The sequence below is a fragment of the Calypte anna genome, chromosome 1, assembly GCF_003957555.1.
Source record: "Calypte anna isolate BGI_N300 chromosome 1, bCalAnn1_v1.p, whole genome shotgun sequence".
Taxonomy (NCBI): domain Eukaryota; kingdom Metazoa; phylum Chordata; class Aves; order Apodiformes; family Trochilidae; genus Calypte; species Calypte anna.
The window spans coordinates 179267495-179555852 of NC_044244.1; the positions used below are offsets into that span (position 1 = coordinate 179267495).

A 288358-nucleotide genomic window follows, 5' to 3' on the forward strand; every position below is an offset into this window, starting at 1 on the left:
AGACTGTTTCTGTGGCACAGCAAAGAGCAATGATGAGTGTGAAGCAATTGAGCCATGGTGTATCCTTAGACCATGAAGAGAAATGCTTGGTATAACCACAGTGATTTGTGACTGCAGCATATGGACAGGGTACCTTTGCTGTGCACATCCCACTGGTGACCCAGGCGTGCTACACCTCTTGTCAGCTCTGCTTGATCTGGTGCTGTGCTGTACTACAGATCTGCTGCTTGAGGATGCACACCTCCTGTTGCTCTGCTCTTGTTTATTCCAACAGAAGTCAGCATAAGACATAATGGCTTTGTGATCAATGGTTTTGTGCCTGACTTGCAAGCAAAATTAAGTATTTGCATAGCTATGCACTAGGACCCATGCCTGTCGCTTCATCCCTGCAGCTAATCACAGGCATCCACAAAACGGAAGATTATTTTCATATGTTGACTATTAAACCTGCTCCACCAAAATTCAGTCAAAGATAGACATAAACTGCCCCAGCAAAAGGTGCCTCCCTTTAAAAATTAGTAAATTCCACAGTAGAAAATTGGTGAAGGCAATGGCTGTAACTTTTCACCAGAAGATTTATGATTCTATCTGTACTACTGAATTAAATGATGGAATGTTCTCCAGTTATAAGTTTCAGCACTGAGGAAGCTTAAAGTCAGAAAGTTTGTGTGCTAGGGTCTGTCTGAATCTGGGAGATGGCACACGGGTTGGCTCTCTTTCTTACCATGGGAGACAACATAGAGATGACTCTGTCAGAACCCTTTTATGATTGTAATGTGATCTGCTAGCAGACAGAAAACACCCTTGGGTCATGCCCATACTGGCAAGACCAAGTTCCTTTGAGGACTACCAGAATAATTTGCCAGTGTAGAGATGTCATTTCATGCTGTGATGTACCTTGCTCTTCTGCTAAGCATTGAATTAATAATTAGGCTGCTTTCAAGTAGTTAAGACCTACCCACTCTCTGGACAAGGTGTCATTGTCAAAATTCCTAGAAGATATATTTATTTTCCTACTGTGTGTCAAGAGCAAGTAATATATCAATTCTTTGGAAACAAGGGGCTTTTCAGTCTCCTGGGACAAATACATCAATTACTGACTTACTAAAATAATGGATATAACTAGAGTCTTGGCACAGAATCACAACATTGTCACAGTTGGAAAAGACCTCTAAGATCACCATGCCTAACCATCAACATTTCCCCCCAGTAAAATAAATAAAATCTATATATCAATACCTGTATCACCCTGACCAGTTGTCAGCATGCAAGTCATGTACAATCCTATGTGTGAAATCATGCACAAAATTGCAGTGAGTTAAAAAGCTTCCCCACAGCAACATAATAAAGGACAATCTTTGAAAGGCCAAGCCTAGAAATAGAATGCAGTTTGAGAAAGTGTGTCACTCACTAATTAGAGACATTCTCTCCTAAACTAATAATTAGATTTCTATTATAAAACTATTTTGTCTTTTTACTTCCCCAAGACAATTGAAGCTGCTCAAATAACTTAAAACATTTTTGACATGTGACTTTACTAATGGTGTTTTAGGGGAAACAGCAGAAACTTGCAATGACTTCCAACTATGGCTGCACCAAGAAGTGCAAGGAGCCAAAATGTTTTTCCTTGGTGCTCCACTCCCAGCTGCATTCCACAGGGCAGCAGGGCTGAGAAGGTTTTACTCTCTATGGAATCATTCATAGCTGGGTAAATGAGGATGGATTCGCATGGCTGTTTGCTGAAGTCTGTAGTATTTAAGTATGACTTAAGTGTGGAACTTTTCTTTGGATTCCATGGTAGATACACATTTTAGCATCTGTAGAAAGCCAAATAAATATTGAAGCCATTTAGTAGCACATTATGCTAAGTTATATTCTCTGTGATGCTTTTCACGGTAAACAAGCCTTCAGAATTCATCTTCAGACTACATAGTTTGATATATCCTTTAAAAATGGAGTAGCTAAATCCCTAAGTATTAATAAATAAATAAACTTAAGCCACAAATTCTACCCTTCTTTGTTTCATATCATTTGTATTTCAGTGTCATACATATATACATACATACATTTTGCAATATAACTACAGTTGTTTCCCTTTCTGGGTCAGGAAAGAATGTGTCTCCACTGTTGTTTGAAGAGGAACATATGTAACTAGAAATTATCAAAAGACTTGCTAACACCATCAGAGGCTCAGAGAAGAATTTACATTTATTTGCACAGAGGCAGAACAATTACAGAACCTCACAGTCACCCTCCCAGCTCTCCCAAACATATCTTCCTTAGGGAGTAACTTAATATGTAGATGGAATTAAACACTTCCTTCTGCTTCATGGCACATGCCTTGCCTCACTTATACACTATTCTGGTGCCACAAAAATCCTGTGTGTCAGCTTGAAGGAAATAGTTCTGGAATGTATGTGCAGCACAGAATAAATCTGGATGTATATAGCTGGGAGTGGGGAATGTCTGGGAAGACTTTGAAACTTCCCTATGGAAAGTCATTGTGAGCTAATTAATCTCTTCTCCACTGCAAACCATTTGAATAAAAGGCCAAACTCCTTCTCCATAAATGTTCTGCCCATCCTGTTATTTTACTTGATGGCACAGTATTATGTCAAGGCTTTAATATATATCCTAGAGCTGATTTTTTTGCTCTTAAGCAGGTACTGCTGCAAAGAACGAACTGAAAACTTGCTTATTTATTTAGCATACTTACAGCTACATGTGTTTGTTATTGTACTGATCATACCATATTGTACTGGGGGAGAAGTAGGAAACCTCACTGCTCTTTTTCAGTTCTCAGTGTGCTTAAAAGTACTGTAATGAACCAGGCAGTTTATAATTAGTATCATAATTATACTATAATACTAGTACTGCAATTGTTCCCTCAGAGGACATGATTTTTGCATACCCTCCAGTTTATTCTGTTTTGTATTAACAGTCCACCTCTTTTCTCATGTCTCTTACAGAACTCCTGAGCTGATGTTAAGAAGTGTCTTCTAGCAGGAGTGAGGGAAAAAAGTCAGACTTTGGCCCTTAAAATACTCCTCCAACTGTGCCTGCTTCCAGGAATAAAAGGAAGAAACAGCAGCTCCCAGAATTCCACTTCTCCTCTAGATGACAAATTTAAATCAAGTGCACAAGAACATACCCTGAACTTAGTTCAAGAAACTACACAAGACTTCCTTGCTTTCTGAGACGTATCCTATTAATTCCTGATTATAAGAGAATGGACTTCTGTGAACAATTAAGCAAGTGACTTTAAAAGAAAACTTGAAAAGTAGCATATGGTGAGGCACCCTTTGGGATTTCAGGGATGGAGTGAACGCTGAATTGTTTCATGTGCTTGGGCTTTCTAGTGTTCATTGAAGAGATGTTGAGCCACAGATCAAAGAAGATTGAAAAATAATAAATGCAATATCGGCTCCATGCTCCTGTCCCAAAGATATCAAAGAAAACAAGACAATGAAGATTGAGGACAAGAACAGGTAAACAAAAAAAATTAACTCCTGAAAGAATTTTCTGTTAGATTGATATGTTCTTGCTCAAACCTGAATGGTTGGTAAGTTAAAGACTGAGTCTGAAGCTTGCCTACTGTTTGTAGAAAATTGCTGCTTTCAGAGGTAAAATTAATCTATGTTACAAAATAATACACAGCTGTCAGATTTTGCTGCATTTACTTATGAATTTTCTCGGTGGGATTAATGGAAAAAATTAATCACTCCCATGAGTAGTCTAACTTTTGATTTACATGTACAATCTATATTTACCGTGGCATTTTTTTGAAAAGAAAGTGGAAGGTTCCCTGCACTTGCCTAACTTTGAAGTCAAGACATAGATTTACTGGGAAGAATACAAAATCTAGCTAACAGCTAAAAAATCAAAGCAAGTTCCTTGTGTGAACAGTGTCTAAACAAATCTCGTGAGATAAATGCTCATAATAGAAGTGTTATAATTAGAAGTGTTATTATTTGCTGTCAATGGACTTACATGAAGACAGCAAACTGCCCTTACCCTCAGCCCTGCAATCTGCAGAATCCCCACTGCTGAGCAACTCTAAGGTACAGCCTCTGCTTTTTCCTATGAATGAAGGCAGCTGAATTTGTGTTGTGTTAGAAAGTCATTATTAGCAACAGCTGACTTTGTTTCAGTGTTTGTTCCACTGGCTGTCTGGGTAATTTTGTAAAAATTCATGAAATGTATGTATTTCTATTGCAGGGTAACTGTAGGATAGAAAGTTTGGGGATTTGGATCTTTCTTTTTTTCTTCTAGATCAGTTAACAAGGACATTACACATGGAAATCTCTATGGTCTAGCATTGCACACGTAAGCCCTGCAGCAAGCTCTTCTATAATCCAGTAAAACATGAAAATCTCCTGTAAAGACCTAGTCTTCAGTCTGATGGCCAGCTTTGTTGGCATCAAGGACTGAAACTGGAGCAGACAGGAAACTGCAGAAGTGTCAGGGTCAAGAGCTGGAAAGTATGGATTGTCCTAGATTGAGCTGTAGGGACAGTGTTCAAGCTGGAGACTGAACACTGGGCAAAGGTGGGACTGAATACATCAGGCTTCAGAGTGGGGAAAGGCAAACAGACTTGACACATACTTGACTTTCACATCTGAATTGCTCAATCTGCTCTGCTAAAAGCAGATGTCTTGCAGAGAGCATTATTCATGCTGCCAACTACAATTCTATATTTCAATACTGACATTTTTGGATACTATTAAATTAGGGGTTTTGTTCCACCAAGATCATAAATATCAAATATCCTGTCATGTCAGCTATATAGGGATTTCTACTCATTTGGTTCCATGCAATTGCATAGGTTTTTTATGTAAGTCTCAGTTAAACAGAGTTTTCATTAGTCTATGTAGTGGTATTTCAGAATCCCCAGTGGATTTTTTTTTATTCCAGTATCAATCAGGTATAACAAAAATATAGATCTCAAAGTATTTTTACCTGAGCTTCAGCTTTAATATTGATACATCTACCTACCTTTAATGGTAGTCAAGTATCAAATCTGTGTGCAAAATTAGGGCTTTAGATACCTAACTCAAAGAAAATATCACAGTTTTAGAAGTCTCTTGTGCCCTTGTCATGTTGCACAAAGTTAGTTTGATTCTCAGATTTTGATGTATGCCCTTTCTCCAGCATATCCTTAGTCCACTGCAAACAGATGTTTTAGGGGGCAGGGCCAAGTTTATGCTTTTAATTTTGTTTGTACAGTGTCTATAATAACAAGACTGTGCTCCCAGTTGGACCTTTGTGGAGTTTATGCAATATATAAAAAACCAGTAGCTAAAGTATCAAGTTTCTTTCCAGTTTTTGAAGCTTTAAAACTCTTCTCTTCATTATATTTAGTACAAATCAGTTAATTAATGGTATTAGGGGTGCAATTTCCTTAATTTCCCATACTCATTTCTCATCCTACCAGCATGCATATGCAACACAAATACTAAAAAGCACTTTTTTTTGCTAAGTAACATAAACCTCTCCATAAAGTCTTGATTGATTGCATTCTAGATAAGATAGATTTTGCTGCAATGTTAGTTTGTGTTAAGCACATGCTGCAGTTCATCTGGTTACTATGCATCTATAAAAATCTCAGGGTACTGAAGTGCTTTAAAGTGGTCCATGATAGGAGAGAGTGGGTACAGTCACAGTACAGTTTTAGTTGCCTCAAGCCATCAGCTGCAACTCCAGTCTTCACTGACTGTGAAATCCTTTATTGCTGCAATTTTTAAAATTTTTTTTTTCCAGCTTGGTTGCTTCAATTCGAGACAGGCACAAGTAGGCTGACTGAAGAGAAGTTAACACAGGCTTAGTTAACTTTGCACTTGTCATACCCTTATTTCAATAGAGATTGTACATATATTATAATTAGACACTGTGTACTTAACTCTTTCCATGGGTGTGTATGGGTAAATATGAATGCATATGCATAATAAATAAGCATGCAGTCTCCTGTACATTTAAAAATCTGCTCTGTAACCTCTATAGGTTTTATGTTCCCCATTTTATTTTCCTTAAGTTTTGTAGAAAACTCCCTTGACTTCTAGATTTTTCTTCTCTCGCGTCCAAGTATACAAAGGTACACAAGGGGCATCCCATATCTGTCCTAGCACACTGACAAAGATGTAAACAACATCGATGACATTTTCAAAAGCACCCTTATCCCAACTAGTGGAAGTTCTAAGATCCACTAGAAGCAGGTAAGATGTCTTTATGTCTTAACTTTGCTGAAGCAACTGGTTAACACACCCTCCATGCTGCAGATGACTTGTGCTTTTTGTCTCAGCTCCAGGAAATTAGCTCAAACAATCAAACAGCAGTAATTTTTTTATCTGGTAATACCATCTGAACCAGGGAAAGGGGCAATTATGTAAGAAGTTCCACCAGTAGACTGGAAATAAGAGTGAAATGCAATGGGGGTATGTAAGGTGGCTGGAAGTACTTGGTAGCTGCTTTATGTAGGAAAGGACATGCACATACAGCCTCTGATTCCCCAGGAATGATTCTGCAGCTCTTGTGTATGAGGTAGTGTTTGGAGTGGTGTCTAATTGCTGCTGTTGCAGTTGTGTGACTGGACTTGTCATGTAACCCAGGAATCCCTTTCACTTCTTCTCTGTGTTTTCCCAGAAGAGGATGTCCTGTCCTTTCTTCTTCTTTTCCTCCCTTCTCACTGGGTTTTTTATATGGCTCAGGTTTTGTCATCTGTGCCACTGATCCTTCTGTTGCCTGAAGGATAAATTGTTGCTTGTATTTCTGTATGAAACTCTGTTATGAAGGAAGGAGAACTGACTGAGAGCTAGTGAAATGCAACTTGTAGAGGTGCTTGAAGTTGTGGATTTTCATAAGATTTGCAATTTTCTTAAGTTGTACTTCTTTCTGTTTGATATTCTAATTTTCTCCAAATACATAAGGCTCCATTCACTGATGCTTACAAATATTATGACACATTAGAGTATGATTTAGAAGCAATAGTAGAAACAGTATTCATAAGCAATAGAGATAGAGCAATACTTCTTAAGATGTTTAATGTATGTGTAATCTGGGACTGCTGATCTTATTTTAGTTATTGAATGGATTTTCATCACTTATATAGAAAGATAATAGCTTCATTAAGTAGGAAGAATGAAGACAGAAAAAAATGTCTTAATATACTATGGAAAAAAATAATTTTGATAAGCTGATTACTGTGTGTCCTGAACAGAGGCAGAAAACTAAGGCCTGGATTCATTATGGTACTTAGAAACCTACATTAGGGACTAAATAAGTTTGCAGATTTAGCCTCTGCTTTTCTAATGTTTCAAGGTTAAAGTGAGCGTTCTAAATCTGGCACCAAAGGCTTTAAGAAAACCTCACCAGTAATTTTAAAGTATTGCTTATTAAACAACGTATGCCAACAGCAGTTCTTGCAACATTGTAGTCCCTCCTAATGCAATTCTCTAAAGAGAATTGAGGATTTTATATTTCACAGAACCACAGAATATTTTTGGTTGGAAGAGACCTTCAAGATCATCCAGTCCAAGCTTTGACCAACACTGTAAGCTGACCACTAAACTATATACATAAAGACCAGGTTCACATAATTTAAATACCTCCAGGGATGGTGACTCCACCACTGCACTGGGCAGACTATTCCAATGTTTGACCACCCTTAGAGTGAAAAGAAGTTTCCTAATATCCAGCCTAAACCTCCCCTGGTGTAGCTTGCATCCATTTCCTCTGGTCCTGTCACACATCATCAAGGGGAAGAGGCTCTCTCCCTCCTCACTCCAACCTCCATGAGGTGGCTGAAGAGAGTGATGAGGTTTCCTCTCCTCTTCTAAAGCCTAAACAACCCCAGCTCCCTCAGCTGCTCCTATGGACTTGTGCTCCAGGCCCTTCATGATCCTCATTGCCCTTTCCTGGACATGCTCCAGCACTTCTATGTCCTTCTTACAGTGAGGTTTCCAGAACTGAACACAATATTCAAAGTGTGGCCTCACCAGAGCTGAGTACAGAGGGGTGATCACCTCCCTATTCCTGCTGGCAGCAGTGTTTCTCATACAAGCCAGGATGCCACTGGCCCTCATGGCCACCTGTGCACACTGCTGACCCATATGAAGTCAACAATCAACCAATACCCTCAGCTCCCTCTCCAGCTTGCAGCTTTCTAACCACACATCCCCAGGTCTGTAACTTACCATGGGGTTGTTATGATCCAGTGCAAGACCTGGCATTTGGCCTTATTGAACCTCATACAATTAACCTTGTCCCACTGATCCAACCCATCTAGATCCTGCTGTAAGGCTTCCCTACCCTCTAGCAGATTGACATAGACACCTAGCTTGGTGTTATCTGCAGATTTACTGAGGGTGCACTCAATCCCTCATCCAGATCATTAAAAAGACTTAATTAATAAAGACTTAAATTAATAAAAGTTTTATCACTATTTTGGCTTAATCTTTTGAATAATTTGAAATGCCAAGCATTTTATACCGATATTTTGTTACTTGTACCATCAGGAATAGAAAATGCCATGATTCTTAGCAGTTCAAGTTTGTGGAATGATGGTTACTCTCTTACAGTTCAGAATAAGTTTAGGTTGTCTCTTCAAGGAATTCAAGTAGTCTCTTCCAAGAGGTAGATCAAGAAGGAAATTTTATTTCAGCATTTGAGAAGATTTTGAAATTTTATCATTTATTTGTGCCTTCTTGTTCCGCTTTTTATTTGCAAACAATAAGCTGAAAAAAGTTTTATAGGTCTTTTAAATACTTCCCACTAGCATCTACTTAGTGCCACCAAAGAGCTGCTTCCATGTTAAAGCCAAATAACTGAGGGATCAAAATCATCAGATAGAAATAAATGGCTATTCCTGGTCTCTCTACTCTTAATTTTTTCTTCTCTTTCAAAAGTATCCTGGTTTTGTTTTGTTTTTATATATATGTTTGACATTTAGAAACACATCATTGCAAAAGGAATAAGATAATACTTTCCTCCAGTTCTATGCCACAGTCATTCAGATATTTTGCCTCGAAGCCACTTATGGTTTCACATGAGGAGTGCAGAGCAGAAGAATTTGATTTAAACCCATTGCATCAATCTATAATAAAATAGCTTCAGCACATTATTTAAATTGTGTAACAGATTTTAGGGCAAGACTGGGTATTTTGTTTGAATAAACTCCTTCACAGGCCAGATAATTCTTTTTCTGGTCATTTGAACTACAAAGTACTATAGCTACTCCAGTGATTTCTTTAAAAAAATTAGTTTGCTTGATTTCTCTCAATGGAGCTATTGAAATAAAATAGAAACTTCCCAATATTGGGTGGCATTCCAGTGAGTAGCACACGTGTCATCAGCAAATGGTAGGCTTATTCTCAAACTTCTTGAAAAGGCATTAGTAAGCAATGATTAAGATTAGTAAACAGGCAATGACTCCAGACCAATGCAATCTGTAGTATCTGGCTAATGTCGAATATATATAGTGTAATGTTTAAGGCATCTGTTAGAAACACATCAGGAGTTGATTTAAGATTGAAGGGAAGTACCTACTGTGTCACAGAAAGTTTTTATTTCATGCTTGGTGTGCACTGTCTTGATGTAGACGTGGTTGTTGAGTCACAGCTCCTTGCCTGCCAGCACTGCAGAATGTTATTTGCTGCACTGGAACTGTAGTGTTCTGCAGTGACTTTCCTTGTGCATTAGTGACCTAATAATGTTTGTTTCTTACCATGCCACACGCTAATTTTTTCAGTTTCCATTACATCTTTCTAAGTGTGGTGATAAGGAAGGAAGTGGCCTTTCTACTACTACACTTATTTTAAATTACTGGAAATATGAGGTCATTCTGCAGCACAGAATTTTCTGTTTTCATGGAAATGCCACTATGAAAAGGGCTTTCATTTCATTGTTTAAAAATACTTTAATATTGCAGAGACTCTTTACACAGTTTTTTATTGCATGTCCTTTCTTGCAGGGGTTATATGAGATTCTGAATCAAACAGAACCCTTGTTTATAGCCACAGGAGAATCTTCCATACATATATTAAATTTAAATGCTGTTCTACTTAGAAAAGTGGTTATTAAAATGTTATTATAGGAATACCTATGTGTAGTATTAAAAAAAAAAAATCTCAAATCAGTCATAACAATTTTGGATTTAAATATATGTTGAGCTTCCTTCTGTTTTATTTGGCTTAGTTTAGCTTGATACATTTTCTGCTAACAGGATCATTTTGCCTTTTTCACCTTTCACAGAACTCTACTCTCTGTTGCTACCAAGTAGCAATTTTAATTCCCTGTTACTGAGTAAAGCCATCAATGTTTTAGTTTATAGTTCAGAAATGGAACTGAGGACTTGCTGGAATGAAATGGAGTTGTTGGCTTGAGGTCCTTAATCCATCTTCCTGCTCACAGGAGGAGCATCACCAATACTGGATCAGGTCAACCACCACTAAGCCTTGGTCAGATCAGTCTGGATAAATCTTGAAAACACCCCAATATGAAGACAACCCTTGACAGAAGCGGACTACTCTCCTAAATGACAGCTTTACCTTGTCCAGTGTGAAACCTCCCAAGAGGCAGATTGTTGCCACTGCCCCTTGTTACAGTTTTGTATACCAAAAAGAGTTCAGTTCCATAACCTTTGTAACTACTGGTCAGGCAGTTGCAGGATGTTACTATATTGCACCTTAGCTTCCTCTTCATCAGACGAAACAAGCCCGGCTCCTCCATCTTCTCCTTGCAGGTCACCTGCTCAGGGGCCCTGATGTTGTTAGTGGTCCTCTGCTGGGATGTGGAAATGATGAAACCCAAAGCATCACATTCTGGATACAATGTACAAAATCTAACCCAGTCAGCACCCAGCATACACTCACTTCCCCTGATCTGTGGGTCATCCTTCTAGAGAGAGCATCTCTAGAGAGCGTCTGCTATTCATCCTGAAATCCCCCAACACCTTTGAGTAGGGTTGTTATTTAGCCTGTCACTTTCCAGCCTAAGCTGAGGCACAGCCCTTGGGCCCAGGTGCAGAAATTAAAACACTATGAACTTTGGGGGGGAATCTGTTGACCCCTTCCACAAGTTTCTCATGGTCTCCTTAGCTCATGGGGACTGCAGGTAAGCTAAAAGGCTGGAGCTTGAAGACTGATGTGCCCAGAAAGCCTGCTAGTTTAGTTGCCTGATAAGAATCACAAGGATCATTGAAATGCACTATTCTTTATCAAATAAAAAACGAATTTCAACTAATTATTGGCCTTATTCCAAATGCTATGGTTTTATGATACCTATATTTAACCTAGTAATGCCGACAATATCCACATTAATATGAACACACAGAAGTTATAATTGCTCATATGCTAATTAAGTCCCTGCTGCAGTACTGCCACCTTACTGGCCACCAGCAGCTGAAAATGGCTACCGGAGAACCTATGGTCCCATGTGCAATTGAGCTGGTGATTGAGAGGGAGTACCCATGCTGATGACAAGGGGCAGCTGCCACTGATCTATGGGTGCTACCACCAGCCTGAACCAGCATTCACATATGAGGCATGCAGCAAAGCCAGGGTCCTCCTTTCAGTAGCTAAATCTCCAAATGGGATCTATTCTGAACACCTTTACCAAGCCTGATTTCTCACAGATTTTGCTAAAACTGGTGACTCTCAGAAAGACATTGCATAAGTCACCCAATCAGATATTTCCCGATTCATCTTGCCATTACATTATACAATAATCATAAATCTTTAGCAGACCATACCTTTCTACAGTTAGTTTTGACAAATCACCTTCAAGGACAATTTATTTACTTTTTTATTTTACCAGCCAACTTGCAGCACAACAGTTACTTAATTTCTGTACTAATCATCTTAAAGCCAGTCTGATAGACTTCAGGGATCAAAAGAAAGCTATTACCACTTGGATACAAAGGCCTTTGCAAACTTGCTTTGAGTTCTTTGTCATCATCTAGGTCACTGGTGAAGATTTTGAACAGTATTAGGCTTATCCAACACATGTACTTTTGCCAGCTCAGGGTTCAACAACTTAATGAAACTTCTTGATTTCATAAACTTTTCATCCACCTAAGCCCATGCTTCCTCACCTTCTGGGTGTAATGCTGTAGGAAAAAGCATGAAGAGCCATTTCAGAGTGAAAGTGTATTTAAACCAGTACTGTTCATTTATCTACACACTTTAATCATATCACTATAGATGGCAATTATGCTGTCTTAACCCTTGTGAATTCAAGTTCAGTTTTTCTGATTATCTTTTTGTTCCTCAAATATTTCCACATGGATGTTCCCCATATCTCCTGGTGATCTACGTATCTCACCAAGATTTACTGACCTTTAATTCCTTTCAGACTCTATTTAGCCGTTCATGATTATAGGCCCTTTTTTCTCTAGCCATGAGCCTCTGTTGATCATTGTGCTTGATTGCAGATTTCCTATATGGCCTTTTTGGCTTGCATTTTGAACACCTTCAAGGGAACCCCCTACGTTCATCCAGACCTCAATACACACAACTTATCTATGTAGCCTCTAATTGTTGCTCAGTTCTCATCTTTGGCTGCTCCTCTGCTTTTCAGAATTTATCAAGGAGTGGGAGCAGGCTTTACCTTTGAAGGCCATTATATATTAAGTAATCCATTAAGTACTTCCATATTTTCTGCATTGATGGGCATTAGGTTGTTTCTTCCACCCATTGCACAATTTTAGAGAGCTCCCTTTTGCAGCTGGCCTACCAGAAATCAGTAAGGTTTTGTAGAGACTGAGTTGACAAAATCACAACCACCATATCCTTACCCGTGAAATCTTGGGAGATGGAAACAAGTTTTTCCTATTTTCAGGAGAAAGAGTGCTTTCCAGAAGTCTTTAATGGCATGAGGATTTATCATGTATGCTGTGAGATAAAGTAGAAGATCAACACTCATAAACATTCATGATCAATCACTTGACTGACAAGTAGCAGAAAAATGAGTTTGTGTTCTGAATCCTTGAGAAGCATGAGGGTTATGAGTTCCTTTGTACCATATGGTGGTACCTGAATGCTGGGAATTAAGAGAGTGCCAGCGTGCTTCCCTGCCGAGGGAGGAACTCTTCATGCCGTAAAGTCTGTGGATGTCTGCCTCAGCCACAGCTCCAGCATCCTCATACCATACATGTGCCGCTGCCTCAGCGAGACCACGTCCCTCCCCCTGCCCATGGCGCCCGGGCTCGCTCACCCACCGGCCCTGAAAGGCAGAGGGAGCACCCGGGCACAGGGCCGCGGGAAACCCCCTAAGCTTGGCGGAGCGGGGACATCCCGTCCGCGGAGCCTCCCTGCGCGGAGGCAGAGGCGAGAGCGGCCGGGCCGCCACCCACGGCGGGGGACCCGCTGAGGGGCCGGGCTGGGAGGGCCGCTCCCTACGGCTGCCGCTGCTTTTACGGAGTCTCTGTCTGCCGCTCCCACCTCTCCCTTCCCCTCCCCTCCTTCCTCTTCCTCTGCGGCGCAGCCCTTTCGCCCGCCGCCGTGCGCAGCCCCACCCCTTCCCCGTGAGGGGAGCGGCGGCGGCCGGAGCTAACGGTGCTTTGTGTGCCGCGGCCGGCATGTGAGTGGCACCGGGAGGGGACGGGACGGGAGGGGAGGGGAGGCCGCGGGCGTCTGGCACTGCGGGAGCGGCTCCGCTCGCAGGCCCGGTGGTTCCTTACCCCCTGGAGAGGGTAGCAAGCGCCCGCCCGTCTATCCCTGTACCCGCGCCAGTTCCGGCGCCCGTCTCGGGCCTCCGGGATGCCCGAGGGGGAGGTGGTGTGGGCACCAGGGCAGGTGTTTGCGTGTCTCTCCTCAGCTGATGTCTGTCGTGTTGTCGCAGGCTGGCCCGGGTGACTGTCCTCCATGACTGCCTGGGCTGCAGAACCTTCGAGCTGCCGCCTTCCGCGGCCGTGGGGGAGGTGAAGGCGCGGGTTGACGCGGAAGCCGCCTTCCCCCCATCCCAGCAGCGGCTCTGGCACCGCGGGAGAGAGGTGAGCGGGCGCGGCGTGGGGCGGCGTGGGCACCTCCGCTTCTCGGGTGGGCTGGCACAGCGCCGTGCTGGCAGTCTGCATCTGGCTGCCCTTCGCATCGTGCCAGGTCCTCTGGTGCGTGGGCAGCGCAGGGTGTGCGTGGCCTTAGGTCCCATACACAAAGAGGTCGTTTAGACAAACAGCTACCCCCGGCGCTGCTCTTGGTGGTGGCCGCCTTCATCACTGGAGTTTTTGGTGTGTTTTTTTCCGACATGACCCATATGCTTTATCCGTTTTTTTATCCTTTTTTGTTTGTTTGTTTTTGGGGGGAGTGGGAGTGGGGGTGGAGAGGGGCAGGGGGCAAGGGGACCAGGCAGGGGGAGCAGAAGATTCACCTGAGAGTACTGGTGGGCGTGTTCTGGCTTCCTTTCTATTTTTAATTCATTTCCTATCTACTCGCCAGCTTTAGCGGGAGAGTTGACATTAGCGTGACAGGAAACACAAGTTAAAAATTGAGGTCTGGGCTCTGGAGAGAGTCGATGAATGTATGACCTTGTTCAGCTGAAGGCATCAGCCTAGAGTCACTGTTTCAGTAATGTTTGGTCACACTTTTGGGCAGTGGCAAATAGGAGAAATTTACTGTTTGGTATGAGTAGAGACAAGGAGAGAGGGAGGAGATTGGAAATTACCATTAAATATATCCAGGAGACATGGATATGCATAAAGAAGAAGGGATGGTTTCAGGGAGACCTTACTGCAGCCATTCAACATAAAAAGGGGGCTTATAAGAAAGATGGAGAGAGACTTTATATCAAGGCCTGTAGTGACAGAATAACCAAATTTTCTCATGTAGAATTTTTGTACCAAAAGATGAACAGAAACTAGGAGGTTTAAGTAATAGCTTAACACTGTAAGGAACTATTAGAGACAGATATACTTGATTTTACTTAACATCTGTAAGTTTGACATATCAGAATTAATGGGAAAAAAAATTTACAAACCAATATTCTGCTACATCAGTATTATAAGAAATAATTTGATCACAGTAAAAAGGACTTCAAAAGTTTATAAACGATTTTGAAAGTGCCTACAGTACAAATAATTGTATATGTATTTTAGTTTACTATTAAAAAACAATGACTAAATATCTATTACAATCTGCTTACTGAATGTTCCCTACCAAAAAATAGTTTTCTGTGCCAGACAGGGTGCTGCTCAGATCTTTGCTTTGTTTTAGAAAATGAGATGCAGAGCTCCTTCCTCCCAGAACAGAAAGGCCTGGAGAGAACAAAATCAAGGACACACAAAATCAAACAAGAAAATAAAAGATAAACTGCAAGGGCACTTTGTTTCGAATCTGAGTACTGAAAGATTACTTGTGTTTCCCATGTAGGTTCTTGACACAGCTTCTGAAGCAATACAGCTATTAACATCTAGTTCTTTCCTGGCATCATAAACTTGGAAAGGACATGTAAAAATCACCTAGCAGCCCCCCAGCATGGGCAGGGACATCTTTCACTAGAGCAGGATGTTCAAATGTTTTTCCACCTGGCACTGAATGCTTTCAATGATGGGGAATCCACAACTTCCCTGGGCAGCCTGTGCCAGTGTCTCACCACCTTCATCCTAAAAACATGGATGATGGGTTACATCATTCTGTGTCTTCTTTTTATTTAGTGAGTCCTGAGCAGGTCATATACCCAGTTTAAGCTACTTTACATTTTGAAACAAGGTCGTTTCAAATATAACATTTCTGTTGGAACTTACAATAAACACAATGTTAATACAGCTTTTTATTTTTAATGGTTAGTAATTGTATACATACAGCAAACTAGGTCCTTTGCTTATTAAATGTAATTAGATTTTAAGCATCTATGGCTGTGTAACCACTACCTTCATTCTAGTGATTTGCTTTTACCCATTGAATTGAAGTAATCGTCTTGAACTTTGCTATAAACTGAAACTAATGTCCTAAAATTATTTCAATATGGAAATTAATTTGATTTGCCTCAATTTCTAATTAGCACAGCACAACTTCTAATTCTACATTTGTAATGGTAGTATACATGCTAGGATACCTACAATGTTAGGATAATGTCATATAAAACTATTTTAACATTATATCCTATATGACTGGATATATAATATAAAGCTAGAATTGTAAAAACTATAATTTGCTAAGATTACTGAATAGTTTATCCAATGGCTGCTGAGGAATTTTGTTGCTTAGTTTGCCCCATTTTTTGCCACCTGATTTTTCAGGGGTGTTTCTGTGGTATACTATGGTCTCTGCATTGTATATTTCTAGCCGCTTTGAGATGATTCTGCTTAGTTTAAAACTCCTATGAAACTGCATATGCATTTGTAGTATTTGGAGCACAAAGACCATACAACTTCCTTCTATGTTTATTTTCTTTATGGGCATGCAACCTACAACAAAAACTGCTTCAGTTGTGTACTTCTGTAAGTTCCCAGAACATAGAAATTTTGAGTTGTGAAAATGGGAGGCCATGGATTGCTCTTCATGGGCAGTCCTAGGCATTTTTCCCACTTGATTTGTTTGTGACTGTTTTTGGGTTTTTTGTGGTTTTTTTTGTTGGTTTTGGGGTTTTTTTGTCTTCTTACTGACAAACTGGTACTTCATCTGCATAGTATCATTAGGCAAAGGAGGGGATCCTGGTCCTCAGGGTTTGAAAGTGCTGCTCAAACTGAATACTGAATATTTGAGAGTATTTGTATGCATTTAGATAAAACCAGTCTTCATAGAATAAGTAAGCAGGAAATGAAACTACAGGAAACTACTGATGCCACAGAATGTTCTGATGAAGATCTGTCTTATTTTTTCTTTCAGTTATCTGATGATACCAAGATTGCAGATCTTCAGAAGTTTCAAAATCAAGTTTTTCTCGAACTTCAGTCAAAAGGGTTGAAAGGAGGAGGTATGAAAAATCTCTTCTCTTTTTCTTTTGATTCTGGTCCAGGAAAATTAAATCGATCTTTAGGTGTCTTGGTGTCAAATTTTTATTTGTAATTTCATATGTAAAAATTAGAATATCAGTAAACATTTTAATGATTTGGATTCAATAAATCTTGCCTTGCAGCAGCATTATTAGCTGCCTTGTCTCATAAGGTGGATACTTCTAAGCAATTCAGATACTAAAAGGGTATCTTTTCAGTAACCACTGTTTGGAAAAATATGGCATTGGTAAAAAGCTTGTGATTTGTTATGATTTTTTGTTTGCTTTTCTTTGGGCTCAGTATGTTTAGTTACATTTTTTATAATAAAAATTGTAGGCATATACAAGTATATGTTATCTTGATACCTGAATATCTTCAGAAATTAATCAGCAACTAAAATCTATAATGTTTATGTTATTATTTGCTAGCATTAGCATTCTTTTAACAACATACTAAAGAAAAATCAATTCAGCCTTTGATAGCATGCAGTCAGTCATGATCCCTAGGTAATTTTTGTGACATAGAGTACAGCTGGTTTGATTGTAAACTGTTTTGTTTAAAAACTTCTGCTTGCTTGCCTAAGTTAGACTTAGACAAGACTGGTTTCTTGATTTTAGAGAATTTCTCCTAAGAAATGCCCAGACTTTCATGCTTTTGATCAGTTTACCCTGCTATGGAAGTTTGAATATTGCATCTTGACCTCCATATATTTCATATACTGTAAAAGTAAAAACAAAAGTTATAATATACTTTGTACATTTTAAGCTGCAAATTGCAATTTCTTGAGTTGTTTTTTTTTCATTGATACTATTAATTTACATTAAATAAGGATAAAAAAGCTTTGTAAAGCCAAGATGATGTTTGATCCTTTCACATGATATTTCCTCAGGCAAATATATCTTTTACCTGTCCACTTTCCTGAAGATCCCATGGGTTTGTTTTTTTGTCTAGCATTTTATTCCAAAATATGTTTTTGGACATAAAAAAACACATAAGAGTTTGAATCTGTGTACTTAATAAACACATCTCTAGAGAAAGGGAGGGAGAGAGAGAATAGTTATTAATAATTCTAAAGGGATGCATGGGGCATCAGTAGAGTCTGTTCTCCTTGTGGGGATTGCATCATTAATGTTTGTTTGAAGCACATGTTTCAGAGGTTTGGATTTGGAGAGCTGCAAACTGGAGTTTGCATTGAAGCACATGGACCTCTTAATCCTGCAGTGGACTCTCTCTTAGATCAGGACTTCATAACACTTCGTAGTACTTCCTGAGACATTTTTCCCTCCTGTGCTAAGGGAAAGGCAGGACCAGGCCCAGCACCATGCTGTGCCAGGAGAGGAAGTGTACACCAAAGTATACCATGACTGTGTACAGCTGTCAGGAGGGGTATAAAAATGTTACAGACACTGCTGCCCTAAAATACTGTCTTGCTACTTAAGCAACTTAAAAGTTGCTACATTTGAAAATCCAGTAGTTGGAGTTTAAACAGTCCCCCAAATTTATTTTATCATGATATGTCGACAGCATGTTGACATTATCATCAAGACTGCTATTTTAATTTTTTAAATGAAAATGTATGTAAAGTGGTATTTTTACAGTTGATTTTGGAAATACAAGATTTTATGGTGTCAGGCCTTGAGTTAATTCCCAGTAATTGTTTAGTGAGTGGTTTTTTTGGTCTGAAATAAGTGCATGGTAGAATAGCACAGCACACAACATTTGTTTGTTTATTTGTTTGCTTTTAGGTCGTTTTGGACAAACAACTCCACCACTTGTTGATTTCCTTAAGGATATTTTAAGAAGGTACCCAGAAGGAGGACAGATTCTTAAGGTACACAACAAATAACATTTTTAGCAGTTATTTAATATGCATGACATAATACCATTAGTTTAACACTTTCCAGGAAAAATTGCAGTTGTTGTTCTTTAAATATTTGTTCTAGTACAGGAGGTAGATGTTTCCATTTCCATGGACAAGGCAAAGTCATTTGTGTGTTTGTTGTTGGCTTTTCTTTTTGTATTTGACACCTCTGAGTTTGCTTGTCACAGGTGCCATTGTAATTTATAAAAAAATAGAAATCAAATGCAGATGTTATAATTAAGCAGAGATGTCATGATGTTCTTTATATCAGTGAGATGTCTAAAATACTTATTTTTCTTATATTTAGTTGTTCATCTCTGCTATAAACTGTGGTAGAAATACATAATAGCACATAAAGGGATTATCTTAGTGTAAAATAGCGATAACCTGGAGACTTTAATACAAGATTTTGTGGTGGAATTTCTTGGTAACTAAATATATTTTCCCTAGTGACCTATGACAATGTCACAAAGTTTAATCATTAGGTTACAAAGACTTTTAAGATGGGAATTTTTGAGTGGCTTTTGGGAGACTTGTACTAGAGTGATAAGGTTAATGAATCCATCAGTCTTGTATAGGCTGAAAAGCATTTTTAGTCTAGAAATTCACAGGATTTTCTAAATTGAGGTCAGTGTTCTTTATGGTGTTTTACCATCAGTCCATGAGACTTTAAAGTGTGCAACAGTAGGACACGTTATCCTGTGGTGCTCTGTATCTGAATGTTACATGTAAATGCCTAACAAGTGAAATGGCAACACTGATATAAGCACTAAACAATTTTTCAGTAAATAGGATGGTGAACTGGTACAATTAACAATACCTTACTTTAGACATGGCTGAAGCATCTCTTCTATGAGGAAGAGCTGAGTGAGTTGGGGTTGTTCAGGCTAGAGAAAAGAAGGCTTCAGTGAGACCTTATTGTAGCCTTTCAACATACAGAGTGGGCTTATAAGAGAGAGAGAGAGACTTCATACGAAGGTCTGTAGGGCAGAACAAGGGGGAACATTTTTTAATTGAAAGTAAGTAGGTTTAGATTTGATGTAAGGAAGCAATGTTTTAGGATGAAGGTGGTGAGACACTGGCACAGGTTGCCCAGAGAAGTTGTGGATGCCCCATCATTGCAAGTGCTCTAGTGAAAGTTGTCCCTGCCCATGGCAGGGGGGTTTGACTAAGTTATACTTAAATCTCTTCCAAGCCAAAACCTTTCTATGGCTAAAAAAAATACAGGTCATTCTAAATTTGTCAAGTCCCACAAGGGTGAAGACAGATACTTGTAGGTTTGTTTGATTTTCTGTAGCTTCTATGCTAGTGTCTGGAACTGACTGGGGTTTTTTTTTGTTTTGTTTTTGTTTTGTTTTTTTAAGAGCATTTGGGGTGATTAGTTCATACTCGAGTATTAAAATTTTCATCCAGAATGCTTCATCACTTGAATGTTAGGAGAGTAATTTCCTTGGTATATGTGAGTACTGGTTTCTAACTAATGGGATTTGGTACAGGTACCTGTTTATATGAAACAAATACAAATGGTGATAGGTGATAACAGTTACTGCTGTATCTTGGAAGGTTTTCTTTACAACTGTGGAAAGAGAACTTGATTAAATTTAGTGTGAATACTTAAGATAAGTGTATCTTCAGTTGTTTTGGCAAACTGCATCCTGGCTGTGTTCTGAGCTGTGTCTGTTTTCAGGATGGGTGCTAACATTTTTAGTGTTTCACAATATTAGTTTAGTCTGTATGATTCATTTGGATCATGAAGGGCTCAGATCTCCTTAAAAATTTAAACCAAATTTCGCATCCCCACATGACAAAGTAAGATAATGTCCTTAGAAATAAGACAAGTAAATGTAACAATGGATATGTTCTTATTCCATGGTTTAATATTTTGACTTTACAGACTGAGGGGAGGGATTACTACCAGGAATTTTGCTGATCTGTTAAAATTTATTTCACTGTTTGCATTCTTCAAATACAATGCTACAGCTGAATGGAGCAGAAGCTCTATGTGCCACAGCATGACTTCAAGTTTCTGACTACATGGTGGTTTTTGTACTTATTATTTGATATCTCTAGAAGCTTTGGCTGTCTTTCTGTATCTGCTTGAATGATTGCTGTAATATTTATTTTAGAAGAATGGCATGGCTTTATAATTAAATACCTTGTGGAGGTTTAAAAAAAAAATAATAGTATTTATGCTGATCTGTGGGTATATTTCTTGCTATCTTATCTTGCTTCAAAATTATGTAGAAGGGACAACATAAATAATATATTTTGGTTCTTGTGTGCTATCTATGACTTAAAGACTGAATATATTGTCACAAAGTGACAAATCAAGTGGTTACAGTTTTGAAACCTAGGTAGTAGATAACAATGAATTTATTTTACTGTCAACAGTACATCAGAATACAACCTAATCTGAGGTATCTCATGCTAATTGTTGTATTTTTGTAAGTAAAAATTGATCTTCCTAGCAAGTCTTATTTTTTATGGCTAGTTGAATGACAGCTGAACATGAGCCAGCAATGTGCCCAGGTGGCCAAGAAGGCCAATGGCATCCTGGCCTATATCAGGAACAGCGTGGCCAGCAGGTCCAAGGAAGTGATTCTGCCCCTGTACTCAGCTCTAGTGAGGCCACACCTCGAGTACTCTGTCCAGTTCTGGGCCCCTCAGTTCAGGAAGGAGATTGAGGTCCTGGAGGAGGTCCAAAGGAGGGCAACCAGGCTGGTGAAGGGACTCGAGCACAGACCCTATGAGGGGAGGCTGAGGGAGCTGGGGCTGTTCAGCCTGGAGGAGAGGTGGCTCAGGGGAGACCTCATCGCTCTCTACAACTACCTGAAAGGAGGTTGTAGCCAGGTGGGGGTTGGTCTCTTCCCAGACGACTTTCAACAAGACAAGAGGGCATGGTCTTAAGTTGTGCCAGGGGAAGTTTAGGTTAGATATTAGAAAGAATTTCTTTACTGAGAGGGTGATCAGACATTGGAATGGGCTGCCCCGGGAAGTAGTGGATTCTCCGTCCCTGGAGGTATTTAAAAAGAGACTGGATGTGGCACTCAGTGCCATGGTCTAGCAACCGCAATGGTGGTTCAAGAGTTGGACTCGATGATCTCAGAGGACCCTTCCAACCCAGCCAATTCTATGATGCTGTGATTGATAAATACATTGGGTGCAATGCTGTGTACCTACTTAGCTTCTCAGTTCAGCTGAGGTACTTCCTTATGCCAGATTACATACTTATGTGTGTGTGTGTATGGATGTATGGATGTGCATCTTTGAAGCCTTTATACATTTGGTGATACATTGTAAATAGAGCATTGTGTGAAGCTCTGATCCTGCAGTTATTTATAATCATGCTTATGTGGCTGCAGCATATAAAACTATTGATGTAAACAAGACTGGATAGGCATATTTAGTAATGGTAGAGCTTACAGAACTTGTTTATACACATTTTAATTGCTAGAGTTTTCCATAGCTCTCACCAGTACTAATACTATTTAACAAATAACAAAAGTGAACATAATCCTCTCTCTGGTCTATGGGCTTCATTCAACAGGTAAGCTCTGTCGGTTCATCATTTGCAGTTACTGTTTTGCAGCCCTTTGCTGAAGGGGTATTAGAAGCAAACACTGTTGCTCTCCATGAACCTAATGATTGGTTCATGCTATGAAATGTTACCTTAAACTGAATTCAAGTGATGAAAGGAAGAGAACTGAGTGTTACCTCTTTATTACTTTTTTGCCTCACTGTTGTCTTAGAGCTGTTGCATGAGCTTAACAGTAAACTTTAATTTTATTTTTTTAATTTTTTTTTTCCTTTGCCATCTTGGATTGTTTTGACACATGTAAAGCTCCGATTTAGAGTAATATAGTAATTTAGTAGCTTATTTTATAAACTCTGTAAATACTGCTTGTGTGTGGTTTTTGACCTCAAAATTCAGATCACAGCACTTGTCTCAATATTTCTTTTATAATGATGTCTATTTTCATTCAGGTAAACTGGATCAAATTATTTTGGTTGAAAAGTATGAAAAAAAAATTTTAATTGAGACAATTTTTTATTATTTGCTACAGTTTATGTTGAAAAGCTGATGTCAGAATATGTACAACATTATTGTATTATACATTGGTTTTGTTTGGTTTTTTTGCTGTCTCAGGAACTGATACAAAATGCAGAAGATGCTGGTGCCACAGAAGTTAAGTTTTTGTATGATGAAACTCAGTATGGAACAGAAACTTTATGGTCAAAGGACATGGCACAGTATCAGGGTAAATATAATGATTTTTATTCATTTTGACCGTTGTTCTTCAGTATGTGTGTGGTTATGTGTTTGGAGATGACCATTTAGGGATTGCTATTCCCACTTTACTAGGTGCAAACTGTCTATGTTCTAATAGTAATTCTTTTCCAAAGCTAGAGTTCAGTATTGAAGGCCTGACACTGACTTCTTTCAGGTTGTCAGTATCAGTTTTTCAGCTGCTTCCAGTTAATGTTGTTTGAGAAAGAACAAAGCAGAACATGAAAGCTAAGTCACTTCTCCCAGGGTGACTCTGTATCCTGTGGTTTATTTCCCAGAGTTCTCTCGGTATCACAGGATATAAGAAACGATTTTTAGAAGAGCTGGTAAACAATATTGAATAAGTAAGACCTAAGATAAAAGAATGTTCAGGGTACTAGACAATAATTTCATATTTTTTACAGATTAAACTTTACTTTTTGGTAGCTATCTCTGGTTCTTAATGTAATGATGACCCTGATGACCCTAGCCCCTGACATGTTAGTATTCTCCAGGCAGTTCAGTTTTTTTCCCAAGTCTTTTATTCTTTCACCCTTCTACCATACTTTACTCTGTGTTGCATATTTAGTGCAAATGTAGTTTCTTGTAACTTTAAGGTTTTTACATGATGTAGTATCTTTTTTTGTGATAGAGGTCAGTTATGTATTAGTTTGCATAATCATCCCAGAGGGGGATTTCAGTGATGAATGGTCCACTACTTCTTTTTTCTAGCTTTTCTCCATTGTTAATCAGCCTCATGTCTTCTGGCTTCAATTTGTCTGTATTTCTAGACACAGTTATTGTTACATCTTGCCATGTATTCCCTTCCAGTGGAGGTATTAACAGACTGTGATTAATACATCTTTCAATGGTCTTTTTGATAGACTGAACAGATTTAATTTAAGCCTTGCACCACAAGACGCTGCTTCTTTCATAACTTCTGTTGTTTTCTGCTTCTCATTCAATTTTTCAAAATCATTCTTATAATATGTGGACACTAGAACTAGATCAGAATTTAAATCTCTTTAAGTATCATATACAGAGATGAATCCATGTTCTTGCTTGTGGTTTTGCTGCTTCTCCATGCCTCCCTTTCATCACCAAACATAAGTTGATGCCAGCTTGAGTCATAGCTTCCCCATTAAATTTGTGCATGCATACTTTAGAGAATTAGTTTTCTCAGTTCTGTAAGTTCATTTTCTAGAAATTTTTAACAGTAAATACTTTTGTCATCTGTTTAACACTTGCCTATTTATTATAGGGCCAGCATTTTATGCATACAATGATGCAGTTTTCACCCCCGAGGACTGGCATGGTATACAGGAAATAGCAAGAAGCAGGAAAAAAGATGATCCTCTGAAAGTTGGAAGATTTGGAATTGGCTTTAATTCAGTTTATCATATAACAGGTACACTTAGATATTTTAAAATTAAAATGCAGAAGTTTAAAAATGCTTAATTATGTTAGATACTAATCAAATAGTTAATATTTTCTCTGTAGTGACTGCATTTTTACAATTAGATCCCTGGGTAAGTTTCCTTAAGAATCATGCGTGTTTTCTTAGAACTCTATAAGGTATTCTTTGGATTCTGGAAGTTTTGGAGGAGACTTGATTCTTCTATGAACGTCATTATGTATGTAGTCACTTATACTGAAATAACATTACAATATACTGTTATTTCAGTTATGCACTGCTGTTTATATTACAGAGGACCATAATATAGGGTAGAAATTCAAGTAGAAGTGTGGAATTTTAGACCAGACCAAAACATTTATGCAGGTTCTTTGTACAATAAGTAGTGATTTTATTTCATACTAGAAAGGATATTTCACAATAGAGATATGTGCACATTTATACTTGAAAGTACATACTGTTTCACAAGCTGGCAATATTCAGTCTCAAAACATTATTCTGGAAAAATGTTTTACTGCTGTACAGAAGAAGCATATAGTATAAATAGTGCTTACGGTCTACATAGTAATTATAATAATAGAATATAAGAAGCAAATAGTTGATGAAATAACATTTTTAAATTGTCAAGTGAGTTTGTAAGACACACCATGCTTTTTCACAGTATTTTACGTAGTAGAGGATGATTAAAAGCCTGGTTAATAGATTTGCTCAGTGGTCTGTTAATTGTGGGAATTTCTGCTTTTAAATGTATAAGATTTACTGATTGCAAGCCTTCAGCACCTGCAAAGTATAAACATATTAGACAACATCTTTAATAAATTATTGTTTTTCTCCAATGTATTGGAAAGATATTGAAAAAAAAATGTGCTTTTTGTTGCTCAGTATTTGCTGAAATTCAAATAGTTGAATTAATTTTATATATTTAATTGCAAAATAAGTGTATGCTTGTTTCTTCTTGTAAGTAAGCACTGAATTATATTTTAGCAGAATTACAGAGTTATCTAGATTTGGAAAAGACCATTAAGAACATTGAAACCAACCATAAAGTGAACAGTGCCAAGATCACCACAAACTGTCTCCCCAAGTGCTACATCTACACATTTTTTAATTACCTCTAGGGATAGTGACTCAGCCACTTGCCTGGACATTATACTGGCATCATCTCAGTTTTATGACATTTGTTTTTCTTGCCCTTTTGAACTTAGTTACTTTTAATTGTCTTTGAAATATATGTTGGTTTAGGATTATTAATAGCTGTTCTTTATGTATACAGATGTCCCTAGTATTTTCAGTGGTGACCAGATTGGAATGCTTGATCCCCATCAAACACTTTTTGGACCACATGAATCAGGCCAGTGCTGGAATCTAAAAGAAGATAGCAAGGAAATCAATGAACTGACAGACCAGTTTGCACCCTTCATTGGCGTATTTGGTAGCACAAAGGAAACCTTTAAGAATGGGAACTTTCCTGGTACCTTTTTTCGTTTCCCACTTCGTCTGCAGCCTTCCCAGCTGAGCAGCAATGTTTATGACAAGCAGAAAGTTTTGGAGCTCTTCGAATCCTTCCGAGCAGATGCGGATACGGTGCTGCTCTTCTTGAAGAGTGTTCAGGATGTTTCATTGCATGTCAGGGAGGCTGATGGAACTGAGAGGCTGATTTTTAGAGTAACTGCTAGTGAGAACAAAGCCTTGAAACATGAAAGACCCAACTCTATAAAAATTTTAGGTACTGCAATAAATCAGTATTGTAAGGGTGTTCCCAGCAATAGCGTAACATGTGTGACATACCATGTAAATATAGTTGTAGAAGATGAGAATGTTAAGGATGCACAGAAGACATCTTGGTTAGTATGTAATTGTGTAGGTGGTCGAGGAATGTGTACTGAACTGGATGGTTTAGCTGATGACTTGAAATTTGTTCCTACTATTGGAATAGCCATGTCTTTATCAACTAATGGGGAGGAAAAAGGAGCTGAAGCGGATTTTTCGGGAAGAGCATTTTGTTTTCTGCCTTTGCCTCCAGGTGAAGAAAGCAAAACTGGACTACCAGTTCATGTTAGTGGCTTCTTTGGTCTCACAGACAATAGGAGGAGTATCAAGTGGCGAGAGCTGGATCAATGGAGAGATCCAGCAGCTTTGTGGAATGATCTTCTTGTAGTGAATGTAGTGCCAAAGGCATATACCACCCTTATTTTGGAGGCAATCAAACGAATGGAGACGGAGAAGAATTCAGATTTTCCGTTGTCAGCTGAAAGAATATATAGGTTATGGCCTGATGAGAACAAAATCAGGGTACCCTGGAAACCAATCATAGTACCTCTCTTTAAGGAGCTGTTCCAGCATGCAGTTATTTACTCAGTGAGTAATCAGTGGATAAAGGTGGAACAGGTGCATTTTTCTGAAATGGATGAGAGTTTGGAGTATACACAGTCTGTTCTCAACTACCTCCAGAATTCAGGGAAGCAGATTGCCAAGGTACCAGCAAATATTGCTAGTGCAGTGCACCTTACAATTTCTACTTCTAAAGCTGTGAAAAAAGTGACTCCTGCTGTAGTACGGCAAGTACTGAGGAAATCTGGCCACAGTGGACCTGCTGAAGAAAAGCTTCGTCTTTTAGAATTTGTCCTTTCTGATGGAGTCTACAGTGAACTGATTGGATTGGAGCTTTTACCGTTACAGAATGGAAATTTTATTCCTTTTTCCTCATCTGTGTCAGAACAGGATGTAGTTTACATAACCTCAGAAGAATATCCCAGGTATACTTAACATTAAAATATTTTTTTTTTTTTTTTTTTTAGTTTGCATGTCAAAACAGAGCTTTCACTTATCAGCAAACAAGATGATATGCAGCAGCCTGAAATGAAATGATGTATAGATAGAACTTGGTTTCTTGCATGTACATATTTGTGCCCATATGTCTCATTTGAAAAGTTTGATGTCTACTTGCCATTATAACTTTTCTAGAATCATATGACCTAGGCCTCAGGGGAATACCTCCAGGTATATTTCAAATTAGCTTTTTTTCTGGGAATTATAAATCGGAGGAGGTTAGAAACATGCATACTAGAAAGTACATTAAATTAGGTAATGATAAAAGGTTTTATTAAACTTAAAGCTTGAGATTACTTCAGGTGCCATTTTTTTTTCCTTTGACACAGCACTCTTACTTTTAATGAATATTTTAGTACCAAACACTTACTGGTTTCAGGAAATAAGCAGATAGTACTGTGGAAAGAAATGGGCTTGTCTTCTATGTCTGCTCTCCCTTTGTTCTTTCCACTCTCTCTCCAATTAATTTTTTTAACTTGCTTATTTCTCATTTCCGTCAATGTTCCAATTTGGTTCCCATTTCATCTGCCAAAAATGCTTGCACTGGGGAGGGGATTGGAAAGAACAGGCCAGCTGGAATTAATTGCCCTTGGGGTCACTGGGGGAAAGTATGAGTACCACTTTTTATGTCTGTACAGGATTATGCATCTATGAAAGTTTGTTAAATCTGAATCCTTCTCCAAATAATCTCTTAAGAGGCACCTCTTGAAGTCACTCAGACACACAAGCTGCATACCTGGAGCTGTTCCTTCCGATGAAGTGTTACCCATACATATGTTCACAACCCCCTCTCCTTCTCCTTATCCTCAGAGTTCCGCTAATTTACAGATTCTCTGCTTGAGAGAATATGACATCTGGTGTGTACTTTGCTGCTTTTGCTGCCCTATGGACTGTTTCTAAGGGAAGTAGGGATGGGTTGGTTGGAGTGTGCCAATATAGATATTACTAAGGTAAAAGTGCTCCAAGCAAGGTCCTTATGTAAATTGTGATTTAAATATATATATGTAAACAACACATCTTCATGTGAAGCAGTTGGATACAAGCAATTGGTCATCCATGCTGCTTGAGGGAAGTTTGCTTTTTTCAAATCTGTTGCTGTTTTATTATATTCTAAACCCATGATCTTTCTTCTAAACGTTATTTATTAGATTAACACTACTCAGAGCCTTTGATTCTAGTGTTTTTTAAAACATAAGTAAAAAATTTCTTTAGCATCAGTGGTGAGATGATTTCTCTTTTGCTTTTCTTTCACTTTGTTTCTTCTTCCAGTAGTTAAGCCAGTATACTAATACAGAAAACATTCCCATAATGAGACTAACAAATTTTTCTTACAGCCCTGCTTTAGACTAGTCATAAGATACTTTTTTTGGAACTTAATGATACCACTATACCTTACTCAGTTTGTGTTCTGTTGTTAATGGACTTAATTTGGTTAGTCTTGTAAAGCTGATATGAAAGCATTTTATACTAGGGATAAATCTACCTCCTAGCCATGATAATACAGAAATTTGAAATAGTAATGCTCTATTTGCCTCTACTCTTGCCTACAGTAATTATTTTTAATTCTGATGTTATACATATGTTAAATGACTAATGCCTTAAGTTTCAGAACACTAACTTTGGCTCTTTACTTATTCAAATTTGCTTAAAAAGCTGTGGAAGATTGTGGAAGAACAAGAAAGATGCTGTTCTATGTTTATGATGTCAGATTTAAACTGAAGAGTTATTTTTTTCAGGAAGACCAAGGACCTAAAATACTCCTGAATTTGAAGTGCTATCATAAAGGAAGAGCAGGGAAAGGCAGTATGAGATGCTTGGCTACAATAATCTTAACCTCTGTCTGCAGATCTTTTGTAATCCACAGATCCGTGTGAAATCCTTGAGTTGCATGTTCTATTTTTTATATGCTTTCAAGTAGAATCTTTAAGAGACATAGGATAGTAGGTTCTATTTTACCTTTTTTTTTGTTTTGTTAGAATGCAAACAGATGAGAATTTTCTAATCTGAGTTTTTCTATCAAGAGCAAACTTGCTTAGACTGACTTTGCAAAGGAATAGTATTTGAAAGAATTGGTTTCTTAGAACTTGATGCTTCTAAATATGTCATCTTTACATTTCTAAGAAAATGTCCACTGAAAGCCCAATTCTGCATATGTAAGCAATTACTTTCCATGTGACTCAGTTGCCATGTTGGTAGTTTATGTGCAGCAACATAAATAAATCACATGCTTTCCTAAAGTGTATTTTGGGTTTTTTTTGTTTGTTTTATGCTGTGCTTAGGTCCCTCTTTCCTGGCCTAGAAGGAAGGTTACTTTCTGATGACTTGAAGCCTGAGATTCTAGCTGCTTTGAAAGAAGCTGCCAGAAGCCGAGGTAATTTACATCTTCTGAATTTTCATATAGTGAAAGAGATTGATACTGGTTGAACAGACTAGTTCTAAACCCAAGTTTAAAACAATATATGTTTTGAAATGGAGTTCACATAAGTAAGTTGGTAATCTAAAAATATTTAAGATAAATTATGTTGTTTGAATTTGAAATTACACAAATGGAGATTATAAATTAACAAAAAAACAAAAGTGAAGGGAAAAAGGATGAAAAATTATAATGAAAGGTTATTCAGTGTTCAATAATTTTGTGCAAATTCTATTCCTCTACTTAAGATAGGCTGAATTCTCTTTTGCATTTGTAGTACCTGCATATTCAGAATGGTTTTGGTATTGTGTAGCATCACTTATCTCACAATCACAAGTGATTACATCAGTCCATTTTTTAAAAATCAGATGAAACTAGCTTAAGCATCTAGCCTCAAGCATGCTCTATTCCCTGAGCTTTTAATCCAAAGTTAATGACTGTCAGTGTGGACCTAGTGATATATTCCAGTTTTGATCAGCAGACCTGTTGAAGAAGTTTGCTTCATCTATAGATGAGGTGGTTCTATCTTTTACTGCATTCACATTTTTTTTACTTCTTTTCTACTCAGAGTTTGTCTATATCTTTCCAAATCTATATCTTTGTCTTTATCTTTCCAAATCTGTGTATGCAAATGATTGGTAAATTTGAAGTCTGAGTCTCAGAAGTCATCTCCTGGAAACACAATTTGCAAACAAATCACTCTTCAGATTATTGTTAAGTAGTGTGAGTATATGGTGAGACATTTTACTTCTTCCATGTCAAGAAAGTGTTCTTTTCAGAAAAGGATCCTTGTCTCTTCTAAGAAACTGATCCTTAAATAGTTTTTTTAGACTGAAGATACTAGAACCAGACATGACATATAATAAGCAGCTGTCTTAATTTGCTTCTTTTGATGCCTTTTGTCATAGTCTGCAGTCATTCAGTTGCAGTCTCTATTTCTTCAGTCCGACTTCTAACTTTTATTCCCCTTCAATCCTTTATACGTGCTCTGTTTATTATTCTTCTTGTTCAGTTGGAAACCTACTACTTTCTCCATGATTTGGTCACTGCTTCATTGTAAAAAACAGAAAAACAAGGTAATTTTGAGGCTAAGAATATTTTTAATGTATGGCAAAGCATCTATAAAAAAGATTGAAAGAATTAGGAGTGACTTAATGCATAGAGTAAACAGCATAAATATTTAAAGTAATATCAGTTGTACAGGAGGCAGTTAATCAGTGCTGGGGCTTTATTGAATATGACCATCAGCAAGTCTGAATCTGCCATAAAGCAAAACTGTTCTAAAAACAAAAATTGTAAAAGCCTTATGGATGTATTATATGATGGGTGTTGTGTCTGATGTTGCAGTAGAATATGCTTGCTTTAAAGTTTTTATTATTGATTTCTTATCGCTGTTAATTTATTTTGTTTTCATATAGAATATAAGCTTTTGAAAATAGTGGATACTTTAAATTGTGCATCCCAATGCACAACTGGTGCAATGGTGATTATTCTTAATCTAGAATAGAGACATAAGGAACTACTGTTTACCCTATTAGGAACTGCTGAGACTTTAAAAAAAAAAACCAACCAAAATATATAAGAGATCAAGAAAGCCACAGTGAGATTAGATAGATGAAATATGGTATGGAAGACAGGAATGCCCCTTCCTTGTGATGATGCCTTCAATTGACTTTTGAGATGTAGTGTCCTAGACAATTTCTTCCAAGTGTATGTCCCAAATCAGTCCAAAACTATACTTAAATTAAAAACCGGAGCAAACCAACCAAAGCTAAATACAGGCTTGACAGACTATGTGCTTGAATACATCTTAATCAGAAAAAGCAGAGGTGACTGAAGTGAATTGCTCTATCGAGATTGCTCTATATTCATAAAGCAATCCCCCTGCTGAGTTCTAGGACATTTCTTCCCTTCCAGGCTGATGCCTGAGTTGCAACAAAGTCTGTCCTGTCTTTTTAGTTCCTGGGAAGATTTTTGCTCACATTTAAGGTCTTGCTTCTGTCTCCTTCTTCTAGCAGTTTCTTTGAATGACACTTTTCTAGGGACTTGCTCTTGGTTGGTAATATGACTCTCATTGATTAAAAGAACATTTTTTTGCAAATTAATATTACAATTAGAATTCTACATCTTCTAGAAATGCCTAAGGGCTTTTAGATAATCCTTTGCATGATTTTGCCTGATTCTATTTCTATCTCCTCTTAAAGTTACTCTTCATTCAAAAATTTTGCATAATTGTAAAGTGCAGCTGCAATAACGTAAAAGTTTCACGTTATATAAATCATACTTATGAGAGGGGGTTTTGAAATCTTACCTGACAACAATTTTACTCGTGTAACTGTAGAAATTATATTGGAGAGATTCCCCAAACAGTTGCAGAAATAGAAAATTTCTTGTATTATTTCTTTGAGAAAATGAGGTGCCATTCTTTATTGTGTTCTACAAAGACAAGTAGATCTTATTTTTCCTCTCCTCAAATGTGTACTGTATTTTTCTTATTAAAAACTGTTTCTATATTTAGTGTCATAATTTGTAACTTGCAAGCTGTTTTCTAAAAATGAATTTGATTGTATTCTAGCCCAACAGCTTCTCTGGGGATTTTCAGGTATGATTATTAACCAAAGATGTACTGGTTTGGATTGAAGCTTGATATTTGTGTGAGTTTGGTCATTACCTATTCTCATTACCTCAGCTTTCTCGTAAACCAGCGTCTCCAAATAGAGCTGCCAAAAGATAGCTACTAAGGGTAATTATGAACTTAGTTTAAATACAGCTGAGGGAAATGCGTATTGATGAAGAAAACCTTTCAGTTAGGTTATACAGAAACTATTTTTTCATTGGCGTGTTTACATATTTTCTAATAAAATCCCATTCAGGGAGATTTCCAGTATTTTAAAATTATATATGTAATTTTGAAAAGAGTATTTCTAAAGATCTGTGCTCAAATAATGTATTGGAGCTTAGGTTTTAAGTAAATTCTTGTCTTTTTGGCCCAAGTGTTTTCCACTCTCATAAAGCTACGTGTTTACATGTGTTTTCTGTTCAACAGAATTAAGAGAATCCAGAGCTCTCTAGGCATGAAGTGAAAGGAAAACATGCTGAAGGTTATTGCACTCCTGATTTCCAGCAGGGCAGGGAGAGTAGATAATATCTTTAATTGGGCTGCTGCTTACAAAGAAATAGCAGTGCTATCTTGATGGAAGAAATACCTGAAATGTAAATAGATATCTTTCTTCCACTTCTGTCATTGGTGTTGATGTCATTGGGAAGTAGTGTTATTTTTATATTCTGTGCTGGTTTTTTACCCTCAGAGGTTCCATAAGTTTTAAGTATAAGCTGTCTTGATGATAATTAAGATGAGCGCTTTCTCCATAAAAATAAAACCATACATATCTAAATTGAGTTTCAGCACTTCTGGCACAACCAAGTTTTGTTGCTTGTCAGTTTTAGTGTAAGAACATCTGCACCTGAGCTTCTCTTTCCTATATCTAGTATATAGTCTTTCAAATCTATTTGAATCTGCAGTTATAGACAAACAAACAGTGGGTTAGATTCTTATTTACCGCTAGCCAAAGTAGTAAAGAATTAACTAAACAAATTTAGCTTATTAAACAAATAAACTAAACCAATACGTTTGAAACTTCCACTTTGTAAATCCATAGTTGCTGTGTATGCCTGAGAATTCTTGTGTCAAACTAACAAATGTGATAACATAATTATCAGTTTCAGTTTGTTTTGTATTTTTATACTAATATGAATGTATTCACTTTTAATTAACTCCTAAAAGCAGTGGGAGCTGGTATCCCCAGTTCTTTTAACAAACATTTTTCTCCCCTCCAGAAAATATAAAGGCAGGGCACAAGTTATATTTTAATTTTTTTTTCTCTCCCCCCCTCAAAAAACCCCCAGTGCAACACTGAAGTATTTTCTTACATAACTCTTTGTTTTGATGTTCATGGCTTTGCTCTTTTTCTGTAATTTCAGGAAGGCCATGCACTCAGTTGCAGCTTCTGAACCCAGAAAGATTTGCTCGGCTCATTAAAGAAGTTATGAATAACGTGTGGCCTGGCAGAGACATGGTGGTACAGTGGTATCCAGGTTTGGAAGACAAAAATCACCCATCAGTTTCCTGGCTTAAGATGGTCTGGAAGAACCTATATATACATTTTTCTGATGACCTGAGTGTGTTTGATGACATGCCACTTATCCCCAAGACACTGCTGGAGGAAAACCAAACATCAGTGGAACTGGTGAGATTTAGGAATCCATCACCCATCATTCTAGAAGATGAATCTGAGACTCAGCTCCCAGAGTACTTAGCTGATATTGTTCATCAAGTTGGAGGAGTTGTACTTAAGAAGCTGGATATTTCTATCCAACATCCACTTATAAAGAAATACGTGCATCCACCACTACCAAGTGCTGTTTTACAAATAATGGAAAAAATGTCCTTACAGAAACTATGCAGTCAGGTTGCATCCCTTCCATCAACACATAAAGATGCTCTTAGGGCATTCTTAGCTAGTTTAACTGATGCAAGTGAAAAAGAGAAAAGAATTATTCAGGAATTGCTAATATTTAAAAAAATTGAAAACTCATCTGAAAATGTCACTGTTTTTAGTGGGCTAAAAGGTAGTAAGGTATTACACCACACTGCCAAAATTCCTCCTGTTCTAAGATTTTCTGTTCCAATAATTGATGGCAGTGATGAAGCTACAATTCGCTTAGCTAACTTGCTAAAAATAGAACAATTAAAGAGCACAGATTGCTTGAAGTTCATTATAGAAGATATTAGAAGTGATTTTTATTCATACGATGAAACAACGCAGATAATGCAATGGGTTCTTGAAAATCTGACTTTTCTGAAAAATGAGAATACAGATGTGATAGATTGGCTGACATCGTTGAAGTTTATTAAGACTTCGCAGGAAATGATAATGTCAGCAAATGAACTCTTTGATCCTGAGGTGGAAGTTCTGCAAAATTTGTTTTATACTGAGGAGGAAATTTGCTTCCCACCAGTTATTTTTACATCATCAGATATTCTTCATTCTCTGAGACAAATAGGCTTAAAAAATGAGGCTGATCTTGAGGAAAGTGATATTATGAGAGTGGCAAATCAAATTGAAAGTTTGCATGCTAACTCTGACACCAATCATGATTTACTCTTAAGAAAAGCTAGAACTCTTTTGATGATTTTGAATAAAAACCACACACTGCTTAACTCACCTGAAACAAAAGCTGTGCTGAAAAAAATAAAATGGATTCCTGTATGTAAGGAAAGACCTCCAAATTACCCAGGTTCCTTAGTTTGGAAAGGAGATCAGTGTAATCTGTGTTTGCCACCAGAAATGTGTGATGTATCTCATGCCATTTTAGTTGGTTCCTCAGTTCCTCTTATTGAAAATGCACTGCTGGATACACAAAAAGCACTTGGCATCCCCACCAAGCCCAGCATAAAAGCAGTCTTAAAACATTTCAAGGTGGTGGTTGATTGGCACAGTTCTAAAACCTTCAGTGATGAGGACTATTACCAATTTCAGCATATCTTGCTTGAGATCTATGGATTTATGCATGATCATCTAGACGAAGGCAAAGAAGCTTTTAAAGCACTGAAATTTCCTTGGGTCTGGACAGGCAAAACATTTTGTTCCCTCACACAAGCAGTAATAAAGTCAATACCTGATCTTGATCTCCAGCCTTATCTACATTATGTGCCAAAAACTATGGCGAAGTTCCACCAGTTGTTTAAATCTTGTGGTTCAATTGAGGAGTTAACACCAGACCATGTTTCTATGGTCATTCAGAAAATATATCTAAAAAGTGAGCAGTCTCTCTCGGAACAAGAGAGTAAGCAAAATCTGCACATAATGCTGAACATCATAAGATGGCTGTACAGCAATCAGATTCCTGCAAGCCTGCATACACCCATGCCACTATACAGTGGTAAACTTCCATATAAACTAGCAATGAAGCCAATTCATGAGTGCTGTTACTGTGATATCAAAGTTGATGACTTAAATGATTTGCTTGAAGACTCTGTTGAACCAATAATTTTGGTGCATGAAGACATACCTATGAAAACAGCTGAGTGGTTAAATGTCCCATGCCTTAGCACAAGATTGATTAATCCAGAAAATATGGGGTTTGAGCAATCTGGGCAAAGAGAACCTCTGACTGTAAGAATTAAAAACATTTTGGAAGAATACCCTTCCATTTCAGATATCTTTAAAGAGCTTCTTCAAAATGCTGATGATGCTAATGCAACAGAATGCAATTTCCTGATTGACATGAGAAGAAACATGGATATAAGAGAGAATCTTTTGGATCCAGGAATGGCAGCATGTCATGGTCCAGCTTTGTGGTCATTCAATAATTCTGAATTTTCTGACTCTGATTTCCTAAATATAACCCGATTAGGAGAGTCTTTGAAAAGGAGTGAAGTTGACAAAGTAGGAAAATTTGGGCTGGGATTTAACTCTGTGTATCATATCACTGATGTTCCTATTATTTTGAGCCGGGAGTTCATGATTATGTTTGATCCAAATGTTAACCATATCAGTAAGCATATTAGAGATAAATCGAACCCTGGGATCAAAATCAACTGGAGTAAACAACAGAAGAGACTGCGAAAATTTCCCAATCAGTTTAAGCCATTTATAGGAGTTTTTGGTTGCCAGCTGCCACTGACTGTAGAATCTCCATACAGCTACAAAGGAACGCTGTTCAGGCTGTCCTTTAGAACTCAGCAGGAAGCTAAAGTGAGTGAAGTCAGCAGTGCATGTTACAACACAGCAGACATTTACTCTCTTGTGGATGAATTTAGCATTTGTGGTCATAGACTGATAATATTTGCTCAGAGTGTGAATTCCATGGTTTTGAAATACTTGAAAATTGAGGCAGAAGATCCTGGGGTGGCACAAGATGTTGTCACTATAAAAAAAAATCTGTGTTCTTCCAAAGCCTTGACTGCACCAAATGTAAGTGTTTTGAAGGAAGCTGCCAAACTCATGAAGATTTGCAGCAGCAGTAATAAAAAGCTTCCAACTGAAACCCCAAAGTCCTCATGTATCTTACAGATAGTAGTAGAAGAATTCCACCATGTATTCAGGCGGATTGCTGATTTACAGTCTCCACTTTTCAGAGGCACAGAAGATGATCCAGCTTCTTTCTTTGAAATGGCTAAATCAGGACAGGTAAAAAGATCAGCTGATGAATTGCCACAGAAAACTGTAGATTCAACAACATGGCTCATATGTTCTTGCATGGACACTGGAGATGCTTTAAAATTTTCATTACATGAAAGTGGTCGAAGATTAGGTCTTGTTCCCTGTGGTGGAGTAGGAGTGTTGCTGTCTGAAACTCAGGATCAAAAGTGGATTGTGAAACCTAATTGCAACAACATAGGTGAAGTATACTGCTATTTACCTCTGCGAATAAAAACAGGCTTACCTCTTCATATAAATGGCTGCTTTGCAGTTACTTCAAATCGGAAAGAAATCTGGAAAACAGACACAAAAGGAAGATGGAACACAGTATTCATGAGGAATGTTATTGTAAAAGCCTACATAGAAGCACTTTGTGTTCTACGTGACATGGCAATCAATGGCGAGCTAGTTGACTACAGTTACTGTGCAGTGTGGCCAGATCCTGATGCAGTTCATGATGATTTTTCTGTTATTTGTCAAGGTTTTTATGAAGACATAGCTCATATGAAAAGCAAAGAAGGGATCAAAGTGTTTTCTGATGGTTTCTCTTGGGTTTCCATGAAGAATGTAAGGTTTTTAGATGACTCTATACTGAAACGACCAGATGTTGGACCATCAGCCTTCAAGATCTTTCTGAAGTACCTCAAGAAAACAGGTTCAAAAAATCTGTGTGCTGTAGATCTCCCATCTTGGGTAAAGACAGGATTTGAAGAAGCAGGATGCAAAGGCATCTTATTGGAGAACACTTTCTCTGAGAAACAGTTCTTTTCTGAGGTTTTTTTCCCCAATATTCAGGAGATTGATGCCGAGCTGCGTGATCCTTTGATGCGTTATGTTCTCAATGAAAAAGTTGAGGAGTTCTTGGGAATTCTTCGTGTTACTCCATGTATTCCCTGTTCATTGGGTGGACATCCATTAGTCACACCATCAAGACTGATCCATCCTGAAGGAAGAGTTGCAAAGTTATATGATGCCGAAGATGGAAGATTTCCTTATGGCACCACTCAGGATTATCTTAACCCAGTTATTTTGGTTAAACTTGTTCAGTTGGGGATGGCTAAAGATGATATTTTATGGGAAGATCTGATTGAACGTGCAGAGTCAGTAGCTGAAGTTAACAAGATTGATCATGCTGCAGCTTGTCTCAGAAGCAGTATTATATTGAGTCTTATTGATGAAAAACTAAAATCTAGGGATCCTAGAGCAAAAGAATTTGCTGCAAAATGTCAGACTATCCCTTTTCTTCCTTTCCTTAGCAAACCAGCTGGCTTCTCACTGCACTGGAAAGGCAGTGATTTTCAGCCTGAAGAAATGTTTTCAGCAATTGATCTTTTTACTGCTGATTATCAAGATATAGTTTGCCTAATGCAACCAATTCTCAATGAAAATTCCCACTCCTTTAAAGGTTGTGGTGCCTTGTCATTAGCTGTCAAAGAATTTTTGGGTTTACTGAAGAAACCAGATGTTAATATGGTCATGAATCAGTTAGAACAAGTTGCAAAATCATTTGATGGAATCACGTTATATCAAGAAAATATCACTAATGCTTGTTACAAATATCTCCATGAAGCGATGTTACAGAATGAATCAACAAAAGCCATGATAACCGAGCAACTGACAAGCTGTAGTTTTATTCTGGTTGAGAATGTGTATGTAGATCCAACAAAAGTGTCTTTTCATTTGAATTTTGAAGCAGCACCCTATCTTTATCAGTTGCCCAATAAGTACAAAAATAGTTTCCGTGAGCTGTTTGAAAGTGTAGGTGTAAGACAAGCTTTTACAGTTGAAGATTTTGCTGTAGTTCTAGAATTAATAAATCAGGAAAGAGGGAACAAACAACTAACAGAAGACAACTTCCAGCTTTGCAGGAGAATAGTTAGTGAAGGAATATGGGGACTCATTAGAGAGAAGAAGCAGGAATTTTGTGAGAAAAAGTATGGTGATATCTTGCTACCCGATACTCATCTTGCACTTCTGCCTGCAAAATCTTTATGTTACAATGACTGTCCGTGGATTAAAGTTAAAGACACAACTGTTAAATACTGTCATGGTGATATTCCAAGAGAAGTTGCAGTAAAGCTTGGAGCGATACCAAAACGCCATAAAGCTTTAGAAAGATATGCATCCAATATCTGTTTTACTCCCCTTGGAACAGAATTTGGCCAGAAAGAAAAATTGACCAGTAGAATTAAAAGCATTCTTAATGCTTACCCTTCAGAAAAAGAAATGCTGAAGGAGCTCCTCCAGAATGCAGATGATGCAAAAGCTACAGAGATCTGTTTTGTGTTTGATCCCAGACAGCATCCAGCTGATAGAATATTTGATGAGAAATGGGCACCACTTCAAGGACCAGCACTGTGCGTTTACAACAATCAGCCTTTCACAGAAGATGATATTCGAGGAATTCAGAATCTTGGAAAAGGTACAAAAGTAGGAAATCCCTGTAAAACTGGGCAATATGGTATAGGCTTCAATTCAGTTTATCACATTACTGATTGTCCTTCTTTCATATCTGGCAATGACATACTTTGCATTTTTGATCCTCATGCTCGGTACGCACCAGGTTCAACATCAACAAGTCCTGGCCGCATGTTTAGAGATTTAGATGCAGATTTCAGAACACAGTTCTCGGATGTACTTGACCTCTATTTAGGAAACCACTTTAAATTGGATAATTGCACCATGTTTAGGTTTCCCCTTCGAAATGGAGAAATGGCAAAAGTATCAGAAATTTCCTCAGTTCCGTGCTCGGATAGAATGGTCCAAAATCTTTTGGATAAGCTGCGTACAGATGGAGCAGAACTCCTAATGTTTTTGAACCATATGGAAAAGATTTCTATTTGTGAGATAGAAAAATCAACAGGAGCACTGAATGTGCTGTATTCTGTGCAAGGCAAAATCACTGATGGAGACAGACTGAAGCGAAAGCAATTCCATGCATCTGTAATTGACAGTGTAACTAAGAAAAAGCAGCTAAGTGAAATACCTGTGCAACAGATTACTTACACAATGGATACCGAAGACTCAGAAGGAAATCTTACAACTTGGTTAATTTGTAACAGGTCAGGCTTTTCTGCCATGGAAAAGGTATCCAAAAGTGTGGTTTCAGCCCACAAGAATGAGGACATTACTCTTTTTCCACGTGGTGGGGTAGCAGCTTGTATCACTCATAATTACAAAAAACCCCACAGAGCGTTCTGTTTCTTACCATTGTCCTTAGAAACTGGGTTACCTTTTCATGTGAATGGACACTTCGCTCTGGATTCTGCAAGAAGGAATCTGTGGCGTGATGATAATGGTGTTGGAGTAAGAAGTGACTGGAATAGTAGCCTAATGACAGCTCTGATAGCACCAGCCTACGTTGAACTGCTGATTCAGCTGAAGAAACGATATTTTCCAGGCACCGATCCTACCGTATCAGTGCTGCAGAACACACCTATTCATGTTGTGAAAGACACTTTGAAAAAATTTCTGTCCTTTTTTCCAGTTAATAGACTTGATATTCAGCCAGATTGGTATTGCTTAGTGAAAGCAGTTTACAGTTGCATTCATGAAGATTTGAAGCGTCTTCTACCTGTTATGCGAGCTCCAAATATTGATGGTTCTGATTTGCATTCTGCTGTTATCATCACATGGGTTAACATGTCTACTGTGAACAAAGGTAGGCCATTCTTTGACAATTTACTACAAGATGAATTGCAGAATCTAAAAAATACAGAATACAATATCACAACGCGGAAGACGGTGGCTGAGAATGTTTACAGGCTCAAGCATTTACTCTTAGAAATTGGATTTAATTTGGTATATAACTGTGATGAAACTGCAAATCTTTACCACTGTTTGGTAGATGCAGATATTCCTGTCACCTACGTGACACCTGCTGATGTCCGGTTATTTTTGATGACATTTTCCTCTCCAGACTCTAATTGCCACATTGGAAAATTACCCTGTCGTCTTCAGCAGACAAATTTGAAACTATTTCATAGTCTCAAACTTCTTGTTGACTACTGTTTTAAAGATGCAGAAGAAAATGAAATCCAAATTGAGGGCTTGCCACTCCTTCTCACTCTTGACAATGTTTTGCAAATTTTTGATTCAAAGCGACCAAAGTTCTTAACGACATACCATGAGCTAATTCCATCTCGCAAGGATCTCTTTATGAACACATTGTATTTGAGATACAACAATATTCTTCTTAACAGTGAAGTAGCAAAAGTCTTTGATATCACAAGTTTCGCTGAATTGCTATCATCTGTGTTGCCGAGAGAATATAAAACTAGAAACTGTATGAAATGGAAGGAAAACTTTGCAAGTGAATCTTGGCTTAAAAGTGCCTGGCATTTTATTTGTGAGTCTATAAACATTAAGGAAGAGCAAGAAGATACAGAAGCAAAATTTGATGATGTTGTTGACACTTTGAAGGACTGGACTTTGCTGCCAGGTGTGAAATTCACTGTCTCAGCTAATCATCTTGTTGTGCCAGAGTGTGATGTTCTGCTGCCCCTCAGCATTATGCATATAGCTGTTTTTCCAAATGCCCAGAGTGATAAAGTCTTCCATGCTTTGATGAAAACAGGCTGTATTCAGCTGGCATTGACCAAAATTTGCTCTAAAGACAGCGCTTTAGTGCCTTTGTTGTCAGGACGTACAGCCAATATAGATAGTCCTTCAAGCATTCTGAAAGCCATACAATATATGGTACAGACATCAACTTTTAGGACGGAAAAGTTAGCAGAAAGTGACTTTGAGGCTCTCTTAATGTACTTCAATTGCAATTTATGTCATTTGACATCTCAGGAGGACATCAAAATTTTAAAGTCTCTTCCTTGCTATAAATCGATCAGTGGCCGCTACATCAGCATTTCAAAATACGGGACATGTTATGTTCTCACAAAAAGCATCCCATCAGTAGAAGTAGACAGATGGACACAGTCGACCTCATCAGGTTTTCTTGAAGAGAAGGTTCATTTGAAAGATTTGTATACCTTGCTTGGCTGCATCTCCGTGGATGATCTTGAAGTGTACTTGAAACATCTTTTGCCAAAAATTGAAAATCTGTCTTACGATGCAAAATTAGAACACTTGATCTACTTAAAGAATAGGCTAACTAGCATTGAAGAAAGTTCAGAAATGAAAGAACAGCTGTTTGAAAAGCTTGAAAGCATTTTGATCATTCATGATGCAAGCAATAGATTAAAACCGGCAAAATACTTTTATGACAGGACTGTTAAAGTCTTTGAAGTTATGCTTCCTGAAAAATTCTTTATACCTCAAGACTTCTTTAAGAAACTAGAGCAACTTACAAAACCAAAAAATCAAGCTGCATTCCTTCCATCATGGGTGACTTTTCTACGATGTATTGGATTGAAATTCATCATTTCCCAGCAACAGTTACTACAGTTTTCGAAGGAGATCAGCATGCGAGCAAATACAGAAAACTGGTCTAAAGAAACACTACAGAATACTGTCGATGTCCTTCTTCATCACATATTTCAAGAAAGAACTGACCTTTTGTCAGGGAATTTTCTGAAAGAATTGTCATTAATTCCTTTTCTCTGCCCTGAACGAGCTCCAGCAGAATTTGTTAGATTTCACCCTCAATATCAAGAAGTTAATGGGACACTTCCTCTTATACGATTCAACGGGGCACAGGTGAATCCTAAATTCAAACAGACTGATGTGTTGCAGTTACTGTGGACTTCATGTCCCATTCTTCCAGAGAAAGCAACACCTTTAAGCATCAAAGAGCAAGAGGGAAGTAGTCTTGGTGCACAAGAACAACTTGAGCAAGTTTTAACTATGCTTAATGTTAATCTGGACCCACCCCTTGACAAGGTTATCAATAACTGCAGGAACATATGCAATATAACAACTTTGGATGAGGACATGGTGAAAACTAGGGCCAAGGTCCTAAGAAGCATTTATGAATTTCTTAGTACAGAGAAAAGGGAATTCCGCTTTCAGCTTCGAGGAGTTCCTTTTGTAATGGTAGAAGAAGGTTGGAAGCTCCTTAAGCCTGAAGAGGTGGTAATAAACCTTGAGTATGAATCTGATTTTAAGCCTTATCTTTACAAACTTCCTTTAGAACTTGGTACTTTCCATCAGCTATTTAAGCATTTGGGTACTGAAGATATCATTTCAACAAAGCAGTATGTTGAAGTTCTAGGTCGCATATTCAAGAACTCAGAAGGAAAGCAATTGGATCCTAATGAAATGCGCACAGTTAAAAGAGTAGTTTCTGGCCTGTTCAAAAGTCTTCAGAATGATTCTGTCAAGGTTAGGAATGACCTTGAGAACATGAGGGATTTTGCCCTCTACCTTCCCAGTCAAGGTGGTAGGTTGGTAAAGTCTAGTATCTTGGTTTTTGATGATGCACCCCACTACAAAAGCAGAATCCAAGGCAACATTGGTGTGCAAATGCTTGTTGATCTTAGCCAGTGTTACTTAGGCAAAGACCATGGATTTCATACTAAACTGATAATGTTATTCCCTCAGAAACTGAGGCCTCGCTTACTTAGCAGTATTCTTGAAGAACAGTTGGATGAAGAGTCTCCCAAAATTTGTCAGTTTGGAGCATTATGTTCTCTGCAAGGAAGGTTACAGTTGCTGTTGTCTTCAGAACAATTCATCACAGGACTCATTAGGATTATGAAGCATGAAAATGACAATGCATTTTTAGCTAATGAAGAAAAAGCAATAAGACTTTGCAAAGCTTTGAGAGAAGGTTTGAAAGTTTCCTGTTTTGAGAAGTTGCAAACAACATTAAGAGTTAAAGGTTTCGCTCCCATTCCCCACAGCAAAAGTGAAACATTTGCTTTCCTGAAGAGATATGGAAATGCAGTAATATTGCTTTATATACAGCATTCTGACAGCAAAGACATAAATTTCCTGTTAGCATTAGCAATGACTTTAAAATCTGCAACTGACAACCTGATTTCTGATACCTCATATTTAATTGCCATGCTCGGATGTAATGATATCTACCGGATCAGTGAGAAGCTCGACAGCTTGGGAGTGAAGTATGACTCTTCTGAGCCATCAAAACTTGAACTACCAACTCCTGGCACTCCTATACCAGCTGAAATTCACTATACACTTCTCATGGATCCAATGAATGTATTTTATCCTGGTGAATATGTTGGTTACCTTGTTGATGCTGAAGGTGGTGATATATATGGATCATATCAACCAACTTACACCTATGCAATCATTGTACAAGAAGTAGAAAGAGAAGATGATGAAAATCCCAGTTTTCTGGGGAAGATTTACCAGATTGATATTGGATATAGTGAATACAAAATAGTGAGCTCTCTTGATTTATACAAATTTTCAAGACCAGAGGAAAGTTCTCAAAGCAGGGATAGCACACCTACCACCCCAACAAGTCCTACGGAATTTCCAGCACATGGACCGAAGATGATTCCACCTCTCTTCCCTGGTAGAGAGAGCCACAAAACAGTCTCCTCAAAACATCACTCTCCAAAAAAGTTGAAGTCAAACTCGTTGCCAGAAATATTACGAGAAGTGACATCTGTGATTGAACAGGCTTGGAAGCTTCCAGAGTCTGAAAGAAAAAAGATCATTAGGAGGTTGTATCTTAAATGGCATCCTGATAAAAATGCAGAAAATCTTGATATAGCCAATGAAGTTTTCAAACATTTACAAAATGAGATTAACAGGCTAGAAAAACAAGCCTTTATGGATCAAAATATGGACAGAGCCACAAGAAGACCATTTTCATCTGCTTCTCGATTTCAGTCCGATAAATTTTCATTTCAGAGATTTTATACTTCATGGAATCAAGAAGCAACAAGCCACAAATCTGAAAGGCAACAGTATAAAGAAAAGGGTCCATCTTCCACAGGGACATCTTATTCCCAACGCTTTTTCGTCCCACCTACTTTCCGGTCTGTTGGGAACCCTGTGGAGGCACGTCGGTGGCTTAGGCAGGCCCGAGCTAACTTCTCAGCTGCAAGAAATGACCTCCATAAAAATGCTAATGAATGGGTATGCTTTAAGTGCTACCTTTCTACTAAACTAGCCTTGATTGCAGCTGACTATGCTGTGAAGGGCAAATCTGACAAAGATGTAAAACCAGCAGCCCTTGCACAAAAGATAGAGGAATACAGTCAGCAGCTTGAAGGCCTTTCAAATGATGTTCAGACATTGGAAGCTTATGGAGTAGATAGCTTAAAAACTAGGTATCCCGACTTACTTCCTTTTCCACAGATTCCCAATGATAGGTTTACTTCAGAAGTTGCCATGAGAGTGATGGAATGTACTGCTTGTATCATAATAAAACTTGAAAACTTTATACAACAAAAAGTCTAAGAGATTTGAACAGGGCAAGGAACTCTTGTGGCAAGAGCTTAGGTATTTCATGTGATGCAATGCAAATGGGGTTGTGCAGATTACTGAACATCCAAGAGGTTACACGTTGCCAAGCAGTTCAGAAATGTAGTGCACAAAGGTGGATGGTACTGAAATACTTAGAATTAAGGTTTATTTAAATGGGATTTTTTTAAAACTGAGCCTGCTGTATAAGCAAACTGCAAACCATGAATATTTTTTAAAATTTGCAGGGAAACTGAGCTGCAAAAATTAACTGTATGTACAATATTGTGATTAATTGGCATATTATTGAACTGCACTTTATATAACCAAAGCTTAGTTTTCTGTTAGATGAAGCCTGTAATTATAACTCCTTGTTAGATTTTCTTTCATTTAATGTAACATTTCAAAACAGTAATGTCAGTTTTCAATGTACAAAAGACTGGACACATAATAAGAAATGGGAGGTGGGATGGAAATTAAAATAATTTTGGAGGTGTTGCTCCAAAGCATTTCTGTTTTCTTTTGTGTTCTGTGGACATTTGTGTCACTCATAGTATTATTCTTATCAGCTGGATCTGATTATAAATCTGCTGCCACATCACATTGTGAACCTTTGAAGGACAGTTTAGTACCTGGGAACTGGTACAGTTATTTTAATGCTGAAAAATGATACTTGATTTAACACGCAACTTCACGTCATGCATTGATTGCATTTACATTATTATGAAATAATTATTTAATTTACTTTTTTTTTTCTAGAGCCTGTCCACTTTTGTTTAAAGAAAAATGCATGTTGGTGATACAAAATTGTTGAACGTTGTTGTATGTTTTATGCTTTTTTTGAACACCAAAACTCAGTTCTCAGATGTCTAATTGTTGAGTTTCTTTTTCTTCTTTTTTTTTCCTGAGTGTGTGTCTTCATGTTTGGACATACCTGTATATACTTCCACAAGTAAACACCCATAATAGTAAAATTCAGTAAGCCATTTTTGGTGTACACTGAGCACTGGTTTTTGTTACATGTTTAAAGGTGCTGCAATGTAAGGCTCTTATTATTTGGTGTTCACTACGGCCCCAGACAAGTCTGATTTTTAGTTCACACTTTCTTTTCTGGTTTGTAATACTTCTGGTAATGTCATGCAATATGTCCAACATAAAGTATTTGTAAAAAAAAACAAACAAAACCTAAAAAATAATAAAAATTATATAGAAGTATAATGTTAAATGGAAGGATTTTTCATTTTTCTTTGCTGGATCAGCCACGTGTAACGTAAATGCCAAGTATTTTTCCAGTGACATGCTATTACAGTTGTTTAATTGACAGCACAGTGAAACTGTAAATGAACTTGAAGAATACAGAAAAACAAACAAAAAAAAACCCCAGCAATGAGCTTGCAGGGCTGATACAGCTGTTATAGTGTTGTCATCCAAAAATAAAGTCATGTTGAAAGCTTGTTTGGTTTGTCCAAATTACCAAATGCTTGTTCTCTTTTGAAAAAAACATGTAAATGGGAGTGGGAAGAAATTAGATGTTTGGGAAGTCATAGGTCCTCTGATTGTGAAGCCCTATTATTATTTCTGCTAATAAAATATTAAGTGCCATAATTTTAATAAAGAAAAATGCAAACATAAATTTCAGTCTAATGTGTTTTGGTTTTGTAAAGCAGTCTAAATCTTATTTCAAGCTTTCTTGTATATAGGTAAATACACACTATCTTTTAAATTCATTCTAAATAAGTGTACAAATATTGAAAAACATTTTCTTGTAATGACAAATGTTTGCAGTTTTCTCAAAAAAACGTTCATTTTGCTGATTTTGTTTTTTCCAATAAATAGCGTGTGAGCAAAACACAAATCCTGGTGTGCCATGAAGTAAATCAGTTCTGTTAATTCTCTATGTTTTTAAAACAGATTCCTTTGTGGCTCTTGCTTACTTTGTGTATTAAGTGTATGAATAGTGTTCAGGGTAAGCAAAATACTAACAAAAGGAAACAGTTCTCATTGTTTTTCTGTTTAAATGGAGCTAAAACATAACGTAACATGGAAACAAGGAACAGAAGAGCAACATGATTACTTTCCCATTTTTAGAAGGAAATGTTTTTTTTTAAGTGCATAACTGTATTTTGTAAGCAACTTATGTTGCCTTCCCAGTATTATGAACCATTAAAATGACATTGCAGAATTGAACTATTTTGTTATGTTTTATTTTGTCTCTTTTGTATATATATTGTTGAGTGCTGACACTGTGAGGAAGAAAATGGTCTAACATTTTGGCAAGCTAATGGTCTGAATTAACTTTAAATATTCAGTCAAGGTGAGCAAGAAAACCTGAATCATATAGAAAAGTGAATTTATTCTGTTATTCTAGGTTGATCCATCAATCAGTTGCAGTAAAATTGCATATGGCCACAGAGAGACAGGAAAGAATGGTGTCTCAATTGGAAGCCTCATACTTTCTTTTTTTTTCATTTGTTTAACTCACCATAACAGCTGGCCTAAATAAAGAGGTTTATGAGACTAGGAAATGATATTGTTATTGAAACTGATTTCATAATTCTAACTTAATCCTTGCTTTGAAATAAATAAACACAGAAACGTTTAATTCATGCTTCCTTTGGCTTAGCTAGGAGCCTTGGGAAATGAGGAATAATGTATTTGTTCCCCTTGGAGAGGGAATCTTAGAAGAGTCAGTATGTCACGATTCCTTATCAAGAGTCAGCAGACGTAAATATGAGTATGTAGTTTCCACAAAAATACATTTTTGAAGTAATTTTGCACATTGCACAAGTTCACGTGAGAGAAAATGTCTTTTCAGACAGATATCTCCTGGTTATCTTCTACAGGTACCGGCAACATGTCTAGGAAAAGCAGCATCAGTAGTCTTGTTTCCTAGGATTATAGTTATGAGCTCTGGCAAAGATCAGTGGTACAGGAAACTGATTTAACTGTATATTACAAGCCTAAGTCTAAGGAACTGTGGTTGTAGCAAGCCTTGGCAGTTTTGTTACTATTTATCTTCTTGAGAAGCTTCAAAACCTCCTCTGGGCTTTAGGACCTATTCTAAGAAGTCCCGATTGCTTGCTCAGCAATTAGTGACAAGAAGCAGATTTACCCAACTACCAAAAGAAAAATAAATGTTTTGTTGTATAAAGAAGTGCTGCTTAGCAATATATGTAATCAAATGATCTTAAAGTTACTGTGGTGATTTTAAAAGGAGGACTTAAGAGATACCAGAGTAAGAATTGCCTTCACCTGACAGTCAGTTTAAAGCTTTATACAATGCTTTAATAAAACCTATTATAATTGCTGTGATTAAAGCAAAGGAGTGTAGCACCAACTCTGAGTAGTACCAACTGTACTACCAACTACTATAATCTGTAGTACCAACTTTTGCTTTTGCTGGATCTGAACACCTTGAAGATGGCTGGATTGGTATTGTGGAACACAAGAAGAAGTAGTAGTAAAAAAAAAAACAACTTGACAGCCTATGTTTTGTTTGAAGAAGGCACACATTACCTGGAGATGTTTGTGAATGAGTTTTTCACCAAAACTGTTTGTCTTTGGTTTCCTTTCTGGATAATTACTTCAGTAGTACTGGCATAATTTTTGCTTACTTTTATCTACTACAGATGAAGACAGGAATTCTAGATGTCCAAGGAAACGTAATTGTAAAGCCTTTTTTAAATTCTGGGAAATAACGTTTTGGCTGGGGCAAAGATTTTTGTTAGTATTTCTACATAACGTACATTTCACATTCTTACAAGTCTTGGGAAAATAATCCTGTTTTTAAAATGAAAATATTAATTTAAGCTGTGTTTCGTTTGAACACAAAAGGAGAAGCAGACTTTTAAAAATGTATAAAGTTTATTCAAAATTCAGTTTTCAGTAAATTCTTGCAATTTCCTTTTGCATAAAGCTATAGAAAGGGAGACAAATACCAGTACTAAAGGACTATGAAATGGAAACAAAGAGGGTTGTGTTTGGGCAGTCACCAATAAAGTTTTACTACCATTTGATATTTTTACTTTTCCACTGTGTAACAATCCCAACCAGTGACAGGAACTGCAATAAATAATTAATTTTGAGGGAAAAAAATATGCAAACAATACAGTTCACTATGCTGCGTAGTGGTTTTTTTGTCTCCATTGGGATAACGTTTTTGAAAATAAACTGAAGTATGTACTCTCATTTCCCGTGCTGTAGTTTTTTGTTAATCTGGAACTATTTTCTGAAATTTGATTCAAGTAGAGACAATAATTTTGAAGTATTGAGGAGAGATGGAAAGACATTTATACGTAGATATCAGAAATTAGAATTTAGTGATGTATAAACTATACTGAGTTTAACAACAGTTCAGATTGTAGCATCAGTGGATTACACTATGGTAACTTTAGCATAAAATGTGTTGCTTCACTAAATTCAGCTAAAAAAAAATAATCCCAAAAATGTTCTTCAGTGACAGCAGTCACTATCCATGCTTTAAAAAGCCTGTACAACTTCTATAATGCAACTATATTTCCAATGTCGATTTCAGCATACTGAAAACAACAAAGTTTAAAGCACGAAGAGGGACAACCTAGTGATTTGGATGATGGCAGAACTGGGGATATGCCAGATCTGTTTAATTTTCTCTACTACTCAAAATCCGCCTGTGAACTGAGGCAAATCCAAAAGGTTCATCTCCCCAAGAGAGGCAATAGTTATGGCAATGTCTAACTGAGGTGCCATAATGCTTCCTAGTGTTACTGGCCAGGGAACTGCACCCTGATTTTGTTAGCTGTATATACCACAGCGTTGTAAAAATGTTAACTAAAATGGAGCAACTTCTATGCAAGAAGCTGCAACAGAATTGGCTTCCAAGTAGGTTACTCCTACTGGATTCAATCTCTTGCTCTGTATGAACCAGTAAATCCCATTGGAAAACAGGTCTCCAAAACAACATCTTAAAATGCACAAGCTAAAATGCCATATTTCCACTGCCAGCAGAATAGGCAGATTGTAACTAATGTGCTTATTTACAGCAGCTGGATAATTGTAGAGATTAGATTAGGTGACCGAATACTTTGGCACTGCAGGGAAGTGGGCACATGTTCCTTCATGTCAGAAACATAGGTCTGATGAAAACTCAAATGCCTTTTAAATTAGAAAGCTGCTGAATTCTCTAAGGACTTGAAGTCCTAGTTTTGCAGTTGTACAACACCTGTAAGTGACCGTAGACATTACAGCCCTCCAGGTCACTTGTAGCAGCAGTTTTTAGGTGTGTGACACATGAAATGGAACTTGCTGTTCTTTATTTTAAAGCAAATGCTTTCTATCCTGTGAATAAGATGAGTCTGCTCACAATCTGGCTTCCAAACCTTGGAATCATCTAAACTGACTTTAAAGGAATGCTGAAGACAGGTTTCTGTTAAAGCCCTCAGCTGCAGGCTTCTTTGTAGTAGAGAGAGAGAGCTGAGAGAGACACTTCAGAGATACAGTTGCAGAGTAGAGATTTATATTCCTCTTTTTAGGGCCAAGAGCCCTGGACTCATTGCTGTAGGTAGATGTCTAAGCCCAGGAAAAGGGAATTTCAGAAATAGAAGCTGTGTGGCTTCCTACTTCTCTTAGGCAATGCATTTGCAATCATAGCTGTCTCCAGAGAACATGAGTGACCTCGATTTGCTTGCTTGATTTGCCTGAAGCTCAGCTTAAGCACCTCTCCTACTTTTCCTGCTGAAGCTCTTCTAGCTTGCATTAATTGCTGAGGGCCCCACCCTGCTAATGAAGGGCAATTAAAGTATTGTTCATTAGACTCTTGGATAAATTACAAAGGCAGCCCTAGAGGCAGGGACTACCCAGGGCTTTACCACAGTCTCAGCACTTAACTGGGGGCTCTTTCTCCACTCTGCCTTTTGTAGGTATCTGGGATCATAATTGAGTGGGGGGTTTCTTTGCTTATCCAGAACTGAAGCAAGTTTTAAAAAATGGCATAGTCTTAGCTATTACTTTTTAAAAATTATTATTTTTTTTTTTTACTTTTATTCTCCTGATTAATGGTTGATGGTTCTTTTCTCTGAAGGATGGATACTCTATGGTATAATAATGATCATGTGTTAGAATCTTTCTCTAAATAGACAGCAAGGCACTATGTGATAGCAGCTCTCCAACTGGGGTAATAATATCTAGTATATACAAAACAGCATCAAAGCAGTTACAAACCCATGAGGTTTAAACAACAGACTAGTAAATACAAATTCTGCTACCCAGAGGTGTGCTATTTATTATTTGTGTTCAGTGCCACACTGTACAGGAGAATGAGTCTGTCTGAGTCTGTCACTGTGTTTCCCTACAAGGTAAATAAATGGTTTGTCAACTCTGGTGAGCATTTACTTTGTATCCAAAGTTCTAATGTAAAAAATAATTATGGGTAGTTTTACTTTCTCATTTTGTGATGGAGTTCCACTGACAGGTTCAGAAATACCAGTCAACAGCTGCAGATGGAAACAAAACAGTCCTTTTAATTGATTCATGTGGGCTGCAAAAAAGGATTTTTTTCCCCACTGTTGAAACAGTTCCTTGTGTCAGACAATCTGGAGCCACATAAAGGATTATTTTTTTTTTTACTAGGCCAGCTGGCAGAGCAAATTGCTTGTTGAATTAACATGTCCTAAAATATAAAAGGGGTTAAATGAGTACAATGAAACAGACAGTACAACAAACTATTGCTATTATAAAATATATAACATATTTCTCTGTTGTATAGTGAACAGTTCTGAGTCACAGGGAGGTATAAATGACTCCTGGTGCTTTTTGCCTTAGTTACTTTTAAATTAATCTGAGTAATTAGCAAATCAGCATATTATGATGCCAAATTAAACCAGAATGCTATTAGCAAATTAATGCCTTTTACACAGAACTTGTACAAATATCACATTTTTCATATCTTCTGTTATTGCAAGAACAAAATTGCATAGACCATTTTCTGGCACTTTCTAAATCTCCCAAATAATGCTTTGCCTTGTTCAAGTAGTTCCCTCAATTTAATTTCACCCACTAATGAAGCAAGTGTAGTGAGAGAAAAAAAATATGGAGTTCAAAAATATGAACAATGACATAATCATCTGACTGAATGGTAGTTCAGCAAGGGAACATATTCCTTTTAACATTTTTTTAATGCTCTCTGTAAGGCTGTTTTGAAAGTGTCACTGACAGAACTTTTAATTTGATTCAAGTCATTCTTCTGAAGTTGAAATGTCACTTGTGCTCTTCTTTCCCTTTCACCCTGTAGTCCAAAATTGTAGATACAGATTTGCTTCCTAAAATGAAGTACTTTGTTTTTAAAATGCTGAAAATTCTGCTTTCCCTTTAGCAATAATATAAAGACTAGACTAGCAAGGAGGTGTGTGGCCTTTTCTGGTGCCTCACTGGCAGACACGGCTGTATTCTTGGCAAGTGGAGCCCACACCGGCCACTGACAAGTAGAGCTTTCCATCCGGACAGACGCAGATTTCATAAAGCCCCTGAGAAATCCCGGATCCACCCCTCGTACCCTCAGGCAATTTGGGCAGTCGTACAGTTTCAGCATCAAGCAAAAGCTGCATGAGAGAAAGCAGGACAGAGAGGCTGGTTACAGGTAATAAGGTAACAGTGTGCCATAAAGCAACCTGACTATGTCTAGGCAGTGGCTTAAGAATATCCTTCTACCCAGACCTGTCACACACAGAGCTGCTCTAAGTTCCAGGCTCTTGGCAGACACTGAAACAAGGGACAGGGATAAGCTGGTGCCCATCCTCTTCCTTAGCAGAGACCTCATGAAGTGCAACACAGCCAAGTGCAAGGTCCTGCACATGATTTGGGGAAGTCTCAAACATGGATACAGGCTGGGTGATGAGAGGACAGAGAGCAGCCCTGTGGAGAAGGACTTGGGGGAACTCAGTTTTCACTCAAGAATGAAAAATTGAGTATGAGCTGGCAATGAGTGCTAGCTGCCCAGAAATTCAAACATATCCTTGGCTGCATCAAAAGAAGCATGACCAACAGGTCCAGGGAGGTGATTCTCTCCCTCTACTCCATTCTGATGAGACCTCACCTGGAGTAATGTGGTCCATGGGATCCCCAGCATAAAAAACACAGAGACCTGCTTGAATGGGTCCAGAGGAGGGCCATGAAGATGATCAGAGGGCTGGAGCACCTCTCCTGTGCAGACAGGCTGAGAGAGTTGGGGTTATTCAGCCTGGAGAAGAGGAGGCTCCAGGGAGACCTTACAGGGGCCTTCCAGTGCCTAAAGGGAGGCTACAGAAAAGCTGGGGAGGGACATTTTACAATGGCATGTAGTGATAGGGAGAGGGTAGAATGGTTTCAGACTAAAAGAGGGTAGATTCAAATTAGGTATTAGGAAGAAATTCTTTCCTGTAAGGGTGGCAAGAGACACTGGTACAGGTTGCCCAGGGAGGCTGTGAATGCCACCTCCCTGGAAGTGTTCAAGGCCAGGCTGGATGGGCCTTTGAGCAACCTGATCTAGTGGAAGGTGTCCCTGCTGAAAATAGGGCCAGCTGTGCCATCAGGTTAAGGATGGACATAGACCTTAGTCTGGAGTTCATCTGTGTAAGAACTGGCACTGTACAGCCTGGCAGAGGGGATAAATAGGCTGCTGCATGTCATGTGCTGTTGCTGACAGGCAACTCTTAATGATGGCTCCAGATCTCCACTCCTTAATTTAGCAGCTCTGGGGCTATGTCTACCTCTGGGCCAAGGACCCTGCTGGGGTGCCTGGGGATCACTGTGCTAGCAGGGAGCTGAGCGCTATCAGAGTTTTGCTAGAAAGCATTTCTGTAAGCTGATACAACATTGTGTCAACTGGTAGTGTTATGTAATCTGATGCATAAACAAAAGTCTTATTACTGGCATGGTTAATATTGATACCTTGTCTTCTAAAATCTGAGGAATTAAAGTAACCAAACTTGAAAAAAAGATTTGGAAGTCACTAATTATAATGAGATCACAATTTCATCCATAGTTATGGCAACAGAAGGGTGTGTACTCACCACACCATCACTGCTGTGTAGTTTGATATCCATCTGGGAAAGAGCTTCAATATTCCCAGCTTGTGCTTTGATATTAATTCCTCTTGGTGCATCCATGCTCAAAGATCGAGTTGGTGATTCCAGCCTGAAAGCAACAGAAGGAAATCTGACAGTTGCACATTCTCATATGTTCCTTTATTTTTGAAAAGTAAGTAAACTTTAAGCAAGAACTTGAAGGATCTTGCCGAAGGTAATAAAAAAGATGTAGCTTCTTTTTACTTCAGGCAGACTTGAAATATAAGCAGCTACTTAAAAACACCAAAGTATCCCAAAAGAAAATTATAGAGGGATTCATAAAAGAAATGCTAGGAATAATTTCAGAGATAATGTCAAATTATTTCAGGAAAGTGGTAATTTATTCTTTAAAACTAAAACCTATTTTTAGGTTCTTTAGTTTGAATTTATTTTCATTTTTGAAAAAATAAGATATTTAAACTACTACAGTTAGTTCGGTCTGGTAGTTTTTGAACCTACAAGAGTTTTTACACTGCTGTCAGTCAGACCAAGAGTTCATTCAGGGGGTGTGTGTGTTATTTAACTAGATGGCACCTGAAACTTGAAAACCAGCAACTTCGTTTGAAATAAAAACTGTACTAACAGAAAGTTGCAAACCTTACAGTGCCACAAGATGGCAGAAAGGCACCACATTAGCTGAATAATCACTTTGCTGGGTCAGCTGTGCAGGATTAATGATTTTTATATTTCAAAGAGATAAAGCTTTGTTTCTTCAGTATTTTTGTAACATTTCCAGGACAAGCAGCAGGGACAGAAGTACTAATTAAATATCATGAGAAGGAAAGAAAAAGTCTGCTCAGCAACAAGTGAATGTTTATATTGCTTCTCTTGACCCTTACCTAGAACTGCTTCACCTGTAGACACTGAGAACAGAGCAGGATCAGAGTTGATACATAATGGTTTTGTTCTAAAATACTAGCTTACCCTTCCTGGTGACACCAGCCTGAATTTTTTGGTATCAGTCAACATTAAAGCTAGAGTAAGTCAAGCAAGCAGTGGTCCCAATTCACTTGACATCCATGTTTACCTTCTCTATTCTGTATGTTCCCTGGACATGTATAAAAAAAAATACGGGCTTTGTCCGTAATGTAGAACTCAGCCATTTGACCCTGTGTGTGTGTGTGTGTGTTTATGTCTGTATGTGTGTGTGTTTATGTCTCTGTGTGTGTGTCCATACCTATGCAATACACTCTCCCAGCAGATGCTGTGCTGGCTTCATGCCTGCTCAGCTGCTGCTGATGTGGGTAAGGGAGGAACTGTGCCCCAGCAGGTCCTTTCCTAGCTGTATGTCAAAGAGTGAGTCTAGATGCTGATTGCCAATCACATGCCAAAAGAATCAAACAATTTCACACACACTCCTGATGTAGCTGTCTGATCAGACAGCTTTTATTTCCAGTTACTTCATTAAAACTAGAATTTTAAAGAAGTCAGTTTGTGATTATGAGAAAGTTGTATCTTAGAGTTCTAAAGAAGCTAAACCCAGCTGATAATTTAAAACCTAAACCCATGATATCTGAGCATAGTCATGCACAGTCATTGCAACTTCTTTTTTTATCCCCAGATCTGCAAATGACTCAGGCAACACTGGCTTATCACTGCTGGCCAGAAGTAGCTGAAGATGCTATCTTCTTTGATCTGCAAAAGTCCCTTCCAACCCAAACCATTCTACAACTCTGTATTTCTATGATCTGCCTCCCCCTGACATCTCCCGACTTAGTCACCTTTAATTAGTTTAACCTGCAGGTTGATAATTTAAATTCCTCACAATGGATAAATGCATCCCAGTTCCTATTAGGATCATATGCCTAAAATAATTTGATGCCTTATCCCATGACTCTGAGATGGCACAAACTTCTGTCACATATGTTGGGTAGAAGGGCACAGGATGAGTCTGTTCTGTATCAGACATCCAATATAATATTACTGATCTTTATCAAGTAGTGTTTGTTATTTAGCAACTTTTCTATGACTTTTTGCTTTAGATCCTTATAGTTCTATGAAATCCTGATCTATGTGGAAGGTCTGTTTCATGGGAATATTTTTGATGCACGTTTGTATGCACTATACAATGAAAGACTGATCAGTTTATATTTTCAATATTTACCATTTATTATACTTTCATAAGTCAGTGTCAATGTAGTTGATTATAACTGCTGTCATAGTTTGATTTAGCAAGAAGTAATACATTGTGAAATAGCTCCTGGTTTATGGGGTTTTTGTGAAGCTTTTTACCTCTGTAAGTAAAATATACATAGTTGTAATTTTTCATTCTGAAGCTGTATTGAATCTTACAAGGAGGCAGACTGGGACAGATTTTAGAAGAGCATGTCAGACCAGGAGTTTGAAAAGCAACCAAACACTGGAGAAATGTCTTACTTTCTACCAAAACTCATTCTGGCAAGAAGCCTACAGACTTTGGAAGCATTTACAGATTTATGGCATGGCTTACATATAATTTAAATTACATGGCAGGATTACATTTGCTACATTAATCACAATCCTCCATTTCTGCTGGTTTTATACACAGGTTGCATTTCTACATTAACCACAGGTGGATTTACCTAATTAAGTAAAACATTGGAGCTTCCAGGAAATGGAAACTGCATTGAAGCTTAAGCAGTGATTTTTAAAGCCTTCTGGAACTATTATGTGTGAAATTTTAGCAAAGGCAACGTTCAGTAACACTAATGATGTGTTTCTTCATAGAGCATTCAAAGGTTCAGTACCTCAAATCCAGATGTACTAAAAGAGAAACAGGTACCTAGTGTAGAAACATGACTGAGTTTCCAACTGACTTAAGTGAAACATGATTGAGAATCTCGACTTTGAATGACTCTTCTTAGACTCCATTTGGTCCTGAAGATATATGACTCTCTCAGCCCTTTAAACAACCACCTTAAATTCAACTAAAATTCTTCAGTTCTTCTTCCTCAGGAACCTCCAGTTTGTCACTGATGGGCAGGTTTGGACTTCTCTGGTATGCTTAAGTGTCTGGGGATCACAGAACTGCCTTAGCAGAAAAGATGACTGATGGAGCTATTTCTATGAACTCAGGATGTCTTGGAAAGATATGAGTAGGCATATCCACAGAATGTGAAGCAATGGAAACTGTATCTAGGCCCCCTTGCAGAAAAGGTATTTCGCTTTGCTTTCCTTCTACCTGATTCCTACAGTCACACGGTGCAGGGAAACTGCACAGTATCAGAAGTAATGGGTGGAGGAGCAAGTGGTCCCTGACAGTATTTCAAATATTTCTTTATATATATATATATATAATAAATATTTATGAGGTGGAGGATATTGGTCCTCCAGCAGTCCATTGCAACTAAAACAACCAATTACATGGAATATGATATTTTTGTCCCTGCCTTCTTCCTTGGTAAGATAGTTCCAGAACTGTCTTGGCTGGCTGCCAAGGAAATATGCTACTGAGATGTGTGGAAGAATTCATGAATGACTGTATGAAAATCTTTTGATGGAACCTGTACAGCATTCAGGCTCAGGATCTGAAATGATCCCAACACCCTAAAGGCTTAGAGATCTTTACCTTTCCCTATAAGCATGCCGCTAACTTCTGGCAATACCAGATCAGAAGAAATTGCTCATTTGGCTGTTTCAGGATGATGTGACCCTTTTAAACACTGATAGGAACATGAGGGGGGTTCAGGCAGAACCTCAGTGCTGGCCAGTTCATAATCCCTTTTCATTAAGAATTGAAATTGATATTGATTTTTATGGGAGTTCATAAAATATACTATTCCATCCCCTCCACTTCTCTAATTGTTCAATCTTCCTCCCGCAGTGCTTTAGCATAATTATAAGGATTCCTGCAAAAAGGTCAAATAAATATATTATTAAGGTTTAAGAACAAAGTAATATGAGGGGGTAGAAGACAGTGAAAGCCCTTTATTTCTGCCAGTTGGTCTGTCGGATGAAAGATGCTGCTTCACACTTGATCCTCAGCACTGATATGGAAGCATGTGTGGGAAACACAGTATTAGAGGAACAATTGAAGAATCTGAAGAAAAAAGAAGAGGTACAGAAAATGTAACTCAGAAGAGCTGAAGCTGGAATAATGGTACTTGGTCCACTGGTGTGTATTTGCATATTGTTCTTCTTTCCATTGAACTTCCATGAAGATGCTAAATTAAACCTGATGACCTCATAAGGCTGCCTCCCACTTTTCTGAGTACACAGCTGTTTGACCCACCTCTCAGTAAACAATCTCGATGGCTTTTCACAGTTGGAAAACACTATTTAAAAATTAAGTGCTTTGACTAAACTGTTCCAAGGCCAAACAAAACCGTTCTAAAGAGTTCAGTGGGGCTGTCAGCTATGCCACTGACGCTGTGATCCTGCAAGCCTGCACTCCTGTGAAAGTGAGCACTCTGCAACTCTGCCTTTGCATGTCTACTTCCAAGACCAGGCTCATCTTTTCCTAAGATAATGAAGATACATAACTTTTCATTCCTACTATATTTTCTTGAGAGAAACAAGTAAAGTTAGAATTGCAATTGCTAAAGGTCTTATTACAGCCTGTAAAGATGCAGAAGCTATGAGGCTACACAAGGGACAAGCTGCAAAAATGGGGCATAGACCATCAGATGATGTTGTCAAATACCCAAATGCGCTTTTTTGTATTGTTAAGTAAGGAAGAAACCCTCGTATGCCTCTGGTGTGAAGAAAGAAGTCTTGCCATGAACACATGTGCTTGAGTTCAAGTCTGAGTTTAAAAAGGTACAAGTGGAAAAGAAATTAAATTAGGCAGTTTTGGAGGTCATGGTACAAAGAAAGAATACACAAGGCAAGAAATGAAGGAATAAAAACATGAGGAAAAAAAAAAGGAGGGGAAAAGGAGAATCTTTAACCTGTCAAGGAACTAATGTCTTGAAAGTCAAAAAAAACCCCAAAACCCAAAACCCAACCAAAAACTAAAAACAAGCCACAACCAAAAGGATCCTGTGTGCTTAATTGGCCTTGGTTCTCTGGAGGTGTCTACTTTCAGCTCTGCTCTTTGAGTGCACATTAACCTTTAAAATGCAATAGGAGTATATTAGCTTTTTGATTAGTCTGAAAGCAGACTAATTCACTGGCAACACAGCTAGACATTGTAAGAGAGTAAACCATAGCCAAGAGTATGCTCTGGTTGCACAGGAAAAAGACATTTTCAGCATTTATTTATAGTCCAATATGTGGATTTTCAAGCCATATTCTCTCTTTCTGAAATGGATTCCTGTTGATATAAGCTGAGCAAAACTAAGGAGGAGTTGTAGAGGTAGATAGAGAGCAGCAGGTACGTACTAAGTTGGCTGTCAGTTCCTGCCCATATTCACCTATTTCCCAGCAGATTTCTGCTTGGAGGGCAGGGACATGGGAGAGCAATCAGGCTGTAGCAGGAAGAATATGATCACCCAAAGATATGGATCTTGGTGTTCTGCCTTCTGATAGCTCTTACTGAATGTCAAAAATACAAAATATTAGTGACTCATTAAATCTTCCCTGATCAGTTCTGCACAGTAATGGAAACAGCAGTTACTGGATTTGACATAATTACCGTGATTCTACTAAGTGCTGAATGATTTTTTTTTTCTAAAATGTCCCGGTTTTCTTCACACGTATTGAATTTGTTCATTTAAAGGTGGAATAATTGCTTCCTTCCTGGATAATTCTGTCTTCCACATTTCTTTGATTCACTTTGATATGCTAAGTCTGAACTTCATAGAATTAAGCTAAATGAAAAAAAAATTGACTGAAAAACAGCATCCATTTTCCCATCAAGTCCATTACTTGGTCAACATTTACATAACATCATCCCAATTCTTGTAGCTTAATTGAAAAGAAACCATTTGGTGCCAACAACCCCATGCACTTCTACAGGATTGGAGAAGATTGGCTGGATCTGGCAGAAAAGGATGTGAGGGTGTTGGTTGTCAGCCAGCTCAACATGATCCAGCAGTGTGCCCAGGTGGCCAGGAAGGCAAACAGCATTCTGGGCTACATCAGGAATAGTGTGGCCACCAGGACCCCGGAGGTGATTGTCCCTTCTGCACTTGGTGCTGGTGAGGCCAGACCTCAAATTCTGTGTTCAGTTTTGGGCTCCTCGCTACAAGAAGGACATTGAGGTGCTGGAGCATGTGCAGAGAAGGGCAATGAAGCTGATGAAGGGTTTAAAGAACAAGTCTCATGAGAAGTGTCTGAAGGAACTGGGGTTTAGTCTGGAGAAATGGAGACTGAGGAGGAAGACTTTCATAGAAGCCTTATTTTTATTTGCAAAGGTAAGAATCATAGAATCATAGAATCATAGATTCTTTATCTCTCTCTACAATTACCTGAAAGGAGGTTGTAGTGAGATGGGTGTTGGTCTCTTCTCCCAGATAACTGGTGATAGGATGAGAGGAAATGGCCTGAAGTTTTGCCAAGGGGAGGTTCAGAATGGATATTAGGAAAAATTTATTTACAGAAAGAGTGGTTAGGCATTGGAACAACCTGCCCAGGAAAGTGGTAGCAGCATCATCCCTGGAGGTGTTCAAGAAACATGTGGACATGGCACCATAGACATAGCTTAGTTTGCTTGTAGTGTTGGGTTGATGGTTGGACTTGATGACCTTAGAGGTCTTTTCCAACCTTAATGCTTCTATATTTCTGTGATTTTCCCAGAGTTTTTGCTCCTGGGATTTTCCTGTAGGATACATATTCTGTCTCAGTAAGACTAATGTCAATATCTTTAGCTCCCTTACACTGGATCTCAAGTTGGTCTATTATTTAAGCTACAATGAAATATGCAAAAAAATTTTCATTAATAAAAATTAAATAAAAATTATGTAAAATTAAAAAAGAACTTTTTTTTGCAGCCCTAGATACACATCAGATATGCATTTAGATATGCACAAGTATTTGAAGAAGAGATTCAGATAACTGATAGCCATGAAAGCATTGAAATTCTCAGAAGTCTTTAGTGAGTAAAAGACAGCTATTGATTTTTACCAACATAGAAAGAAAAGACACTTATTTTAGGTAAATATGATGGTGTTATGACTTTCCTGAAAAGATGTAGTTCTAGCGTGGCCAGGGCCTTGAATCTAATTATTATTTTGGAAGGGCTCGGTACCAGACCCAGTAGTTGGGTCAGTAACAGTAGGAATACACCCAGTAACTGGCAGCATTTGCTAATCCTGGTTATAAGGCTATATAAACTATGATTAATGATTCAGATGAAGTTATGCAGCACAGGGTTACAAGTGGAAAAGCTTCACTTTGGGATTTGAAAATTTCTCAGCACAGTGTGTGGCCTTGTTTCTTATGATGAATTTTCATTTCTTCAGACCTTACGCAAGCATGGCATAGTCAGTAACTGCACAGCTTCTCTAAACAAATACAGTTGCTCATAGTAAGGAGTACAGGTGGTCCCCTGGGCACCCCCCAAAACGAATACAGAAATAGCACTGCTAGGTCATAATTAATCTGATCCATATTACATGTCTCCATTAGGATAAATAACATTCCCTAACAGTACCTGTTGCCTTGCACAAAGAAGTGATGAGATCTGATGTAGACAGCTACACTCTAGATGTCTAAATGAGTTGAATGAATCTCACCTGAAGTATCTGCCCAAGCAGTTGTAAACCCCTGGGGCCAGGCTTCAAGTGTGTAGTCTCTCTGATAACATATCTCTGTGGGTAGTTTGTGGGAGAATGCCTTCCCACTTCAGTGAATGAATGAATCACAGAATTACAGAATCTTTCAGGTTAGAAAACAGCCTTGGGATCAAGTCCAACCATCATCCCTACTCTACAAAGTCCTCCCCTAAACACCACATCTAAATGACCCTTGAACACAACCAGGGATGGTGACTCAACCACCTCCCTGGGCAGCTTATTCCAGTGTCTGACCACTCTTTCTATGATTTTTTTTTTCCTAATGTCCAGTCTAAACCTACCCTGTTGCCTATTGAATCCATTCCCTCTCGTTTTGCTGCAAATTATCTGTGAGAAGAGACCAGCACCAACCTCTCTACAACATCCTTTCAGGTAGTTATAGAGAGCGATGAAGTCTCCCCTCAACCTCCTCTTCCTCAAATTATAAAGTCCCAGCTCCCTCATTTCTGCTTGCAGGGAGAAGGCATTTCTAAATCTGGATGAGCATCTGAGATGCATCTGATTACTCTGGGCACACAGGGGTACTCTAGGTTTGGACTCTGTTGTATGAATACAGCCTGAATATGTAAGAGCTGAATGGTAAACAGAAATGGGTGCTGAATTACCATCTGAATCACACACATGAACAATAAAGCAATCATTTAACATCAGTCAGTGTTAGATGAGTTTGGTTTTTGTTTTTTATCCCTATTCTATATGTATAGGAAGTGTGGTTGATTTTTAAATAAGTGGGGTTTTTTGTTTGGTTGGTTTGGTTTGTTTTTTTGCCTCATATTTTAAAAATGATCAAATAATCAAGGATAGAGGGCATATCCCTACGGCAATCCAATCCTTTTGGGTACCATTCTTAAATGTTGGAGAGCATTCGCTGCTCTTGAAGATGTTAACTGTTAAGTTCTTCAGCATACTGTCCTTTCCTATAATTCAAATTTAAGAAAATGTCATCATATTTTATTTCTTGAAATAGCCTGTGTTCCAAGTTTGTTCTGTATTTATGTTGTAAATCTGAAATGAGTGGCAAGAGATGATTCCAGCAAAGCTCAGTTACGACATTCTGAATTCAAGGGAATTGTTCAGCATATGCACAGCAGGCAACAATGCTGCTTATGGCTTAGGGGTGATCTCTGTGCACAAGCACTATTGCAAAGCCAGATTTGGATAACAGATGTTTCCAGTTCCCAAGGTTTTAGTTAACAGAACTTATTTTATGTAAGCAGTTAAAAATTCTAGGAAAACAAGAACTATTTGCTTCTTAAGAAGAGAATAAAATAGTGCACAGTTTTAATGGTACTTTGAAAAGACTATAGAAGAAATTTAAAACAACATTTATAACCTACTGAAATCATAGCAGATGATTCCTACAGTGTAATTATTTGTTTACTAAATATTGAAGTGGTTTTGCCTGCTTGTCCTCTATCACTCAATGCAGAGATGTTGAAGGAATGAAGACAGAAGGACAGAAGATCACAAATGAGATGATTAAAATAGAAGCTTTTCTCAAGACTGACACTTGTGATCAAGAGTGGTAAGCAAAGTTAATTCAAAAGCAGTCTCTGTGATGACCTCAATTTTATGATGTGCTGACTCTCCAAGTAATTAAAAATGGCCAAGGCCCCAGTGAATGTGATTGATTCTGGCGTATCACAGATGTTTCCAGCATGGCTATCTTTTTCACATCACTTTAATGATATTATGAAACAACTTACTGTATTATAAAGTTTTACTATCATATAATCCTTTTTGCATCACTGTTGTAAAAATCTGGTAAATATTCTCTGTATGAATCTTCATTTCCATATAATTATCTTCTGGGCTCAAATTTGTCATGCTTTTATATACATCTAGAAAAATTTTCTTTAGTATGGAAAAACATCAAAAGATTTCAAATAACTGGAGCTCCTCAGTATGTGCTGTTGATAGAATACACTTGTTCTGCATGAAAATAAACTCAAATTAAGATATCTTTGCTGACAAGCAGGTTATACCCTTCCCTTTTGTGATTCACAGTGGCTGAATGTGCCACACGCTCTTCAGATTCCTCACAACCGAAACATCACAACTGCACACACGGGCTGAGGGAGAGGGGAAAGGGCATGAGTAGTGACTGTGCACATGTACAATGTTTCTTGGAAGAACTGCTGTGATGAGGAAATGCTTTCCTTTCTTCCTGCAGAGTTTGCCACACAGATGTCCTTGTGGTGAGTGACTCCTGTTCCATGGCTCCCACCCACCTTCCTTGATATATGTGCAGACTGGTATGTAAATGAAAAATAATCTAAGGAATCCTCCACACAGCTCAATGTCACATCTTAGACCAGTGACAGCACAATCACAGACTAACAGAGAGAGCTCTAGGTGGTCATCTGCAAGGTGTCTATTGCTGTGACAATCATTAATGAAGTTTTCACAGTAGCTTGTGCTCTGGTGGAGTGTGCTCTAATCACTGATGACAAGTTCACTTTAGCAACCTCATCAAACAGCCTGACACTGTCAGGTACCCAAATCAACAGTGTAGGTGTAGAAATCAGAATGGTTTGGGTTGGAAGGGACCTTAGAGATCATCTGATTCCAACTCGCCCCTCATGGGCAGCGACACCTCCCTCTAGACCAGGTTGTTCAAAGCCCCATCCATTCTGGCCTTGAACACTTCCAAGGAGGGGGCAGCCACAACTTCCTTGGGCAACCTCTTCTGCTGTCTCACCACTCTCACACTAAGGAGTTTTTCCTAAATACCCAATCTAAATCTACCCTCTTTCAGTTTCAAGTTGTTCTTCCTCTTCATATCACAACAGATCTTTGTAAGAAGTTCCTCCCCAGCTTTTCTGTATGCCCCCTTCAGGTACTGGAAGGCTGCTATTTGGTCCCCCCAGATGAAGCCTTCTCTTCCTCAGGCTGAACAAACCAAACTCTCAGCCTGTCTTTCTAGGGCAGGTGCTCCAGTCCCCTGATAATTTTTGTGGCCCTCCTCAGGACTCACTCATGTTCTGTTTGTATTTGGGGCCTCAGAACTGGACACAGTACTTCAGGTGGGATTTCACAAGAGCAGAACAGAGGGGGAGAATCACCTCCCTCGAGCTGCTGATCACTTCTTTTGATGGTGTCCAGGATATGGCTGGCAATCATTAAATCATTACACCTTTGGTATTTGCACTACTGACTATGTAAAGCCATATATGGCTTTGTCGTAGCAGAAACAACTCCTATTGATTTTAATGGGTTAACTGACGTCTCTGAAAAACTGAAGCTTTAGGAAAAAAAAGCAGCCACCTGAATGGCTTAAGTGAGTCAGTTATGACAGTGGAGATAAACCTGACGTGTTCTAAGAGAGATCCTACCTGGAAAAAAACCTCCTAACATCGCTGCATGGGTTTCTTCTCCCACAGTTGCTAAGGTATCTATCTATAATTCACTGGTTTCAGAAGCCAGCAGTCTTTCTAAGCAAGGAATTGTTTGTAGGTGCTCAGGAGAGCATCTCTGACTGCCAGCACAGGCTCACAAGGAGATTCTGTTTGCACTGCTCAACAAATGTCCCTCCCAACTAAAGAGCAACAGAGCTGAGAGCAGGGCAGAGTCCCTCTTCAGACTCAGAATTAGAGAAGGCAGAATGATCTCACAAGCAGAGCTAAATCTGTCTCCTAAGGTCATATGGTCCAGATACACAATGAGATACCTGCCCTGCATTTTTAAACTACATTGCGATGAACAGAATTTTGCAAGAATGTGGGTGCACACAAATAGATAGAAATTTAAGAAAGCCAACAGATTTTACAAAGAAAATTCTTTTCACTTTAGGATTAAGAAAAATTTTCAAGCAAATCACTCCTTCAAAGAATATTAGATGTGAAATAGTACCCAGGCCTTTGCTAATAAGGTATTTTTAAATATCTGAGTTAGAAATGCTTCTAAAAAGCATTACATGATGTCCTGGATCATACAATCCTTCTAAACTATGTCTTTTCATAGAATGAATGGAGAGAAATTCTATAAGCTTTCAAAAGAAGTATTTGATGGTGTTCTTAGTTAACCTGAATGCAGTGAAGTATAGGAATGCAAATTTATACCTAACCAATTAATGCCAGGGCTCAAAAAACTACATTGCAAGTATAAGTAGCTTACTAGTCAGGGAGCAGAGATGCTTTACAAATACTGAATCATAACCTTAGGCTTACTTTTCTGTTATGTAATTAATTCTCTTCTGACTGACTAGGGTTTTGATTTGCATAATGAATTAAAAAAAAAAAATCACTGTACTTCCAATTAGTCAGCTGATATTTTTAGGCAATTAGAATGTAAGCATTAGTGCTACCCATATGATTAAACAATGATTTAACAGATTTTTTTTTTTACCCTGGTTGGCTTCTATATATATCTTTTTATATTTCCTTCATGATTCTTGCTCATACAGCCACAAAACACCACAACATCAGTTTCCAGCCTCTCTCACTGTCTTATTACACAGCTGAAACTTTGCTAATACTTGAAGTGCAAAAGGACATGATATTATCAATGGAAATAGAAACTTTAAAATTAAGACTTCAAAAAGAGTTTGAGGGAATCCATCATAATAAAAGTGTTGTTATTTGGGCGCTATTAAAGGGGACATAGTCTGGATATAGACGTATAACTATGCCCTCAAATTAGCAATGTCCTATAAGCCACAAGCTAGTAAATACATATTTTGACACTTTCAAGCACTGAACATAGGGATTCAATAAAAAGACACAATGCTTCTTAAATTATACATTAAAGTTAGATAGAATGCTAACATTATAAACTTACTTAAAATACATCTGTTTCCTTAGGAAATATTGAAATATTCTCAGGATATACCTTTAAACCACTACATATACCCATATTTGGATAACACATTATATATATATGTATATTTACAATCATAGTCTAACAAAAGTTGAACTTCTGGAACAGTGTCATCATTCCTGCTATAAAGCTCTACAAATCCAAGAAGGGTAGAATGATGTGGTTCATTTTTGACCTTGGATGTAAAACATCAGTTAAAGAACTGGCAAAACACCACAGACTGACTCTACTTATAATGATTTCCCACAGGATTTGTGCTCAGAAGGCAGAGTTGCTGGCTGTCAGAAATCCATATAGAGTAAACAAGAGAATAAAGCTTGTACTCATTTATGAGCATTAGATTCACTATGCACAGTATTCAGTCATATAAAGGGAAAGCTACTATTTTTGTGAGCACATTTCCAGAAGTTTGTGAAATTAAATGCTCAGTTCAGAGACATTTTTCTTGAGATTTAAACAATTTTGCTCATCCATTGCTTTCCCTTAGAAAACTGCAAGCCATGTAGATCAAAAGAAGTGAACAGTATCAAAATTACAAAACTGTGCATGACTTAAGTGTTATTTAAGGATATAAAATAAAGGAGGAATAGAATAATATGCTAAATAACAGTCTAAAGTGCTTTAATGATCAGAAAAACATGTTAACATCAGACTGGAAAAATATCTGAACTGAGACTTTTTACATGCAGATTGTTATTTGATAATTGGGCTTATAAAAGGGTAAGTGTGCTGGCATGAAACTCTGCATAGTATCAGAAAAGGCTACTTCCAGTACCCAAAATAAACCCTATAGTACAAGGGCTGTGGCCACTTTCATGGAGAAACACAGAAAAAGTAACAACTTCCATTCTGTTACAATATTGGAAATATAATATAAAATATAAATTATAATAGATATCATTATATCCAATATAGCATTATACGTAGTAGAAAACCTAATTGATTTTTTTAATCAACAAGGAACTATGAAGCATCAGTTCAATTCCCTTCTCATCTTGCAGGGAATGAAACTTGAATCTGCTACTTCTATTTACCAAGTGACAAAACAGGAGTAAAGAGCTGGACTGTAGCAATCCCTCTGTTGAAAGTCAGTCTCTGTACAACCAAGCAATCAGGCAAGAAACAGAGCAAATAAAGAGGAAATAACAGAGTGGTCAGGACATTCATCTGGTTCTTGCAGGGTTACTTTTAAAATCATAACTGAAAATCCTTGGTCTCCCCTGACTTGTGGCTGAATGTCCTGTACACAAGAATAATCTGTGCTTCCTCTTCCTTGCTCTCCTGTGTCCCATGCCCATCCAGAACAGGTCAGCCAAAGAAGATGTGACCCAGCAGACAGGCATTTGCTGCACATCTGCACCTGGAGGCTGTGTAGGCATTTGACTGTATCAGGCAAGGGAATTGTGGTGAGAAGGAGTTCAGACATATTTCTGTTGTCACTGATTACTACTGGTCAATTTTAAAGTTATCTCCTCAGTCATATTTGTCTGGGAAGAATATTTCCTTGATATATCCTTACATGTGTACACACCAATCAGATGTTTGTCGGATGTCTACACACAGGACCCTGTTTTTAGGTCTCCTCTGATTCCTACAGTCTTAACAAATTTTGTAAATGCAAACTAGGTATCTTACTTAGATGTAAGAACTTCAGGAAAGGAATTAAAAAGCAGGTAATGTTATTTTAAACCTAGGAGAGCTTCGGTTTTGAAATGTAGGTTTTGTTGATAGAATTCTTCCTACCAGTTGCAAGTAAGTGCTAGAACATTTTTTTTTTTCTTTATGGGCAAGTCATGAATTCAATCTATTAGTCTGAAAAGGACTCTATATGTTTGCCTCGAATTACAGAATGAAAAGAGAGTTACCGACCACAGTATAATTGCATTGCTCTGTCTCTATTACTTAGCTATAAAAGGAATGTTCTAACACACTTATCTCTTTGTTTTCAGAAAAGAGGACTATCTTGAAATTTGGCATTGGGACAGGAAAGCCAACAGAATGTGTAATTCAGGAGCCCATTTGTGTCATCTTTGTTTGTGATCCTGTCCTACCTCTGAATAACAGAGAATGAATGTGGCCCCCCTTCATATGACACAAGTTGAAAAGTTATGAGCATTAACAGCTTTCCAGGCACTTTCTTGAAACATGACACTATGTTTGAAGAAGATGGATTTTCTTGCGGTATATATATATATTTACATATTACATATATATTATATATATATACTTATATATAATGCTGCATACTGTGATACTTTATATAACATTCATCCAGCATATCACATTCACATGGCACAGCCCACCCAAATGAAGGAAAAACAGAGGAAAATAGCAGATTAATAAATGGTGAAAGTGTGGAAATAAGGCTTGAGGTGAGCAAATAGGTTATATTACCTGTAACTTGCTATGCACTACCTAAATCTGGAAGGAAGCTTATTAAAATTTAAAATAGAAAAGTAATACTTAAAATTGCATTTTAAATTTTCATATCAAAGTAGGCAGATTCCTGTATTTAACAGAGTGGAATGAAACAGGGTATCTATAAAGCATTACGAAATTGCCATTCACTGGTAAGCTTGTCTGAGCTCCTCTTCAGTGGAATGCACAAATTTTGTTTACACTGAGGTTTAAGATTACCCTTGAAAGTAACCTTTTTTCAGCATGAACTTTGTAGATTGTTCTCTCTGCCTACATCTTAACTTTGCATCTCCACTGCAGACAAATACATTTGCTTCTTGATCCTCCCCAGAAGCCCTCCATGGAATCACTGCCATCTCTACTTTAGGGCTTGACATTGATTGAGGGTGGTAAAGACAGCAAAGCAGAATTAAAGGAATCAGGGATTCTGAACTGCTCTGGGAAGGGCCTGCCAGGACACAGGTGAGTACTGTATACATTGCACAGCTTCATGCCCTGATATTCAGCATTTTTTTAGGCTTAAGCTAACTTGGTTTCTAGCGTGGGTATTGTGCAGCGCTGGATTTATGTCAACTGCCAATGTCAGTCTCCAGTGCCAGTGTAGGGCATGTAGGTACTTCCTTGACATAATAATAATTACTAGCATAACTTCTGTAAATTCTGGAAGAACTTGTACTTTCCACTGTTTTAAGCTAATTGACAACCAAACTGACTGGGATGTCTACAACTACTACACTTGAGCTCTGCTAACACATAGTAACTTTCTAGGTCAAAATATGCACTTATAGTTGACATGGTTCAAGTCACTGAACAGATAAGCCCACCACCCATGTTTACCAAGTTTACCACCCATGGTAAACTCATCCATTCAGGAGAACTTTATGAACACTGAATTAATCTCAATGCTTTTCAAATCATAGCCAATTTCATAAGCAAATGAAACACAACAGTAGTTGCATATAATTTGAACCAATGTATTTTTTTTTAAATTACGTGTGGATCAGAACTTAAAATGTGACAGAGCATAATGGCTATAGGATAAAACTAATAACTTTAAGCATATTAAATATTATTAATTGATGATACATTTGAAGGGAAGTAACAACCAAAGAAAATAATTTATATGTATCCAATTAAAATTTGAAGAGAGCTTCTTGACTTTGTAATTATAAAATTTGTTGTCCTACTTAATCAAACTTGAGATAATCACAGGAAATTACAAATTTACAACATAATGAATCCACTCCCTCCAGAACCAGATGATCATCACCATAATGCAGAATCCTACAACCTGGTCAAAGTCTGTCACATCCAAATTCTACCAGAGCAGAAGAAACCCATTTTCTAAAGCAGAGATCAGAATATTAAAACTAATGTCTTGAGCTCATTCTGTCTTCAAATGCAAGTGCAAGGTATCTTATTGTAAGCAAACCTTAAATATCTAGAAGAAAATTAAAATAAGTATCTTAATAGTTTCCCTTTCATTTGCCATTCTCCATTTGGAATTCACTCACTGGCATACAGACAGTGTTCCTGAAAGCTTTAATCATCTTTTGCTACTCCCTGTTAGTTACTCCTTTCGGAGAAGAAACACCAAGAATAGAAATTAGAAGACTGTATGAAAGGACAGGTATGAAAGCACAGAAGTATAGCTGTTCAAGAGATTCTCTTTCATTTCAAATCTTTCTTTGAATTGCCTTATAAAATGAAACATAACATGTTCATGAACAGAATGTAAATTGAGTTGATTATCTCATCATAACCAACATTATAGACTAATTTGGATGTTCAAAAGTACACAGAATAAAGCACAAGGGATCACTGTTCCAGAATTGAGGAGCTCTGAAACATATAAGCTACTTTATAATGATTTTCTCAACCCAAACTGCTTTTCAGCCATACAGAGATTTGTACAGTTCCAAATTTTTCATTAGGCTGTTTCCTCAGATTGAGACTAGTTTCTAAAAATCTTCACTATGTATAGGTTGATGACCTGCTGCAGACAAGCAGAAAAAGTCATGCTGCAGTATTTTAAAACTGAAAAACTTTAGTTTATAGAAGAATTTTCAACAGTATATTATGTGGTTTTAGATAGTCACCATCAGTAATAAAAAAACATGTGTAGTATACTACAAAATTTCAGATCAATTTGTATCTTTCCTTCAAAACAATAATTTATCACATAACACATAAAAAAGTTACTAGAATCTCTAATAAGTGCCATTAAAAATCCCTTGTTAGAAAGCTTTGAATATCTTTAGCAAACAATGTTTATTGAATAGATTTATGTTTTTATTTATAAATTCTTACCTAAGCTGTTTAAAAGCTTCTGCCTTCACAAGTGGTGTTTCTACAGAGTGTTCAAAAAGTGCTCCTTCAGGCCCTGAAAAACAAAACCAAAACCAAACTGTACTGTAAAAATTCAAATGTAAAAAAACATTGTTGTCGACCATGACTCCCACGTCTTTTTCCCCAGAGTTGCTTTCCAGAGGGTCAACCCCTGCTGGAACCTGTACTGGGTTTATGGGGTTGTTCCTCCCCAGATGGAGTACCCTACACTTGCTCTTATTGAAATGCATTTGGTTTCTCCCTGCCCAGCTTTCCAACCTGTCCAGGTCACACTGGATAGCAGCACAGCCCTCTGGCATGTCAGCCACCCCTGCCAGTTTGGTATCATCAGTGAACTTGCTGAGGATTCACTCTATCCCCTTGTCTAGGCCACCGACAAATATATTGAATAAGATTGGACCCAGAACTGACCCCTGAGGGACACCACTGGTCACTGGTCTCCAGCCTGACTCAGCCCCACTGACTGTGACTCTCTGAGCTCTGTCCTTCAACCAGTTCCTAATGAATCTTACTACTCAACTGTCCAATCCACATTTCTCAAGTTTCCTTGTGAGAATATTATGAAGGACAGTGTCCAAAGCCTTGCTGAGGTCAAGGTAGACGACATCAACTGCCCTCCCCTCATCTAACATCTGGTTATGCCATCATAAAAGGCTATCAGATTGGTTAGGCATGACTTTCCTTTAATATACCCATGCTGGCTACTACTTACAACCTTTCATCTAAGTGGTAAGAGATGGCCTCCAGCATGAGTTGAAGCTGATTGGTGTGTAGTTGCCTGAGTCTTCCTTCTTACCCTTTTTGAACACTGGAGTGACTGTGAAATAATTGCTAGAATTGCAAGAATGGCTCAGACTGCATCTGTGCTACTACCATAGATGTGGCTCTATCAGGAGTACTCAGTGTGCCAACTCAAAAAAAAATTGCTTGGAGGGTGGAGTGGAGATACTCTCTGCAGGTACTCTCTGGGGCAACAATACCAACTAATTGCACCTTTGATACCCTGGGCCAGCAACCTACCACCCTTTCACAAATGCTGCTCCTAAAGTGTGCTTTTGCTTTTAATAAAAAAACCATAGCTCCATCCCTAAAGTTACCTACTACCAAGGTGTGACCACCCTTCATGGATGCTGCACACTGGATTTTTTGTAGCCTATCAAAGTGAGAGAACTTTGCACCACTCACAATGAAGGTCTGCTTGACCAGAGTCACTCAAGCTCCAAGAAATCTGCTTAGTTTGGATGGAAGTACACAAAATATGAGAATTATGCTGAATCACTATGGATTTCTAAGCTTTGAATTAGAATTTGAATTTTATTTAGCTGTTGGTATCCCCATCATTTATTTAAACAGCAGTCTTTTCTGGAATGCCCTACCTTTCATGAACCTTGCACTGGGAAAGAACAAAATTCATTAATTCAGACAAGACCTTAACCTTTCTTCATTCAAATTAAGATTACTTAGCAAGATAAAATCTATGTCAAAACAATGTCTCGCCATACATAGTTAATTTTTCTCTTGTTCTTGTATGTGTGCTGGTAGGTGTTACAAGGGAATTAAATAATTTTGACAGAGAATGCTGCTTTGGTACAACTAAGACACTTTACAGGGATAGGCTGATGTGTTATAACTTCTGACATAGATTATTTGCCAGCTGGGGGTGGCAATAAATTCAATTTTTGATTTGAGCAGTGACTGACTGCCCCAAATATGGTTCTTCTGACACTGTGGTCCTTTGCACATATATCATGCTCTCTAACTCCTTCATTTCACTATGTCCTACCTGTCAATTCTTAGCAAAATAAACATGCCACTGTTTTCCTCACTCAGATTTTCATCTTGGATTACAGTGAATGAGTTGCAATTTCAGTAAAATATGTACTGTCACAATACTACCTGTGCTATCAAAAGATTTATCTTGTCAACAGCTTTGAATGATCTCCAAATACCTGATTTATCAAGGGAGATAAGTGTCTTCCAATCTTAATGTCTTCCAATTTTAGTTCTTGGAATGTCTGTGTCAGGAAGTAGTGACCTGAGGAAGGTGGACTTACAGAGTGGTATCTTCACAGAATCACAGAATCCTAGGGGTTGGAAGGGACCTCGAAAGATCATCTAGTCCAACCCCCCCTGCCAGAGCATCTTAGGTGCTAACAATCTGTTGCTCATGCCATACAGATTCAGGGGATTTTAATTTGGACCTATTCTAGTCTCATCTGGTAGACTTCATTTTCCCCCTTTTATTACTCATGCACACATCTACCAACATACATTCTGTGGTGTGATATTTCACTTGAATATGGTTTGTAATCCATTTCCTTTTTTGATGGACAGATGATTTTTTTCAGCAATTTTCACTATCATTTCAGCTGTACTGTGTCATAGGATGAGGTATAATGAAGATTTGACACAAGGGAATTCCCATGCTTAGATAAGCTGCATACCTTCTATAAATGCCAGTTCTATAAAACAGCATATTTTTAAATATCATGCCTTGCTACACTGCTGCATATCCTTACATACAGTGGCCATGGTGGTAGAACTTGACTTTGTGTTTTCTTGCTATCTAAATAACAGTGTTGCATAGTATGGATCTTGGCGCAGTTTCTGGATGCGAGATCCATTTGCATCTCATTTTCAGGTCTGCCCGAAAAACTGAGTATTTGATAACATTGCTATTTTGGATAGAAAGACACATCATCACATGACTTCTTACAGCTGTCTGAAGGTCTCATCTGCTTCTTCCTGAGCAGGTGATTTGCAGTACACACCCACTACAGTGTTGCCCATGTTGATTTGCCCTCTAACCCTGACCCACAATCCCTCAGCTGTCTCCTCATCTGCCCCACACATTCCCACTGCTCTTGCACATGAAAGGCAACTCATCGTTCCAGCCTCTCCTTCTTGAAGAGCCTCTGTTCCAGTGAAGTAGTTTGAGTGGCACATTTGTAAAAGCACCTTAGCAGTCTGCATCTTATGGTGTCTCATTGCTGTAGATACAGTCCTCACACTGATAGGACTGAAAGAGCCACAGCACACTGGAGCAGCTCCACAGAGCCAAATGGCATGACAGTTTTACTGCTATTAAAAATCTCATCTTACTGTTGCATATTTGTGAAGTTTCTGGCTATGTCCCTGTGTAAACAAAAAGTTTTTTCATTTAGTCCACTTGCAATTAACCATTTAGTTTCAATTATTAGAAAGATTAGTGAAGGAAATAACTACACTAATACTTTGCAAAACTAACATAAATGGCTATTGACAGAACCATGAAATGCTCCATCTAGCTATTAAGAGTAGTAAGAGGTAAGTGGAGCCTACTAGTTTAAACTACATGAACACAGTCTATTATCTTGCTACTATTGACAAAATAATAAACAACCACTTCAAAAAGGAAAAGACATCTCTCTAAAATAAACTGGTGTGTTCTGTCTCCACATTGGGTATGACCAGCATGAGCAAACCCTCAAAAGCTCTACTCTGAGCTCTGCCTGATTTTCATGTAATTCATCTGTCATCTTCAGGAAACCATACAATCACTATAGCTCATCATTATGGATTTGTACTTCCAGAACTGATTAAAAGTGGAATTAAAAGTTGCAAGTACCAATGGCCTCAGGGGAAACCATGAGAAATTCAGTGGCAGCCTTTCTCATATACACTCAGGTGAAAGTCAAGAAATTGAGGTGCCAGATTATGAAAGGCAAGCACAAAATACTAAAATCTTCCAGCAGATTAATTAACATCATCTTCTGTATTTCTTGCATCTTTTTTGTATGCAGTATAGCACTGGATATGACATTATTAAATACATTTATATTTGAATTGTAAATGAGATGACAAGCTTGGCTGATAAAAGTTATAGTATAGCAACATTAAACTTCCATAGGCATTTACTTTTATGCCATACCACATTTTGATTAAGAGATTAGAGAAATGCAAATCAGCCTCGAATGCACTATATGGATTCAAGTTGATTGATATTTCTTAAAATTACAGACAAAGAATGAGTGAGGGGATGTGTTACTGGTGGGGCCAAAAGTGATGTAACATTTTATCGTGGACTTGTAAGAAAGTAAGTAATTACTGATTATTTCAGCTGACATAGACACTGCAAGGATTTGAAGGACAAAACATTAACAAAGGGATATCCCAATTATTTTGCAAATATGCCTCTATCAGGTCACCCAGGTTTAGGCTTACCTCTCTACGCATGAGCTCCCTTGGTAATTATTTAAACTCACACTAACTTGTCTTGTAATAACTGCTGATCCTGAATGCTTTCTTTTGGCAATATTCCTAAACTTTATTACTCAGATATCTTTTTCTTGTCTAACTATAAGTCAGAATGCTCTACTGTGTCTTGAGGTCACTTCTAAAGCCACCCTCTAAACTACATTTGTAGACGAGTGGGCTGTCTGGTTGCTGGGGACACCTTGCAGTGTGTGTGGGATGCCACCTCAGGATGTCTTGCTATGGGATGTGCAGAGCTGCCTTTCCTGTAAGGCAGGAAGGAAGATCATGGCAGTGAAGGGAACTCATCTGTCTCACAGGCTTTCCTAATTTCATTCTAGAACCTGCTTATATACAGCTCTGTATTTCTCCTACAGCACCTTTTAGACAGAAGTTCACACTTGGAGAAAAAAAAATGAAGAGTGTGTGTTAGCATTTGAGATGCAGCTTTTAAGATTCTAAAAGAAATTATATGACCTACTTCTCTCTCTGTGAAAGGGATGTGAGCTGATAAATCAGATGTCTCTTCTAGCCAAACTTTGTGAGTTAAAGATGATCAGATTTGCACAGACACAGGTCAGAAAAAGTAACCTGGCAGAACTGATGGGAGGGGAGCAAACATCTAAACAAAGAGAGATTATTGAGGCTTGAATGTAATCACAGCTACTCAAGCCTTGTTTGAAATAAAGCAAATCCTTGTTTTAGGGATCAGCTCCTGTCTCTTGGTCTAAGCACCACTGGGGCTCAGTAACAAGACAGAGAGCAGAGACCAGAGAGAACAAACTCCCCAGAGTAGCTCAGTTGTATTGGTAGTTCTCAGCCTGTGCAAATCAAGACCACTGCAATCAGCACTAAACTGTAGTAATTACAGCATTTTAATTAAACATAATCTTCCCAAATGCCTTTATAAAACACCATTGTCAGGGGAGCATCCCCTCCTCAATGGAGAAGATGGAAGGCCAAGCTTAGCAGCAAACAATTCGGGGAGATCTCAGCCTCTGCTTCTCTTTTTGAAGGTGAACCATGACAGAGGAAAAAATGGGAGAGCAGGCAGCCAGGGGCAGAGCTTTACTTTGCTCACAGACATCAAGAGTGCCTGGTCCCAGCTGTCCCCTCACACAAGGCACTTAGCACTTTGTACAGTGTTACAGAGCACTGTCCTGGGAGATGGGACTGAAGGACTGAAGTCTTCTAGGCCAAGGTGGGAATTCAAGCTCTAAGCATCTCTTCCACAGGAGTAGGGGCTAATGGAAGAAAGCCAAGAGGAAATATCTGTGTTGATGCTCCAGAGAGAAAGCAAGCATTGAGGGGATAGTGGTGGTGTAAGAGGGAATGAAATGGCTAAATTACATATTCTAGAATGGCAACTATAAGCAATAGTAAAACCTTGCCTTCCTGTGAGAAAAATTTCTTCATCATCAAACAACATTTAAGTTTGAAGACTATGACACTAAATGTTTTTTTTGAAAATGGTTCTAAAGTGATTTCTTGTCTGCATTACCTACACGATCTTTTAAACTGTAAAGAAATAACATTAATTATGATATGAATATGACTATATTTACTATTTTACTTACTCCTGTTTTAATATAAATTAACTTAGTCCTAAAAAACACAGGGTCAGGATATTAACTTTCTTAAAGAGAGGATCCAAGCCAGTAAGTTTCATTTATACCTCACCACCACAACCTCTATCAAGAAAAAATAATGAGGAAATGGAATGAAACTGCATCAGAAGTTCAGATTCAACATTAGGAAAAGGTTCTTCACTGAGATGATAGTGACTGGAATAGGCTCCCCACGGAACTCGTGGCATCAAGCCTGTCAGAGCTCAAGGAGCATCTGGATGATGCTCGTAGTCATATGGTTTAGTTTTAGGTGAGGAGTGTGGAGTGGGACTTGATGATCCCTATGGGTCCCTTCCAACTCAAGATATTCTATGATTCTGTGACTATCTGCCTCTTCAAAGTTTAACAGGATGTTTATTTAACCCCCTAAATTGTCTCCTTAACTTACCTTCTGAGAAGAAGTGTTTAAATCAAACACACCTCTTCTCACTGCACTCCAGTATTAAGCTACTCAAACTGAAATAGAACAAAGCACCTTTCCATAGAACAAAGCACCAGAAAATCATCAACACTAAGCAAATACTTCTAAGGGATTATGAAAGAGAAGCAGGAGAAGAACAAGTAAACTGGGGAAAGGGTGATACAGTATGCTTCTCTATAAAGATACTGATCTCCTTCACCTTGCCAGATTTTCTTTGAGAAAAGCTGGATAAGCAACCACCTTCTATTCATTTCTTGTCTACTCATCATGCAAGTATTACCTGACACAACGGTCACAATATATAAAATACTACTTTTACTTCTTAAAACAGGGATTTTTTTTAATGCAGTGGCTGAGACTATTTTGTATCTGCTGAATTTTAATTATTTTACTGTTGAATATAATTTTATTTACTTGAGATGTCTAGCTGACAAGTCTGCAAAGCAGGCTAGTGAGTGAAAACCAGCACCTCTATTGCCATGGTCTCTGGCCATCTGTGCAGGAGCACTGTGTCCAGTCGGTCCTGTGACTTCTGTCCTTTTGCCATGACAATACTGTTAGTCATAAAGCAATCACCTCTTTACCAGCCAATACACAAGGTAGGTTTCACTGCCACCAATACCAACTGAATGTATAAAACCCTACCAGAACAAAATGCTGACGTTCTGTACTTTCATAACAGCATAATAAATGTCTGCAGAATATGCAGATCATTACTGAAATAGTATCAGAGAGGATGTAATTGGAGTACATGTTCCTTCAGGTAGCATTAATTGCCATACAGGTTTAAATTGAGCATCACACACTTAAATTTAAGTGTCTATGATGTAGGTGTTACAGATGAGCTAGAGGAAGAATTTAATTGCCTAATCCTATGCACCTACTGTCATCTAAAATACCCTTATAACATCCTTCCTAGCTCCCAGATGCCAAGATCAAAGGAAGTACAGTTATACCATACGGAGTTTCACAGACCTATGGTGCTTCAAACACTGCTTGGGTGCTTACGTTTAAACATCTGAACTCAGCCACTATATTTAAGGGAGATGAGTGAGCCACTGAGATCATCATAAAGTAGAACTCTTCATCTGGTCTGCAGAGGAGCTCCCCATGTGCCAGGTCTTGGTGTCGCATTCACACTTGAGGCTGCACAGACTGAGGGTTCAATTCATTTGTCTGAACGTGGGCATCCAGACCCATCTGTGACCCTGGGGAGAATCTGAGACACTTTCCTGATGATGGCTTTCCCCAGGCACTTGCTTTTCTTAAGAGAATGGAGCGTCTGCCACAAATTTATTGTATCACCTGGGCTCACTAATATGTCTCACTAATAATATGAGTTAAAATATAAAAAATTGTTGGAAAATGACAGTTCCTGAGGTGTTGGGTTGGATTAGTTTTTCTTAGATTTTTTTCATCTTTCCTGAAATACCACAAATCACAGACATTTGCTATCTGCTGTATTGCATTTTAGGAGAAAACTGTCAGGTTTTGTTAAAAATCGTTACTGAGCTTTTCATAATTCACATAAATAAGAAGTAAAACCAAGTAGTTCATTAGACTGTACATAAAAAGATGCAAAATGTTCTTTATGTATTTTAATTCTGAGGCAGTCTGTTTCTTATGGTACAAATTTTTCAAAATTTGTTTCACGTTGATATTGTTCTCTATCTAAAATGTTAGAAAAATTATCTCAGTATGCAAAGTATTACTAATTTTTCCTTCAGGCTAATAGTATCATTTAAATCACAATTTTAATAAATTAACTCAAAGCAAAGTATGCATGGATCTTCTCTCATTTGTGTTAATTTTACACTGAAATAACCTCACTGACTGTAATGAATTTGCTTTTGAATTGTACTACTCTCTTAAAAAAAAAAAAAAAAGAAGTAATGTGTCCTTCTCCAGTGTCTGTTAAAGTAAACAATTATCCTTGCAGTGTCAAGATTAATGTTGGACAAGTCAGAATACATGTTTTAGCATAACAGTTTCAACTCGCGTAGGAATGATTTTACTTACTTTAGGCAGAGATAGAGCTTTCCCAAATCAATTAACAATTATGCAGTTTTTCATATCTTTGTTAAACAGGCTTTTCTATTAAAGTTTAGCATCCCTTGGGCAAACAATAATTATTTGATATGGTTTCCTGGTTAAACAAAGTTGTAATTTCAATTAGGTTAAAAAGTAAAAAAACCTTAAGATAAGACCCTCAGGCATAAACAAATACTAACACATTTATTATAACTTAACTTTGGCTTTGAAACACTAATTATATAGTTACTACAACGTTTGTAGTTTTGCACAGTAAAATAATATGACTACATCCATTCAAATTAACACATTGAGATTTCAGAGGACCAGTAATTAACAAAAGTTAAACATGATAGCTGCAATCAGGTTAAAAATATTAAAAATGTAATTGAAAACAAGTTTCAGGATAGTTTCAATATTTGTTTTGATGAACTCATCTGCTTGAAGAAAAATCACACCTGGATTTATTTATCTGTTTCAATGCAACCTTACACCTGGAAAATGAAGGTTGACTTTATCAGGACATACAAAAGGAAATAGCTTTTCATGTGATAACTTTGACATCTTACTTCATAAATGAGTACTTTGGTGATTTGCAGAAATAGTGTAAGATAAAATCACCTTTAAGCACATGAGATTTTAAATATACTACAAATACCATCCCATGACCTATGTCCTATGCACAGAGCAGAAATACAGTACCTTTCACTTAAAAAAATAAAACCGTTTAAGTTATCAGAGGGACTCTGAAGTATTTTAACCAATAGAACTCAATACAACTCAAACTGGAATATCTAGAATTTTTTCAGCCTCAGTTGACAGTGTGCACTGGAAACATTAAATAATTCAGAAAAACATGCACCAGTACAGTTCCAGTCACCAATGGATTTAAAATGAAGTACACACATACATATATATATATATATATATATTTACATCCATTTCATCATTTTGCTGTTTGTTAAAATTCTCCCTTCATTATAGACTGAAAAAGGGTCACAATATCTGCAAATTTCTGTTTCCTATGAGGTAAAAGCAGAACTTATGTTCACACACAATGATGTATATAAAAATGCCATTTTTATTGTGCTTTTCTTGTGGCTATTATTGGGATATTTCTTAAACTCTTACAAACCTGTGACTCGAAGTTTATCTGTGCCAATAACAACCTCATTTTCATCCACTGTAAAAAGGGGTTTGCCATCCTTTGAGTTGATCTGGAATTGCTGACCATGGAACTCCACCATTTTAGGACCTGCAAATAGAACAAGAGAATAACTGCATCAGCTTTCTTTCATTTTCTATATAAATTGCTAGTAACTTGACTTGTGTTCTCAATAATTTAGTGACTCATTTAAGTACATTAAGGATCCTGAAACAACCAGATATTCTAAGTATAATGGCCCTGTAAGAAGTGAAATTAGATAAGTCTATTTACTAGATCTAATTTGTTTTCAAAACTGTGCCTGCCTTCAAGTTGGGTTTCCAGGGAATTTAGGAAATCCCTCACAAATTGATCAAGTTAAACACTCATGTTCTCAGTGCTGAAACTGATAATATTCTTTCATCAGTAAGGGTGTCTAATTTTTTTTTTCCTAACATAGAAACTAATTATCAAAGTCTTTGAAAAGTCATCCCTTATGATTAGGAAGACTGAAATGCTTTAAATTACAAACATCCCACGTAAGGGCAAGACCTCTTCATTAAAAATGCCAATTTAACTCTACATATCTAACAAGTATTACTGACCATATTCTTACAAGAGTTTCAAAAACCTCTCAGAGCATTTGCAACTGGATATGGTACTCCAAAAATTAAAATAATTTATGTGCCTAGGAGTGTTTACACATTAACAGTTTCTAAATTCAGTAAAACATCCTGTTCTACAGTAATGGCTTAGTAAGCAGATATAAACCAAATGCTTATTATTCCCCTTTCTAACAACCTGATCAATTAAAAATTCACATCACTCACATTTGAATGTGGCTTGATAGAGCCATCAACTAAACCTATGTTCAGAATTAAAATTAAATGGTCAAAGCAGTTAAGACCCTTTTCCAGCAATTTTTAATAAAGATAATTCACAGACCAACCATGGGACTAAGAGGCCCCTGGCTGCCTTCTTCCCAGAAAGAACTTGTCTTACCATGCTTGCTCCCATGAACATTAAATATATGCCAGGCAGCCATTTTCAAAAGAAATATTTTTATTTCTTTGTTAGCTCTTACATTAAAATGCCATAAGTAACAGATGATTAATACTGTTAAGGAAGAAATTCAGGTATTTCCTAAACTCTGCATGGTCCTTGATTCTGAGATGGTTATCATAAGCTCCTAAAGAAATTGCTTATTGCTTGACTCATCTTTTTTGCTTTTAATTGCCCACCAAGCACAGAAAGGGTTATAGAAAACCATAATGTCCTAAACTAGGGCAGTAATTTTATGGAATAATACCCAATACTGAAAATGCCCCATATAGAGAGCTGAACTCTGCAGTACATTATACATAGTTGGACATGTGCACCCAGCCATAGCTTTACTTATTACAATTTGGCTCTTCTCTAAAGCTCCCCTGAAGCCCATGAAGAGCACTGCAAAAAGGTGAGGTCAGAAAATATCTTCATTCAATGAAAAATGTTAATCTGCCTTCTTTTCTTTTTTCTTTTTTTTTTTCTTATCCAGCCAATGGGGTATTTCTGGGTAAGTGAGGCAAGGATGGATCCCTATTAACTCTTTCCTAGAAAATCTTGATTAAGGTGTTTTACTCTTCTGTTTCTGCCCAGCAGCAGTGAAACTGCCCCGCTAGTGTAAGTAGATCCTCGTTTACTCAAACAGTTAAAAGGCCCAAGTAAACTGGCTGTGAACACTTTTACTGATGCTGCAGAGGCTGTCTCCTCATCCTTCCCATTGAAGGGAAGGATCCAACAACACCATGACTACAGCACTCAGCCCGAGTCTAAACCTCTGCTGCCTGATACGATACAGGCTGAGTGATTCTGGCACATCACATTTTTGCTGGAAAGGATTTAGGAGTGATTCTTCATCTCTTTTGCTGAAGGTATTTTATGATGTAGAGAAGAGGAGCCTTTATTTCTTCCAGAGGAAGGGAAACAAAGTCTCCAACTTCCAAAGTCAAAGCATTGGCTGTAGAAAGGCTGGAAAAAACCAACACCTTTTCCTCTCCTGATCCTGCTTATTGTCAGATCTCATTCTAAAAAGCAATAATAGTTAGAATAGTTAGAATAGTTAGAATATATGATGGACTAGACCCAGCAGATGAGATGGAAATGGGAATGCTTGCTCTGCAGACTCTGACGAGGTAAGTATTTTTCTTTTCAATGCTGTCAACGTTTTAGTAGGCCTGGTATGCTGGAAGCAAATATTCTTACATATCTATGGAATATTTACTGATTAAAAGAACTAATAACGGAGTGAAGATCCTGAAAACTTAGATTTCAGGTCTATGTTCTTTAAAGTAAACTAAGTGCCCCCAGACCTTTCAGATCCAGTTCCAAGCTGTGAGGTTTTATAGTGTGAGTAATCTTTCAAATACTAATTAGGAACTGCTGTTAAGTCTCTCTGAACTGTATCTGAACTGTTGTGCTGCAAACAGTATGCAGCAATATGTCTAGAAGACTCAGAAACATATACTGTTAAATGACATGATTGTTAATTATTTACACACCATCACAGAAAAATACTTCAATGTGATGAAGAAACTGTATGTTTAGAGGGAATGCTATCTACTGATTTCCTTGGTATAAAGGCAGTCACCTTTGAAAATATATTACTGGGCCTGAATAATGACACTTCTGCTCTTTCCTTCACAGTACCTTTGGAGACACAGATGCTTTATTGATTATAAAGCATCAAGGAAAAAAAAGAAGGTTTGAAAGAACTGGAGACATGCAACATGACTGGCATTGGGCCTAATTTAATCTCTTCTGGGAGTAAATTAATCTTCTTGATTTGCTAATTTGCTGAATATATTTCACAAGTAACATTGTCAAAGAAAGATTTTTCATGTTTCTTATAGTAAAAACAGGAAACACCTACCTCACACAGCATTAACTGACTAATGTAATTTGTACATCTGCATATTCTACAGACTTGTGACATGACAGAAGAAAACAGACAGCATTGAAGGTGCTTTAACTGTCTGAATTTAGGATTAATATATACTCACCAACTAGCATTTACATACCTTGGACCAAATTCTGTTTTCTCTCACCCAATCAAAGCAAACAGGCACAGATAACAAACACATGATGTGTAGACTGGCTTTTTTATCTGCAAATTCCAGTCATGGTGTCCATACAGAACTTCACACAGACACAACTGGAGATGCAACATACAACATCTTAAACTGGTCCACGTATGCACAGATCCCACTCAAGAGTGACTTGAACAAGGCTGGGAGTCAGCCTTTCCACTCCCACCAAACTGTTTTAACATTAGACCATGTCAGCACATTTATGGGCTCTCCTCTTTTTTCCCGCTCACTATCTTATTATTCCAGGGAAGGCATAACACCTTTAAAATGAGAAATTGAGGGAGTCCTACTCTAAAGTAGTGAGATAGGGGGAAAATGAAGAAAAATCTCTGTAGATACATGAGGAATGAGAGGCAGGACAGGATTTGTAGAAAATTGCTCATCCTGACAGAGCAGTAAACTTTAGGAGGAGCAGTAAACTGTAGCAAACTAATGAATACATCTATACCAATAAATTATAGAAAGTCACGGCAGATGAGACCTAAGGACTGCCAAGTTCTGCTAATCTGGTAGCCCACGTTGGCCCGTGCCACACAGCAACCTACCTGTTAACACCCACAAACAGGGGCTGTTCCTTGCAGACAGGATGGATGAAACTCTCCTGCTCTGGAAGGATGGTTTTAACTGGGTGGTCATGATGCCATGGCACCTGCTCCCCAGCCCTGGGAAAGACCATGGGTCCTGGCATGGTTTGGTTGCTGATGCAGATGTAATTTATTCTCACTTGTTAAACACTTCCCTGCTTTAGGTGTTTCTGGTCATGCACTGAGTGACATGTTAAGGTGCTTGGTGATTTTCATTGCTTAAGAAATATTTGGTGCCTATTCACTTTCTTTCACAGTGAATGCTCATTCACTGCACATTATATACTTCCCAAAGGAGTCTTGACTGATGGCTCTTTGAAACCACAACTCAGGTCCTACCTGTGCTGGGTTTGCATTCAGATTTCTCTCCTCCTGGTCCTTGCACACTTGAATTAATCTTTAAAAAGAATCTTTAGGTTCATAGTTTTCTCAGCACAAATGCTCCAGTAAAATGGGACTGGGACTGTTTTGCAGATAATCCTCATTATCAAAGAATGGTATGGGTAATAACCAATGTATTGTAAATCTTTAGAGAGAGTGATAGGGTAAACCAAATTCAAGCATATGTTTTACTTCTCATGCCATGAGGAGACATCTCAGTATATGTGGAACAAATTTCAAAAAGTAATAATTATCTTTTAATGGAACTGGGAATAAATTTATGAAACCAAGACTGGACATGAATTTATCTTAGTTGTATTTCACAAGACGCATGCACATTACAGTAACACCATTTGTATTGTGATCCCAGTACGATCAGCTTTCAACTCATAAACAGCACCTAAATTCAAAGTCTGAAACTTTAATTTCATAATTCATAAATGCATTTTGTTTACAGCCTTAGCAGATTAACTACATGTTACCCAACCTCAGAATTCCAGGCAAATACAAATATGGCATGGAATCTTCTGTCAAAAATAGGGCTTGCCATAAAATGCATTTCCACAAATGCTTAATGTCAATTAAATTGTTATTGCCATTTCAGAGGCAGACTCTTCAAATACAATTAGTTCTGCCGAGCAGTAAGCAATTTTAGTGTATCTTTAGATCTTTCAGAATAAACAGCTTTTGAACACTGAAGTTACTTATTTAATTTCAGATCTTTTCCTTTCTTAGTTTCTTCTGCTATCTATCATTACTGATAACATATGGCTGTTGCCTATTATTTATACTTCACTTTTCTACAACCTAGAATCACTGAAGTGTTGAATACAAGCCAAAATCCTGAGTGCTTTGGGGTATTGCTATGCAATTTTTTTGTAGTTAATTTTTATTACATTAAAGCATCTTACTTAAATAAGGTCTCATTAAAAGTGTATTAAAATGTAACACTCCTTCAGATTTAATACCAGTTTCATGAGTAGTGCAATACCAATAAATTGCTTTCAAAAGTATAAAACTAATCAGACTTTCATATTGAATGGTATGGAACAACTTGCTGGTCTTTTAGCAGAACAAATACATTATTACAGGGAATATGCAGCACATTGCACACATACATTCTATGTTCATACCATACATCTCCCATCACCTTAAAAAATATCTATTAATATTAATATCTATTAATACTAATATCTATTAATAGAACCATTGCTGCTCTTGTTTCCTCTTTTTATCTCAGTTCTTCTATGCAATAGATGCAATAACTATGTTCTTAGATTAAAGTAAGGATGCCTTGCTGTCAGGACTTCTTAGACTTTGTTGTTCTCTTTGGTGGAACACAAGTCCAGAGATCTTAAAAAAATTGGTTATGTATGATCATTGCAGACACTGATCATGCAGCCACTGTCCAGCAAAGGCAGCATCTGGTAATTAGGTGGTCATACTTTCCTCTCAGAGTGATTCAGGTAACTAATACCTTAAACCATCTAGACATTATCCTTATAAAAACCTTAAGATACAAAGAAATAATCCCATGTAAAATGGATTATTCCAGGTAGAAACTATGGCAGGAATAAGAGATCATGTTTTTCACTGTGTCTTGACAAAAAAGCAATGGTATCACTTTCTGAGGACTAAGGGATCCAGAAGTTGTTGCATGCTGAAAAACTTAACAGGAAAAGGTGAAACACAGTCCTGAGACAGGTAATGTGAAAATAAAACTGCTAAAGGAGATGAGGCATGATAATTTGAAACTCTGTATTCAGAAAGAACAGCTGATCTAAGTGTCTCATCCCTGAGTTAAATACTTTAACTGATTTGTCTTCTGGATAATAGGTAATTCCTGCTCCTCCACTTTTTTTTTTTTTTTCTTAAAAAAAAGATATCCATGAGTGTACTTTCATAAGATCAACTCCAGCATTATGTTTCAGGAGTATTCTATGCATGCTTACTGGATCTGGGCAGAGGACAATGTGAGAGAACCAGTTAAACCCATGGTGCATGACCCGTTTACCAACACAGCTCTCTAGTGCTGTTGTATGTACTTCGGTGTTCCTGGCTTGGCCTTCAGCTTATTTAGATGCCCTTGAGTAGCTAAGACTTGTCCACCAGACTAGAAAGTCTGACATGGGGTCTGTAAGCAACCCAAGCCCTTCCAGAGTGGAAGACAGGGCAAGATGGAATCTCAGAAGAATGCAAGCCAGAAGTCACCTTTGGGATTCACGTAGTCCTACCTCGTACTCACAGTAGGGTCAGCTTAGTTGGAAGTTAGGGGAAGGTGCTCAGGGTGTTGTACAGGTGGAATTTTAATACTTCTAGGGAGGGTTAACCTGTTTCCATGGTTAACCACTCTAACACTGGTATTTTCCCCACCACCCTTCTATCCAGTTGCATTTTGACTCACTGCAACTTACGACCATTGCCTCTTGCCCTTTTGCTATGCACCTCTGAGAAGAGTCTGGCTTGTTTTGTCTCTTAGTAGCAAGTAGAAATTAGAAGCTCCCCTTAAGCCTTCCATTCTGAAGATAAAACAAACACAACCTGCTCAGTCTCTTATAATTCATGTGGTTTCACTCCCTGACCATCTTGATGAGTCTCCTCAGTTTGCTCATTGCTCTGCTGTGCTGGCCAGGGCTTAATGCTGCATTCCAGACGCAGACTCCCAGGAGTGGAATGCTGCAGCCAAGTATGCCATTAGACCTCACTGCCACAAGAGCACACTGCAGATACCTGTTCAAATAATCAAGTGTATGTCTTCTTCTGCAGACCTGCTGCAAAAAATTAAGTATCTAGCTTTTTTTGGCCACTAACTGCTGCTGGGAGTCTTGTCAGCTTTAAGAAAGTAGTTACACTTGAAATGTATTGGGATTTTAGATGTACTTAATAATCCGGATTCTTTAATAGATTATAGTCACAATAAAATTAATCTATTTTTTGCTAACCTTTGAAAATTTATCTAGCATTAACCAGTGCCAACCACGCAATCTTATTACTCTAGAGGAAGGGAGAATAGGAACTATCCTCACCTTTAGCAGGAAGTATTATCTTCAAATTTTCATCCAATGACTTATGTTAATGATTACTATACCATAAGAAGCAAAATACATTTTTTGGGATTGCAAATTTACTGAACACTATGAAAGCTGACACTTTCCATTTCTTAATGTATTTGAAGAATTATTATTTTATTCTTATTTGGTTTTCTCCATTGAAACTAAGAGAGCTACTCAGATGAGTAATTCCTCTCTGGCGAGATGCAGATATCTACTCTCAGGTTCATTTCCAAATAAAAAAGTATTTCCCAAACCATAGCCTTTTTTTCCGAGCTAAATTTTAGACTTATATGCATATTGCTTTTCTCTTTTTCTAGACATAGCTAAAAGAGAAGTGACAGAATAAGATGAAAATCTCCTTGACCGGGTTAAATTTACCCTTCTCTGTGATGGTGGTGTATTAAGCTGGCAATGCTCATAACATTAACTTCTAGAGGATGTTTCAAGTCTGGCTCAAGTCAGTGTTGCTGATGCCAAACATTATCACACATCTCTTATCACACATTACCTAATTTAGGGACAGGGTGTGCGCAAATCTTGCTGTGGTGATCACCTTACTATACTATGTACATAGACACTGAGGCCTTTTTTTTTTTTTTTTCCAGAAAAGTAAACAGTTCATTTGAGTCTAAATATTACACTACAGCTGTAATGGCTAAATTCCTCTTTTCATAAGTTTTTGTGGCGATATAGCCAGCTGGATTATATTTAACTGTATATTGATTACTACTTACTTTTTTCTGCTATTTGTTTTAGCTCTTTTCAACATTATTTCTATTTAAATATGCAACAGTCACAGAAAAGACTCATAGCATATGCATTTATTATAGAACAGAAACATCTGTGCCATGGAATAAAACAGGAAATTAGAAAAGCAGATCAGTTAAAAAGCCTGTAGGATGTTTTAAGACACCATTTGTCATTCTCTACATTTTGCCTAAAGTGAGTCAACTAAATTTTGCTTAAATATAAAACTAGCATCTATGTCTTCATATGGTCAGACTCGTTAGCTAAAATTTTTATACTTCTGGAAGTAAAAATCCCTACTTTAATGCCCTTAGAACAAATATTGTAAGTTCTTGATCACAGGAAGACCTAATCACCTCAAAAATACTTCAATGAAATATCCAATTTATCTTTCTATTAATTAGTCCTATGTTGTATCTTTCCTTCTTGTAACTCAGCTGGACAGCAATTAAAGTTCTGCAAATAATCATCTTCCTGCAGTACAAAGATCTTCAAGAAATATGTTCTGGCTTTCATCTTAAAGATAAGAAATTACTTACTTGGACAAAAATGGAGTTTTTAATGAAAGGCTTCTGGGGAAAATAAAGAAGGAAAAGGTAAATGATTTTACAATATCATTAAGTCAAGTTTATGAAACTGGCTTCAGGGTTTTCCCTGTAAAAACAGCGAACTCTTACATACATCATGCTGCATTTGCATTGTTTTCTTCCTATTACACCTGTGACAAAAAAGTATCATCACTTGAAAGTGAAATACCAAAATCCTGATGAAAGAACCAGACTCTGGTAAGCACTGGTTTGTAGATGTAATTAATACCAATGAAGCAATGAAGTACTGACACATCTGTTTCCTCAGAATGTTGCTCCTGCCTGAAAAACAGGGGATGGGATAGCACAAATGCTCTCATTGAAACAGCTGTTCAGATAAATGTGATGGATGTGGAAACAGTCTCCAGGCAGAATTTTGACTGTGTGTGTTCTCATACTTAAAAAAAACATTTTGACTGTTACAGAGCTTTCTAAGAGGGGCTGATTTCATTTTTCAAAGTGCAGAACAGCTTCAGAACTCAACTACCTAAATAAATTCCCCTTGTATTTAAATACTTTAATGTGAGCCCCTGGCCTGAAGCTACTGGCATTACTGTTCCTTGGTGTAAACAGCTGAACTAGGAGGAGGACCAGCAATACCCTGTACCAGGATCTGTTCTTACAGACCTTGAATGACTCTGGATGCCCCTTTCCTTTGTAGAAGAAGAGGATCAGATATTACAAGCAGAACTTGAAAAATAGATCCATGAAAAATAGATCTTTGCTGCTCTTCATCCATTGTCTTAATATTAACTAGAACATAACTGCAAAAGCTGTATTACCATAGCATATTCATCTATATTCATGGAATGGCTGGGTCTGGAAGGGACCTTAAGGATCCAACCTTAAAGATCTGGATCCAACCTCATTGCCATGGGCAGGGACACCTCCCACCAGATCAGGTTGCTCAAGGCATATCCAACCTGGCCTTGAGCACTTCCAGGGACAGGGCAGCTACATCACCCCTGGGCTGCAGGTAGGCTGTGTGTGTAAACATACATCTACTTAGGTGAAGATTCATTTGCTATCTGATACCAAGTGCATCTTTCTTTCATATACACATTTGTTATAATGTATTATGAGAAGAGTTTGATCAATTTTTACACTATGTACCTTTTTTATGATTCATGGTATTAATCAAAGTTTCATTTTGTTCTAGGACTGAAGTAGTAAGAGCAGGAATCTTGGAGGTGATGATTAGCAACTTTTCTCAACTGCTTTCTTGGACTATCAAAATAAGTTCTAGATATTTCAGTTTTGAAGGCTGATGAGAAAGCTGTGATAACGACATCTAAAACTTCACCACAATTTTAAAGACAGGAGCGATTCTAATGTAAACAGTTACTATTTGTTCTGTAGACATCCTTGCCTTGCCTCTAGGCATCTCCCTCCCTGACTTCCTTACTTCCCTTTGACTTTCAGTCTTGTATTTTCCCATAGCTGTGCCTTGCTTAGATTCCTTCCTGTTAACCAACAACCTTTTTAAAGTCCCAGAATATATCCCAGAGATATTGCCAAACAATTACATCCCATAATCCCTTAACTATATGTCCCATTTGCTTTTTTTTTAAATTAGTATTTAAAAAATATGCACTTGGTTTTATTATTAGTTTATTTGGTCATATGTGAGTTTTTAATGATTTTAAAGAGTAACTCAAACAAAATGAGTATTTTTGTCACACAGAGGGATACTGAATTAAAAAAAGGGTAAGGTACAGAATTGGATGGTCTTTTTAGTTATGAACCCTATTATTTTGACAGTATTTTCCTGGCAAGCATGTATTTGCATTCAGTAAGGCTTCGAAAAGCAGCACAATCATGGAACACAATCCAAAACACAAGATGGTCTTACAAGTGATACTGTATTATATTTTCATCTTTGGAATGATCCCAAACTTACATATACAGCTCCTTCACAATGGCAGCTACTGATTTATAAGTTAAATATAGTATTAAGGCATAATTCCAGCATGCTGGCAACTGTAAAAGGCATTAATTCATCAAAGGCTTGTGCATATGAAGCCACACACCTACCTTCCCCCCCTTATTATAAGGGAACATCATCTTACATGCATGCATTTTATGACTGGCTAAGGACAATGGCTAAAAATACCACGCTATGTATAGATGGTCACTTCAACAGTCTGTCACTTACCCCAGTTTCTGATGTTTTACCATATATTCAGTTGTTAACAGAACTTTACACAGTATTAAGATTTCACTGCTCTTTCAACACTTTTCTATCAGTCTAAAATTAGTACGACTTAATATTAGTAACATTTCATGTTAGTATTTATAATAGTATCAATTAAACCAGATATCATGTATGACCAATTATTAATAAAAATCAATAAACAGATTACTTAATCATCAAATACTTCAAATACCCAAATGCACTTCAGCACTTCCTTTTGATGTGGTTTTGATTTTCCCAGGATCAAATAATTATTTCCCTCTCTTACCTGGGTATTTCTTCCAGAGAAAGCTGGAGGACTGTCAGAACTTTCCTGCTTCATTGTTGAATTTAAATTGCTTTTATACATTGAATACTTTTAAAAGATTTGAGATGCAGGACTTCCAGTCTGCATTCATAGAATCACAGAATTACTGAGGCTGGAGAAGACCTCTGATTTCATCAAGTCCAGCCTATGACCTAACATCACCACACTGACTGCACCATGGCACTAAGTGCCACATTCATCCTTTCCTTAAACCCCTCCAGGGATGGTGACTCCACCACTTCCCTGGGCAGCCCATTCCAATGCCTGACCACCTCTCCGGGAGGCAGTGCCTGCCAATATACAACCTAAACTTTTCCTGGTGCAGCTTCAGGCCATGCCCTCTCCTGCTCTTTTCCTTTTCTGCTCCCACCTCCTCTTTTCCTCATATATTGCCTCAGCTAGATAGAGCCTCTTTGCCTAGCCAGGCAACTTTTCATCTGGACAACACTATATATTTGGCTTTCCCTTAGGAGAAGATTAAAGAGGTTTGAGACCATAAGGGATGATAAAACTGAACTGCATGTTGCTGTCAATAGGGCCAAAAAAGCCAGGTAATGAAAAGCAGAGTAATGAAATTAAACTACCAGTAAAGAGGGAAAATATTAAATATGGGTGGTATTTAATATAAATGAGTCACTGCTGGCAAGATAGTTCCCATCCAGCACAACTCTTTCCCCAGACACCACAGTCCATAATCTACAACATGGGTTTGTATTAACCTTTCTCTGTCCATGAGGACTTCAGTTTTCTTCAAACGAGGTGTCTCTAGCCCTACAAAGCAGGTATTTTCAACTTTCTATTTAACACAGCACGTTTCATCTTGCTTACTGCACTGCTTTTTGTTAATGGTCTTAGAAGACTATATTGTCACTGGAAATGGAAAGAGAAGGAAAAGGAAAGACAAGAAGTGAAAAATGAGGGTCTGAGATTTGTGGTTGTTTTTGCTAGGCTTCCTTCTTCTAAAGTAGGATCCATCACCGTTGGCTGGCACAACTAAAATATCTTTCCTTTCAGTAAAATAGTCACACAGGTTGGACACAGCCTGTCAAACAATTAATCAGGCCTTTGAGCAACTGTCTGACACGATTTTACCTGCAGGTTTCCCATCAGGAATCAGGCTGGAAAAATTAGTGATCTGCTGAGTGGTCAGTGATCTGCTCTGTGTTCTGCCTTCCCAAAGGACTTCCTGAAAACTTCCCTACATGGAGCAGGATGGGCATGTGCCCACAGTGCAGGTACATGTCTGGTCAGTCAAACAGTATGGAGCAGACAGAAGCAACAGCACACGTGCACTGTTACAGAAATTTTGACCACGCATTGTATGGTTTTGGTCATGTGGTCACCATAGTTACTTATGGAAAACTGTTTAATTAATAACTGTACTGATCATATGAAAGCAGAAGTACTGTATATTTTGTACCTTAATTGTTATCAAAGTGAGATATAAAAGCTAATTTCATGTCTTGATAAATATTTAAGGGGATTTTTCAAGAGGAATGATCTTGAGTTAAAAAAGGAGATCTGAGAACACTTAAAGGCCAGACTGTGATTAATTGTGTAATTTAACATTTTTAAAGCAGGCTCTTTTACAAGTTATATATAAAGGCTTGAAAAACATTCAATTAATTGATACAGTAATTCTTCAAACAGAAGTTACACAGTCTCATCAGCATGGAAGAATTGCTCATCAATGCTCATCTGAGTCCCAGTCAAGGAAACTATTTACATATGTCAGGTTAGTCCTACAGTTAAATAAGCAGGAATTTATGCTTTTTCTACATGAGGATCTTAGATGAAACAAGCTAATAAATTGTTATATTTTTATTCAGTCAAGTAAAAGTTGGAAAATCTTAATGAAACTAAGAAAAGTTGTCTTGTTTATGACACATATTGTTGCCATTCTCACCTTAAAAATACAGTTGAAAGAGTAAGGTCTCCTTATTCTTACTGCAAAGATCACCTACATCTTTCTAGATCTAATGATTTATTTTGGTAAACTGACACATTGTACTGCTACCCAATACAGTAAAATATGTACATTTCCCAGTTGTGAACTGGCAGGGTTTTTTAGGATATTTGCTTTGTATTAATCCCCAGAATGCTAAGAAATGAGGAGAAACATATAGACCTCTCTAGCCATGTTCTCTTGTTTCAATTTACTAGAAAATTATTTGCAACTATCAATAAATATTTAAATTAAAAAAAAAAAAGAGCAAGTTCTGCCATGACCTTTCCTGAAGAATTGCACTGAAAAAGCATTTCAAATATTTGCAGAAGTAATGCTTAACTGAGAAACTGAAAATATTCTGTTGGTACTTACTGAGTGGCAGCTGGATTTTTAAAAAATCATCATAACAGAAAAAAAAAAAAATCACATTTTTAGCACTTTATATCCTCCAAGTTCCTTGTAGATAGTTATTAAAATGCTTCCAAACAGTGACCAAGGAAAAGTCACTTAGACTTACCCACGTTTAATCTGCCTGTGACTTCCCCATTGGAATTGCGAGCATTGACAGTCACATTGTGAGTTGACTGGAGAAGCAGTGATGAGTCCTGACATATGGAGAGAAAAAGATTCAGCAGAATAATTAGAATTGTTAATAATTGAAGAAACACGTGTTCTCACTGAAATTGAAGAGGATCATTCTCAGTTCCAGAAGTTTGTGGCTGGAAAATTATGTAGGGAAAAACAGAAAGACATAGACAGGATACAATATCACAGAATCATCCAGATTGGAAAGGACCTCTGAGATCATCAAGTCCAACCCTTGATCCACTACCACTGTGTCTACTAGATCACGGCACTGAGGAAGCATGTAATATTATGTTAAAACTTAAACCAAACTGCAAAACTACACATTTGCTCAGAGAGAATATGAGAACAGGAGGATGATTTTTTGCCTATTCTGTGCTGAGTCAAATGAGGTATGTAATTGAGAGACAACTGCTAAATTCCTGGTGACACTTTTCCTTATTACAACAGGCTGAGTTTGTTGTAGGAAAGCCAACAGATAATGTGACATCTCTAAGCCTGAAATCACTGGAAAAAGAAACATAGCCACATGAAAGTCTATCACAGACACCTTAAACTGCCTCCACTCTCATTCACTTCCCTGCCGGGAATGAGGAGTGTTCCAGGGAGTGTTAGTAGAACTGAAAGGGGCAGGAGAAGACTTGGAGGTCGTACACCCAAAGAGAGGATGCAAGAGAAGGGGCTGTAAAGAGGATAGAAAACTAAAGGATAAAGGATATCTTACAAGTAGGTAGATAGGCTATGTCAAAAAAGTCACTATAAATGAATCTCGTTTTGTATATTATATCAAAAAAAGTGAAAGCTAAGAGAACTAACACAAATAATAAAAAGTATTAGAAAAGAAGTAAGCAGTATGTGTGGGAAAGTAAGATCAACAAATATCTGGTAAATATATCACATTTAATTATATGTGCTAAATAATACAAAAATCTGGACATTTCTGTTATGCTTTTTTGACTGCCACTGATTGACTTAAAAAAATATGTTAGGAAGTTGTAATATTAAATTTAAGTGTGAATAAACTGTATTCTAGATCTCCAGCTTCCACATGTGGTTTTAGCAAATCAAAATGCAGTAAGATATCTATTAATGTTCAGTGTTTTTCTAATATGTTTTAGCTAAAATGCAATGGTATTGCCCACAGCTGTGCTGTTCTCATAATGAAGACACAGACTTGTAATAGGCTTTAGAGATGATGCACAGCAAGTGGATTTTCTGCTACATATTTTCTTAACACAAATTGGAGACCTCAATTAGATGAGAAAAGCTGTTAGGAGACTGCAAGGAGAAAACTATTAAGGCAAAAATGTTAAGATAGCCCTGAATGACCCAATTCTCTGACAAACTTAGAAAAAGAAATCAGAACAAACAAGCAACTTCATGAGAATAAACATATAGATGTTTATTCCGGAGATCAACCTACAGGCAATTAAGCTGCTAGAGTTCAAATACTTTCAAAAAACAAGCAAGCAACCAACCAACCTCTGATGAATTCTCCCTTCATAGGTTGCAGAGAGATTTAGTAGCCTGAAGGCTCTAATTAGTGCATGCTACTAATGATCATGATGGGTCATTAGACAGCTAAGCTTACATTAGATGCTGCCACACCTCTTCCTGCCTATCCTGTGTTAAATGTATTAAGAGCCAGTAGGGATATTAAAAGAGTACAAATGGTAGCTTAACATTGCATAACATTTTCTTGGGACAGAGAGAGTACTTAAGTATTAGCTATGCTGATTTCAAGAAGTTACATATCTTATTGGGTAAACAACTTCAGGGGAAATTAATTTAAGCACATAAATAGTTTTTTCACTGCCTATGAGGCAGAAAAGAATACAGCATAATAAATAAAATGGAAATACAGATTTAGTAATGGAATTTCACCATCTATGAAAGAGCTGTTCCTACTGCTGGAAATACTTGTTGCAGAAAAAGATGCTTAATAGTTGTGAAATTATATTGCTTAAATTTCAGTAATAAAGCACTTAAACAACCTCATCCTAGATCACAGAATCAAAGAATCATAGAATCATAGAATTGGCTGGGTTGGAAGGGACCTCAGAGATCATCGAGTCCAACCCTTGAACCACCGTTGCGGTTGCTAGACCATGGCACTGAGTGCCACATCCAGTCTCTTTTTAAATACTATAGATACTTTTTAGATATTATATCAACCATGTTTCCAGATAAATTTATTATCATTTTTTCTTGTTATAGCTATACAAACACTTTTTCCCTAAGTTCAGAGAAGTCTCACAGTTAGCTATGTACTCCTGGTGAGGATGATAATGTTCGAAGCAATGCAAGGGCCATATTCAGATTTTACTTCTACTGAATAGTACTGTATGCAAAGAAATCTCCCACTGGTTGATGACAATGTTAATAAAGCACAGCTTTATTTTCTGAGAGTCTGGATTACAGACAACAGTTTTGAAAAATGTTTTTATTTTTTGTTTTGTTTTTTTGTTTTGTTTTTGCAAGAAACAGCTATTGCTCTACAAAAATTCTCTGGTAAAAGTTTCAGAGTTGACCTAGATAATTAAAAACCAATTCAGATTTTCTCTTCCTTCCTCTAAGCTCAGGACTTCTAAAATGTATCATACCATTCCTGGTGTAATTTTGAAATTAATCTTCTTATATATATTTTTTTTGACCAAGTATGTTTTTCTTTTTTAGAACAACAAGAAAAATAATAATTGAGTAGCTATTATTTCTGTCTATGTAAACAAGATTAAACCCTAAATATTTCCATTTAATCTTGTACACCTTATATACATAAATATATAAAGGTAGTACACATTCAATATAATTGTCCAAGAGGTGACAAAACCTGAACATATTTGCATGCAAAAATATGCATGTGTGCACATATAAACACACAGATATTTATATATTTCCCTGACAGATGCCTGGAGTTTGCCTGGATTCAGTTGCTCATAAATGCATTAATTTTATTTTAGAACTATTGAAAGACTGGCTGCTTACCACTCGAGAATGGATTTCTTTGGCATAAAGGGGGAACAAGAATTCTGATTCCCCTTCCAGACGAAGTCCTTCTTTCGTAACACGCAGGTGTCCCATTCCAGTCTGAGGAGAAGATGCAAGAATTATGCACATTTTATTATTGTTGCTGTATTTAATATTTGCTCTTTTGCTAAACTGAAAATTTCCAGAGCTGCCTACCTCCAGTCTATTGATACAGATAACCATGCTAATGAATTTAAGTTTTGAGAGTTCCTAATTTCTTCCAGGAATATTTGTCCCTTAAAAATTTCAGCATTCAAGAAAAAATTATTAAAGTTGGATTTTTTTTTTTTAATTTTTTGAGGAAAGAATGCAATATTACAGCCGTTAACTAAAAAATAAGTGCATCAGTATTGGTTGTGCTGAAATAGCACTTATCCTTGCCTTCTAAAAAGGCCATAAACAATAATCTGTTACCTGAGTAGCCACATGAAACTAATCTTATGTTAACATGTCAAGGTTTATTCTATCATTAACATATTTTACAAAGAATGCAATAATTCTAAGCCTACTGAGAAGACAAAGAGGGTTTTTTATTTGCTTCCATCTCGGTAATTACTTCTTTCTTTTTGATTAATTCTTCCTTGGTTTAATGTTATTTTCCTCCCCTAATTTTAGGTTAAAGCTCCATTTCTGACAATCATTTTCCTTTCTCTCTGCAGCCTGCTTGCTGGGTTTTTTTTACCTTTCCAATTCTTAGTCTTTCCCTCCTGATTTTAGCCCAGTTGTCATTTCCAGCCCATACCCTAAGTTCATTCTTCTTACTTTCTCTCATCATTGTCATAGAACTGATAAGGCAAAAAACGAGTGAGAAATCACTTCAGTAATTCAGGCTTCAGCTGCAAGGAATTTCACAGGTATTTAGTTAATTTGTAAAGGATTCACTGCTGTCCTCCCTCTCACCCTCCCTCTCCTCCTGCTAAAATATGAGAGCAACCTTAGTGAAAAATTGTAGCCTTACAGCTTGGTCACACATGAAAATACATCAGGTCAACTGCCTCACACTACAAGGAGTAGGCTGGAGGGCTACATAATAAATCAAAGAATCATAGAATTTTCAGGGTTGGAAGGGACTTTAAAGATCATCCAGTTCCAACCCCCCTGCCATGGGCAGGGACACCTCCCACTAGATCAGGTTGCTCAGAGCCCTGTCCAGCCTGGCCTTAAAAACTTCCAGGGATGGGGCTTCCACCACCTCTCTGGGCAACCTGTGCCAGTGTCTCACTATCCTCATGATGAAGAACTTCTTCCTAACATCTGATCTAAATCTACATCCCCTAGTTTGAATCCATTCTCCCTTGTCCTATCACTCCCTGACTTCCTAAAAAGTCCCTCACCAGCTTTCTTGTAGCCCTCTTCAGATACTGGAAGGCTACAATGAGGTCTCCTTGGAGGCTTCTCCTCTCCAGACTGAATGACCCCAACTCTCTCAGTCTGCCTTCATAGGAGAGGTGCTCCAGCCCTCTGATCATCCTCATGGCCCTTCTCTGGACACTTTTCAGCAAATCCCTGTCTTTCTGGTAACAGGAGCTCCAGAACTGGATGCAGTACGCCACATTGGAGTCTCATGAGAGCAGATAAACAATAAATCAAAATAGTATTTCCACTCCATATAGTTTTCAAGTTGTTCTCCCTGTAAGCAGGGCAGAAGAGATACACAACAAGCCACCGATAACGCATTCATCAACTGTTCACCTAATGAATTCTGCCTATCACTGAAAAAAGTAGTAACTTCAGGAGACTGATTATTTTCAAACATGGTGTGTTCTCACCGATGAAACTCTGTGTTTCATATATTCAAATATATTATGTATATTTGTACACAATGCTAAATAAAATGTCTAACCAGCCTTCAGTGAAAAACTAGCTATTTTTTAACAGGCTTGAAGAGAGACAGAGAGAGAAACAAGTTTTGCTCAATGAAAGAAATATTCATGTCAGAAGTTCACTTCATTGGTCTCATCCTCAGCAAGGATTTAGTTCAGGAAATAGACTTTTAGAAGAGCTATTTATGGAATCTGTATTTAGTGTCAAATATTTTAATACTTTGAAATACATAATGTACTGACTTTTTTCAGTGGAAGCAAATACAATTTCTATATGCTTAATCACTGCAAAGCTTTTCAAAAGTATCTATTATATACCAATATATCTCATAAGGCAAAATTAAAAAAAATAACTATTATCAGACCCCTATGGCTTTTCTAATCACAATTCCTAAGCAACACTGAGTGATTCAGAAATTTGTTTTTCCATTGAAGACTGTGATCATTTTTCTAACTTATGGCACAATAAATAGGGATCACTTCTGCAACACAAAACCACACAGGTTTTAAGACAAATGCTATTGAAAAATATGACACGAAATATCAGGATATTTTAAAGAAACAACACTAACAAATATCTCTCATTTAATTAACTAAACTTAGGATCTCATTATTGCTCTCATCACACACCTTTTCAACAAGGGAAAGTAGATTATATTAAGCATCAGGTTTAAACAGAGTTTGCATAATTTTTCTGAAATAAGAGGAACTAAATAAACAGTCTATGATAGAGTAAGTATAAAAATGACATTGACAAATCTGAAATTTAATAAGACAGAGAAGAAGTTGCAATTAATTATTACTCTGAAATAAATCAAGGAAAATGAACAAACTCCCTAGAGGCGATCTCTATCCCCCTTTGGCTCTGCCAGGAAGAACTTTTTAGCAGAGACAAAAAAACTATAATTGATGTTGAAAAAGAAGATTATGCAATTTACTGAGCACACTCTTCTAATGGACTGAGATTGTTCAGGGATGATTATTCTAAGCATGCTATAGACACAAAGGAATGTCTTTGACATCAAGAATAATATGCCACATGACAAAACTGAGCACTTATCTGAAAGTTCTTATTTTTCAGTAAATCCAGTCATATCACTCAGGATTACTTTGGATAAGTATGTCCTCCAGTATGCCCCATTTTCTTCATCAGATATTTCATTTAATCATTGACACAAAGCTCACATTCTCAAATATTTTATTAAGAGCCTCATTATCCATTCTCATTTACCACTCAGGAAGTGCAAAAAACATATTGAGGCTTAAGACTTGGGAAACATGCATAGATTTCTATCTTCTAATGACAAACAGGTAAACTCTGTAAAATGAATGAAAAAAACAAAAGTGTGGATTTCATATAACGATCCTCACTTCTATTACCATTGTGATCATTAAGAAATAATGATTTCCTTAGTATCCTAAGACTAAAAATACTGAATTATGCAGTACTGTGAGATGGGGAAATTCTACTGTCCTCCTTTGTCATTGGCAAATTGAAGTTACATTAAATGCAAAAGAGAGGGATTTATGATAAACAACCACTCTGATGTACTAAAATCCAATGGTAAGTTCCACAAAAAAAAGGAGTGTAATAGTCACACATAATGCTCTCTCAACTTACATTACCATTAAAGAGAAGACAATTATTATTTACTGGGTATTGTGACTTCCTCAATGATGAGCAACCTTGATGCTTTCAGTTTAAAGGATTTATGTTCTTATTCAAATCACTGAATAAAAAACATTTCTATTGATATGAGGAAAGCCTGCAAGTTTCAGTTAGATGCAGGGGCTTTTATGCAGTTCTAAAATAAACTATTGATTAGGTAAAAAAAAAACAACAGTGAAACAACAAACAAAAAGTGCTTCATTAAACCTTGCAGCTGTATGGCTCTTCTTAACCTGGTGACTGGCCCTGAGCTGTAACACATGGTTGTGCATACAGACCTGAGGCTCATGTTTTCTAATTACTCAAAGCTCTCAGCAAGGCAGAGACTGAGCTGTACAGAAGAGGAGGATGAAATGGAATCTCTGCAGATACTAAGTAGGTTCTGCTACTGTTGAAAGGTATTGACTGGCATAGAAACTGCTGGCAGCTGCCAAACCCTTATGCACCAAAGATGCAATTTAGCATTAGTGTTCACAAAGGTGTGACCAGTTTTCCTTTCAAAACTGCTAGGCAGCCTCTAATTGTGTTAACAGGATTGTCTTCAACCACAGTAGAAGCATTTTTCATCATTTGAAAATGCTACTGAGGAGCTAAGTGCTTGTAAAAACAAAGCCAAGGCCTTCTACATGAAATTGTAGCTCTGAGTGGGTTCAAGCCTCATAAAATCTCAAAAAGCTCTTTGATTCAGAAAAGGTCTAAAGGACCTTTGACAATTATCCAGCAAATTCTTTATGTAAGAATACTCGGGTAACACCAGTAAACCACCTATAACAAGTAGCTGTCACTACTAGGTAAGACACGTGTCACAGAATACCTGATTAGGAGGGCCATCTTGAATGGTTTATTCTCTTAGACTCTAGATACAAAATACATACAAAATAGAGGCAAAATATTTTTCTCTGAATAAAGGGGAAGTAGTTCCACTCTCCACAAAGCCAAAGTGCCGTATGTCCACAAGCTGTAGAAAGTTCATTAAGTTTCTTTCAGAGTACTATGGAAGGACTGAGACATATCAAAACCTGAAGTCATCCTTATATAGGGCCTGGTAGTATGGCTGCCTTCTTCTGGCTATGAAACCCATTCTGAGGAAAATACAGACAAAACTAGATAAAGCTAGTTTGGTGGAATTGGTATGGCTAACATTAAAGGCTTATCTTCTTAAAACAGGATGTAAGAATTGTCCTCTTTCACCTGTTGTGGTATCTGCTGCCCAAGAAAGTCGCATTGTACATTGCTGTGGGACTGACAGGAGTGGAAGGAAGCAGCTGTAGCTATAGGGCTCTTGCACTAACAGTGACTTGCTCTCAGGCAGCTGAGCCACATGCCATCTGTGGCTTAGTCAAAAGAGAATCAGAAGATGACACTAAGATTTATCTCTCAAACCAATATAATAATGTGGAGGTCTGCTCCTGTAGGCATGTGGCCCTCAAAAATGAGGATGAAGCAGGAGGAACATTCAGTTTGAGTATTTCTAGCCACCTCAATTCAATAACTGCTTCGTACCAACAGAGATATTGATACACATGGGGGGTACTATGTTGGATCAACATCATACCATACCGTACCACACCATACCAGTTTCTGCACCTTCTCAGCATCAAACTAAACTGCAGTGCACAGATTCCTTTAAACAATGAAAATTAAATTTCTTATCTCAGTATTGGCTAATAGCTGCATACAGAGATGTGAATCCAAACATTATCCTTAGCATGCATTCGACTGAAATTAAAGTGCCTCCTGTCTCAGGAATTAATAACATGTATTATTGATTTATGCTCTGTGAATATTCGAATTTTCCAAATATCAAAAGTCCACACTTACCATGGGTAGTCATTAATACCAAAAATTAACTTTAGAGCAGATAGGACACAGTATTTCCGTTTAGACAGTGCCTATTCTTACTTACAGTATATTTACATCCTACTTTTAGGATGTAAATCCAGGGAAAGATACTGGCAAGTATCTTTTTTAGGCCAATCCAGGGAAAGATACTGGCAAGTTCAGACCAAGACATCACTTCTTGTCCTCCAAAGCTGGTTTAATTAATGGCTCTATAGATCCAGCTTTCACTGCAGTACTTCTTGGAGCAATTACTATTTAGAGAACTTGCTTTGCAAACAAGAACGTATTGTTTCATTGAGATAATAGGGATGTGGGTAGAGATTGTTAAAGAGCAATCAGAAAAAACAGGATTGGTAATGAATCTGATGAAACTCTCTGTTTGACTTACAATATCTATTTTGGAGCTAAGTACGTGCTTGGTATAATAACATCACTGATGCCTCGGCTCATATTCTTTTGCAAGGACTCTGTTTCCTGGGCTCAGACAGAGAAGGTTATCTGACTCCTCTGCTAGGATGACAATGGAATCTTCTCTGTGAAAGACATTGGTCAAATCAGAGCACTTAGCAACAGTGAGCACTCCTGGTACAGAAGTCAGTGTCACCTGGCTTAGGGCTGGATGCAGACTAAAACATTCTTTGCAGATAAAGTTAGAAAGTAGGCAGGTAAACTTCCAAGACCCAGAAAAGTAGATGGCCACTTTGAACTCGACAGTTTTGTAAGGACATGGCTATGAGAGATGCAAATTCACCATTCCATTGACATTTGCTTAGTTTTGGTGAGATTTCTTTCATAAAACAGGATTCACATTTAAGATCACAGAATCACAGAATAATTTCAGTTGGAAGATGCTTTCAAGATATTTTCAGATCTTCTTTGTCCCAATACACAGACCAAGAGTCTTAAGTAAAGGTAGGTATTAATTACGACAGGTTTTACTTGAGGACAAAATAGCTTCTCAGAACCCCTCCGGTTCCAGCTTCATTTCTTTGTTTGGCAAAGATCAAATTCTGTCTGGTTTCTTACTGCACAAACAGGAATTTCAAAGCTGGAAATTTAAGTTACTTAAAAAGCAGGAATTTAAATTACTTTGCTAATAAAAATGCCATTACATGCAGCAAGCATCACATCTTCTGTGACTGACTTGCTCAAAATTAGAAAAATATACTGTTACATATGTTTATTCAGAAAATAATATTGGCTAATTACTTACATTACATTAACATCTATAATTATGCAACTTAGTTAAAGAAATGGCATTAAATCTTTTCCTTTGATTTTTCAATGTTGTCAAAAGGATTTTCTGAACAACAGTACATGATGTTTATTTCTTGAATTCCTTTGAGGAATCGGGGATATTTGCATTGTGTTTACGATACAGACTATGTATTAATTCAGATTGTAAATCCTATAATTTGTACTAGGGGACATTCCATCATCTGATCTCAGTGTGCTATGCCTTGTGTAAGCACAGAGACGAGCACCTGACAGATTTTGCTGTCTGAATAGTCAAGATGACAAAAACGTGAGATGAAAAAAGGAAAGATGTTGCACACCTCACAGAGCACTGTAGAGAAAGTCTAAGGCTATATGTGAAAGAATGACTGACATACTTTACCTTATGTTTTTCCTTGCAGCTATCATGCAAGTTTATTTAGAAACTGTACTATCATATTAAATAATAACCACTGCAGTATATTGCAATTAAAAATAGAGTATCTGCAGTAACAACCCAACTCCATTTTGAATTACTTACTCTCATCTTAGCTTTACTCATTAAATAAAGTTTGAGAGCAAAGTTTTCATTAGCTTTGCTATGACCATTTTTATACATGGTACACAGATTTAAAATGATCAGTACTTGTGACCACCATATAATCACCTACTGTGATGATTTTCTAATGACAAAATTAATAAGATCATATTTGTAGCTCTTATTGACCAAAAATAGAATACGAATCTTTTTTTCAATTTCCTCTAGAGTGCATGACAAGAAGCCCTACTCTAGTACTGACAATTATATCATCTTTAAAATAATGTAGATTTAGGTAATTCCAGTGTTGGGCTTAAAATGGACACATTCTAAGACTCTCACACGGTGAAGCAGCAGCTATGGAACTCTGCACACTGAATGTTTCTGATCAGATGGCTGTGTTTGATACAGGAATGTACAGGCAATTATTTGCATATGGAGTAAAGAAATAGGAATTAAATGCAAGTTGTTCAGTATTTTCATCTTTTGATCAATTCAGTAGGCTGGGCCTGACTCTGGGGACTGGACTGCAGAGTGGGTGATGCTGCAGCATGTCGTGCATCACCCATGTCAGCATCCCTTGGGCAAAGTGGATGCTGAGCAGGAGAGGGTCTGCAGGTATCACTCCTCTAAGCACTTGGGTAACTGCAGTCAGGGGTGGAGCTCACAGGCAAGGCACAATCAGGGTCTGCACCTCGACCCAGGCACTGGGAAGCCCCTGCGTCCCACATTTTGGAAATACTGTTTGTTTTCATCCATGTCCTCAACCCTAACCTTTCACTATCACAGATATGATTCTAAGGAAATCTACAGTAAATTTTTACTATGTCAATCTTGGTAAGTGTTTTCGAGTATAGGATAATCTAAAGATATATAAGCAATCTTTAGGGAGAATGAACCTCTTTAAAGAAGTATGGTGATAGCACTAGAAAAAATAGACCTTTATGAACAGAGACCTTTTTCAGGTCACCCAATTGTATATTTCACCAGATCTATCATTCATCATTTCCATATGTTACATATGTTTTGCTCCTAAGAGCAAAAATACATGCCCAAACATGAATGCAGATGAATGACAAAGCTACTGGTTGGGTCAGGACTCAGAAATGAAAGTGGTACATCAGCTCATCAGATCAGAACATCTGGTGCTCCTTTGGCAGAATACTTACCAAGAGCAGCTTCATATAAGTTTCCACACACAACTTTAAAATAACAAAGCAGAATCAGGAACTGCATTCAAGCCCTTGAGATCTCACTTGTCCACAGTTCTTAAAATGGCATATACACTATAATCTGACTGTACTCAGATTTTCTAACACTCTTTATCAATATAAATTATTCCAACAACGACAAAGGTATTTTTTCAATTCATAAGAGAGTGCTGTTCCACACTCTTTTACCTAGACTTTGATTCATATCTTAGATTAACCAAACTCTTTAAGAAAATACACTATAAATACATATGCAAATATATATCACACTACTGAGAAGTCTGACACTTTGATAACAGATTTTCTGCTATAATTATCTCATTATCTTTGTTTCCAGCTACTAGTCTTTGCATAAAATATTTAAATATACACCATCTGATAGAGACAATGGGAATAGCTGTGGCCTGGTTGGAAGCAAATTGTATTTAATAACAAAATAGCAAAACACAGCTGTCCAGGATTATCCAGAGTAGAAACTACAGAAACTAGGGTGTTATAATAAGAAATAATTTTAGTAAAATTGTGAATGAGAATATGTGAATAATAGAAAAAATATTTTATTTCATTTGAGTATTTAAAAATATACCATTTTCAAAATGGCAACTAACTATATGGAGCATATATTGTTATTGATAAAATGCATGGAAAGCCTGTGCAAGTTCATTAGTGTGCGTCTTTGCAGTGAAAGAGAACCCTTACTGTGAGTAAGTGCTCTTTACCACGTATTTTTATTGCTGTCTAGTCTGGTTTTAAATGTTCCAAGTGATTGGGCTTCTCCAATTTAATAAGCCATATTAGTACTCAGTCTTCTAAGTCTGTCAGGAAGTATTACCTGATTTTTAGTGCAAATTTTGTTTTCTTAATGCATCACATTTCTAGTTTCATATTTTACTTATTTCCTTAAGTAAGTCCCTCTCTCTTTGGTGCCTGAATTTTTCAAGTGTTTACGTAGTTGTTTAAATAACTATTTGATTATAAAATGCACAAAATATTTACAGATCTAGAGCAGTTAATTGTCAACCAACTAATGTGTATTGCAGCTATTGGTTGCAAGCATAGAGTTATAGTTAGCTTTTCAACATTTTCTTATATGATCAGATATAGGTGAATTGGCATTGCCTTACATATAACTTCTGAAAAGAATTTAAAAATATTTTATACTTTGTATATATTCATTATTAATTGCCCGTGAGAACTCATTAGGATTAGCAGAGTGGTGTGTCTGTGACAAGTTTCAGCAGCAGTAGTATGGGTAGAGCACTTGCTAATTACAAGTAGGCCAAAAAAAAGAAAATACTTGTGAATAATATTTAGAAAAGCCTCTATTTGTTTGTTCAACAACTGTAGAAAAGGTCCTGTTTATTCCAGGTTCCAGAGGACCTGGAAGTAAAGACCACTCTGCACCCTAAATATGCAGAGACCTACCCAGTTCTCATTGCCCGTGTATGTCTTTATGTCCAACTAAAGTGCAGGTAGAAGAGCAGGCTCAACATTTGTCCTGTTGTTAGGAAGAACCATGCTTTGAATATGCCCTGATGGGCTGGAGATTGTGTGCTGGGCCCTCCATGTACAAAGTTTATTGCTGTCATGATAAGGTGTGACTTTACTTGTCAGTGACTCAAACCCACGTATGGTTGAACATGGATGGCATGGGACAACATGGGACTGAGTATGGATTAGGATAATGTTTGACTGACATTGCATCTAAAACTATGAAGACTTCTCTGCCTCTTACACTGTGCTTAAAATGTTTTGCCAGAGCAAAACTTCCATGAAAAACTCCAGTCTGGAGAAGGGCAACCAGTTTTCCTGGGAAACTTGTTTTCTTCTTTTATGACTCTGTCCTTAATCAACATGAAACAGGACAGTTGCCTTGACCTTTCCTATTGCAGAAGACCATGATAACTGTGGTATCCATAAAATGCCATGGATACACAGATTTCTCCATCAGAGGCTAATAAAAGTTAGAAATAATCTTCAGCATACAACTGTTCTGAGTGTTAGGGTAATGTAGCATTATCTGAATGATAACATGAATGAATTAATGTGGGGTTTCTGAACAAGATTTCCTGTTTCATCAGAAATAGTAATTATCTGATCAGGTGCACTTTTCACACATGAGTCTGAGAGTACTACTATGACAATCTATGAAATTCAACAGTGACCTGAAAGTTTTGGTTGAAGTCTTCACTGATTATAGTGTAGACACAATGGATCAGTAGTAAGGGTGAAGTTTTGAGGATTCTTTTACTACTTGTCTATGTGACAATAGGAAATGACAGCTAAAGCCTGTCATATTAAGTATAAAATGTGAAATCAATCCCATGAACCTATTTTTTTTCCAAGGAATATAAAGATATTGGAAAAGTAAAATCCCAGCAAACTAATCCCAACAAACAAATCACTATTTCACAGCCATGCAAGCAAACTGTTATAGCTGTGAAATTGTTCCAGAAGTCTCTTACTGAGCAGCCAATCTCTATAAAGCTTTCAGATGCTCAGTATTGTATGAAGCATCATTATACAGGTTAGTTCAACACTGTCACCTTTTCCAAATTGCTTGCCAATCATGAAGCCTTCCAGACAATATGGAGTTTGTATGCTGGGCAACAAGTATGGGAAATACTTACATAATTTAAGGATCACATTCCAAATTATAGATCTGTAAAAGCCCTCCTCAGAAGTCCTCCTCACTTGCCTTGCAGATCCAGACATATTAGTATTTTTGCAGTTAAATTATCTGACCACCACTGCACACAAAACCAATCAGAATTCCAAGAGTGACATCTTCTAAATAAAGCTTGCAAGGATAAAGAGTGGCCACAGGGAGAGGTACTGATGTCCTTCTATCTAAGAACAAGTGGTTGGTGGACTCAACTGAGTTGTTGCAGTCCAGGAATAACATTCCTCCTTTCCTTGGAAAAATCTTATCTCATATCTTCTCCCACGAACTGATGTTCTAATCAACAGATTGTAGAGCATTTGAAATTAATAGTCTTTTACTCTCTCTTTTTATAGATTGTTCTACTTCATATAACTAAACTGAATATTAGTTGGACCAGAAGCCAGAACAGAACAGAAACATCTGTCTCTGAGGTGAGTTCTGTAATCATCTGACTGATAAAGAATATGTTATCTCCATCTCAATAAAAAATTAGTTATTCCATATAAAAAAAAAAACCAACCCACTCTCAATTATAAAGACAGAAAAATGCACAGTTCTACAGTCTACACCACAATATGAATTTGGAAAATAATGAGCAAGGAGTATTCTTGTATTCAATATATTCAGTATTTTTGCAGTTAAATATTTTAGAGTCTGACAGTGTCTAGAAGGATGTATTTTCTTCTCATAGGATAGCATCTAGTCTAGAATAACTAATGGCATTGGAATTAAAATGTTATAAGCTAAGAGTCAATTGATCGTTTTAAATTACATGGTAATTTTAATCAATTAAGACAACAAGGCAAAAGCGGAAATGAATGTATTTTTTCCTGTGAAGCATTTATCTTCTCTTTGTCAGGAGCATGAGAAAGATTAAGAATAAATTTTTCAGAGGAAACCACTAATGTAGTGTTATTCGTAGAACAAAAGATAACCTTGGCAACATCAGATGGCCAATCACAAGACAAAACAACTCAAAACCAAAAATTATACCAAAGTTTGTCAAAATCTCTCATCTGCTGGGAGGCTTAAAACTGGGGGCTGCATTATATACATGCCTTAAGAGTGCTGTGTGAAGGGAGGTAATCAGTTCCCATGATTATCTGTTAGGAAGTCACAAACTATATGAGATACAAAACATTCACATTGTAATGTGTATGACAGTAACAGTGCTGAAAAGAATTTATGTGGAGGAAGAAACTTTATGTGAATTCCAAGTAGCAGTAACCATATTAATAAATAGCACTTAAAATTAACCTACTTGTTTTATAGTAAAAGGAAGTATAGAAATCCTTCTGTGAAGACCAAATGGACTTTCTCTGGTGACAGAAGTGTGACAATGGCAGACACTGGGACCTTCAATACAACACTTTTCAATAGCAGGAGCAGAGCTGCAGTAGTTTACTATTGTTGTTTTTCTTGTAACAAGTCTATTCAAATCCTCTATCATTACTGAGAACTGGGAACAAATGAGCTTAGTATCATTCTTCACTGATGCATTTTATTGCATTCTGACTAAAGCTGCATCTTGCAGTCTTCTGAAAGTTAGCCTGCAATCTACTACATGCAAAATATTAAAATATATGACAGTGGGAAGCTATCATATTTAATCCTGAATAATATGCCTGCTTAGCCTCAAGCACAAAGTAGTAATAATTACCTCTGAGCTGCAATTAATTGGGCAAATAAATGTTTAAATTTTAGATGCTGATGAACAGGAGAAGGAAGCTAATAAAAGAGAACAACTGTCAGAAATATATTAACACTAAGGAATTCTGTAAAATGAAATTACAGCAAATGCATTTATAAAATATGTAAGACAGACACAACAGTAAAATATATTCTCTTAGAATGGTTAGAATTCACTTCAATATAAGGTATCAACAACCTCAGTATTTTAAAGGTTATAACCAATTTAGAACACAGAGATCAGGAAGTATATTCAAAGATATATATGTCTTATATATTTAAAACCAAAGCACAAATTACAGTTGAGATGGAAGAAAAAAGAACTGCCTATAACACAGACAGAAGCTCATGTGCATGCAAAATACATGAAGTGATGAGGCGAGGAAGACAATATAAAACCAACGGAAAATGAAAGAGGACACTTACTGGGGAAAACCACATCACTTTAAGAATCCAGATTGTCAGAGAAAAATTCACAACTAGGACGATAAGCAGGAGGAGAACAAATAGGTAGAGGCAACGCTTTCTCCAGCCATAAATTCCAATTTTGTAGACATATTCATTCTTCGGCCTCTCTAGGCTAGTGCCTGGCGTTGTTGTAGTGTATTGTTCACGTACCATCTGCTGTGTAAAGAAAAAAACAGGCATTGCTTAGTTGTTTGACTTAAATTAAAAATATTTTTTAAAAATCCAAGGATAATATGAAAATAATTGTAATAGGAATTTACTGGAAACTAGAGACTTTTATGCAGTTTTACCTGGAAAGCAGTTTCATCATATCTCATTCAACATACACCTATGTTTTACTTTTTTAATGTCTTAATATATGAAGTGAATCAATTACAATTTTCACATGGCTTACATTTATTTTTTGCTAGATAGACTGCCAACACTTAACTCCCATTTTTCATAATATTCTAATTCTCCCATCACAGAATATTTCTAAGGATTACATAATGAACTGTGGCTCACAGAACAACACTATTATACTGCAAAAATATTTACTACTGGCAACAATACCTTGTAAGCACAGATTTAAAAAAACTTTACATATTCTTCCCTGAATTCGGTAATAAAAAGCATTCTTTGTGTTGCAAAACTTAACCGTGTATCACTGGAATGCCAAAATATGCTAAGCTTCAGAATCTGTATACAAAAAAATGTAATGGTTCTTAATAATGTAGAGGAAATAATGATTTCTCAGTTCATCAGATATTCATATTTAATGGTATACTAGCAATAAAAACATTCCTTATCAGGTTTAAGCAACCTCCTTTATATTATAGTCCTTAAAGAAGTATTCTTGAATTTATAGAAATGTTACCAGATTGTGCTGCCTTAAAACATGAGGATATTCATCACCTTCCACTTTCACAGCACAGAGTTCACCAACAATTCAAACAACTTGTTAAAGATTACAATTTCAGCCAAGAGACTACAGTCTCAGCAGCAGAAGCCGCTTATCTAGAACAATAATGGGCAACATCTGTCTCATTTGCATTGCTATAAACCAAAAAAACCCCATCCCAACCATGGATGTCAAAAAGAAAACGGGCGTTTTAAATTCAAGTACTTCCCATGAGACAGATGTGTTCAATGGCAGCTCATATAAAAAAAAAAAGTGGTCAATTTTCCTGCAATACCTGACAGTGCCTTTAGACAGATTTCACACAAGGTCTCCTCTTAATTCTGAATTTGCTCTTGGGAATAAGATCACTGCATAATGCTCATGCAACTTTCAAAATGTGATTAAATTACAGCCTTTCCCAGCTGCTGAATGTCTCTAAGTTGTTAAAGAAGCTCTTTTCAGATATCCACAGGTATCCTGCGTAAGTAACAAACTGCTGGCCCTGAGTTCTAACCCTTATCTTTAGAAAGATATCACCTTTTCTTCCTATCAAACCAGAAGGCACAGAACACAATATAAGTTTACAACTGAATGCAAGTTCACTAGGTCTTTGCATGTATGCAGCATTCATATAATTTCAGCACTTCCATTCAAAAATCTTTTAATATGTTTATTAATGTTAAAAAATGAGACTTGCTCATCACCAATTCTTAATGTAACCATGTTACAGTCATTATGGAGCAATATTCTAATTAATTTGTTGCTATCAGTCTCAGCTGTTGACAATACTGTGTATATACATCTTTTTTATCTGCTAAAACTGATGAAAATAGTATAATGATTTATTAGTGGATAATCATAAATTCTGAAATAACTTGGCTTAACATTACTACAAGACCTCATCGCTCTCTACAACTACCTGAAAGGAGGGTGCAGCCAGGTGGGGGTTGGGCTCTTTTACCAAACGACTTTCAACAAGACAAGAGGGCATGGACTTAAGTTGTGCCAGGGGAAGTTTAGGTTAGATATTAGAAAGAATTTCTTTACGGAAAGAGTGATCCGTCATTGGAATGGGCTGCCCACTGAAGTGGTGGATTCTCCGTCCCTGGAGATATTTAAAAAAAGACTGGATGTGGCACTCAGTGCCATGGTCTAGCAACCGCAACGGTGGTTCAAGGGTTGGACTCGATGATCTCTGAGGTCCCTTCCAACCCAGCCAATTCTATGATTCTATGATTAAGACATTGTAGATTTACAAGGTACCTAATATTCACTGTATGTGAACTATGCTTGTTTAAAACTATCAGAACATATTTGCCAATTCTGTGTATTGCTCAAGCACTTGGTACTGATTACAGGATACAGTTCATATATGACCTACTATTTTTGCTGTTTTCTTGCTAACAATTGTGTAACTAACCATATCACTCACATCAAAATTGCCCTTTATCCTAAACTTATTTTACCATGCTTTGCCAAGTGAGACAAATTGGGACATCTATACACACAATGAGCTTCATAAAATGCTTAGAAAAGCATTTATCCTTATTAAACACAGATTTGTCCTCAACACTGTGACTTACAGGACAGGATGCAGTGTGATCTGGTGACATCAACAGATTAACTTGGAGAAATAACCTGTGCAGTTCTTGCTCAAGTATAGTACAACTATCTAATACTCTAACAGAGGGTATCCACTGAGATTCTTAGTGTTTTCTTCATGGCACAACCTTGTTAAATGCCAGTATAACAAGAAACAAGGTAAATGATTCCTACAGAAATTTCTACCTTCAACAAATCTCTAGCTGTGGCATCCAAGCTTTGCCTGTTACATATGTTGCTGTTACCTTCAAGGTAAATTTTGCAGTAGAAACCCAACTTGGAAAGGAATAAATTCATTCTCATTTTCATGTCAGCCTCATCATAGTGGTCTCTGAAGCTTGGGATTCATCTCACAATGTTCTCTATATACAATTCAGCTTTCAGTATCACAGAATCACAGAATGATTTAGGTTGGAAGACACCTCCAAGATCATCCAGTCCAACCTGTGATCAACACCATAAGCTGACTACTAAACCATGTCCTTAAAGACCAGGTCCAAACACCTTTTAAATACCTCCAGGGATGATGACTCCACCACTGTCCTGGTCAGGCCATTCCAATGTTTGACAGCCATCTCAGTGAAAAAATGTTTCCTAACATCCAGCCTAAACCTCCCTTGGCACAGCTTACTGCCATTTCCTCTAGTCCTATCACAGTCCATTAAGGAGGCTGTTTCCCTCCTTCCTCCAACCTCCCTTGAGGTGGTGGAAGAGAGCTATAAGGTGTCCTCTCAGCCTCTTCTCACCTAAACACCCCCAGCTCCCTCAGCTGCTCCTCACAGGACTTGTGCTCCAGGCCCTTCATGAGCTTTGTTGCCCTTCTCTGGACACACTCCAGCTCTTCTCTGTCTCTCCAAAGGTGCCCAGATCTGAACACGGTACTCAAGATGCTGAGCCAGTCAACCTAGAGTTTCTTTATGGCAAATGGAGATAAAGGTACTTCTGCTGGGAATTATTTATCTGACTATTTTAGGTGTGTATTTTAGGCACTGAGCTGCACCTTAGGTGAGTATAACTTCTGTCCATTGAAGGAGATATAAAGGGAGTCTGGGATGACTTTTTCATACATATGTACTACATGTTTTTAGATAAACATTCCAACCAGAATGATTTCCAGAAGCATGTAATTCAACAAGAAGATAGGATTTTGATTCCTGTTATCTTCTGTTCCATTTTTACCCTTTTGTATAATGCTTATTGTCTGCGTTGAAGGTTTTATATATAATGTATTATGTACTGATGTTTAATGAAGCGAGATCAAAATCCATCATGCATTACACCGAAAAGCCTTTGAGTTTTGTGACTGTTTTTAGCCCTTCAAAAATCCCACAGGGAATTCTCCCAGTGTAATGTTGTTTCCTACACAAACTATTCTTTCCTGTCAGAAAACAGTACTGTTGCTCATGAGCATTAATACTGCCAAAAATTGCTTTGGTCTTAGTAAATGGATAATGCTGTTCTAGACAACCAGCTGCTTTGAAAAGGCTTAAATTTTTCTATTTTATATATTATTTCACTATTTTAAAGACAATTAGTGGCTCAGTACCAAGTAATTACAGAGGAAACCCTTTAAGAAATGATACTGTTGGACTGCTTCCCATATTAATAACTTACACATTTACAATCTGAAATTGCATAGAAAAACAGTCTCAGCCTTTTCTGGAGAACTCAGAGAGAAATTCTTCTAATAGATTTGGGCTGTTTTAGAAAGCTGGTCTGAAAGGAAAGCCCTAGGCAGGCAGATCTCATAGTTGGCTGGTGAAGTCTGCCAGGATTCAAGAGAGAGTTTTACAAGGAGAACAACAGATCTTTATTACTATGATGAAAAATGTTACTTGCAAATGAAACTTAAGCAGGTTGTGAAGGAGTATACTAAACAGGCAGCAAGAAGGAAGTGGTTACTTAAGACACCTGTGTGTAGGCAAGTTAGTTGGAGAAGCAAGAAGTCTGCACAATGAACAGTGACTTGGGTCTTCATCCTCTTCTAGAAGAAGCCAGCAAAAAGTGACCAAGTACAGAGAGAGTAAGAACAGACCTGGCAACCTATAGCACAGGTAAAATGGTATCTGGTTTCAGAATGAAAACTCTGGTATCATTCAAATGGGATGCGAAAAATGTATTATTTGGATTATGCCAGCAATTACATGGTAATAAAAAAAATCTGTTTCCATTGCTAGTGGAATTTCTTTGTGTTTGTCACGGTTTAACACTGACCCGGCAATTAAACCGAATAACAGACGCTCTCTATTAATCTCTCTCTCCCCTCGATGAAGAAAGGAGAGAGAATAAGGGAGAGAGACTTATGAGTTGGAAACTAAACTACACAACTTTAATGAAACAGTAATGGTAAATAGGGAAAAATTACTAAATATATACAAATATACAGGAAAATGGAAACCACATTCCTCCCCCCTCTCCCCCAATAACTCTCACGTCACCACCGAGGCTGTAGGGCAACCCTGGGAAAGTCCAGGCTGGACTCCTGGAGTCGGCAGCAGTCGGGAACTGGAGGCAGGAACACACAGATATGGGCTGGCACGGATCAGGACCACAGGCAGATGAACAGACAGGATCCTTCCAGGATGCCGGGTGAAGGAAGGGAAGCAGGAAATCAGGAAAAGATCTGGCTCGGCCCTCGTGATGCCTCAAATTTATACTGAGTGTGACGTATATGGGATGGAATACTCTGTTTGGTCAATTCTGGCATCTATCTTGTCTGATCCTCCCTAAAGGAGGGTTCAGGTGGGACCTCTGTATCCTCCTGGACGGTAAAATGTTTTCATGCAGAGCTGAGCAGTGTCCTTGGCCTGCATACCAGTCTCTAGCAGTAACTATAAACATCAAGTGTTATCAATCCTAAAAGCACACACACTGCATGAGAAACTTGCTGTTAATTTCAGAGAGACTACTTACAAGGGACTTAGCTAAAAGCAAAAGTACAGAAACAGAAAACCACCTTTATCCTGGCCCAAACCAGGACAGTGTTCCTACTCAAAGGCCTACACAATCAGAAGTCAAATAAGATTAAGGTTAAGTACTTACAAATTCCTTATAGATTTTTATATATGTGGCTGTAATTCATGGGATCAAACTCAATCATGGTAGTTAGCTGTTTCAAAGCATTTTCCAGTTGCCATCCTCTGCTTTACTGGGATTCATTTTTATTCAATTACTTCTTGCCCATTTGCGGATTTAGACAGTTCCCGAATGCTAATTAGCTGCTAAAAAATTGTGTTTAAATAGTAGATATAACTTGTGATTTACTTGTACTCTGCAGATATTTTGACCCTGTGAGCTTTTCTCAAGTGTTTAGGGGGTACTTGTAAGTGTTGTACTTAATGCATGAAATCCATACATGTATGAGCTGCCAAGGGATGTATGAGCTGTATGTTTTTGACATTGTATTACTAAAGCTGCCCTCTAAAAATATGTAACTGTAACAGAATAATTTTTAAATCTATTTCAGGTTTTTCCGTGAAAGACTTTGGGAGACTGACCTCTGATCTGCATGATTCAGAGGGCCAGTAGATTTTTATATTACCATCTAGATATTATAAAATTGTCAATCAATAACGTAATGGTTTGATTTAGGTTAGTTTGGGTATTAAGTTCAAAAAGCTTTCCTCATAGCTGCACTTTGAAGAAGGAATTTGCAAATTTATCAGTAAGCCTTCTTCAGAAAGCAAGCCTGATTAGAAGATTGTTAATTTCATTATTTTTGGGAATTACTTATATGAAGAAATTACTGAAAACAGAATACTATTTCAATTAAAATAAACAACCTCAGGCTATTTAAATTGTAAAAATGTTTCCCTGTTTATGTTTTAAAATAACTGTGTTATTTTCTTAAATGTAAAAAAAAGTGTCTTTAATGCACAGCTCAGAACTGTACTCAGGTACATATTCATGTCATAAAGCAGCTAATAATAACATATTACTAGAAATCATAATTAAAATATAAAACTACTTAGCTGGATAATACTAGTAACAAACTAAATGCCAGTAATAATTATATAATTGTTAGGTATTTAAAATTTTTGGGCTGGTTCCAACTGTGTTGGTCTTTTCAGTAAAAAGTCAAAAAGCTGAGTACTCCAGAGTACTCCAGAGACCTTTTCAAGTCAGAGTTAAGATGAACTGGTGAGGTTAGTACAGCAATTTGCACCACTAATGCTAATATTGCACATTCTTCTGAAGCATCAGTGCTTCTTCCCTTCTCTCTTTACATGAAGTATATTTACTTGCATACAGGAAAATCCACAGTATGTATGGGAATGAAAGAGGTGATAGTGCTAAATTAAAACAATTCAATAGAAAGACCATCTGAATAATTTAAACTAAATAATTAAATTCTTGTGCCATTACAAACAAACTGCAACCTGAAATAAAACACCCTGTCATCTCAGGCAAGTCAGAACTACTTTTCTGATCTGCATATAGTATTTTCAAGGAATAGTACATTCATTAATGTTGTTTTTATATAATACATTGAGCTAGATGGGTATTATTATAAAGCATGAATGTCATCAGTACTCTAAGACTTCAGACTTTGGTGGCATTCAGGCATGCACAGCTTTGTCTTTGTTGGCAACAGAAGCAGGAAAGTGGTGTATCTGGAGGATTTTCCTGAGGAAAAATAGTTAAGACAAACTCGTTCAAAGAAAAAGATCAGAACAGGAGGGAAACATTTAGAATCCATATGGGAAAGCTTTCCACACAAAATCAGAAAGGCAGGGAAAACACAAACTCGTATGACTAGATAAATCCTTTCTTGTACCTCTCAACCCTCCCTCATTCCAACATAGTGTATTTAATCTTGCCCAACTTTGCTTTGCTGTGGTTTGTGTATTATATAGCATATTACAGTTTGAAATAAATACTAGTCTCATCAGCTAACAAAAGATGGAACCCTGCAGGATAAAATTTGCAAAAAGTGGCAAAGAAATTCATATGGCCTAGTTAACTGTTTGCATACTCAGCAGTGCAAATTTACATAGTAACTGTGACACAGTCACAATTAACAGCTTTGCCCATGTTATGTAGCACTGGAATAGCTGAAAGGCAGTAACTGACAACATATGATGAAGTATTACATTAAAAATTAGTATTTGTCTAATATCTGTGTACTTTTGAACCTCATTTACAATAAAAATTATTTTCAAACTTTGTTTTCAATCTTTAAAGGTGATTTATTTTTCCTCCTTTCACAAACTCCCAAAACATTGATTAGATCAGAAAAATGCCATTTTCATAATAATTCCTTCAGAAGCAAAAGGCCAAGTAAAACTACTAGACAGGTTTTTTTGTAGATTTTTTTTTTTTTTACATTCCTCACTAACAATTTAAGAATAAGCTAGTTTCTGGTATGAGAAATCCCACGTTCTTCATGTAAAATGCCTTTAAATGCTTCAATTAAAAAAAAATTAAAATTGAACCTTCTCTATCTCTCTTCAGTCACCACTGTATCTAAATTTCCTTGAGTGATCATAATGTGGAAAAAACAAATTAAATCTTACGGTTATTTACTTTCCTGAGATTTCCAGCACATATGTCACTCTGACTTGGTGAGCAACGATAGTTCTTTTGAGAACACAAGGAGCTTTGAATAACTGAAACTGATGTAGAAGTGACTGGATGATGATCATGTGGGTGAGACACCAACATCTAGATCATGGCTGATTAGACCTCATGGAGCTCCAATGGAGCTTTCAATACTACTACAGATTTTAGAAATAAGTCTTTCAGCATAAAGCAAATAGCAGTCTGTAAAGCCATTCGTTTCACCTAACAATGTAGAGTGGGATGCAGTAGCAGTGTCAAGTCCATTTAAGTGTTTACACAAAAAACAAGTCCATCAGGAGAAAGAAAGAAACATACATAATATATTGCATTCAATATCAGAGAAGAAAATATTTCATGCTCTTCTGGATATGAGGTTTCTCTCTTGTCCCTGGACTTAAAAGTCCATCTCTTTTTCTTTACTCATACCATTTAACAAAATATTTATAAATAAGCTAGGTATGAACTAAACTACTCCAATGATGTGTTATTTAAATTAAGGCTTTTAATTAATACAGACAAAGTAGAAAGAGATTGCTTATATTTGCTATTTTGTCCTCTACGTATGACAGAAGACAGGCATTTGTTATGGAAAGATGCTAGACCTCTGTTACTGTGTTGGGTTGTTCATGAGGTGATGAGAAATAATCTTTGATTTACCATCCAACAGTTTTCCCAGAACAGAATTGTAGGATCAAAAAACATGAAAGTTGCAAGGAACCTTTGGAGGTCATCTAGTCCTATTCTCTGCACAAAGCAGGGTTAACTTTGACATCAGAATTGGTTACCATCCGTTATCAGGAATTAATTTTCTTCAGTAGCTTTAGTGTCTCTGAACAGTCCTGCTGAACTTTTGTCTAGAGTTTCTGTGACAGCCTTAGAAGTGATCTGAAAAAGTATTCTTGTTCTTTTTTCAAGTTCTTAAATACCACTTGAACTCTTCCACTGTGTTGTTATATTTAGCCTATCCAAGTTTTGATCCTTTTAACCCTGCTTTATACAACTTACATGTTTTTATGAATACTTTCCTGCTTCTAACAACTTTTTTTAGCAATATCTTTTAAATAAATATTGATCCTGAGCACCTGATAAGATACTTTGAAATAGCTACATGCAAAAATTTATTTCTTTTTCACAAGCTGTGTACTTTTTACATAATGTCTTCTTTAAAGTTAAGAACAATGTCTAAGATTCTTCAGCTCCTCTTACTCCATCAAAAAATATATAATCTAACATCAACACAGCCAATGTTACAACTACTCAAGATAATATGAAAGGCACCTTGTGCACTGCTCAGAGTCAGGAAATGGCTGCCTTCCTGAGAAACTGTTTCCAAAACAAATTGTTTACAGGATCTAAAAATGCAGTCTGAATGTTTGACCTAATTATGACACTACAAAAAAGTGAAAGAAAGAAAGTATAGTTTTCTTTCATAGTGTTTCTAATCCACTACATCAAGGAGCAGTCATTGTAATCATCCTGGTCAGTTCACTGGCAATACAGTCTTTAATATTAGCAATCATATTTATACTATTAGTAATATTATGTTTTGATTGCACATCTCAGCCCATTAATAGGCTGACAAAATTGCTTTTTTAGTCTGTCTTTACAGAAAAGTTCTGTTAACACATGGCACCTCTTGCATGTCCTATTCTGTCTTTCCCTTATGATTCTAACTGTTAGAGCTCTGTTAGAACTCTAGATATATCACCCCCGGAGATATGGAATCCAGCTGCAGTGTCTAGACTTAGCATGAAAGGATGGGAAAAAGACAAATCAGCCAGATATGTATGTTTATATGTTATGCTTATATGTATGTATATGTTTAAAATGTAATTCTGTTGCAGTTATAGAGGAATATTTTATTCCCAATCACATTACTACGATTCTATACTTAATGATAGGTTCTGCTTCCATCACAGAAACATCCCATTTTCCTGAACCCACAAAAAGTTTCATTCCACTTAAACATTACTATCATATGTACAGATGAGAAAATAGTGATTTCCAGTTTAGTATCTCAAACTAAATTTTCTTCCTATGATCTTCAGTCTCCTAAAATTTTCCTTCCTTTCCATCCTTCCCATTCCAACCACTCCCCAACTTCAGGACTGTACCAATGAAGTTTTTTCTCTATTCCAAGGCACTGTTTAGTTTAACAACCATATTTCATGGAATCATAGAATTGGCTGGGTTGGAAGGGACCTCAGAGATCATCGAGTCCAACCCTTGATCCACTACCACTGCAGTTACTAGATTATGGCCCTGAATGCCACATCCAGTCTCTTTTTAAATATCTCCAGGGATTGAGAATCCACTACTTCCCGAGGCAGCCCATTCCAATGCTTGATCACCCTCTCAGTAAAGAAATTCTTTCTAATGTCCAACCTAAACCTCCCCAGGCACAACTTTAGACCATGCCCTCTTGTCTTGCTGAGAGTTGCCTGGGAAGAGACCAACCCCCACCTGGCTACACCCTCCTTTCAGGTAGTTGTAGAGAGTGATGAGGTCTCCTCTGAGCCTCCTCTTCTCCAGGCTGAACAGCCCCAGCTCCCTCAGCCTCTCCTCATAGGATCTGTGCTCAAGTCCCTTCACCAGCCTGGTTGCCCTCCTTTGGACCCACTTCAGGACCTCGATATCCTTCCTAAACTGAGGGGCTCAGAACTGGACACAGTACTCGAGGTGTGGCCTCACCAGCACTGAGTACAGGGGCAGAATCACTTCCTTGGACCTGCTGGCGACGCTGTTCCTGATACAGGCCAGGATGCCATTGGCCTTCTTGGCCACCTGGGCACACTGCTGGCTCATGTTCAGCTTCCTGTCAATCCAGACTCCCAGGTCCCTTTCTGCCTGGCTGCTCTCCAGCCACTCTGTCCCCAGCCTGTAGCGCTGCATGGGGTTGTTGTGGCCAAAGTGCAGGACCCAGCACTTGGCCATGTTGAACCTCATCCTGTTGGAATCAGCCCATCTCACCAGTCTGTCCAGGTCCCTCTGCAGAGCCCTCCTACCTTCCAGCTGATCCACACTCCCCCCAAGCTTAGTGTCATCTGCAAATTTGCTGATGAGGGACTCAATCCCCTCATCTAAATCATCAGTAAAGATATTGAACAGAACTGGGCCCAGCACTGATCCCTGGGGGACACCACTAGTGACCGGCTGCCAACTGGATGCAGCCCCATTCAGCACCACTCTCTGAGCCCGGCCCTTCAGCCAGTTTCTAACCCAGCACAGGGTGCTCCTGTCCAAGCTGCGGGCTGCCAGCTTTTTCAGGAGGATGCTGTGGGAGACGGTGTCAAAGGCCTTGCTGAAGTCCAGGTAGACCACATCCACAGCCTTCCCCTCATCCACCAGTCGGGTCACCTGATCATAAAAGGAGATCAGGTTGGTCAGACAGGACCTGCCCTTCCTAAACCCGTGCTGGCTGGGTCTAATCCCTTGCCCATCCTGCAGGTGCTGTGTGATTGCACTGAGGATGATCTGTTCCATGACCCTGCCAGGCACTGAGGTCAGGCTGACGGGCCTGTAGTTTTCCGGGTTCCCCTTCTGTCCCTTTTTGTGGATTGGCGTGACATTTGCCAACTTCCAATCATCTGGGATGTCCCCAGTGAGCCAGGACTGTTGGTAGATGATAGAGAGAGGCTTGGTGAGCTCATCTGTCAGCTCTCTCATCACCCTTGGGTGGATCCCATCTGGTCCCATAGACTTGTGGGGATCCAAGCAGAAAAAATTCTTTACAGAGAGGGTAACCAGACATTGGAATGGGCTGCCCAGGGAGGTGGTGGATTCTCTGTCTCTGGACGTTTTTAAAAAGAGACTGGATGTGGCACTCAGAGCCGTGGTCTGGTAAACACAGTGGCAGAGGTTAAGGGTTGGACTTGATGATCTCAGAGGTCCTTTCCAACCCGGATGATTCTGTGATTCTGTAATACGCAATTATTTTAATTTACAGTGCTTCTATTATTGTCTTGCCAATTGAGCTGGGATGAGATGAAATCATTCCGGCTCTCAGTAGCAGTTGACCATGCAGAAACATTACAGGGGGGCCTCTGGTATCAGTAATAAGTGTTAAGCCTTACAAGACTCCTTGGTGTAACTTGCACTTCCTCTCAAATGAAGGAGAAAGAAAACAGGGATCTACACTTGCTCTGTCTCCAACTAGAGAACACACTCAGTTCCCATCTACTGAACATGCTCAGTTCCAACTACTGAACATGCTCTACACTGTCACTGTCACTCAGTCAGGAATTCTCTTCTTGGGCATCTTCCAGAGATTTATGCTCTTTCATGACTTGTCTCCTACTCCATGGTTTCTTCTAATAGTATTTTAGAGAAATACTGTTTATAGGTCACTCACCTGAAAGAAGGTGAAGCCAAATATGATCAATGGCTCAAATTTTAGAAAAAGACAAGAGAATGTGGTGTTGTCCACTGACACAACAGGAATCAAATTTGGGATAATAGTCACGATCATATCCTAAAAAGCTGCTTAGTTCAAGATTCAGCAATAGCTCAATTCAAAATGTGAATTCTAGTCAACTCTGCAGTCTAGGGTAGTTATGTACAGTGGGTTCAGAAGTTATGCAAATGTTGATAGTGGCAAGTACATAGACTTTAAATTCTAAAATTAAACAGACCATGATAATTACATAATTCCATCATTCCTCACTCCATGACTTGGTTCTTTTTCTCCCCTTTTTATACCTTTCTTACAAACACTGCTCATATCGGTGAACAAGTCAAGAAAGAAAGAATTAAGATTTGTGCTGAATAAGCAGGAAGGACAGTGGGAGGATGGTGCAACACAGCTTGCAGGGTACGAGGGAAAGGCAACTCCCACTGCTCATGCTGGGAAGGGAAACTTGAAGCAGAGTGGAGATATTCCTTTAGATACCACTTCAGAAATAACTGTTCCACAAATTGAGGCCTGAAAGTTAAACATGGCAATTCACATACATTTATTACTTTAGCTCATAAGACAAGTGCAGTTCTGTATCTTGTGATTGCCTTATGAGTACTAGAACGAATCATAGGGGGATTATTACCCATTCCTTTTTCATCCCTTTCTCTCAAGCATGAGGGGAAACACAAAAATGAAACACAAATACACAATATGCTACTGCTTAAAAAACTCTTTCTTGGTAGTGCTAATAAGCCTATTTTCTGTAAGTAAAACCTCAAATGTATTTTTGAATGATAACCATTATAGACTCTTAGAAAAGCCCAAAATAGTAAATACTCTTCTCCATCAATAAAAATTTTGACATGGGAGTTACAAAACAAAATCAATGAAAGAAAACCAAATGTATGGGAAGAATAACTGAGTAACACCACAGTTGAATCCAACTGTGATGTTAAGAGGAACTGTTTAACAGTCTGTGTTTATATGGACAAGCCTTTAAATTATTAGCTTGATACCAACAGGACCTATCTTGAGGTAGGAGGCAGAAAGGAAAGATTTTAGGCAAGGAATGATGAGACATCTCTTGTCCTTATGGAAAGGAAAGCAGAGTCTTCCTCATCTTAAAAGTTAATAAAAATCCTCTCTGTAAGGAAAGCAAGAACAGTGGGCATTTAGGCCACTGCACAAAGGGATTTTGCACTAAAAATAACAAGACCAAATTATACACTTAGGGATGACTTGAGGATCTAATAAGTTTTTCATCTATAAATTATAAAATTATAGTCTTCACAGAAATATAAATAACACTGAATATTGTATCTTCTCTTATTCTGATCATTTGATCCTTTCATATATTGAAGGGCTTTCCCTCAGCTGAAAGCAGAAAGTTTCCCTTCAGGCTCCCATTCTTTGCAAGTAATATAATATAAGTAAGTAATATAGCTTTACAATGCAATCCAGGTATTATCTGATACTCCAAAAAGAAACACAGAGAAGATGGATGGCAAATTTACAGAATCTTTACTGCAATCTACCAGAGGTAGTTTTCATTCACTAGGATTTTAGTTCTTTTGTTCAGTGAGAGCTAAATGATTTTTTTACTCAGAACAGACATACAGATTACACTGGATGCAGATAAGAGCTTTCTGTTCAGCCTTATTACAGTAATTTAGTCAAAAGTCTAGCACTGAATTATTAAAGTAGTTTGCAATTAAGTCGATGAACAAAATTCTGAATAAAACATCAAATTATAGAATTTTACATAATTTGAGATAAGTAAAATCCAAAAATTTTGTTAGTTACCAGATAAGGCTGTGATGGTTACTACTAGTTGTGTTTAACAGCATAGATGCCATAGCTTTGTTCCTGTTGGGCTCTTCTGCAGTCACGTTAAATTAGAATCACAGAATTGTTCAGGCTGGAAAAGGCCTTCAAGATCATCAAGTCCAGCCTTGTCCTAACCCTATTACCCTATTTCTGATGACCCACCACTAAATCATGTCCCCAGGCATCACATCCAGGTGATTTTTAAACACATTGAGGGATGGAGACTCAACTACCTCCCTTGGGAGCCTCTTCCAGTGCTTAACAACCCTTTCTCTAAAGAAGTTTCTCCCGATATCCACTTGATTCACAACTTGAAACTACTTCCCTTTGTTCCATCCCCTGTCACCAGTGAGAAGAGACCAACCCCACTTTCACTACAACCTCCCTTCAGGTATCTGTAAAGAGTGATAAGGTCTACCCTGAGCCTCCGTTTCCCCACACTACAACAGCCCCAACACCCTCAGTCTCTCCTCATAAGGGATGTTTCCCAAACCCTTCACCAGCTTTGTTGCCCTTTGGATTTGCTCCATCCAACATCTCAATGTCCTTTTTGTACTGAGATGCCCAAAACTGAACAAAGTACTTGAGATGGGGCCTTACCAGTGCCAAGCACAGGAGCAGGATTACTTCCCCAGTCCTGCTGGTCACAATTTCTGATACAAGCCAGGATGCCATTGGCCTTCTTGGACACCTGGGCACATTGTTGGCTCATATTCAGCCGACTGTCAATTTGACCAAAATGCAGGACCCTACACTTGGCCTTACTGAATTTCAAGCAGTTAGTCCAGTCTGTCCAGGTCCCTCTGTAAAGCCTTTCTCTCAGCCAGCATATCCACACTCCCTCCCAACTTGGTGTCATCTGCAAACTTACTGAGGGTGCATTCCATCTCCTCATCAAGATCATTAATAAAGATGTTAATGAGGAGTGGCCCCAGCACTGAGCCCTGGGGGACACCACTTGTGACTGGCCACCAACTGGATTTAACTCCATTGACCACAACTCTCTGGGCCCAGCCATCCAGCCAGTGTTTAACCCAGCAGAGCATATGCCCATCCAAGCCAAGGGCAGACAGCTTTTCCATGAGGATGTTATGGGGGACAGGGTCAAAGGCTTTACTGAAGTCCAGGCAGACGACATCAAAAGCCTTTTCCTCATCCATTAAGCAGGTCATGTCATAGAACAAGATCAGGATTATCAAGCATGATCTGCCTTCCATGAAGCCATGATGACTGGGCCTGATTGTCTGGCTGACCTGTAACTGACCTATAGTGGCTCCTGAGATTATCCATTCCATTACCTTCCAACTCTTACGTTATAATTTTTAACTTTTATGCTATCTAAAATCCTTCAATTTCTGATTCATGTAACTTCCTAGATTAAAATAGAAACCAACAAAAACCAAAACATAAATGAACAAAAAAAGAAAACATGGTGTACTATTCACATACTTATCTTTTTATAATGCACTAGTGATAATACTAAGAAATGGCAGCTTGCCCTCCAAGCATTTGTGTATTTATGTTCACTTCTTTCCATATAAAATATCCTTATTTCTGTTCTTTGTTTTCCTCTTTTCCATGCCGTAAAGTCTTGATTTCCTATTTATTTTAGCCAAACCTAGTTTCCTTTCCTAACAGCTACACTTCTACCAGATTTTGTTGCATTTCTTTTTCCTTCCCTACTCTCTTACAGTCCTAATAAGTTTCTTTCACCCCTTACGCAATCTCTGTCTTCCCTCTCATCTCTTCTTGGCCACTTTCCCTCTGCTCCAATTTTCTGACTCTTTCTCTGCACACAGTTATCCAGTTACCTAATGTTTTCACTTACACCTTAAAATGTCTCCTCTCCTTTAACCTTCAAATTCATTGGTAGCCCCAGTCTCTCTACCATTTCTTTCAAATCTAACACTCTGGCTGAGCAGGCTCAGTTCTAGTTTCTCTGGAGCACTGTCCTCCTGTCTCTACCTACTTTTCTGTCCTTGGGTGGCTTTTGTTCTCTCTGCTTTTACATCTACTCCTCTTCCCATTTCTTTTGCAGACACCAGCACTGGCACAGGAAAACATTCCACTGAGATCTGAGATTCTTAGAGAAGATGGGATCTCATCTATCACCTCCAATTTCCAGACCCAAAACCTACTGCAGGGAAAATTCTGCTTCACCTCAATATTCCTGCCAGTAGTATAATCATAGAATCATAGAATCATAGAACAGGCTGGGTTGGAAGGGACCTCAGAGATCATCGAGTCCAACCCTTGATCAACGACCGCCACAGTCACTAGACTATGGCACTGAGTGCCATATCGAGTCGCTTTTTAAATGTCTCCAGGGACGAAGAGTCCACCACCTCCCTAGGCAGCCCTTTCCAATGTCTGATCTCCCTTTCCGTGAAAAAATTCTTTCTAATATCCAATCTGAACTTCCCCCGGCATAATTTAAGACCATGCCCTCTTGTCTTACTGAGAGTTGCCTGGGAAAAGAGACCAACCCCCGCCTGGCTCCATCCTCCTTTCAGGTAGTTGTAGAGAGCAATGAGGTCTCCCCTGAGCCTCCTCTTCTTCAGGCTGAACACCCCCAGCTCCCTCAGCCTCTCCTCATAGGATCTGTGCTCGAGTCCCTTCACCAGCTTGGTTGCCCTCCTTTGGACCTGCTCCAGGACCTCAATATCCTTCTTGAACTGAGGGGCCCAGAACTGAACACAGTACTCAAGGTGTGGCCTTACCAGGGCAAATGATTCATTCATAATGATTCATAATTCATTCATAATAATTCATTCTGAGGTGATGGCACATAAATCTGGCCTGGAGAGAAGTTTCAAGACACTAAAGTGTGAGCAGAAACTTGTAAAATTGGCTGTAACACTTCTCTCAGTGTTACTGTATTAACTGTGATTTTTAGGATTTAAAAATTAGCTATGTTTGGATGTATTTTTAGCGAGTCACAAAATGCACAGTTTATCTGGTACATACAATCCTTGATTCGGTGACACAGGCCAATTATTATACTAAGAATTTTCCTACCTTACTTGTAGAATAGTAAACTCAGCAGGGTCAGGGTGTACGCTGTGCAGCCCCATGCTCATTTCACTGGCAGCACAGAGCCTGGAACAGGATGGCCTGAAGCACCTGGCCCTCTGCCAGCCACCACCATGGCCACATCACAGGCTGAGGACAGCACAGAGGAGGAGGGCTCCCAAAAGGGCACTCCATTTTGCTGGGGATGAGATTTAGTTATACAGATGCAAGCTGTGGCATGGCATTTGCTAAGGATTAGCCTCTGCTAGAACATATGTGCCTTACTTGCCAAAAAAAAAAAAAAAAAAAAAAAAGGGTTCTGCTTTGTTCAAGTGAACATTATTCTTATTTGGTTTGTTGTGATACCATGTAAGTGGTCTAAGGTGAATATATATTTGACGGAATAGTAACAGGTTCTGAAAAAGTAAGCAATGATTATTTTCCTTCAGAGATTAAATTTAATAGACGTATCAGTACCTTTCTTTTGAGATTACCAAAAAAATAAAATCCTTGTGTGTGAACAAGACTGGTATCTGTTACCTAGTTCCAAACCTAATGCTTAAAACAATGTTCCTGCTTTTGTAAAAGGGACTAATTTCTCATTTGAAATAGAAAGAGTGTCATTAACTTATGACGCTCCAGAACAAGTGAACTTTTTTGGATCATGTAGTAGCTCCATTAGTCTATATGTAACTACAATTTATGTTTACACATAAATTTGCATGTAGGTACAAAAGATGTCATTCTAACTGACAAAAAGATTAAGTTCTGGTTTGTATTAGCAACTGGAAGCCTGGCAAACAATTTGACATTTCAGACATTTTGTGAAATTGAAATTCTACCTCTTGCTACCATATTTTTACAACACAACCTATTGTACCTGCAAGAACAATACATTCAAACCTGGAAGAAAGTGCCAGAACAAAAATAAGCAGACGTGAGCCTGCCATTCATTTCCAAACTGCTCAACAGAACTAATTTTGTATTCTCAAGTGTACACTAAAATCTCTCTTGTTCTCCAGAGAAAATCTCTTTCACTGGATTTACAGTATCATTGGCAAGTACATAAAACTACAGCACTTGTGAAACAACTTCAGAAACTATTTACTTTTAAGACATTGCCTTTTTTAGTTTTTTCATTGCCTTTCTTTTGCTTTTTTCATACTGCATTACAATAGACTAAAAAGATGCCCCAGTATCTTTGGAAGTCTAAGTTTATGGGTCATCATTCTCCTATTTAAGGGATGTAACTTAAAACATAGTTCTCCAATTGCTAGCGAACAGCTGATGGTATCTGTTTGCCTACTTTACATTTTATTTATTCATAAGAGACTCTTCCTTTAAAATCCCTTGTAACCATTATAAACCATTTATAAATAGAATGAAGGTCACATTTTGGATTAAACTGACATTGGTTTTTTATTTGTTCAAAATACCAAGATAGGGATAATCTGCCCGAGGGTATTCTACTCACTCCAACAATGATGAATTTGTCTGTTTGCATACAAAAATTAATAGAAATTGCATATATTGAAGAGTTATTTGTGTTTCTCATCATTATTGCACTCTGTAATCCAGCTCTTGAAGAATGGACAGTGGGAATATACTTCTGAAACAAAGATATAACACAGCAGAAGCTCTTGAAGCAGAAAATTAAGATGAAGCCATGTTTGATGCTATCTTGCTTCCTTTACCAGAAAGGCACACAACTAACTTTTTTCCTTCGTAAGTGAACACTATCTGGTCCTGGTAGCAGAATAATTATTAATTTTATGGATTTTTCCCAAAATATCTTCTAGTGATATTTTTATTTGGGACATTTCTTCAGTTGTCCTTCAGAAAGAAGGGCAACATCCTTTAATAAGGGTATTACCTCAGAAGAAACTTTCACTAAGCTTGAAAAAGTGAAGCTTACCCTGAAAACCTCTGTGCCATCATTTTGTCATATGCAAATTTGGCTGCAAAATAAAAAAAGAACCAAACAAAAAAACAAACAAAAAACAAGATAAGGGGAGGTAGCAACTTTGAGTTGAACAAACAGCAAGTAGAATTCCATCAGTTTGATTGATTAAAAAAAAAACAAAACAGAAGAAAGAAAACTAAACCAGAATTAAATATTGACAGAGAGAAACAACAAAGTAATATTTCACATAACTTTTACAAACAGGTTTTGTTTTAAAACGTGCTTTTCCTACAAGAACAGGACATGTGATTAAAAATGAAAGAAAATCAAATAGTCATGAAATATTAGGAAAATTAATAACCACTATTAGTGAAATAAATGTTCAGAAAGACTTCTTCAATTTTGCTTCAGCTGCTTTATGTTACCATGTCCTATTCTATTGTTAGATCCCATTTGGTAAAAAGTTGACCTACACAAATAATTAAAGAGCATTTTTAATGTTTATTATTTATGAGATTAAAACCATAAAAGGGTCTATACTGGAGCAGACCCAAGTCCACTTAGCTCAATAGTCCCTCTCTTGGATGGTGACTAAAAGATGATACAGATCAAAGAATGAAAGTTTCCTTACAGATCTCCATTATATTTCCACATTTCCAACCTTTTTCTATCATATCTCTCTGCCTCTGGTAATTTCTAGGTTGTGTTGTCCTTCCTGTACAAAAGCAGTGCTATTCCTTTGGTTGTACTTATTCCCTTCCTCTTAACTTGCTCAGTTCAGGGATGTATATTACAGAGTTGTACAATGTGCTCTCTTTTGATCTCTACCATTTCCCCATGAATTCCAAAGTATTTTATTTACTGACAACTAGTGGGCACTGAACTGGTGTTTCCCATGAATCATTTATCATAATTACAGGATCTCACTATGCAATAGTTCAGACAGAATCACTTTGCATTTGAAAGCCTTTTAACCCCTTATGTGGAAAACTTCACATCTCCCTAGACTCAGTTTTATCTCCATTTTCTTTCCTGAACATTCAGTCTTGAAATGCCCCTCAGCAGAGTAAAAAAAGATGAAGAGTGGCAACCTGCACAGGCAGCTGGTAGGCAATAATCACTGGAGACCTCCTTTCGCAGGAGCCAGAGGCATCCATCTGCTGACCTGGCTTGGTGTATTCAGAGTTCTGGTGCTTGTTGAGTGACATCTTTATGTGTCCTAGGTGTGTGATAGCAGATCCTTTCCATTACACAACAGTGATTACCAGCAAGACCAAGATGAATCTTGCAGAAATACTGTTCCTAATGGAAGTCCTGTTTGGACAGAGGTTTTAGTATGCCTTAAAAGTTACCCTCAACACTTCCTCAGGAAAAGTGTTTCATGTCCTGAGTTCTGGGAAGATATATTCTCTGTGGCAGCAAGAAAAACTCAAAGACACATGAATTGGCATAACCTTGTTTCTTTTTCCTGTTCTTGCTGTTGCTTTTATGAACCTGCTGCTTCCAGGTAATAAGATCTTACATCTCCAGAGGCATGGTACCAGTTTGTACAGCAGACTTCAGCACAATTACAAAACTGCTCACTCCTTCCTGTGGGACTTTCCTATGTTGGTCGTCAACCTTGAAAAGCTATTTATTTAGTATTTCACATAGCAAATGGAGTTACAACACTATTCTGTGAAGCTTTTTTTTGAATAATGAAGTGAAAATACACCAAGGAAACACGGAACAGAACTAGATGCAGAAGCTAGAGATGAAAATCCTCATGTCTCCCTTCCCTAATTCAAGTGATTTATCAATGATACATTTTAAAAAATATGAAAGAAGAATAATTTGGCATTCTTTCTAGAAAATAACAATTGCACCTTTGTTGAAAAGTCTAAACTAAACTAAAACTAAACTAAAACTAAACTAAAAGTTCAAAATTTGTTTTCCTTTTCAGCAGCAAGAAAAGCAAAATACTTTCCTATTATACTGTGTCTCACTATATATTTTAAATCTCTGCTCTTTTCTGATTAATTTTAAATGTCAATGAACACAAACTGATGTGCTCCTGTTGCACTGTAGTCCTGGTCATATGAGCTTTATTTCTCATTTTCATTTAACAGGGGCAAACCAGATTAATTTAAATGTGTATTAGACACATAAGGAAATAATCAAAAGACATGCACTACAGAGGCCTTTTTTGGTGATGCTGACTTCAACTGCTGAGGCAGCAACACAATCCAAGTTTCTTGAGCAGTTGTGACAAAGCAGTAACACAAATGCCAAGAACACAGGAGACGAAGAACACGGCAAAATGTAAACATACTGGTTTTGATAAATATGCCACATCTTGGATTAAAACCAATAGGAAAGAAATGAACTTTCAGTTAGCTGCTAAAACAAATAAAGCTTAAAGAAAACCCAGAAATACGTTTTGTAGGCCTCCCAGAATTAGCTAAGAGCAGAATCTCTCCTTTGACATATCATATATACTACTTGTACCTCAAAGCAGAATTTTTCATAGAAAGTATTTAACCCAAAACTGAAATAAGCAATTATTAAAATTCTTAACTTTCAATTAAAATTGTTTACTATAAATCAAGTACTGCAATCTGAAAAGTAAGACTATATTTCTTCATTTTATAGATCCTAATTTGAATACCTGAAAAACAATTCCTATTTGGATCAAACAACAAGCACATTATCCTCTCTAGGTACAGGCATAATTCTTTCTCCAGGAAATATCCCTGTAGTTCCTAATGTTCTTCTTTGGACATATGCAGGAAAAGACATTTATAACAAATGAGAATAACTTGCATTTTTTAACTCAAATTAAGACATTGTTAGCTCATCAGATATAGGCAATAGTGCCTGACATATCAATCAGCTTTTGTAGTCTAAGACCTTAGCAGAGAACCAATCCAGAACACTAAAAAACAAACAACAAAAAAAAGCCCCAAACCAAAACAACAAAACACAAAAAATAATACTACAACAAGAAGGTCTAATAATAATACCAGAATGCTTTTTGCTACTTATGCATTCATGGCAGTATTATTTGCAGCAACAGAATACCTCCAGAGCTTTTAAATTTTTTATCATAGTTTGTGAGAACAGAACTAAAGGCCAGTTTCCTAAACTGCTCCTTGTAGGTCCAAAGAAAACTGCAGCTCAGGCTTCAGTACTGGTTCTGATACAATCTTTGTGACTTCTGTACATGCTCAGATGACTTACTAAATGTAATGTAGGCTGGATTAGACCCTATTTCAAGAGAATCTGCTTTACAGTCTAGCAAAAAAACCCACCAAACATCGAGTACCACAAAAGCACAAATAAGAGGTCCCACATATGTTTTAAAACCCTCTCATGTGGTATGCTTGGCAGATGAGCTCAGTTATGAGTCAGAGGCAGGCAACAAAACATCTCTTTTGATTGAAGTCCTCTGATCATTTTCTCCACAATAAATGAACATTTCACTAATCCCAGCACAGGGATGGTGACTTCGCATGCAAGAAGTTCTTCAAGAAGAGAAAGCAAGTCAGACTTTCCTAAACTTAAATTCTGGATGCATGCAAAAGTATGCAAATTTCTAATGGCAAAATAAAGATAAAAGCATACTAGATCTTAGTTTCTGCAATTCACCTACGTCAGGGTTTCTGCAGATTCACCTACTCCAGGTTTGCAGTAACTAAACTCTACCTAGGAGAGATTTTGATTCTTAATTGACAGTTGAAGAGCAACCTTACACACATTTTTGGAAGGTAATCATGCATCATAAAGGCATTAGTTCAGTAGAAGAACAATTCTGAGACTTTTTTGTTAGCCTCTAGTGTACAAAATGAAAGACTATTCTCATGGCTTTAAAAATCTGTTAATTCAGTGTAAAAGAAAAAGCTGTATAAAATTTAAAATCATCTACCACAATGTTGAAATCTATTTCAGTATAGGAAAATTGTCTTGTAAATTGTCTCATTTTGGTTTAGCTGTGAATGAATATAATAAGAAATCACACATGTAAAAAAGAAAATCTCCAGTGTAAGTATAATTTTGAAGTACAGTAAATTAAATACTGTGAATAGACATCTGAGAACAAGAGAAAAAAGTTAAGTAGTGGGTAGACTCAGGAAAGCAGCATAGGACATATGGCTGGGGATTGTAAAATATAGCAGAAAGGGTCTAGGATGAATGAAGTGCAAAGAGAAGGGAGAGGTAGCAAAAACTGGAATTTTCTGATGAAGAGAAAATAGTTTGCTTTCTGCTGCCTTTGTTTTAATTCTTTTATATTCAAACCACTCATATGCTCACTTACTAAACAATCCTAAATCAAAGTTTATTTCTACTTAATTTTTTGAATGTCAGTTTTGAATTTATTTCCTGAGTTAGTCTCATACATTACCAGGCACCAGGAATTTCTGACACATGTTAATTTAAATATCATTTTGGAGTCTTCAATACAGCTTTGTCTTCCATAAACATGACTAAAATCAGATAAAACAAATCACCACATGTGCATTGCAACACTGTCAGTTCAACAGATGTTTAACTACAGGCAAAATTATTAAAATATATGACTGTAAATGTAAAAAAATATTTTAATGGATCACAATTGTTACTAACTTAATTTCAATGACATATGCAATTCAAAAATAATGTGTGATACTCAGATAAAGACAGTGGTTTTATCAAATACAGCTTGTAGATCGTTTCTTCTCTGTTATGACCATAAATTAGTACTCTTGTACAACTTCATTAAAATAAGAACTGCATTTCTGTTTGAAAGGATTATCTTCATACATACATCCAACATAATTATGAAATGACTAGCAAAATCATGCAGAATGAAACACATTATTTCATAGTGCAGTTCTATGTTTAAGATTTCAGTTTTCAGAAGCCTTCTTCAACACTCTCATTAAATGGAACACAATTAAACTAAAAGTTACACAGAAGGAAAATTTGTAGCTAAAAGAAGTTACTTTTACTATATCAAACAGTAGGACTGATTTTTTTTCCTTTTTTTTTTTTCCTTTTTTTTTTTTTTTTGTATGTAGGCCATTAATCAGGTTTATTTGCATATCTGAAACTAGAAAATAACATGAAAAGTGGCACATAAAGCATAGGACTACCACCTCCTATCTTGGTTTTGTTAATCATAGTACAAAAAATTTTGCTCCATCTACATAAAACTCCATGCTACATCAAATGACACTACAAAAAACTTGGCTGTGGGTGCCCTCTGAGTAAAGTTTCACCACTTTAGCTTGCAGAAATGACTTTTTGTAGAATCAGAATATATGCTAGAAGCCTTGGGATGTACTATGAAGGTCTAAAACTTATCAGGATACAAGTAGAGGAACATATCATGAACCAAACCTCATGAGCACTCATCTGCCTCATTAATGCTGATCTTGGGGAGTGTTGACCATGCTCTCTTGCTCTTGTCCTGGCACTCAGAACAAACTCCAACCAAACTCTTCCTCCTCCACAAAGTGAAAACTATCTTGCAATTTTCTTATACCTAGTACAAAAACTTTCACACAGACAAACACTAACTACAACCTTTCCTGATAATCTCCCAAATATCCTCCTGTGACTTTTCAGCTCACAGGCAACTCTAGGATTAAAATAATCCTCACAGTTTTTTGTTTGGTTGGTTTTTTGTTTTTTTTTTTCTTTAAAACCTGAATCTCTCCTTTTCCCTCCCTGTATTTCCATATAAAATTCAAGTCCAATATTGCAGCCAGTTCTTACTAATTTTTATGAACTTTCATTGGGCTGAACAAGGACCTGAGAATACTGCTGGTTACCAATCAATTTCCCAAGAAATGTCTTTTTTGGTAAACCGTGATGCCCTGCTCATACTGAAAGTAGAAATTAAATCTGAAACATTGTAGACTGTATCATCTAGTAAGATAACCAGAGGAGTAATCAAGAGTAAATAATAACAATAACACTAAGAATGATAATGACAATGACAATAATAAAAGAGCATTTTTCAGGAAAAATTTTCTGAACAAGTTCTGAGAATTCCAGAAAAACTTCAGGTTGCAATGGACCCGTGTAGATCATCTATTCCAGTTCAGTGCTGGACTGAAACAGACATTTGGATGCAGTCTGCCACCTACATCCTTACTAGTATTGCCCAGCCTGCTGGTAGGGTCCACAGCTGTAGCTGTACCCTGCTAGCTCAGCTTCTTTCCAGTGCATTTATTTTGCTTTCAGCAGTCCAGAGTCACCACAATGTGGATTTTATTTACTTACTGCTGTACTTCACTTCAATCTCCTCAAAACTGAGGAAACTGGGTGCAGTGGAACTTTGCAGAGATGTCTTCTTTCATCAGCAGCCACTGCTGACAGAGACTGCATGCTCCTCATAGCCACATCAAACAGCTTTGAAATTCAAAGTAGGACCTCCATGAAATTTTAACTTGAAACACAGGCTGATGTTCAGAACACAGCCAGCCTTTTCTGAAACCTAACAGTATCCTGATCTGATAAGCCAGGCATGCAAAAATTCTGCACAAAATTTAGAATCTGCCACTCACACTAATGGAATAGCTAAGGCAAAAAAAGTTACTGAGGCTTCTGGTGTTTCTCAGAGCACTGACCACACAGCAAAGAAACAAGAAGGAACCAATGGGTTTTAATTACACACTACAAGATTTCACCTGTACATCCCACTCTTGAAATTACATATAAATGTGATTTTTGCAGTCTTCAAGATATGTATATGCACATGCACACACACAAATAAAAAAACATACTGTATATCTTAGTGAAAACCATCTGGTTTATGACAAATACCAGCAACATCCAGTACTTAGGACATACCATACTACATTTAAAAAAATACTGGTGTACTTTAGTTTATATTCCTCTTCGTATTCCTATACAAAAGAAGTACTTTATCCACCATAGGAACACAACTGACCACAGCATGAAATGTATCAGCTCCTTAATAGCTTCTGGCAGATATACAGAAAGGTTTAATGAGAGGACTGGCCCAGGTAACAGATGAATTAAATAGTGAGAACATTGTTACTGAAAAATTGTCTAGGATATTGAATAAACCAAACTGCTATGATGCTTTTAGACTGGTTTAGTAAACAAAAAAGCAACCGTACTCTGTGTCACTGTCTAAACTGTCTGTCTCCCATTTGTTTCCCTCCCCTTTACACTAGCTTTTGAGCTTCTAGGGCTGTTTTAACCAAATTCAACATTCAGAGGCTTGGGATTGTCAAGAGGCTTGACACAATATATCAGTTTCCTCCTTGCAACTGTTCCTCCAAAAGTCTTTTCCCCTACCTTGAAGCATACATTTTTTGCATTAGTATTCTCAACACTTAATATATCCACACATATCTTCTGTATAATTACAAATCTATTAGTGTACAGATTAATTTTGGATCTTCATAGTGTTACTAAAGCCTTATGGTTATGAATAAAACCTAAGATATAACCTGCTTTTAACCACTGAGATTTCAAACAAGAAAAAGTTGCATGTTATTACTGAAAGTATAAAGGTTTAGAAAAGATTTTAAATTTTTCCATCTAATGCTGGTCTTAATTTAGATCATTTTATTTTTAATTTAACTCCATACAGTGGTTCTTACCCCTCGGTGGTTTTGTAGGACCATTTGCCCTTCATTACATAATGGAGAGGAGGTTTGTGTGTAATATGTGAATATTACAGTTGTTTAAAAGGTAAATGGACACCCATCTCAGCTGAAGTGCCCTCAGCTGAGACAATGCATCACAACCAAAACTTCCAAATTCTTAACTGACTGCAAACTTCCAGAACTCTATGGCACAAAGTTACTTCAGTTCACTCGTGTGGATTACTCACTGGGACGTGGCTATGCAGGCCAGAATTCACCTCACCAAACAGATACCATCAGCCATGCTTACCTAGCCCCACCCTCAGCACTGGAGAGAGACAAACATTTCTAGGACATGATTCATCTCCTCAAGTAGGAGGAGGTTCAAGATAGATATGGTGAAACCACACATGTCTCCATAAAAGGAGCCTAGTTGCATGGTGTGGATGCAGTCAAACCCCATTACTATACACTGGCAATATCCTGGTTTAGGAACTTCTGTGCTTATTATGATGCATGATTAAGTATGCAGTGCAAGCTTTAGCTGGTGGACAGACACCAACTATCATCCTATACATTATAATATGATAAGTCAGTAACCCACTGACACCTCATTAGTAATATTCTTTCAGTCAGTGAAATTATCCAAGAGAAAATGCATTGTAATTCAAGGAAACTACAAATTCAAAAAAGAAGTTCTGAATACACATAGTTGGATGGTCTACATCAATTCAAATATGCTTCAAAGAAGTTAAAATTGAATTTGGTAACAGTTCTGCATAAGGAAGTTTATTATCACAATAGCAAGCCAAAAAGTGTTCAGCAGAAGCACAGATTGATTCTTCACTAGATTTTACTTTCAGCATGCTATAAAGAGAAAAGTTTAGAGCTACAAACATCAGCATGCTACTGCAAATTTTACAGAAGAATACCTCTGTATAGTTAATATAATGTAAAAGATTTTAAAAGTACTTAAAGTTAGCTTCTTAATATCATATAAGTGCCAGTCTAAACAACACATCTTCAAGCCGCATTTGCTTGTAAAAGCAAACTATCAGACTCTAAAACAGTAACTATATATAAAAAAACAAACACTTGAATTTCAGTCCTAAAGTAAACCACATAAGCAGCAAAATGATCCTTAAATGAGGACTGCATGTTTCACAGAAAATCAGACGGGGGAGAAGTTCAATACATCCACTGAAAAAGTAAAGAACAAACAAAAGAAACCCCTCAATTATTAATATGCTAATATTTTGATACAGATATAAAACAATTTTTAAAAAAATCATTACTTACCTTAGAGATCGTAAAAAACTGGGACTTCTGAATAAACTACAATCAGTTTCTTACCAAGAGAAGATTGTCTAACTTTTCCACTACTTTCAAATCCAGAGTGGAAGATATTTTAGGCCTGGCCAAATATCACTGGAAGAAAATTCGTTCATATGTTTGGCTGTGTTTTGCATTCCATCCTGTTGCTCTGGCATACACACAGCTAATTATAATCTCTGACATAAGCAGCTAATTCTACTGCTAAAATGGTTGTGTACTGACTCCAGAAACGAACTGCCCCACTGTAAGAGAGAACCAATCCATAATGCATACTGAAATGGCCCAACCTGTCACATAATGCCAGCTGTTTTATTCAGCTCTGAGAGTATGCAGCACTTCACAGAATCTGCATGTAAAAGCTACTAACATACATAGCTGCTGACAGAACACAATGCAAAAATTAGGGGAAAAAAAAAGACTTCTAGTTTCTTTTCTGAATCCATACATAAGATCCAACTACATTTTAATAGAAGTTTTTCTGAAAATTGTTATTTTCATGCTAACATTAATCTATATTGGCTGGTATAGAAAGTCTCTTTGAAAAAAGGGAATACATGTATCATACTATAACTGCAATAGCACACATAGCTTTAGTTATAGTTTTGTTAACTAACAATTACTTTTTAAAAATATAATCCATTTTTTGTATCCAACAAAATTGCATATAAATATCAGGAACTATTAAAACAAGGTTGCATATATTACATCTTTTAAGATGACACCATAGAAATTATGATACATTTTTTTCTGGTGCCATTTAAGCTTTGAGTTCTCTAATGCAGAAACAAGAATTCCAGCTTGGCACTGCTTACATTAGACTGACTACACAAACAATGACAACAGACTTTTGTTCAGCCCAGGCTATTTTAGAATCTGTGCTGGTAGCTGTTTGCAATTTAAAAAGCATTAAAACATCCATTTGCAAGATTTACAGACTAAAATAGTTTTGTGCAAGGAGATGCACTGAAACCATCATCCATATATTTGGACAATTTCATGTCTCAAAACATAATTTCTCCTTTTTTCTTGTACTGTTATTATGCATTAGAAAATTAAGCTCCTATCAAATACTTAACAGCTGCAGATCATAAATTTAGTACTGACATAAATGCAACTGATCACAGGCCTACAAGATACTTTTTTCCCTTTATGAATTCTGTGGCTATTAATTCTATATCAGGTTCTGCTTATGTGTACAAATGTAGCAGGTTGTTAGTATATGAAGGGCTTCACTCCCTGGTACCTGACAAAAATGACAAATATTTTTCATAAAACATTTACAAATATCTTTAAATCAACTTTTATATTTAAGCTCATGGATTTATGCAACATAAAATGAAAGTATTTGTATATTGAGTTAGCACCAAAGCTTTTCTTTAATTGAAATTCTGTGGAAGTATTAGACAAATACACTTTAAATGCCAGATTGTTTTGAAAGGCTCATTATTCAGTCATTATTTATGTCCAGGGTTGTTATGTCCATGAATTTCCTGCAAAATATTTTGTCCGTTCTTGGAGAAAAGGAGAGGATTAAATAAATTTGGGCAGGATATCACAAAAAAGCAACATTTAAACTTAATTTTAATACATTTTTTGTCATATTTATATGACAAACTCTCAATATAACTCTCAATTTATAAAAAAGAACCAACTACATGGTGTCTAGGTATAGAAGGAGATTATATTACATTAAGTCACGTTACGTCATGTTACGTTATGTTATGTTATGTTATGTTATGTTATGTTACATTATGTTATGTTACATTATGTTATAGCATTGGGCTATTATTGATGGGATGAAATTTAAAAGTCCAAATCCTGGATCCTGCACCTAGGACAGAATAATTCCAGGCAAAAGTATAAACGGGAACAGGAGTGGCAGGAGAGCAGCCCTGCAGAGAGGGATGAGGGAATGCTGGCTGACAGCAGGTTCAGCACAAGTCAGCCCTTTGCCCTGGCAGTCCAGGGAGCAAACTGCATCCTGGGGGCATCAAACACAGCATCACCAGACAGTAAAAAAATGTGATTATCCAGTGTTGGTGCAGCCTCATCTTGAATGCTGTGTGCAGTTCCAGGGGTCCACAATTTAATTAGTATGTTAAGGTCTCTGAATGTGTCTGGAGAAGGGCAACAAAGCTGGTGAAAAGCCTAGAAGGAATGTCCTGTGATGACTGAAGATTTTGGGCCTGTTCAGTTTGGAGAAAAGGAGGTGCTGATCTCTTCTCCCTAGATAGAATCAGTGACAGGACACGTGGGATTGGTTCAAAGCTGCACCAGGGCAGATTCAGACTGGGTGCTAGGAAGCATTTCTTTATCAAGAGGGTGATCAAACACTGAGCAGGCTTCCTAGGGAGGTGGTTGATGCCTCAACCCTATCAGTGTTTAAGAAGCTTTTGGACAATGCCCTTAATAACATTCTGTAATCTCTGGTCAGCCCTGGAGTGGTCAAGCAGTTGGACTGAATGATTGTTGTAGGTCTCTTCAAAGTGAAAGTATTCTATTCTGTTCTATTCTATTCCATTCACCCTCCAAAAACAGAACATTTGTGGTATTTTGTATGTGTGACTACTCTTCTTAGTCTAGATTCATGTTGCCTTTTGCCTGCTCTTCTACCTATCTAATATATGCAAAGTAGAAATTTTAAAAATAAAAGGAACAAATAAATACCTCAGTTTAGTATCTTCTGAAGTTCTCATGAAGTAGGCCTGAAGAAAGAGCAACTGTCAGTGAGTTCTGTATCATCTGAAGGCAGCTGTCTTCCTATTTAAATGCAAAAAATAGAAAGGAAAAAAATTCATGAGTATGGTGAAAGAACAAGATTTATTCCTGAACTGCTCTCCTGACTACTTTAACTGACAACATCTTACAAGTGATGAACCAAAACCTGTTTGGTCACGTGGGCCAACACCTGCAAATGTTCCTGACAGTTCATTGAGAAATAAATGTTAGTCACAAATCTATATGAAATCTATGTGAAAAATAATAAAACTTGTTTCTGTTGCAATGTTAACATTCACTCTAGCATCAGAATGCATTAGTATAATAATTTCTTTGCTTATGGGGTTTCATGCATCTGTAGAGAAACTGAGTCTGTTTCTCAGTCAAGTCCTTATCTTCATAATTCAAGAACATTTATGTCCCATTCCTCACCAAAAACTACCAATCTCCATTTCATTTGGATTTTTGAAAGTCAGTAACTGATGACTTAGTCCTAGAAAAGTAACTAAGAAAATAAATTTGTTTTTCACTTCTATTTTACAGTGAGTATGAATCCACTCAAACCAGCACCTGACTGACTAGAAGCAGTAGCAACTATGACATGAAAAAAACAATGGAAAAAGATCTGTAAATTGCATTTTGAATATTCTATCATTAAAAGATGTCATGCTTTCTTTAGTGCAAAAACTTAGAATATTGACAAAAATTCTGTGTACACCTATAATATTTCAATAATATCTGCTTACCCCTCAAAGTGCAAGGCAACACAATGGAAAAGACAATGACAATCACATATTAGTTTAACTAAGTCATCTACCAAAAAAATGGACATCAGCCATTTGGTACCATATGCATCAAGTTCTCTAATGTATTTAGATAATTTTCAAGTCTGTGACAGGTTTAAAGAGTTTATCTTCAAAACAAAGTACTAGACAAAATTTTTATAATTAGTAAGAAGAAATCTTAGCTTTATTTTAAATCTCCATGTTAGATTTCCTCTGCTCATTTGCCAAAAGGGAGTCTGCACCCATAGAGGCAGATTTACTATAGTCAGGAAATAGATTCGTAGATCATCAGTGCAGTCAAAAAAGTACCTGGCTAGTACTGGAATCATGGTCTTATTTCATTTGCAGTATCTTTCTCTTTGTGGCCTAAAATCAGTCAGTGTCAGTTACATTACTACACACTACATCCTCAACTACACTACATCCTCAGATACCCCAAGCCTCTTGTATTCCTAAAACTGCACTGACAGAGATAGTTAATAAGTTAACTAAGAAAAGATCTCTCCTACTTCTGAAAACAGTAATTATGTGGCAACAAGTAAATAAATATAGTTAAAATTAGGATGTATAAATCCAGATGAAACAGAAGTTTTGCCATATGACATATTAACTGATAGCTGGACAAAGGTTCAGAAAGGTCATATAGCATAGCAAAAGCAATATATGTTAATGATCAAATGGCAGGCACTTGAAAAAAGAAGGAAAATTCACATGAAAATAGATACCTATTGCAACTACCAAATGCCAAAAAAAAAAAGGAAAAAACCAGGATGCAAATATTTCTCTACTAGAATCACTAAATGAAAAAACTGAACCGAACCAAATTCTTAATCAATTAAAGAGTGAAGCAGTGTTATTTCGTTAATGGTAAGAAAATGTAAAAAGTAATCAGCTGCTGGACACCTCTGGACTTCCAATAACTGAAACAAAAGTCTGAGTCTTCTCAGTTCTTGTTCTTTTGCACGTCAGTCACTTGTGAGCTTGAATAACAATGCAACAGAAAAATCACCTTTTCAAAGATTTTTTCCATTTCTCCTGACTTCCCACTGCTGATAAAGGCTGTAAAATCATATGAAACAAGAACTGTTGGGAAATTTTTTTCTACTTTTTTCCCTGTAATGCATTTTGAGTTGGCTGTATTTGATGTGCTTTTGACATTTGTAAGGAATAGGACAGCAGGATAGATGATAGATGGAGACCTTGCCCCTTCTTAAGAACAGGATTAGGAAAATATCTAGAAAGGGATGTCACCTTCTAAACCTGAGCAAAACATCGAGCCAAAGAAGGACTTAATCTTTCACATATAAATAGAAAAAAAAAAAAGTCTTAACTTTTTCCTGTGGCATCTGTTAAAGCCATAAAAATGTCACTGTTTTAAACAGTTACTTAACTTGGAAAACACTCTCATGGGAAGCTTTTGGAATATAAACACAGCACCCCGAAATATACAAGCCTTTAAGGTGGATCTGCCTAGATTGTTTCATTAGATGATATATGTAGGGACATTCAAAAAAAGAGTCAAAGATCAGACTTTTTTGTTTTATTAGAGTATGAACAAGAATAGACTAAAAGAGAAAAATCTGAGAATTACTATGCAAGACAAGACAAAAAATAAAAGGACTAATAAATAAGTAACCAACTGCCCTGAATGTCAGTACACAGATCTTTGTGCCTGGTTTACAGGAATTTCTTCCACTTGTGAGCACAGACAGCTGGCTGTGGGTCTACTGTGCCTGATCATCCCAGAAGTTATTTCTATCTTTGCTTCAGCTGTAATCTCCCAGTTCCCTGCTACCATAGAATCATAGAATCATAGAACTGGCTGGGTTGGAAGGGACCTCAGAGATCATGGAGTCCAACCCCTGAACCACCATTGCGGTTGCTAGACCATGGCACTGAGTGCCACATCCAGTCTCTTTTTAAATATCTTCAGGGACGGAGAATCCACTACTTCCCTGGGCAGCCCATTCCAATGCCTGATCACCCTCTCCGTAAAGAAATTCTTTCTAATGTCCAACCTAAACTTCCCCTGGCACAACTTAAGACCGTGCCCTCTTGTCTTGCTGAGAGTTGCCTGGGAAAAGAGACCAACCCCCACCTGGCTACACCCTCCTTTCAGGGAGTTGTAGAGAGTGATGAGGTCTCCCCTGAGCCTCCTCTTCTTCAGGCTGAACAGCCCCAGCTCCCTCAGCCTCTCCTCATAGGGTCTGTGCTCGAGTCCCTTCACCAGCCTGGGTGCCTTCCTTTGGACCCCCTCCAGGACCTCGATATCTTTCCTAAACTGAGGGGCCCAGAACTGGACACAGTACTGACCCGGCACTTGGGCCGTGTTGAACCTCATCCCATTGGAATCAGCCTAACTCTCCAGTCTGTCCAGATCCCTCTGCAGAGCCCTCCTGCCTTCCAGCTGATCCACACTCCCCCCCAGCTTAGTGTCATCTGCAAATTTGCTGATGGTGGACTCAATCCCTTCATCTAAATCATACTCCTCTACACTTTTTTTTTTGCCACATTCTGTCAGCTGGACTCTCCTCCCCAGTACGTGTAGTGGCTCCAGAACAGGAACTTTTTTCACCTCCTGTTCACCTGCTCTACTCATTTTCTTAAAATATTAACAGAGGCACAAAATTAATTTATGTAAAAGAGATTAAATATGTCACAGAGGGCTAGTTTGTAGTGTTGGTTTTGGTTTTTTGTATTTTTTTGGTGTAACAAACCATATCTTCTGATTGGATTGAACTTCCACACAATTTGATTAAAACCTATTTTATGTCTGTGTATAATCCTTCAAAGAGGTTAAGCAGTGAGGCAGCAGGGGAAAAGCTGCATGTGTACTTTGTGTTCACTGCTATGTTCTGTGCAAAGATGAGCTTGACAGATGAACTGGAATAGATGTAAGATGAGACAAATTGCTTTTCTAAGAGCAAACAAGCTTGCTCAGATTTGAAGAGCTTTTCAAAGAGTCAAGCTGAGGAGGGCAAGACTAATTTGGAGTCTGTGGCTTGTGTGCAGTTTGGAAGACCCAAGTGGAGAGACCTTGGGTCTAAATGGGTCTAGAGGCAGAAGACGTTTCCTAACTTAATATTGGGGAGAAAACAAAAAACAAAACCCACCAGAAAATGCTGAATTTCCAAGCAGATAGCAGATTTGGAATATTTGTGTTCTACTGCATAGCTGGTACAATTCCAGAATTCTCCTAAGTATGGAACTCAACTGCTGTTGACTTGTGGAAGTTAATTGTTAGCTTTTTCTCAGGAAGAAAACCAGAAATAGGTACTTTGGTTTATAAGAATATTCTGGATAGGGGAGTGGAGAAAAGCACTTTTTAATAGGTCCAATTTTTTGCACATAGGGATTTTAATTTTAGGTTATGGGTCACTGTGAACCTACTCACAGCTCCATGTGCAAGAACTCTGTGACAGAAAGAGTTTATTTACAGCTGTGTCTGCACTGTATGTCAAATCACTTCTACAACAGATATCAACAGCACCAGTAATCATCACAGAACCGTGTTTCATACTCGTTGGTCATAACACCTCCTGTTATACCATTTGATCTTTACTAAAAACATAAGTAAAAACCCCAACGCCACCAAACATCCAGAGCAAGACAGTCTGGTCTTCTTCCTTGGGATGTCTGAACTCTGAAGAATTAAAGTGAAAAAGATGGCTGTCACCCAGTCCAGGTGGTTGTATAAAACAGAATACGAAATGACTGACCCTCAATGGTAGAACAGGTTTAATAAGTCTTGGAAGCTCACCATCTGTATCACATTCTCATATTGCATAAAGGTTGGTACAGATGTAAAACCTAAGGAAAATGATGAGCTTATGACTCTCTTTTCACTTCTTCCTATTTCTTTTAACTCTTACAGTTTTTCTGATTTCCTTTTCTACTCACAGATATATCAAAAGCATAGCTGATTGATAGATAAGCTGTCTCATATATTTTATAATTAAATGCTGTTTTTTCAGTAATATATTTATTTAATTCTGACATAATAAAGCAGGTGTATTTAATCTGCATTTGAAATAAAAGCATTTAAAGGAACCTAAAACTGTCCTTAAATCCTGTAATCCAATGTCTACTGCACCAGTTAGAATAATTTTTTCATTCAGTACCTGCATGTATCTGAGTTAAGGCATACAAGAAAAAAGTATTCAGTTCCAAAAGGTTTAGAAAAAGAGAAGTGGAAATATGAAAATTACAGTGCTCTGGTATGGACACCATAACCAACCATGGTCCCAGAGCTCATTCCCTGACAGACTCAATGCCCAGAAAGTTTCAGTGAACCACAATTTTATACTTGGAGCAACTGATGAATAAGTTATTTTCTTAAAACTGATGTCATCAATAACAGTAATAAAAATGGGACACTAGCTAAATATTCCAGAGGAAATAAACAGTTTTAACTGTTCGTGATTCTTCCCTGTTGAACACAAAATATTCATTGTAAAAGAAAATTAAGAAAAACAAGTCTTCAGCTGTATAAGAAAATCACAGGAGTTTACAAGAGTATTTCAAAATAATTCATCTTTATACTTATGCAAAACAAAACTATGAAATGTATCTGCTGAAAAATTCTCCTTACAGTGAGCTTCTCAAAGTAAACCAGAAGTTTTTCAATTTCAATTCCACGATAAACTTATTTTTTTTAAATTTCTTTTTATTTTTTTATTTTATTTTTTTTAATAGAGAACCTGGAAGCATCCAGGTAAGGTAGAATATAAATAGAAGACAGTTTATAAAGAAGTCATTTCTTGCCCACTTGTCTTTGCTGTCAGCTCCAGTGTCTGACCCCTCAGGAATATTACGAGTTGCAGAAAACTCTGAAGTTTTCCTTGGAATCAAGGTTTCCAGTTTATCACCTCTGAAGTCTGACTTGCAGCTCTGTGTCCTTTGCAGCAATTTTTTCCTTTTGACTGTTCCATTGGAGCTGTAGGCTCCTAGACCCTTGCTGTGCTTCTCTGCCTTTTTACTCACCTGTGTTTTCTGAAATTGTCTTTCCTGGAGTATTCTTCAATGTCCTTAAGCAATGAACAACCTTCTCTGCTTTCCATGAGGTCTTACCCTATTCAGTCACTCTTATTAATTGAAAACAGCAAGTAAGAAGAACAAAAAGCCCCCAAGTCAGGCAATCCACCTTCCTAAATTTATATTAGCATCATATGCAGTAGGATGAACTAGCTGTGGGGCAAAAGGATACACTTTTCTTCAACAGTTTGCACAATATGTGGCACTTTATAACCAAATAATGTGTTTTGAAATCAGACGTGTTTCTACTGTTGACTGAATGAAACAATTTCTTGCATGCAGTGTAGGAAAAGCTTTTACCCAACACTGATTATCTCCTTTGGGGTTTTTTGGTAGCCAAGAAAAACACATGTTCTCAAAGAATTTTCCTTTTCCTTATGCTATAAAACACTGAATGATTCATGATTTTCCATTTTACAGGCTGCCATTGTAAAATTGTTCCAAAGTAGCTTACTCTTAATTTTGCACTCAAAGTCACAGTATACCCCATGACTCACTAAAAGAATGTCAGGGGAAAAAAAGCCTCAACATTTTGAAATAACAAAAAATGAGAGGGAAGGGTGAGAAAAGGCACAGTAAAAAGCATTTTTACTGCTATAAAAACAAAGCGGTCTAAGCCACATATACTTTAGCTTTTTTTTTTTTTTTTAGAAAACAGAATTATACAGTATTTTATAGTGTTTCCATTTTTCACTCTAGAACTGACCCAAGTTTGTCACTTTTAAACTGCTCAGGTCAGTTCAGACCTGTACCATACAGGTACAGTCAACCCAGCAAGACAGTTTACAGGAAGAATTCCTCATCCTGAAGGCTTGGGCAATCTTTGCTTAACAAAATGCAGTTACATTAAAAAACATAATTTAATTGATAATTTTTTAAGATCATTCCATGGAGAATGCACTGTACTGAAACATATTTAAGAATGGCAGAGTGATGTATTTAATCCAGACTCATGTTTCCAGATCAAGATGATTGTCGTCATCAGGCAGGCAATGGAAACTCAGCATTTAGCTGAGATCTCCAGCTCCTTTTATCCCTTCTAATGATCCAGGCAGAAGAAAAGAAGGACAAAGGAAAGGAATAAGAAAAATAGCAAACAAGTTTCCTCACCATAATAAAATAGTAAATTGTGCTCTGACCTTCTGTGGAAGAAACTCAAAACAGTCTTTAAAGAGCAACAGTAGAAATGCAAAGTAAATAATTTTTAAGAATCTGGTTTGAAGTTTTGAGCCTTAGTAGCAACAGTTGTGTCACTGATCCATGAGATCTTTTTTGAGCTACCATTCACTATAATGACTGTAAAAATAACAATATTAATGTTAATAATATATCCCAACAATCTGTTGGCCGTACTGAGATTGTAACCATGCCAAAATGCAATAAGAAAAATTAGGCCCTTGAAAAGTGCATTAAATTAGGAATTTGCCATCTGTCAAAAGCAAGTAAATTATACATGTAGCTATTCAATATAGAAGAAGCTATAATCAACCAGGGAATAAACCACAAGCTATTTCTTGTTTGACTGAAAACTGTAAATTCAGCATGGGAATAGTGTACTTATGTAGTATTTTGAAGGGGTTTGCATGATGCTGAGCTGTGGGCAACTCCAGCAAGCAGAGTACCATAGTAAAACCATTGACTTAAAATTGTGAGATAATAATTGGTAATTTTGGCAGCCTTCAAGAATCTGACGCTAATTTATTAAGCTAAGTTACAATATGCTTGGAAAATAAATAGCCAGAATAGCTTAAACAAGAAATAAAAGCATGCATATTTCTGGATTGCTATCTGGAGCAATGTTAATTATAACTGGGCACTGCACTCTCAGGCATAGGCTCTACTCAAGTCCTTGAATTGTGAAGAACAAGAGACAATTGGTCTGATTTCAGTAATAAACATCATCATCAAATGTCTGAGTTTGTCCTATAGTGAACTTGTGATTCATAACAGATTCAGAATTACTAGTCCAAGTAACAGAAGTTATGGTTAAAAGTCCTTTTCCCTGCTATTCAGTCAAACCCCTCTACGTTATGTCTTCATATAGTTGCCTTTGCATCAGCTAAAGCAAGAGCTGCACCCTACTTCATATGGTCATCTCATTTACTATCTAGATAAATATACTACCTAGCCAGGCTGCTTTGTTTTTCAGCTGTGCAAATGCCGAGTCCTTCAGCTGTTAGCAAACAGCTGCAGTAGCAAAGGTAAAGCCAAGGACAGACCAGCCCTGCCAGCAGGAAACAATTTCCAGAAATTCACTGACTGTTTCCTGACAGCCTCTGACCTCCTGTTACATTTTTTTAATCCCTCAGAGCAGGTAAACACCAAGATCAGTGTAAAGGTGTGCTCTCCTAGTCAGCTACTGTACCAAACAGAATGGATCCTTTTATTCACAGTAGCTTTATCTGCATACCCATCTGAACCATGACATACAGCTATCTGTACTGCTTGTAGCATTTCCTAAAGAGGTATCCTTGATGTTTCCTGGAACAGTGATAGGAAGAAGCCTTAAAGGATGACCAGTAACATATGAGTAGTAAGAGCCAAACTGTAGTGGAACAAAACAATCAGACGCCTCTGATTACCGAGAAGTGGGTGTGAGCGGGTATCAAATCCACCTGTGCCCAATTAGGGCAGGCCCCCTATTGAGCATGTGCAAGACCAGGGGGCCAATAAAAGGTGAAACTCACAGCCACAGACTAGCTCACTCCCGAACACTGTATTACCTTTATTGCGCCACTAGTGCTCATCGCCTCCAAGGTGAGGCTCTCGTGGCACAGCTGGCTAAGACCCAGTACTGCAATGCCGAAAGCCCCGGGTTCGAGACTCCATAGAGAGCCTCACCTTCGAGGCGATATAGGGGGGCCTGCCCTAATTGGGCACAGGTGGATTTGATACCCGCTCACACCCACTTCTCGGTAATCAGAGGCGTCTGATTGTTTTGTTCCACTACACCAAACCTTTCAGTTTTTCACAATGCGCACATATCTTTGGGGCTTCTTCTTTAATTATAGTTATTACCACTTCATAATTAACTGATTTTACGTGCCTCATAGGATGCTTAAAATTTGATTCTGATCTTGCTAAACACATCAACACCAGACCACTTAATTTTTATATTATGAAACAAGTCCTAGTAGATACTTAATACGCATCTCTTTCCTGATTAACTGTGCTAGAAGAGAATTCATCTCCAGCCATGCTAATTTTTATTACTAGGTCCCTGAAGATGTCATTAACCAAAGATTGGGAAGTCAGAGAAGACAAATTGAGTATTGCATTTGTAATATTCAGCATCCAGCAGCAAAGAATATTCTTTCTGCAGTAACACAGATATGGCCAAGTGACTGGGGAAAGGTGAAGACAATGACTCCTCTTCAGGTTATAAATTGAGAAACTGGAAGAAGTTGAATTAAAATGCTGGGGAAGTTGCTCAATCCTTGGGGCAGACTGTAATGATGCTCATGTGAAGGCCATACAGAGACAAGGAGGTAAAGTATTGTAGGAAAGTTTGATGTTTTTCTGAAATCAACTAGTGGAATCAAGAGAATCATGGCAGGGGTTAGAAGGCACCTCTGGTGATCACAGAGTCCAATCTCCCTGCTAAAGCATAATCACCTACTATGGGTCATATACGAACACATCCAGATGGGTCTTAGAAGTCTTTAGAGAAAGAGACTCCACAATCTCTCCAGGCAGCCTGTTCCATGTTCCATCACCCTTCTAGTATAAAAGTTTTTCACTGCAGTTTGTGTCCAATGCTCCTTGTCCTTTCATGGGGTACCACTGAAAAGAGACTGACGCCTTCTTCTTGACACCCAACCTTCAGATATTTATAAACACTAAGATCCCCTCACAGTCTTCTCTTCTCCAGACTAAATACCCTCAGGTCTCTCAGCTTTTCCTCATGTAACATATGTTCCAGTCCCCTGATCATGCTCACAGCCCTTCACTGGACTCTCTCTAGTATATCCCTGTCCCTCTTGAACTGGGGAGCCCAAAATTGGATACAATACTCAGCTGTGGTCTCACAGATAATAAGGAGCAGATGATAAGGAGAACCTCCCTTGACCTGCTGAACACACACTTCTTAATGCACTCCAGGATACCATTGACCTTCTTGACCACAAGAGCACATTACTGTCCCATGGATAACTAATTGTCCAGCAGTGTTCCAAGGTCCTTCTTCATGGAGCTGCTTTCCAGCTTTTTATCCCTATAGGGGTTTCAAGGACTCTACACTTATTCTTGTTGAACCTCATTAAGTTCCCCTTTGCCCAGCTCTCCAGTCTGTCCAGATCTCACTGAATGGCTGCACAGCCTTCAGTACCATCAGCCAGTTCCCGCATTTTTATACTATCAGCAAATTTGCCAAGAATATGTTCTGTCCCCTCACTGAGGTCATTGACAAAGACATTGAATAAGACTGGACCCAGTACTGACCCCTGGGGAAGACCCCTAGTTACAGGTCTCCACCCAGACTCTGCACCATTGATCATGACCCTCTGAGCTCTACTGTTTAACCAGTTCTCAAGTTACAGATTGATGAGAATGGCCTTTAAGGTGTGGAAGACTCCCTCCCTGAACAGGAAATCTGTGCACACTGATCTTTTCCAATAGCACTTTCCTCAAGGAGATCAGTCCTAACTGATCATACAGTGTAACCTCTACAGTACCCACCAACAGATAAAAAGAGATTCCTCTGCATTTAATTTTATCTCTTTGCTCAAACAGCATTTTATATGCTCATATACCAAAAGGATCTTGTATCCTTCCCTTGTCTTTCATTTCATAAGAATAGATTTAAGAGCACATCTCATTGCCAGTCAGTGGTTCTATGGTGAGTGCCAGTTTTCTTCTCTCAGTGAAACAGGTGGTAGCGATGCTGTTTCTTCACTCACGTTCAAATAATCTAAGATAACATTGTGGGCAGTCTTGGATAAATACTTGCTTATTCTTCAAACCATGGTTTAGAATGGACAAATCGTATACAGCTCATTGTATTTCATCTATATATTTTAACCAAACAGACATGAATTAGTATACAGAAACATATATGAAATGGTTTGCATTAGGCATTGTATATACACATTGTGATAAGGACTTTGAAGAAATATGCCATAAATTTCACATTAGGTAGGCTACATTCCCTTTGCTTCAATAAAAAGAATGATATAAAGAAAACACCTAATTTCTGTGAATATCGTATAAAATTTGAAATACTGATAGATTTTCCTAAATAACACAAACAAGTCTATACATATGGCACACATTGGTAGTTTACACTCTAGGCCAGACAAAATAAGATAGATTACATGCCTTACATTTTAAACAGTTTTAACATTCACAGATGCATTAAATAATTTTACAACTAATTAGGAAGCTTTAGTTGTTGCACTGTGTTCAAATTACTCAAAATGACAGAACTGCTTTCTCAAGCCAGAGTCTTGCAAAGATACACCCACAATTAGGACATGTACTTTTTTGTACTTCCTAGACTCCAGTGGGATTGTTGGCAAATGTAAGTGTAAGCATAAATTTAAATTTTCATGCAACTACAGTCCATTTCATTAGCACTTTGGTCTGTATCTGACAAGACAACTTTCAAAAAGATACATCTAGTATATTAGTAGGTTGTCATGGATTATATCAGTGGGTTTTATTTGGCTTGAAATATTATTTCTACTACTGGCATATTCTTCAAATAAGCCTGTATCTTAGATAGCTTGCTTTCTTTTCAACATTGGGACAATGATTTGCATATGGTCTCTGCATTCTCAAATAGGTCCAGTTCAAATCCTCCTATGCAAGTTGTACCATGGGAGATTTAGATTCGATATTAGAAGAAACTTCTTCATGGAAATGGTAATTAAACACTGGAAAAAGCTACTCAGGGAGGTGGTTGAATCACTATGCCTAAAGGTGTCTAAAAGATGTGCAGATGTGGTACTTAGGAACAGGATTTAAGCACTGGACTTGGTAGAGTTAGGTTACAGGAGTGCCAGGTGTTCTGCAACTGACTTATTAAGTATAGGCAGGTACCTATAGAAGTCCCAGACAAAATTAGGGGAGAACCCTAAATATTGCTGTACCGCATCAATCCTGCTGAGTTCTCTCGTTGTTGTAGTAGCTACTCAACATGAGGCTAGAATCAAGGTCCCAATATTGGAACAATAAACATAAGGATCCTGCATAGCTACAAGATGACCTGTTCCTTCTAAAAGAAAAAAACAAAAACAAAAGAAAAAAGCATTCTTTGAAAGGTGTTTGTTCTTGTAAAAGCTTCTTTAACAAGTATATTCATTAAGTTCCCTGAATTGTAAATAGTGTATCTTCCACTTTCTAGAAACAAAATTTAACTTTCAGTGTTAAAATCAGATTTGAAGAGTAGCTACTGAACTCCACTGGGGATAAAATTTCTTTGTGTTGTATTTACTTTTCAAGTGCTTCAACTAAGTTACAAAAATACTCAAAAAACATAGCATAAAACCAAAATACTATTGACAGTGTATCTGTCACTAAAGTAGATGATTTCACACCTTTTTCCATAGGACAATTCAAGACAAAAATAACTTCTCTTTTCATTGAGCTCCTGTCTGTGAAACTCTAATTCAGCATTACAGATGGGAATTCTTTTATCAACATTCATAAACACAGCATATTTACCCTCACTCCACATGTTCATAACTTCTCAACTGAAATGGCTGTTGTAGCTCCAGTTTCTTCCTTACTCTGATATTGCTGCTTAGTTACATTTTTGAAGCTGGTTCTCATGATTGTAGCTTTCAAAACCAAGAGAGAAAATTTCTCCTTACTCATAACGACGTTCCTTCCTTGGGTCATCCACAAGTGCATTTTAACAAAGGGTGTATTTATCCTAATTATAAAAGACTGAAGTTTTTTCCCTTGCAGTGTCCACAAGAGAAATGCTCTAATCCCTACCCCACTAACACTGCATGAGACAGAACATACCCACTGCCTTTTTTGCATCACTGCCACCTTCAATCATCTACTTTCAGATGCAAAGACATAGCTAGAAAAGACTAGAAATTGTACTAGAAATTGCTTTCTTTGAGGGGGCTCATATAAGTATTCTAACAGCATGGCATGCATTAGACAACTAGCAGTGGTGGTTTGAAAAGCTTCATTATCAAAGTGACTGTAGATTTTGGGAAATGCTTGGATGTCTGACTCCACAGCCAGACAGTCTGAAGATGTTGAAGAGTACAACTATGGAGGTCATTCAAGTACTGGTAAAATGCTGGAATTGTAACAGGCCCAAATACAACAACAAACATTTTAGGATAAATTGCAACAATGAACAACACAACATTTCTCACAGTGGAAATGAAGAGATAGGAAAATATTCTGTGGGGATTACATATGCAAAAGGAAAGAAAAAAACACCCTTTAGATGTTGAGTATTTACCAATACAGAGCTAGCTACCAATACACCAGGAGCTTAATTTCCTAGATTAATTTAATGGCATTTTGATGCAATGAAGAAAGCACCATGGAAACATACTGAGTGACTTCCTGTCTTTCAAAGCAGTTGGATGAGCTGATTGTTGAAGGTCCCTTCCAACTGAACTATTATGTTCTATTCTAACATTACATTTCTGCAACATGGATTTAATTTGTCATTCTACAGTCTTATCACTCAGCATCACAAGGTCCTTATGAAGCTATTCAGTTGATCCCAATTCTTAGTTCTTTTGAAATTTTGAACCTCCAAAGCCCTGCAAAGCCCTTTTTCCAGGTCTTCTTTATGAGAGTACAAATCATGTGCATTGTGCAAGACCTGTGTTATGTGAATAGGTCGCAAAATAGAAGGCTCCAGATGTCCAAAGACAATGTTCTGTCACTGCAAAAATTCACCATATAGTCCTACTCTCTGTTCTTTAAGTTTTTGCCAGCTGTTTATCCTTCCAGTACCCTAGTACTTGGGAAATTATGCATGACTGTTTTGTTTCTTAAACTTCTGTTTAGGGGAAGCTCTTAAAAGATTTCTGGAAATCCGAGGAACATATAATCAGTGAGATCGTTGTTACTGATACAATTTTCCACATGCAAGGACATATAATGTCATATATCCAGAATGAAACTTAAACTGGAATTACTGAAAAGGTTGACCTGAAGTTTGAAAGCAAAAGTATCTAGCCAGATTCCAAGTAAAAAGTAAACAATCATTTGCTTTATCTGGTTCTTCTCATGGCTGCTTTGCCTTCATGACACATACTTCAGAAACTTCAGAATTTCTCATTTTTTACTTCTCAGGGTATTATAACAACAAAATTTACCTATTTAATGAGTCAGTGCAAGGAATTCCAAACTCTACTTTGGGAACCTGTGTATGGTGATTGAGGCAGTCATCATTCTTACAGCGAAGAACTTTGTGGATGATCTGCATGGCATTAGACTGGAGATGAAAGACTACAAGTATCCAAACATCTAGATCATGTAATTCATCTCTGTTTCAAGGGAATAGACAAAAGAAAAATATATTTTCATAAGTGTTTTGGGTAGTTGTACTGAAAATGAAAGTACTCAATACAGAAAAGATAGAAGGAAACTAAACAGATGTATTTCACAGTGTAAACAAGTTTGTAACATTTCTGAAGAGAGATGATGTTTTTATCAAGGAAATGTATCAGGCTCTTAATTGTTGGTTATACTTTTTAACTAGGTCTTCCAATCTTTCACTGTACATTTTTATCTTATGAAGCTTTTTTTTTACCTGCTGTTCAGAAAATATTGCTCACATGTATATTTCTTTGAAATGGGATCCTTTATGCATATTCAAATTGTGTGCACACTTGCTGTGTGTTGGTGTCTGCATACAGATAAGGGTGAAGTAGCATTTCATCTGGATGCCTTTTGCAATAGCAGAAATATGCATCACCTTACCTTATGCCATGAAATGCAAGAAAAATACAAAAGGAAAAAAAAAAAAAAAGCAATGTTCGGCGTTGTATGCTCAATTCATTCTAACTCCTTGTCTCCTACTAGGAGGAATTCTGAAGGAGAGGTAAAGGACAGGTAGTGAATATGCATATAAACAAAACACACATATAGAGGAAATGTCTTAATTTCTTTCTTTTAGGCACTTTATAGATGTAGATTGACAATGTGAGCAACCTCACAAAGCTCTGCCATACTCAGTAAGTGGAAGCTGACTTCAACAACAAATTGCCTAAGAACAAAATATGCACAAGATTTTTAAAAAGATAGGGGGCTGCAAATAGGCAGAACATCCTGTCAAATACACAAGAAGGACAACTGGAAAGTCAAAAGAAAATCCATTAAGTGGTATCAGGAAACAGCTGAGACACCCTTTGCTCCTTTTGGAGGGAGACAGGCAAAGAGAAGAAGAAGTACAGAAGAGGAAAAAAATACAGATGAAAAAAACCAAGCCTGCTTCAGTTCTTCTGAACTCATCAAATGGCTCTCTCAAATTTCACACTGATCTCAATGACTGGATCAAAAGGCCACAGTCATCAGTGCCACCATCCTTTGGGTTATATGTCTTCTTAGCTAAACTGGAATAGAATTGTTAGACTCATATTTTCATATATGTAGTGATAATGATGTAAATTCTAACAATTAGCACAGACTGTATTGATTATGTGTTGATTTGCCAATTGAATTTGTCCAGTTTTTGCATTAGAATTTAAGACTGGCCTGATTTGACAGTTTTCTAAACACTCCCATTACAGTTATATGCAATTTCATGTATCAGAAATCTGATTTCACACAAGTGTGTACATATATACATACATACATACCTCTACATACATACACACACAGGTATGTGTATCTGTGATTATCACAGAATCATAGAAAGTTAGGGGCTGGAAGGGACCTTGAAAGAGTCCAACCCCCTGCCAGAGCAGGGTCACCTCCAGCAGGGCACACAGGAATGCATTCAGGTGGGTTTTGAATGTCTCCAGGAAAGGAGGCTCCAAAACCCCCCTGGGCAGCCTGTGCCAGTGCTCTGTCACCCTCACAGTGAAAAAATTCTTCCTCATATTTATACAGAACCACCTATGCTCCAGTTTATAACCACTGCCCCTTGTCCTATTATTACTCACCCCTGGGAAAACCTTTACTCTGCCCTCTGGGCACTCACTCCTTACATATTTATAAACACTCATGAGCTCTCCCCTCATTCTCCTCCAAGCTGAAGAGACCGAGCTCCCCCTGTCTTTCCTCATAAGGGAGATGTTTCACTCCCTTAAACATCTTGGTCTCTTTGTGCTGGACTCTTGCAAGCAGTTCCCTCTCCTTCTTGAACTGAAGGCCAAGAAATGGACACAATATTCCAGATGTGGCCTCACCAGGGCAGAGTAGAGGGAGAGGAGAACCTCTCACGACCTGCTAGCCACCCCCCTTCTAATGCACCCCAGGATGCCATTGGCCTTCTTGGCCACAAGGGCACATTGCTGGCTCATGGTCATCTTTCCAGTCACCAGCACCCCCAGGTCCCTTTCCCCTGTGCTGCTCTCCAACAGCTCAGTCCCCAACCTATACTGGTACCTGGGACTGTTCTTTCCCAGACGCAAGACTTAAGACTTGCCGCTGTTGTAATACAGTTCTCCAGCCTGTCCAGATCCCTTTGAATGGCAGCACAGACTTCTGGGGTGTCAGTTTCTCCACCCAGTTTTGTGTCATCACCAAACTTGCTCATAATACACTCTACTCCCTCATCCAGGACATCAATAAATATATTGAGCAGTACTGGCTCCAGTACTGACCCTTGAGGGGCTCCACTAGAAAGACTTCCAACTGGACTCCATCCCATTGACTACAACTCTCTAGCTTCTATTCTTCAACCACCTCCCCATCCGCCTCACTACCCAATCATCCAGGCCACACCTCTTCATTTAAGCTTCAAGGATGCTGTGGGAGATGGTGTCAAATGCCTTTCAAGATAGACTATGTTCACTGCTCTGCCATCATCCATCCACTTAGTGTGTTGGTGGATGTCTGCATACAGACACCACCACTTAGTGGATACAGACATCCATCCACCTAGTGGATGGATGGATGGATGATGGATTACAAACATACACTAGTGGAAACCATCATGGAACAAAGTCTTACACTGATGAAATGTTCATACACCAATATTTGGTCAAGATGGGTTGATGACACCTGGCTGTACTGGTGTTGCCTGGGATTAATTTTTTTATAGCAGTTCATATGGTTCTATGCAGTGGATATGAGACCAAAACAGTGGTTTGGTCTGTGTTCTAGCTATTCCTGAACAGTGTCATGGCCTACTCTGTTTCTCACACTGCTCCACCAGTGAATGGGCTGGGAACACATAAAAAATGGAAGAGGACATAGCCAGGACAGGTGACTCCAACTGATAAAAGAGATATTCCATACCATCTGATGTTTTGCTCAAGAATAACAGCTTCAGGAAAGAAGGAAGAAAGGAGGGCCATTTGGAGTTATGGCATTTGTCTTCCCAAGCAACCATAACACACCATAAAGTCCTTCCTTCCTGGAACTGACCAAACATCCACCTACTAATGAGAAGCAGTGAATAAATTCCTTATTTTGCTTTGCCTGTATATACGGCTTTTGATTTACCTATTGAACTTTTTTTATCTCAAGTGACAAGTTTTCCCACTTCCACTCTTCTTCCTCATCCCACCAGGGAGGAGTGAGCAGCTCTGTGGTGCTTAGTTGCCTACAGTGGCTAAACCACAATCAGAGGAAAACCAGTAACTCCTGGATGCAATAAATGCTCTGGATTATTTAGGGAGACATGGTTTTCTTTTTAGTAACCAGACAAATACCCCTCTGTCTTGTGACTTCAGGTGAGCAGCATTGCCCTTCCAGGAGATACTGGGGCAGTTAAGTGCTCTAGAAGTAACAGGTTCTGTGACCATGTGGCTTCCTCCAGCTGTTTAAACTATATAGAAATACAAAACAATACTCATATCTCATAGTATAAACTGAGATTATTTGTGTGATTTTTGAAATGCACAGATATGTTACTTATCTTTACATCACTAATTGTCTACTATACTATAGCTGTTAATTCTGAATTATCAGGCAAAGAAGAGAAGATTTTCTATTCACAGGTGTGGAAGCACATACAAAAGTAGCAATGCCCAGCACTTCATAATTCAAGAGTATCCATGTTAGAAGAATGAAGGACCAGAGGGAAAGGCATGTAAGCTGGCAAAAAGCCAGCCACAAAACCTCAAGAAACATATATTCACTTTTCTATGCTCTAGTAACTTTCCCAGTGTCAGTCCCCTCTCCAGGCATGATCTGGTCTAAGGACCGCTGGCACAACTGGCGTGTAAGGATAGGGTGAAGGACAGGGTAAAGGACTTTATCTTACATTTAGCAAAGAGGAAAGGCACTCTATTGCTGTTCTGAAGGGCTTAATCCAATTTCCAGAAGACATCTAAACCAGCACAACTTTTTGATTTACAGAAAATACACTACAAAACTACAAATGGCTGTAAGACCAGTGCCTTTCAGGCAGCAGACATAAAATTATTCTTTCTTTCTCTTTCTTCACCTGCAGGAATTTAGGAAAAAAAGAAACAAAACACCCAAAACTGACTTCTGCCATCACTCTCAGGATCATAGATGGTGACTTACCACCAGATGGCATGCAGCCCTAGTCAAAGCAACATCCAAGGTATCTTATTTATATATGTGCAATGGAAGGATTCCAGCCTAGACATCCACATAGAAAACTTTGGTGTTGTTCTTTTCCTGTGTGTGCTTCAAGATGCCAGGCCTGGGAAAGAGAATCCAGCTACTCAGTACTGAAATGTTTGATATCATTGTCTCCATCAACCCTGATCACCTGTCAGACCATGGCTCACCAGTAGCCAATCTCTTACATGCTAGTCCATCTAGCAGGAAGATATTTGGCTAATGACTTCAGACTGCACATACTGAAATACACATAACTATCCCTAATTCCTAAAATTATCAGCTACAGTGATTTACAGAATCACACAATTGTCACACTTGGAAAAAAACTCTAAGATCCCAAAGTCCAAACTTAAACCCAGAAAAAACCCACCATGCCCACTAGAGCCCATCCTGAAGTGCTATGTCTAGACAGGTTTTTAATACCTCCAGGAATTGTGACCCCACCACCTCCCTGGGCAGCCTGTTCCAGTGCCTGATCACTCTTTCAGCAAAGAAATTCTTCCTGACATCTAGTCTAAACCTCCCTTGCTGCAGCTTCAGGACATGTCCCATAGTCCTGTTATTTACTTGAGCGAGGAGGCCAGCACCCACCTTCCTTCAACCTCTTCTGAGGTAGCTGGAGAGAGTGATAATATCTCCCCTCAGCCTTCTCTTCTCCAAACTAAACAATCCCAGTCCCCTCAACTTCTCCTCACAGGAATTGCTCTCTAGGACCCTTCTCTGGATATGCTCCAGCAACTCAATGGTCCTTCTTGTAGTTAGATGCCCAGAACTGAAAACCATACTCAAGGTGCAGCCCCACCAGTGCCTAGTGCAGGGGAAAAAGATATCTCTTCCATGTTAAAAGACATATCTTCTATATGAAAGGAGACTTATTTTACCTGCCATAAAAGTATACCATTCCCAAGAAAGGCTATAAGAAAATTATTATGATTTTATTATCCATTATGAGTAGATAAATGAAATTGGTTTGAGTATCTCTCATTTTTCCTTACCAGCTTTGTGTTCTCCCAATTATCAACACATAGTTTCTGTTCACGTTTCTCACTTGTTCCTGTCAACTGATTCTAGAGAAAAGGGTATAGTGTAAATGTTACAAGAAGAAGATATAATCTTTTCATTACAGTCATTCTGTTTCCTTAACATTCTGTGACTATGGAAGATCTCATGAGTTGTCCCTACTTCTTATGCAGTACCAATTGCTTTCTTATGACAAAAGCCTGGAGCATCTCAATTTTATCTCATGATTTTTTTTCTCATTAAAGACCTAGATTGTGCAAAAAGCATAATTCATGTCCTTAATGCTTGATGACTTTACATCTAAAACTAACAGGAGGAAAAGATATATATCTTTTAGAATAATGTCTGTGTTAATAAGCTATTCAAAAAGGTGAACAGAAAGGATAAATTGATTTTCCAGAATGAAATTCTCCAAATATTACCAGGATCAGGCAACTTCTGTGTGATGTCCGTTACAGCTGATTGTAGAGATAGCTTGATACTACAACCAACTTCTATCAATCCACTTATCAGGTATTTTCTTCTTTTTTTTTACATTACTGCAGACATTATAATTAAAATATTCTCGCTGATCATTGTAGTTAACTTAATACTTTTCATATAGTCATTGTCTTTGGAAAATACGGTAGAATGGAAAAAATTAAGGTTATCTATTGCTTTTTTTTAATTGACATCCTTTTTTTTTCCCTATTTCTAACATTTTATGCACCACAAAAAGATAAACATTTAATTTTGAATCAGTGGGGTCAATTGAGGCAACATAAGTATTTCATGCATTGCCAGAACCTGGAGGATTTTACCGAGTAAAACCACTTTGAACCATTCCCTTTATGAATAAATTTCTGATGAACTTGGATTCCAAACTTACAAGACTACAGGCAGAAAGAAGAGGAAGACAGGCCTAGATATGGAATATAGTTGAGCTTACACACATAGATGTGCCTGAAGCATCTACATGGAACTACCAAATATGGGAGCCTTTTACTCTTCTACAGCAACAAACACTGTCCAGATAGGACATTATAGGGCCCAGCTGCCCATCTTCAGTCAACTGAACCCTGACCTAAATGTCTACTTTTAAAGTAGGCTCAGAACTCTTTTCCTGAGATTTTTCTCAGCTAAAATACAAGCATAATATTCATCAAATATAGATACTGACAATTATGCTGTGGTAAAGGGGAAATCTGACCGAAGTAATTTCTCAGAAAGAACACCACTACAGATCAAGCCAGCAATAGTCTTTTGTCCTGGCTTGAGCTCGGAAAGAACCTATTTTCTTTTTTGTAATTTTACTCTGAGTTAAGTCTCTTCTAAGTAGCTGCACTTGCTGAAATAAACATCTTTCTCAGCCAGTGTCTGCCTGAAACTGGATTCAAAATTCCTCCAGAGTAAGTAAGCAAGCAATTCACAGAAAGGATCCTGTTTGCACAGGCAGTTGAGAGAAACCTTAGTATTTGAGATGAAGCTTCAGTAGGATCTTTATCCCTATGAAAAATCTTCATATGGAAAATATGTCAAAAATATTTGTAGCTTCCTTAGCCCCTGTAAACAATATTAGCATGATTGTTGCAACGCCGAAGTGCCAGACAGCAAAAACACAGAGTGGCTCAACCTGCCACAACAAATTCAGGTTTTAAGCAACTAACAAATCTGTAATGTCTTTTTGCCACTTGAATAAAAACATAAATGCTAGGAAAAAATTATAGACATGGCTGTGAGGTAAGCCTGTAGTGAACTCATCCAGAACTGTATCTTGTACAGCCCCACTATGTATTCTAAAACCTTACAGCACTGCAATGTAAATGAATCAGGATTTTAAATGCAGACATAAAAATTCTTTTAGTTTACTTACTTCTGCTGTTAATTAGTATTTCTGCACACTGTGCAAAAAGAATCTTTGAGTTCATGCTCATCGTTTACACAGTAAGCTAGAAGCTGGAGTACTCATGGTAGAGACTGACCCTGAGTCAGATATTATACCTGAAATGACAGTACAATCAATAAAACCTAATGATGGATAGATGAGAAGCAGATTTCACAGATGGTCTCAACTCTTGGATATTTGCATGAGAAGCTGATTTCTGGATAGACATGGACCTTGAAGTAAGCCTGCCAGACAAGTGGATGCAGCAAACGTCTGCTGAAAACATGGGCTGGCAAAACGGGAAAAAATTTCTGCTCTTGTTCGTCAGCTTATTGATAGGACTAAAGAAAACACATGAATCAGAATGCATGTCCAGAAACGATCATCTGGCAATATAACGTTTTAAATCAGTTTTGCATTCACCACAGACAAAAGTTTGGCATGCTCAAAGACGTACAGATGCCAAGTGTATAAGCAACCTAAGACAACAATTCACTGGCATGCTTAGGCACACTTGCATTTTTTTCTTGGATGGAGAACTGAATGGATTCCTTATTAGCATAGTTTTGGACTCAGCTGAGCAAACAATAACAATAGGTGATGGCTTGGGGTTACTGATTGAGTTGGCTGCAAGCTAACCAATCATTCAGATGCACACAAAAAAATAAAAATCCTATATACAGACCCATAAAGAATCTTTCATAATTACACATACTTTCAAAATATTCCAAAGAATTCCATGTTGTGTGATAAACAGCAACAATTTCAAGAAAAAATATTAGCTTACCACAAGAAAATATAATCTCAAAACTGAGAAAAATTTAACTATCATCTGGTTTAAACAGAATATAACAGAGATGGAGAGCACCACGCTTAAGGAGAGGGAGGGATATTTTCTTTTATTATACACATCTCATTTCTCTCACATTTAAGAACAACCTTCACTCATGGGAATAGGGGGGCAATGAGAATGAAAATTGCTTTATCTGTAAGGATACTCATACACACTTCCTTTATTGCTCAAAGGCTACTGTGTCAAAAAATACAATCTGTTCTTCTCGTTAAAAGAGTTAGAGAATGGAAAGGTAGGTGCAAGATGGACAAAGAGGGAAATTATACATACATCATAATTATATAGTTAAGAACCCAATAAGCCAGACACTTCAGAAGCAGCATCATTACTCCCCCTAAAGATGCAGGCCTGATGAGACTCGTTTTGCTTTCAGCTATCAGTCAAATTTGCTGTTAAGACAGGATACACTAGCAAAAGGTTATTATAAATTAAGAGAAAAAAGACCTTTTCCCATAAATGCATATGTTTTTCTTGCTGTTTTACCTGGTGGGTGGAAGAGGTGGAGTTCCAGTGCTGGTCTGGGTAAAGATGACTTCGCCTTTCTTTTGAGAGGATAGAATTAATTATTTCAGTAGCCTTAAGTTTGCTAGAATTCTAAACCTGTTTAGTCTTAACATGAAACCAACTATCCCCCTTAAAAATGTACTATCTTTAACTGCATTTTCAATTTCTTAATGTATGCCCTTGCATTAGAATCAATAAAGACCTGTGCAATACTAGAGTATTGTCAGAGATTTCAAAGCAATGTTCAGTTGCTTCAAGAACTGAAGCAGATCTACAATGCTTGAAATAATCTTTTTGGAACAGTGAAAGTCATTGTTGATAGATGGAGTAAACTGTTTGCAAAACTTGACTGAAATGTCCTGCTAGTTCTACCTTTGAAAAAGCAACGATTATGGAGACTACTTATCCTCTAAACCACAGGTTTTGGGGCCTTTTTTGTGTACTAACCAGTACCACAACTTAACATCATGACTATTAATGATGTTTTAGTCCAAAGGAATAATAAGCAAGTTAGACCATCTTAATTTTGTGCTTTAACTTTCCATACACAAGCTGAACAAAAGCACTGAATATTCCTGAATTAAAACACTGTATTTGACAAAATAATTTATTTAGTTCCAAATAGAAGGCTATCTGAACACATTCCTTTGAAACAGATGTCTATTTGCAGCTGAATACAGCATCCATAGCATACAGGTGAATGTAACTCTAAATTTTGTATATCAAGCTACTATCTTGTTTCTAATAAAATAATTACTTAAGAAAAAAGGTGTAATAAACAGGTCAAGGACTGAAATTTCAATTACTGGGATGTTCTTCTAACACTCTGCACTTAAGACTAAGAGAACTCCTGGCCCAGAAACTACCTCTGGACTATCTCCACCTGAAAGCCACCAGTGAACTCACAGTACATCCATCTAAACACTGCTTTGAGGTCCTTTACACATGTGCCCACTACCCCATACTGTGGCAATGAGTCTGACAGCCTGAACTCCTTAGTAATGTTTTATTTTATTGGTGATAATTTCACTGAATATTATCACACAATGAAAAATGGTGAATAAGAAGCCCTTTTTTTTTCACATGAAATGTTATTGACTTCTATGACATTACCTATTAGCACCTCTTTTAGAAGATGATGAGCCATAAGCTGTTTGATCATCTGTTGCAGAAAGTATAGCCCTTCCCTTACACTTTTTTTTTTTTTTGACAGAGAATAATTGTGTCTGTGATACTTAAAGTAAACAGAAACATTTTCCACTATATAATTTATATTTTAGTGCTCTTGGTTCCTGTCCTAATAATTCACAATACTCTACTTTTCTGATAATCACTGAGCTTTTACACACATTTTCAGAAAGTTATATCCAATAGTTCCAGTAGTCCTCTTTGAGGATCAAAAAAACCAGGTTCAAAACCAGATGACTGAGGCAAGGGCTACAGCAAAAATCCTTTGAGAAATTACTTGGCATCTACTGAGAATTAAAGTTACATGCCCAGGATTTAATGCAACTACCAGTTTTAGTAGCAACTACCATGATTAACTATTATTCAGCTAAAGCTCTCAACTTCCTACTGGCTTTCTAGTTCAAATAGCTGAAGACTTCATCGAACAGCAGATTTTCAAGTATCTCTTATCCCAGCACTTCACTGGTAACCTGTCTCACTGGGGGAAAAACAACCATTTATTCTTATTCCTTCCCAGATTTTTAACTGTTTGTCTTTCAGATAGTAAATACTTTAATAACTTTGAGAAAAGTTACCGATAGTTCTCTTGAATATCGAAGCTTTTGACAAATAGATCAGGAATATACCTAAGTTCTCTCTTCTTATTGCTAGAAAGGAGACCTTAGTGATATTTGGTAAAAGCAACTTGGAAAGCCCACTGCTTGAAACTTTAAAGCAGCTCTTTAAAAGCATTTTCATTGTAAGTGTATGAGGGAGGGGGAGGAAGTGGAGGGAAACATCAGCAAGAATCAAAAACACTTCGTAGAATAGAACTTTACATAGAAGAAATGGAAGCAACAGATGACAACATGACAAACAAAAAGCTTCTGCAGAGAAGGAATTTTTATCTAGAAATTGTGCCTTGCTAGAAAGAACGAAGCCTCAAAAATGATCAAACCACAGTGCAGAAAAAAAAGAAGAGTCAAAGTCCAGAACACTAAAAGATCTGAATTTCTGCAACCGGTAGAGGATTGGACAGGAGCTGCTAAGATCATCTTTCACTAGGATTCATGATGGTTTTCAGAGTGTCTCATGCTTTTATTATTTCAAACATTTTTTTCCCTGTCTATTATAGAGTAACTGGAACAGAGCCGCTCATCATCCTTCCTGATGATGCTGTTAACAACATAAATCAGAGAGTGAGATTCATAAAACCAACAAATAATTCATAGACACATATGAGATAGTTCTGTTCTGTCAGTTAAAATGGAACCACCCTTAAAGCATGTATTTTTCATTTGAAGACAGATCACTTATTAAAACCATTAAACAGTCTTGAAAGAATCCTCCCTCCCTTGCAGAATGTAAGAATTGCTCTTCAGAACTCTTCAACTGTTTATAAAACTGTGTGCTAAAGGCAAAGCATCAAATGCTGTCCAAATATCAGACATATGTATTTTATGATGGCAATGATTAAGTTAGTTGCTATGCACATCATATGAAGTGATTCACATTGCTTTCATCATTCTTCCAAGTAAGAACAGAAATTAGAATATTTCTCACCTTTCTTTCTCCAAATTAAGGCTTTGCTTCAGCAGTAAAGACTGCTCTTTACTGTTGCATGCTCAACAAACTTGGTTTCATTACTTTCTAGCCTTTTCAATAAATTTTTTTCTCTAAAATGTTGGACTTCCTGAAACTCAAAATGCTGAAAACAAAGTAACTGCTTCTCTGAAGACCATTTATTCAGACAAGTCCTAACTCATGCAGGGAGCATCTGTATTTCTACTTCCTGTGAAAAGTGAAGCAGCACACTGTCATTAGTTTGCTTAACCTGACAGGAAAGGGAAGCCCTGATGTCTAAAGGAATAATCACTCAATACTCAGGCTACCAGAGTGAATTTTCTATAAAATGCTAGTTAGAGAATACCAAGAATACCAAACACCAGGAATATGCACACCACCATACAGTACGCTTACCTGATACTATCATATATACCACACAGAGATACACAACTAATTCCCCAACCATAATGTCTATTTTCCCCCCACCAATACTCACTGGTTTCAAGCCATTACAATGAATCCGGCAGAGTCACATTACAGGTGTCTATAATTGCCTCAAAGAATTGTATATACTGATAGAAAGAGGAGAACTTTTTTCACACTGACAAGACCAAGTCTGACCTGTCTCGCACTGTCCAAAGAACTTCCTGGGATGACCTTGCAGTGAACTGAAGGAAGGAGTCTTACAAGACTTGGTGAACTCATAACATGCCTGAAAAGATCATGGGAAGACCTCTAGACATCCTTCTCAGTCCATAAAGAACACAGGTCATGAAACAATTAATGTCCCATGAGAAGTAATAATACAATCTCACACTTCAGACAAAAAGACATCTCTGGCCAGTGCCAAGGCACAGTAAATGGTTTTTCAGAAAGTGAACCTTCTTTCTAAAGAACAGAGGGCTCAAATGAAAACGAGGCAGTGTCAGTCCACCTTTGGACTTAATAATGGCTGCTACCATCCTCTTTCCAAGACTGGTCACAACCTTCTTTCTCAGATGATTTTGCAGAGTTTGTTTTCTATACTCGAGTGGGAAATTACAGAAGAAAACTTATTTAAACAGCCAGGTCTTTCAATTTTAATTCTCTTTCCCCCTTTGATTCAAATACTTGCAGATTTTGAAATCAGCACCAGGAAAAGACTGAGTATTTATCTATCTATATGTACACCTCTTTAAAAAAATTCTATAAAAAAATACAGGTGTCTTCAAATCTTCTAGCAAAAATCTTCACGCAAAACTTCAAAGTCTGAAGTGTCTAAAGAAATCAAGCCAGGGAAACAGTATTATGCTATGATTTTTCATGTTACATTTTTCACAAATAATGTTGCAAATTAGCTTACAATTCTTCATTAAAAGGAGGGACTTTATTTTGTGAAAACTGATAGTTATGTGAAGAATTTGTTTCTAAAATTAAATAAACTGCTGGGCTTAGTATAAACTTACATATGTGCTATTTTGTCTGTTTTTAAATTTATGCATTTTACAGTTTCTTGAATCTTGAAACTTGTTCCTCGAAACTCCTAATCTAAAAGCTATCTACTTTTTTACAACACAGTGAAACATTTTTTTTATGATAATGAGAAGTAATAGTGTTCACTATACAAAATCCAAATACCATAGATCAGCCCTTAGAAGACACAGAAGCTGTCTCTCCAGGTTTATACAGACATGATACTATGACCTTTACATAATGGTTTGTAATAAATGTTCATCTTCAGAAACAGTGAATGTTTAATGCACAACCACAGTTAAGTAATTTGAGCACTTTTGGTATGATTTATGATACAATTTCCAAAAGTGATTCCTCAGTTTCAGAGGCTATGTGTTATGTGACAAATCAACAGCAATACTGACTAATATATTAATTTGGAACATCATGGTGAATCTCCTCATTGAAGTGGAAAATAAATAATTAGATGTTCTGTAGCCCCATCAAATGTAACCTTCCACTTATTAGCTGAAAGCAGGTAAATTTGACATCAAATTTAACATAATAACAATTCTTTAAGAGAATATAGGTTGTTAAGATTTTCAGAGACATACACCTCTAACAGAGAATCAGTAAAAAATACTAATTACAAGTGGTGTAGATAAAGGTGACATGAAAGGAAAAGTTTAAGGATTGGGATTCTTTCATTTGAGAGGAGTGGAGATGTAAGAGAAGACAGGGAAAAACACTAAGAATGACCATGGAAAGAAAAAAAGCTTACTCTGCTCGTTCTGCAGGAATCCTACTTGGTTTTGGCCACCAGAAGGAATACTTTCCCAAAAGCTAAAATTCACTTTCTACAGATTTACAGTAAGCACTCCCCAGTGCCAAAGTGTTGAACTTTTAACCAAGACGGAATTTTCTCCTGTCAGATTCCAGTTTGAAACAGCCTCTACAGGAATACTAAGTTAACTAGTTTCACCATGATTTTACCTAGACCAACCATGCCGCACAATGAAGTAACAAATCTATCATGGCTCAATAGAAGCTTTCAAGAGAAGACTTTAAAATATAGCAATATATTTTTTACATCAAAAGCTCATGTCCAAAACCCCCTGTACTCCTAAATTCCTTCCCTTTTTTCCCTTTTATCAAACTTCCCACGCTTCCATACTTTAACAGCATTTTACATGGCTCCCTTGCTTTAACTAGTCATTTGCACTGCTTAAGCTTTCATATGCTGCAAAAGAGCATTTATTTAACACACAGATATGTTTAAGCTCCTTACTTCTAACATGAGCTCAGCTTTTGATAGCAATAGCTACATACGACTTGGATGCATTAGCAGAACAGAAAGCTTCTCAGCAACCAAAGCATTTTGCTTCAGTATATTATAAAAAGGCAAAATTCCCCACTTCACCTCTGCATAGATTAAGCACTGCTGCATCAGCAGTACTTTTGTGACTTTAACTGAGATGCCGACATGAAGAAAATCAACTCACATACCCAGTTCACAGGACTAAGTAAATCCATAGGAATTCAAATGTTAAATCCGTATTTAAAATCTTAAATTAGACCCTACATGACTTCATTAATTGCCTCTTACCAGCATTTTACAAGCGGTACATCCACTTTTACAAAACATGTTAAAAAGTTAGTAAATGACAGTTTACAACGACACCTTTTTATATACTACACATACTCACTTCCTATGCAAATCAAGTTTAAACTATCATGCTATTAAGAAAAACAGCAATTTTTAGTCACCCATCCTTTTTAAGGAAGTACAAACAATAGAACATTTTACAATAGATTGGTTTCAAATGTTTAATAAAATCTTGAGTGAAAGCCCAGAGTGGTTATATTTGAAGCTGACAATGGAAAAATTAACAAAACAAAAAAATAAACCACCAAAGAACAAAATGTACAAGAGTGGGAAGCATTTTAAGTTTGATATATGCCTTTACTTCTCTTTCCTCAGCCTCATCTCTCAGCTTAATGCAATCTAAGTCCACTAATAAAAACCTGAGCATGCATTTAAATAGTCTCCAAGCTGCATTGGTCATTGACTGTGACAAACCTTAGGAAATATAACTGAGTGTTTATTAAGTAAAGTCCCAATCTGCAAATCACCTGAAGTACAGCTCCTTATAAATGGCCAGAGGACAATCAAAGGCATTACCTGCAGTAACAGATGCATGTTGCTCAATCCAGTCTGCTTTTGAATGCTTCCCTAAATTTGGTTCCAAATTTGGTATATTATTATTATTATTTAAAAAAACCCCAAACAACCACAAACAAAAAGGCCCAAAACAAAACAATAGAACAAAGCCCAAGCAAAAAAACAAAAAATACTTTTCTGGTATAATGAAATCAAGCTTGTCACACTTAAGTTTTTCCTTAGACTTTGCAACAAACATTGTGGGCTTACCTTGGTACTTGAAAATTTGGAAGCACAGCAGAACTGTAGTTGTTAGTTCTTAAGATAGACCACCACTGATTTAACCAAGGGAGTTAGTGCAGAACAATCTCTATGAGTGACTTTGACTTATTTGAAATAAATTAAATCTTTCCACTCTCACTCGGGGCAGTTTGCAGTGTACATTCTTTGTTAAAGCTGGTAAGGAAGGAGGCGTTTGAAGGTACAGATTTTTCATTTTGTAGCAAAGGTACCTGGCACAAGTTAGGGGCAGTCTGCTCCCTTTCCATTCCTTAAATGATTTTAGAAGAACTAAGCAAAAAATACACATCTGTCTAACTGTCCTTTGTATAAACTATGAGTGGAGGGGGAACTATGAACAGTTGTGAAATATTTAAAGTGGGATTTAATCTCGAATCGTGTTAATGATAATCCATATATTTTATTAAGAATATATACCTAATCCACAAACGTTCAGCTAAAAAGCCCCAGCGAAGTCTGATTCAAGGACAGCAGTGCATATACCGTTATGTCACATCACACAGCAAACACACTGAACTCTCTGGTGTACTGCTATGCATTTTTCCCTCTGCTAAGACTTCTTTGTTTTCTTTTCCTAAACATACCTAAGATGACACAAGGAGGGAAGCAAATCTCACAGGAGAATAAAACGTGGCCATTAAAGATGCCAACGTAAAGATGCTTTACGGATACATAACCCTACTACTCCATGACAAATGGCAGCTGAGCACGCAATAGTGAATGAAACAAGTTCAGGGAAGTGCTGGCAGCACCACTCCTGGCAACCGCGTTGGATACCCCTAGTCAGAGGGCTGCGCGTACAGACACCCACTCACCCACTCACCTCCCGGCTGCGGGATACACCCCCGTCCCACCGCACCTCCCGCGGGGACTCTCACTCGCAGGCTCTCTCTCCCGCTTCCCTCGGCCTCTCTCCTCCGCTGTAAACTTTCTGCCGGCCCCAGCACCGCCAGACCCCGCTGCCGAACCGCGGGCGCCGAGACCAGAGGGTCCCAGCGGCACCAACGCCGGCACCACCCGCCGCTTCTCAGCCCTTCCCCGCCGGAAATGGACAAGCCTCGGGGACCCGCCCGAGGTTCTGAGAGCAAAGCGGGTCTCGCTGACTGAACCCTGTGCAACTCGACACCGAGGGTTGCCTCCCCGCCTTCCTCCTCAGCCCTTCTACCCTCGGCAAGCGGCAGGAGGATAACTTTTCTCATGGCACTTGCCCTCCTCTCCCGGCACTGGAGCCGGGCCGGGGACGAGGCGCGTACGGCTCAGGGGTGCGGGTCGGTTACCTGATGTCCCCGCTTGGCTGCAGGGCAGGGCAGAGAATCCCCACGGTCCCCTTCATGCCCGAAGGGCTGGCGAACGGGCCCTGAGGCACAAGACTTCATCCAGCTTCCTCCCCCCAGGCAGCGCCTCCTCCTCCGTCCCGGAGGGGCAGCAGCCCCGGGCGCTGGGCGGGTGCCGCTCTCGCAGCCTCGCCGTGCGGAGGGGAGGGAAAGAGGAACGGGGGAGGGAGGAGAAGAGGCCGAGCAGGGGGCGGGAAATGAGCTCTACCCTTCCCCCCCCCTCTCTCCTCCCTACGCCGCCGGACGGAGGCACAGCAGCCGGAGAGAAGCCCCGCTCCCCCCGCCGCCGGCATCACCCCTCGCCCGGCCGTGAGGGAGGCGAGACCCCCACCCCAGCGGCCTCGCGGCAACAGCGGCTTGGTGGTTCTGAGAGGGCCCGGCGCTGTACGAGGAGCTCCCTCGGAGCGCCGCTGTCCCCTTCGCCAAGCCGCAGTCCTGTCCCCCCGTCTCTGTCGGTCAGCAAGACCCTGGTACCCATCGCCACGGGCAGGGCAGGGCAGGAAGCACCCGGCGCCTCTGGGGGGCGCCCCCGTCTCGCCCAGCTCTCCACAGGGAGCGCATGGGCGGAGGGCAGCGGCCGGGCGGGGACGGAGTTTGGGGTCGTGGTGGAAAAGAGGAGAGTTTGGGAAGTATGAGTTTGGGAAGTATGAGTTTGGGAGCAGTTTGCCTAAAAGGCTCTTAGTGTGTGGTGGGAGCCAGGGCAGGACAGAGAATGTGAAGGGTGAAAAAGAAGCAGGGGGCAGATGCCTGAGGACGTTTTGGGAATATGGGATTGGGAAGTTTGGGAGAAGAAAAAGGGATCTTGGAGATAATGAAGGAAATTGCTCGTGATGGAAGAGTGACTTTTAGAAGACTTTTTTTTTCCCCTGGCATTTTACAACAAGAGTGCTCAGAAAGGCAGAAGAGTAAATACCAATGGGATAACTCAAAAGCAGGAAGGAAAAGGTTGTCAGGCAACAAAAGAGAAAATGTGTGATGACAGTGGAGAGACAGGGGTTTAGAAAGTGAAGAGAATGACAAGGGCCTTGAGGAAACCAAATTTTACAGGTCTTGGGACAAAGTGCATGTGAAGTTGAGATGATGGATGTGGAGAAGTTTGGCTGCTTCATTGTGGAGCAAAGGAGGCTAGCAAAGGAGCTGTTGAGGAAGGATTTTTAATTTAAAAGGAATTTTAATTAGGAAAATATGCATACATGAGAGTACTGAAAAAGTAGGAAATAAGCACTGCAGGAATTGTTGGATAAGAAGGGACCTGGAGATCAAACAAACACGTCACAACTTGAAGGAGCTAGCAAATCTGAGCAGAACACATGGAAGTATTTTGTTGAAATGAGTGATCATTGGTATTATATGGAATAGAAACTATCCATAAACTTTTTCCAAAAGAGTTGGGCAGTGTATCTTGCCATTTTCCAGTAAGTTGTCCCATCTCACATGGGTAGTGGAGAGTTGGATTACAGTTCTCCAAACTGAACTTGCTTTTACAGCCTTCATTAGGAAGTGGATCCTAAGCATCCAGAAGAAGCAGTAAAAGCAACTGTTACGGTCCGGGGTAACATTAAAATTTATTTTTGTTTTGGACCCATGAAACAAAGTCCAGCCATAGAAAGGGTCAAGTACAAGCAGATTTTATTTGACAATTGACACTGGCAAAAATATAGAGCCAGGCAAAAGAGGTAGAGAGGAAAAGAAGATATAAGAGAGAAAAAGTGATTAAAAGAAAAAAGTGGTAAGAAAGAATGAGAGAGAAGAGAGGAGAAATAAAGGGTAAGAAAGTGGGAAGAATGAGAGAGAGAGAGTCACCACCAGAGGTCCCGCTGCCCAGCGAGGTTCTTCAGGATGGCGCTGATCCTGGAGAGGGTCCAGTGCAGAAATGGAGGTGGGTCAAGAGACAACACCAGTCAGAGCATGGACAGCCATGCTGTATATACCCCTGAGTGCCTTTTGTTTGGAAGGGGCAGCTGTCGTCAGGGTCAGCCAGGGTCATTAGAAGACAGGCTGCCTGGAGGAGAGCAGAAGGGTGTAGTCCTCCACCCAGCCATCAGTTCTTCCAGATGCCAATGCTCCTCTCTTCCAGCCACTTTAGCCAGGTACATAATCGTGCCTCCAGAGGCGTCCCAGCATTGAAGGTTGGCCCTCAGGAAAGGGGAGTAGTCTCCACCCAGTCATCAGTTCTTATCTTCTTCCTGGTGCCCTCCTTGCTTTGCTCCAGCCCCCTTAGCCAGGTACTTCACAAATACAATCAAGGTGGCTCAGTCGTGCCTGGAGGAATGTCCCAGCATTAAAGGCTGGCCCTCAGAGAAGAGGAATAGGAATAGCCTACACCCAATAGGTCTTATTACATCCTGAGGTGTCACCCCCTGCTCAGCTCTGGCTAGCCAGGTCCTCCACCCTAGCCAGGGCTATTAATTTAAAAATTGCTCCTTTGAAACAGTTGCCGATCAGTGAGTTCAGACTCACACAGCAACATTTCCTACAGACTTGATGTCTTCCAAGGCCTTGGAGAGCTGTATTTAGCTTTGAGTTTTTAGCCAAGCCAATTTGAAGCACCTGTGGGAATGCAGATTCACTGTAATGTTTGCTGATGGGAGGGAAAGTTCATGCTGCTGAAGTGAACTGCTGATGGCAGTTCATGAATGGCTCCTGTCCCCCTCAAGTGGAAAATGACTGAGATGTGAGATGGGATAGACACTAGTATCCATAAAATGATCAGAAATTACAGGGTGTTTGTTCTTGAAGTATTCACTGCAGACATGAGGAAATGCTGAACATCAAATTTATTTTGTCATCCCGATTTTCATCAATGTGTGGAATAATGCTTTCCACCATTAACTTCCTGTAATTTTCTGGCATGACCTACAACACCTCAAAGTGTCTTTTTCAGTCAGTCTCATTCTGGTCTCTTCCAACCCCTGGTATCTCAGCTATTTTAGGACAGCTGTAGAGAACTTGTGTTTGGCGCAGGTCTTGTGTTGTATGGGTGATTTGCAATAATCAAAGTATTGTAGGCACAGACTAGCCAGAGTATAGAGTGAATTAAAAAAAAAAAAAAGCTAACCTGCTTTAGTGTAGAACTATGTAATCCATATCTTTCCCTTTGGTTTTCTCTCTTCATTATTCTTCCTGCCCTCTATTGTGCAGAACCTTCTTTCTTCTTGTGGCTCATCAATCCTACCACTGTGCCGATGTCTAAAAATAATTTAAAATATTTTTATAGATAGATATTTTTACAAAAGTTGTTACTAGAGAGCTAGAGTATGATACTTTAGTAGCAATCTCTTGTGTAAAAATGGTGTGCCAGTCGAGACTTCCAGGTGCTCCTGTAATATTGTTGAAAATAATAATAGTTAATAATAAATGCTTAGCTGGTTGTTCATAGGAGTTGGAAGGTCCCTGGGAGTTACCTGTGGGACTGCTGCCCAGAACTGATGAAAACTGCACATATGAAAAAAGGAAAAATGAATATTTTCAAGTTATTTCTGGACTTCGTTGTCCCTGTTTCTTGCTAGTTATTATGAAGATCTGTAGCTAATCATGAAATATTTTGTGAAAGGCACCACTCAGAGTGCTGTTTGTTATCTGTCTGTATTGTGTGTAACACATTTCTTTGCTCCCTTGAACTGATATGTCTCTGAATTTGAGGTATTGTACTGCAGATTATTTTCCTGCATACACTAACAAGTTAAATCAAAATCAGTGGAAAATTTAGGCATTTTCTTAAAGTATATACTTGCTTACATACCATAATATACATGGATTTCAACATCCAAAATATGGTTTTTAAAATATTGGTGCTAGTAAAATGTTCACAATATGTTTTGATTACCGAGACAGCAGTAGAACATGATGTGTTGATCACCTAGACTCAAAGGTATAGTAATAACTTGTGCATAAGAATCTTTTCCACAGAAAATGAAATATCATATTATCGATGGCAACTATAAAATCCCTGAAGAAAACTCATTTATTTTGAGTGACTGTGTATTCACTTGTTTTTGAAGACAGATTTCTTGTATAATGGAATAAGCAATGAGTGGCGTATGAATGTAAAGGCATTTGGTTTTGTAATGAAATATTTATCTTTGTTTAGGGTTTGTGGCATCTGTATCATCAAGTAAATAGTTGAGTTCATTTTTTCCTTCCTCACTTGTCCCTGTTCCCCATCCACCTCTCACTGGCCAAGTTGCTTTGTCTTTTTTGGATCCCTACTCAGTAACTGTGTCTAAGTGACTTTCTCAATAAAGAAACTCAAGGTCAGCATTAGGAATAGCTCACAGTGACAGCATGGATCCACCTGGACTCGGCTGACTCAGAGCAGCTTATTCATCATCCTCCAGAGATGCAACCTTGAGTTATTGTGTGACTTTTCACAGCACTGTCACGTGCCTTGCTGCCATTAAGCTGCCAACAGAGTTCTACCCTTAAGAAACAAAACAAAACCCCAGAGTTCCTAATGTTTTGAGGAATTATTCCTGAGTGATCATCTTCCTTCTGAGAAAAAAATCTGAGGTCTGAAAAATTCAAGGTGGTCTATCTCAGGAACAAAGGATGCAACAACTGGTCTGAGGCTGTGTATCATCACCTAGTTCTTCCATGAGGACTTACGAAAAATTAAAGCAGTTGCAGTTGCCTTCTAACAAGCCCTTGACAACATTTTGTCTCCTTCCAGAAGACAGACCTTTATTTGAGCTCCATGGTTACATATCAGCAATAGCTCCCCTCTTGAAATCAGAATAGGATGACAAGGTGTTTCTTCAGTCAGACCCAGTGTCCCTGAAAAGGACCCAGCCTAGGTCTGAGTGCCAGGGGACCAAACCCTTAGGGCAGCCTTTACAGATACACTGTATTCCTTCTAACCCTGAGCTCCTGAGGCATGTAGGAATGCAGACATACAATTTTTCTTCAGGTTTGCTTTTGATCATTATATTCCTTATGTGAAAACTGGAACCCATGATTGTTTAAGCTCTATGTAACTTATGAAGTGTTAAGTGTGTCACTTGAGCGTGCATACTCCACTGAGGGGCCCCAGTATGTAGGTACTGGTTTGGTCCTAGGATTCTTTCAGTGCTAACCTATTTGGTCAAATGAAGAGGAGGCACAGACAGGTTAGTTTCATTCCTGGCAGGCAGGATGGATGAGAACCATTTCAAATTGTGTTCCTTCTGTCTATGCCAGTTCTTCCAAATTATTCCTTCAGCCTTTGTCTTCCTTATTCCTTTTTCCCTTAGTTCCTCTTGCTTTATCTTGCCTCTTAGTTTTGAATGTAGACTTTCAAAGATTTAATGCTTCAATTTAATTTTGCTGTAATTAATTCAGACTACATATTTTTCTTGGGTTTTTTATACCCTTTAGATCTGACCGATATGGATGCACTGTTAGCAGAGCATTCTCAGAGTTCTCATTTCTACCATTACTGTACCAATTTATATTGTATTATTCCTTTCTTGGTTACTATTTTATCTTACTTTCACTCTATCTATGGAGAAATCAAGAAATTAACTAGACTTTAAATGCCACATTGCAGCTCTAAATAAGTAATGATTCATGAAAAATAACCTTTTATTATTACACTCTTGTAACAGTAGGGCACATATTGACCTTAATTTATTTATTTTTAACTCTATCTGCTTACACAGAATCAGTCTGTAATAAATAGTTGGATAACTATTTTTGGTAGTGTCATGGTAAAGGTGATGCAGAAGCACGAAAGTGTTATTGTAAAGCAGCTGTGGTATAGTGGCAATTGCTTGAAAAAGTAATAGTTTCTCAATTATATCTGTTAAATAGTGCATTATATGTAAACTGGCTAAATACAACAATTAAGATTAAGATTTACTTATCTTTTTTTAAAACTGATCTTCTGAACTTATCAGTCTGTATTTCTGTAGTCATACAAAGATAAATCTCTGCTATAGGTATTCTTGCAGTTGTTGTAGGCAAGCTCTTTAATGTCCCTCTGAAAACTGGGTTTGCAACATTATTAACAAGGTTTGGTTTGATTTTTTTTGTTGTTGTTTTTGCTTGTGGTTTTGTTTGGTTGGTTGGTTTTATTCAATTTGGTTTGTTTTTTTCTTAATTTTGTTGTGTGTGTTTTTTTTTTTTTTTTTTTTTTTTAACATATATTGTACTCTTGTCTCTTGCCCAATTGCTGTGAATATGTATGGATCATAACAATTTTAGTTTCAATTCTTCACTGTCATTCAAACAATGTCTTTCCAGGACAACATAAAGGGAAATGGGAATTTCTTTTTGAAATTTCCTTTACGCCATTATTTAGGCATTAGCAAGAACATCATAACATTCTGAAGAGGAATCATTTTGTTATGTTAACACACTAATTCTTGTAGGATCAAGATTAATGCTTGCCCACTGCCTTTTAAATGTACCAAGTTACGGGTGGAAGTAATGGTAGTAATACATCTAGTGCATCAGCTGTGTTGTGCATTGAAATGTTATTTTACATCATTCTTTTACTGTGCAGTATTTGTGCTGGAATTAATTCTGATATTATGTGTTATATCTCTTGTAGAATTTTAAATTTAATTCATATTGTTATGTGCATATCTGTTTCAGGTGTGTTTTGTTTTGTTTATTTGTTTTTGTTTTCTTTTGGTTTTTAAAAATATAGATAAAGCATGTCCCTCTAAAGAGCACAAGGAAAGTAAGTAAAAAGAAATCAAATGTTCATTACAATAACCAATGCAGAGACGAATTAATATATAGTAGCAGTAGCATGAATTCTAGCCTGTTTATAGGCTAGGAACATATACAACTCACTTTGGCTCTTTTACTGAATATTATCAGTTTTATAATTCACTGAATATTTACAGAGTGAACCATTAGTTTACGTAGAGTAATGCCTAGAGAAGTTTCATGACAGTCCCTAGAGATAAAGCTATTTAGACTTTTTCAGAAGAATTGGCATAGGTTTCATTACAAGTGCATCAGTTTTTTCCACCACAATCTCACATGGGTCACAGTGATGTGCCATCTGTCCTCTGCCATTGTTTCTGTCCTGACTAAAATAAGAACAATTTGGACTGTTGCAAAATCCTTACACAGTTTGGAATCTTTCAAAATAACTTATACCTAATTAAAGCAATTTTAACATTTTAACCTAGAGGCTACAATGATATTTAGAGGTGTATTCTTCCATGAGAGGTGAGAGACTGTACACTCCAGATTCTAAGTCACATGTTCATAGAAAAATTTGTACTCCATGATCTTACAGAAGTTTAGAAAGATTCCAGAGTGACAGATCACTCACAATGTTTAAGAAAATATGTGAGCTTTTGAGAGGCCTCAGTCTTGTGTTTCTGCTGTTCTGATGCACAATAAAGAGACAGACGTATTTTCCCACTGAAAAAGAAGGATTTGTAGCAAATGGCAACCAGAATAAAATAGCAACTTTAGAAATGTAGCTACCTCTGCAACATTATAGCTCAGCTCCAGGAAAATAGGATAATTTTCAATAACAGTAATTGAGATGAAAGGGACATGAAGAAAGGCAGTATTAAATTACCTGATTCTTTGGTATGTTTTTTCTTAAACAAAAATGTTACAGCATTGAAAAGGACAGCTAAATAGGTTTTGCTTCTATGTAACTAATGCAGGATGTAAAGTTTCTTTGCAAAATATAAATTCATTTAGGATGAGTGTAATAAGAAGGTAAGAGTTTCTTATATATACACAAAGTGAGACAATGTTTCAAAATCTCCTGCAAAACTCCACAATTTCCAGTTCTCCAACTTTTCAACCTAAGTGTTATGAAAAGCATAAATGTAGTTCCTGTTTAACTTATTTCTAGGATCTGCATTTTCACTGTTGAGATAGTGAGCACATTTTTTTCATTTTTTAGAACTTGTGAACAGTGAAGTTAGGAAAGGCTGGATCTTCTGTGGGGAGTGTTTCTTAGGTCTCTGCTTCACCTTTTTGTGTGCCTTTTTGGATTTTATTATGGGTACCCTATCTGATTGTACATTGAGTGTGACTGAAATAGCTAATGCACGTTCCTGTAGTTCATACTGGGAACTATAGTCCCCATTGGCTATGAGAATTAACAGGAATCCTATGGAGTCTAGAGGGAATTAGAAATGTATATTTAAGCCCGTATGCTTAAAATTATATTTGTAGTTCAGATCAAAAAGGATCTCTGGAGGTTCTCTTAGCCTGTTCCTTGCTCAAAGCATGTCTAATTAGGCCAGGTTGCTCTGGGCTGTGTCAAGCTGAGTCTTGAACACCTCCAAATCTGTAGGCAACCTCCCTGGGCAACATGTTCCAAGACTGGATAACCCTCAAAACATTTCTTTCCTTCAATTTCTAATCAGGATTTTCTATGTTCCAATCTGTTTCCTCTCATTCTACCCCAGTGTACCTCCAAGAAGGGTCTGGCTTCATCTTTCCTGTATCTGCTGAAAAATTCAACTCTATTTGCATAAAAACATTATTGGGTTTGTTCCTAAGTGATGAGGAGCCAATAGTTTGATTATTTCTAAGATACTGGGAGAAGCAGAGTAACCACTTTTCCTCTTCAATAGAAGCACTCAGAGTGATCTGTGCTTCCATGGTGGGTCCTTTAGGCTGCTTGATTGGTTTAATTTCATCTCAGATGGGATCTTAGCACTAAGCTGTGGAAGTTTAGTTGTTCTGAGTACATGTAGGTACAAAAATTGTGAACTCCATAAGATTAAATGCCCCAGAGAGAAGATTTATTAGTCACACTTTTGTTTTAGGCAACAAATCTCAGGGAAATGTTAAGTCATGTTAATTGGCTATCTGTAGGGCCTTTGATATGCCCTAAGGGTATCTCACCTGGCACTCAACTGTCACTTCCAACAGTGTGCAGCTTCCCTCTATGCCCTTTATCATTTTGCCAGCCCCATATAGATTTTTTGGATGACCTTCTTGAATGGCATTAGACACTTGTACGTGGGCATATGCTTACCTCTATTATTTGTTCTTGCTCCTGTTCTAAGGGTGGGATTCAGTTTGAGCTTAAACTTTCTTGCAAGTGCTTATAGATGTCTAGCTGTAAATTAAAGATTTAAGCTTCATGGGGTGCTCTGGGATATCCAAGGCTGGGATCTAACAAATGTGAGATAGGTTTTGAGGGAGACCATAGTGCCAGTTAAACACTCTATAGGATCTCAAATAAAATGTTTCCTGGGTAGCTGAAAACTTGTTACACACTTATCTCTTTCTTCACTTCAGGATGTACTGTGGAAACTTTACCCCCTTTCTGCTATTTCTACTTCACTGTGCAGTCGTCTGTCACTCTGCTGTCACCATCCAATTATGATTTAGTTGAAAATTGGCTTGGTTATAAATCGCACACTATATTAAAATTAATTTAAACACAAATTGTGGTAACATACTTTGATGTCATTCAGTGTTGTTAGAAAAAGATGCTATGCATTTCCATACTTCACTGCTGCTTATTTCAAACCAATGAATAAGTGTTTCCTGAAATATTTTAGGAAAAGGTAATGAAAAGTACAACTCCTACCTCATACCCAGTTTTTGTAGTACATGAAATGTGCTTGTCAGAGTTTTTTCTCCAGTTTTGTTAAGTGCAGTAACTTGTTCTCCTGTCTTCCTTTTAGTCATGTCACTTTGAAGTTACAAAAATGTATGTATAATGTATCTAGTTATATATAGAGCCATACATTTCTCTTTCACAGTGAATACAAGAACAAGTCATTCCATTAAGTAATCTGAGGGGTGCATAATGAGCATCTTTGGGATATAAAGTTTATTGTATATATGAGCTTGTTTTCATAACTAGACTTGAAAGTTGGTTTGTGTTTTTTTTTTTTACTACTAGTGGGATTAATTATATATCTCGCAGATGCCTGTCATGCAGTCTGTTTACACTATAGGGAAATGAAGTAGGATAGTTAATTTTCTTTTATTCTGTTAAAATGCCAAGGTTTAATTAAACGTCTTCAGCATAAGGTATTGCACAGCTTATTTCAGCTGTCATGAAGCACGCTAGAAATTGATTTTCTGTAGCCTTCATGCCCAAGAAAGCATTCATCAGGCATTGTAATTTCACTCAAAAATGTTTTTATTAATCATGGATGATTTCTGATTTTTCAAATTTGTGTAAGAAACAGAGTATATTAAAATAAGTTTCACCCATATGCTCGGGGAATAAAAACAATGTACATGCCAAATATCTGAAATTTACATTGTTTTGAATTAACATCTGGGTTTTGCTTTTATATAAGACTTTTATAATATTAAAATTTCATGCAATTTTAAGGATTTTACATAATAATTTCAGTTGTGCAATAACAATTAAGCAGTGTCATGAATTAGCAAGACAATTGCAAAGCAATAAAGCCATCATTTTTATAATTATGAGAAATAAAAGCATGGCAACAGACAATAGAAAGTAACCACTTGCTTTAAGTCATACGTATTTATATTGTAATGTACAATAACTATGACAATGAGGATTTTAAAAATTTGTCAAAAAGTGGCATTAAAGTTTCTCACTTCAAGTACACTACACCCAGCCTTCAGTGAACTGAGAAAAACATCAACTGCTCTGAACAAGTGAATGCAGCAACTACTGAATCTGCATTTCCATTAAAATAAAGCATAAAAGCAAAAGCTAGATATGTAAGGAGGCCTTTAGTTCTCTCTTTAAACACTCAGGGAAAACTGGTCTTAATGAAATCCTTTTTCCTCTACCATTCATATTGTGTAGGCTACCTGAGTTTCTAGTGAAAATGCTACCTGGGATCTGTGCACAGGCTGCTATCAGCATTTACAGAACTGCCTTGAGTATGACAGTATTAAGTATCAGCTCCTGCACTAATGAAAATGTAATTTCAGTTTTACATAAAATGTAATAATTTGCATAGGAATAATTGCATAGTAGGAATAACAATAAACTTAGTACTGTCTGCTTGGGGCTCACTCCCTAGGCTGGGGTCCTGTATTAGGCCCATTATTCATTTTTGATCCAACATTCCCACTTTCCGTTCCCCAAGGATATCTAAAACATTTTTAGTTTCTCTGGCTGTAACTAACATGGCATCATTTAGGAAGTTCTGAATCTCCCACATCAGGAAAACTTTAAAATTCTGAATTTTTTAATCAAGGGGTTGTGGTAGGCTGTTTTGACACAAGGAGGATGAACTCACCCTGGTCTTCCATCAGCTTTGTCAGCAAATGGCCCTCAAGAGACGTCCCAGCTCAGGGGAGATGCTAAGTGCAGCCTGCTGTAATCCAGGAATGCTCAAAGGGTCTTCCTGAGAATCATAGGGTCCAGGCACTTTGATCAGGTACTTCTCCATTTTGGTATGGCTTGGAGGGTGAAATATTCCAGTACTTTTCCACTAGTTTCACATACTCAAAAGGGACTAAATTCTGGAGTTCTGGTATCACCCCCATCTGAGTGTGTCCACAGGGTGCCTCAACACTCCAGTGCACCACTTTCAATGCAGGTATTGTTATTATCCCTGGAGAACAGGGGAACCAGGGACCAGGTGCTTCACAGTGGTCTGGTACATGTCTTTTTGCAACCTGTGCATGACCTGGCTCAGGTTCCTGAGTGGCCCTTGGGGAGCTCAGGTTGATGTGTGACCTAAGGAGGATGGCACCAAGTACTGAGGGGGGGGTGTATGGGGGGTGGATTACACTACTGCACAAAGTACTGATGGCTCTTGATCCTAATATCGAATTTTACCATGGATAAAGTGTTTTTCTGAGTGGTAGGGTGTGGTTCAAATGCCCCATTCAAATAAATTATAAGCTGATCTGAAGCTGTTTCCCAGCTGGTTCCCTTCAGGCCAGCTGGAGAAATCTAAATCTTTTTTGAAAGGCTGAGTTGGATTTGCTTCCCTACTTGTAGTTTGTACTGTCTAACTCAGTTTGTCTTTTGCTTGTCATGCAAGCAGACCTTTTGTCTTGACAGCCCCTTCCTTCCCCAAGTATTAAGCAATTAATCTGAGGATGTGGTTTACAATTAGCAACAACTTATTAGTCAAGCATTGAGCTTTTTATGCACCTCTCATCAGGGTGTGCATGAGAGGTGAGAGTCCATACCTCTGAGACTGATACAAACAACTGCAAAAGTAATAGGAAATTATGTTGTGACAATCTTATCAAAACATGGTGATACAACAAATTAGTTTCAGCAAACTGAGTGTTGGGTTTTAGGGTATAATTAATTATATTAGATATTAAATGAAAGTAAACTGAATTTTTGAGGACTACAGTAATAGACATTTTTATAGTGTTTTAATAAGGTAAAGGGAAGTAATCTAATGTACTCCATATGTAGGCTCCACCAGTTCTTTTTTTTATAGACATTGAGATAGTATAACAATCACAATCACATGGAATTATTCTATAATACTTTTATTTGGAGACCCAACTGGTTCTAAATATCCAGTATCATTTTGAGAGGAGGAATGGAAGACAGCTCATCATGTGGTCCTTTCCCATTATTGGATGTGATGCTGAGACTTTAGACACAGAGAGCTAAATTGGAAAGAAAAACTTTCCATTCATGCACGTCCATCAAGCACTTAAGTGATATTTCATTTAAAATAAAAACCTTCAGCTGACACCACCTTAAGATCTCCAAGTAAAATTCTCATTATCATTGTGTAGTTTCTGGAACAGCAGAGATCCTTGCATTTTTAATTCACCAAGGTTTGTCTTCCATACTTGGTTTATTTCAAAAGCACACACTGTGAAGCTGAAAATACTTTTCTAGGAGATTACCTTCACTTTTCCCCCTTGTGTCAACTGTCATCAGCCTCAGATAGAGTAAATGATATTATTTCATACTAATTCATGCAGAGATGCACTTAATAGGCTCACAGGAAAAGTGATCATTGACTGTAGCTTGATTGCCTGTGGGTAACTCTCACAGGTTTATTTCTTCATTCCAGCAAGGAGCAAAAGCTGCCACACCTCAGTCTGCAGATTTATGAATACAGCTTTTATTGGCATGGGGAAACACTCGTTCCAATAAAATGACCAGTGCAAAATACTCAGTTGATGATATCTTCAATAACACATGGATTCAATAATCTTCAATAACACATCTTAAAGTGAATAGAGAACAGAGCAAAGGGTAAGAAAGCACTGAACAGAGTTAGTTAGTACTCAGCTTAGGCAATAAAGCTACACATAGTTCCAAATCTTTAAGTCAGTATTATTTGGTACCTCTTTATAAGATAAATGCCACTGAAGAAAAAAAAAAGTGTTTTGACTGGGGTGTGGGTAAGGAGTGGGGGAAGGAAGATAATGATGGGGGGGAGGAAGAGTGAAAATGCAATGAGGTAAATTAATTAAATTGCTCTTCCAAATAAAACATATTTTTTGTTGGACAAGTAAAAATTAAAAAAAATATTTACAGTGAAAATATCATCTAATAAAATGCAAGTGTTTTAATTAGTACTTTCTGTATTTTAGTAAGTAGTTCTTAAAATCATATGAAGAAAAATCAGTGGCTTATAGCTACATTGTTTTAGCTATTGGAAACATTAGTAGTATTTTGTTTATAGGCCTGGTTTTACTATAAATTGAAAGGATTGCACAAAAGCAAAAAGTTCATCTATTTTTGCATTATATTATGGGAATAAATCATCCTGACATTAAAAAAATTAACATTTTTCCTATAATTAATCAAGGAAAGTTTCCTGAAGTTTCCTAGTAATAGCCTAGAAGATCTGTATTCTCAGTATCAAAATGTCTCAAGAACCTGTCCAGTTTGAATGACTGTCCAAAGGTTTTTAAAGAGTATCACACACACACAACTCTTTTTATTCAGTCTACCTGCCTGTCAGCACACCAACATGTTTGTGATGCCTCTTTGCATTAACAGGATTTGTGAGAGTATTTTTAAAGAAGAGCAAATAGATTTAGTCTCACACCATGGCTGCTAGGAGCTATGTATTCTCCCTTTTCAGTCAGTCTTTTTATAAATCATTTGTGAAAGTTTTCATGTTAATATTTTAGTTTAACTTTAAATGTAAATTTAGATTTATTATTTCTTACTGCCTTCTATAGATCTTTACACAGGTTAAAAGGATTTTTTTCATCGTGTTGCTGATAGAGTAATGGGAATTGAAATTAATTTGAATTGAGCAGAAAGATGTTTGTGTTTCCTTTATGACTCAGATGGAATGCAATAGCAATAAAAGGAGTGAAAGCAGCATACAAGCTAGTCTGAGATGTGTGTAACCTCATCAGTCATTTCAGAGGGAGTAGAGAAAAGCCATCATTCAGAAATGCAGTTTTTAAAAGTTTGTTACTGTGGTGGTAGTTTGAAATTTTGCTATGACTCAGCACAACAAGTACTTATGGAATTAAACCAAATTATGCCCTTTTCTTAACTTGGCATAATTAGTAGCTCCTTTGTGCTTTCTCTGTTGATTATAGACATGGCCTAGATGATGAAGATGTCTTAAGTAAGATTAGTAAAATATGGGATAAAATGAGGGAACACGATTCCTAAGCAGAGTATCAAATTTTTTTAGTTGTTTTTGCTGACAATATGTGAAAAAGCAAGGACTTTTTTAACTGCATAGTTTTCATGCATGTTAACATATGGTTCCTTAACAAGTCCATGATGCTGCTCGAGGATGTTTATTTGCAGAAGTGCTCCTGGTGATGGCCCTGGTGTTATCAGTACTGTGCAGGTATACCAAAATACTAAACTAAAAAACCAGTAATATTTACTGTTCTATTTTGCCTACTCTAAACAAGACAAACACTTGAGAGGAGAAGGATTACTAGCATTATAATATTAGTTGTACACACAGTACTGCAACATTACTAGCTCCAGGTACACATTGCAGCTCTACTAGTTTAATTGTCTCATGACTGAGTTTTTGTGAAAACAAAATTATTCCACATACCCTTTGTCTGGTAATTTGGGCGTTCTGAATAATGGTTGAAGACAATGGGCAGAGTACACTCTTTCAGCTTGATAGAGTTATCCTGAAGTAGGTGTATCATGATGATTATCCTGCTAGATGCAGATGCTCCACTTAATTAATCGTAACAATCTAATTAAATGCATGCAGTAAAAACAGACTCACAGTCAAATGGTCACGTAGGAACTCTCTTGCCTGTACATTCTCTCTTCAGAGCTTGCTCCAACTTAATGATGAGAACTGTGGAGCACTGATGCGCAGTGCAGTGCAATTGCATCCTGTTTTCCCAGACCACATTGTCTTTCTCTTTGTGTTAGATTCAGTCAGATATCATCATTGATGTGTCTCCCCAAAGGTCATCACAGAAGCCTGCTGCCACCTGGCTGTTGTTATGAGACTAGATTAATTTTAAGATGAACTTTAATGTATTATGAAAAGTCACGTCTGACTGATTAGTGAACTTCCTGGCCTCAGAGATTCCTCTTTATGCACAGCTTTCTGTCACAAGTTTCCTAATGGAACATCGAGCTGCCTCACAGTGCCTTCAGACATGGTAAAGTGATGCTGATCAGTGCTGACATCTTAATTCCATTTCAATTTTTCTCTGATTAATGCATATGCAGTAATTATCTTATAGGCTTCACACAAAAGACTTTATTTGCTTCTCTAGATTTAATGAAAATCATGTGCATGGAATGGTTTGCTGATACCTTGTCCTTCACAACCTAGAATATATACAGGTAATGGTGCATAATATAGCAGAACAGACTGACTATATGGATCACAAAAGAATAACAGCCTGTTCTCTGGGAAATATAGAGTTCATCTTGTCTTCCCATTTATATTTCAAGAAACTAAGAAGATAGATTAGCTTATATTGATGATTCAGTATGTAGTGAGTGAAAAATATAAAGAATAGTGGGTCACACAAACTAAATACAACATATTTGCTTGATGAAGAGTAATATGTCTTCATTCTCTTCTTTCACTCTTCAGTCTCTGGACTATAAAAATCCGGTTTTGAATCTGGGTTTGCACTGTGGAGGAGCCAGGTAGGAGAGCAAATTCAGAATTTTGACAATTTTCAATATATGTAAGTGGGAGTAATAGAACCTTGTACTACCTGGAAAAGGGGATATGAACTAACTCTGGTGCATAGATCTGTCCTAGTTTTTAAAGCTGTTCTGGATTTGCTTGGAGTAACAGAGTGCAGAGTACGTAGATTACAGGTTGCAGCCAGAAGACAGGAGATTTCTATTTGGCAGAGGTGCATGGAGTCTCTGCCTCCCAAATGACAGACACAGTGATTAGGTAAAAGGAACAGGATGAATCTTGTAGGAAAGGAAGTTATGCAGAGAGCAACTGATTAATGTAAACACATTGTAAGTAAATGATTGACTAATAGGCATGACTAATACATGAATTAAGTAATATTTTTCAGCTGCAAACCCTACGGTCTCACATTTTAAAGCTGTGTATAATTACAGTGATTATGCATGCAAATCAGATAATGACATACAAGTGGCCACTTAGATGCACAACTGGCTATTTGCATATAAATTTGCATGCAATCACATCATAGGCTCATTAAGTATGGAACTTTGATTAATGCTGTGGGCACTGTCATTCTCTGAATGAGGCAGATCCTTAGAGAAGAGCCATATATGACTGTACAGTTAAATAAGGCACCTAAGCATCGGAAAACAAATTTAAAGTTACATGGACAAACCTTAATTCTAACATTTTCTGATGTATCTATGGTTAATTTTCCAGCTTTAATTTTTTTGTTTGCTTTTTTAACATTGCTTTTAAATTGTGCAATTAATATCCTGACTGAGCCATCTATATATAAGCATTATTTTTTATATCTAAACAGATTTTTAAGGTGAGATCACTGTCCTTGTGAATTTGAAATCTAATGTACTTCAGGCTACTGTGACCAGGCTGAGTAAACTAATTTTCAAAAAGGATGGCCTTTTCAAAAGCACATAAGTAACTTTGAAGCCTGTTCCATTTTCACAAGGTGACTTAGTAATTTAGAATCTGTCATGGAGACAGCCATTGGCATGAAGACTCCTGCATGTCTCTGTATTTCCTGTCCCAATCTCTTTCTAAACATCTAAGGACCATATTTTAATAGTTGTATAATTACTGAAAATATATACAGGTGATCAATGAGAATTTAGTATTCTTTTTTTGTTACTTGTTATATGAACTGCTTGTCTCTGTCGAACCTCTGTCTCTGTCTAAATATCTTTGCAAATCTGACTTTAAATCACTGTCAAAAAAATTGTGACTTTAGTACTTTGCAATGTTGATTCAATATATTACCCTCCAGATTTTTGCATTTTTCAGTCATCCTTAAAAAAATAAAATTAAAAAAAAAAAAGAAATTAGTTCGAAATCTTGATTTTTAATCCTCACTATAACTGTTGCGGCATGAAGACCTTCGGGGGGAAATCTGGAGAACTGAGCTTTGAGATTCTAATTTATTTTTATTTAATCCACAAATATTCCCTGTTTTCTTTGATTGTAAAATATTGTTGTACAATGTAAAGTGTTACTGAAGAAGAGCAGCCCCTATGTTCTCGAAGACACCTGCAAGTTCTACAAAAATCTGTTGGTTATTCAAGTACCACTTTCATTTCTTGAGTACTTTTATGATTTTATTTTCTCCCCCCCTTGTGATAAAATTTTTGAGTCAGCAGTTAAAGTAGAAATCTCTAAGACTTCTATAGATGCCCAGAACTATTAGGTTTAGTGTCACGTCAGTTTGGATATTCTTGCCTCAATTAACAATTAGAAGCAGCTATTGGATCAATAGTTTTTCAGGGTTCACAGCTGTGATATGTAATGTCTGAAACTCAGTGAACCCGAAATCCTCTTTGCCAGCTGTTGCTCTTGAATAGCTTTCAAAAAGAACATCACATTTTAAATCTGAAAAGACAGCTTTGTTACCTTTAATGATGGAATAAGTCTCAGAAGAATGGAACAATTGTTTGTGTGAACTTTTGTCTGTAAGTTTATTTCTGATGAGCTTCAGTTCTTTTCACAAAGGAGAAACCCTCTGCTGGTTTTAGTCCATGAATTATTCAGTTAGACCATATAGTTTGGCTTACTTTCAAAGTTGTGATTGCTCTTGCAAGAAGCCCAGGGTTTGTAAATACCACTGAGTCAAGGAACAGCTGAGGTTGGAAGGAACCTCTGGAGATCATCTAGTCCAACAGGAGTCAGCTATAACAGGTTACTCAGGGCCATCTCCAGTCAGGTTTTGAGTATCTCCAAGGGCAGAGATGATGCAACAATTCTGGGCAGCCTATGCCAGTACTTGATGACATTAATAATAAAAAAGCTTCTTCATAAGTTTGATTGGAATTTCTTGAATGTAATTTGTGCCCATTGCCTTTTGTCCTGTCCTGTGTGCCACTGAGTCTGTCTCTGTCTTGTTTACTGCCCCCTCATCAAGTCCTTATAAACATGGACAAGGTTCCCTATGATCATGGTTTTCTCAAGGCTGAGTGTGATTTCTGAGTGTCAGATGCTTCAAACACACCCCTTCAATCACCTTTGTGGATCTTCATCACACTCACACCAGTGAAGTCTTTTTTGCACTGGAGAGGTCAGCAATGGACTCAGCACTCCAGAGGTGACCTCACCAGTGCTAGGTAGAGGGGAAGGATCACCTCCCTCAACTTACTGGCAGCATCATCCCTAATGGCAGCCAAGATGCTCATGGTCTTCTTTGATGCAAGGGTGCAGCACTGGCCCATTTCTCCTGCCTGTTCAGGTCCCTCTGAATAGCAGCACAGCTGTCTGGTGTAGCAAATATATCCTCCCAATTTTATATCCGAGGGTGTGATCTGTTTCATTTTCCAGCTCATTAATGAAGTTGTTGAACAATACTGGCTCAATACTTGCTCCCAGGGCACTCCACTGGTACTAGGTCTCCAGATGGATTTCCTGTCACAAGGCTTTCAGACTGGCAGTTTAGCCAGAACTGCCTATGCTCCAGTTTATAACCTTGTCCTGTTATTATTACTCACCCCTTAGAAAAGTTTTACTCTGTCCTCTGGGCACTTGCCCCTTACATAATTATAAACATAAAGTCACCCTTCATTCTCCTCCAAGCTGAAGAGCCCCAGCTCCCTCAGCCTTTTCTCATAAGGGAGATGTTCCACTCCCTCAGTCATCTTGGTCACTCTGTGCTGGACTCTTCCAAGCAGTTCCCTCTCCTTCTTGAACTACAGGGCCCAGAACTGAACACAATATTCCAGATGTGGCCTCACCAGGGCAGAGTAGAGGGAGAGGAGAACCCCTCTTGACCTACTAACCACCCCCCTTCTAATGCACCCCAGGATGCCCTTGGCCTTCTTGGCCACAAGGGCACATTGCTGGCTCATGGTCATCTTTCCAGCCACCAGCACCCCCAGGTCTCTTTCCCCTTCGCTGCTCTCCAAGAGCTCAGTCCCCAACCTATAGTGGTACCTGGGGCTGTTCTTTCCAGATGCAAGACTCTACACTTGCCCTTGTAATACATTAAATTTCTCCCTGCTCAACTCCCCAGCCTCTGAATGGCAGCACAGACTTCTGGGGTGTCAGCCTCTCCACCCAGTTTTGTGTCATCACCAAACTTGCTCATAGTACAGTCTACTCCCTCATCCAGGACATCAATAAATGTATTGAGCAGTACTGGCTCCAGTACTGACCCTTGAGGGACTCCACTAGAAACAGATTTCCAACTGGATGGACTCCATCCCATTGACTACAACTCTCTGGCTTCTACTCTTCAACCACCTCCTCATCCACCTCACTACCCAATCATCCCGGCCACACTTGTTCAGTGTAGCTTCATTTTCTTCTTCTTCTTCTAGGGGTAAGTTTTGTGGGGTTTTTGTTTTGGTTTTTTTTTTTTTTGGTTTGGTTTTTTGTTTGTTTTTGTGGGTTTTTTTTTTTTTTTTAATCCTCTTTGTTTATTAGCTTGTTTGTTTGCTTTTAAAGAACTGTATTATATGGGACCTAAAGTTCAGTTGTGCCTGTAATTATTTGTAAGTGTTGGAGGAATGTTAAGTGTAACAGAAAGTGTCTACTCTTGAAGAGAGAAAATATAGTGTATTTAGTACTTACATTGTAGTTTGGATGATTCTTGGAAGAGTTGTGATAAAATCATAGCAGGAATACAGAAAAAAATATTAGTAAAGTAGGAGAACAGATGCTGTACTGGAATTGAATATTATTGTTGGCAATTACTTTTAAGCTTATAATAATTCATATTATCCCCATGTGCAGTACAGTATGGAAAATTCTGAGGTTCTAGAGGCATAAGAGGTTATTTTACATCTCATGGATATCAGTCCTTAATAGAAAACAAACAAGAATGACTTGGTGCAAAATCCAGCATTTAAAATGCATTTAATTTTGTGATAAATAGAGAAAAATATGTGTGATAAGCAAGACTTCTTCTATAAGAACTGCCGAGTAGTGTTGTATATATATTTAAGGTGAAAAGAGACCTTGAATATTTTAATGCCAAAGTAGAAACCAAAAATAATAGTAGTAATTAAAATTAAAGCATTCATGTTAAAGCATGAACTTGAGAACATCTTGAAAACTCTACTGTGATCTCCAAGCCATTTCCTTGTACTACACATAGATACCTACACATAATCTAAACTAAATATAGAAACTAAATTTATTTATATTATTTTGCTCAGGTTCAATGACATATAAACCACATTTTACCTTTCCTATTTGTAGGGTAGGATACTCATACATTCCTGAAGTGTTGTGATAGTTCCTGAATTAATTTAAATTACAAAGTTTTATTTAAAAGTATCCATAGTATAATAAAAACTAATTTGCATTAACATAATGAGGTATTTAGTCTAAATTATTCTAGTGAGAGTAGCTATGAAAATTGTTTTGAAGGATTTATTTTCCACTTATGAGTTTCTTAATGAGGATTACATCCTCAAAGGAGAACAAGTAATTGATAAAAATAGTTTTTGCCTTTCAATAAAATTTTCACTCCCATTATCCTATTCTAGAATAAGATGTTAAAACTTTACAATTCAAGACAATGAAATAATAACCATTCCTTTAACAGTAAATCCTTACTGTTAAAGAGTTTTAAATTGCCAGCTACCTGCATTATAAAACTCACCTAACATTGTTATTCAAGGTCTGAGAATTTTCTTTTCTGCTTTTCTCAAGTGCATGGAAGTGGTTCTTATTTATGTTATACAATGAAAAAAATCTCTGGAGTTGCCACATACTATTGGCTTGATGTAAAAAACTAATTTACAGCCCAGGGCTGGGGCTTGACTACTACTGAAGAGTCATACATTCAAAGAAATGACACAAAGCAGTACTAGAGTATATAGTATCATAGAATCAGAGAATGTTACTTTGGAAGGGGCCTCAAGTTCATCTGGTCCAGCCCTTCCAATAGCATTATTTATATGATAAGTCTCAGCACCTCACCAAGTTGAGGCTTAGAACTTTCCAAAGTAAGGGAATCCACCACTTCCCATGGGAGACCATTCCATTGTCTGACGGTCCTCGATGTAAAAAATTTTGTTCTGGTTTTCAAATGAAAACTTCCCAGGAACAACTTGTGCCCATTGCCCCTTGCCTTGTCCCTGTGACTCCTTGTAAATAGGGAGTCTCCATATTCTTTGCAGCTGCCATGTAAGTGCTGGAATATTGTAATAAGGTCTCCCTTAAATCTTCTCAAGACTGAACAGACCCAGTTTCCTCAGCCTCTCCTCAGATGACAGGTGCTCTAATCCTCTGTTCATCCTCGTGGCTCTTCTCTGGACCCTGCAGCATGTTTGCATCCTTTTTGTGCATCAGGAACCAAAACCGGATGCAATACTCCAGGTGTGGTCTGACAAGCACCGAGTAGAGTAGGATGCCCTACTGGTGATGCCCTTGTTGATGCAGCCCAGCATCCTGTTGGCTTTCTTTGCAGCTGCTGCACACTGTTCACTCATGTTGAGGCTGTTGTCCATCAAGACCCCCAGGTCCCTTTCCACAAGGCTGCTCTCCAGCCAAGCGAATCTCAGTCTGAACTGCACGCTTTGGTTATGTGTTCCCAGATGCAAGACCTTGCACTTCTCTACATTGAATTTCATACAGTCCACTTCTCCAGTCTGTCTAAGTCATCTTGGAGGGTGACTCTCCCTTCTGTGGTGTCAGCCTCTCCACTCATCTTGGTGTCATCAGCAAACTTCATCAGGGTGCTCTTGATCCCAACATCCAGGTCACTTATGAAGATGTAAAACAGCATCAGGCTCAATATTGATCCTTGGGAGACTCCACCTTTGACCCATTGCCACTTGGAGGATGAACTATTTATTATTACCCTCTGGGTACAGTCTCTCAGCCAGTTGCCCACCCCTCACACAGACCACTTGTCCAGGCCATGCCAAATCAGTTTTACAAGGAGGAAGCTATGGGGTACTGGATGAAAGTCCTCCTTGAGTACACCTATGGTGAGTTTTGCCCACATCAGAGTTGGAGTATGTACTCTAACTTTTTGCCATCCACCTTGCAGATACCTACCTGGAGGGCAGAGAAACACAAATCAGGATGAGATCAGTGGTGTAGGCTGAGGAAGAGAAAATAAATTATTTTCATATTTTGCCTTTTTTATTTTTTTCTTTGACCATCAACTGTAACACTGCTTTTGTTTTAGTTCAAGAGAAGGTGAAAGAAATTCATGATAATGGTCTCCAATAAAATTGCCTTAGTGCTACATCGTGTCTGGTATTGTGAGGTAATTAATGTCAGCTGTTACAGAAACAGCTGACATTTATTTTGGGTCAAGCCTTCTGAAATAATGTAGTTAATTAGAGAATAGAAATAGGAAATTCTGCTTTGCTTTAGTCTCAAAGAAATCAAACAACTTTTTTTTCATTAATTGTAATCTAATAAAAGAAAAAAACCCAATTAAACAATCACCATTAGAACATATGAACTTGCCACTTTAAAATCATTATTCCTTTTTAAATTATAACAACATTTTCTATGTAGTTTATGAGCTACCTGTGGCTGTTTGCCCTTTGCCTATAATTTTGACAGCTGGAGTCACACTTGATGGGTACATGACCTAGGAACATTTGTATCTGTCATGAAAAATGTACATTCTGAAATGGGGTGATCTGAATAGCTCAGTAGGCAGTAATCTTTTGTCTGACCTCATAGAGTTAGTAAGCACTGATATATCCAGGTTTTCAACCTGGTGGTGGAACATCATCTTTAGAAAAAAAAAAAAAAGGTTTCATATTATTTTTTCAAGAATTCATGTTATGAACAGCACGGTCTAGATAAATATAAATTAACATACTAATATTTTTTTAAGATTTGCATTCCTATATTGACTATTCAGAATGTTTATGTTGCTATGATTTTTTTGGAATGCTTGAAATCTGGATGCTTTTTAGCAGAAAGTAAAGAGAATAGCTCAGACTTTAAAACACATGCTTACAAAGTGTTCATCTTTCCATTTAGAAGTCAGGGAAGTTCAGCAAAACCAGTCGAACACTCACAGCCTTTTTAGATGGCATATAGGTGTGTACACATGGATATGTAAAACATTTACTGTATATTCTTTTGAAAACTATTGCAAGTATTTTATTAGCATTCATCTAAGTAGGGTTAAATAGGCTACTCAGTCATTTTAATGAAGAAGTTTCTTGTATAATTTAGATTTAACCTTACTGCTAAGCATTCTTTTCTTGGTATCTTTGGGAAAAATTGCAATACTTCTGTGAAGTATAGGTTATACTTTGTGTCAGTTTTGAGAAGGAACAACAGATATAGTTCTGGGAAGGGGCAAGCAGAGTGAAGAGTTAACCATTTTAAAGACATCTAGAATGTCTTTTTTAGAGTAATTAATTTCTGCAATTAAGCAATTTATGAAGTGACCTCTGAATATCTAGCAGGAAATTACAAAAAGCTTACTTTGTCATCAGTTGTAACAAAGTATTAAATATCACTCTAAGAGATAAAAAGCTTTAGGGGATCTTGTTTAAAAACAATTTCACCACCATTAAATGGCCATCATTCCACAAGGAAAACTGTCACAGCTTTTCTATTTATAAGAAGTTTTTACATGTATAGAGTGCAGAACAGAAAGCTTGGTAACTAAAAATAAATGCTTGTTTTCTTCAGAAATGCTTCTGTGTAATCCTAATAGCACAATAATATTTGAGTAAAAAGTGCTAATTTCACTGTGGATACACATAAAAATAGAGTCTGTTGTGGTTTCTCATGAGAGCAGAGCTGTAGTGGGAATCTGGGGAAGATTTTTGATGTTATTGATGATGCCTCCCACAGCCATGGTTCTGCTGTCATAATGTCAGATAAAGCCACCACCCAGATCTTTTCAGAGTTATTGCTAAGCAATTCTCTTTTCCCTGATGGATTAACTCCTGAGTCCATACAAGGAATAGAATGAAGAAGTCGCTCTGCTATTTAATTCTTGACCTTGAATACATGTGCCAATGAGGCTCCAAATATTTCCAACTAAGAATAAAAAATCCTGTAAAACTGACTTTAAAATATTCCAGTGAATCTTCTTCAATAAGTTCCTGATTAGCTGATGACCAGCTTTATTCAAAGGCTTTGCCTGCAGCATTCAAGATCATCAGGACTGTGTCATGGCTCTTTCTTTTTCCTGAAGGCTTATTTTTTCTTTTCTTCTTCTTTTAATCATACATAATGACTTCATTGTAATCTGTATAATTTCAAATGGAAAAAAAAAGACCTTTATCTGAAAATACTCTCTGAAGAGAAAATTAATTCCATTGTGGAGCTTTGGGTCCATTTTGAGCCCAACTTCACTAGCAACTTTTACATACAATTATGTATATACATGTGTGTAATCTACACATCAAAAAGAAATTTAGTCTTTGTAATAGGTCTGTTGCTAGGAAGCTTTAGGTACAATGGTGTAGGTGGCTAAAACTGAAGAAAAGATAATTGTGATATTATCATGTAACTAAACTTGTTAAAATAGTCTTTAATCTCTGAGAAGGTGGTTTCAGTGCATGAGCTGAAGTCCCAGGCAGCAACACAGAGTGTTTTGCAGTATCATTATAAAACTACAGTGGAAGAGAGTGTTGCCAGGAGGGATACTCTGAGGACCTGACTGACAAAACTGGAAAAGTTTTTGTCCATTAGTACGTTGCTGAGTTAGGCACTGGGAGACATCAATTGAACTGAGGCCAGGTTGATGTTATTCCAGGCAATCATGCCTGACAGATGTATTTAGCATTTAACAGTGTTGATGTTAGCTAATGAGAGGTTCATTCCACACCAAAGCTTTCTCTAGCATAGCTCCAATCCAATTACTTTTACTTCCATTTATGATCTGATTTATTCAATTATCAACATATTTCTGACAGGACTGGACTTTTGATTCCATACTGTATGTCTGGAGATCACCTAATGTATGTGAGTATAGTCAAATAACAGATTATATTTGGGATATCTTAGGAAACTGATTTCAGTTTAAATTGTGCTCCTCTAGGCATACTAAGGACACTTCATAGAATCAAAGAATGGTTGGAGTTGGAAGGGACCTCAAAGATAATCTAGTTCAACCTCCTTGCATGGGCAGGGACACTTTACACTAGACCAGGCTGCTCAAAACCCCATTCCATGTGGCCTTGAACTCTTGCAAGGCATCCACAACTTCCCCGGGCAACCTGTCCCAGTGTTTCACCACTCTCACACTTAATAATTTCTTCCTAATATCTAACTTAAATCTACCCTCTTCCAGTTTTAAACTATTCTTCTTCATCCTATCATTACACCCCCTTATAGAAAGTTTACCTCCCACTTTTCAAAAGGACCCCTTCAGGTACTGGAAGGCTGCTCTGACATCTCCTTGGAGCCTCCTCTGCTCCAGCCCTCTGATCATCTTCGTGGCCCTCCTGCAGACTCACTCCAGCAGCTCTGTGTCCTTCTTGTGTTGAGGGCTCCAGAACTCGACACAATATTTCATACAGGGTCTTAGGAGGGCAGAGAGGCAGAATCACCTCTTCTGACCTAATGGCCACGCTTCTTTTGGTACAGCTCAGGATATGGTTGGTTTTTAGTTTTATTCAGTGTGATTGAGTTTTGAGTGTTGTTGTACTGACACAACAGTAAGACAGAGGTGGTTAAGTGTGGGTGAAGACAGAGTAATGCTGTTCAACAAGTGCAAGCTGGTAGGAGCAATCTTGCAGAGACATGTCTAACCAGAACCTAAACTGAGAATTGGGACATTCAAAAGATTAGGAACAGCAAAGGAGGAATGGTAAGGTACTTTCTTTTCCTAAATATGTATTCTGGAGCTGGCTTTTCTGCAAATATAGCAATTGCAATGGATTCTCCTCAGGACTTAAGTACTATCTTCTTTCCTATATTCAGATTACAGTGCTCGGAATAGCAATACTCTGTCTGTAAACTGTTGTCCATACTTCATACTGTTTCCATACAGCATGAAGCCAAGAAATGGACTCATACTTGCAGCAAACCAGATGACTTTCAAGTAGAAGCAGCTATGTTTAAAACAATTTTTAGAGTTCCAAAGCAGGGTTATGTTGTCCACATAAACACTGATTATTTAAACCCTTCTCCTCCTAAGGAATTTCATTGATAACTTTCTTTTGAATGTATTAAAAAAAATAATAGGAGGAGATAATGATGCTATTGAAAACATGACTGCCCATTTGAAAAACTGATTTGTCTCTTAAGTACAAAACTCTGCTTTGTGCACCGTTCTATTACTAAGCCTACCTATTTAGTTGCAGAAGTTAGGTACTGATGAACCATTCAGGAAAAAAACAGTGAATACACACATAAAAAAATCTGAGCATTATTATGGTGCAGGGGTGAACTCTCTGTATTATCCAGCCACTAGAATAACTCCTTGGTGTATAGAGTGGTTACTCTTTTGGAACTTCATGCTCCTCAGTGTCAGACTCACAGAGTGGTCTCACAGAGGTTAGAAGGAACCACTGAAGATTGGCTTATCCAACCTCCCTGCTTCAACAGGGCCACCAGGAACTATTTTTCCAGGACCATGGCAAGAAAACTTATGAACATCTTCAAGGATGGAGACGCCACAACCTCTCTGGGCAACCTGTACCAATGCTTGCTCATCCTCATAGTGAAGAAGTGTTTCCCGGTGCTAAGGCAAAGCCTCCTGTTTTTTCAGTTTTCACCCATTTCCTCATGGTTTGAATTTGTATCTGTATTGCTCCTTCTTAATACACTCACTTTTTTTGTTGTTTGAATGGGTGGTTGAATTTTCAAGCCCTGCTTGCATGTTGTAAAGTTGAAGAGAACTTTTCAATTTGGACTAAGTATTTTTTTTCTTAATCTCCATACTAGAGTGTTATTCATCAAAAAAGCCCCACTCTCCTTTTGATGAGACCTAGTCCATTTTTTTGCACTCCTCACATTATTTTAAATCCTAAGTAATCCATGCTAAAATATTCCCTGTGAAACTCACACTTTTACCAAAACCATCCTTTTCTGAGGATTTTAACATGATTTGTAGGTCTTAGCTGGCCTTCAACAGAAATTAGGTTTGCATTAAGACTGTGTATTTTACACAACAGTAAATTACAAAAAAATCTTACCACTGAATGTGCTGACAGATGTAAAATCTATGTTAGAGTAAAACCAATTCTTTCTTACAGTGCAAATCAGGATAAATACGAGGTATTCAAACTAACTTTCTGTGATTTAGTAGTGCAGGAGTCTTCCTGTAGGATTTAGACTTAAAAGTTACAATTGTACTTGAGAAATTGCTGAGACCCTTATGAAATATACTGTGGCTAGATACAACAAAGTGACATATCAAGTTCCAATTTCTTCTGGAATATGAAATATTCTATAATACATTTCTAATCCAATTGAAACCTGTGGTTACAAAAAACTGTTTGCTTCTTCCATCAAATTTCAAATGTCATCAAAGCCCATCTCTGAGCTTAAATTTTGTGGTTTGATACTTTTTTGTCACATAATGATAGTACAAGCTATGAAAAGGTGACTCATTTAGCAATAGGAAAATTAAATTAAAAAGTAGGACCTCATACACTCTTACTTCCTTAGACTTCAAAGATGAAGTCAAACAGTTTCAAAGGTTTCAAATAGATAAATTATTCTCAAACCAGTTTTTACTGATTTTTATCATCTTATTTTTGAGGTTGAGATTAATCATAGCTGGAAATTTAAGTTCCAAGATGTAGCCATACTTAGAAACATGGAGTTCTGAGTCCAGTTCTTTAAACGTTCAGTTTCTCACATAGTTATTTAACCTCTTTCTCCAAACAAAAAAGACTGCAATAGGAATAAATCCACCTATTTTAGGCAGCTGCTATGGGTTGAAAGAAAGGATTGTCCTGTGTAATGCCTGTCCCTTTCTATTGATGTAGGAGTCCAGGAAGTTTGTTTGGATAGGAGATATAATTCAGCATGAAACCTCACAATTGAAATATCATGCCCCTTAAAACTTCAGAGAGCAATGTAGAAGAAATGGACCTGGGGGTCCAGATAGACAGAAGGATGGCTGTGAGCCAGCAATGTGCCCTTGCAGTCAAGAAGGCCAATAGCATCCTGGGGTGAAGAGGAGAATACAAGATAGTTGCATATTTCCCTGAACACAGCTGAACTTGGGCTGTCACCTCTCTTGCTCCCTAGTTTTGTTGAGCTGAAGCCACACTTCAGTCTTCAAGTTGCTTATGTAGGGTTTAGAAGAATAAACAGCTTTGCTATTCCTGGAGAAACAGACCATGGATAGAGACAGAATAAATAAAATACTCTATGTCCTTGTTCTCAAGGAGAAAGTGAACATTCTTTTTGAAGAAAGTGCTGGCTTAGATTGCTGGATACAATATGAAATATGTAACTGGAGTCAATACTGACTTCCATACAGCTTTTGGTGAAAATAATGCTAATTCAGTGCAACTGCAAAACAAACCAGAATGTGGCTAAGCTTGTCTGTTAATGAGACATTCTGGTTTTGATAGTACTATACACTGAAAGCAGAGCAACTTGTGTAATATGGAGACAGAGTTAGTTTGCAAAGCAAGCTTTACAAAGCCCCTAAAACTCCTTTGCCCAAAGGAAAGAGGTGTTTTACCAAATAAAGCATCTGTGGGGGTTTGCTTGTTTTATGGGGTTGGTCTCTTTTCCCAGGCAACTCTCAACAAGACAAGAGGGCACGGTCTCAAGTTGTGCCAGGGGAGGTTTAGGTTGGATATTAGAAAGAATTTCTTTACTGAGAGGGTGATCAGACATTGGAATGGGCTGCCCAGGGAAGTAGTGGATTCTCCATCCCTGGAGATATTTCAAAAGAGACTGGATGTGGCACTCAGTGCCATGGGCTGGGAACCACAGCAGTAGTGGATCAAGGGTTGGACTTGATCTCTGAGGTCCCTTTCAACCCAGCCAATTCTGTGATTCTGTGATATGAAGGGATATAAAATAATAAATAACAGTATTTTTATATAGAATTTACTTCTCTGAATATTGGAAATATAAATAAAGGTAGGACTTTTATCTGCAGATTTCAATAGCAAATGAGACAATTTTGATCACAGGTCTGACTGGTTGCCTAACTCAGATCATGCAGTTGTGCCTCGAGTCCTACTTAAAACTGGTTGCTCCTCATTGGAAACACATCCTTCCAGAATGGTCACCAACCTTGGCTGCCAAAATTCAAGTCACAGAGAACCACCCAACCATCTTAGCAGACTTTTCCAAATTTGTTAATTACCTTCAGCTTTGATAACAAATGAGTATGGAATCAAGCCTGTATTTGAGACTTTGGTTAAGTATGAAGAACAAAACCTAAGGGAAGTCAAAATGATGCTTTGTCTCCACTTCAGCAAATTTTTACCTTCTGTAAGACTGCAGATATTGGAAATGTGTTCTATAGTTCAAAATATGGAAAAATAGAGCCCACAGAGTATTGCCAATATCATAACATGTAACCAGATGTAATGTGCATTTAAAATTACAGTTAGATGACAGTTTCATGTAATAAAATCAAATATTTTTTTTTTTAATATTTTGAACTGCTGGATTGCTCAGTAGTAAAACAGAAGACTGCCAGATGGACAAGGAAAACATTGTCAGAAATAGCAAATTTTTTTTTTTTTAAATAGGACTAATTAATTTTAAAAGGCATAATAATGCAAAGTGCTAGCTTTATCTCCCTCTCCTCCCTGTATCTTTAATCATAGAATTTAATTTTTCTTCTTTTGCTAAAAAAAAGAATCCATCAATTTCTGCAATAGAGATGAGTCCAACATTAAAACCTTAGTAAAACAAAAGGCAAAGTTCTAAAAATTCCTTACATGAATCAAGAAAGTTCTTCATATCTGTAACCTACTCACAAGTCAAAGTAAGCTAAATCTATTCTGATAACAAAAAATAATTTTGCAATAATATATTGTTCCTATAATGCTTTTTTTCTAAAGTTAGGAGTAAAATAATATAAAAAACCAAAACTGATACACTATTCCTTCAATATGGCAAATGAAATACAGAAACTGACCCAACCTTAACATTTTTCAGGTTTTCAATAAACTTTTAGTATATATGAGCAAAATCAAATGGGTTGAGCTCTAGTTTAACCTTCAGGGTCTTGATCTAACAGTATGGTATTAGAATGATAAAGTATCAAGAAGTCCTGCAGACATCTGTGGAGATCTGTAACAATGCATCAGTCTGTACATTATTAATTGCAGGATGGTTTCTAAATTTGTTTATCAAGCACCACATCAATTATCAAACCCCTAATTTCATGTAGAGGTTAAGAGTAGCTGAAAACCTGAAAATTATTATGCGTTATAAGTAGGCAAAATGGCAAATATAGAAAAGCAGGTGGCAGAAATGAAATTATTAGCTGCATATATTTCTCTATATTGATATCAATATTAGCTAGGGACCTATCCTACAGTCATAATCATTCTGCTGTGAGTGAAATTTCTTATAGTGAACTCAGTTGAAGGTAGCAATGCCTCTATATAAATCTTGTTCCTCTGGAAAGAAGAAAGACTTTGAATTGACAACCAGTTTTTCCCAGTTAAAACTCCACATTGTACTTTTTTGATATCAGTTCCTGAGATTCTGATGTTGAAGTGAAGTAGTAATGTCATATTTTATTCCCAGGTCACAACGTGTCCTTCATCTCCTGGGTTCTCACAATGAGGTCCAAAAGGAAGCTGAAAGATTAGGGTTTTTTTTTAATAGGAAACAAGATGAAAAAATATAAGTGCAATTATTAAAGATAACTAAAGGGGGATTAAAAATAAACCAGTGAACCAGAAGAACAATCTGGGAAACTGGGCTGATTATATTTTATCTGGATTGCTCATAACTGGTTGTCAAAGGAACAAACAACATTTTCATGCTAATGTAGAGAAGATTTAAAACAAAAAGGAAGCAAGCAGAGCATTATTTCTATCTCTACTAGCAGAAATTTGTTTTCATACATCTATGTCTGATTTCTGGGCTTACTGAGAAGAAGAACCTGTGCCAGTGTAATTTTTTGAGAGGAGGAAAGTGACCTGTGTGTCTGAGTCTGCTGCCCTGTGACTCAGTGTTCTTCCTTTTACAGAGTGGAATTTGAATCAGAGCATTAGGATTTTTCTACAGTTGAAAACTTCTATATACAGAGACACTCCATGGGAGGGTGCCCAGGCAATGACCTGCTGCAGCATGCTTTCACCATCCTGTATTTATAGGAGAGAAGTAGTGCAGTCAGGTGTTAAACATGAACTGCTGTAGGCAGCATATTAGTTCTTCCATAACTCTGGAAATGCGGCTGCAGCTGTGAGCAGCAGTTACGCTGCGCCAGGAGCAGAGGGACTCTGCCAGACTTGCTGTTTCCTCTGGGGCAGAGGATAATGTTTTCTGTCTTGTGTTTTATCTGCTAAACAGAAAGCTTCTTCTAACACATGCTTCATGTTTTGTTTCTGCTATTTAGTTTTTCATGGGCAGTATAGACAAATTCAGGGAGTGGAGGAATGGTCTGTGGAGTTAAATCTGCATTGATTTGCTTCATTAATTACTCTGGCTTTAAAGAGCTGTGAGCATGCTGCTGCCTGGTCCTGGAGATTGGATCGGTGACATATCAGCTGCTTCATTTCAGTGGACCATTTAGTATAAAAATGTTTATTGGGCCACTTAAGTATTTCTGTGAGAAAATGCAAACTGAAACCTATAAACACTTTTTAAAAGGAAAAGATCTGTCATGCTAGTCATCAGACACTAATGCATATCATAAAAAGAGAAAATACAAATATATATAATAATGAAATACTAAAATGGGCTACAGAGACAAATGGCTTTTTCTAATCTATGCATGCCACATATTTCTCACTGCATGTGGAGCTGACTTGAATTTTATGCTAAATATATATTTTCCTAGGAAATAAATTCCGACTCCATGTCATTGTTTGTTTCTTGTTTTTACATTTCTGCTTAAAAGTTATACAGTCACTGTCCCTGCCAGCAGCTTAGCTGTTAATTCATCCCAATGGCTCTGTTCTACCAACTAGAGATCTATGAGCAAGATAAAAATTTTTCAAGCAAGGAAACTTATACACCAGGAGACAGAGATGCTTCCTTTTTTCTGCTGCAAATATGCATATATTTTTTGTCCTAAAGGGAGGTAACATTTCCCATATCCTTTATAGTTCCTTGGTGAACCTCTTTCAGATGTCTCAGGAGTCCAGAAATTCATCTTTTCCCTGACAAAGTCTTTGGGTTCATCTTCTCTGTTGTGGACCTAACAATCCCCATGCCAGCATTTGCACAGATTTCCTACCAGGAGCTATGGAGCAGTATGCTGACTTCTCAAAAAAAAAACACAAAAAACAAAAAGCAAGTTTATTTGCCAAAGATGTGACTCAGAATTTCAGATGGATTTAAAACAAAGTAAATGTGACACACAACTGAAGGGTTCACATGATAAAATGCAGATGATTCACTGATGGCTTTTGCTGTGATAGAGAAGTCCCTCAGAATCCTTCTCTTTTGCAATTGTCATCTGGGAATTAGCAGTCTTCTCATTTATAGCAACTTAATCATCAAAACAGTTTATGTCCATCTTTAGAGATGAGTCATTTTCTAATTAGCAGATTCTCCATTTTTTCTCCAAGAATTTTTATCTCCTTCGTCTTTTCTACAAAACCTCTAGATGCAGCTGTATTGTAAATTTGCTGGTTTTCTACTAAAAAAAGCATGTGGCTGCTCAATACAACTTTAATGCAAAACAATGCTGAGATTTTGCACTTGGTTATCCATAAACAAGAAAAAATTTCATACTCATTAGCAAATATATTTTCCATTTTTGAGTAGTCTGTGATTGTCTTTAACATACTTTACTTTCTTGACACCTTTCCAAACATCTTTTTATACTGTAATACTAAAGCAAATTTTTAGTGTGTCTGCCTTTCTGGTTCACCCCATGCATATTCAATCACTGGGAACAATTACTGATATCACAATTATTAGGGAGCGTGTGCAATATGTGTTACAATTCTTTAAACCTTTCTACTAATTCTAAAATAAAAAAGCCAACATTTTAAACCTGTTAAATTTGCTCCTCTTTTATATTTTCTTACTATTACAAGCAGTTGCTTTAAAATCAAGTTCTCCACCATTTTTATTATTATGTCACTTTATCTCATATTATTTGTCTTCGCTATTGAAAATAGGTCTATCACCACTAAATATTTGGAAACTAGGAAAACCTCTTTTGTGACTCAGGGCACAGAAGTGTCTTTCTAATTTCTTTGCCTAGATAGTAAAAGAAAAAGAGTCTTAATTTGTTTTCTGTGGTGTGTCTTCATTTGGAAGTTTTCTTTATAAATATCTCCATAAGAAACAGCAATGTCTTAGTGCACATAAGTCTCATCACCATCTTTCCTCTTTATGAGCTTGATTTGGAGAGGTTTGTTGGTGTCGATGTTATTCAAACCTAATATAATGCCACTTCTCAGGGTTTTTTATCTGTCCCTCTGCCTATCTGAGCTCCATTGCCTTTGAGAGCCTGTGACTCAAGACCTGCTTCATTCCAGCAAATACCTCTTGTTTTCTCCTAAGCAGGGCAATTCAGAAAACATCAGAAGACATTTACCTATGAAGATAAAACCTTTAGAGAATATAGTGATGGGAGAAGAGAGAATCTGCCTTCTTCCCAGCAAAGCTCCCTTTTGGGCTAGTAACATTGGCCATTTGGCATAGACATTGCTCATTAACAATAAAAAAACTTGATATCTGGTATTCTTTTTAATCATATCTATTAGTTTTATATCCACATCACTTAGGAGTTGTATCCACAAACAGACACGTGCACACATTAAACCAATTTTTTAAAACACAGGTTTTAAAGAAATCTCTGCCTACACCCACAAATTTCTACATCAATGAAGAAGAAAGGGCAACAGATGGGTACAAATAAAGGGATGCTGGAGAAACTCTGAGTCTCTCTTTCTCAGCATTGCAGATCTCATCAGAGGTCTATTTAACCAGTCAGATGGATGCTTTTCATGCTAGGACATAGCATGTATATCTGCATGTATATCTGTTAGTGTGTACAAAAAAGAAACCAAGTTTTTCAGAACCTTACTTGAAAGATCTGCAAGTTTCCATAATACATATTTGAACCTCACATTCAAAGCATATTGTATAGGTATATTATAGAGGTTAGAGCATGTTATTCCTATGGAATTATAACAACAACAAATGGTTCAAAGGAATTTATGCTCTAGATTTGACATGTTTAAGGCCTAGTAATAAGGGTAATTTAGAAGGAAGTATCTTTCCAAAGAAATCACATAGATTTTCAAATTTGACAATATTGTATGTGTAGAGCTTTTCTAAGAGTGACACAAACATACCTTGTGCAATGAAATATGTTAAGTATGGTCTAAGATAAATAAATAGTGGCAGAACTTGCAAAAGCATGTGTAAATCAGATGGCTCAGGGTAAAAGTGTAGAAACATAAAATCCTTTTACTTGGAAAAGATCTTTAAATCATCAGATCCAACCATTATCCTAGAACATTGCCAATTCTGACACTAAACCATGTCTCTAAGCACCACATCTATGTGTTTTATAAACACCTCCAGGGATCGTGACTCCACCACTTCCCTGTGCCAGTGCCTGACAACCCTTTCAGTAAAGCAGTTTTTCCTAATACCCAATCTAAACCTCCCCTGGCCTGAGGCCATTTCTCATTGTTCTATCACTTGCTACTTGGGAGAGGACACCAACATCCACATCACTGCAGCCTCCTTTCAGGTAGCTGTAGAGAGCACTAAGGTCTCTCATCAGCCTCCCTTTTCTCCAGGCTAAACAACCCCAGTCCCCACCGCCACTTGCTGTCAGTAGCGTTCTCCAGACCTTCCACCAGACTCGCTCCAGCACCTCAATGTCCTTCTGACAGGCCCAGAATTGAACACAGGACTCAAGGTGCAGCCTTACCTGTGGTGAGTACAGGGAGACGATCCCTTCCCTTCTCCTGCTGGCCACACCATTTCTGATGCAGGCCAGGATGCTGTTGGCTTTCTTGGCCATATTCATACTCAGCATATCAAACACTTGACAGGAATTTTTCTGTTCTTGATTGTAAGGCCAAATCTTTTTGAGGGGAAGTGTTTAACTGATCTGTCATTATTTATTTAAGTAATATTTTAATTAATTTAACTAATAAACAATAATTTAATTACCAATAGGGAAAAAGACCTCATTTGCTTTGATCCATCTGCTGACATAAACAATAGAGTCCAAATTTTGTCTTGTTTTTTGAGAAAAGGCATATATATTTAACTGGACTTCTTGAAAGAAGAAATTTTTTCAAGTTATGGTGAGGTCACCTAAATTTTGATCTGGGCTTGGGCACCTTTGGTGTAGAGTTTGGTGTAGAGTAGCTTGCTTGCCATTTGTACCTGGTTCGTAGCCTGGACCCAGAGAAGCAGGCAGCTCCTGGGAGGCAGCAGCTCTGTTCTCCAGCAGTGTTCACCCAGCAGTGGGTGACTGGGGGAAGCAGAAGCTTTACTTCCAATGTTTGTGTCCATCTTGTCATGTCCCTGGTGATGTGTCATGTTTCTTCAGCACAGAAAAAATGCAGTTGGGAATCCAGATGGAACTTGTTAGGGAGATGTGTTATTTGAATTGCGATCCTGTGCTGCTCTCATGCCTCATTTAATTTGTACTGTTTAATTTAGGATAGCACACCTGGAAAATGGAGACACTGAATTTCCATGCTGAGCAAAGAAGAGACAGTCTTAGGCAGAATTCTTCAGATGCATCTTGCAATCAAACAGTGCTCCCTATACTGCAAAATTATATTTAGGGCCTCGTCTATAATCCTCCTTGAATACCACAGAATTTGGAGAAATTTGCTCATGTCTCTGGACTGCCTGAAGGTACTGATGAGGAAAGACAAAATGAATATTGTTATGATTTGCAGTAGCCTTTATGATTGGAACCTCACAAACGTATTCACATTTTTCAAAATATCTTCATCAATTCAGATCTGCAAAGCTTTTGTTTCTCAGCACAACACTCCAGTAGAACAACTGTTCCAGGGAGAAGAAAATATTTTTTTCCCATTTTATCCTTGCTGGTGTTTCAATTCTGTTAAGGTGGCAGTTGCTAATTGCTAAATAGTACGGTCATTTGTCAGAAGTTTTTTAATTAGCATCTTCTTATCTCTGCTGAAAAGGAGACACTTCAGAACCTCAGCAAGCTTTCATATCTTTTTAGGTGTCTTCCAACCCCTAACATTTTATGATCTTTTGACTGATCGTGCATAACAGAGTTTTCTCCTAAGGCCAGAGAAGTATAGGATTTTTTGTTTTGGCTGTTATTATGAAGTAGCATTAGAATATAGATACAAAGTCTGCAGTGCTGAGTCATTAGCTAGAAAGTTGTTGAATTTATGAATTGCAGATATTTCTTTTTATTTCAAATTAATTTCAAGAGAGTGTTTTGTTTGTTTTTTAATTTTCACTCATGCAACCAAGACTTGCCATTCTCTGATATCACCTTTTTACTAGATTAAACTAATGTTTAAAATAGAATTTGTTGTCAGACTTGTTGTACACAACATTATATTAGAAGCAGCATGTAATTAAGGTCTTTCTTTTAACAGCAATCCAAGATTTCACTAGTCATGAAGTTGTAATAAAAAACTGTTTTCTGTCCAATTTATTTGGCAAGTATGATGTTTTCTACTCTTTTTTTTTTCACATTTCATGGACATTCAATTACTCTGATAAAAAAAATCTGACTGTGACACTAGAAAGACACAGTCATGAAGAGTTTACAGGCAGAAGAAAAGGTAAAAGAGCACAGTGATATCTGTGTGATTAAGGCTATGGTTGTTTAACCTCTTTGATGATGGTGTCTTCTGTGAATTCCTAGCTAGCCATTAGTGGGGGGTTTTTGTTGTTTGTTTTTTTTTTTTAATGTAGCCTAAACCTTTTTGACTGCATCTCTCATTTACTCAGTCATTCTCTACTTGTAACACAGACTTATTATCCACAATATAGCCCCAGATGTCCAACTCCTTTAACATCTGCCCTACATAGTCCTGATTTCTGAACAAAAGCAAATTTAAAAATGCTGTCAGAGAGAGATCACAACAGCAATCTTGACTCTGACAGTGGAAAATATTTTTTAATCTGATAATTCAAAGAAGTTTCTTTTCTTCATGTGACAGCCATGAGGAACACGTCTTTGTTTCGGGGCTAAATATATGGGAAGCAGGGAGGGGCTGTCCATAATGATGGAGATTATTTGTAGTCCCCACGTTCTATGATTCATTTCCAAGAGACTGAAGGATTTGAAGTTTCCTCCTGGTATGCACTTTGGTAAAAGCAGATCACAAACTGGATATCTGATAGTGAGATTACTGCAATGGCCTGATAAGCTGCTTCTGTTCCCAAGTATGAATGAGGGCCAGCCCTCAGAATGGCAAATCCAGCCAAAAATCATATGCTTCATATACAGGAGGCTTTATATTTTCGACTGTCATTTTCATCTGATCTTTATTCAATAGCCAAACACTTACAGGCTTTTATTTTTAATTTACAGACTGCATTTTTTAATCAGCTCAGCAACCCAATTGGAATGGGTGCCTGGATATTTCAGCAACAAGCAACTCATTCCTGTGTTCACTCACAGCTAGTGAGAAGAGCTTAGCACTGAAGATAAGATCTCCTTAGTCATTGCAGCCATTTTCCTGCCCTTGCAGACAAGCAGGACATAGAGATCCCCTTCCTAAACTGATTTAATTCAATTCTAAATGTGTGAGAATGTTTTGTTCCCGTTCCTCTCTTGGGCAGCAGCGTATCAGATGTTTGTTTCAGAAGATTGCAGAACAGCTGCTCCATGTGCCACCATCCTGCCTGTGCCAATCATGCACAGAATGATTTCTTATACCAAAGCTACAGTCTGCAGTAAAAGACCAAAAGCCATCATTCTTCAGGTGCCACAAAACAAATCAGGAGAAAAAATTTAGTGATGTCCTGGGTTTTTATTAAACATAGTAAACATTTGCTAAACAAGTTAAATAATACAGAGTCAGAACCTTATTGTAGAATCTGCAAGTTGGTAATGCAACTCTTCCAAAGCTTTGTAAGATAGCTATCTTTTGTAAAATTTCACTAATATCTTGGAAGTTTTCTTCCACTTAAATTGAGATAATGTCTATTCCCATTATGTTTTGCTTTTGCTTCCAAACTCAACATCATTATCTTAGTCGATAAGTGAAGCAAGAGCTCATTTAGTTTTGAGAGCCTTCCAAGATTATCTTAATCTTGACCTCCTCAACAAGTTTCTTTTTTTCCTTGCTTTACTTTAATTAAAATAGTTGAGAAATGTTTGCTACTATTTCAAATTACATTTGAAAGCTTCTGTCAGAGCTTGACTTGCAGTCCTATGGAACTCTTGAAATATGAGTGTTTATTCTAGCATTTCAGTGGGCTATGGATGCTAACCTCTTCTGAAAATCTAGCTATGGGAATGAGTTCCAAGCTCATAAAATTTCTAGCCTGAATCCTTAAGTATTTTCAAAAACAAGCAAGAAATGAATAAGGTTAATTACTTTCATCTAAGTCATTTAGATATTGCTGAAATTTTTATCCAGGGTATGAAGAAGGTCAGTCATGTAATCTGAATCCTTTGTAGTTAGATCATTTTGTACACAATGAAGAACTATTCAGTCATACCTTCTTTATTTTAAAGTATAAACAGGCTCACTATTTTCAGGAACAGCTTTCTATCAATTTGTGAGCTTGTAGAGTTTTCACCTTGTGGTTTATCTAAAAATTGTGACTGATTTGTTAAAAATTAATAAAAAATAAGTATTTCAGAATCAAGAACTGAAATCATCAAAACTGCCTAATTAATATTTTTGGGATGATTATAAGACTGTGCCTCCTTCAAACTAGTTTGAGGCATTTTTAAAAATGAGATGTTGTTTCATGATTCTACATTCCAGATTATTACAGGGCAACCATCTGCAAATGTCCTGTCATTTTTAATGCAAGCAATATTTTTTATTTCTGTTTCATATGTAACCACCAGCAGTAAACTGGAGATTTGAAATGCTTTTAAAATTGGGCTCTTGGTAATTCATCAAGTATATACACTATGATGATTTTGACAGCTGAGTAAACATTAAATAGACTTTTTCTTAAAATACAATAACTTCATAGGAATAGGAAGTCAGAACCTAACATACTCTCAAGATTATATAAAGACAAAGCAATTAAATACTAACACTGTTTACTGAAAGAAAAGACTTTCTGTCTCTATAATTTACACACAACCTGCACATACTGGGATGGAAAGCACAGATGACCATTATGCTACAGATGCTGAGGTGTAGCCCCTGTAGCAGAAGCAAATCACTACAGTTTGGATCACTGATCCTGCCCTCCATTTGCACACAATAAGAACATCACAGAAAAAGATAATATGATGGCTTCCATCTTGTCTGGGAGCCAAAGTCAGGAGTGAAATGCTTGTTGTATTTAAAAGTGGTACATTTAGCACAAGCAGAGAAAATAATTTTCATGCGCAAATCTCTCTCTTTTTATTTTTTTTTATTTTTATTTTTTTTTAATGCTTTTTTCAGCATTATGTGAATATTACACATGGGGAAACAAAGCTTCCCCGTGCTGCCTTTGGGTGAAGATGCCCTGTGCTGTCTCTGGGAGGTGTTGTGTCATTCCCAAGCCATGGGATGTGGTCTCTGTGTGTCCATACTCCTGATAACTTCAGTCTGCTTGGTGACGATGCTGCATGCTTGTCTGTCACATGACAGGAGTGGTTCTCCGTGCTTTGGTTATCCTGTAGTCCTCGTGTTGTGACAACACTGACTGCTTTCAATGCATCCTACCCTGAATGGTCTGCAGAACAACTCATGTGGTGTCACTCATGGGTGTGCTCCATGCAGGGGTGAGTGAGTCTCCACAAAAAACCCCTCATCCCTCACAGGAGTCCTTCTGTCTCCCACTGCACCAGGGGGAAAGTGCCTGGGTTTGCTTGGACTGGAGTTCTTTGCATCCTTTGCATCTCTCAGCACATGTCAGAGATGGGCACCAACCTTCTCTGTGCCTTCAGTCAGGGATCTCACCCTGATCATTAAAGAAAGCCAGTGGGTCCCTACATATGTGCTCCTCTTGACCCTCCCCAAACTCCCAGGTGTTGGCCATGGCCCAACTCCGTTTTATCCACCCAGAGATGCAGCTTTGACAGAAGGTCTCAAGCCACTGTTCTGTAGGCACAGGCCATCAGGGATATCTTCTTATCCAAACCTACACTTTCTAGTGCAGAGAGGCCACTTTCTTAGATCCATGCACACATTAAATACAATTATTTGACTCAGCAGTTTCCATTGGAGCAACTCACCTTGAGTGGGAAACCTGGAAGTAAAAAGCTTGAAATAGAAATTGATTACTGGAGGCTTGTAGCTTGTGATGTCTTATGTCCTGGTAGCTTTGTACCTTGGATGATTCAGGATCCTGAGTAAGTACTGATCTCTGAATCACATTTGGCTGCTGATAGAACAAGGGAGATCGTCCAAGTCCAATGGAGAATTTCTGTATTAAAGATAAAAATCACCTCGGACACAACTGATCTTCCTTTTCCAACTAAACAGTTATTAATGGTAATTTCTACCTCTATTTTTAGAAGTTAGGAAGGGTTTATAAAGAACAGGAAATTTAAACACTCAGAGTGACAAACCATAAATTAGAGTGGAGATTCCTATCTATAGTGGAATCAGTAAGATCTGATGATTTATTCCAGTTGAAAATTTAAATTCTGGTACCTCTGCATAGCCCCACAGGCATGACTAAATTCAGTAGTCTCCCTCTCTTTCCTATGCTTGCACAGTAACTTGAAGTTTGATACCAGTATAACTGTTGATCTTACTCTTTATTTCATGATCTAAAATTCTAGACATTTACATGTAATTGAAATAAATGTAATTGCCTTCATTTTCCACTATCATGGATACTGGATACTATCATGAATACTATGCCAAAATTCTCATGTGATTATTTCAAAAATTTTTAAGGATGAAAAACTTCCAATTTTACTTGCTTTTTAAGAAATGTGGCTAACAACCTCTGTGCTCTGAAGTAATCATAACAGGAAAAAAAAAAAAAAGCAGCAATAGAATGAGTACTTAATTCTTTCTGGTGCTTTGCTCTGAAAAACTAATATGACCAACTGGAAAAAGTTACAGCATATGACCTCATTGAATAGTAATTTACAATGCAAATATATGGAATTTTCCTTGGAAATAGTAGACTCAGGGGCAAAAGGGGAGGTATGAAGTCCTGCTCTTTAAATACATAAAGAATACTGCCCCTCAAACTGATATTCCAATATTGTTTTTCCTTAGCAAAATTATTTTCATTAAGATTATATTATTCTCTTATTTTTAGTTATATTTTAATGACTGTCCTAGCAGTCTTATGTGGAGATTTTATACAATAATAAACATTAATAAATAACTCAGGATCATCAAGTTCAACTCCTGTCCCTGTGTAGGACACCCTCAGGATCACACCATGTGCCTGAGTGCATCATCCAAACGTTTCTTGAACTCAGACAGGCTTGGTTCCGTGACCACTTCCCTAGGGAGCTCGTTCCACTGCTTCACTGCTGGGTAATAAACCTTTTCCTGATATCTAACCTAAATCTTTCCTGATTCAGCTTCCTAACATTTCCCTAAGTCCCATCTTTGGTGACAGAAGTGATCAGTACCAGGCCCCTTTCTTCCCCTCATGAGGAAGCTGGGTACTGCTATGGGGTCACCCCTCAGCCTCCTTTTCTCCAAACTGAACAATCCAAGTGATCTCAGCTGCTCCTCTTAAGTCATCCCTTCCAGACCCTTCACCAGCCTTGTGGCATAGACATATCCTGAGTATCACAGCCAGACTCCCCTTTTTTTAGAGGAACCATTAGAGATACACACACACACACACATATATATATATGTAAGTGAAATAAACATAGAAACTATCAGCAAAACTGAAATTGTATATTTTTCGACTTCCTAAAAATGATGCAATGTTGTTATCCATGTAAATTCAGTGCTTACAGAATGTGATTCTGATATTCATTCAGTTTTCCAGTAGAAGTGATTGAGACTGAGAGGGTGGCATTCAAGTAACCTGCCAAGGTCTCACAGTGAGACTTTGCTTTCCCTAGAACTGGAGCCCAGCAACCTGCTGCCTAGCAGTCTCAATGCAGGCAGCCTCCACCTTTTAGGAATTAACAGAAATGTCCATATAACTACCTACCATCGAAGAAAAATGGAATAACACTTAATGGTCCTCACATTAACGAATCTAGTTTCCAGGTTAATTAAAAAAAAAAAAAAAAAAAAAAAAGGCAGGAACAACTCTATCAACTGGATTACTGCACAGCATTTTCTTCTGCAGTGATCACAACCATGTTATTTTGTTGGCCAATTTAGCAGGGCCAATGCACTTCTAGAGTGCTTTCCAAAGCATTTTTTAAAAGATTATTAAGTATTTAGGATTAAAAACATAGCCCTGTGGTCTTCTTATTTCTGGTTTGCTTTGATAAAGATGCATTAAATTGTCCGATAGAGCAGTGACATTATCCTATCTGTGCTTCTTCTGATGAAACTATTTCTTGTATTCTTGGTGATACCTCATCTGCAGCCCAAGTGTACTGGTTTGCTCCATATAAAGTTTAGATGTTAATAAAATTACACTCATGCCATTCAGACATATAGATGTGCTATGTAAGGACATGGCTTAATGCTGGACTTAGTGGAAGTCTTTTCCAACCAAAATATTCTATCAATACTGTCATTTTGTCTATCAAGTTATAATCACTAAACGATTTATTAAAAAATAGTTACCAGATGGCTTTCCAGCCACAAGTAAAGAGAAAGATAAAAACTTGGAAAACTCACTCATGAACACCTTCTTCAGTGCACAGCAGCATCTATAGATGAAGGACCCTTCCACATCCCTCTTTCATTCCTGCACATGGAAAAGTTGTAAAAGAAGCCCTAAAAAAAGATTGTGATCAGAAACAGTTTAATGATGTCTGCTACTCCTTGTTCTGGGTCCTTTTATGCTGTCATGCTCACACTTTGCATTGCAAGAGGAGTGGCTGATCTCAAGGGTAGTGTCCAGGAGTCTCCCAAACCTAGAAAGCTCCAACCTTACCTGGAGACAAGCTCCTCAGACAGATTCAGGAAGCACCACAGCAAACCATCACCTTAAGTGATGATGAGATGGTGACTGAGCTTTTTTCCTTATTAGGGTATCTCTGCTTTGAGGTTACTTTGTTTTTTCTGAAAATCTTGTGGATCTGCCAACCAGATGGTGGAAATACCAGTCATTTCCATGACACCAACCTGTGGCCCTGTGAAAAGCAGGACAGAATGTCCAAAGATAAGACACAGTTTTGGCTCTGCTTTAATTTATGTACTTGTGTATTTAAATGGCCTTTACAAGAACATAAGAGTTGCTTTGCTTTGTGGAGAAAAAAAAAAGCTTTCTCCTTGTTTACAAAGAAAAAAACTTGGTACAAGAATAAAGAATAGATAAATAAATAAATAAATCAGCCACGTAAGGTCTTCAAATATTCATATTATTTTAACCTATGTGCCTAGAAACATTATTTTAAATTAAATGGCTTTTGCCTTGACTGAATAAATGCAATGTTTTCAAATGCAATTATGTAAGTAAACCATATATTGTTTCGTGAAATTAGCAAAATATGAGACTCAGGCACTGATCTTTGGAAGTGCTGACTAAAACTTTTGTTTACTTGATATTCAAATCATCATATTGTCCAATCACATAAAAAGCATTCACAAAGTGACAGGTCATGCCTGACTTATCTTGAACATCTGCCTGATAAGCAAATCCTTATTAACCATAAGCATTCCCTTTTCTTAGTTTTTTCTGTTTTAAATCCAAATCACCAAGAGATATTTCTTCAGAACAAGCATTTTAAGTGACTATTATGACACATAGTATGTGATGACTAACATCTCCCTTGCTCCAGAACAAGGACTAAGTATTTTTGCACTGCTCCAAATGATTTAAAAATATACTGCATTTCCTCTTTGAAACAGATTATTTAATGTTAGATCAGTTGAATGTTTCACTCGTCAAGGTTTTCTATGCATATTTTTAAGGAGAATTCTTATGAATAAAATAGTTTTCAGAATTCATGGCACAATCTGTAAGTGAGACTGTCATTCTAGAAACTCCACTACAGAATAACCAAAATTTAAAAGAATATAGTAAACCAAGCTGTGTAGAAAAACCTACATAAATTTCAGACTAGCTTTTTCTAAGGTATCTTCAGACAGCACAGCGGAGTGTTCCTAAACAGCTCTGAATGCATGCAGCTTTATCAGTTTCAGCTAAACTAATTAATCATCTGAAAGTCAATCCTCTATGAAAGAGGAAAAAATAGAAACAGACTTTTTTTTCCACTCCTTGTTGAGTTTCCCAGCAATACAGGAACTGCAGAGATCACTCTAGCTCCAAAACAGGAGAGTAGGGTCAATTAATCCGTGTTACCAGGAAATCTTTACACCTGACATGAAGGGCCATGTGTTCCCCATGTCACTCATGTTGCTGCTCCAGCAGCTGAAGTTCTGGGGAGCTTTCAGCTCATTTGCTGTGTTGCTGCACTCAGAGCAGTTTTGAATGGACAAAGAGCAGATTCAAATGCCTCAGAAAAGCATCAGTGAGGAGAGCAAGAATTTTAGATCCTGCCCGGGTATAATTTTCCTGTCATCTGCTGGATAATTAATTTAAAAAACAGCCTGTGCTGTGTCCTCTGTTGCAATGGGGTATTTGAATCTATAACAGGATGACTTACAATGTTTACTGGAGGCTTTCTTTCCTCCCATATAAACAGGTAAACTAAAACTTGATCCTATCAAGGAAGTGCAGATAATTTATTCATTAATACAGGCAATAAGTACGAATCAGTCCATACAAAGAGCTATTACTGAAAATCTGATCCCCTGAAGTATTTCAGTAGAGAAAAAGAAAATAACCTGTTGTGTGTGGATGCAAAAATCCCTCAAAACCAAGCAGATCAAAGCTGCCAGTGAGAAGAAGTAAGTCTGTTGGAAGTTACTTTTTTCACTGGAGACTTATGATACAGATCCTGCATCATGGTTAAAAGACTACCTTAAAATCTAGGGTCAATTAGATCACTTACCAATCACCCACTCATGAGATACAGCCTAATGAGATGCTCATAAGTTCACCTGAAAGTGCATTATTAATGCAGTAGATAATGTAGATAAAAAGTTCAAATGAACCAACTTCTTTGAAGAAGACATTGTCACATTCTGAAATGTTTCCAGAGCTTTGTTCATTCAAAGACAATAGCTGGTAGGCTGCCTGAGAAAGTGAATGTGATAATGAGAAAACTATTATCCTTGACACTTCTTTTGCAGGAAACTGTAGCTCCTATGTCTCATTTTTCTGCTCTGTTTGATAATGTAATAATTCTCATTAAAGGAATACACAGAAATATAATGAAAAATTATATGATTGTGCAGTGAAAGATAAAGCTACTTGAAATGCTCTGGTTTCAAAGTACTTCACAGTGCTTTAGCTGTTTGGCTGTCTGCTGAAGTCAACACAACTCATTTGCCCACAGATTAAAACAGCTGAGTTCAGCTGAGTTTTAGACTCTGTCCACCTGGGTGTATCTCCAGCTGTGTCATTCTAGGCTCTGTGTGTGCATCAGGCAAGTGCCACAGAAGTGCATCTAAATTGTACTTCTAATCACAAGCAAAGCCCATTCAGAGAGAGTGGGTGCTGACACTACAGTGTTAACACCTCAGCTCCTCATGCCTATTCCTCAATAAATTTCTGCTGGGCTTTAACCTCTTCCAAAAATATGAAATAAGTATATGTACAAAATGCCTCTAAATTTTAAAAAATATAACGGTAACTGATATTGGGTTATTATTATTAATGTTGTTGTTATCAGTCAATCAACCACAGCCAGTCTGCAGATTTATTTGTAGGCATTGCTGGGAAATAATTTGTTCAAGAGAATCCAGATTATACCAGGTTCATCAGCAGTTTTTTTCTTTTACTACAGTAGTCAACTGTTGAACAAGCTATATGAGTAACTTTACTATTGAGGCTTAAGGGTAAAGGAGTTTTCTGATTTTTAACTTTGGACAGGGATTCTAAAAAACCTCTATACCTCAGAGAAAAGGTGAATACACTGTACGTTATTGACTAAGAGTAACAGAAAAATTCTCAGTGAATGGGGAGCTCCTAGTCATAAAATGAGTAAGAATTGTGGTATCCAGCTTTATGTAATGCAATGGAATAAGTCTAAAAAGTTACAATTCCCAGTTTCATTAGAAGTATAATGAAATGGGAGTTTGCAGATCACACAAACACATCATTAAAAGCCATGAATCAAAGAAGCAGTTAAGCACAGACATATTGGACAATCTGATGCAGATACTGAAATTGGTATTGGGTTAATTAAAATGTTCGCTAGAATACAGTCTTTCAGATTTAAAAATGTTATCATAAGCTGCCAAAAATAAAGATTTAAAAGGCTAATAAAACAATTACCTAAATGAGTTAAGTAACTCTTTCCCTGTAGGGAGTAAGAGTTGATTTTAAACTCAGCGTGGTGTTTAGAACAGAATAAGGACAAGTTGCATGGAGGAAGATGCTTATTCCAAAGACTGGTTTCAGAGAATCATGAAATGGTAGAGGCTGGGAGGGACTTCTTGAGATCATCTGGTCCATATGCTGCTTCTCAGTCACCTGGACTAACTTCCCAGGACCACATCCAGCTGCATTTTGTGTATGTCCACTGATAGAGACTGCACAACCTCTCTGAGTAACCTCCTCCAGTGTTTAAACACCTCATCCTAAAAAAAGGGGTGTTTTTTTTCTTTTTTATTCAGATTGAATTTAATGTGTTGTAATTTGTTTCTGTTGCCTCTTATCCCGTCACTGGGCACTACTGAGGACATTCTGTTTTTCTTGTATTAATTCCCTCCCAACAGGTACTGTACACATTGATAAGACTCCTCTTAGACTTCTCTCCTCCACATTTCCTTTTAATTTCAGCATTAAACCATATTTTCCAGAATTCAAAGGGCATTGGGTAAGTCTCACAAAAAATTCTGGAGTTAAAATACTTGGAAATTGTGCCTCCCTTATCCATCTTTTTAATCCAATTGGGATTCCCAGAGTTTGTTCCATCCTAGATTTCATGAGGTATTTTGAGAAGCCTTGGAGAGACTTTCTGCTCTTGGCTCTTTAATTGTAATAAGTTGATAATGGAAAGCTGTGAGCCTAGTTAACTTCAAAAGGATTTTTTCCTTTGTTGAAGAGAAGATGTTAAATAGTGTTTCTTTGTAGCAAAGAAATGTTTTGCCAGCAAAGAAATGTTCTACCCTGGAATACTTACACAGATCTAAATACAGAAGGCTATAAATAAATGAGGTTACAAGCTAATTTACCAGAGGCGCCATAGTTTAGCCTTTAATAATACTCCCATAAAAAAATAAAAAATAGTATCAATCAATTGAAAGAAAAAATATATGCTGTATAATATGAAGGCACAACTTACCTTTGTTCTGTAGATCAGGATTTGCACCAGGTCAAATCTCTAGCATTTATGTCCTCAAATAATTCTTTTTGAACAGTGTTACATGCAATTAATTCCAAAACTTGTAGATGTTTTGAATCCACATTTCAATTTCCTCAGTGCAGCCCTAAGCTGAACCAGCTCATAGTCCAAAGGAAAAATGATGGAGGGAATGCTGTCCATGGGGCCCAAGGCCCTCAGCAGAGGATCCCATATCCCAATAATCCCTCTTGCAGTTGACCCTCCTCAAAGCCAAAATGTGTAGACAAGGATCTTCTCCTGCAAAATGCCATGTCCATACAAGGTGACACAATACCACTGAACCAATATATAATTTTGGAGGTGTCTTGAAAGCCAACAGATGCCATCCATTCAGGGTTTTCTTACTAAGCAGTAGTTCACTGTGAGCTGACTACTTGAAATTAGTCTTGATTTGTAGATGGAAAAGCTCTAGAAAAAAAGGAAATGTACTAGTCTTCCTTAGTGATCTGAAAGCTATAATGTTCTGCAGATCTCAGTGCTGGATATACACTGGTTTTTTCTCTGAGTTTTTTTCACTGTTTTCAGAAGAAAGAAAAAGCATGTGAACAACCTGATGAAACTATTAAGCACCATGTGCTATGTTGCCAGATGTGCTGGAAATACTCTCTTGTTGAAAATATTATCTGGTCGCTTCTTCAGCTGCTTTGCTGGCAGGAAGAGTGCAATGGTAATATTTCAAAGGGGCTGAAAAACAGAGCAGTTTAACATAACTGAGTATTCAAAATGAGATAATAGAAATTTTAGCATTTAAATTTGTGAGCATATTAGTTGTTTTTATTTTTAACTGCATTGTCAGGTGTTCCTTCTAATTTTGAAATCTATGCTTTGTTGAAGTAAACACTGAATTAATAGTTTAATTTCTTTAAAATCAAACTTCATACTTCTGTGCATTATTTGCCCATCTGAGTCACATTATAAAAGTACCTTCAAGAGCACTTGAGTGGAGGTGCTCTCTGTTTAGCTAAAAATGATAAAGACACTACAGGTTAGACACTCAAAGCTAACAATTCTCAGAAACAAAGATATATTTTGGACAGAATTAAAGACTTAAGAACACTGGATACATTCTTCAGTATACCTGTGCACTCACTGATTTAGAAAAGGTAGCAAACAGTTTAATAAATATTGGAAATATTACACCTGCACTTAGCACATTAACTGTGATGTCTAATTAGTGTGAATATATCCTGCATCAACAGAAGACATACCAGGGAAATTTATTCGTGAAATAGAAATCACATTAATTAAATGTGAAGATGATACCAATCTCAGAACTTCCCTTAATATTACAGAAGAAAGCAAAAATGACATTAAGTATTAATATGCTCAGTAAATGAGAATTCAGAATTCTTATTAGAGAAAGGCAAGCTAACAGATCTACTTGAAAATCCTCTGTGATAATGAATATGAGAGAAACATGAAAAGCAGAGGAAATCGTGGGCATCAAATGATATGTTAATTTCTAACATGATACAGAAAGGAAATAGATGAAGACAGCCTGTGCAGCTGCATTTAGCCTGAATTAATCTGGTGATGGTCTCATGCCATGCAGTTCTATCAGAGCAGTTCTGGGAAAATTGCCTTTATTTCAGAGGTTCTTTTTGAATGAAAGAAGTAAAAATGCCAAGGAGTTCAGAGCCAATGGTGAGGAAGGATTGTTGCAATAGGAGCTGCTGAAAGATCTATCTGTGCTCATTGGGACCAGGTGATTACCGAAGGGTCTGCATTGCTGGGCTAGATCATGGCTCAGCAAAGTAAAGCTCTGCATTATTATTGTAAAATATGTGTGTACATTTGCTTTAAGTTTTATGAGGGCCACAGGCAAGCTGCATCTGGAAAATATACCTTTTGGTTCTTGCACAATATTAGCTCTTTTTTCCAGTTCCATGTGCCTGATCCATATAGTATTTTCACTAAATTGGACAGCTGAATGAGACACATGATGATGCAGAAGTGGAAAGAGGGTAGGAGCCAGCACATGTGGTGGGAGAGTGTAAGGAAGACATCAGAAACTGTGTGGGATTTAATGGGTCTGCCCAGAGATACAGGAGACCTCACTACAGGCTGCTTAACTTAGAGCAGATTTCATGCTGCACTGATTTATAAGAACTAAGCTGGGGTTATGAAACGATCTGAGATTTTCTACCCTGGTAAACTCTCAACATCTCTCTGAACACTGGGAAGCATTCTCTACTCTCTGAGCTCTCTAAGGAAGCTGAATCTTTTTTCAAATAAACACTTGAGGACAAAGAAAAGTAATAAATATGAAAAGGAAAATATATGTTGGCAAGCCAAAACTAGTCTCTAATACACTTGAGATGTGACAAAACCTCACAGTTTTTAGGTTTCCAAACCATCAGGAGAGATCAGATGAAAAGAGGCAAATGGACCATATGGAACCATTTTGAAATTAGATTTTTGAATGCTGTTGATAATCTTTGATGTCCACATTTAATATCAGTACCTAGTGTTTGTGAAATTATCATCCTGTGGTGTTACCATTCTTGTTGGTATTGGTATAGTAAGATTCTGTAACGCAATAGTTAAACACACAAAGGATAGTGCACCCAAAGTCCAATTTAATAGTCTAAGTACTTAAGTATGTACCATTAAATTCAATGTCATGTTTTATAGCTGAGTACTTTGGACCTTAATACAGTTTAATATAAAATCCAAAACACTTAAAAGTCAAATCTTAAGGATCCCTGAAGTTAGGTTTCATATTGCTTCCCTGGTTCCATAAAATCTCTTGATCTTTATCAAAAGAAAGAGGACTTGGAAAATAAATCTAGTAATCTTGGGAATAAAATGTGTGGCACTGAAGTAAAACCTTGGATAAGCAATGAAAAGGTCTACTTTGGAAAACTGCAGCCACTGTTGGAGCGATTATTTGTTTTATTTTCCCCACTAAACACTCATGACTCTTTCTAACCCTGTTCTAACAAAAAAGCTGAGCCTGAGCCAGCAGTGCACCACTGCAGCAACAAAGGGAACTTGGATCCTGGGCTGTGTCTGCAGGGCATTACCAGCAGAGATAAAGACACACTCATCCCACTCTGCTCAGTACCTATCAGGCTACACCTGGAGTACTGTGTCCAGTTCTGGTACCCACAGTTCAAGAAAGAAGCAGGAGTAAGAGGATCCCAAGGAGAGCTATGGAGATGCTCAAGGGACTGGAGAACCTCCCCTGTAAGGTCTTTTGTCCCTGGAGGAGAGAATGCTCAGGTAACTACAAAGAGAATGGAGGCTCTTTGTTCACAAAGACCCACATGAAGAAAGCAAGAGGCACTGGGTGCAAGTTGTACAGAGAGATGTTTACTCTCAATGTAAGAACAAAATTTTTTATACTGAGCATAATAATTCACAGGAAAATGCTCCCCAGGGACATAATATATTCCCTGCCACTGCAGGTTTTTGAGGTGCATTTGGACAGGATACTGGATAATCTCATCTAGGTTCCCTTTTCCACAAAATGTTGGACCAGGTAGTCTTTTGATGTCCCTTCCGACTTGGGCTACTCTGTGATTCTAACCTAGTTTAGGACAACTGGGCTAGACAAGAGCCAATACTGTTTTGGGGCAACCTCTTGAATTTGATTAAATATCGTCGAAGAAAATCACTGTGAAAAATACCTTTGACAAGGGTATAGTGCACTAAGTAAGACTCAAACATAATTAGTTTTCACTGAGTCCAGATGGGTAGTTTATGTAGCTAACATTAAGTAGATTTTCTGGACTGGGGCCTTTCCACAGAAATACATCACACTATTTATTCATCTTAGTTTTCCTGTGAAAAAATAATCCAAAGGTCAAACCTTCAGTCCAACCTCAGACAGTTATGGAAAGTGACCTAGGCACTTAGAAGATGAGGTATCATTGCAGAAGCTCTAGATAGGAACTTGCAAATCAGAACTGGGGCAAAAGAGCTGCATTTCCTTTAAGGACTTCATCTCAAGAGTTCCGGGCTTTTGCAGTTTTTAGGGAGAACACTGCCTACGTTGGACTTTTGGGGGTATGAATAATACAGGTGAACACACTTTTTGTTGGCTTAAAATAATTTTGAAATTGTATGAAATATACCATATTACTAGAGACACGGTTTCTAGATGAGGAATATTCTAGATGAGGAATATTCTAGATGACACAGGATGCCCTGTGTCATTTGTTCAGAATTGGTTAATGCTAACTAAAGAGCACAATGAATAGTCATGGATATGTGTTATGACAGATTGATTCTGTACTAACTTTTCAAAAACAGTCCTAAAAACCTGTCTGTTGAAAGGAATTGTGGTTTGTTTTTTCTACTGCCCTTTGGTAACCATGGAAACTGCAGGCTTTCCCAAGACATAAAATAGAACTATATTGCATTGGACACATATAGTTGTTTAGATTTGAAGTCTTACATCAACAAAAGTCATATAATATTGTATGGTGGTTCTTTGTCAGGACTGTGACCTCCACACTGCAGCAATACTCCTTGGAAATAAGGAACTCCATAAATCTCTGGTGATCTGGTACAACAGCTGTTACTGCTGTCAGGTCTGTGTTCCTGTGAAGCAGAAAATCACTACTGATCAGTAAATCAAATTCTAAGGGAATTTTGGAAGATGATGGCATCCTCTCTCACTCTTCCATCCTTGCAGTGAAGAGAGAGATACAGTGAACACTGGGACTGCCCTGGCAGCACCTTGTCCCTGCAGAGGTATACAAGAGAAATAACTATAAAGCATTTGCCTTCTCTTTATAAAAATAGTATATTATATTCAAAAATTCTTAGCTCATAAAGACGCCCCAGATCCTCCCTGTCTTGTGACAGTCACATCTATGATAGACATAACTATGATGTCCAGCAATTCCTCTTTGCTACCAAGTAAAGACTGTAGAAAGAGCAAGGTAGAGAAGAAATGGGCAGCTAAAACTCAAAATGCTAAGAAGGTTGTTCAGAAAGAAGGGAAGAAAAGTTTAAAAGAAAAAATATTTTGGTTTTTTTTTTTTCTGAGAAGTCCTCACTGCAGCATCCAGTGATGAGTCAGTTGCACAAATGTTTTTCCAAAATAACTCCACAGCAAGAAGGGATACTATTTTAGTTGCCATTATTGTCCAATGTCATTTTGAAAAGATACTCAAAATGTCAGTTGATGATATATTTAATTAAAATGTCTCATAATAGTATTGCTTAACTGTTGTTTATCCATATACACCCCTCAGTTGGAACACTATCATGAACATTTACCCCCAAATCCTGAACATATTAAGAATTATTGAAGAGAACTGAGGTTTAGCTTTTGGAATGAAAGTTTTGTTTTTCTCCTTAATTTAAGGTTAGAGAGGCACCTGGGATTGCTGATTGACAGACAGATGAACATGAGCCAACAGTGTGCCCGAGTTGCCAAGAACACCAATACCATCCTGGCCTGTATCAGGAACACTGCAACTTGCAGGGCCAAGGAGGGGATCTTACCCTCATACTCAGCCTTGGTGAGAGTGCACCTCAAGTACTGTGTGCAGTTATTAGGGTACCACAGTATAGGAAGGACACTGAGGTGCTGGAGAGGGTGCAGAGAAGTGCAATGAGGCTGACTAAGAATCTAGAGAACAGGTCTTATGAGGAGAGGCTGGAGGAGCTGGGGCTGCTCAGCCTGGAGAAGAGGAAGCTGAGAGGGAAACTTATTGCCCTCTACAAGTGTCTGAAAGGAGGCTGTAGTGAGACAGGTGTTGGCCTTTTCTCCCTGGTGACCAGTTATAGGACAAGAGGAAATGGGTTCAAATTGTGCCAGGGGAGGTTCAGCTTAGATATTAGGAAAAATTTCTTCACTGAAAGAGTGGTAAAGCAGTGAAACAAGGAGCTAGTGGACTCACCATCCTTGGGGGTATTGAAAGAAAGGGTAAATGTGGCACTTCAGGACTTGATGATCTTGAAGGTCCCTTCCAACCATGATGACTCTAAGTTATTTTTGAATGCACAGAGAATAATATTAATATTCTGGTGACTAATTATGACTAACTGCCTCTGTGCAGGTTTTTAATCAAACATATGCTCTATACACTACAGATCGAACCATGGGTATTCTGAAGTGGAGATGCTGCTGGATTTACTTGAAGCATTCTCTACTGCTTTAGGCCAGATGTGGCCAGCTGAGTTGTGTGAACAAGAGAATTTGCAGAATTCACAGAATTTGCAAAAAACCAATCAAACACAGTAAGTTTACAAACTGAATAAAAGTAAAACTCCTTGACCTAAAATTCTTGTATTTAAAAACAATTTCTAATTCAGGCTAATTTCAAAACTAAGAACATTATACAAAACAGAATAATTAAGATTTCTTAAGTATATACCTTTTTTTACCTGAAAATATTCAACAAACACTATTTGCAGCATTAGTAGTTTCATTTATACTTTGCAGCTAATTGTTTGCTGTGTACTTCCTAATAAATGCTTTGCCAAGGTTTAGTAAGCACAAGGTTTTAGTTATCACAAAAATCTTTAAACAGAGCACAGTATTGCAAAAGAATTAAATTCAAAAAAGTAGACCCTGGTATATTTGAAAATAAGTTTATTTCCTTGGTATGCTTTTTAAATGTGGCTTAAGTTTCTTGTTGATTTGAATTTAAATTTTTGTTGTGATAATTTGGAAAATAAAATGCTATCCTTTTTATCAGCAAAACTGGTTTTATTCTTTTAAATTCCAGCCTTTCAGAATTCAGTGTTCCAAAATGGCACAGGAAACACTTTCCCACATAGTGGTGTGACTTTGCTTTCCTTTTCAGCCATTTTAATTGCTTCTCACCTTTTCAAAATTTTAAGTCAAAACATATTTCATAGCATTAATTATGAAATTATTGCATAAAAGAGAAATAGTATTGTGCAGACAGTATATTTATGCCTTGAAGACTTTTGACCTGATCTTTAAAATCTAATTCTAGCAATATTTTCTTAGCTTTAATGAGCATTTGGATTTGGAAAAGGACCCAAGAAGGATGAAAGAAAGAGTCAGTGTTCTGTTTTTATGGACAATAAGACTGAAAATTAACAAAAATTACCTGGAAAACTGCCAAGGCTGTAAGAGATGTATTTATTAATCTTCAATAACTTTGAAAGAAAACAAAATAAATATAAAATAAATAACATGATTGTGAAGGAGCAAACTCATACAGGATCTCAACATGAAAAACAAAATTATGTTTAGATTTCGGAGATGACAGAAAAGTGGAATCTTTCATCACACTGGATGAACACAATTATTTGTTATTTAGGGTCTTCTTTTCTGAGAAAAAGAATAAATGTATCTTCTAAAAAGCTAAGACAAAAGAAAACACTGTGTGGAGATCGTGGAAAGTAATTACATGCCAACTCCCTTGGAAATTGCTAATATGAAAAGTCTGTAAACATGCTTTTAGGATTAGGGGATTATTATAATTTACTAGCTCAGTACATTCCTTTGTCTTTACATTCAGGAAAAGCATTTGACAAGGTTGAGTGGTCAGTTTTTAATCAAGTAAAAATGTTAAAAGTGATTAAAAAATACAGAAACATAAAATGAAATCTAAGAAGCAGTGGCCTTGACATGTTTCTCAAAGAAATTTATTTCCAAAGAGAGAGTAAAAGTTTTCAGAACTTTACAGCTGTTTACAGAGTTATATTTCATTCCATTTCCCATATCTACTGGCGTCCTCCCAAGTAGTCACAGCAAAAAAAAACCATTAAGAACATCTTGATATCTGTATCTGCCATTTACATTGTCAATTCTATTACACTGAGGATGTGCATTATAAAAGGGAAATCTATTACTGATATTTCAGCTGAAACCATATTATAAGGACCAAAGATAACAGAGGACAAGAACACATGTGCCAGACAGACACCAAAGAGATGAACGTCAGTAAAGATCTCCATGCCAAAGCTCCAAGTCTATGTTGAGAATGTTTCTTACATTCATTCAAGTGACCTCCTAAAATTAATGATGTAAGTTGAAAGTGGGGAAAATCCTTATTATGTTCTTGATCCTGTCCTCACCAGGTGTTAGTGAGCAAAGAATTCTCTGCTGCTCTTCATAGGAGAGAGAGCATGGTATGTACAAATTGGGAAGGGGGTGGGTGTTGAAGGAAAAGTCACATTTAAGTAAAGCTTCCAAAGCAAATTAAGTGGATCTTTTGGGAACATAATGCTGTTTACATCCACACAATGCAGCCCAGCTCTCTAAGGGACTCCCTACCTACACTGGTGACAAGTTTAATATGTTCACAAGGTTGTGTAAAGGGCTGGATGAGAAGCCAGTAGCTGACCCAATTATTTTAAATTGTTAACTATGGAATTTACTCCTCTTTATTTTTCTTTTAAAAAAAATTGTGGTAGCAACTATTTAGTATAGTTTTACTTGAATGCTTCATTAAATTTTATTACAACTGGGGATATGGGAGGAGAAAAGACAGTTTTTCTTAAGTTAATATTATTCTTATTATGCTTTCATTGTTCACTTGTTTAAATTTTACAGCACTTGTTCACAAATTAAAATAATTTCATTCCAGTAAACTGGAAGCTGAACTAGTGTGTGATTACCCTGAGATCTGGGACTGCTGTTGGCTTGTATCTGCCATCTGCTTTGCAAGCGAATGAGAGCATCATGTTGTGTTGCCCATAAATATATTGTGGTGATATGCAAGTCCCCAAAAGCAGCAACATACCCGCAGAATTTTCTAATCCATAAACTGGAATTAAGGTCTTTCAGCTGATCTCTTAGCAGAACAGGGGAATCCTTCTACCTAATTGCAGCAAAGGTTTCATACCCTCTCCCTTGCTTAAAACTTTAGTAGGTTTTTCAAGCTGTATTAAATTGAGCAAGGGTTATGTCAAGTGATTTGTCACTTTCAGCATGTCAGCATGAGAGGAACGGTAGATTTATTCAGAGTATTTTTACAGTCAATGTACTTATATCCTTCGTAGTTATTTTAGATAAACCTAAGCCAGTTCCTAGAGGTTTTTAAAAAATAGTTTACAGCAGAATCTTCCTGCATATATTATATATATTTCTCCATCTCTTCTGATCATTGAAAAATCATCCTCAGGTGGATGAAACTGGTTCATCTGAGATTATATGATATTTACATCACATCAGAAAAAATAACTACTATGTTTGGGACAATAAATTAAACTGGTTTTGGCTTGCATTTGCCTTTCCTTTCTAATAATCTCCCAGGTACTTTCATGACTTAGAAGGGACAATGGACAATAATTTATACTACAGAGAATCCACAGGAGGGATATGGTCTTGTCTTGGTACAGCACTGCTGCTTACGTCATTATACCAGATGGATAAGAAAGAGTAGAAAGGTAGTGCGGCCTGGAGATAAGCAATCCTCTGGGATTTTCTCAAAGTGTTTCAAGTCCAGGGCACTCACAAGACCAGAAAAATTCACCTTCATCCATGCTTCTAGACCCTAGGGATAGGCACATGCTTAGATGTTCTGCTGAATCAGAGCTGAATTCCTGGTAACACATTCTGTCTGGTGTCACTGAAATCAGGGTGAATTTTATCTCCTTCATTTCAGGACTTGTTCTTTTAAGATCATTGTAAGTCTCTACCTAGAAGATGTCTATATGAGGCAATTAAGCACATAAAGTTCAATATACTAAAAACTATCAAGGAAGTTCTTCATCCACAGACCTTGAAGTGTCAGGCACACTAAAGCTCACAAGTGCAATAGATTTTAATTACATGAATGCTTTCTGTTCTGCATCACATGAACCATACAAAATCTTTCTGAAATCTAGCTTAATTCCAATGTATTATTCATCAGATTTTCTTTTTGTCTGGAAAAGTTACAATAACCTTGGCTGAAAGGGCTGGACTTTTACAGCCTCACAATGCATCTGGAGAATACTGGCACTGCTCTGTCACAAGAGGAGTCTTACCCATTGTACTGTGTATAATCCTACTGAAATACTTCAGAAACTTGATGATGAGAGGATTGTATCCTTTCTTTTGGGAAAAGTAAACGGTCAATAGAGCTTTTTCATCTTAGATTTGCTCAGGGCAAGACAAAATAACAAGGTATTTGTATACATGCATGCATCTGATAAGAATTATGCCCCTATTAATAATTCTTCACACACACTGCATTTCCAAAACAAAGATTAAGCCCCTTACAGTTTAATTTGTATTTAATGTACTCACATATTACTGATTTGCATACTATTCACAGTAGTACAATCTTAATTCTGTGAGAGCTGTGGACGTCCTGTAAGTTTCCTATTGAAGTGAATGGTAACTGAGAACCCTTGACACAATAGAGATCAGGCCACTTAGAGGGTACAGTGTAACTCCTCTCTACTAATTTCTTTGTTGTTCTGATAATAGGAATATTTTTCATTTTGTTCCTTATCAGTCACTTTCTAGATACAGTTTTCTCAAGATTGAGCAAATTTCTTTGCTGACACAGATGGGTACATCTGCTTTCAGTGATGTTGCACTTATCTGCACCAGCAAATCTTTGACATCAACCTCAAGAACAATAATGATTCTATTGTCTGAATAGGCCATATTATTTTGTCCCTAAATATATGAATAATGAACTGGGAAGCATCTGTATTATTTCTGTGACTGTGATGCACTGCTTCTGTTCCTGCTGAACTGGTTGCTGTGGTATTACACAGAGGAGACTGCTAAAAGGAGTAAGTAGGCAGTGTGAAACGATGACCTTGGTATGGGCTTGGCCACCAAGAAAAAGCATCCAGGTGCAGACCTGGCACAAGTGAATCCAAAGACCAAACCTAAGTGACAGTGGCATGATAAAAAGATGTAGGTGAAAGGCCAGAGTTTCCTCACAGCCCTGGCAAGCTCTGGTGGGCTGCAATCACTCAAGCAGAGCACATTGGGCCAGGACACTCGCAGATTCAGCAAAAAGCAGTACCAAGTTGAGTTATATTAATGGCAAAAATTAGATGAAATTATAACTCTTTTCTGTGCATTTTTTCTTTTGGTGTCTTGAGAGTTCAATGTGTAAGACACCTTGTAACCACAAACCACAGAAAAAAATAGTAACTTGTGGGTAGATGTCTGACCTTACAATGGGAATGCCTGGGTCCTGCATCTGCCTCGCAGCACAGCAAGGCAAGGAGATCATAGAATCATAGCATATCAGGTTGAAAGGAACTTCAAGGATCATCTGGTCCAACCCTTCTAGGTAATACTATAGTTTATATGATATGTTTCATCATATATGATACATTAAGCTGTGACTTGAAATTATCCGAAGGTGGGACAGTTTACCACTTTCCCTGGGAGAACATTCCAATGTTTGACTGTCCCTGTCGTGAAAAAATTGCCTTTTGTGTCCAATCAGGATCTCCCCAGGACCAACTTGTGCTAATTATTTATGCCCTGTGATAGGACAAGGGGCAATGAATTCAAGATAGAGCACAGGAAGTTCCACCTCAACATGAGAAACAATTTCTTTACTGTAGTGATTACAGAGACTTGGAACAGGCTCCGCAGAGTGTTTGTGGGGTCTCCTTCTCTGGAGACTTTCAAGACCCACCTGGATGCATTTCTTATTGATCTGTCCTAGTTTTGGTCCTGCTCTGGCAAGGGGGGTCAGGCTCACTGGTCTTCAGAGGTCCCTTGCAACCCATGACATTCTGTGATTCTGTGGTTACCCCTTTTCTTGTCCATGAGGCTTCTTGTAAATAAGGAGTCTCCATCTGCTTTGTAGCCATGTCTTGATATTGCTCTTTCCCTAATTTTGGCCGTGCCAAGAGGAATTTGAATAATTAAACGAATCTCAGAAAATCAGACAAGGCCAGGGAATAGCAATGGACCTCCAACAACAGCAAAATGACTCCTCTGTATCACTGTTGAATGAATTGTTTTGCTTGTGATATTCCTTTTGGAAGCGCTTGCAAACTCAGTCTGCTCAATGGCCTGCTCTCATTCTTGAATACTGGGGTTGTGTGTTGGGGGGTGGGGCTCAATGCTCAATCTCTCACAGTACTTTCCAACTCCTAACATTCTGTGATATGTTTGAAGCATCCATGTTCAAAAAGTAAAATTCATATTGCAAGTTTTACATTACCTTTATTTTCTTGGAAATTTAAGGGGTAGATTAAAGCACTTTGCATTTACTGTTGCTCTAAAGGGTTTGATTTGATAATGTCTGCTTTATCTGGAATGATTAAAAAGGGATGAGAAGTGCAAAAAATGTCCTTGATAGTATACTCCTTTTTTTTACTGCCTCTTTGTTCACTAAACAAAAAAATAATTCATATTTTTATTGTTCTGTCAGTCTACAAGTTTCGAATAATCAGAGAGTGTACACTGATCTTTGCTTATCCTCAATGACTCTGGTGCAGTCATGGTTTCTATAAACTGAGAATGTGATTTAAGTCAGTTTAGAAAAACTCCCATCTAACCAATTGGTTTGCATGATCCCTTTCTTATGCAATCCAACAATAGCATGGACAGGAGAGATGGCTGTATATAAGGCTGTTCATACTAAAATATGCTATCCTAAAGTAGATTGTCTTGTTTTTGGACAGAAAGATTAATTAAATGACCTTTTCAAAATATCTTTCAGGCTTTTCCCAGTAGTTTGAGGAGTCTGAAACAGTAGGTGCTCTCATTAAATTATTAATTGTTTTCCTCAGCAATAGAGCCATTTAAGAACCAGGTTTTACTTAGAATACCTTAAAATGCACTTGAAAAACAAGTAGGTTTCTCAAGTTTTACCATGCTTTGTATTGAATACTCCCTCAAGGGTTTTTTTTGTTAGCTGGGTGCTCAGCAACAGTCAAAACAGCAAGTGGTAAGTTGATAATTACTGCTACTGCAAGCACAGAGGAGGAAACAGGAATGATCAAAGTCATGGAGAAGAGAAAACAGCACAGGTGAGGACTCTGCACTTTGGAAAATGTTGCGTGAAGGGAGAATACAATTCAGTTCTATAAAATGATAAGTGGCAAAGATGAGATAGAGAAAAATGATTTGCTGTCTTTTTGAAGAAAAGTGAAAAGAAATCAGAAGGTATTACAAGACAGAATTGGTTGCTCATGCAGAAATGGTAAAGCTGTGAAACTGTGCAGGTGAGGGTGGAATACAACTTGTAGAGGTTTACAGTAAGTAAAAAAAGGTAGGACTGCTGCACAGAGAAAAAAGTTACACAAGACCATTATATAAAAACAATAATAAAAAATGCTGGTGCTTTGGATTAGGAAATCTTTGACCCATAATTTTTGAATGTGGGAATACTACATACAGGAGGTATCACTACTTAGTTGTCCTCTTTTTTTGCTCACTCCTGGGCACTCACCATTAGTCATTGCCAGTGAAAAGAAAGTGAACCTGAAGGAATTGCTCTGTAAAGCTTCTTTTGTGTTACTCCTTTGTGAGGTGCACATTGCTTTGCTAAAGCTTGCTACTTCCAGAATTATCTTCCCATTTCTTAGATGACTGACTTTTAAAATATTTTGTCATAAAAAGTGGCAAAAGGAACATACACTGCATTAGAGATAGTAAATCATTTCCATTTAGTTTTGTATGCAAAGCAAGAGAGAGATCCTGAGTTCTTTTAAGCTTTAACACCAGTAAGTTGCAAATTAAATTTCCTTTTTTTTCAGGAAATATTTTGTATGCCTAAGGGTTTTCCTAATGTTTTCTGTCATCATATGCTGTTTCCCTCTACTCTGAGTTCTCAATATGCTATTTTGCATCAGCATTCTTGTGAACCACTTAGACATTATTATCTTTTGTCCTAATCTTAACTTTTCTTCAGCTCTGTTTATCATCTGACTGTCAAAGATTGTTCTACAGCATCCTTTAGAAGATCTTTCTCTCTGCTGTCCTTTTGATTTATTTGAAAGCAATGTCCTCTAATTTCTGCAAGTGAATCCCAATCCTGGAAAAGATTTAGTTTCTTAACTGCATGACCTTGCTTCCACTGGGATGTGATCCACCCATACCAAAATAGCAGAATCTTTACCACTTCATTAACAAAATTTTAAGTTAGTCTGGAATGAATGTATAATGTGAATAAATTTCTCTGGAAACTGTGAAAATAAAAAGAATAAATACTTCATTATCTCTTATCTTTTTATTTCCTTTCTTTTTATAATGAAATTATACAGAGATGAAGTCCTAGACATAGTTTTCTTTTCCAGGGTACTGCAAGAATTCAAGGAAACATTTAATATAAGAGTTTCTTTTTAATTGGGAGCATCCTTTAGTGTTACTAATAACTGACAAATATTCCTATTAATAAGACAAATTATCTTATTTTTCTTAAACAGATATTTGCTTTCAAAAATATCCATTTAACAGATGCTTATTATTTTTTTATGCAATAAACATCTGCTGAAAGAGGCTCTCTTTCACACTCCTTGAAAAATAGTAAATTAATTTAAGTAAAGATATTTTAGTGCTTCCAGTGTTTTATTCCCTTTAATAGTGTTAACTAGAAACTGCTCCCTTAAAAAAAAAAAAAAAAGATACTAACATTCAGTTTCTCAGAAAGTCTTGAAAGTGTAGTGGGTTTTTTTGATGTTTAAAAGAATCAGACCTTATTGACATAGGTGGGGTTTTTGCATATACAAAAGGACTGTGCCTGAATCTTGGCTTGACTGTAAATTTCACAGATTCTTCACTGGGTGCCAGTCCCTGCCTCCCCCTGCAGTGTCTTCAAAACACAAAAATAAAAATAAGAAAAGATCTGACTCAGCTCTAAATGGCTGCTGATTGCTGAACTATAACTTTCCAGATAATGTGTCTAGATGTGTGAAGTATTTCTTTTGCAGTCTAGAAGAGGTACATTTCTCACCTATGGGGATGTTAGATGTTATATATGTCTGTGCTAGGGACAAATTACCTCCACATTGTGGAGTTATCCACCCAGGATGTGCCAGGAAACTTTGTCCTCTCTCTCTTCTCTGCTCTCATCACATAGGGCATTCTGGCTCTTTTTTAGCCTTTGTTTCTTCTGTTTTAACATCCAGAGATCTGTCCTGCTAGTTTAAAAAGGCTGTAAGAATGTGTGAAGTTGCAGTTAGGATGCAATCGGTAGTGTCTGACAGTCAAAACCTGTGACATTTTGGGAAGAGCGAACACAGTTATTGCAGCACTACCATGCCACTTCTAAATCAAGCTTCCTACAGGTTTCTCCACAGCTTTAACCTAATTTTTATTCAACTGTTTGACACGTGATGCAACATTCATCATGCCTATCTCTTGCTGTCTAGACACCGGGTGTTTAATATAAGCTGGTTGTCCAGGTCCTGTTTGCAGGAGATATCTCCTTAGCAGAATTGATCCCAAATGTGTTACATATTATCTTAAAAGAGACAGAATATCCCCTGTCATTTCTCTATCCTTTGAAATACAGAAACACCTGAGAACACTATGGATAAAAGATGAGAAAACACGTAATATCACCCTTTTGTAGTGACCAGCCCATCGCACGTGGAGCAGTTAACCTGAGCAAGCCCAGGTCAGTGCAGTGCTGCAGCACATCCAGTGGGGCTTTCAGGCCTGGGCTGGGCTGCCCAAAGCTCTTGGCAGTGAAACTCAATCAGTTTACTGTGACAGAGCATCTTGCAGGCAACCTCACCTCTTACCAGTGATTATACCCCCTGTGGAGCATTGCCTTTACTTAAAGCGCAGCACGAAGTTCTGAAGTGAATACCATTTGACTGCAGAAATGATCATTAGAGTTGTTTACCCATAAGAAAATCCTACACTAGCTTGAATAAAGAGATGAGAGAATCTCTGCTATGGACAGGGTCTGCCTGGTGTGCTGCATGTTGGTCAGAGTCCTATTTGATGCTACAGCACCTGGCAACCTCAGCAGCTCAAGGGAGTCAATATATGTTCTTCTCTCCTCTTCTTATAGTGCTAGCTTTAGCAGATAGCATTGTGAACAATACCTTAAAGCATCTAAATACTGTTCTTACTCGTATCATGAGGGACTTTCAGCAGCTCCTGCTGTGAAACAGCTGTTCCAAGCAATATTAATACCAGAAGGCTTCTACAAAGCACGGAAATACTCAGTTCCCATGAGCCTCCTTTAACAAATCTTATTTATAGATTGTTATTACATTTGAAGCCCAAAGCTTTTAGAATTTCAGTATTTGTGCTTTTAGCCTTCCATTTCAATAAAAATTTTTGAGACAATGTAATAAGATTAGGTCCATGGGAAAGCAGATTTTTGTATGTGCATATGCAGATGCTATCTTTTATGTACCATCTGAAAAAGAAGTTCTTAAAACATGAAAGGGACTTTCTGTTGTTGTTTGTGCTTTTATATCTCAGGCAGCCAAGTGGAATTGATTGATATTTCCAAACTCATTCTTTGGGCCAAGAAAAAATATGAGAAGCTTCAGTGTAAAGGTAACTTATTCAGGAAGGAATTTTTAGCTTAAAATAGCAGTACTGCAAAAAAGACATTTGTTATGGTCCAAAGTAACATTAAAATTTATTTTTGTTTTGGACCTGAGAAACAAAGTCCAGCCATGGAAGGGTCGGGTGCAAGACAGCGGTGCAAGAAACGACCAAAACAGCCCCAGCATGGACATCCCTTTATACCCCTGAGTTCCTTTTGTTCCAAAGGGGCAGCTGTCAGTCAGCTGCCACAGAAGGCAGGGTCACTGGCATCAGAGCTATTGCAGACAAGCTGCCTGGAGGAGGGGGCTTCCTCAAAAGGGTTCAGTCCCCCACCTACTCATCAGTTCTTACCTCCTTCCAGGTGTCACCCCTGTTGTACTTCTGCCGGGTCAGGTGCATTAGCATCAGAGCCATTGAAAACAGGCTTGCCTGGAAGGGGGGAGGGGGGTGCTTCCAGCACAGGTCTTATCTCTTTCCAGGCACCACTCCCCACTCTGTTCCTGCCACCTTAGCCAGGTACAGTAACATAGGTGCAATCAAGGTGGCTTCCTCCATCCTGGCCAGGGTAATTGTGCCTGGAGGGATGTCCCAGCATTGAAGGCCCTCAGAAAAGGGGAGCAGTCTCCACCCAGTAGTTTTTATCTCTTTCCAGGTGTCACCCCCTGCTCAGCTCTGACCTGCCAGGTCCTCTACCCTAGCCAGGGCTATTCACTTTAAAATTGCTCTTTTGGGGCAATTTCAAATCAGTGAGATCAGACTATCACAACATTTCCAGAACCTCAGAGCCACCCTGTCATTGATGTGATCAGGAAATTATTCAACAGAAAGCTATAACACAGGTTGACACAGAAAAGACATTTACCAAAATTGCCCATTAGGGTTTTTTAACTAATGGAGATCCATGTCTTGCACTGAAATCCAGTGAACAAACACTGATAATGTGAGAAGCAAGTGACCTAATTAGTGGATCCTTTAGATATTAATTTAAGAGCTGTAAGTTCTAGAACAATCCAAGAGGTTGGTCCTTTAGTCCCTCAGTTTGATCCTGTGTCATCTAATATGCATTAGATTTGGCAAGGCTTGTGCTCAGGGGCAGATCCGGAATGAAAGCTGAAGGACATACAGATGGCTAAGTTAGACTTCTTGAAATTATTAAAAATTCAACTCTTGCCAAACTGACAAGGGATGTAATTAGCTTCATATGTCTAAAACATCATTCTAGGTAGTGCAGAATGAAATAAGACTGTCTCAATACTGCTAAATCCCATGCCAACACGATCACATTACATATTACATAAGTTTCTCCTAGACATGCCATGACACATCCAAAGTATCTGTGGTGATGGTGGTCTTTCCACCACCATGATACCACAAAGCCGTGTTCATCCTATACAGTGTTATTGTGCCATTATGTACCTCAGAGTGACATGTTTATTTAGGCAAGAATGTTAATTTTAAAAAGCTGTCTCAAACAGGTGTTGGCCTTTGAAAGACAGATGGCTTTATTCCAGCATACCTTTGAAGTGAGTTTTGGCATTGAACCAAGCTCATAACACCTCAATCTAGAAACAGCTGTGATAACTGCTAACCAAGCTGAGCTGCTCAGTTTTACTACAATAATTAAAAAGGAATAGGAAATAAATACAGATATGCTAGCACTAATATGAAATATGGGCCTGACCTACCTTGATCTATGTTAAGATATTTTTTAAGTTTAAATTTTGCTTGACATTCAATCACTTAGGAATCTTTATGTGAGACCCTGAGGTCAGAAATAACTATCTGTCAAAAGCAAAACTCAGCAGGAGAAAGGACATGAGGCTCTGAAGCCTTCTCATGTGGTACTGACGTGGTTGAAACATGCCCTTTCAACATTTAAAATAGAAATTTCAATTCATTTCCAAATTTTATTTAATGCTTTCCATAAACCATGAAGATTTTTGTAGCAAAGGGAAAAAGAAAAAGAATTTTTCAAGTATGTTAAGATGAACTTTTCTATAGCTGAGCTTTATTGTACTTTTAACATATTTGAGTCATGTAAAATGTCAACATTTCAACTTTTTGTTCCATTTAGTTAAAGTTTTCAAAACCTTAGAAGCTCTCATATGATGGAAAACTCAACCTGCTAGACCCAGGTCTGGTTTCGAGGATCTTTTGCATAGATGTACTTTGAACAATTTTGAATAATCTGTTCCAGGTCATTGGTGGCATCAAAAACTTGATTAAATGCAGAAGTTAGGATTTATCTAGGCAAGAAATAGATACTTCTAAGTCATGGGACACTTCGTCCTGAAATAGACACCTAAAATAGGTCAGAAAAAGGCTATCCTGAAAGTCCCTGTTTCCTTTGGCTGGCTATAAAGAGCTGACTAGTATGAGTCTAGACAGCTATGCTATAGAAACAGAGATGAGATTAATCCCACCTACAGAGACTAAAGAGCATTAAAATAGCTGGTGGCATCTGCAGTGTCACTAAGTAAGCACACCTGAAGTGTCTGAAATACTGCTATTTTCCATTCAGAACACATACCATGGGAGGTGGGATGAAAATGCAGCTGTTCTTAAGCAGGATGGACATATGAGTCTGGGAGATAAACAGGGAGATGAGACTCGAGATATTGACTTGTGTTGGCAACATTTTCATGAATGGACAAACAAGTGGAAGGCTTGAATTTGATAGAATCATAGAAAGGTTTGGGTTGTAAGGCACCTTGAAAAATAATGTAGCCCAACTCCTCTGCCATGAACAGTGACATCTTTCCCTAGGTCAGGTTGCTCAAATGTCTGTCCAGCCTGGCTATCCTATAGGAGATAGAGGAGAAGCAGTGAGAGGTGACACCACTGTTAGCTGTATAAGCTGTTATGGAGAAGTGGTCTAATTTGGCATTTCACTTGAGAATAATTAAAAGTTGGTTCACATAAATAAAGGGCCAGGCTTATTTAGCCCCTCATTTTAGACAGCTGCCTTTAGCCTTGTCCCAGTCCTGTTTGTATTTTGTATCCTGCTAAACAGTAACAGCACAGTTTAGCAAACTGTTGGTCCATTTTGGCATCTGCAGTTTAGGAGAATTGTATAATCACCTTTTTGTATCTATAAACCAGCACCCTCACTTTAGATGACTTTATCCATGACTAGTAGCCTAGACACTAAAGCTACAATTGTTTTCTTTGCACTGCAGCACAATGAACATAATTAGAGGGTTTGAAACATAACTAAAAATCATTTGTAGGACAACAGTGTCTAATTAAGTTGAACACAGAAATCTGGCAAGTAGCACTAACTGCTGTCAATTGCAGCACTGAAAGAACCTTAAATGAATAATAAATGTAATTTAAACAGCAACATCAGGATGATGAAACCAATTTATGTAACTGAAGGAAAAAAGAACTAATTAAATACATTGTGGACTCTGCAGCAAGTCCCTCTGTAAGCTAACATTATAAAGTTAATTCTCACTGTTGTTGTGGCTGTTGATACATTTTGTTTTTTTGAAATGAGACCAGTAACCCTCAGAGATTTCTGTGCTTAGACAAAAATTAATATTCTTTGTGGTCCTTTGTTTTCCCAGCATCATGTATTATGTAGAACTAATCCTTTCCACAGCCTCTCACATAATTAGTGTTGGTGCACATCTTCAGTAATGTTTTTAGATACTGATGGTATATAATTTTATCTGGAAGCATTTCTTAGAAGAAACTAGTTACACACTGAGTTCTTAGCAGAGTTTTTGGTTTGTGTTTTTTTGTATTTTCCATATGCAAAATATTTAATGACCCCTGACAATACACTTTTTTTCCTCAAACAGATTTTTCCAATATTTCCAAATTACTTTTAAACTCAGAGGAAGGCTTTCCCTAAGGGCAGCCAAATTTCAGGGGCAGCAGAACTGTTTGCACAGGTAACTTCAAGCTGGCAAGGTTGATTGGGCATTCAGCAACACACTGGTTGGGCTGGGCAGTTTGCCTAGGGCAGCAGACCCCTCTGGAGATGGTTTGACTTTCCCAGGCAAATAAAAACTAATGCTCCTTGAACATATGGTTGTACTGCTCAATGTGTAGGCCTTTCTCTGATAAGTAACTTTGAGCATCTGGGTAGTCTTGGACTTAGTAAGTGGCTGGTATCTTTCTCAGACAAGAGAAATTAAGAAGTTCAGAGTAAATAAATAAATAATCCCAATTAATTTTGTTTGTTTGTTTGTTTGTTTTGTTTTTGTTTTTTGTTTTGTTTTTTTTTATAAAACATGGGATAAACATGGATATTAAGGACAAATTTCAAGTATAATCTTGAGATTACATAGAAAGTTTCAGTAGGGTACAGAAAGGAAAATCCTTGCCTCTGTGTAGTAGACACAGACAGGGTCACTTCATAATTGTATCTGCTGCCTGGTAACTGTGGTCCTGCTAGAGGAGCCTGCCCAGGTTCTGTTACTCATTGGGAAAAGCAGTTTATGAAATTAGCATAAGAATCTCCAAAGAAGGATTTCTGGCTTCCTGCATCAACTTGAAGGGTAAGACTAAGAAAAATTGTAGGCTTTGCTCACCTCATTCTTTCCTCGTGACTTTCCTAGGAGAGGTTTTATTGGTTGTTCCAGTCACAAGTTGATTGTGAACTAAGACACTGAGAAACTTTTAATAATACAAAACTTACCATATCATTAACTTACCAAATAAAGTATCTTTGCTCATGAATAGATTAAACTTTCAGGGTTGGTTGTTTTTTGGTGGAAGATAAAACAGAAGTCAACATTACTCAAGAAACAGGTAAATTCTATAGGGAAAAAGAGTGAAAATTCATGACAAGACAGGAGGTGCAATGAACCAGCCTAATGGCTGGTTACACCAAAGAAGGAAGATAAAAAGGGATGTCAGGCCAATTACCTGGTGTTGAGATGACAACACTACATTATCTGAAATAATTTTGTACACACAGCATTAGTGGCAAGTGGAAAAGTTCTCCACTCTCTGCCTAGCAGGTATTGCTAAACCGATGAATTAACGACACTGAAATAAGCAGGAGTGACAGAAATATTTAGACAGCTGGGCTGTTGAGGTAGAGAAGATAAAACAAGGAAATTTTGACACTAAGAAATCAAGATCACAAGTTACAAAACTGGAGGAATGAACATCTTTAATGTAGTGTTAAGAAAGAAAGAAAGAGAACCTGAAAAAAAAAAGCATAAAGTGGAATATTCCCTTGTGGTATTAGGACTTACTAAGCTCTAAAAGATCTGGAGAATTAGAATTTATTCAAATGCAAACAAGATACAAATGCCTTAGAGTGAAAATGTTTTCAACAGAACCCTTGTGGACTGAAACTGAGCTCTTACAGAATCAAAAGAACTATGGGACCATACACAGTGCATGGGCTAAACTCTTTGCCAGATACAAATATTTAACTTCACCATATCATCAGTAACTAATTCTCAGGAGTAAATGTCCTAATTGTAACCTGATTGTCAGTAATAGTAAGATGGTCATGAGAAGACACAAAGGCCAATTTCACAAGGAAATCATAAACATAAAAAGTCAACAAACTGCACACAAATAGCTTGGTATGAAACCACCATCTCAGAACGAGACATTCTCGAGGAGGGCTGGAACTAGATAAGCTTTAAGGTCCTTTCCAATCCAAACCATCCTATGATTTTATGATTTTATGATTCATTGCATAGTTAACAAAACCTCTAAATATGTATTGACATGTATTAGAAATATATTAAATATTAAGAAAGACAAGAATTCTTTTTGAAATCTCACATTTTAGTCAGACGTGTATTGATGTAGAGAGGCAGAGTCAGATCATATTCATGACTCACACTCCAAAGACATTACCATGACCTATTGAATACATAGTAGTAGTAGCTGCCAAATTCATGCCAAGACATGTCATTTAAAAATTAAATCAATGAGAACTTTCCTCTTTTCTTTCCAGTATGGGACGGAAAAATTATTTTAAACATACTTTTAATGAAAAAGATACAGAACTTCTATTTGTATAAATACACTTGTTTTAGCAGAATGTGAATCATAAAAGATAATTTTTATTAGACTTCAATTAGAATTTAATATACAGTCTTGTAGGAAATTTTCAGATAACTTCAAGATGAGCTTTTGTATCTTGGACTGTAGCTTCAAAAACCATGAAGTGAATGATTATGCATTTTATTTCCACAAAGTTAGGCACCTGGGAACTGGATGTTATATTTTGTTGTTTTTTTGAGTAATGTCTGGGGATATGTAAGCACTGCTGAAGTGATATAAATTTGGAACCAGGATTGTTGACAATGTAAGCACTTTTAATGTGCTTTAAGCAGAGGGACTGTTTAACTAATGAGGTACGACATCAATACCGTATTTTAAAGTATTAATACATAATGATCAAATATTTGTTAAGCCATTATAAATCCGATTAATATTCTCTTGCTATTTAATTAGGCATTTAGCTGGATTACAGTATCCGTGCTATTTAATATAACACTTTATATTTAATCAAATAGCTACATTCTTGTAAACATGTGCCATCAACATTAAGATAATATAATTACCATCTTGTAGACACCAGGCTAGGTGCCCCATAAATGGATGAATGGATAAAGCCCTCTGCTTCTATTAATTTTTCTTTTTTTTTATATGGAACTTAAAGCCAAATGTAGGATGTACTGGTGCCTGCTCTGAAACAGGAGGGACCTGCCCAGTGTTCTATGTCAAAAAGGTCAGTGTCCTCCAAAAAATGATGAATAATTGCCTGTACAGCACCTAAACAGAATGCTGATGGCCAAAATAGTCTTGCCTGGAGCTGTTGTCTCCCCACGGGGAGAAACCTTTTGTAGGCTGGGTGTCCCACCACACTCTACTGTAGCTCCAGCCTTTGGGGCTGGGATTGCCATCCCATCCCTGTTGGTGCAGGTGCCTCATGGGGTGGCAGAGCACTTCAGTGGCCCTTCACACATTGCCTGAAGCAGCTGGGAGAGATTACTTTGGTTCTCCACTTCCCCCTTGCTGACAGTGGGATTTTACAACAGTTTGAGAAAATGGTGAGGTTTTCTGAATAAACTCCATGATTAGCTTGTCTTTTAGCATGTAGTTTTTGACCTTTCCTTGAAGCGTTCCTGATTAGAATGAAAAAAATCCATAGCAGAGCAGGAATTATTATAGCAACAAAGTGAACTAATTTGCAGCCAGAAGAGCCCCATTCCCCTATTTCACCATGTCTAACAAACTCAGTGACCAAGATACTGTGCCCAGGAAATGGCATCTGAAAAGTGCCTTGGGTTCCCAGTGATCTCCACACACTGAGAAGCTGCCAGGATGGGTAGAGCTGAGAGCATCATCCCAGCCCATGGCTGGCTGGATGTGGGAAGATGGGAAGCTGCAGACAAAGGCAGCAGGAACCAACTGACGATGCTGCCCACAGGACTTGCAAGAGAAAACAAAAGTCCTTTGAGGAGATCTAAAGGATGGCACAGCCTCCAGGGCAGCTGTTGGTACACAGAAGACAGTAGCTAAACCTGTGTCTGAGTTGAGGAGAGGGCTCTCTAGGCAGATATTGAACCTAAGCAGATGCTTACGTGAACAGTCCACTCTGATGTCTTTCTCTTACACTCACTAATACTGGGGTACTGTGATTATGTCTGGACATACATGGCCTAGAAATCCCCCAGAAGATTAATTTGAATTCCAAAATTTGTTTTGGCTGGGCTCACATTTAGGTTGTATTCACTTTCTATTTGAGTCAAGAACAAATTTATACCTTGTGCCCAACTGGAAATTTTTTATTCTGATTCACAAATAGCAAACATATAATGTTTCATAAAAAGACTCACAGGACAATGATTATAAAGACTTTTTAATTTTACTATAATGAAAAAAATAGTATGATTTTCTCAATTTAAGCTTTTTTTTGAGAGTGGGGAGTTATTTGCAGAAAACAAGACGATTTACCAAATACATGATTTTGTATCAATGATATATCTGGTTTTAACTTTAATAATAAGATAGAAAGCAAAGCCCTTTGCCTTGTTTGTTCATTGTGTTCCCTCTGCAAGGTCAGGTCTTGCCAAGGCTTGGATGAGAAACTTACAGAACAAGTAACAAGATCAATACAAGAACTAAGGATGCCCAGTTCCCCACAGATTTCTTTTGAGGCTGGTTGACTTTGATGCCTAAGCAAGCAAGCTCTATGAATGAAGCTTTTCACTTCTTGACAATATTCATAATGGCTCACTCCATGTGCATCCTCTGATGTATAATCAAGGTTAAACCTTCACTGCAGCCTTTTCATCAGTGAAGGCCCTTAACAGGCTGCCTCAGCTGCCTTTTTTTTTTGTTCTTGGCACTTGTAAGAAGCAAATTGTTTTAGGAACCAGCAACTTTCACCGGCTTGGGTGCTACTGGCCAGTGTTTGTTGGGGACATAATCATAGAATCATAGAATTAGCCGGGTTGGAAGGGACCTCAGAGATCATCTAGTCCAACCCTTGACCCACCGGAGCAGTTGCTAGACCATGGCACTGAGTGCCACATCCAGTCTTTTTTTAAATGTCTCCAGGGACGGAGAATCTACCACCTCACCAGGCAGTCCATTCCATAGCCTAAAGTTATTGGGGAGGTAAGTCAGACAAGCAGAGCTACAATAGGATCAAAGAAGTTTTTTTCCTGGAAAACAAAGTAAAACCCACAATGTTTGGGAAGTGGTGTTGAAACTGAGACCTTGCTGTCTCAGTCTGAGTTAAATGTAAGGGTTCTTGCTATCACAAGGAAACAACTCATTTTGGGTGCCTCATGAGAGACAGACTGAAGCTCTGACCTCCATCTGCTTTCTCTGCTCATGTAAGAGGAGCTGTTATGGATTTCTAAATCAAAGCAGCCCACAGTTAGCCTATGTGGTTCACCACACAGAGACACTGGCACCCAGTAATGACTTCAGCTGTTTTGTGCCAGATGACTGAATCTTCCTTGGCAGGATGTAAGTAAGTCACCAACAGAAAGATCTGCAGACAAAATTACAGAAACTTTGCCAATGTCAATCCATATTTCCAAGAGTAGTGGCATCTTTGCAGAGTCACAAAGTAAACAAACACAAACAAAATCAGTTTTAATGCAGCTTATGGAAAGTCAGGTTCTTGCTAGCGGGTACTGCGGGTATCCTTATCAGGCATGAGCAGGAGCTGAGTAACAGCTCCCATTTATGACAGCCCTTATCGAGACACTGAATATATCAAGCTCTTCCATCTTTCTAATTTTTGCTGAAAAACTTTTGAACTGCTTGCTTAAAATCATGGCATTTGTTCAACTTCAGAGAGGTGAACCATTTTAAAAAACACATCATCGTTTCAGTGATAAAAATAACTTTTTGCTGCAAAATTGATTCGAGACATTAACAGAAGCTGCTGCTTTGTTTTTTCTCATTTGCACTAACTTGCCAATCCATCTTTTTGCTTACTTTCCATGCCTGACAAACCTTCACAGGGAGCAAAAGGAGCTGCTGGAGTGCTTTATTTTGTTCTGGCTGACAGAGTTGGACCATGAGTTCCTAATATGTCATCCAAAGTAAGCTGAAGACATTTAGAGTCTTTCCATTGATTTTAGGGAGAACAGTTGAAGTTCTAAATAGTTACAGCTAATGAAAACTGTAAAAGATCCAGATTTGATCCTGCAGGCTGCAAAAGACTATAAGTTCTCATTGAGATCACTAGAAATGAGGCTTTCTGCATGTGTAGAATCCAGTCTTACTGTGGGTTACTTTCTCAGTTGTTCAAGTGCAAACAGATCCTGTGCTCCAGAAGGTGAAAGAGATATTGATTTAATGTTACCACTATTTTTTTGTGTTCCTGCGAGGGTAAAGGCAACAGAGAAATTGATTTGTACCAGTGATCCCAAGAGTCAGACAAGAGGCTGAGTTTTTCCTGCTAACTGGAAAACCAGGCACTACATAAATTCAAACCTCTAACAATTACCTAGTGATCGTATACTATTTATTAAGAGTAAACAGTTTAAAACAAGTGAAACAGTTAAGTGGAAAAGTAGAGAAAAGAGCCTGCAAGTTAGCTTTCTTGTATTTTTCAAAAAGACTTCCCTGACTTGACAGCAAAGGGAAGAGGACACTACAAAGCCTCCTGATTCTGCTGTAGTCAGCAACATCTAAAAGCAGAAAGCAGTTTGGCTAAAAACTACCACTTTTTATATTTATACAGCTGCTGATGAGGCAGTGTGTTTTATGTGGCTTTCTGATGCAGCCGTTGCTATTGTCTTTGTGAATCCTATAGGCAGGTATAAAAATAATATTTGACTTTATTTTGCAGGTTCCTAATGCACTAAGGAAAATCCACCAGGGCTCCATTTCTCCTATTTTGAAGTTTAATAACACACCTGTACATTTTCTACAAAGAAAAGCTTTATAAGGCACCTGCCAGTTGTCATGGAATCACATACTCTTTTTAAATATCATATCCCTCCTGGACACCAGCAGCAACAACCATAAATCACAAATAGGTTAGAAAAAATGATGCTGCCATTGGTGAGAAAAGTATGATCTACATTTTTAGGAGTATATACTCCTCCTGCTAAGACAGAAATTTGCATTTGCTTTTGAATTTTTTCTTTGCTTGTTCCCTTATAAAGAAAAGAAAGATGTTCTCTAAGTACATTATTTTCTTCATTTTTCATCACAGGAAAAAATAAAATGGAAGACATTTTTATAAGAATAGGTTTCAGTGTATTGACATCATAAACATCCTTCACTATCACAGACATTTCTACATCTCATTTTCAAGTTTTCATAAAATCACAACAAGCATAAAATATATTTGAAACTTCCCACATGAAAACTCTTTCAAAATGAGCCCATGGGAGATGTTAACCAAACGTTTAGGTCCTATAAAATTTGGACTGTATGTGAAAGATCCAGTCATAAGAGTATTTAAGAATGCTCAGCTAAGTATCTCCATGCTTTAATAGAATTTATGAAATGCCATAACAAGTTCAAAAGGGAAAAATAGGTAATTATAAGATTCACTAAAAAGCTACTAATAAGCTAGCAATAGGTAAAAGTAATGTATATGGGTCTAAGAAATACTGTCACCCATGCTGCTGTCTTCCCTTGCTCTGCCTAAGAAATAAAAAATCTGAGTTAAGAATGTGCAAGCAAGCTGAAAGAAATTTTTTGATGTACTGTGCATGAGGTGTGAATGTATCCTTCAAAATTAGGGTTTTTTTTAATATATGTTATATAAAACAAATATAGTATTTAAACATATAATTTTAATTTTAAAAACTGTAATGAATGTCAAAGACTAAATCAGTAGAGGTATCTCTCAAACCTTAAACCCTCTCAGATAAATTAGATATTTCACTTTTTCCTTAAAACTTCCTCAAAAATGAAAGTAATTTGGAAACTTCCATAGAAGTATTATTGCATGCAAGGGAGTAACCATCAATACTTGTTGGTAGTGCAAGAATCTGTTACACAGAGACACCCATATTTGACACAAAAATTTCAAACAGGGAGTAGAGGAGATAACTTTTTCCACCTGGAAGACTCAGAAACTCATTATGCAATTTTTCATACACAGCAACCATTTAAGTAAAATGCTTGTTTGCTTCTGGTCTTGATAGAAAGCAGAAGCAGCATCTGCATTCTCATAGAGGAGAGCAGTTCACTGGACCTATTTGAGCTTCAAAGATATATTACTGGTAGTGTACTGAAATAGCTGAGACCTTATTCTGCTGTGAATCACTATCACTAGGACTAGCCTTTCTTTTTATGTTGGTTTCTTTTTTAACTAAATGATGTAATTTACTTATTCAAATGGTGTTACTCATGATTCATAGTAAAGTATTTTAGAGCAGACATGTACCTCCTGAGATTCCTCCCCACCCGTTTTAGTCAACCTTCTTTGTAAACTTTATTTCTGAAAATGTAGTAGGTAGAAAATAAAAACTTCCATCAGGTACTTTGATTTGAGCAAGGCAAAACTTCTTTCTCTGTGGCTCTTTTGGAGATGCAATGAAGCTTTGGCCAACTGAAGTACTTTTAGTTGACTTACAGAACTGATCCATGATGTCTTTCTTGGCTGAACAACAGGGTAAAACTGTGAGAGTATGTGTCATTTAGAAGTCTTAAAGGAACAGGTTTGTTCAGAGATGTTTTAAGTCTTGATTCCTTACATGGCTGCTAGTTTTTGTTACTGCTTTTCAGATTTTTACATTAACTGTAGTTACTTGGGCTTAAAGCATGAGCAAAATACCTCACCCTCTTCACGGATGCCTAGGCAGCACAGACAGAAAAAAAACAAGAGAGAGAGAGAATGGGAGACAAATGAAAGAGATTTCTGCTTGACATAAAACATGTTCAATATATTGGTTTGTTACCTGAAAAACATTGGTGTTAAAGGAAAAACAAAAGAAACGTGGAAAAGTTTCTTATTGCAATAGTGGAAATTCATGTCCACTACCTTTACCTAAATTGAACTGCCATAAGTGATCACAGCCACCTGCACCTGGGTCCAGAAACTGTTCCCTGTTACATAACCAGGTTTGTTTTAGAAAAGAGCCTTGCTACGTGGCTGAGTCTTGTAGTCTGGTCTTGGAGTGTGATGGTAGAGTCAAAGCACCCAACTTTCCTGTGAACAAACTTCAATTCTGACATCTCTATCTTGGGCTGTGATTAATGGCATGAAATGTAACAAGTTCAAATGCTGGATCCTGCACCTAGGATGGAGTAATGGTGGGCACAAATCTAAATCTCCTTTCCTTTCCTTTCCTTTCCTTTCCTTTCCTTTCCTTTCCTTTCCTTTCCTTTCCTTTCCTTTCCTTTCCTTTCCTTTCCTTTCCTTTCCTTTCCTTTCCTTTCCTTTCCTTTTTCCTTTCCTTTCCTTTTTCCTTTCCTTTCCTTTTTCCTTTCCTTTCCTTTTTCCTTTCCTTTCCTTTCCTTTCCTTTCCTTTCCTTTCCTTTCCTTTCCTTTCCTTTCCTTTCCTTTCCTTTCCTTTCCTTTCCTTTCCTTTCCTTTCCTTTCCTTTCCTTTCCTTTCCTTTCCTTTTTCTTTTCCTTTCCTTTCCTTTCCTTTCCTTTTTCTTTTCCTTTTTCCTTTCCCTTTCCATCTTTAAAATTAAATTAAGGTTTTGCCGTATTTTTCTAACTTACTTTTCATGCACAAAAGACTTCCATGTCTCTCAGCTTCTTTTCTCAGTGCTGCTTTCCCTTTCCCCTGCCAAACAGGGGGTGGCTAGGAGACAGCATTAGGACAGCCTTCCTGAGGTTGCACCTAGGAGAATTCACCTTCTTTTACCAAATTTTTAGTCAGCAAGGCTCTGAGATGCAGAAATGAAAAAAAATGTCTTAATTTTCATGCTACACATTCCGTGAAGTGCTTTAGGTATCATTTTAGGTATCATCAATATCTGACAATTATTATCATGATTAATTTTATGGGGCAGACAGGGGACCATGGGGGGACATTTTGTTATGTGCACTGAAGCTTGTCAAAAGAAGACATCCTGTATCAGTTTCATTAACTCAAATGTTCAAAGCCTTGAATATGTCCTCCTTTCACAGCCTAAATTTATGAGACAAAAATAGGCAGTTTTTCATTGTACAATTCTGATTTTTCAGTTTTTTCAGATAGATAATCACAAATGAGTTTTTAGTTTCAGGCTACTTAGAGATATGATTTGTGCTGGATTTTTTTTTTTTAATGCCAGCACATTATCCCATGAAAAAGTAAATAACTCTTGGCAAAATCAGGATAGGAAATTGTATCTCCAGTGTAAAGTCCTACAATCCTCAGAAAGATAAACTTCCCATATTGTTACAATCTGCAGGAACAGTCCCACCTGGGAGATATACTTACTAGTGAAGCAAAACCGTGAAAAAAGATGTTGCAAAATGCAGTCTCAGTCCACACAGATTCTAACATTTTGTAGTAAACGTGTTGCTCTGAAATACAGATGTGCTCTTTTGAGTCAAGTCTCACAAAAAGGAAAGGAATCAAATCCGTCTAAAAGAATGACTCTGATTTTCAAGAAATGTCAAAAAGAACAGCATGCAAGGACAGTCATTCAGTAAAGCTCATAAATGCTGAAGAACCCTAAACAATGTTTTCATGAGCCCAATGGTCTACTCATTGCTCTGGCTTGGGTTTGTTTGAAACTGAGTCAGATTTTTGCTGCAGGAACCAGCACAGGCCTTGGAGATGGCTCTGTGCAGTTTTCAGAAATGAAGAACATTTGTTTGTGTTATTTTGTTTTTTCCTACCACAAAAGCACAACATTCTGGGGAATTTTCCAGGTCTTTCTTCAAACTAAGGAGGCAGATGGTCATCTTTGGCATAGTGGCCAGACAGTACCTTGCAGAACTGGGCCCCCCCAGCACCAATTTTAGTGCAGGCTCCACCTGTGCTCAAAGCCGTAGAGAGTGATTTTTATTTACCAAAGGTTGAGTGACTGGGTCATTGTCCTGAAAAATTATTGCATTTCTGTAAGACTTTCATTAAAAAGAGCAAATGAACTCCTCAGTATCATAGCTTTACTGACAGTCATGCATTTTAAATAAAGTCCCTAATTGGCTGTGTGTGAAGTAGAAAGAGAACTGGTGCAGTGAAAGGCTTAAATGCAGCAATTACAATATTTCTTATTCTTTGCCAATCTAAAATTAATGAAAAACCTTTCTTGCTGTGACCTTGACAAATGGTGGTGTAACCTTTTTAAATTCTCAGGGGGTGCTGAGTTCTAGCCTGTGAGAAAGGGATGTAAAGAAATTGCAGCTGAACATTTTTAATTAGTAAACTGAAAACCTGTGACAAGGAAGAAGGCTTAAAGGAACTGATTGGATTTAACATATATTAGACACCATCCCCAGGGAACAGAATTTGAAGATGGGTCTGACTATCTTAATCTTTGCATACCTGACTATCTCTGGGCATTACTGAATTGCTTGTAGAATTTTTGTAACCCTACTTGTTTCACTCAAGGTAAAATCTGATCCTGTAGATTTTGAGTCTATTCAATTAACTCCTAATGCTTTCAAGAGGTGCTCACCTGCTCAGAAAACAGCTTTGCAGTGAAAGGTCTAACTTGCATTTGCACTGGAGCCATTTCACCTATTTCTGGCATTGCTAAGGGGTTTGACATGGAGGTACAGCACAGTTAAGCCATCTTTAAACCCTTTCACACCTCCAAGATGGTATAAGGGAATCTTCAATTCAAAACTAATTTCTGTAAGTATCATTTCCTGTAGATATGTATTACTGCAAGATTACTAAAAGCAAGTTGTTGATCTGACACCACAAAAACTCCTGGGAGATGGAAAATCAAGAATACCCTTTTCTTTCCTTGTGAGTTAGCATAGATAATTAGTCAAGTTATGTTTTGTTTCATCAGTTCTATTTTTATTCCTTCTTTATTGTAACTTCCTTTGGTGACAGATAAAGGAGTATGAGTTTTTTCTCTGTCATGGCTTGCTCAAACAAAAGGAGACTTCTGACTTCCACCATGCTAGAGTGACCTGTTACAGAATAAAAATTAAGTATACTTATTTTACATATACCATTAGGCTTCAGAAATGGGAATGGTAAGCCATTTTTATGGTTGGACAGGTGATGCAAGGCTGACCTGAGTCAGTCTGCTCACCAGCACAGTCCATTGCTACTGTGAAAAAAATGTTCACAACATAAGTGGTCTTAAAGACAGCTGTGGTCTTTAAAGTCAGGGCTGAAACAAATATTATAAAAAATTTTGCTTTCTTACATTCTGCTTTTTCTGACTTCTCTAATAAGCACAAAAGAGAAAGAACACCTCAAAATAATGCTACTGAAGTCCTTGGGCTGTATGAACAAGGGAAACCAGTGCAAACATGAATTTGCCCCTTCAACGCTTTTGTGTTGCTAAATCATATTTTCAGCCACCAGACTGTCTAAAATCTCTAGGGAGTGTTACAAGTGCTACTATGATTACTATGATTATTTCCTAATTTATTGGATAATTCAGAAAAGTTCTCAATCTCTTTTGAGAAGATGAACATCTCGTGTTTTATCCAATAATTCATAGCCTGATAACCCATCCTTATTATGAGTCCTACCTCCCTGACTTCTCTTTGCTAAACAAACTGATTGCACATGTAGGTCAGGAGAACTAAATACCCACATTCCCTTCCTCTCCTGTGGTTGGAGAACATTAAAATTTTCCAGTGTAATTAAAGAGACTCTGCAAGGTTAGTGGAGCAGGTCTGTCTGACATTAATTTTTATTATATGCTATTTTGCAAGGTCATTTCATATTTTAATTTTAAATTCAAAACAGGCACTTTTTCTTCCTAACAGCAACTGGTCATGTTCCTTAGTTTTGCCACTAGAAATCAGCCCCATAATAACAAGTGATTATGTTCCTGTGAGAAAGAAGAGAGGTTGAAAGTAAATAAGGAAGTTTAAGTGCCTTTTGAGAAGCTATTAGTGAAAAGATGTATCATAAAGAATAATCTAGTTTGTAAAGTATGCTTCAAGACTTCTTCAGGTGACTTATTTTATTCTATATTTTCCTTAATTGTTAATTATTGATTTTGGTTTTTATGCAATTCAAGATAGTAGGAATTTCAGAGGGGGCTTTTAATGATGTTAGCAGTCCTGCACTGTAAGGGAAGATGGCAAAAATGGCTTCTACTTCAACTTTATTTCCTTCCTTCTTTCTTTTTTTCCTGTCTCTGACCCCTTCTTCCATCCAATTTTCCTTAGCTTTGGTAATGTCTGATTTTTGAGTGAGGCAAATGTAACATTGGTTTATGAAAAATCTAAAAGTACTTGCTTTTAAACTTCTTTCTACATATAAAATAATATGTAACATAATAGCACAGTAAAAGCAGAAACAAAATAAAAAATAATCACTCTGCTATATGACAATATTTTCACCTATGTAGAATGAATTTTCCTGCTGTCTTTAATACAAATTAGAAAATGCTAAAACAATACTAGAAGGAGTAAAATGAAGAGACCAACATTAAATCATAGTAAATGCAATCCTAGGTTATGTTAAAAGTGATGGAACTATCTTCCACATGAAGAAATCTTTCATATTACATTTTTAATATACATATCTCCCCACTGATATTGCATAAAAATTCAATTAACTGTCAGTGTTGCTACAGCAAAGTTGTATAAAAGGGACAATTGGCCACATTAACATTCCTGTGTTTGTCATCACTAGCTTATTCCATTGGGCACTGAGTAACTTCAACATATTTGAAGTCTTTTTATAGTTTTTTAATACTAATCTATCATACTTATTAAAATGGATAGAGCAGTGAAAATGAGATGAAGCACTCCCTGAAGATGAAACTGTTCTTCAGTATCTGTTGTGCTATTTTCAATAATATCTTTATTAGGATATTCCCTTGTTTCTGATTGTTCACCTTAAAAAAACAAAAAAACCCAAAACACAACAAAAACAACAACAAGAAGAAGACAAACAAAAAGCCCAACAACAACAACAACAAAACCCCAGCAACATTTCCCATACAGCTATACATTAAATTGCAACTTGGAATGCTCTCATATAACTTCCCATGAGATTATGTTTCCCTAAATGATGGTTTGGTACTCTTTTCATTGTGGTTAAGCTGATGAGTTTGGAGTCAGATAAAACTGTCTCAAAGGCCAGTTTGCTATGGTTTCTTTTAAAAATGGAAGATAAGTCAAAGTTTCCTTTCATATCACTAACATTGTCATATAAGTAGGTGGCAAATATCAAGGTTACAGAATCAAAGAATAGAAATCTGCAAGCAGCTGATGACTGAAACCTATTTGAACTGGTCAGAAGTTGCCACTGATCTTACAGATGGTGCTGGTGCCTCCGCCAGCACCTTAAGCCAGATTTGCACCTTAGCTAATGTTCTTCAACTTCCCTCTCCAAGGAAGACTATCCAAGACCTAAGTGCTTGTTCACACCTGTATTTTTTCAACAATTATAGTGACAGTAATAAATTCCACTGGTATTTCCAATGAGACCTAGTCCAGTATCCACTACTGTCATTGAAAACCACACCAAATGACTTGCAAGGACTGTCCCAGATCTTGAGGCAATCTATACGTTTTCAAATCCTTCATAGTTTATTGATAATTCCTACAAAAGTTACATTCTGAAGGAAAAAAAGGGCTCTTAAATTCTTAAATTGAAACATAGTCCTTTTTCTTAAAACAAATTTTTACAGGAACGTCATAAAGAACTCAGCAGTTAATACACAGAAACTTAAAACAGTTCTGGAATCAGGGCTCCAGCTTTCTGAGGAGGGAAAGTGGAGAAAGAGGTACTGAGCCCTTCTCTCTAGGATCCAGTGACAGGACACATGGGAAAGGTTCAAAGCTGCAACAGGGAAGGTTCAGACTGGACACCAGGAAGCATTTCTTTACCAAGAAGGTGGTAAAGTACTGGAACAGGATTTCTAGAGAGTTGGTCAATGCTCCAAGCCCTTAATAGCTTGCTGTAACTTTTGGTAAGCCCTGTCTTGGTCAGGCAATTGGATTAGATGGTCACCATAGGTCCCTTCCAAGTGAAATATTCTCTTGCCTTCTATTATATTCCATTATATTCTATTTTAGTTACTCTGGTGTAAATCTATAAAAGTTCCTCTGAAGTGGATTGTTTTCTTTGGCTTGTACCTGTGTTACAGACACCAGGGATTGGATTGAACTTTTCCCCTCTGTTTTCTCTGTGATGTGGGATGCTGTGTCCAGGGAGGGATGGGCTAAAATGCATTACTCCCTATTGTACCTAAAACCTCAGGGAAATTATCATACATGTCTTAAACTCAGTGGTTTTCATCCCTATCAAATGGTAAGTAATACCACTTATTCTTTCTAATGTACAATGAGTTTTTCTACTTCATTAATCCACTGAAATTATTTACATAATGTCTGTGCTCTTTTATGACTTATAAAGAAAGAGTCCCATGCTCCTAAATTCTCATGGGCTTAGGATGAAGGCTGAAATAGGGAAAAAAAGGTAATACATGCATATGGCAATAATTTATCTTACTTTTATACATCATATAGGTTGTAAACTTCACAGGACTTTCAAAGTATTAATTTCTAACAACTGAAGGATGCCGGATTCCTCATGAACTTTCAATATGCTTCTAGTTAACATTTACTGGCCCAATTTTCTTTGTATAGGTCAAGAGCATATTTTCACGTCTTGTTACGGGGAAAAGGGTACTTGAGTGGAAATGTTTTGCTCTCTTTTATCACCACAGAATTTCAAGAAGCTAAGAATATTTATTAGAAACTGAAAGAATTTAGCATGGATAAGAGGTGTTAGGCCAAAACTTGCTCACTCATATTGGAATAAGAATTGTTTATAGTTCAACTGAAACAAAAGGCAAAGCTCACATGTCAGGTATGTCTGAGTTTTAGTTTAGCAGATTGCACTCTTAGAGCATTTGCTCTAGACAATTAGATGATTCTTCTTTAAGAAAATTTGTGTCACAAAAGTCCCAGTGACACTACCAAAGCTCTGTTTCCAGCTCCAGCCACACATTTCCATGCGATGTCATAAATTAGCTCATTCATTTAAACCAGTAAGGGCTGTCTTCTTGCTTGTTATAATGATGAGAAGAAATGTGGGAGTGGAGGGAAGACAAAAAACTGACCCAAAAGTTAAATGAGCAAGATATCTAAAATGAATGTTATAAAACACTTTGTTCCTTTCTTGAATTTTGTGTTCTGTGACTAGTTTCAGAACTAGGCAAAATAGTTTCTTTTAAACCTCTGAGTAAAACTCAGCCATCTGCCATCTGCCTAATATTTTTTAATGTATTTTAATATATTAAAAAGTTGATTTTAATAAAATTCAAATCTTATATTCTATAAAGACATTTTTTTCTTTAAGTTTTATTGAGTTGACCCTGAACAATTTTACTTCCCATTAGTTTTGCAAAGGATAATTGACATTCAGGAATTAGTTAGAAATTATAGTTTTATTGCCTATACTATGGAATGTAATGTTCGTTTAGAGAGAAACACAATGTCCTATTTAAGCAGAATGCATTCAAATGATCTGTTTTGTTTTATTCTAAAAAGTATTTGCATGATGATAAATGGATAAAGAATAATTAGTTCCAAGGAGACACTGTGTCTATCCTTGAGTTAGAGGAATGAAAGCCAAATTTGGAATGAATGGTCTGGGAAGATGCAGTTTCTGCAGTAAAAGAAATCACAGTTATCTGAAGGATGTCTCCTAAGATAACAGATCACTGTCTGAGGAGGAATGAAGTACAGCATGACTTAAAAGGACTTTAATTCTGCAGCAGAATTATTACAGATGTCATAGCTTTCTAGTTTGATTGCTTAGGTCTTCATAGATATCACTGGCTTTTTAAGTTTCCATCATTTATTTTGGTTTCCTTGTGTCATTTCAATCAAGCAAGAGAACACCTTTAAATAACTTCAGGCAAGATACAGCTTGAAACTACATCTAAATACAGTCAACACTATATGTATTCAGCTGGAATTCAGCTAGGCAAACACTACAGAAGTACTGTTCCCTTCAGCATGATGGTACATGCACATCTATCTACATGCACAGGTTTTTTTCAACTAAGAATAAGACACAGTTCTTCCAGCTTGATCACACCACCCAATTTGAGCTCTCTAGAAGGAAGCATTAACCCATCAAATATGGATGGAGGCAGACCAGCAAACTCTCTTTGATAAGAAAGTCATGTTTCTAGAGAAGAAGCACTGGGAAAATTAATGTTTTTCATATTCTAATAACTAGATTCTAGGAAAGTATCCACTGTGTTGCTACCTGGGAGATTATAATTTTTGAGATGGAAGGAATTAATAGGATAAATATAACAGTGTAATAACCTGATTGAAGGGAGACAGCAGATGATGGTGTCAAAAAAGGAAATTCCAGACTGAAGGGAAGTCACTGTTGGACTTTTAAAGGACTAATATTTGGACACATCTTTTAAATATTTTCATCAATGATGTTGCTTAAAAGTGGGACTACATTCATCAAATTCACAGGATCATGAGCACAAAAGGAAGACTGAGATACCAAATGACTACAAGAGTAGACAAATCCTATGAATGCAATAATGGCAGAAGGTGGATCCCTGGAAAATGAAATTCAAGGACATGTGTCTGAGGATTAATAACAAGAAAATCAGCAACTAGGTAATTGTTTGGAAATGGCTGAGGTAGATAAAGAGCGAGTACATTATTTGACTATGGGGTAACTGCAAACCAATATCTAGAGAGTCAAAGAGATCTGAAGAAGCCTCCATGTCATTGGTGAGACTACATCTAAGCAAATATTTCTCAGCTCCTTCCCTGAAAGCTGCATTCACATTTGAAGAGGTGCAGACAAGATACACTGTGCCAATGGCTGGAATGAAAAGCCTCAGGATGTAAGCAGGGAGAAAGAACACGGGTTAAGCATCTTGGCCAAGTGGAATGTGGTCTTTAGATACATTGGGAAGTATATACATAAAAGAAAAAGAGGAATTCCTTTAATTAGAGAGAAGGACTGGCATAAAAAAATGACTGTTCCTAAATGCACACAAGGTGGGAATGAGAAGGAGATTTCCAATCAGCAGTGCAGTGAAATTCTGGAGCTGCCTTGCAAGCAGAGCAGTAGGAGCACAGATACAGTTGCTTTCAAGCTGGCATTTGACTTTCTTGAGAGATGACACTTTGAAAGATGTCAGGGACAACTGGGACTACTCCACAGTATCCCTTTGAGTCGCATCTTTCATTTCACTCCATAATTTTGTTTACAGAGGATAGGCCTTCTAAACCCACAAATCATAAGAAGTGCCTAACTCATTTTGGGAGGAGGACTGGTGGATTTACATTTTAAAGGAAAAAATTAATAATAAGTAAACCAGTTCCCAAAAGAGGTTAATCTGCTGTGGTTTCAGCTTATTGCCTTTTTCTGAGTTATTGACATTCTTTAAAGAGAGACAACAGTCAAGAATACAGATGTGGTCCTTTCAGCCTACCCAGACTACAACAGAGTTGCCTGAGGCTAAAAAGAGCAGAAATATAGTATAGAAAAGTGGGGATTCATATTTATTATGGCTTTCTATGTTGTTTCATTCAAATTACATATCTATCTAATGATAGATAACTCTCTGAAATAATGTTAGGTTTGTTTTAATTTAGATTGTAGCACAGACACTTATCTGAATTATCCAAGTTACACAGATACGCATTACTGGACCGGAAAATTCATGTAAACATAATCTAATAAGATTTTGGATGCCTTTTGTTTCCAAGAACAAGAAATTCTATGTAGAAAAGTGCATCTGGGAGCAAGGATGACCAGAGATTTACAGAAGAGTAATGAGAAAAACGAACAAGTGACTGCTGTTCCCTGAAGTCATACTGAGCTTTGCAAAGCTTTAAGTTCTCATTTTTTTTTAGCAAAATTCGTAGATAGCTGCAGTTGGAAGAAGTTTTCTAAAATGGAGGTACATCTACCCTTTTAATAGCATTTTCTGATCCTCATCTTTCATTTCGTCAGTGAAAAGAATGACTACTCTGCTTAAAAGAATGCTATGCTGTAAGCAGCTTTAAAAAACAGTGCCAGGCTATTCCCTTTTTCCAAAGAAGAGCTGCTGCCTAAGGAAGGGAAGTTATGACAACTCCCACCACTCATGAAAATGAAGCTTCAGACATCTAATGCACAGATTCCTACGCTTCCGTGAGAAACAGTGAGCTCCCTATGGATTCAGTGTAGAGAAAACAGGAACATTTTCAGATATCTACTTGATGAAGAAGAGCAGCTTTGCTTTAGAAGTGCAGATTTCTCTCCACTGTGTACAGATGAGTTCCCTTATTGTGAACAACCAGGTTCACACAGAAGGACAATGGCAGAAGGTCTCCAGCTTTAAATTTGTTGACCATCTGAGTGATGAGCTGTGTTTCATGCACTCAGGTTTGAGAGGTACAGCTGATCAGATGTTAGGAATCAAGGAGTGACTACTTCAAACTAAGCAAAATAAATGGTTTTGCTTTTATTGCACCCTTTAACATTTGAAAAACAGTTGATGCAATGGGAAAAGCACTTCAGAACTGAAATTAGAATGAATAAATCTGTGTTCAGACCTGTTTTAATGAATATGACTTTCCTCTTCCATAATAGAATCCTCTAAAATCGCTGGCATGTAAAGGTGAGGGAATGAACTACAAGATAGTTTCAAACTCCAGAAAGTTTTATTAAGCTCAAGATTGGTGTCTTGCTAATGTAATCATGGACTAAAATTACAACTTTCAAGACTTCTCAGACTATTCGGTTTACATGGGATTTTAACAGTCTTTGCAATCTTGTATTCTTAAATAATACACCTCTTCCAGCCTGGTAGACTTTTCTATTTATGACAAAAGATTAAATTGACTAAAACTCCCTATGAGTGGGAGAGATGGAGTTAAGCTCCAGAGGCAACAGGGAAAAAAATAGAAATATCTATTGCCACTACTTAATATTTGTTTATCTGGGGATTAGTTGATTAAAAATTATTTTGTAAAGGATTTATCTTGCAGAATACAGATTTCACCCAGTTAACACAGCCAGAAAATATGTGAATTTAAGAGAGAGCAAGGTAATCCACACTGGATGGAGGATGAATGATAACAAACTGTTGTAAGTAGCCCCAGGAAGAAGATTGAAGGGAAAAGGGTCGGCTACAACACAGGACTGGCTAAAGAGTGAGAAATGGGAAACCCTTGAAGCACTGGTTCTGTGAAGAGATACTGAGTTATTGCTTAGACTCTCAGTACAAGTTGCTGTGACACATACCGGGACATGAACTTTGATAAATAAAAAAATAGGACTAGTTATAAGCTTTAGAGAGAACCTCATAAAGCATTTTATTATTTTTCCCCTTTGTATCTTTGATTACAGTTTTGGGATTAAGCACAAACACTCAGCTTTTCTGCCAAAGCCTTCATTTATTGTCATCTACAGCTTCATCAGTTTACATTTAATCCCAAGGTGAAAGAATAAGAGTACACTGCTCATAAGGAATAGCAAAACTAGGAGCATTTTTTGGTACTTCATTCCTGCTTAGGATTTGGGACTTCAGAACATTTGGGGTGTACTGCTCCTGCCAAGCTGCAAGAATCAGTTCAGGAGCTGTAGATCTCAGAGGTCAGAAGGGTGGAATACACTCCCCACATCACAAGCACAATGATCTCTTATGTGGAGTTTGTGACTCCAGGGACTGCACCCATGACATCAGCATTTCCCTACTTTTTTTAACACAGTGGGAAGGTGCATTAGGGCAATAGAATCTTCTGAACCTGTGGTTTCATCTCAGAAGCAATGAATGGAGTACTACAGACCTGCATGGTTCCTTTGTGGTATCCACAAGATAAATTGTGTTAGTACTTTTGCTTTGGCATGTAGAATGGACACTGTTATACAATTCCTCCTCTGAGCAATATTTAAGTTTGGCAAAACACTGTTTTGAGCCAATTTTATGTTGATTCTTCCTATGCTAAGATCTATGTTTCTCAGCGATGATATACTTGTCATTTTAATGATTGAATATGAACAGATGTGTTTAACTTTCATGGTTAATGAACTCTTTGTTTCTGCTTTTAATCCCAACCTATTAAACTAATGGACTCAAATTACTAGAGTATTCAAGAGGCCATTAGGCTTTTTACAGGACATGGAATGCTAATGGCAATTCAGAAATTCAAACATTTTGCTCTTTTACTGAAATATTTGAAGTCTTCACTTGAAAAAAAAGTTTTCTATTTTAGAAGACTTCATAGTCTATATGATGCTTTAAAAAATGTCAGTTAGCTCATTCTTGCATGTATGCAAATACTGATTTATCAAGTTTTCTATGTTCTTCTCTGTATGCTTCGTGGAACATGACACTGACCTTTAAATGGAAATTAAAAATGCTGTCATACTACCTAAAAATATGCTTTGCTTAAAAATAACACATTTTATCTATGCCTGCTTCATTACTTAATTTAAAATCTTAAATATATGACATCTTCCAGTGAGTTGAACATCAGGCGCTACCATGTTTGAAGATGTTGAGACAGCTGACATTTCAATTTATGATCCTCTAGAAATTTTTATTAAAGTGTCACTGGAATAACACATAAATGCTGAGCTGGACACTACAGCATCAAATATAGGTCGTACAGAGCTCAGAAAATTATCTCCAGAGCATCTTAGTTGTCTTACTAGCAATACAGATCTAGCTGTGGTGTAGCACAACATACATGAGATATGAAAATTTTAAGGCTGGAGATGTCTATGTAATGTAGACTCATAGAATCACAGAATGGTTTGGGTTGCAAGAGATCTTTAAAATCATCTATCTCCAACAACCCTGTCATGTATGGGGACAGCTTTCACTAGCTCAGGTTGCTCAAAACCTCATTTGGCCTGGCCTGGAATACTTCCAGGAATGGGGAATCTACAGCTCCTCTGGGCAACCTATTCCAGCATCTTACAACCCTCATCAAAAAGTTTCTTCTTTATGTCCAGCCTAAACCTACCCTCTTTTAGTTTAATACTGCTGCCCTTTTGTTCCATCACTACAGGCCCATTATTTTTTTTTCTTTATTTATTTCTTTTCTTTTTTCTTTTTCTTTTTTCTTAAATTCTTGAAAGGCTGTTATGAGGTCTCCCTGGACCCTTTTCTTCTCCAGTCTGAATAATCCCAACTCTCTCAGCAATTTTTAATAGGTGTTCCAGCCTTCAGATAATTTTTTCAGCCCTCCTCTGGACTGCCTCCAGCAGGTCCATCTCTTTCTCATACTGTGGACCCCAAAGCCCCAGGCACTACTACAGATGGGGTCTCAGAAGAGCAGAGAGCTAGAGAGTCAGAATCCCCTCTCTCAGCCTGCTGGCCATGCTTCTTTTGGTTCAGGATACAGCTGGATTTCTGGGCTGCAAGTGCACACTACTGACTCACATCCAATTTTCCATCCCCCAGTATCCACAAATCCTTTTCTTTGGGGCAGCTGTCAATCCATTTTATTGCTCTCATCCAGGTGCAGGACCTTGAACTTAGCTTTGCTGAACTCCATGAGGTTCGTGTGAGCCCACTCCTCAGGCCTGCCAAGGCCACTCTGGATGTCATTCCTTCCCTCAGGAAAAGTGCACTTCATCCCAGTATGTCATCTACAAAGATATTAAGTAATGTTCATCCCAGTAGAGACTCTTGAAGGACATTACTTGTTACTGGTTTCCATTTGGACACTGAGCCATTGACTGCAACTCTTTGGACATGGCCACCCAGTCAATTCCTAGCAATCTATTCACCAAACATCTAACAGTCCATTCATCAAACCCTTATCTCTCCACTTTTGTGCCAAGAATATTGTGGATAACCGTATCAAAGGGCTTATGGAAGTTCAGGTAGAGTTATATTCACAGTTCTTTGGATCTGGGCTAAAACTCCCAAATGCTGAATCACAGTTTTGCATAAAATAGTCAAAGTAAAATGAAAGGACAATATATATATATATATATATATATATATATTAAAAAAAAAAAAAAAAAAAAGAAAAAGGAAAAAAGCTTAAAACCTTGCTGTTGAAACAACTAAAGAGATATAAAAACTAACAGATTACTACTGAGAGTGGACAATCTGAGCTCTTCCAGGTAAGGGCTCATTTCCCCAGCAGGGTTTTGGGGTAGTATTTACTGCTCGAGTGCATCACCTGCTGTGTTCTGTGACTATTGGAATAACAGATCCTGCTGGACTCAACTATAAAACACTTCCAATCAATCAGCACTGGCATCCTCCTGTAGCTTTGTTATTAAAAAGTAAAGGGAATCCTTTAAGCAAATGACATTAATGTAATTAAAATCAAACCAATAATTTGCAAATAAGCACATTTTAAGGCAAGTCACTAAAAAGCTTATTTTCTTTCCAAAGTTTGGAATAATAGGATGCTACTAATTGAAAATTGTTTATGCCTCCCAGGTTCATTTGCAAAATATGGCCTTGGTTACTGCTGTGTATTACCAGCAATATATGCAAGGCAAGAAAACACAAGTATTAAATGGGTTCTTTTTGCTTTGTATGAGATTTTGTCTGCATCCAGGAAAAAATATTCAAAGCATCAGCATCAGTGATGCATATAAGGGCCTAGAGATAACTACTGTTTAGAGTAAATTGCTCAAAACGAAACATCAGGAATATCCTCTGGAGTCCACAGACTGTGGTGTGCTTATGGTTATGCTTGTGGAAGGTCTGGCTTGAGAATATTCCCATGTTTTGTGTTTTTTTTTAACAGTAAGAATTTTTTCTGAAAGTTCTGTTGCATTCATTCTCTTTGTAGAAAAAAGAGATTTTTTGCTATCAGTCTGATAATAATGAAATAAGCAGTACTATAGAAATGTATCTGGGTCATGATATATATTTTGTGTTTGCCAAATGTGAACAGTGAAAGATATCACAGATAGCTCATGCTCTACCTTGTGTTGCAAAAGCTGAATTTATGTAATAAATTATTATGTGGGAGTTATCTGTCTGGTTACAAATTCCAGGCTAAACTGCATGTTCCCTTTGCTTTACATTTTGCCTTCAGTATCAATAGTGGCACAGATATATTTTTTTCCTCTTCTTGATGTTCTTAGCTGCCAGTTCTCACCATCATTAAAAGATGTGGCAAAAGGCAGCAGCAGCAGCTGAGGATGTTTGAGGGTGAATTATCTGAATATTTGAACTGACAGCTCAATGACTCAGTTCTGATGTTTCTCCTGCTGATAGGTCTGATATTTTTCTATGCAATTTTCTTTAGGCCCTGACTCACAGGAGTGAGGAGGAGTAAGAAGGAGATGGCATAGTGAGAGGTGAACTCCAGTTAAAGAAGGAAACACCCCAAATTCTTTATTTTCTCATTGTGGAAAAAAGAGTTTGAAGCAATGACCAAGAACTACATGAATGCAATGTGTTAATCACTTATTGCAGAGGAAACTGTAGCACCAGGATTTTAGATTACAAGGAAAGCAACAATATATCTTGGATTGGTTCAGAGGTGTTTTGGAGGCAGGGGCCCACAGGGATGGCTTCCCCTGATTCCAGTTCTGAACCCAGACTCTGACAAACGCCAAGCAGGTATGGGGAGATGGATGCATCTCTGTGAGTAACATCTTCAAGAAAGGGAAAATGAAAGTACAAAAAAAAACCCAAAACAAACAAACAAAAAAACCCAAACCAGGCAAAAAACCCAGGCCAAGGACAACAATGTCAGTGAGGAGGAGGGGGAGAAGGTCCTTGAGCAGAGATTTCACCACAGCCCATGGTAGGAGGGCAAGGGCAGGCTGTCCCACTGCAACCCATGGAGGAACATGGTGAAGCAATCCCAGAAGGGCCACAGTGGGTCAGCTGTGGATCTGCAGCTGTGGAGGACCCCGTGCAGGAGGAGGTGACTGTTCCCAAAGTGACTCTGTGGGCAGCCCAGGCTGGAGCAGTTCCTGAGGAACTGCACCTATGGAAGGGACTCATGGCAGAGGGGTTCCTGAAGGACACAGTCCCATGAGAAGGACCCCGTGTTGGAGCTGGGGAAGGCTGTGAGGAGTCCTCCCCCTGAGGATGAAGGAGCGGCAGAAACACCGTGTGGGGAACTGACCCGAATCCCCCTGCCCCTCCCCTGTGCCCTGAGGGGGAGGCGGGAGTGAAGCAATTTGGGCCTGGGAAAAAGGGAGGGGAGAAAGTATTAATATCTGGTCATGCTTTCTCTTTCTCCTGATAATTTTTTTTTCTTCTCCTCTGTTTTGTTCCCGTTACTGTAATTGAGGTATGAAAACCTCCCTGTCCTTGTCTTGACTGAGGAGCCTTTGGGTGGATTTTCTCCTCCCTGCCCCATAATGGGGGTGGAGGTTGAGTGAGTGGTGGTCTGGTTGGTAGTGGCTGGGTCTAAACTGTAGCACTGTTAAATAATAAACCAAAAAAGTTCAGAAGATGACCCAGACAAAAGTCACCTATAGATCATAAAAGTCACTGTCAGTTAGCAACAAACAATAAATTGCAGAAAAAGCAGTAGGTAATGGAGACATCCCACAGGTGGTTGGTTATAAACCACAATGTGAAAAGGGGAAAGTAAGATTATTCTGGAGAAAAAATAAATGAATGTTTATTTCCATGAAAGAATTGCAGCTCTGGAAAGTTAATGTCACAGTGCCCTGGCACTGAACTTGAACAGGCAAGAGTGCAGGACTGCTCCATCAAGACAAACTAGATTATATAACCCTTCTGGTAGCAAAAATTTCAATATTATGTCATAATTTCAGAAAGCTTTTTTTTTCCCCTCTAGATATATTTTTAAACTACCTTACTTCGTACATGCCTGGTTTGTATATTCTCCCATTACCATTTTTGTGTGAGAAAAGACAGAGAATTATGATGGAATGAACATGTTTGGAGTGAGCAAAAAAGCACCTTTGAAGATGTCTTGAAAACTGCGCTCACAAAATGTAGAGAAGTTTAGGAGTGTGTCTGTATTCCTGCTTTAGCAGGAGGGTTGGACTAGATGATCTCTGGAGGCCCCCTCCAACTCTGATGATTATATAATTCTGTGATTCAGCCTCAGTTCAAAGCCAAACTTGAAGCAAAATTGTATTTTCTGCTCTCCAGACTGAAACTAGCACGCATATATGAGGTAGAAACCTAACCTTTTGAAAAAAAAATTAAAAAAAAAAAAGTTTTGAGAAATACAGGCAGGCTTTGGACCACTGGTGTACAAAATCTTTAGTTTGGTATAAATTCCCAAAACCTCATATGTTGTTGCAAGACAATAACTATTTAAATTTTCTTTTTTTTGCTAGCTACTTTATCTGTGACTCCTCCCAAGACCAGTGAAATAATTAGCAATGTTTTCGTTAACTTCAATTACCTTTGGGAGTGTTTTGGGTATATAACTTAGCTCTGGTAGCATTTTGTGTAAAACTGCACCTTTTCCTTTTGATTTGCCAAGTGCTGGTATGTATCATCCATTGCAGTTATGTAGCTATATAAAATAATAAAACAATACTTACAGTTTAGAAACTCACACCTAGTGATTTCTAGTGTTTAAAAGACAAAGAAAGCCATTCCAGAACACAGCAAAAGCTAATAAAATAGACTCATCATCTAGGAAATCTTTACAGGGAGTATCTAACTCTTGTTGCCCTTTATGTTCTCTTTTGTAAATTAATCTGCTCAGCAGAAAACCTAGAATTTGAAGGTATCATTTACACAGAAGAAACCCAGGTTTTGCATGCAAGTATTGTCCCTTTGTACTCTTCTCTGTCTCTCTCAAAAGTAATACATTTGGCTTATTTTCTAGAGGTGGAAACAAGATTTTCCCAAGCTTCAGTCTGCTTTTTTATTCTCATTTTCACACTACTCACTTCTTATTTAGCCTAGCTTCTTTAGGTGAAGTGTTTATGCTAACCCAACAACTGATGTGTCAGTGGCTAATAGGTATGAAAAGCTTCTCTTACTTTGTATGTATTATAGAGGTGTTAATTAAATATTGATTCTTCTGACACTTTTCTGCATTTTAAGCTCTACAATTTCAGGGCTATTATTTATTCATTTGTGTAGAAAATCTTCTTTTCTTCATCTATCTTCACTAAACACTGTTGCAGAATGAGAAGTATGACTGTGGTGAAGGAGATGATAAAGGGAACATTTACTGTAGTTAGAAACTAGAAACAGGGGAAGACTTCAAACAATCTTTCCATATTTCCCATCCTCTACCTGTACCTCCTGCATCTTTAAAACTCTGCATCTCAGAATACATGTTAGTAAGTATGCTCTTACTCTTTAAATATGTAACATATGTTTTAAGACATGACTACATCTCAGCAGACTTTATAGTATGCTTTTGAAAATTCATCCATATGAATTCAGTTGCACTACAAGGACAACATAAAGATTTGGGTGACTGTTTCTGACAGTCTGAGAGTATCTAGAAGATGTGAATCACCCAGTAAACATACTCAGCAATTTATTCAAAACAGTAGCTTCAGCTTTTTTTTATTTTTCAACCAATGTGTGTTGCCTGAGGTGCACATCCATACAGTGAAGTAAGCCTTATTGACAACAGGCCTTCTTTTTTAGCTATGTTTTGCAAACCCCTCACTCCATGGTTCCCAAGATTTGGTAGTTTACAGATTGAAAATCTTTCATAAAATTAATTTCTCCAGATCCAGTGGATAAATGTAATTTTTTTATTCAACAATAGAATAACAAAATAACAGAGTATTCTGAAATAGTTCACTAGCTAATTCTTTTTTTTTTTTCTTAATAGACTTTTTCTAGAAGGAGCTGCTCCTACCTTTTGATTAGGTTGCTTGATATCACTCTGACTGGAAAAGCTTATTGAACATGACTCAGTGATGAGTCAGACTTAATAGAAGTCAACGATGAGGTACACTTGCCAGAAAAGAAAATCAAATTCTGGGAAGTTTCAATAGCAGTGTCATATGAGATATTAAAGGTAATTATTCTTCTGATTTGTTTGTGGTGAGGATGCAGGTGATGGTACTCTGCCTAGTTTGAACACCCTACTTAATAGATGCTAACAAATTAAATAGAGTCTGGAAGAAAGAGACAAAAGCAATAAGGAGCTTAAGGAAGTACTACCTATTAGGAATAGTGACTATAAGATTATTATCTTACTTACGTTGAATGCTTTTATTGTCACTTTTACACTGATGAGATGAGAAGTAATCAGCTTACAACAAAGCAGTGGCTGTGCCTACCCTCCTGAAGGGTGTTTATTTGTCCCAGGGAAACATTCTCTGCATCCAGTTTTTGAGTGCAGGCTCACCAGTGCTGCCCAGGCTCCCACTGCAAAGGTCAATGCTTAAAGCTGACCCTGGCTCAGCTCTTGTCCCATCACATATTGCACAGGTTACAGTGTTTGACAAAGTGAAGGCTCCTTGCCATAAAATGGTGAGGCCATGACCTTGTGCTGCAGCCTGGGGAAAGGGCAGGGAGTTACCTCCAATATGGTGTTTTTCCCATTCAATTGCAACCTCTCTTTCAGAGATGTTTTGTGTGAGTTGGCAGTGCCCTGTGTTGGGACAGAACAGGGTTTATCTGCCCTGCTACCTGCTGGTGCTGGTGAAGTTGAAGCTATTGGAGCTGGACCCTGTCCCATCTCCATGCCTCCTTGCTCATCACAGGTTCTTACAGATCAGGCAGGCAGCTGGCTGGATCTCAATGCTGCCATCCTCAGTCCTGCCCCTGGTGTGGACGGAAAGTAGAAACACAAATCATGTCCTTGCTTGGGCAACAAAGCACGGTGCATCTGTGTCTCACAGGGTGCAAGAGCTGACAGCATCAGAAAAGATCTGTTATCTTGGGCTACATGTCTAAAGTGGCACTGGGCTTCACCTGATTGAAGTCACATCTCTTTTTACAGCTGTACCTGTGATGTGGTGTCTATATATAGGTCAGCATTGGTTTTGGCCTTTTCTACAGAAAAATAATGTGGAAGTTAACTTTTTTTGTCTGTCTTTTAGCCTTCTGACAAGCTCCCGCATGCTTTTTCCCTACTGAGTGTCTATGTTTGAGATCATTTTCCTTACCTCAAGAATATTACCTTGCATTTCTTCACAGATTAATATGTTCCACCTTTTTGCATGTCCAATCAGGCTGACAGCCTGGTGTCCTGCACTTGGCTGGGGTAGAGAACTGAGAGGGGACACAGCCAGGATAAATGACCTGAAGTAGCTAAGGAGATTTTTGATACCACATGATGTCTTGCTCAGTATATAAACTGTGGGAGTTTGTCAGAGGAGGGGGAGACGCTGGCTTGGGAAGGTATGGGCATCAAGTTCTGGGTGGTGAGCAATTCCATTGTGCATCACTTCCTTTATTCCTTTGATTCCTTTATTCCTTCGATTATTATTATTATTTTCAATATTACTACTATTACTATTACTATTTTTTTCTCCTTGCATCATCATATTAAGCTGTCCATATCTCAACCCATAAGTTCTATAATTTTCTTCCAATTCTCATCCCCACCCCACTGGTGGAGGAAGGATTGAGCAAGTGCACCCAGGGTGTTTAGTTGCCAGCTGGCTTTAAACTGCAACATCTGCATATATATTTGCCCTTTTCTGATGCCTTCCCAGTTTTCCAAGGTTTAAACTGACATTATGGTTTTATAGAAAATTATGGTATTTAAAGAATTTCCATTATAGCTGCATCTTAGGTCAATTTTCAGAGCAACATTGGGTTTATAATGCTCACACTCCCTCTTGCTAGCAACTCTGAATTTCTTTTTAATTTCCCCTTCCCTTTCTTTTTTATTTTATTTTATTTTCCCTGAAAACATCTGAAAGAAATTACTTCTTGACTTCCAACATTGCTGGAATTGCAAAATTGCTGTTGCTGAGGATCTGAGGCAGGACAGTGCTTTGCCTGCTTGGGCTGCAGTGTCTTTAGGTAAGGCAAGGATGCAGGGTGCAGGTGTTACCACGCATGTACAGTTATCCAACCAGTTCCTTCCTTGAAGGAATTAGAAGACTCTGTCTACATTGTTGGTAAGACTTAAACAAGTGAGACATTACCTGTATGAGCTTCCTGACTGCCACACGTAGCTGCTGCACGGGCAAAATGTAATATTTAAGATTTCAAACAAAAAAGGAAGAGGAAATTTCAGGATAATTTATTCTGGTTATGAAAAACATGTTTTTAAATTAAATATATTGAAATGTATTATAAACTTGTGTATATTAAAATCAATATAATGCTTATATTTTAAACTTGAATTTAAAATTTATTGACAGCAATGGAGTTTCAGTTGCCAAGTCTCACTTTAGGAATTAAACTACTTTGAACAATTTGTCCTAAAAATTACACAATGTTGTCTCACCTCCAGCTTTTTCTCATAGGTTAGGTACCTTACAATGTACTTTCTTCTCATAATAAAAGGTACTGGGGTACTGAGAAAAGATACAATTCTAACTGTTACAGTAATTTGGAAAGGCTGAATTAGTCTGGAAAATAATGGTGAATATGGAGACCTTTGCAGTTCTCCAAATGAACCAAAGATGTAATGAAACACACACACCAAGGAAATAAATACAACTGAAGAAAAAAAGAGGTGTAAGTTGTCAGCCAAGAAACAAAATATTACATAATACAAAATGACATCAGTTTTCTCACTTTGTTGAGGTGGCTGATTTATACTTGATGAGAATCCTAGGCATTAGAAAAATTTGGAAAGCTGAGAGATCAGAGTCTCTTCAGTCAAAACTTGAGTTGAACACCTACATTTTTCTTTGGGAAATTTACAGAACAGAACAAGATAAACATTTTACATGCTGGCAGTGTTAGTTATAACTAAAATATTTAATAAAATATTCCAGCCTTGTTTTAAAGAATAAATAATGTTCATGAAGTCCCCTTTTCTGAGAACTTTCATAGCAAATTTTCACTTCTTTTACAAGTTCACTTGAAAGAATAGGTTTCAATGTAGCAAAAATAGTATAGGAACAGATTTAATATACACTGTACAGTACAGTAAAAGATGCTTCACTATATTCAAATTATTATTGTAGCTTAGCCATATCTAATAAAACCCTTCTTCTTTAAACCAGAAAACCATGTTTTCTTAAGCAAATTAACTTAAAAAGTATACTTAGCTTAACAAAAGATATGGCTATAACTTTTTTTCTCTTTATATAAATTATTAAGTCAGGCTTTTCTTTTGGCTTTTAACCAGTTCAATTTTCCCTTAGCTTATTCTCACAGTCTGAACAAGAGACTAAATTGTGCTGGGAGTAAGAAGGAAGTGCAGATATAACTTTTAATAATGAAATATGAGCTTTATGCATTGTCTTCTAGGGAATAATAATTCCTTTCCTCGTTCTTTCTGTTTCTATACCTAACTTCCTCTAACACATATGCTGCCTTTAGGAGTGTGACATTTAAAAATATATTTCTAAAGTTTCAAAGATGTGTTTCAGAAAGTAGACATAAAAAATGAGACACATTCCAGAATACATTCTGTTTTCCCAGTGTGCCTTTCCTAGTAACTGTACTCGGGTCATTCTGCTAATTCATATTCTGGTTGGTTGGGATCAGATTTGTATTTATGTGTGAATAGGAACTGGACAGATTTGTTTCCTGAAATCTCTGAGACTGATAGAGGGAACATAAGTTGCATATTTGCTGTCGGCTCTAAAAGTTCTTGAAGCTTGATAAGAAAAGAATGAAGTTTTCCCTGATATTGCTTGGGCTGTTCAGGTCAGATACTGTAGATTAGTTGTATTGAAAACAGTCTTTGTGAAAATCCATGGAGAGGCAGCAATTTTGCAACCACTTGAATAAAAATTGTCTCTAGAAACATATTTTCTAAATCCTTAGCAGTACCAGAGGGATCCTTTGAATTACAAGTGGAAACTGGAAGAAATTGTATGGAATGAAAATGTCTTCAAAGGAAAATGAAAGGCGTGTCTAGTTTAATGTCTTCCCCACTGGATATCATATAATAAATGACTGAGATAAATCAAACTAAAAACTCAATTTAGCCTTCCAGTATAATGCTAAACAAGATTAAGATTTTTATATTTTGAATAAAGAATCTGCTTTTTTTTTTTTTTTTTTCCTTTTAAATGTTTACAAAACATGGGGGTTCCAAGGCTTTTAACTCTATGTGCCAATAGCTAATGATTATGGTCTCTGTTCTAAAGACCTAAATCTTTGATTTTTGCTTGTGCAGACTGTTACCCAGAAACTGTGGCTGATAGGAATGAAGTGCTCCCATGGAAAGATTAGGGCTTGTCCACTTTTAGTGAGATTTTTCACTGAGCAAAGCTATTCCTGTGAGCTAATACATTTCCTTTCAGTGTTAGTATTGGAGATGTGATCTATGATCTAAAATATACTTGGTTAAATCTTGCTTAAGATCCAAACAAGACATCACGCTTTTCCCCATCTTACACTGCCTGGTACAAATCAACTCTAGAGAATATTTGCAGAGAAATGCTCCAGTGACTGATTTAGCTTCATCTACTGTTCCCTCATTCTGTACGCCTTGGATTCTCTTTGAGCCATTGCTTTTTAAGTGAAGTTAAAGCAGCTTAGGACATCTCAGAGTTTCCCTGGCCTCCAAAAAGCCAATCTGGGATCTCAGATTACACAGTTTTTGGAACGTGAGGCTGGCCCAGGGATAGGGAAGGAGAGTTGCCCAGGTAAAAGCCTGACTTCAAGGACTATCTTTACACCAAAAGTACAGAAAACATTTTGAGAAAATCTGTAGGTTTAAAAACCATTATTTGTCATTTATAAATTTCTTACACTTCTCCATCATTGTTTTTAAAATTGACTGAAATCACTGTATGTCCTAAGCATATTATGTTTCCTTCGCTCCTGGGATTTAGTGGTTGCACATTTTTTGTTATTGTTTGTTTGGGTGGGGGTTTTTGCCTACTAATTTGGGAGAACTGAATTTTGCTCACATATATACTGTGGAATCATTCACGTTTGGCATACTATTTTTACCAGAAGGAGAAGGAGTCCAAGGCACCTAATGAATACATGATATACATGATATAACCCACATTAGAACCCCTTCATTAAATCACCCCTTCTCCCCTTGAAAAAAGAAAACCTATTTGGGGAAGTTAGAAAACTGAAAGTATTATACTATGGCTCTTTAAGTCATGGAAAATCTTGTTAAAAGGCTTTTTGCATATCTGGCATGCCAATGTGTCCCTGCCATCCTGATCTTCATCTGAAAAGTTTGACATTAAAAGGAATTTTATTGTGTTTCCACTTTCAGTTAATCAATAATCTGGCCGAGACAGTCCTTCCTTTAATTGTACCATTAAGGTTTGCAAGGTTATAATTTCCATTTTCTAGTCTCCTACTTTTGTTCTGAAGATACTTGCAATCTGATTAGCTATTTCCCTTGCATCACCAACAGAATGTGGTAATGAAAGCCGCCACTGTTTAATTTTCATTACCACTAAGCTTCTAAATTGCTTCTGGTTTGCATAGAGTACCTGCTACACTTTCTCAGAATACTGAACTCCATAACTGAACAAAAAAATCCATAACAGCTGCTATTCAGCTATGGTGCAGCCTTGGTACATCATTTTTTCTGCACAAGTCACCCAGACTTAGCCATCTAGTGGTTACCCTGCCAGTCTAGGTTAACTCTGTAGGTTTTCTGTGGTGGGTTGGCCCCAGCCAGAGACCGTGTTTCTCTCTGCAAATGGGGCTTCAGAGGTTTCCTCAGAGAGAAGTTTCTCTGTCCCATAGTAACCTTCACTGACTGGTGAAGAGTTCCACATCTTGTAGCATGGCAAGTGCTTATTAAAGCTGATCACTAGGCTGGATCTTTTCCCTTTCACTGCTCCTCAGCATTCTGATGATGCCTTGTAGCAGTCCTTAGCCTGCCACATGCCCTAACCCCAGCTTGCTCCACTAGCTCTTCAGAAGCTTTTGTTGCTTCAGCTCTGAACTGTGTATGGCCCAGGAAAATAAATTGGGGTTTTAGCTAATGAGAAGCTCGTAAGCAGCTTTATTGCTTTCCACACTCTCCTTGAAACATTTAATGAACAAAGCCTTCTCCTCTTTCTTGTGTTTGTATTCAGAGCCTGGGAAGATATTTTCATAGGGCTAGTTCACAAATATTTCTGTAAATTGTTTTAATTACAAACTTTCTCTTACTTTGTGATATAAATTCTATTTTTTTTTTTTTTTTGGCAGAGATGCCTCTAAAATGTGGCAGCATATCACAAGCTAACCAACTGTGTTCAGAACTAAACACAAGCTAAACAACTATGCTTCAAACCTGTTCATTTATCTTCCCTTCTCTCTGCCAGAGGTTCCTGATCACACCTTTCTCACAGCCTCCTCTCTTATGTGGAGCTCTTAGAGAAGTAAAAGGCATATAGAGATTTTCCCACCTGTTTTTTTTTATCAGTCACATAAAGGTACATGAGACGAACACCACTATTCAGGTTTTTAAAATTGGTTTATAATCAGTATCTTGCTGCAGAGAAAAAACATCTGCAGCAGGTGCTCACATGTCACCACAAACTGCTCTATGAGCCAGGAATCAGCATCTTTCTACTCCAGAGAGCATCAAAATATGGAGTGCAGCCACACATGGAGCACTTAATGCTGCAGTTTTCCCTCCTGAAGAATGCTTAATCTGACTCTGACAGACAGGTGTTTAAAAAAACCTCCCACAGCAATTGTAAAGATCTTGTGTACCTTTTGAAATGGGTTTCATTTTTGCTTGATAAAATGCTTTTAGCTAAGGTAGCAGTAGCTCCAAGTAAGACTTTGAATCAGCCAGAAATAAAAACTAAATGTTAATTGGTTACAGATGAAATTTAAATTCACAGTGAGACAGAAATTTGACCTGTAGGCTTTGTTACTCTTGGTTAATTCTCACCCTCAAAAAAATGTACTTTATTGCTGTCAAAATGTTACTGTATTCTTAGAAGTTGTGCTAGAAGTAGAAAGCAGATGTTCAAAATGAGGGTGAAAGTAGACTATAATAATGAAGTAGTCTTATCATAGCCTGGCTGAACACAAGATCAGACACATACAATTGTGGTTTACTTTCAGGAAGATTAGGTGATCATTGTGGGAAAACTGATAATTGCTTTCAGTGGTCAAATAGCAACCTCTGCTACTCAAATACTGTGCTTGTCTCATTAAAACTGCATCTAGGAGAATCAAGATATTCACTTCTTTGTAATTCAAGGAAGGTACCATTTTCACTTCTTAGTCATTGTCCTTTACTTGAGTCTCTCTGTCATCTGTAGTCTCTCTGCCATATAAAAGAGATTATTCCTAAAACCAATTCCCCAAAAGTTCAAAGCACTATATTAATGTCTCTCAGTTTGCTGTAACTGCAAGGCTTTATCTAACATATATATACATTTCCACACGACACAATAAAGATATCAATCCTAGGTTTATTCTAAACTGTCAAGTAAATAGGCTTGTTCACAACAAAGCAAAGATCCTATTGACTTTGCTGAGGAGAGAGAGATAAAGTCCCTAAGTTTTACCTGGCCCAAAATAACCCACTGAAGTTCTGATTTATTTTTTTTTCCCCTATGATATCAACCAAGTATAAAGAGGGGAAAGTTATCTACAAGGACACTGGAAGAAAGGGCACCTCTTTGTTCTGTCTTGCCTTGGAGCACTATCACCTGTGTTTCCCTGCAGTCCTATTCAATAACTGTGACTGCAGGGCAAGGAACTATTTAAAATGAATCAGAATGGCAGAACCTGGCCAAAGGGCATAAGGGATGCACAGTCAGTGTGAGCTGATCCAGTGTCAAGAAGAGAAAATACTGCAGCTACTGTGATCCTTCCCTCTTGAAACATCTTCTGATTACTACACACACTTGCTATGTATATTTTATATTGGGATGATGGTCCATGTCTTACATATCACCTAGCACATTGGGTCTTGTCCTGCTTGCTGTCTATGGATAAAAACACAGGAACAGGAAAAAATCAAGGCAGAAAAGTGGAGCAAATTGTACAGAGGTGGTCAATGGTTGCACTTGATGATCTTAAAGGTCTTTGTCAACTGGAACGATTCTATGGCATAAATGACTCTAATAAATGGCATAAATGGCTCTACTAGAGCAGCAGTGGGAGATGCAATCCATCACAATCCTTATGCTAGGATTCAAAATATGTGATTGCTTTATGTCAATCCTGTTAGATTTTCCTTTCTTCATGCACACATACTTACAGACAAAGTAAAATAAATTGTCTTCCATCAGCTCCACAGGATTAAGATGAGATTGAAAGAGTTAAAAAAAGAGTTGTTAGGAGATCTCTGAATTTTCACCAGAAAATTCATATGCAGAACCAAGAAATAAAAAACAGAATAAAATAATAAAAGGGAATAAAATAAAATAATAATAAATAATGTAATAATAATATTATAATAAAATGGAGGTTGCTTAAAGAAGTCTCTAGAATTAGAGGCTCAGTGGACTAGCCCTGCTAGCCTCTCTTTTGTGTGTGTGTTGGGAAGGAGCTGGGCAAGGACATGACTTGGAACGCATCTGTGTGTCAGTGTTTAGGGAAGGAGGAAGAGGCACTGTTGCTTGCACACATGCACATGGAAATCTTCACCCTCTGTTAAACATTTGTGACAGCTTCTTCAGAAACTCTACAGAAATGGCATTTCCTTCATGATGATGAGGATGATGCAAGGTGTCAGGCAACTTTCAACTTTAACAATTAAATTGTTACAGGGCACTTGTAATGGGTGCAGAGCCTGGCCCATCACTTGGGTTTGCCAGAAGGGAGTTTCTCACTCCACTTCTTTGGGGAAGAAATGAAGATTTAAAATTGCACATTCTCCCTTATAGAAGAGAGTAATCCTGACTATTTGGAGAGCACTGAAATCTGCATCAGTGACTCCCTGAAAAGCAAAGCCTGGGGATTTCCACTTCCAGATGAAGCAGAGGCTGTGTGTGTGGGGGGAGCAGCCTGTCCTGTCCTGTCCTGCCCTGTCCCCTGAGACAGCTGCCCTCAGACTGCAGCAGTTAAGGAGTCTTTATTCTGCTGCTTTGCCTTCACCGAGTTACTGTGGCAGGGTTGTCCTCTGAAAGGGTTGGACTGGATGATTTAACAGCTCTTTTTTGTCAACACCTCAGATAAATCTGCACAGTGAATATTTAAGAGATAAAAACCCTCTGCAAGTAAACAAATAGTAGGAATAAACAGAAATGTCTGAAAAGAGAAAAAAATCCCCAAACCAACAAAAACAAAAAACCCTAAAACAACAGCAACAAACTTCAAAGGAACAGTACCATTATTTTTTTTTCAGCCCCTTAAATTCTCTTAAGTCCAGATAAAGCAGTAGAACATTTTTTATTCCAATCTCTCAGCCTGGTAGAGAAATTTCAAATTTATCTCCTGATGAGGGAGTTCAGGTCAACTCTCTCTGAAAAAGGGATTTCTCAGAAGATAAAAAGCAGGAGGATTCTCTGCATAGGAGTAAACCTCACCAGTTTAAACAGATCCTGTAATGCAGTGCTAGATACTCTGTATTGCAGTCTGGGAAGTAAAACACAGACCTTGCTGTCCTTCAGGAGAGGAGGCAAAGTGCCCTCAGTCCTCTCCTCTGCTCTTTTTGCTCTAGTGGTTGATGAAGTCAGGAGTGTGACTTGGGAGCCCAAGGAACTAATTCAGTGTAGGACAGACTGCTCAGACCCACTTATAGACAGAAACATTGTGAAGAATTATATTTGTAGTGTACAACACAAACTGAGGGTATGTGTCAAGGCTTGCTGCAAGGATAGGACTCATACAGCAGCAATTTTCTCTGAGAAATAAGGCAATAGGGAACTTTTAAATTCTCATTAGGCAATCTGTGTTTTAACAGTATTAGAGAACATGGTGATAGAAAAAATTACCTACTTCATTGTATCTCAGATTTATTCAAACGACTATGAAGTTGAAATAGATGTTTTACTGCAATAAAATGGGGATATTCTATCAGAGATATTGTCCAAATAAAAGAAAAAAAATCATAACAGGAACCCAAATGCTAGAAACATATTGTAACTGTAATTAAGTACTATTTGTTTGTTTTAGCAACAAGCTGTAAAAATCAACACATGCAGAAAGAAGTACTTCAGAAATTAGTTACAATTGCCTCACTGTCTCAGGATAGGTTGAATTCCAGTACTTAATGTGTTCCTGTGGAATATATTGGAGTGTACTTCATGCATTAAAAATGCTTGAAGTGTAATGTTCACTGGAAAAGACAAGAGTGCCTCAGGGCAAATGAGGCACATGAGCTACTCTTACTTCCAGTATCTATCTGCTGAGTTATGACAAATTTCTTTAGCCTTGCAACAGGCCTCCAATACTGATGACTGAAACATCCTTGGTCAGATTTAATAAACTTCCCTCGGTGCAAATTTTTGGAAAATTTTACTGACATGCAATAGGTGTGATGGCCTCATCAGCAGAGTGACAGGAAAGACAGGATTGCAGCCATAAAATCTTTAAAACATTCAGATATTGTAAAGTTCTGTGGAACTGTAGCTACAGGGGTCATACACTTGGCCAGCCAATGGGGTTAGAAGACAATAGACAAAATTCCAGGTAGAAGAGTTTTATGTAAATTTTCCAGCTACATCTGTTGCTCAGAGAAAAGATAATGCTTATCCACAGAAATCTTGCTGCATGTGTGTATCTTGCAATTTTTTGACTGAAGTTACTGCCCAAATTCAGCCTTAATTTAGGAAACCTCCCTGACCTCCCAGGTGCTGCTGGTTGTAAGCTTAGTTTGCTCATTCCCCTTCCACACAAGTCTCTTCCTTACCTCCTGCAATCCTTGTCTAAAATAGGAAAAAAAAGATAATTTTCAGACAGGTTTGCAGGTCAGCTGGCCCAGTCTGTGTAAACATGAGGGATTGGCCATATTGACATAGCCAAAATCATCTGCCCCACGAACAATATGGTGCTGAGATGTTTATATCTCCACTGCTGAGGACCAGCACCATCTCTAGGGCAGAAAACACATTACCTTGTGTTTGAACTGAATGCCAACACTCTACATCCCACAAGCCAACTCAGAGGTCTTTCTACCACAAAACACTTGGTCCCCACACAGTGCAACGTGTGTGTGCACTGTGCCTTCAACCAGTGTGCAGGCGTGATTTCCCTTTACCAATGGTGACAGTGGTGACTGCCTGTGCTGGCCAACAGATATCACAGGAGACAGAGCAGGAGGCCTCATGGACTTTCAGTAGAGCTGTCAGTCCTGCTCCCAGCCCAGATCTTCTTTCTTCTGAGACCATCTTTGGAGAACAGTAGGGTTAATTCCTCAGCCTGGTATTACACTTCGCAGTGAGCCACCCTTGTCATGGACTCCAGTCTGGCTATTCCTAAATGACTTCTATCAAGTGTCCCAGATTGTTTCCTCTGCTTCTCTTCAGTTTTCTTGGCCTCAAAGAGGGTCAGCTAGAACGGTGTCTTTCAAAGAGAAACACAAGGAGTCCAGCCAGTTATTTTGAGCTCTAGGTGGCAAACTCTTTAGTGCGCTTTAGTCCATTAGAGTTCCTTAGAGATGTCTGCATCACCAGACACACTTTACACCTATGGGTGAACCCCTTAACTGAGCACAGCCCTAAAATATCATAGAATCATAGAATTGGCTGGGTTGGAAGGGACCTCAGAGATCATCAAGTCCAACCCTTGAACCACCGTTGCGGTTGCTAGACTATGGCACTGAGTGCCACATCCAGTCTCTTTTTAAATATCTCCAGGGACAGAGAATCCACTACTTCCCTGGGCAACCCATTCCAATGCTTGATCACTCTCTCCGTAAAGAAATTATTTCTAATATCTAACCTAAATTTCCCCTGGCACAACTTAATAACTCATGGAGGAGCTCTGCACTGTTAAGACCACTGAATAATGAATCTTCCTGTGTCCTATGGCTGTAGAACCAGTTCCTGGGTCTTGGCTGATGACCTGTACATCATCACAGCAGCCCAAGTGCTCCAGTTTTACATATCATGCTATATGATTTACCATAGACTTTAATCCCCAGGCTCTAATCCCTCTTCTTTTGTTTCAGTTCCATTTTTCACATTTATCTGGTTTGTGGGCATTTCTGTTTGATGCTATGGGAGGTTGGTACATAGCCTGGAAAAACAGAGTCTTGGACTTGTGGATTCTTTACCTTCCCTTTTATCAAAGCATCAGCAAAATGCATTTTTATTTCATTTATGATTTTTATGCTTCTAGGAGACAGGAGTTAGGGGAGAGAATGAGGAATTAAATTGGACTTTTTTTTCTGAAACTTTCAGTATAACACCAGAGATAATGTGGATTTTGTGGAGATAATCAGGGTCTGTTTGAGAGGATGTGGTGTTGCTAGGAGACATTAATAACAAAGTGCCATGAAAAAGATCTCTTTTTAAATTGCATTTGGGCTAGCAAATGGATAAATAAAAATTAGATTAATGAACCAAGGTATCAAAAATTTCCAAGACTGGAGGAATATTTAATTTCTATAGTGGAAAGCCATGTTAAATTTAAAACTTAATCCAATTTAAACAGAAAATACCATAAAGTCCAGAACAGTCACTGTGGGCTGTTAACAGCTTGATTAGAGGTATACGGATAGGTTGAGTAAAGAACATAACAGAAACAGGAACAGACAAAAGATTCATGCAACTGCATGGCTGTTTCAACTTGCTGGTGTTCAATCAAGTTTAACTGCATACAACCCTGATATCTTCATCCAGCAAACTGATTAAGTTTACAAAAAGAGTTTGGTCTCTTCTTTATGGACTCACAGAAAGTGCAGCCAGAAAGGACACAAAGAGGCATCTAATGTGTCTTGATGCCCAAGGAGATCTGTTAAACATTAACCATACCTGGGAGATACTTGTTCAGGCCATTCAAAACTTCTCTATTTATAGGGGCTTCTCCTCCTCAGGCAGCCTTGTCCTTTCCTTCCCTGCTTTTAGGAAGATTTTCCTAGCATTTAACCTCAATCTCTTTTGTCAAAGTTTAAGCCCCTTGCTCCTTGTCACATCCTCAGTTGACATAAAGAATAGTTTATTTCATTCGTCTTTTCAGCAAGTGATTACATACTTAAAAACTGTCTCCTCTTAGTCTTTCCTTCTCTAGACTAAATCATCCTAATTCTTGCAAGGTGCCTGAATCCATCATGTTTTTGTAAGCTCTGATCACTTTTGGTGTTTGCTCTGGAAACTGTCCAATCCAATGGACTTTGAGTGAAGATTGGAGCACTTCCCCTGGACTTTGGAAATAAGTGGATAAGAATGAACAGAGGTTTGTTAATTCATGGCTGAGGACATGGGCTCAGAAAAACAGTGCATATTTTGGTAGCACAACCTTACATTTTTAGGTCAGCATTAAGTGTTCAGTCTCATCTGTGATTGCTAATCACAAAAACTAAGAGATGCCTGAAAATGTCAAACACAACATAAAGAGATGCCTGAAAATGTCAAATGCCTTCCTACAAGCCAAAAAATCCAGACAAAGCTTGTCCTTTTTCTGGAAATAATTAGATAAATGTCTTTCTGTTTTCCTGTGTTCTCAGATTTGATGAGGATCTTTACCTGCAAATGTTTTATAAATGAATTTTTATCACGGTTGTGTTGTCAAGTCTGGAAACAGGTGATGTTACAGTTTTAAAATTTCATTTAAATAAGATACATATGCACAATATCACCATAGAGCTTCAGACTTTCTGTACTTAATGATACCACCAGGTCTCAGCAGCTCTACCAATGTGATAATGTGCCTGACAGGGCCTCTGACACAGTGATACGATGATACCACAGCCCGATCTCCCTCATCTGCCTTTAACTTTTGCCAATAGATGTGAAGTCAAATAAGAAATAGAAAAATGGTGTTCAAATAAAATCAAGTTACTGAGAAAATCACAAAATGTACTTCAGAGTTTAAGCTGAATCACAACAGACACCAACTGATTATGAGTGTGTACTGCTAGGGTGTTTGTCCAGAGGAAATGATGAATTATGTACAAAGATCACATGGTGAGACAGCCCTGAAAATCCACAGATGTCCAATGGTTCACAGTGCAGAACTGGAACTTGTATCTGCTGTCATAGTTCATGAATACTGAATTAGGTTTCAAGTGGCAGCCTTAACTCAGAAATTATTTCATTATTCATGGTAGTAGCAAAGTCAGGCTCTATAGTAACTAAACATATTTTACACACCCCACTGATTTTACCTTCTTTTTTATTTCCAGTGATGGATTCATCAAGATCCAGACCTGCTAGAGCATTTGACCTATGCTTTAAATGTCTTCACTTTATAATGCAAGATGTGGTTGAAAAAGTTCACATATTATTCAAGCCAGTCCCATTGCAAATAAAATCTGAGAAAGACCCTATTCTTTTCCTGTAGGTTTAACATCTGCACTGAAAATATTTGAAAAAAATCAGTTAAGATTTTAATTTAATTTTTTACTAATCAGTGTAATTTTCCCTGTGCTGAGTATCACGAGGACCTAGGAACTATAATAGAAACTACAAGTAAGCTATGGTGACATCTACATTACTGGGTGAAACAGGGCAAGAGAGGAATGACTTGGTGCTGCAGGGCTGCTGGCTCTCTCTTTGGTTTTTTTTCCTTTGGAACTGCTGGCTCTGCAAGACAGAAACCCCATGATATGTTCAGCAGATGGTTTATCAAGGGTCTGTTTAATACATTATTGCACACAGAATAGATGAAACTAACCTGTGACTAACCTACCTGTAAGTGTCCTTAGACACTGTCTCAGAAGTCTTTGCAGTTTAAGAATCCCCCTCAGACCAGCTCACCCCCCAGCCACAGACTAGCTCACTCTCAAGCACTCTATTACCTTTATTGTGTCACTAGCACTCATCACCTCCAAGGTGAGGCTCTCTTTGGCTAGTCAGTGGGTGTGAGCCTCACCTTTTATTGGCCCCCTGGTCTTGCACATGCTCAATAGGGGGCCTGCCCTAATTGGGCACAGGTGGATTTGATACCGGCTCACACCCACTTCTCAGTAATCAGAGGCATCTGATTGTTTTGTTCCACTACAACTGACCCCTGGAGAACACAGGCTTCCAACATGACCCCTACACCATGGGTCATGACCCTCTGAGCTCTGTCACTCAACCTTCTCTCAATGCACTTCACTGCCCACCCATCTAACCTGCACTTCCTGATTTTCTACATAAATATTTCATTTCTCTGGATGAACACCTGGGCTTTAGAGCCTCTCCTTGTGTAAGTGAAAGAAAAGATGCTCTGGAGCAGGGGAATATAACCTCTTAAATCACTACATGTTTTGGGAAGAGCACAGAGCCTCGTCTTTGGTATTGGTCTAGTGAAATGAAACCTATTCAAGAGACTGACAGAACTTCTGTGCATGGTTCTTTGGTTCAAGTTAAAAATAGCAAAACTGCAAAAAGTTTCTGAGAAAATCTCTAATTGGTGGTTGCAGAATATCCTTTATTAAGCTGCTCTGTGTGTATTTACATTTTTTTCTCTTTGATTAAAACTAGATGATATATTTGCATTATAAATTTGATTATTTGCAACTCATATGACTACTTTGCACTTTGTACATCCTCCTATAGCATGATCTAAACCAACAGAAGAGTGTTTTTGAAGACTTCACTATGTAATGGCTCACATTGCAATATCAGACTCTAACTGCTCTCTTTACTTGGCAATTTGCCACTTTAAAGTTCTGCTGCTAATAAAAAAAGAAATATTCCACAACTGAAAAATGCCTAACACTCTCTACACAAATGTTACATCCAATATTTTTTCATTTATTTGCCATTTTTTTTTCCTTTGGCCAGTCTATTCCTTTTATAATTTTGGCATGTGACTCCTGAGCCTGGAGATGAATGGCAGTTTTCTAATCACTTTCTAATGCACTGGAACCCTTGATGCTTCACAAGAATATAAATAAATTAAAACCAAGTATACTAATAACTACTGTGAATGACTCAATATTTTATTTTATCTATGGTTCTCAAAGATGAGTATATATCCAATCATATGCTGAACTAGACTTCAACGTGGCTTTATGCTTCCTTTTTTTCCATTATGTGGTTCCAGATGCCTGAATCCTAAAATTTATTTGTTCCTGTCAGCTCTCACATCATCAGAATACTTTGTTTCTGGAAATGGTTTTCCTCTGGTGCCTTCACACATGGCATAATAGTTCAAATAGTGGTATAGTAGCATGACAAAGGGTGTAGTTTTGCTGTGTGACTTGGTTCACCATGATATCAAATGTTACTTCATTTTATCAGTGTTGAGGAGATTTGCCTTGTGCTAAATAAAAACATCTCAACCTAATTCTTGGAGTTCATGCTGGCTTTGAACATTAAGTTTAAAAGGCACTTGCAATAATTATTTTCTGCATTATCACACAGTTAGGATCAGGGAGAGCAGGGACACAATTGCTGAACTTTTTTCTTCTGCCCAGATTTTAACACCTAGGAAATACAGGGCTTTTTCTTCTCTGGGTTACCTCACCTGTAGGTTCACTAATTTATGGCTGGATAGAGCCAGTATGTGTTCTCCAGCACCATCTGCAGTTAAAATAGAGATATCATTAGATGCTATCACCAGGAGTAAGCACCAAAGGCCAAAGTTCCTGTCAGGGATATGATATAAACTGCAAAGTCAATGTTAAAGATTTAGTCACTCTTTAAAACTATGAAAGGGTAATTATTGTTGTTCACTCTCTTTCTCCCATGAAATTAAAAGAACAGCATGATATAAGAAACAACTTTCGCTGAAGCTGCTTTTGTAAATGCAGCCTTTAATTATTAAAACTCCAAGAGCAGTCTTTCTAGATAAAGGCTGACTCTCCACTGGAGAATTTAGGTGAAATGAAGAGGGAAGAACAGCCAGCAGGGAGCTGATTGCAGGTCCTTGATCTCTGACAGGTAGCCCTCAGGGTATGTTAAAAGTCAGAAAGGCTACCTTTAAGTGTTAGACTACAGATGCAAGCCCAGCATGCTGTCACAGCCAAACTCTGACATTCCCTGTAGCCTCCTGCCTGCCTTCCCTTTCACCAGCTAGCAGAAATGTGGCTGGAGAGCCAGCAAATCTGATAGGTGGCCGTGAAGAATGGTGTCTTCTTTTACATTCTTAATTTTACCTAACAGAAATACCTCTGTGCCAAGGAAAGTCTTCAGGCAGGGTTCCCTGCTACCTTAGAAAAACCTGAACCTGTCAGTTCTGTGAGATTAATTGCATCTGCAAGAACTTTACAGCACCCACTTCTCTCCTCAGAAGGAGAGGAAAGGAAATAAAGCAGTTAGATGTAGTCTATGCTTGTAAGGCAAGCCCACAACAGGAAATATTTTCAGTTTACCACATTTTTTTCACACTTTGCCTTCAAAAGGAAGGATTTCCTTCTGACTGTGCACCAAGGAACTGTTCCAGCATGGTGCTGCCATGCACTGGGGTGCTGGAAATGCTGTCTTTTTTAGGATGAAGCATGAGATTCCTGACAGCTGAAGTTCCAAAAGCCCTTCACACAACCTGCAGGATGCATGATTTGACATTTTCACCTGACTATATGTCAGCTTAAAGACTCTTCTGCCTATATGGCCATCCTTCTGCTTCTGATTTTTGAGAAAATGGGTATTTCAGTCTTGGTTTATACCTTCCTCAGAAAAGCAGGATCATATTAGCAGGAAAATGTTTCGAAATGAGTTTAAGTCTGTATAGAAAAGACAGTAAAAAAACCAAACCAAACCAAACAAAAAAACCTACAAGAAAATATGTAAGAAAAAGCTGTATCCATTTATATGAGCACATGCAGATACATTGATGCATTTATAAAAAGGGAGGAGCTGCGCCACAAGCCGATGGGCTGTGCTGTCTCCCTCTCTCTGATTAATTGCCTCGGTGTCAGGAACTGGCCTGTCCATATGTATCTGCCAGTTCAGTTCTTTACGTTTTCTGTCAACACTTAATCACCATTCACCAGAGTGTCAAAAGCTATTTAGCAGTCACATGTGCTTTTAGAAGCATAGCTGGGAGGGTACCAATAACTCTGTCTGGTTGCATTAATTACATTAGTGACGAGCTCTAGTCAGGGTGGGGGAGCAGAAAGACTTCCTTTGAGAACTTATAGCTAGCAGCTTATGTGTATGTGTTGTGCAGACATTCATGCTTCAGAGAACAAACAAAGGTGTGACTAATGAAGCTTTGGAAGAACTTTCTTTTACCAACATTTTATTTCATAATTGTTCAAAATAAAGTTTCTTGCCTTCTATTCTCAATCATCCGGTCTGGGGACTCCAACAGAGCATGACACTGGGTGCAGCTCTAGTCCGAACTGGTTGGAGGTATACTGGGTGCCTGAATTCTGCTGCTCTTACAGAATGTTTTGCTTATTTACAAAAAAAGGAATGGGTTAAGAATGGGAATGTAGTTTTTTCATCACTTTATTTCAAATATCAAATTTTAAGCCAGTGGCAAATAGCAAACTGAGAAGCCCAGTGTGCACTATGGTCTTGGTGCTTTTTTATTTTCTTTCTATTAGATCAAGTAAATTAAACGGAATTGTACCATGGTGTGAGCATGGTCTCACCAACTGTTTAGCCAGAAGAAGATAGAAATGACTGCATTCGATCAGACCAGAGTTCTAACAAGTTTGTTTTCCTCTCAAATAGTAAATAGTAATGGACACCTTGGAAAGACTGTAAGAACAGGAAAAGTATATAGTGAAATGTCCTGCATGTACCATCCCCAAACAAGCCCTTTTGGCCAAGGAATGGCATAGCACAAAGGGCAAGAAGGCCCATTTGCAGGAGGAGTTAAACAAGCTGGAAGGAGGGATGCCAGGGATAGAAGGACCCTGACAAGGTGTGAAGTTTGCAAGTGAGATAAAGAAAGTTGCACTATTGTAATGGTTGTGGAGGATGAGTGCTCAGGGGACATTTTGGTAAAAAGACCTGCCCCTGAGGGATGGACCCAAGGCTGGGCTGAGGCACCTCATGGGAGCACTCACAGGACTGGAGCTGTGTAAGGGTATATAAGGACATGCCACATCTTTGAAGACTCCTTATAGAACTGCTTATGGTGATAGGACTCTGCCCAATGCATTGTTCATTGAATCTTCTTACATATAAGCACAGACATGTTTATTTTTTCTCAAGGTGTATAATAAAGGTTTCCCAACACAATCTGAATTTCAAAGGCCACAGCTGTATGCAGAAGGATTGTTCTTCCAGCTTATAGGTGCTACTTTCTCCTTGTCTGCACTGAAACTGAGCTCCTAGGTCTTCACTCAGCCAGTCAGCATCACTGAATCTTTCTGCAGCTCTTCTCATAAGGCTGGTGCAGTATTTCCAGTCTATTTACTGGTCTACAAGGCTCCTTTCCTGTCTCTCCTGCTTACAGCAGACTTTGGCTTCCTATTTGATTAAAACAGGTCTGAATAAGGCTCAAAAATTCTTAAGGTAAGGACTAGTTGTGAAGTTTAGAAATAATTCAGTCAGTGTTTCTCTCAGCCCAGTTCTAATGGGATCTCTGAATGCCATGTGTTCTACTTAAAAAAGAAACACATAGGTCTTTCCTATATTATCCAAATTCTCTTGGGAAAAATTACCCTTCCTGTCTTAACAAACATTTGTTTTAAGCATAGTACCTATAAATAGGCTTAAACCTAGCTAGCAAAATGATCAGTAGGGATCACACAAACCTGAAATTATAACTCAGATCATGCAGGTTACCACTTCTCCTTTAAAAACGTGTTATTTCTATGCCTGCTGTCATAAGTATGACTCAGTGAGTTTCAGATTAAGTCAAACACAGACAACAGGCATGAGCAAAAATGGGGGTCACTTTTTCACAGGAAAATTCTGTTGTGACAGTTTATTTTTATACAGAAAGGGTGAGAGGTACAGATGATTTCACAATCTGGTTGCATTAACCAAAATAATGTTAACGGATAAAATAGCCTCCATCTGCCTCTAATCTGAGGCTTTCAAGTTCATTTGAATTTGAAACATTACAGTAATCAGGTAGAAATAAAAATCCAGTGTAGAAATGCCAGCTGAATTAATCTGAATGTTTAGCTCCAATATAACTGGGAGTATCTCATCTCTTGATTTATTAACCCTTTAAATAATGTGGAATGATGGCCAGAAGAAGAAGAAGAATTAGC

General features: G+C 37.7%; 2 protein-coding genes across 5 annotated transcripts; one reads left to right on the forward strand and one right to left on the reverse strand.

Moving 5' to 3' along the window:
- Window positions 1–13505: 13505 nt before the first annotated feature.
- SACS (sacsin molecular chaperone) lies at window positions 13506–47790 on the forward strand. Its single transcript, XM_030465966.1, has 9 exons — window positions 13506–13572; window positions 13834–13984; window positions 16815–16902; window positions 18667–18752; window positions 22930–23041; window positions 24311–24457; window positions 25737–27219; window positions 29572–29663; window positions 33687–47790. Coding segments are annotated over exons 1-9 (13716 nt in total). The 5' UTR covers window positions 13506–13570; the 3' UTR covers window positions 45242–47790.
- Window positions 47791–49089: 1299 nt separating this feature from the next.
- On the reverse strand, window positions 49090–172342 carry SGCG (sarcoglycan gamma). 4 transcript variants are annotated; one of them, XM_030465344.1, is made up of 9 exons: window positions 172147–172342; window positions 141447–141539; window positions 110638–110832; window positions 97518–97619; window positions 94465–94552; window positions 81010–81129; window positions 71523–71595; window positions 54268–54391; window positions 49090–52818 (listed from the first exon to the last, which is right to left on the reverse strand). In XM_030465344.1, the coding sequence occupies exons 3-9, from the start codon at window positions 110830–110832 to the stop codon at window positions 52645–52647; spliced, it is 876 nt and encodes a 291-aa protein (XP_030321204.1). In that variant the 5' UTR covers window positions 141447–141539; window positions 172147–172342; the 3' UTR covers window positions 49090–52644. The 4 variants fall into 4 exon arrangements, with proteins under 4 accessions (XP_030321204.1, XP_030321187.1, XP_008500550.1 ...); XM_030465327.1 differs by having other exon boundaries at window positions 110638–110835; XM_008502328.2 differs by lacking the exons at window positions 141447–141539; window positions 172147–172342 and adding an exon at window positions 138744–138833.
- Window positions 172343–288358: the final 116016 nt, after the last annotated feature.

Excerpts from the sequence above, each read along its gene's own strand:
- SACS (XM_030465966.1), top strand. Across the intron at positions 16,903-18,666 it reads AAAAGGGTTGAAAGGAGGAG|GTCGTTTTGGACAAACAACT; the intron begins GTATGAAAAATC and ends GTTTGCTTTTAG. Across the intron at positions 29,664-33,686 it reads AGAAGCTGCCAGAAGCCGAG|GAAGGCCATGCACTCAGTTG; the intron begins GTAATTTACATC and ends CTGTAATTTCAG.
- SGCG (XM_030465344.1), bottom strand. The coding sequence starts at position 110,832 with ATGGTACGTGAACAATACACTACAACAACGCCAGGCACTAGCCTAGAG. Across the intron at positions 81,130-94,464 it reads CACAGGCAGATTAAACGTGG|GTCCTAAAATGGTGGAGTTC; the intron begins GTAAGTCTAAGT and ends TTCTATTTGCAG. Across the intron at positions 54,392-71,522 it reads GAAGCTTTTAAACAGCTTAG|GCTGGAATCACCAACTCGAT; the intron begins GTAAGAATTTAT and ends TGTTGCTTTCAG.